The 234,072-nt window shown below is 36.2% G+C and overlaps 3 protein-coding genes and 1 long non-coding RNA gene across 8 annotated transcripts; 2 read left to right on the top strand and 2 right to left on the bottom strand.

Moving 5' to 3' along the window:
• The first annotated feature begins 6,547 nt into the window (after positions 1-6,547).
• Positions 6,548-9,352, top strand: LOC121296485 (oligosaccharyltransferase complex subunit ostc). The gene is made up of 4 exons (XM_041222108.1): positions 6,548-6,801; positions 7,232-7,325; positions 7,808-8,005; positions 8,763-9,352. The coding sequence occupies exons 1-4, from the start codon at positions 6,663-6,665 to the stop codon at positions 8,779-8,781; spliced, it is 450 nt and encodes a 149-aa protein (XP_041078042.1). The 5' UTR covers positions 6,548-6,662; the 3' UTR covers positions 8,782-9,352.
• A 10,922-nt stretch (positions 9,353-20,274) lies between these two features.
• On the bottom strand, positions 20,275-39,068 carry LOC121296472 (ethanolamine-phosphate phospho-lyase-like). Of its 2 annotated transcripts, none has more exons than XM_041222095.1 (13): positions 38,897-39,068; positions 36,203-36,321; positions 35,427-35,586; positions 34,582-34,656; positions 34,341-34,434; positions 33,598-33,714; positions 31,818-31,900; positions 30,266-30,491; positions 29,509-29,663; positions 28,671-28,760; positions 27,914-28,044; positions 27,474-27,550; positions 20,275-20,838 (listed from the first exon to the last, which is right to left on the bottom strand). In XM_041222095.1, the coding sequence occupies exons 1-13, from the start codon at positions 39,004-39,006 to the stop codon at positions 20,815-20,817; spliced, it is 1,461 nt and encodes a 486-aa protein (XP_041078029.1). In that variant the 5' UTR covers positions 39,007-39,068; the 3' UTR covers positions 20,275-20,814. The 2 variants fall into 2 exon arrangements, with proteins under 2 accessions (XP_041078029.1, XP_041078020.1); XM_041222086.1 differs by lacking the exon at positions 20,275-20,838 and adding an exon at positions 26,467-26,983 and having other exon boundaries at positions 38,897-39,067.
• Positions 39,069-40,846: 1,778 nt separating this feature from the next.
• On the top strand, positions 40,847-57,790 carry LOC121296466. Its single transcript, XR_005947067.1, has 3 exons — positions 40,847-40,942; positions 55,772-55,879; positions 57,714-57,790. It is a non-coding gene; the product is annotated as an uncharacterized LOC121296466 (long non-coding RNA).
• On the bottom strand, positions 47,991-230,017 carry LOC121296449 (collagen alpha-1(XXV) chain-like). Of its 4 annotated transcripts, XM_041222048.1 has the most exons (38): positions 229,274-230,017; positions 228,916-228,985; positions 134,644-134,688; positions 129,583-129,590; positions 115,938-115,964; positions 115,594-115,620; positions 103,618-103,689; positions 102,609-102,725; positions 102,216-102,251; positions 99,050-99,076; positions 94,767-94,811; positions 90,422-90,466; positions 89,651-89,677; positions 88,480-88,524; positions 83,684-83,716; positions 83,503-83,538; positions 81,156-81,200; positions 76,677-76,739; positions 75,834-75,902; positions 74,511-74,555; positions 72,431-72,475; positions 71,333-71,410; positions 70,233-70,256; positions 69,446-69,481; positions 68,839-68,883; positions 68,664-68,744; positions 68,216-68,278; positions 63,654-63,704; positions 63,118-63,144; positions 62,483-62,563; positions 60,491-60,526; positions 59,294-59,347; positions 58,372-58,425; positions 57,865-57,897; positions 57,694-57,747; positions 55,716-55,802; positions 51,306-51,344; positions 47,991-50,420 (listed from the first exon to the last, which is right to left on the bottom strand). In XM_041222048.1, the coding sequence occupies exons 1-38, from the start codon at positions 229,571-229,573 to the stop codon at positions 50,418-50,420; spliced, it is 2,073 nt and encodes a 690-aa protein (XP_041077982.1). In that variant the 5' UTR covers positions 229,574-230,017; the 3' UTR covers positions 47,991-50,417. The 4 variants fall into 4 exon arrangements, with proteins under 4 accessions (XP_041077982.1, XP_041077991.1, XP_041077974.1 ...); XM_041222057.1 differs by lacking the exons at positions 60,491-60,526; positions 62,483-62,563 and having other exon boundaries at positions 55,201-55,802; positions 57,871-57,897; XM_041222040.1 differs by lacking the exons at positions 47,991-50,420; positions 51,306-51,344 and having other exon boundaries at positions 54,239-55,802.
• Positions 230,018-234,072: the final 4,055 nt, after the last annotated feature.

Raw genomic sequence — 234,072 nt, 5'->3', positions numbered from 1 at the left:
TTAATATAACTGCCATAGGGTATATACATTTAATGCAAGTGCCATATTTGCACAACTTGAGTCTTCACTGTTTAGTTTGAGATGTGGTACATATTAGAAAATGATATTCTTTAAAGATGTTGCTCACTTAATTTAGTTTAATCTATAGATAGTTGAAACTTGATATGAACATCCATTGGTATCTAGACTTTTGATAAAGTTAAATAGCAGTGTGCCTTTAAAACTACATATACAGTCAGACAAAAATAATGGACAGTTAAAAAAAACAGTGATTTCTGTAGTTTCTAATTGTTCTATTGAAAGATACAAGTGATTCAGCCATTTAATAAAACAAATAACTACGTAACATGCATAAAATGAAAAATAACGTGTAAAAATTAATTTCATACTTTGACAAAAGTATTTGGGCAATCGACATGTTTTGTATGAAACCCATGTTGCCGAAGGGCATCTGGCATACTTTAATAAAGGAATGTATGCAGCATGTTCATTGGCATGTTATTTGTTCCATCAAATTTATTTTATTAGTACAGAGTCAAAACAAAATGTGCCCATATGTGTCTAAAATTCTAAATGCGAAAAAGTAAGGAGCAGATTGAAGCAAGGTGGCTGTGTTAGATCATTTTTAGTACTGATTTAACTTGCAGACAGGAATACTTTTTGTCTGGGCTGACTTTCCAGTTTGGTTTCTGAAAGCTGTTTATTTAATGTTCCGGTCAGCAGTCTCTGTAGTAGCCTTTTGTTTAATGTGTGATTCTGAAGCTAAATAGCGGTCGATTTGTATTTTCTCCAAAGACACATTAAGATATGCAAAACAATTGCCTCAATCTACATGTACAGTTTATTTGGGAGCTATCTTGAAACGATCATCCGCCAAAATATACTTTTTGTCGTCCTTTTCTACTATTTTACCTCCAATGCTGAAAACTAATTTTAGCAACCTAAATCAAAACAATGCAGCTCTAACTTTTTTGTCCCACCCCCCTACTGCACAGTACAGATCACAGAAAAGCGGTACAGACGCACTGGTAGGACCATTAAAACTCTGTTGTCATTTGAATAGTAAACAACAGTGTTAACCGCTTTGGATATATATTTTTTTTTGTAAATGTTTTTTGTGGACGTTTTTTGTTTGTTTTGTGCTTAAGTGCAGTATACACAGGACAGTGAAGGAAGTAGTTAATTTAAACAAGGTTTATTTTTTTCTCTCTCTACTTGTCCGGTATGCATTAGCCCATAAAAGAGGTGCATTTCGGGGCGACCCCACAGTTTCACGATTTCTGCAAATACATGTAATGTGTGTGTAGTTATATTGTACATCTACATAAATGTATGTAGAGAATTGCTTATCCTGTTGGATTTTAATTTGGTAAGGATTTCTTTTCTTTGAAGATATTTAATCTTCATTTGGGTGAAGGTGCCTGGCTGCCCTACCTATGTTTTACTTGTTTTAAAAGAAGTGTTTTTTCAGGTAGTGTTCTTGAGCCTTGCAGAATATTTGGAATGGCACTGTTCTTTAAAAAAAAAAAAAAAAAAAAAAAAAAACTAATAATGAATTGATAAATCATGTTGATATCCGTTAACTACGATAAACTTTTTACACCAGCTGTAAATTCTAATAGAATTTAGTGGGTGTAACATCTACCATTTTGTTTTCCAGTTGTATAGTTATACGCACACATCTCAATTATAATTACAAGAAAATGTATGCTTTTATCACCAATGGTTGCATTAGACAACATTTGTCTTTTGACCTCACTTGAAGGTGTGAACTAAGACCACTGTAGAACGTGACTGGAAAACTTGTGTAATTTCCTGGCACTTAATTTTGCTAAAGAAAACAACTTAAGGGATACTTCATAATTGCTATAATGTGTGAATTTATTTTTTGTACAACTGGGATATTTACACTGCTTTCTTTTCAGGTGCGTGCTGTCAGGCCCAAGGTTCTGATGAGGCTCTCAAAGACTAAGAAGCATGTCAGCAGAGCTTATGGTGGTTCCATGTGCGCTAAATGTTTGCGTGACCGGTAAGCAGACTAGCGTGTACTTACTTTGTGGGTGGGACGGATGCACATATTTGGTTTGCTTTATCTGGCGTGAAGTGATCTCTGGCCCAGCAAGATATTTAGTAAAGCTTTCAAATGGATAATGTTTTCCTTTGTTTAGGATAAGTAAGGGTAGAACCTGTTTTTTTTTGGATGATGCTTTAGGTAGCATGACATTTTAATTGAAGCATTCTCTGAAATGCAAGGTATTCTACTATTTATATTTAAGTGTTAGTATTGAGACTTAAGGTTTGTGCCTAATCTGGTCTAAAATCTAAGTAAATATTGATTCATAAAGTGAGCAGTGTTTGCATGAAATTATGAATATTCTGCTATTCAAAATGTTAAGTATTTGTATTGGCATAGTGTGAACATTCTAAAAACACGTCCTTTTTAAATAAACCTGAAACAATGGAATTCTGCATGTATATTGCTGGGAATGGAGGTACTGGGGAAATAATAAACTTGTTTTGAAGGTACACTCACCCTTATAATGCTGTAGTCTGGACTATAGTTAAGAGACTGTGCTATTTGTGTTCTGCTTTATAACGAGACTACTAGTATTAGTGTAATGGCATTATGGGGAAAATGGGAGCCATGACTGTACCGCCTTATAACCTGCTCCACAGTATAAAGGGTAATCTTATAAAGGGGGAGCACTGTATCTCTTGCTGCTTGAAAACAAGTTTCGGGATGTGTATGAATGTGTTTTTAACCACTGTTTTTTTTTTTTAGAATCAAGCGTGCTTTCCTTATTGAAGAGCAGAAGATCGTTGTCAAAGTACTGAAGGCACAGGCACAAAGCCAAAAAACAAAATAAATGTTTGATTTGTACCATCAATAAAAGAATTTAAAAGGAGATTGAGTCCTGCATCTTTGAATAAGCCTGATTGTTTGTGAAACTAGGCCTTGGCACTGTGTGATTTGTTTCTTTTTGCATAGAAATTATTTAATTTTAAGCTTGGTAATTATTTGTAGCCATGTGCTTACCATCCACTTTGAGACTGGTTTGAAAAAGATTTAATATTCAAGAGTGATTTATTTTTATTTTTATTTATTTTTAACTTTTTTTTTTTAGGAAAGTTAAGTAAGTAAAGCTTGGTCTCAATACAATATACAACTATTGAAGTAGAGCATATGCAACTTGCTACTGCTTGTGCTTCATAATTGGTCAGGTGGGTGGCCCCATTGAAAAGTCAGCAACAGACAGGGCAGGGAGGCTGAGGCCTTGTTGCATGCATTCAGTAACTAGACCTTGTTTGATTACAATCCCCAGAGGTGGTTTTTGCTATAGGGAAACAAGATGCCTCTACTCCAGTGCAAAAGGCATGGTCCTGCTGCTCCTAGTGTTCTTAAAATTTACACACACACACACAAAATTAATACTTGGAGTACCAGGTAACTTTAGGTTGTCAAACATTAATGTTAGTCCTGCATGTGCAACCAGCCACTTCTATAGCAAGCTTTTTTTTTTTTTTTTAAATCACTTCCTATACTGTTGCTAAACAAAGACTAAGGACATATACAACAAGATGGGAATGTTTACCATGGAAGTTGTTTCACCTTTTAATATAACTGCCATAGGGTATATACATTTAATGCAAGTGCCATATTTGCACAGCTTGAGTCTTCACTGTTTAGTTTGAGATGTGGTACATATTAGAAAATGATATTCTTTAAAGATGTTGCTCACTTAATTTAGTTTAATCTATAGATAGTTGAAATTTGATATGAACATCCATTGGTATCTAGACTTTTGATAAAGTTAAATAGCAGTGTGCCTTTAAAACTACATATACAGTCAGACAAAAATAATGGACAGTTAAAAAAAAACAGTGATTTCTGTAGTTTCTAATTGTTCTATTGAAAGATACAAGTGATTCAGCCTTATAATAAAACAAATAACTACGTAACATGCATAAAATGAAAAATAACGTGTAAAAATTAATTTCATACTTTGACAATAGTATTTGGGCAATCAACATGTTTTGTATGAAACCCATTAGTTGCCAGCAGCTGGCTTCAAAATACAAAAAAAAAAAGAACTGGAAGCTGTAAAGGAAGCACAGGGTGGACACACAAAATACTAATGTAAGGTTTCCCAAATACATTTGTGAAAGTATGAAATTAGTTTTTGCATGTTACTTTTCATTTTATGCATGTTATGTAGTGTGTTTTATTATAAAGCTGGATCTCATATCTTTCAATAGAACAATTGGATGTTACAGAAATCGCTTTGTGGTTTTTTCTTTTTTTTTTTAAACCGCCATAATACTTTTGTACGACATTAGGATCTGCATATTCATGATATTAATAGCTCCAGTTGTATTACAGTCTCGCTGACCTAGATTATCACTGTAACAGGTGAAGTAGTATAAGTTTAATGCTAATTAGGGGCTGTAGAACCAGTTGAATATCCCTTACACTATTTGGATAAAATTAATCCCTTCATCTGGTGAAGCTAATTATGAAGCCTAGAGAGGGAAAATGGCTGAAACTTGCTTTTAGAGAATATAAACAAACTACAGCCAACAAGGTCTGTTTTCTATTTTAAATAGTGCATGGAAATCAATAGCAAACATGCAGTAATTATTTTTTTACTATTGACTGACGGTAATGGGGGAGCTGGCGGCAATGAGGAGAAAGAGGACAGGTGTTGAAACACCTGGTGTGGATTGCCCTAGTCCAAGACCCATACATGGAGTACTCCATATTTGTGGTGAAACAGCTCTTGCCCTGGCAGGACTCAGGGCACAAGTGCCAGCTCTGAGGAGACAGCAAGTACAGAAACACCCTTCCCCAGGTCTCCCAGCTAGTCACCAACTGCAGCTGGATACCACTCCTGTTCCATCTGGGCGGAAGAGACTCACCCGTCAGGTTGATCTCGTCGGAAACGAGGGGACCGTATCCATCGACCTGGACCAGAGGAGCTGCCTGAACAGTGCTCTCAGCCAGCCACCACCACCATCTTATCCAGGTCCCCTAAAGAGAGGCTAAGGGTCTCTCCTCGGCCACGAAGTGTGGAGGAAACTGCTCACGACACGAGTATCGCAGTCTGACAGTGTAATTGCGAGGGGCATTTTTCAGAAGCTGTGGGAGCTGTTGTTGAGATTCCGTCACAGCTTCACTGCTAATGCCGAAGAAGTGGGCTGGACACACTTGGTCCAGTACAAAATTGACACGGGGAATGGAGATTTTGCCTGGACTACCGATGGTTGAACAAGGTCACTAGGAATGACTCCTACCCTCTTCCTTGTATAGACGAATCCCTGGACCTGGTGGCTGGTTCATTGTGATTCATGTCCTTGGACCTAAGGTGTGGTTACTGGCACGTAGCCCTCGCTCCTGAAGCTCGACCAAAGACAGTCTTTTCCACCAGGCAGGGTCTATGGCAGTTCTGGGTAATGCCGTTTGGGCTCTGCAACGCTCCTGCTACTTTCAAGGGGCTGATGGAGCGGGCCCTAACTGGCATCCCCTAGCAGCGCTGCCTTGTCTACCTGGACGACCTACTGGTGCATGATGTACAACCCATGTCAAGAGACTGTTGCATGATCTTGGTTAGCGGTTTGTAAATAACTTCTTTCATTTCTTTGAGTACTGTTGGGAGGATCTCATCCAGCCCAGGGGATTTGTTTATTTTAAGAGCGCCTAGTCCCTTTAACACTTCTGCCTCAGTTATGCTAAAGTTATTAAAAACTGGATAGGAACTGGATGACATGTGGGGCATGTTGTCTGTATCCTCCTTTGTAAAAACTTTTAAAAAGTAATCATTTAATATATTTGTTTTTTTTTTCCTTCATCTGTGATTTTGCCATTTGTATCTCTTAGACATTTAACCTCCTCTTTGAATGTTCTCTTGCAGTTGTAATATTGGAAAAACATTATTTAAATAGATTATTGAAGCTAAAACAAAAGCAAACAGATTATTGAAGCTAAAAAAAAAAAAAAACTTTAGCCTTGAACTCCTTGCCTTGTGTCCTTCTTGACATCACCACATTATTATTATTATTATTATTATTATTATTATTATTATTATTATTATTATTTCAATTAATTAAAGTTCAACAGTCTGAACCATTGTTGCATTTGCAAATTCGCCAGAACTTTTAATTGAAAAAATGGACCGCGCAAGTGATTTAGCGGCTGTGCTGCAGAAACGAATCCCAATTAAGATGAAACGGACGTCATTGTGGCTCCGACAGAGAGCCAGTATTGTGAAATTGGTTTAGAAGCTTGATCCAAAATGGTAAACATAGAGGTGCAGTGTCATATAACTTCTGTAAACTGTGCGTCAATTTAGCCACGTCAGAAACAAAAGGTCCTATCTAGTGTATAAAATGTGTTAACGGTAAATCATGCTTTCTGTGTCGTGGTATTGATTATGAAAACTGAAATACACGTCTCACGTTTATATTAATGTTGATATTTTTTATAAACACATATACTTGTGATTTTAACGACAATTGTTATTTTTAGGCAAACCAACCACCAGATTACCCATACTTCCGGGACACGTCGGGTTGATTTGTTCCGTGTCTGAGTGAAGTCGGGTTTGTTCAGGATAAGAAGTCTTGCCGTATTTCTAGTTATCAGTTTAAGTATTACAATTTTTAAAATGGAGACCATGTACAGAATTCCCTTCACGGTGCTAGAATGCCCCAATATAAAACTGAAAAAGCCGTCTTGGCTCCACATGCCTTCAGCAATGACTGTTTATGCTTTAGTTATTGTCTCGTACTTTCTCATCACGGGGGGTGAGTATGCAGCTCAAATGAAAACTAAACAGAATTAAAGGATTTTTGCAGAAGTAACCATTGAAATCTTAAAAAAAAAACGCCAAAACAACTATGCATAATATAATACTCTCATGTATTAATTCTACGCTTTTATAAGGTGAAGAATTGAGGTATCTAATTAAATTGTGTACGATAACGAATGTATAAATATATAAATCCGTTTTTGAAAAATTGCCTTCTATAATGAACACCAGAAGTATGCAATGTTAATGCAAAAAGCCAATAATGTGTAGTTAGTCTTCTCTTTAAATTTGAATCTCTGCAGACTCAGTGGGTTGTGATTATTTATCGGAACACGTGAACGTAAATATTTACAGGGTTAATTTATGTATTTGTAATTTTTGTATCAATACATTTTTGTACATAACTGAAACTTAATCATTTATAGGAATCATTTACGATGTAATTGTGGAACCCCCAAGTGTTGGCTCTATGACTGACGAGCATGGTCACCAGAGACCCGTAGCCTTTTTGGCTTACAGGTATGACAATACTGTACCTACACTCAACACAAGGTTATTAGTATGTGAATGTACATATTGAGGCACAATTCACGTGTCTGATGGAATTGCTACGTGATGACAGCCAGAGGTTATAGTGTTAACTTCTTATTTATTAGCGGTGTGTGGTTTGTGTGGTTTAAGTAATCAGGTATTAAATGTACAGTGCATGATTACTGTTGCTATCTTTTTTTTTTAATTATTTCATATTTAATATTATTGCAACAGGCTTTAAACTGGACTAGGTCAATTTTTGTTTAGTTTGTTGTAACTCTCTTCTGCAGTAGATACCGTTTCATTTGGACATTTAAAGACCATTAAAGAACTAGGCGCTGAAGATGGATAGAAAGACAATTTTTGTTCATTTTTGACCCATTTGTGTCTTTAGAGGGACCAGTAAGAATTGTGTGGCCTTTTTGTTCTTATTGCTTGGAAATAATGGAGTTTTAAATGTTTTCTTTCAGAGTGAATGGACAGTACATCATGGAAGGCCTTGCTTCCAGTTTTCTATTCACAATGGGGGGGCTTGGGTTTATAATACTGGACCGTTCCAATGCTCCAAACATTCCAAAGCTAAACAGATTCCTGCTTCTGTTCATTGGATTCGTCAGTGTCTTGCTCAGTTTTTTCATGGCCAGAGTATTTATGAGGATGAAGCTGCCGTAAGTTTCTTTTTTACCATTTAATTGTCAGTGTAAAAATGGGAAAGCGTTTACAGTAGATTATACTTGTTCAGGGCATCATACTAAAATTCCTTGTTTCTACAGCTTCTGTTAGCATGCATTTTATTTGTAAGCGTGGTTCGCATTGTTGGTCAGGTCCCTTGGTTAATGCCAATTTAATGGTATACAATTGATTGCTTGCCAGTGATCATGTAACTTGTATCTTTCTGGATCATAACATGAGTGGAATACGTTCTACATCATGCACATTACTCTGTTTGAAGGAAGTCAATGTTGGCACAGTGAATGAATGCACAGTGGGTCATGATGTTGAAGTCTGCCACTTGTACACAGTATTGATATGTGTTTTCTTTTATGATGTGGTCACCAGGCTGAACCTTGATCAAGACCAACCTTAATATATGGAATGTGGGAGAAAAATTAGAAGTGGCAAGATTTTTATAGTGGTATCCTAATACACTTTATAAGTTGGTCATTAAAAAGTGTTGCCAGTAGTTGGATGTCGATGGCTTATCCAATGTAACAAATATGTTTTTATGGAATAGTTCTATTACGTGATGGGTTGCCCACAAGATATGTAAACCTGGGTTGTGATCAATGAAACGTTTAATACAGAGGGTCAATTAAACATCCAGGGTAGCTGTGATAACAATTAATACTATATGTATGCTGTTTAATATAAAATCTTGCTCTGTTTTGTACCTTAATACATACTGTTTTTCTTTCAAATTTCCAGGGGATACCTTATGGGTTAAAGACCCTCTCCTGAAAATTAACACAAACGTCATTTTTGGAAGTATGTGAATCGTGCAGAAGAGATTTTGGAGGCAGCAGAAATAACTGTGGGATACCTGTAGAAAACACATGCAGTTCCCTTTATTTCAGGGGTGTAGAAATAAACTTAAGAAATCAGTTATAGATTAGACCCGAAAGAGACCCACCCAAAATATATAAATGTTATGTTAACTTAGGTACTCAGAATTTAGTGCTAAACAAAGTGCCTAATGTACAAGCTGTAAAATTGTCTTTTGGTAATAGGTGAAATCAACAAAAATGATCAACCAAGTTATCTAGAGGCCTAGTTACTAAAAGTGAGAGCGCTGAACACTTGTGTTGTAAAAGTATATCATCTTAAAGTATTACCTTGAATATTATTGGCTGTAAAAGCTATTGAGCCACAATTTAAACAGTTGATTTGGGCAGTTTTATTTAAAATAAGTTTATGTAAATTCTACACTCTTGAAATAGTCAAGATTTTGCCTAAATATAGTGTACTGTAAAGGTTTCTCTTTTTTTGTACAGAAATAAAGTCATTTGTACTTTCAATATTTTGTCCCTGTGCTAAGATACATTAATTGTAGATTTGCCGAAAAAGGTAAATAATTAAAATGTTATTTATAATACTACTGTATGAGAAGCTTTAGGGCCCGTTCACACTGGGTACTCTTGTAAAAGTACTGAGTATAGTACACTTACCAAGTGTACTCTGCTCTTTCCAGGGGAAACATATTCTGATAATTTTCTGTTTCACACTGGATGTGCACTGCATACGCTTGGAAATGTGAAGTGTACTGAGAACATTTCCTTTTCACACTGCACATCAGCAAAAGTACTGAGAACACAAAAACACATGTTCTCCTTGAAGTGCATGCTGGGAAGTTAAACTGTTTACAGCCATGGGGAATATCCTGTTTTTTTGTTTTAATGCTGTGGTATTTGACACATTTTGTGGACAAAATAAATGTACAACACGGGCAAAGGCGACGGCATGACGGTAATGGTAGAATATTTCTGCAGTTGCAGAAGAGGCAATGGAACACTTCATGCACACCAAATGATGCTAATATCTTCAAACTCATCTCAAGTTTCAAGGTAAATAATTATTAGTATTACGTGTACAGTGTATACTAATTTATTTCATATTCAATATTTCTTTACTGTCTTTTCTATATTCAATTAAATGCTGTACATGCAGTCATAGGGGACTGCTGATTATGGCTTTGTGACTATTTACAAACATTACCAAAATGTTAAGTTCAATTCTGTATTAGTCCTAGACCTCTCTTGAACAATAAACAGGTTGTAGTCAACACAGTCCAAAACCAGTTCATCAGTTGCTGTTGCAGACTTAGTTTTTTTACTTTTTATTTTTTTGCTGAGTTGATGAACGAAGATTTAAAGCATTTGATCGCAAGTAAATTATTGTGGCTTTTGCAAAAAAAAGTTCCGGCCAGCCTAGCCCAGTTTTTGTGGACAAAGCCGTCAGCCATTGGATACTTACTGTTCAGACGAGTTCACATATTCACCAAGCTGATAGTGTTCTGTGTGTCCACAAGATGTCTCTGTTAGGTAATCTCTGATTTTACAGTAGAAACAGAAAATTTTTATTTTGTACAGAAAAATAACATACAAATACAATAGGGGCAAGAACAGAGGTGACTGTTTAATATGTTTAAACCTTTCATAGTTGACCACCATCACAAAGTACTTTACAGAGGTAGGCTGTGAACTGTGCATTATATGCAGAGTCACTTATAATAGGACACTGATTTAACATCTCATCTACATTTTCAGTTATAAAATTATTTAAATAGAATAAATTGAAATTAAGTGTGTGTGTATGTGTGTGTGTGTGTATATATATATATATATATATATAAACGTATTCGGAGTATATATATTTACAAATTTAACTGAGACTGTTCTGTCAGTTGTTTTTTTTTTTTTTTTTTTTTTTTTTTTTTTAAAAAAATGAACCAGAGAAGTATTTTGAATAAGTAGCCACATTAAAGTAGCCAAATGTTCAGCACCTGTGTTGACCGGTTAATTTTGGCTTTGCTGTACTTTTTTACACAAAAGCAAAACATTCATTCCATTGAAATTATAGATGTCACTTGCAGTTTGTTTTCTCTCTGGCTTCCTGCAATTTAGTGGCTTGCCTTTTTGATTGTGAACTGGTTCCTTCAAAGTATGCCAAAGTAAGAAATAATTGGAACAGATGGCACAAGGTCTACATTATTTCTTCATGGTCTGAAGCTCCAATTAAAGCAACACATAACCCCCATCACTTCAAACAGAAAACATCACAGGTAAAATTAAAGTCAAGTAGGCACAAGTTACAGACACCCTGATAAAAGCTGAAGTCATGTTGGTGGATCAATAGGGGTGCTGTTCTTAAATTATTTGTGTTATTGTCATCTTAAAGTGTCATACTTTTAAATTTGGTCCTCATGATATATATATATATATATATATATATATATATCTATATATATATATATATATATAGATATATATATAAATATATAAATATTAATTTAAAAATAACGTAATAATCTAAATATTTCCTGGCTAAATTCCCTCTGCCCTGTCTAACACGTACATTACAATTCACATTGTACAATTTGGATTTATTCCAAAACAGTTTAACTTTCCCAACTTATATGAAAGGGAAAACACTGTTAAATAAAATGAGATACTATATTGTACTTAAGCAAGGTTTCAGAAGGATAATTCTGATAAATGAAAAAAGAATAAATATACAATTTTAATTCATAATTCCATGACAATCTTGTGTTCAAATTTGTATGTGCTATACACCTACCCTACATATGATACTGACTACTGAGTTGATAGCTTGATTTTAATTGTGATGATTTATGACTACTTTTTTACTAGTTCCTTACATGTTAAAAACAAGTTAAATATTATTAAATGTACTCTCACTCTATTCCGGGACTTGACCTGGGTATTTATTTAAGCTCTTCTGTGTATTTAATTCAGTGCTTGGAGCCTGTATCTGGGTAAGATGGTGTTATTATTTGTAAACTACAGTAATGCCAACTCAGATACAACACTCTTTAAGGAGATTACGTTGGGACAGATACCCCATTATGCAAGGGGATTAGCAGCCTCTTTTGTAAGTAGCTAAAACTTTGGCGTGGTTTTAAAAAACAGGTCTGGCAACCACCAAAGCCCCAAAGCATAGCTCTGTGTGCACAGTGCTTTTTGACAAAATGGGTGATAGTGTGGTTTGTCTGTTTCAAAACATTTTAACTGTAGTGCATCCTGTTCCTATAAGCCCCCTTCCACCACAATTCTCTCTGGCAGAATAAATTTAGTTCCATTGTTAGAAGCTATACTAAGAGCCAGTATGTGAATTCGATTCTGCCTGGATCGGATATACATATGCTGTCCTCGATAACCTCCAGTAGAGAATGTTAAGTGTCTATTTTGATGACTATTGCAATTTTTGCAGTCAGTGATGATGTTCTTGGTAATTAAGAAAAGTGCAAACACATTTTGCTTTCATTGTGCCAACTGATTTTCCCACATACAGTACACAGAATTCCTTAAGTAGAGACACTTAAGCACTACTAAACTATACAAATATGGGTCAAACTGGTCTCAAAAGGCCCCTTCAAGCACTAAGAACTCAGTTAATTGAATTACTGTGTCACAAAGAACCAAACACTACCAATGGGCAAGCTGAATGGAGTTTTCATAACACTGCATTGTGCATCTCTTTGGTGTGAAAGTATGTCAAATCCTTAGTATGTGCACTTTTTTAAACAAAATAGTTTTTGTGAAGCAAATGTGCTATTCTTTTTCAATGTTTACGACATCGAGGGCCTAGTTTTCAGAGATTAATAAAATATTTTTTATGGCATAAAACTAACAAGAAATAACTAAAAAAAAAACAAAAAAAAAAACTGCTCCTTTATCCATATTAGTAGTTCCCTGAAAGGTTTTGCCATTACTGCTTCTGACAATTTACCTTTGTTTTTTGTTTTTTTAAATAACCAGTCTGACTTCTAGTTTTGTGACTTTGGCAGATCAATATCATGCTGTTTTGACACATTTCTTTCTGTATGACGTGGCTTCAAAGTTGTATTGTATTACCATGTAAAATTAAAATTAAACTGGTCTTAGAATGGTTATGGTGAGAGTAAACTACAGTATCGGTAAAGCCATATATTTCAGGTTAACAACACATTTATGTTATTTTCTTGATTAATAATCTCTTATTTTAGGAGAAACTCAGTGTTAGAATGTGTTTGTCCAAGCCAAGGAAGCACATGTTCTGACACCCATTCTTGGGGCCAATCACATTTCTAAAATGTGATATAACTCTTAGCTATCTGCTTACACCCCGTCATGTAATACAGTTCTGTGTTGACTTTAGGATTGTGATGGCTGCCCACTTGTCAGCTGTTCTGTGGTAAAGTAAACCATGAGAAAACAGGCAGACTTGAAGGGTGGCACTGACCTTGAATTTAAAGGGAGTAGTCCACAGCGTGCTATCTCATTTGAAAAGGGGCATTGTGTTCCCTGGTAAATGTAAATATGTTATAATTCATGAAGTGACACACACACATTTTTTGAATAGTTTAAAGACATGCCACGCAAAAGAACAGACTTGTTTCAGATGGTCTTTTTTTTTTTGGTGTTGCTCATGAAGTTTGCTGGGTATCATTACAAAACTAGGAAGAAAGTCCTTAACTTTAATCTATTGTTTCTTTACAAAAGTTTGCCATTGTAAATTTGCACACAATTGCTGTATGTTTAAACTATGTAGCAATCTTTTACTTTGCTTTACTATCCTTATCTGTGACTGTATTAACATCCTTGCCTTTTCCTTTGTTTTTTTATACTATGCTTCTTCCGTGGCACACTGCAGTTAACTTTTATAAGGGTTCTGATGTACCCTGAATGAAAGCAATAGCTGGCAATTTGAACACACATTTACCAGACCCATATGGTTTACAGCATTCTGAAACTGACATTAGAACAGTAACACTGGTTTTGTTGAGCATATGTGCCACTGCACGTACTACATTTCCCATCATCCTCCTGCTCACTGGTAAATCCATCTCAGTTACATATGTGAGCATGAGGATGATGGGAAATGTAGTTCTGAGAGGTTCATGCAGGTGCACGGGAAGCCATCCTGTGGCAGGGAATTCAATTTAAAAGTTTAAAAAAGTGGTCAAAATGTAATAAATAAATAAATAAATAAATAAATAAATAAAACAATACACACACACACACACACACCTTGCGTAAACAGTTGTAGCAACACATGGGAACATGTAACACAATAAAATAAAAAAAAGGTCCTTACGTACCCTTTAAGCAGAACATCTTTTTCACCCCATGGCTGAACTGATTTGGCCATGATGTACAGCACTACTAAACTAAACTAAACTGACCTTTGTGCTGGCATGCTGACAGCTTATTCCAAGTATCTTCATGGCTACGAAACAGTCCCTACGTGGGGCCCCAGAGATTCTGTACTTTTCTAAGCTACACATTAAACTGTTGGAGGGGAGAGAGAGACATTCTAAAAAAACTCCTTAGATAAAGCTTTGTGAACAGTTTCTAAGTAAAAAAAAGTGAATCTGCTTCACATGAAATGTTTCACATAAAAACATGCTGGCCTTACATTTAAATTTTATTATACAATGAGCAATCCTCTTTGAATTTTATAGTAGCTCCCAGTAAGGCTGCAGTTGAGCAAACTCAAAGTCTGTATGTTTCTCTGGGTTTCTTGTCCCCAAGCCAACTTACAAAAATATATCATTATTAATATATAATATATTGGCAACAAAGTATTAAGGGCACTTTGTAATACAAAGGCAATAGTACTGTGCAGGGGTGGAAATAAGACTCCTGCTGCATAACTGTTTCATCCATTCCAGGTTTTAATACAAACTTCATTAGCCGCAGTGTACTCAGCCTATGCAAGGGGAGTCCTATTTCCATTCCTGCCATGTCTAAAATACTACAGTACATTTTTGTAAATTATTGTACATAAGTACAGTTGTCAAAAAAACTGCCCCTTGTGTTATAGCAACAATTGCCAAAGTAATCAGAGAAAACCAACTCATTCCGACAACGCTATTGGCATTGATATAATTCAAATTAATGTTTCACAGGGTAAAATGAAATAGTTCAAGATTACTACTAACAATAGGTGGGCTCTGAATCCAGTTGTCAGTAAATATTTATATTACTAGTATGTTTTCCTGTGCTTGAAAATGTTTAATGTTATTTTTTAGCTCTGTGGGCTACTTTAGATAGTATGTGGTGAGCAATATTACATTTTTTTCACTTATTAGAAACTATGTTTCTGAAAGGAGACTCCACCCTCTAATCACATACAAAATCAAGCTTTTCATTTAAATACCACTCTTGTCTGCGCCTCCTTGTCGTTTCTTTGTTTCCACCTTGCAATGTCTCTTGTCTAGGGGGAAGGTGGCCCAGAGTGTCACTTGTCTTGCCTGCTGGCGTTCGCTGTCATCAATCAATATTCATTCATAGTTTATAGTTCATCATAGTTTGACCAGTGTATAGGAATGTCTTTCGAGCTCCAATGGACAAGGCCATGGGCCAAATTATATTATGTATCATCATGGGCATGGTCCTCTGTCAAATGCAATAAAAAATTGTTCAAATCTTATGTGGATGTCTCCTTTTTGCATACTTTAAGCTGAAAAATGATCCCTTCAGGATCTGAACCCTAAATGCAAGTGTCTGTCTGTCATTTCCAAAAGTTCTTTACTGGTAATGCATTAGTTTTGTTCTAAAAGAAAATGGTAGCACAAGGGAAACTAAAGTACAATGGTATAAGTCTTTGCTAGAATGGCTCCACAGATGTAACATGTTCATACTTTGGCATGCCGATGGTAGGGAGCAATATATAATATTACTCATGTAATCGTTTGCAGTTCCAACAAATCATATCTGTACTGTCAAGGTTTCCTTTTTTCACCTTAGAAATATTGCCAGACTGTGTCCCATGCTTTCTCTACCTGCAGCTGAAAAACTGGTTCATGCTTTTGTTTTCTCCAGGATCAGTTACTGTAACACCCTGCTCGCTGGGGTATCTAATAGCATCCTCACTAAAATTCAATTTGTTCAAAATTCTGCAGCCAGAATTTTGTCTCGGTCCCGCTCAAGAGATCACATCACTCCTGTCTTGGAGGCCTTTCATTGGCTGCCTATCAGGTTTAGAATTGATTTAAAAATGTTAAGTCTCTTCATGGGCTAGCTCGGACTTATCTGTCAGATCTTTCATCTTTTTACACTCCCACTCGCGACCTCCGCTCTGCTGATTTCACACTGCTATATGTCCCACCTGCGTTCTATTGGTGACAGGCTTTCTGTTGCTATGCCCCCAAATTATGGAACTCTGTTCCACTAGAGATCAGGGACTCAGCTTCTTTGAGTGTTTTTAAAGTTAATTTAAAGACTTACTTTTTAGAAAGGCGTTTTTATGATTTTTATTATTGTTTTATTTCCTTGTGCTTTTTTATGCATAATCTGTTTATTTATTGCTATACTATCAATTGTGAAGCGCTCTGAGATGACTGCTTTTAAGGGCGCTGTACAAAATAAAGTTGTTTATTATTATTATTATTATTATTATTATTATTATTTTTTTATTATTATTATTATTATTACTTGTGTGTCACAACCATAAGCAGTGTGCTGTATTTGTTCCAAATTCATTGTGGTATCCTTGCTTAGAATGCTGAGTTTCTGCTAGTTTCTGCAGTGTATAGATATGGCCAAAGGTTCTGCATCACCCCATAGATACAACTAATTTTGCTTCATAAAATTGAATAAAACCTGCAGAATAATGGTATGATAACATATTGAATTACATGCTGGTTTGTCTAAATTATGTTAATATAGTTTTTTTTTGTTGTTGTTTTTTTTTTTGAAATAATGTCTCAATCCTAAAATTCTAGTTGATGCAAAACTTTTGGCCATAGCTGTAATTCACTGGTATTCGAATTGTATCCCAATGGTATTTTCCATATTTTCCTATCCTGCTGTAGTGTAGGTCTGTGGTTTGTCCTGACAGAACTGAACTGTATCCTTCCCAAACTGCCTGATGCAAACAGCTTATGTTACAGGTTCTGGAAAGAATCATTACAAGACTATGTGTGGGCTTTGGGGTAGTCTCCATAAACAGTCCAGCAACAGTAACCAACAACAAGTCAATGCAGTCGATTCAAGACTTTTAAGAAATTAAGTGGCCATGGATGAAAAAAAAAAGCGTTTATTTAGTAAATTACACCTTTTCTCCTTATTGGTGGTCGGCTGGATGGCATGAAAAGGTTTCCACTTCTTATTTGTTTTTTTACTGATGTTATCTAATGACATCCAATATCTAACACCACTTGCTTATGGGATATATCAAATAACAGGAAACTAACTTCCAATTACAAGCTCCCAAACCATATATGCCCATCATTGCTTAGAGGCACAATGACGTGCTTTTGTGTGCGTTCTCCCTTTTGATGATTAAGGCACATTAACCCTCCTATTATGTTCAGAATTTAGGTACATCTGTTATTTTTTGGGTCATATTGACCTGATGCAATTTCAAACTAATTTAAACAGCCTTAAATTGATTAAATGTTTTTATTTGCAAAGGTTTAACTCTTTTATGCTCTTTTAGTCCAGGAGCTGTGATGAAACTTATCTGACTGCCAACCAGGGAGTGTCTCATTTTGGAATGTCTTTACCAGTGAGATGCTGCTGCAATACCGACAGAGAAAATTAGTTTGACTTTTAAAAAAATAAATGCAATTGTTTGGTTTATAACATTGTAATTTAACATGAAATATATATATATATATATATATATATAATATAATATATATATATATATTATATATATATATAAAATATATCAAAGTTGTCAAGTGAGGAATAATAATTATCTGGCATAAACAGCTTTTGGGACTAAAACTAGTTCAGCTGCCATTATTACATTTGTTAAACTAGAGCTGTAGGTTTCATGTTATCCATCCCCTGAATATCTTATATATTCTACTTTCAAAAGCCCACTAGCATATCAAATATAAAATTTGACACACAGTTTTAAAAGACTATTTATATGTCAGCAAAATAGAGAGGAAATATTATAACATTTTCTGGCCACTCTTTGACGCACATTTTGTTTTATTTGTGTTTGGAGACAGGACTGACTGTACTATTCTTCCGTAAATAGTGTCTGGGCTGTTTTTGGCTGGAATTGAGGAAGTGACATGTTTTTGAAAAAGATTGTGTTTAACCTACCCCAAGCATTACTGTTGGTAATTATTATCTTCCACAAGGTGTTCTACCGAAGGTTAATGCGTGAGCTTGTCAATCACAATGCTCCCCATCTAGCACAGACAGTACATAGTTACAGTGTTGATTTAATAAAAGACTGTTGTTCCTTATTGCTATTGCTGGTTAGAAATTACTAGGACTAAGAATAAGAAGATGGCATATAAGTAATCAGCAACAACGCTGTCTATTAGGAATTAGTCTGCAGAATTACCTCCAAAAGACCAATAGCCCAATCACTTCTACCCTATGAAAAGAGAAAAAAAATAACATTCCTCTAGACCCCCTTACTAATCTCTTATTGAAAAGTTTTAAAAGCATCACATGGATACCGTTACAAAACAAGTGTATTATCCTAAAAAGAATAAAGCAGAATGACCACATATACACATGCCCTGATATGATACATATCATGTGATATCACATGCATATGTAAAAATGTAAAGATATTAAAAATGCAGCCAGTGTGGTACCATTCTACAGCTTTGTAGTTTTTCCATATACTTAACGAAAACCATATATTTAATTGAAAATGTGACATTTCGAAATCTAACATGAAATACTGTACTAGTATTATGTACTACTAAAATGATATTGACTTTTGCAATATCATTTTGTAGTTTATTTTATTACATAATGTTAAATAACATATCTAAATTATGTTCATGTAGTTTTCTTAATTTTAATTATGTCTCAATCCTAAAATTCTAGGTGATGCAACGCTTTTGACCATAGCTGTATGAATGACTTATACCATTGTACAAATACACAAAGGTAAGCATTGGTCCAACAGAAAGTTGAGGTACAAAAATGTTACCTTATGCTATGATGTTTTCATTTTTTTTTTAATTCAGAAAATCACTCAGAAGACTAAGTCTGTATTAAAGTAATAACCATTACAATTGGTGGGGATATTATTAAGCAAAATGAAAGGCTTTATAGCAACATTTTCAAGACGCTAGATGAATGCAGTTCAGTAAATATAACTAATTAAAATGTGATAACATTCTTTTTACTGTAATTGTTTGACACAGATGATTTCAAAGGTATTTCATTTGCAGTTTCTATAATGTCAACATGATAAAACATTTCTAAAACTGATGCAAACAACCTTAAACTTGTTTTTTCAAATGTCTATTATTTAATTTCTGGATTTGGATTCCAATAAAATAAATCCCTGTCTGCCGAATACAAATAGAAAGAAGAAATATTCATGGATTTTTACATTTTTACCATCAAAAACAATTTTCTGGGAAAAACAAAAGAAAAACACAAATATTTTTGCCTTCAGACAGTTGTATTTGGTTGCTAGTGGGAAGCATGGATGGATTACCTAAAGAAAAATAAAGAAATAAATAAAGCATATGTATGGCAGTGAGAGTAGCATGCTGGAGAAGAAGGATACTGACAAGATAAGCAAGGGTGGTGGGATATCTGTTCCAAGCAACTACTGTACTGGGCTTGTTTCTTAGTACAATTCTTTAAAAAAAAAAAAAAGATTGATATCACAGAAAGAGACACTATATAATTGGAAAACCTTTGCTCTGTGCCCTTTTAAAATATTTATTTACGAGGACAAGGCCCAGTGCCACCTGGCATGAAATATTGAATAATGGAGAAGTTTATATGTTGTTTCTTTTCCACATGTTACTCTGATTATAAACACTGGACTTGTGGGACTAACATTATATATGCTGTTAAACAACCCTTTTCAAAAATGAAATATTGTAATTGCATTTTTATTAATACACATTTTTATACTTCTAGTCAGCTAAAATTAACATCATTTGGACTTTATTAATTAATAAATACTGTCGTGCGTTGCCTAAAAACAGCTTTTGTCAATATAGGGTAAAAAGTATGTAGCAAACCCTAACAGATGTTTACAGCCCCTTTCGACCAAGCAGTTGTCAGACAGAATTCCCCTTTAAATGTAGTGCATAAACTTGTGTAGTTTAAGCACTACATTCTCAATAATATTGCATAAAGGCTAGAATTAAAAAAAAATGAATCTTTTTCTTTTTGCTCCTTAAATAATGAATATTATTTATATATATATATATATATATATATATATATATATATATATATATATATATATATATATATATATAGGTGCATGGATGTGAGTCAGTATTTGTTTGAGATCAGTACAAACATGAAAACTGATTGAAGTTAACTGAATTGCCTTGTTGTTTACCAGAAACTTGAGCTTTCTACATAACAAAAATAGTGTGAGTGAAGAACTTTCAGAGCACATGTTTGTGCTCCAACTGTGATGTAATGTTAGCGCTGACAATAACATGTTCCTTTGTATTATATAGGCAGCCTGCCATGGACAGCTTCCAAGTTTTCTTCCATAAGCTATCTGTTGTTTTGTATCCTATATCCAAGCAAGTGTTTTCAAGTTGACACTGAATGTGAAATCGATTTAGGAAACAAGAAGAATGGAGTCACGTGGCCTTGCCTTGCTGTGCATTTAACAGCTGTGAGCCTGTGGTGTTGCTCCACAGAAGACCGGAGATAATTACAAACTTTGTGACATTCTGAGATCTTGGCATGTTAGTATCAAGTGCAGTAATTTAGCATCCATTGACAGGGCATTGATGGGGATCCAGAGCACAGAAAACAGCCGCTAGGGCTCTCCTATGCATCAGAGTTTACAATTTGTAAAATATCCTTTTCTGAAAAAAAAAAAAAAAGATATTGCAATTATTCAAACTATCCCTGATATATTCCACTTTAATATATTCCTAAGACAAAACATGGCTATAGACTCATTATAGAGTCTGTGCAGATTATAAATTCTACTTTTAAGGGAAAACAAAGTGTTGGCTTATTCTGGACACATTGCAAAAGTTTATCGGTACTTTGCCCGTGAGAACATTGTGTTATTGACTTTTCTAATTAATGTCAGTATGGCAGTAAAGCATTTGGACTTGCCCACTCAAGACATGCTTGCTGTTCCTCTGTGTACAATTGAGTCATGCCAAACCAAGTGATCCAGAAGAGACTATTACAATGGCCTTTGAACTGGAATATTGGCAGAATCATGGAGGCTGTGGGGTTTTTCAGGTAAGAGGTACAACTGCTTACGGTTTTGATCTGCCCAGATTTTGAATGGGAACGGACTGTATAACTGTCCCTATGAGAGTCAAAGCATACAACCCTCTGATGGTATGTATTTGGTCAACTGGTATTTCTATCCATGATGGAAGCTTTACAAAACTATTTGTTTAAAATGAATTTGATGAATACAGACGTGTCCAACCTTGGATTTAGGAGATAAACTGGAACATCATGTTTATCAAACGGTGGGAACATGTGGGGGTATTGGTATGGCGATCTGTTGTAGAAACTGCAATTTTCCTCTCCCGCTGCCTCCATCTATGTTGCACATGTATACACTACATTTCTGCAATTAAAACCACATGTTTATAAGGTGTTTGTAATTTTAGACAACCCTCTGTGCTTCCAAACTTTGTTTTTTGTATTTAAAGAGACCGGAGAAGGGGTGACCCTTAACCTTAAATATATTTACTTAAACAACATAATGAGTACAGAACCTTACATTTTAGTTGAAATACAAATGCATAGCTGATTTATACTTTTGAAAATGGTCCACATTTCGATATGATTTTATCTCTTCAATCTAATTCACCCAGTTCCAGTGTAATCAGATTGTTTCAATGAGTAAGCAGTCTCACAAGTAGAGTAGTACACGGAGAGATTTCATTGGGACACGTGACCTTATTGATTTGTCTGCAATGTGTGTTAATTATTGGACAGAGAACATGACCCATGTCACGGAATTTGATTTGCAGATCACTAACATAAGAGAAAGTTTACATACACTTTTAAAAAAAGAGGGGAAATGTTTTCATGAGTAAATTTGTCTTAAACTAAATTAAAAAATCTCCATCACTCAATCTCTCAGTATAGCAGTTACACACTACGCAACCTTTGTCAATCATTCTGGTAGTGCACAGTGCAGAGACGATCATTATGCACACAAAATATTTTATTCCAAAAACAGTCTTCAATGAGTGTTGTTAATCTGTTGACATTTTTGTCAAACTGCCTGGAAAAGCTGTACTTGCTTGGTAATTACTGGACTCCTTGTTTGGTTAAAAAAAAAAAAAAAGGTCATTGCAACTTACACTGTCCTTGGCCTACTTGGTGGGGATACTGTTGATACGGGAACTAACTGTTTATTCAGCTATACCAATCTCCTATAAATCCAGCGATAGCCCTGTTTTTTTTGTTTTTTTATGAACAGGCTTTGTTTAATTTTTGTATCTTGTACTTATTACTGCTAACAATAGAAAACTGTTGAGCTTAAAAGTGTATCTGCGTGGCAGTGAAAGTTCTTAGTATCTAGAGTTAGATCAAGAGAAGCAGTAGTAACCATACATAGCCTTTATGGCCATCTGATCTAACTAAGTAAACATGTGCTGATGTCTCAAGTTTTGACTTTTTTATGTTCTGCCCACTCCACCAGTCTCTAACTCTCTCTCTGGCCATGATGTGCTGCTTTACTGGGCACGTCAGATCACAAGGTCTGCACTTCACAAGGGAAGGGGCTGAGAACACATTGGTCCCTTATAGGCAGAGATATAAATATAACATGGGGTTCATTACAGCAGTTAAAAGAATAAAGGTGGCAGTGGGCTACTGTCAAGTCCTGGGCTCAAATCCTGTTTAGGACATAAGTGAAATTATCTTGCTAGCTGATCTCAATTAATCCCTAGGAGGAGATATTTACCTCACATAGTTACCACCAAATTGGCACTGTGCATATTCAGTCTTCTGAATTCTAGTTCCTGTACTTAGTTTTAGGTGATCCTTACCTTTGAAGATTTACATCTCTTTGGAATGTTAGAGACTTGTGAGATACAGGAGGACTAATTGGGAAATGTGGTAGTGTTTCACAAACAGATTTGCAAGAAAGCTAATGGTCATTGCTCTGCTAATGTGTGTTTACAACCACGGCTGCTACTTTTGAGATGCTGAATTTCTGAGAAGCTGAAGTGTGTGAAACTAGCTTTTACCACCTCTGCAATTCTGGCAACTCTGATATAAAGTTTCTTATTTACCGTTTGCTAACCTAAAGACTACAAGATACACATTCTCATTTTTTTCAAGTGCGCAATTTTTTTTTTCCTTCCTTGTAAAGTACTCCCACCTGGAAACCCTTTTCCTTTCTTGTAAATGTGAAGGCTCTAGCCTGCTGCTATCAGCATTAACAGTAAATTATCTGTAAATGGCATGACTATTAAACACTGCCCACCCAAATAGGTAAACACTGGCTACCAAAATTGGCTGTCCTGCGTTATAGTTCTGTAATGGAAAACTGTTTGCTCTACAGTGACCTCACTGCAACCTCTTTACAAAGCCTTAATTAGTAGCACTGCAGAGCCCTAGCAGAAAACACACGCACCAGAGCTCAGAATAGCTAGTCATTTGTCCATGCTGTGCTTTCAAAAGTCACAGCAACAGACCAAGAAACTCCTAATGTTGTTATAGTTCTGATTTCTGTAAAGTTTGATACATTTGACTTGACAGTTTTTTTCCGAAGCCCACAAAGCAGGGTGCACAATACTAAAATGATCCTTTCCTTTCCGTCTCACACTCCATAACTCACAAACTAATAGGTTATGGCGGTCATTGTCACACAGACAACGACAATGCATAGACAAGGATTGTGGGAAACCTTTGACAACTGATCTCCAGATTAAGGTCAGAGAATACCAAACCAATTCTGTTTGTGACGTTCTCACAACTGGAGAAGAACCAATGATGTGATTTAGATAACATTTTGCAGAATTAAAGTTAGGTATGAATTGGACTCCAATTGCTTTTGAAGTAAATCTATGAATCGCAGGTAGGTCAAAATAGTCTCCGTCTTCACCTCTCCAAGTACCATTGACCAAGAACCAAAACTGTTGACCCAATAATGATATGCTAAGGATTCACATATATTGTTCAAGAGTTCATTGTGAGCACTTAGTATTTTTATTTGGTAGACGTTGGGGTCCATTTGCCATATTTACTAGCATATTACTTTCTGTATATGATTAATTACTGTAGACTTGTGAGATAAAAGACTGTAACAGTGAAGGCCCTCAATTATTATAGTAGCTCACTTTACAAAAATGAAAACAGACTAGAAATTTTCCAAGAAAGCTAATAGACATTGCTCTGCTAAAGTGTGTTTTCAACTACAGCTGCTACTTCTGAGAAGCTCAGTTTCTTAAGTGAGGTGGTTGTACAAAAGACCACCAAGTGTGTGAAACCACAACTTTTGCCACCTCTGCAATTCTGCTATAAAGCTTCTTATTTACCATTGCTAAGCTAAAGACTACGAGATCCACATTCTCTCTTTTTTTTTTTTTTGTAGTGCACAATTTTATTTTTCTTCCTTATAATAATGTAATCCCAGCTGGAAACCAATTTCCTTAAATGTGAAGGCTCTAGCCTGCTGCTTTCAGCATTAACAGTAAATGGCACGCTATCAGAGGGGGAGGTAAACACTTTGCTCTGCCAAATTGGCTGTCCTACGTTACAGTTCTGTAATGGAAAACTGTTTGCTGCAGTGACTTCACTGCAACCTTTTCAAAGCCTTAATTAGTAGCATTGCAGAGCCCTAGCAGAAAACACACGCACCAGAGCTCAGAATAGCTAGTCATTTGTCCATGCTGTGCTTTCAAAAGTCACAGCAGCAGACCAAGAAACTCCTAATGTTGTTATAGTTCTGATTTCTGTAAAGTTTGATACATTTGACTTGACAGTTTTTTTCCGAAGCCCACAAAGCAGGGTGCACAATACTAAAATGATCCTTTCCTTTCCGTCTCACACTCCATAACTCACAAACTAATAGGTTATGGCGGTCATTGTCACACAGACAACGACAATGCATAGACAAGGATTCTGGGAAACCTTTGACAACTGATCTCCAGATCAAGGTCAGAGAATATCAAACCAATTCTGTTTGTGACGTTCTCACAACTGGAGAAGAACCAATGATGTGATTTGGGTAACATTTTGCAGAATTAAAGTTAGGTATGAATTGGGCTCCTATTGCATTTGAAACAAATCAATGAATTGCAGGTAGGTCAAAATAGTCTCCGTCTTCACCTCTCCAAGTACCACTGACCAAGAACCAAAACTATTGACCCAATAATGATATGCTAAGGATTCATATATATTGTTCAAGAGTTCATTGTGAGCACTTAGTATTTTTATTTGGTAAATGTTGGGGTCCATTTGCCATATTTACTAGCATATTTCTTTCTGTATATGATTAATTACTGTAGACTTGTAAGATAAGACCATAACAGTGAAGGCGCTCATAATATAGGAGCCCATTTTACAAAAAAAGTAAACCAAGACTAGGAATTTGTAAGAAAAAGCAATGGCCATCTTGAAGAGTTTTTGTGGTACGTTAATGAATGATCTTTAGATCTAACTTTTCTGTAAAGCATTTTCAATATGTAGGCTGTTTTGCAGGCTTATATACAAACACCAGTATTTTAATATGGATTTCTCATTGACAGCTTTTATATTTCTCTACATAATTCTAGGAGGGTTGTAACAGAGACTCAAAGTCTTTATTATTAATAATGTAGGGCTTATTCTCATTCATTGTGTAGTAAAAATATATAATGCAGTTTATGTACAGTAAATGAAAAAAATATATAAATATATATATATAAATATATATATATATATATATATATATTTAAAAAAAAACACAATTTTGCATCTAAATCTGAACCAACATGGATATAATCAACGTTATATAAAGTAGAGTGTAGTATGATTTATGGATTACTATAATTTACATTTAACAATCTGTGTCACACACTCTGGATTGCATTTTACTATAATCTTTCACTTACTGTGAGCTTATTACACAATTATGATGACCTTCTGTATGTGCCTTCACTAGTTTTCATACAAGTACTAGTACTAAATACTAGTTTCATTATATATTTTTTAGAGTTCTTATACACTTTATGCAACATTTATTACTGTAGATGAATGTACACATCTCGTTTTATTACCTCCATAGAAGACTGTAGTGGTTTTAGAGGGCCAGAAATCAAATGTAGAGATTAAGTTATCCATTGCAATTCTGTCAAATGCAAGTGTGTCCAAAAAAAAAAAAAAAAAAAAAAAAAAGTCATCCTTGGAAACACTGAAAATGTAAGCTCCAGTGGATCAATATTTATTTAAAATGAACAGCTACATAGAAGTTAAGCTTTATTCTTCAAACTGAACTTGAAAGAATGCTCTCGAAGGACTGAAAATTAGCACAGAAAAATGAACACATCTTTATTCACAACCATTAAATGACTTTGTGGCATATGTTTGTTATGACCTTACTGGACATAGAGTTGATACGGAAGGTACAAATTAAAAAAAGTTATGTAAAATACATAATTAATAATACATTTCCAGTTAGATGCAACAAAATTAAAATACAATAATTTTGTTCTGTGTTAAAAACAAATGTATTAACTGAATGTTAAATTGCATATTGTAACACCATTAAAACATGGAAATAATTACACTGATGTTGCTCCAAAATTAAATGCATCTTACATCTTGTAAAAAGTTAGGCATTCTTTACTTCAGACCTGCCTTTATACTTTCACAGACAATATTTAAAAAGTTCTAGGTAATGAATTATGTTCTAATTCTTTTGCAAGACACTTTATGGCTGTCATGGGAATACATTATCTCCTGTCCGCATGCGGCTCCATTTTCATGTGTGTGTTCATGGTGTCCACTTTCTCCACTGCTGTGTTCATTAGCATAAGCCATCTGCAAACCAGCAAAGGTACTGGTAAGTGCATTTGTGATAGATAAAGTCTAAACATGTATCTTTGGTACAGTTTGACAATGTTAAGTTGCAGTTTAAATAATTTATTGGAGCTTAACATGGGAATTCAATTATTGGTGTTGTTTAAATCTAGTCAAGTGGTGTACAACTCTGGCCCTCAAGGTTTATTCCAGTTAAGGGTCAATTATAAAAAGATACTGCAGCATGGGCAGCAGAAATTTTACTAAATGAAGCGCTGGGTTCTGAATGGCACCTTTTGGATTTGCATTTGTTTTAAATTGGAGATTTCGATAATCAGACAAAGCATTGAGTCTTTTTTTTTTTTTTTGGACAAAGTACTGCTACAAATCTAGCTGTGCAAAGATTTTCAGACAAAGATTTTCACACACTGTCTTATAAAGCTTAAAAAAAAAAAGCTGCATTCAAACTTCAGTCCACATAAAACAATTTAGAAATGGCAATTGCCCTTACCTTCCGTTTACAAGTTCCATTTTCAGCAGCATTTGATTCCACATTCTCTGTTTTCACCATGGCTGCCTTTTCAATAGCTGTAAATATAGAATGTAAATACTAAACTGTAGAATTCACTTTAAGAATGATAATTAATATAAAACTGCTACAGAATTTCAGGCAAAGCCATTACTCCAAAAACAGTCCAAACAGAAGAAAAAGAAATAAAGATTATGAACTAACTGTACTCCATGTGCCAATAAATGGCAACAAGTACATACAATAAACTCTGAACCTGTAAACTCCCTTATAAAGGTTTACTGCCATGCAACAGCAGTAGAGCATAGTAGAAGTAGAATGAAAGCATAGTGTGTAGTGTAAACATGGCAGACTGAAATTCCCCTGGTTAACTTTCACAAGGCAGCTTGGTGGCATGGATTTGTAAGAACTGTCCAGCATACCTGTTAGAATCGCATCTATTTTATCCACCGCAAACTTGGCGTCCTCTTCAGAGAAGCACATAGGCGGTTTGAACTTCAAGATGTTCCTGTGAGGACCATCTGCACTCAGGAGGACATTCTGTTCTTTAAGTCTGCAAAACAGATGTAGTGTTGCATCAGAATCATTTTCCTTAGGATTGCCTTAATTTTCAAATGTATAAAAACATAATAAAATAAGTGTGGGAAACCAGAGGCTGCTCTCAGTTGGCAACATTTTAGGCAATTGTCTTAATGGTAAAAGTGTGAATTTTATCTCCTTGAGCCCACTTGGAATTCAGCACTGACTAAAGTTATTTAGATTTAAAAAAAAAAAAAAAGTTGACTATAGTAAAACCTTTCTAATCCAACCCCTCTACATGCCAGCATTCCGTATAATCCACATATATATATATATATATTAGTCACATGTCCCACTGGTAGAGTATTCAATTTTTTACAGTAACCCAGAACACTATTGTGGCACAATTTTCTGGTTACAAACATCAATAAAACAAATTTAAAAAAATAGGGCCTTCCCTAGCATTTTACATGAATACACAACCGAGACCATTCATGGGCTGTTAAGAGTGTATGTTTTTCATAACGTTGGTAAGCAAAGATTGTTTTAAACAAATTCAACCTTGGATAGACCTCATTGTCTTGGTGGAAGTGTCTATGGTAAGGATACATAAATAAGGCCCACCTGAGCACAGAAGCTAGTTTTCAATGGAATACATACTTGTAAATGACATGTTGTGCTTCAGCGGTGGCAGGAGTCCTTTTCACTCTGTCTGTCACCATATCCACACCAACAAACAAGCCAACGCCCCTGAAAAGCAGGACAGTTTCACAGAAGCCTGGATTGCCAGTCTACTCATTTATGAAAAAGTATTGTTAGCTACAGAGTTTGATTGTCCCACTGACAAATTTCCTCTGGTGCCAACCCCCTGTATAATAGCAATAAGACCTTCCATGATGGTGTATCTGGTTGTGTTGCTTCAGTCAGTTAGGAGAAACAGGCTTAGATACAACTCGTAGCAAACAAACCCCTTCATTAGGTTTTATTGTCTTAAAAAACAATTATATATATGCACGGGTCCCTTTGGAAATTATTACCAATTTGGAATTGGTTAAACGTTAACATAAGGGTTGGTTCACCAGACCCTGCTTTAAGGGTGGGACTGTCTTGAACATAGTCCAAGTGGCAAACTGGACACAAAAACAGCATGTGTGGTCCAGTGGCTAAAGAAAGGGGTTTGTAACCAGGAGGTCCCGGGTTCAAATCCCTGCTCACTCACTGTGACCCTGAGCAAGTCACTTAACCTCCCTGTGCCCTGTCTTCAACTGCAGAGTCATGTACTCGCCCAAATGTATAGTTCACACACCCTAGTCTCTATAAGTTGCCTTGGATAAAGACACCTGCTAAATAAATAAATACTCAGTGCTGCCTCTTAGGACTGTTAGTGGATGATCATCTAAGCTATCCCTATAAAAAACATGCAATGCAGCTGCCAGCATTACCAAGCTGCATAACAAAGAAATTCAAGTGATTAGTTGGCTCTGCTCTGCTTGCTTACCTTATGTCTCCAATAAGAGGGTGCTTTTCTTTCTGCTCGTTTAGCAGCTGGATTAAGTAATTCCCCACTTTATCTGCATTTCCCTGGAGGTCCTGTTTTTCAATGACATCCAGAACGGCATTCCCAATTGCACAGGACACTGGGTTCCCTCCAAACTGAAAAGTCAAATTGATATCAAGGTAGGAAAAAAAATACCTTGGTGTCCAGTAGCGATTTGTCCCCCCAGTCCCCCCGATCACATATTGTTTCATCTAACAGGAGTCTTCCATAGGCGAATACTACAGGGGGTGTACACCTCTTTGACCTCTTCTGCTATATCTGGTCATTAACGCGATATTCAAAAGCTGTGGTAATGGCTTTTTTTTTTTTTTTTTTTTTTTTAAATGTAAAATTACTTAACCCAATATGACCAGCTTTGGGAAATAAATCTTAGGCTTTTATCTTTCACAATTTGTGTTGGTACAAATACATTATGTTTGCACTTTCTAATGTCAGTTTCTCTCATTTATGCCCCAACAGTACCTGTTATAATGACAGTAAAAAAGGTTTAAAATAAAAATAGTTTTCTATCAGAAGGCACTCATGCTAACCAGTAGACAAATCTGGCTGCTGATGTTACTGACAGCAAACTACAAAATAAACTTAAGCTATTTTTGATGCTAAATGTCTGGCTAGTTCAATCAGATGTTACCAATCAAATTAATCAAAAGTGTATGCAAAGCCAACAAGCACATTACCATGGCTGACAGGCACTCACTGTATTGAAGTACTCCATCCCGGACGACATGAAGGATTCAGCAATTTCCTTGGTGGTGATCACACAGGACAATGGATGACCGTTACCGATGGGTTTCCCCATAGTGACAATATCTGGTGTAAAGTCTTCCCCTTGAAGCTGAAAGGCCCAGAAGTGCTTCCCGACCCGGCCAAAGCCGACTTGTACTTCATCTGCTATAAACACTCCTCCTGCTTTACGCACATGCCTGGAAACAAGAAGAGAGTCCAAAACAGACCCGTCTATTAGAACCAACTGCAAACCTAGTCACATAACCGGGAGAATCTCACAGAATCCAGATGGACAGAAATTAATTCTCCACGTCCGACATCCGTATATCATATTCGGGTGTTAAGATTTATTATAATATGAACTAAACCATGGAACTTCTTAGGGTTAACAATATTGATTTGCAGTGTTGGGGGCACTAACAATTGGTAGTACCCACTTTAGACGTTATTACTTCTACCAAAAATTGGAAATTTTTAAAAGAGAAACAGCAAGCCATCTAAACCTCTTTTATATAATTATAATACACATTCATACTTGCTTTGTCTAATTTAGTGAATATAACTGCATGAATCATGAACAAACGTAAGAGGTAGAGTGTATTGGAGCACTTGAGTGACTGAATCCCTTTCTAGCTTCAGCACAGGTTGATCTCAATGTTGGGCTTCCCCACATACTGGTTCAACAATGTACCTCAGCTCTGGCATGTCAAAGGTCGACAAAAACTCAACAGTTTCGATCAAAAATATTTAATATCATATATATTATATAATGTTGTTATCATGTAGTCTATTTGGAGATCGTAGACAATATATCTCCATTATAATGTTTATGTCAACGTGTATATATATATATATACTTATAATATATAGCCATATATATATATATATATATATATATATATATAAATATATATATTTATGGTGTAATACGATATATATATATATATAATATATATATATATATATATATATATATACACACATACATATATATATATATATATATATATATATATATATATACATACATACATGTATATTATATATATAATATATATATAGTCTATAGAAGTATATATATATATATATATATATTATATATTGTACGTATATTATATATATATATACCTATAAGAAGTATATATATATATATTTGATATATATATATATATATATATATCAAAATAAGATAGGACATTATGTAGCAAAAGTATGTCTAAGAAGTAAAGCTAAGAATTATGTATATGGCCCAACATGGTGTACGTAATTCAGATACATACTTCATTGGAAGTATCCTATTGATATATCTCGCCGAACTGTAGTATATATAATTAGCATATAAATCTATATATAATATTATATAGAGACACAGAAGATCTACATATGTATATACACTAACTCGTATGAATGGCCTGTGAATTGTTATGAACACACACACACACATAATTATAAAAAAAGACTGGAAGTAAAAGCTAAGAATTAAGCTGTATATCTAAAAGAGTGCACAAGCATTTTGTACGTACTGTGCCACTTTCTGGAAGTAGCCTGCTGGTGGAATTATTTGACCTCCGCAACTCTGCAAGGACTCAGCAATAAAGGCAGCAATCTACACAAAAGAAGGGGACATCAAATACATCGCCAACTCAAACGACAAAAGTGTGCGCAAATGTACGACGGGGTGTGGGGTTGGTGGTGGGGGGAGAAAAGCTTCAGCAACTGTTAGCGAGCGATGCAAATGGCCACCTGAAAAACGGACGCTCTCTCAAGTCTTCTTCCGGGGTCCAAGGAATTATACAACTTCCACCCTGGATGTAAAATCACTTAAGACAACTCTATTGGTAGTTAAAGCAGCTGAGAAGGGAAATATGGTTATACAGTCACTGCACACAATGCATGCCAGGTGGGCTATTGAAACAAAACAAACAAAAAAAATGAATCTTACATTTGTTTCGGAAAACACCACTGTCATGCAACACAGCCTTTACTGGCAATGTCCTCACAGCGTGTCTGTTTTAAACTGGTTAGCTATCACACTGGCTTCCCACAAAGCTTGAATATCCCTGCCCAGAGAGCATCTGCGTCATGAAGACGAATTCAATAAGGTCTTCCTGGAAAGAAGGTTAGCCCACTGCCTTCTTCCTGGAAATAAGGTTAGCTGGAGCGTCTGGCCTTTGTAAAGAAGTTACACAACACCTGGGGGTTGTACACTGCAGCAAATCCGCACGTGGTACCCCCACAGGGTGTCTGTTAATGACACTTGCTAGCCCTTAGCAAAAGCCTTTCACATTGGGTCCACCTGCAAAAACAGACAGTGGGAGAAAGAAGAAAAAAAAAACTGTACATTAGTAAAAAAGTTAAAAAGGTAACTTGGAAATAAAAACAACAAACAGAAAAACAGGTTATTGATCCACTTAAAGTTGCACGATCACACTTCATTGGCTTTATGCGGTTTTGAATCCATGATTTGCAATGATAGTGCTGCTTCATATAAAAATGCCATTAAACTGTCTTTATAGATTCAATTTATTTTTCACTCGGGTGTCACTAAGGCGCCTCTGGGGCTACAGCATTGATGTACATTATTTACTTACAATCCAAAATGAATTGAACTACAGAAGACTTGTTATATTTCTTGTTAATGGCTCCTTAAAAGCAATAGACATTGTGATTGTGCACCTTTAGGTTCTTGTAATGTTACAGCTCATCTTTTGTACATTTGGAAAATGCTTGGCTTCCAGGAAAGGTCTAAAGCCTTTTAGAAAGTGTTTGTTGTATACTATATATTAAGGTAGTATACAGTTTGTGGCTGAGAATCCAACCCTAATTAAATGGAAGCGTGACTAGAGCTTGAGGTATTTTAAATATTTGTACACATTTAAAATGGGGGATGGATGCTATCAGGAGGTGTGCTTAGTGGAGTTGACACCAATTCCTGTAAAACTGGTTAGGAATGTTTAAAGAAAAACAAAAAGTATAAGAACATAACTTGACATGCAAGTGAAAAAGTGATACAAAGAATTGAGGGGTGGAATATGTCTGAAGTTAGATGTGTACTGCAAAGGAACAAACAATGGCAGTTGAACAACATCTGTTTTAGCAAAGAAACAAAAACAATGACACAAAAAAAGAACATTTGAAATGGTGTCAAGCCCAGGCTCAGCAATATACATTACATTTACATAAATGCTTTGTAAAATTTCAAGAACTCCCATTTAGGATGGCCTTTGAACTGGCCTGTTTTCCCACAGAGAATGCAGCAATCTCTGGCTTTTACAAAAAAATGCTGTAGGAGTAAAAACAAACCTTTCGACCTTTTTTGCGAGTTTCCTGTAGAATATCCTTTACTTCACTTGCATAAGCAGTAGCAGGGTCTGGATGGTCCTCTCTGAATTGCCCTCTATAAGTATCAGGAGAAGAGGCCTTAAACAGAACAAATAATTCACTTGTTTCTGTATTGCCGATCTGAACACCTTGTTTATTCTCAACTTATTGCGAGAAAGACCATATTTATATATAACACCACAAAAACAAAAAAAATAACACAAAAGAAAATACAAACCCCCATGTACTCCAAGATTATACATGCTCAAATCACTTGTGCTAAAGAGGTTCCTTAACAAGTTTCATCACAATTGGGTCCCTACGCGTACGCAAACAAAGTGTGATACGAGTACAGGCAGTGGGACATGCACTCACATCCTGTCTCCTGGGTTATGCATGACCAGCAGGGGATAATAGAAGTTGACAATGCTTTTTAAAAGAATATATAGTAAATATTACAACCAGGCTTTACAATCAGTTTAAAACTTTGATTTACATGGAGTCTGGTATAACATTGATAAAAGAATCAGCTGACACAATGGTCTACCTTTTGATGATTGACTGTTTAAAAGTTTAGATACGTTTAACTTCTGATTTAGTGATTTCCACTCAGGGAAGGGTGTGTGAGCTAAGTGTATATATAGTGCACAAACTGTTGTAAACCTCATCGCATACCACCCATTATGCATTTAAGGTATTTGATGTTGATGTCATTAAACACTCACCACGTGTACAAAATCCTTCTTTGCGCTTTTGCCAAGCTGAAGGAATTTATAAGGGCTGATATCAATCAGGGACGACACATGACCATGATACGCACTTGAAAAATAGAAAGTTAGAAGAGGTTAAAATGAGCTTTTAATGATAAAATGCAATAGTATTCCTGGTGAATAAATAGAAGAGGAGAAGGTTCAGAAGAGGTTTTTTTTTTTTTTTTTTTTTTTTTTTTTTTTTTTAAGCACTTACTGGTTGAGTGTTATGATGTCCTCATTACCAGTGTGCTGTCGAGCCAGTCGAAGGGCAAGATCATTAGCTTCAGAGCTGCAAAGACATTGTTTTATTAGCCAGGACCCAAAAGCCAGAAAACCCTACTGGGCTTTTTTAAATTGCCAATTTATGAACCAGCGTTTCTTTAAATCAACACAAACAATTAATGTATTGAGCAAGTATGAATGACTAGTCTATTGGGCAGAAGATGTGAACAATCTGTAAAAGCAAACTTTAGTTCATGCATAAAATTCCAAACATAGGACAAGCAGGAACAAAAGCTAAAATAAAATTCCTAGCTATGCAAGAAAAAAAAAAAAAAAAAAAAAAAAAAACGCACGAGAAGATTCACAAAATTGAATAAACAGTTAATGAATGCCTATGCATTGATTTTGATTTTAAAATTAACTTGACTGATTTTAACTAGTTCTACAGTCACGGATTACTTTGTTATATTAGAAGAACCTTTGTCTCTTTAAAAGTCTAAATGCACCACAATTTATTACCAAATGGAGATTTGATATTTTGGGCCGCATTTTCAAAGCTTTCCCTTCAACTCCTACTTTATTTTTGAAACTATAAAAAAATAAATATAAAATCATGGCAATATGTTCCCATATGAGAAACAAACAACTTGAAGGTCCTTAAGCCTTGTATCATAGTCATAGTACCTATGTGTTTGGGTCTAGCTTTTTCATATTAACACATATTTCTCTCCATCCAACAATAGGAGTAAATACTTTGAAAATATGGCCCTTACTGTCACTGTCAACTGCCTTTTTAAAGCATAAGGCAGCAAGCACATGAAGCATGCAAGGACATACCCCGAATTCACAAAGTAGCAAATGGAAAGCTGCTCTGGCAGAGTGGCTGTGAGGCGCTGGGCGTACTGGACCAGGTTGTCGTGCAGGAAGCGAGAGTTGGTGTTCAACAGCTCCATTTGTTTGACTGCAGCATTCACTACATATGGATGGCTGTGTCCCACTGAATAACAAACACTGAAGATAAGCACCCTGTCCTGCTTAGGCTCCCGTTTTCTTAGTTATAAATAGTATGAACAATTAGAAATGTGTGTGAAAATCACATGTTCAATAACTAAGTGTAATTGTACAGTATACACTCCTACTTCTGAGATAGCACCAGATTTACAGAAATATTGACATATGAACACTAGTGTTCAAATAATTTGATATTACACCGTATATACAACATGGAGCATATGCTTTTGAAGACATTAGAATATCATTAGAATTAAATTAAAACCCAAGCAAAACTATTAACAGATCAAAGTAAAAACAGCAAAGACAACATTATGGATATGGAACAAATATAGTAGGGTTTTCCTGATCCAATAAAAAGAAAAATGCAGATATGGTACTACAATGGATAACCAGGGTGTAGGTTTTCATACAATTGAAATACATTAAGCCAGTGGCTGCGCTTATGCAATCATTGCCACTGCATTATGACAATCAATTAGTAATAAGATATATCCACACCCTGTTCTAAGCCGTTTGAGGTTGTGTGTCATTTAATACATAGCACCATTTAAAATATATATTTCAAGATTAAATCACTATAAAACTATGTAGGTTCTTACCATGCGCAACATTGTTGATACAGTCCAGGTACCTTTCACCCTTCTCATTATACATGTATTGTCCTTTGGCACGGATTATCTTAATGGGATCCTTGGCAAAGAACACCTTGCAGGAAGGCCTGGTGACCAAACCATTAGAAAAATTATAGTAGGGTCATTTTAAAAAAAAAAAAAAAAAGGTTGACAGATAAAATAGTAATTTATTCTTCTATTTTAGATAGAATATCACTTTCTGTTTCAGTCATCATACCCTGGTGATTTTATAGAAGCTCACATTTAAAAAAAGTCAGCCCTGTGGCCTCAAAAAGGTTCTCAAACATGTCTTCTCTCAAAGTACAGCTGGTACACCAGAGTATAACCACTTACGTGCCCCCCTGCAATGCTCTTCCCCAGTGAATTTGGGGAAATACCTCATTAAGAAACTTCACATTAGAATAAAATTATTATCTTACTTCAACTTGGTCAGGTTGTACCAGCTATACTTGGAAATAAGATATGTTTGAGAAGCTACATTGATGCTTTTAACTGCCAAGTTCTAAAGTGATAGATGAAACAGAAAAAGTAAGAATACATTAGTTAAGTAACCATGACATTTAGTTTCTCTTGAAGTGAAGTTTTAAATGGAAATCATAAAACCAATTATAAGTAACATCCCCATTGTAACCTATCAGCAGTAACTTAATGCCAAACTATGCAACCCAGTGCTAAATCAGTGAAAGTCTTGGGCTTTCAATGAAAAAGTGCATTCAAACAAGAAGGTAAATGGAAAGTTAAAATAACCAAGCACAGTTTTCCTTTTATGTGAAACCCTAGAAGTCCTTGCAGTCCACAACAATGTTAATGCAATGGATTGGGAGCAACTATAGAGTATGTTACACTGATCCTAGTACTGTAGCACTGCAATTTATTGGTTCATGAACGAAGTTTAAAAGTGTTACCACTGTGGCGTCTTTCTAAAAGTGGATCATTGTAGCTGCCCTTGTGCTACCACTGCCTTTTAGTACAGAACAACTTACAGCCATTAAAGATCATTTGGTAATGGATACTTCTATTGCAATTAATTACAATTTGTTTTTACAGAGAGTACCGATGCAAACAATTAAACACACAATTAAACACACACAAGCCAATGTACTTTGAATACCACTTGTACATACTGTATCATGTACAGTAGCAGACCAATTAATATCGGTATACCTGTCGTTAGCGTCATCTGTTCAAACAGAAATTGAGACAGTAAAGTGAAATAGTGTAAATAAAACCTACGCAAATCACCTTAACCCTGCATCTGTGAAGTTTTTATTAAAGGATTCCCAAAGTAAATTGTCATATATATATAGTGATTCAGTCAGCATATACTATTTTTTTTTTTTATTATTATTATAACAATGTTAAATGGACATCTGTTGCAGGAGGCCTTGAAAGGGCTGGGGCTTGCCACAGTTCGGTGTGTGTGTGTGTGTGTGTGTGTGTGTGTGTACTGGTAGCACCTGACACTGCGATTCTTGCTGACCACCACACACACACACACAATGCTTCAGCCACTCCCCCCACCCCCCTATGTATGGCAATAAAACAAATTATAGTAAATACTGTATAACACTACATGCCGTGGCAGACTAAGAGAACGATGTGCCCCCATTACCTTATTGTGGGCCCCGACCGTACTACTTTTGTAAACACAACACGTCAAGTCAGGTGTTCAATATTTTATTCTCATAATGTTAGCATGTATAAAACTGTATACGACTACATGTAATAAGAAACTTCTTTACCGACCTACTTGAATTGGATTTTGCGTGCATCTTTACTTTCAATTATACTACACACTTAAATCACAAGCTAATAAGTTTAATAACCAGTCCGCCGTCCCCCTCCAATCAGAAATAGGCATGTTCATTTTCTTTGTGTATTTTGGTACCCAGCAGCACCCGTTAACAGATTCCGCCTAAACTACAGGGTGAATCGTGAACACAGTATAGCACTGAAAAAGAATGCTGAACAGCAATCCAAAAATTTTCATGAAGACAGTAACGAAACTGGTTTTGCAATATTGAGAGATCTCTAGGCTAAACTACAAATGGTCGCGGAGTTCGAAAAACACGAAACAGTGCATCATACCGGCCTCCATGCAAAGACAGTTACTAAGGAGGAAAACAATTACTAAGTTAATTTTATTATTAAAATTGAACAGCAGTACCTGATGAAACGAGGGAAATAATAAAAACTTAATTACTGGCACTACAATGATATGAAGGGTAGCATCAGCAAATATAAATGTGAAGGATATTGTCTTTCTTTTTCTTTTTCTGCAAGCTTTCGGACTTCTGTAAAACCGTGAGTGCTTGGGCCCCTGTGTAGTATAGTTACCCCGGCAACACTGACAATTCCTCCGTCACTGACTATCTATACACGATACAACAGAAACTCCGACACGATACAAATCTACTATTCTGACCACTATATACAGTAAATGAACACCGATACTAAATATTAATAGAAACTAAAATGTCCACAATTCTTGTCACTTTAAATTACCCAGTAATTTAAGTTAGCCATCCCAAAAGCCAAGTGCTTCCATCTATTTGAAATATCAACCAAAAACTTAAAGGTCGGGTAGAATTAAATACAGCATCACCCTATGTAAAAAAACAAAAACAAAATAAAAACAAAAAATCCTATATCTAGTCTTACCCAATGTGCTTCTTCCTAAGCTCAAGGGTTGTGTCTTTGTTAAAAATTTCAGTAGCCATGGTAAACTCAGGTTTCGACTCAGCAGCGCTTGCTTGGCAGTCAGTTTGCATCAGAATCAATTGCCGCTTGGCATATAGCGGTATTGGACATATACATAAACTATATCTGGCCTGCCGGTTTATATAGCAGACGTGCCAACGTAACTAACACGTGCTTGAAACACACCTCTCCTCCTACCCTGATACCGCCTCCTGATTACTTAATAGAATGTCCTTGCACAGCAACTGAAATGCTGACAAAGGTACTTGTGATGTGGCTGTGAAAGAATAAGAAAGCAAACACGGTTGGCATTTAGCCGATTGTTACTTAATAGATCATTTAGGGACACCGCGTCAATATTAATGTGCCTAGCAGTGGACTAAATTTGCATTCCTGAAAGGTACAAGACAGCTAGGAATACTGAGAAAGCACTGTGCTTCACAGGAAATAAGAATCACTTGCCTTCTCAGAAAATGTTTAAATGGAGTAGTTGATAGGCTTACTAGGTTACTTCTGCAGTATTATTATCTCATTGTATTGCTGTTTATACAGTCACTGTGTCAAACATATCAAATATATACTGTACTACAAAACAGTGAATTGCAAATCTTAATATCTCTTTGAGTATACTCTACAGAAAGACCAGGTGATGCATTTTGGGAGGAAGGCTCTCTTTTTGGTTGAGATTCTGTGCAATCATTCTCAGTGGGAGGGCAGAGGAAAAGCCCTGCACATAATGAGTGGGGCAGGGCAAAGCCCTGTAAATAAATATATTGCGTTTATTGTATTGTGATTTAAAATGTTTGTTTATTTTAGAACGGGTGAATCTGTGGGTGTATTTAAAGAATGGTTTGTGGCGATGTATGATTATGATTTGAAGGTAATTTATGTTTATTTCAAACAACAGTGTTTATTATTATTGGTTTGAATGTGGTCGGGCAGGGGTGAAGTTAGCAGCTCGTCTCTGCAAGACAGCTCGTGCAAATGCATGGTCGGCAGTCTTATCGACTGCAATATATTATCTACTTTTACCCATTTCTGATTGGGTAAAAGTAAAACTAAAGCAATTGCTACTCGTGCAGAAAGCACAGTGTTTGTTTTGAGCGTCAGGAGATTTAGGTGTTCATGACCTGTTTTTGTTAAAATATTTATTTTGTTTTTGTTTCAATAAAAACGGCGCACAAGTATTTTTTCACCCATGGTGCCTGTGTCCTGTCCATTTTCGTGTGTGTGTCTATCAGCTGCCTGGTCTAGGAACGTCATCACTGCTCAGCTACCCTGTCACACTCCCCCTTCACAATTTTCATGATGAAACATTACATCGTGCAGTTGGAGATTGCATAAGCAATCTTGCCAACATGTGTTGCAATTGTAACATAGACAGTCATTCATAATAACTCAATCCATATAATTACAAATTGTTTGTTTGTTGCTTATTGTGATGGTGCAATGCAAACTGCATTAATTATGTTTCAACACCCGGCTACAGAACATCCACACTATTATTGGTCATTTCTTTGGTAGTTGACATTCATATACATTGAATAATTTTTTCTCATTTAATTTCTTGACAAATAAATTCAGAAAGTCATCAGAATGAATCACTTGGGGATCAGATTGAAAAGTCGCTTGGAGACACCTGGTGGTCAAAGGTTTTAACACAGTATTTGGTTGAAAGAGAATTTTAACATTTGTCTGAAAGTAATTGCTTCTCTGAAACAAAATGCTTCTTTTATTGTGCAGCTCAAAAGTGACCTGTCAGTTTATTTATTTGGACCAAATATTTGATCATAAAATTGTTAGCTTATACAATGCTTTTAATATACATGGATCCATTTTTTTGAGAGGATAGACACAAAACAATAATTATTAAATGTATGTTTATTGATTTTTTTTTCATTTCAGACACGAACAAATATTACTTGACTGTGCCTGCATTCCCTCGTCCCTCCTGATTTTAGATGACTTCTTGGAATTACCAATAGTTCAGCATTCACTGATCTCAAGGTGCGACTAGGACAATAAGGCACTAACAGTTCATGTAAATGTAAAGGCCCCAATCCATGAAGGGCCTTATGTAGTAAGAAAATAATTTAAATCAATTCATCATAGGAGTGTTGCAAAGTTATGTAAAGGAACCACATGACTTGCCACATGATTGTGCTGCAAACATGTAGCTACTTTAGTTAGTTGAATACTTATTATACCCTGGCCTGCATGTCCCTGGTTTCTGAATATGGTGGAAGTGGGGATATGTCTGTACGTCCATACAGAAGCATGGATTTATTTAGATAACTACTTGTCCAATTGTTTGTTTTGAAACTTCCTAATTAAATTATTTAGCACAAGATATTGAGAAATTGGGGGCGTATGGAGGTTGTCTGATGGAAGTGACACTAAACAGATTAAGGACAGTGACATCAGAATGATGTTGATCAATACGCACCGATACACAAAGGTAGCTGTAAATATACAATATAGACTTGTAGACAGTTCTAGGAAAGATAATTCCATTCAAAACAGCAGACCAGTAAACTCATTCAATATTTATATGCAGAACTAGCATGGAGTTGCTTGGCATGGGGTACAGTATATCCATATAGGTTAGTGTGGCAAAGTGGTAATTAGTGCACAGGTGTAGAGCAGATGAAGTGCAGGTGCAGTAATCCAGTGAAACAAGCAGACAACAAAGTACAGATGAAATGGTTTGTTTTATTTATAATCCAATGGTCTGCTGACCAGACAGCAAATAATAAAGATTTTGCAATACATGGCAATGTATGCTGTCTGGTCAATTTACATGGGAAAGTGTTACAACACAAAACATTCTGTTCCAGTTCAATACAAATGCTTCTCAAAGATAGAGAAATAAAGTAATTATTGGAATTAATCACATTACTCACAAGGACAGCTTGCCTGTTCAGTCTTTATTGTTGAAACTAATAGAGAACTATAGTTCCATTCTGCTATAGCAATACACCTAGTCAACATTTTGCAGTTATTTGGATGTACCTATTTTTTTTACTTTGAAGTGAATACAAGTTTATTCCTCCATGCAACCTAGAGTAGTAGAGATGAACCAAAAAAAAAGGTTTATTTAGTGGTACTAGTTTAAAATGTATGAGTAGAAGAACAGTAGCTGTAGGCTGTCTTAAAAATGAATTTCTAATCAGATTGCTTACTTTTGGGATTACGATACATTGAGCGGTATTCATAAAGCATTAACATACCAATAAATGTGTAGGACCCAAATTCGTTAATGAAGAAATTAAAGGGGTGATGTAAGGATACACGCAAAGTGATTTGTGGGTGCAAAACCCCCATAATACTGCATAAATTGTGTTTAGCAGACTTAGTCAGATTTTACCAGTGTAGTGCAATTTCCAGGTATGTGCTAAGAAGCGCCCATTTTATCTGGTATATTATGCTTTTTCAGTCTTTTACATCTTTTGAAATTGAATTTATAATATTTTCCAGTCTGTTACATCGTTTTGAATGTAATTTATCATATTTGTCCACCATTAAGAAAATAGTATGAGAATATTTATCATGTGCCATACACTGGGTCTTGTACATTTTTTTATTTGTGCAACTTTGCGGTGGACTTCTCATTTTGTCTTGTTCTTCATGAATTGTTTTTTCTTTTCAGAGAAATTGATTGTTTGTTTCCAGTTTAAGTTTGCAAAAAAGAAGAATGCATAATTCCCGTTTGGCAATAGGAAAATAGCATCAGATCACAGTGGATTGCATATGTGCCAAAATCTGACAGTGTACCACTGTCTGACATTACACGAGTCAAGTTTTGGTACAGATACCACATTCTGACAATATACCACTTTCTAACACTATCCGGTCGCTATAAATGCGGCATATGTAAAGAATGGTGTTCATCTGGTGTTCTGCACCCGCTATTAAATTTGCATTTTGCCATTATAAACCCATTCAAATTATATTGAAATGCATTCAAATGAAGAAAAGAGCATGGAATTGGATGGGATCTGGATACTAAGCTGACACAGACATTATAATGTGATGTAAGGATTTTGTCTTGCACTGGGGCAATTGCTGACCCTCCAAAAACTTTACACCTCTTCTTACAAGGTGCAAACCATTGTAAAAATGAATAACTAAGAGCTGTATAAAAGCACACACCTGCAGAGACATGTCATTGGCTTCAGGATGGCTGCTGTGGTACACTTCTTGATGCGGCAACACTTGGCTCTGTTTGAGGAAAGGCAGGAACATGTTAGGAGAAGGGCAAGATGAAGAAGACCCTGCATATTCAATCCCAGGGTCACTTTGTTTGGGATGCCGGAGGACGTGGTGCTAAAGCATCTCACTCCGCAGGTCATCCTAGACCTAATAGCTGAATTGAGGGATGAGCTAGACTCCAGCATCAATCTAGGGACCGCTATCTCTGCACATGTAAAAGTGCTGTGCTCGCTGCACTACTTCGCCCCTGGTTCCTTTCAGACCGCAGTTGGAATGTCTGGAACGATAGCCCAATGCACTCTTTCCAGAGTGCTAGGCACATTTCTGGATGTCATGCTGAAAAGGGCAGGCCAACACATATCATTTCCTAAGGATACTAGATCATACCTGATGTTGGCTGATGTTGGCTTTTCCAAACAACTCTGTTTGAGTGACCTCAGCCGTAAGGACTCTCAGCTCCTTCTCAGAAAACTTTTTTTCATGCACCAAGAGAACTTTGCGGCCCTTCATCTGACATATTTATATATATTATATATCATATATATATATATATTCTCATATATCTCTATATAATTATATCTATATAGAATATATATAATCTATCTATAATATATATACGAAAATTAAAATGCACCAGGTGTCATACAGTTGCCTACGGATGACTAGGACTCCAGTGAAGACCCGACGTGCAAGCCGGCCTTATCTGATACCGTGATGCAGTCACTGATACCCTCATTATCGTAACTGCACATTATTTGTGCATGTTAAGTAATTTGCATTGCTCTTAACCTTACATAGTGCGCAGTGCAAAATAATTGCCTGGCCACAATGCAATTTGAATTTTGCATCCGCAATTATTTGCACTGCGTCTATACTTACATCTACCCCTAAATGTGCAACCCTTGAAGAAATTAAACATCAACAGGATTACCAGTTTCTAAATTGCTCTATGTAATCAATAGCTGATTAGGGTATTGCTTGTTCAGACTTTTGGGAATGGCACTGACTCACTTAAAAATAAGTATATATTGCCAGCATTTATATTATAAAAATATTTGTACCCAGGTTCTACAAATCCCAGATTTTACTGCATGTGAGTGTATTTATTTATATCTGTGAAGCTGTTTATGCCAGCAAGGAGGTCTCTATTGCAATTTCAATGAATGTATGTCTACATTGAGATAAGCATACCAAAGCATGGTATCTTTTTTTAAAAAGCTGTTTATAGTTATTTCACGGTTTGCTAAGATTGGAGAATTCTCCTATTGTTGTTTTCAAACTTGACGTGAGATTCTCCCTAACATGTAATGACAATAATTTCAGAAATCTTACCTGACATGCAGGCCTCAAATGCAGTTTTGAAAGAAACACATGTTACAGCAAACATGAATTTTCATACAGAATTAAAGTGGTACTGTGGTGAGTGGCCAGCATGGTTCTTACTTATCATTGTGCGATACTACTGGCATGCACAATGTATCATTGTAGCATCTAGTGTGTTAGCATTGGCTTTTAACACAGAACCATTGCATTTTACTTTTATATTACCCATAAAATGTATTTTTCAGCAACACATTCTTGATTGAAGTTTAGCTATCAATTAAAAGGCTGTTTGAAATGAAAACCATGGCAACCAATATCACCATATAAGGAATTTTATCAGATTCTGCACATCCTGTACCCTACCTACACAAGTGTAATTAAAGTGACCATCATGCTATCAGTAAGACTATTTATTTCTCTAGATGATACACTGATCCATTACTATCTTTCATTCTAACACTTTATTTTAAATATGTATCAAGTGTGATGTGTTACTGTCCTTATTTAAACCTTGGTGTTCATAACAAACTTTGGATTGTGGCGTTTATACTTGGCACTTTGTTATAAATCAGAAAACCAGAATACCAGGAAGTGATGGAACTCAAACACATACCGCATGAGTCAGCGGATAAGGTAAATAAGCTACATTCTTAAAAGAACAAAAACACTGAAAATAATAAAAGGAATACTGATTTGATCAGATAGCTTGCTTTATTAAGTGTTGGATAATTTCAGTTGCTTTATTGTATGAATATATTTATTTGCGTCATAAGGAAGGAAAGAGATTTTAATTTAGACACAGCAAATTATATAAAGGACTATTTTATATTCTCCTAATATGACTTTTACCTTCAATTACAATGTAACCTACCATCATGGCTACCATCAGATTTATTTTGTTTTTGTTTTGTTTGTTTTGTTTTACCCTTGTGGCAATTTGAATTTATCAAAATACATTAAAGTCCCACTATTTTACAATACATACACAGCATCACCAAGTGGTGGTAATGTTACACTATGGACTTGATGGTGAGGGTGGGAAGGTTAGGCAGAAATCTTACATGAAATGTGTACTTCATCCCTAAATGCTCTGCTATTGCTAATAAGTGTTTGTTTATTGTGAGAACAGTATCTTCATTATGTGTGCTTTTTTCTGTACATTGTCACTGGTTGTAAGTGTATGTGCGTGCTATTGCTTCCTTCCAGAAACCCAACTGAAATGAAACATTCATCTCAAAGGGTTCTTTTCAGATAACATGCTGTGGCAGGCCAGAAGAAAATACATGTGAGAATACATGTGAGAATGTGACTGGAGCCTTAATTGAATGATTCGTGGTTAATTATGCCCCAGCCACATGGTATTAAGGAGGGAAAACCCTTTGTTTGGGTGAAGGGAATGGGTGACTTTACACTGTGAGTGGTTGTTGGTATTATATTTACTACTTTGTAGTGAAGGCTAATGCTCAGCCTACAATGGTTTGGTCTTTTGTTTGAACCTTTATTTGGGCCCTTGAGCCGGTTATTTTGTTCCTGTGAATTTTGTTCTTGGTGACTTGTTTTGTTAAACCTTTTAATTTTGCTCTGTGAGCAGTGTTTTTTTTTTTTTTTTTTTTGTTTCCTTACCACCTTAGACATTTGGCTATTTTGTCACACATGCATAAGTAAAAATCGATTGCTGTGGGCCTTGGATTTATAAAATTTAAAGGGTGTCATTGTTTTGTCTTTTATGAGCTTTGAATTTAACAGCCCCAGCAAAAAAAAAAAAAGGTTTGGAGTAATATTTATTGGACATCAGAAAACAATATGTGATACAACAGGACTAGCAAAACTCCATTGACTGCTGCTGCAAGGCCACAATACATAGTGAACACCTAAAACACCATTCTGCTAACTGCCCTGTGCTTTGCACATTCCCATTCTTCCGCTCCTGTTTTAGTGAATAAATAACATTGTGCAATGCTTGACATTTCTTTTCATTATGAATACATCTGCGAGTACAATTTATGGACATACAGTGCATTTATTTCAGACCAGCAGCCAATGGATTTATGGGATACAAAACAATTGCTTTCTGTGTTTAGAATAATAACCACCATCAATACAGAACATTTTAGCAACATAATTATAAGTACCAAGTCACAGTCAAAAGCAGGAGTAATACTACACACATTGTGATAAAAACAGCTGTACATGGTGTAAAACATGTTTTGAAGATATACTTCAGTCAAACTAAATGGATAAAAAAAAACTACAAAACTTGACTGAAGACAATAAAAATAAGAAAATCAAAGAAAAAACATGTAGAACAAAATACTTCTCTATAAACCCATCTAAGAAATAACCATTTTATAATTCATTAAAATAATTCAAATAATTGATAAACCCTATGAGATTATGTATAGAAACTGTGTAACACTGTTAAAATTGACTTTTTACACAAAATGGTGCTAGATATGTTTGGGGGTTAGGTCGGCCAGGGTGTCCTCAGCTCACCGTGCACCAGCAACCCGTGTAGTCTGGCCGGGTGCCGGAGGGCTTGCAAATTTCAAATTGGGAGAAAAGAACAAAAAATAATTGGCAATGACGAAAATAAAAAAAAAAAAGTTAAATATTTTCATCCTGTATATGAAACCGCCATAATTGTGAAAATAAGCTATACGGTAACAACAACAAAAAAAAAAAAAAACAAACAAACAAAAAAAACACCATATATCAAACAAGCTTTAAAAATATAAACTGAAAACATTTTCATCATTTTTGCTCCACAAAAATAAACTTCTGAGTCTTAACTCAGTAAGTCCTCTAAAATGAATACAAATAAAACCAAATGGCTGTAACAAACTGCAGAGGTTAGAACCTGACTTTCAGTGGATCACAGTTGATTAATGTCTCTGTTTTCTAGACAGCCCTGGTTATTCCTAATTACATTGACTTTCTAATAACCACGTTCTGCTACTCAAAACCAAAACGGCTGCCATTCATTTGGAGTACGACAACCTTTTTTGATTGGCTAATAATAAACTGTTTTACACTTATAGTGTCATCTGCCACTCAGTAATGGAGTACTGTTAAATATCCCAAGCACAGCGTGCATTTTGAAATACAAATTATAATTACCAAATACGAAAATGCCCACTTCAATTAGAATATTTAATTCAAAACTACACTATGTAGGAACTAATCATTTTTTAAGGGGTAAGCATATGAAGTACCATACAAAACTTTCCTTTAGTGATACAAACTATTAAATAAGCACTTGTGACCTAAAACTAGCTGTGCTCAATAAATGATTCCTAATTGGGAAAACAGATGTTATAAATAAAGCCTATGCTAAAAATTACTACAAAGCCAAGATACAAAAGTAAAACCCTTTTTGTTTGTAATTTAAAACATTTTAACCACTTTTTTTTCCTTAAAAATCAGTAAAATAAGAAAGTTACAAGGAATGCTTATTTGAAATAATACATTAACAATGTCAATTGTCAAAAAAATAATCAACATGGTAAGCTTTTTTTTTAAAGACCCAACATTTAAAAAAATAAAAATTATACAAAAGAACAACATTACCATTAATTGAAAAAAAAAAAACCCTGATCTGTATCTGTTTGCCTGGGCCTGTCTGACTGCAGAGAGCTTTCCAAATGGCTCCTAGAGATATGCATTGCTTAATCTGAAAAGTGAATGGTTTTCAGTTACTTTAGTCTATTTATACCCTGGCCTGTTCTTTTATTTTTGCCTGGGTTAGTCAGTATTCAGAATTGTCATGGGTTGACTAACAGTTTCTGTCTGTTTCTTGTTGTGTTTGTGGAAGTAGGACTACTGTCATTGTTGGTGATCACAGCAAAAGTCCAGAAATATGTGAATACAGGAAGGCACAACTTAAATGCACTGGTGTGTTGAAATGGGTTAGTGACTGTTAGTACTTACACCCCCCCCTTGACAATTGCTTTCCCCTTTCTTCAGGATTTAATGAACACTCAGTTTTTTCATTCCCACATTTCATAATACACTATTGTTAGCACCGGCTGCAATGGCAAAACTGACTTTCCCAATCTATGATAACACAGTTCTCAACTAACTCAGTAAGCCTAGCCATACTCAATCACTGAAGATAACAATGAACAACATAACCACTGTTCTCTAAATATTAACAGGTAGCATGTATAACACATGTGGATTTACATTTTAATTTACTAAATATTATTGATTAGGTTGGGAGAAAAGCAATAAAAGTATGGATTAAATGTTGCAGTAATCACAGTCACCCTATTCTTAAGACCATCTGTCTATAGTGAATTCATATGTTGAATCACCTGGATATAAAGCTAGCCTACCTGTGTATTAAGACCACTTTTCTGTGGTCTATTGAGTGGTCATTCGAAGAAGGTTTGATACAGGCTAATAAATGTGTAAACTGAAAAAAATATCAGTTGTTAAGCCTACGATACTGTAACATTTCTGCTCATTCATCCTAAGTCTTAGAGCAGCAGCCTGTTAAATCAATTCTAGCAGCATCTGTTTTTTTGTCCTTTTTTGTCCATTCAGTCCAATCTTCTTGTAAAGAGAGCCAAAGCTGCAGCAAACACCATGTTTTGGTAGCCACTAACATCAATTTCCTTTTAGTTCCTCGCAGAAAGCTTGAAATAATATGAGTAATTTTTATTTTTTATTCTTTTAAGGACAAAATACAGTAATGTTAGATGGTGAAATACTGCAACATGTTATACAATAAAAAAGTACCATTCCTCAAACATAAATAATGTTTTTGAAGTTTGCTGTATGCTTATAAGAAAATAAGAGTTAAGAGTCCTTGAGGCACAATAGGCTATTATGCATCATGAATAAAAAAAAATGCATCAATGCAATCCTATGATAACCCTTTCTATAAGGCCCTGTCATTTTAACAGTTCACCCCTCACTCCTAAAAGGCAGTAGGACCACCCCTTTTGTTCCTCATAGAAGCTTGTCAAACACTACTTGTTTCCATTTCTCTCGTCAAAACCCAACAGTTGCCTCACAAGTGACAGCAAAATCCTTCTTTTGGTCTGTGATTCGTGAAATCCATGGTCAAACTTAAGCATTGTGAATCCATTGAGGACCTTCCACCTCAGTACTGCCGATGCTCTTCCAAATCCTCGAATCTAAATCAATCCTTGCTGAGCCATACTGTAGGGTCAGCACCCATATTGTAGCCTTGCCGAAATAACAAATGCTGCTTGTTGCGTCATCTTGACTGCTAGGCATGCACAAAGGAAGAAATGCAGATGTGGGCACATGGCCCACACAACTGGAGTTGAAGAACTGCAGGCTTAAATTGCTGAAAATCTGGGATCATATCTTTTCAAGCCACCAACCATGGCGTGACTCCCTTTGGAAGATGACAAAAGAAAATCAATTCAGGGATCTGTGTTTTAAAAAAGTTGCAACGACCCAACAGCCAGTTAGTGTTTGAAGCCATAAATCACCACAAGCAATAACATTTTTTTGGCACATTATTCATGCTGATTTTTTCTTTCTTTGTTTTTAGTCTTTAGAGTTTGTATGATGGCATGAATGGATGACAGACTTGAGATGAACACAGAAGCAAAAGTAATATCCAGTGACAGCAAGTACAGTACATTCCAAAGATTTCAATGGGTTTTAGTCCATTTTGGTCACAATTTCTTACTGTTGCTTGGCTTCTGTCCATGCAAAAAGCAAGCACAAGGTTGATCCCTGTGTTTGACACAGGCCTGCAATTTCTTCCTCTTAGTTACAAAGTCATAATGCTGATGTGATGGTACACATTTTGTTACTGTAGATGAGTTGAATCAGCTACATGTAAACATTTATTCAGTGTTCTTTTATTTATATTTATATTTTTATATTTTACATTTACAAAACTATAAATACAAAAAAAAAAAAAAATGAAGCATTATGTACAAACTCCATGCTTGGGTTAGACTCATCACTGCAAGAAAACACAAAGAAGACAAGTCATCAGACAACTACAGTCTTGTCAATGGAACTGCACAGTTACTTATAAACAGATGTCATCTACCATTTCTTAATGTTTATCTTCTATGTCCTACTATGTGTGATCTATAAAATCACTTGATATTTCTGCATAGATCATCATTGGATTACTCCAGCAAAAAAATGTTTCTGAAAAGACTTCTCAAGGCTGACGTTATGAAGTGAGACTGGGAAGCATATCAATGTTGCACAGGCCTTAGTGCACAAGGCTTCACCAATGGATCTAAGTGCATATCACAACACTTGTCTCAATTACAATCAACCTTGAGGAGTCTTTTAGAAGCATTTTGCTGGAATAGTTAGTAAGACAATAATGATCTAAGCAGAAAACGCAATAGAAAAAAATACAGATCTCTTTAACAGACAATGTTATTTGGTCTTCGCTCCTTGCTGTGAAGAATACGTAGTAAACTACATATTATGATCTGTTTGTATGACTGAATTGGAACATATATACAATTAATGTAAATGTAGTAACTTAAATTAACCCTGTGTTGTCACTTTGTTAACCGCTTTCAGAGCTGATGATGCTGGTTGTAACATTTGGTTAACTCTCATTTGCTAACAACATTCTCACAAGCCTAAATAACATTATTTTAAAGTTTTGAAACTACAATTCAACTGTTTTATATTGTCAAAATTGCTTTTGTTCCTCTCTGAAAAGGCTTCCTGTGCAACAAGTTATACCCTAACCTTAACCCTAACATGATCCCTACACATGTTCCCTGTCTATCTGAGCTATTAGTATCATATGGGCACCAGGGAAAATAATCAATGATGTCAGTTAACTATAATGAGCACATTTTGATCTTCCACTTACCTTCTGCCAGCATCCAGGCATTGGTAGTCCATCTGGACCCTGGGATGAGAAAAGAGAAAAATCTTTTGCTTAGTCTTTTTGAAAGCCTTACATTAGAAATGGAATTCTGAATGTCATTAATTTGTGTATTCATTTTGGGTGTAACTGACTATAAATCCTTCAGTGTGATTGTAAAAATGTAACAGTGCTAAGGCACTATCCGTTCTGTACCTTTCCAAAGAACAAAACAGCAACTATAAGAACATAGAGGTAGGTTTAATAAAGTATTGCGCCTGTCGCAATAGTCGCAGACCAGTTGCAAACAAGTCTTGGATGAAATTTACTAGACAAGCGCAATGCTATGTGCAACTTTTTAGGGAATGCTTTGCGGCAGCAGTTTATCTTTGTGGTTCAACCTCAGATGAATATGCAATTATGGGCATTCCTGTATAAATTCGCAAAAACGGGGTGTTGATAGTGCAAATGAGGGTTCTCAAATATTATAACGAGATGTACGAAAGCTGCAGGCAATTGCGACACTTAAAATTGCATCAGTTTGTTAAGAACTGAAAAAACTGAAAGCATGTTTTAAACAGACACAATAGTTCCTGGCATTTTCTAGTGTACTTTTTCTTGTGTGTTGACAGTTGTACTCAATGCATTTATGAGGCAAAAAGCCAAATACTTATTTTTCCCTAAAAGCAGGGTGTACTTTTGACAGTATACATTTGGCTGATAGGCTACCCATAATATGAATTTGTGGTATAATGCAAACTGTATCCTGATGTGTACAATACAGCAGCATGATTTATTTTATGTACCATACCTGTAGCCTGTATGCCAAAGTAAAAAGAAAGTGTGCCAGGTGTTCATTTGATTTTACTACTGTACATTGTACACTGTATAATTGTACCGTACAAATTTATATTTTTGTTCATAATGTAATGTGTAACCTACCCAAAACACATTAGTGTTATTTCAGCACAATGTTTTATACATTTAAAATACATTGAGCCTATAAATGTGTGTGTGTGTGTGTGTGTGTGTGTGTGTGTGTGTGTGTAATTTTATTGTATTTTTTTAAAATCTGACACCCCTAATGTTGGACAAACATACTCGGTTTCTAGTTTCTTTTATGAAGTGCTCAACACGCTCTTAAAAAGTTTGATGAAATCTGGAAAACAATGGCCCAAATTCCAGAAATTCCAATATCTAACACTGGATTGCTTTACTGCAAAGTATTTTTATCCAAATTGAAGGGAGCAATTCTTCTTAAACAATATCAGTTGTTATATTAGCCCTTTAAACTATGGCTTCTTTCAGATAAAGTGATCGACTACAAGGAAGCTGCAGTTTGACTTTGAAAAGCAGCAATGCTGTACTTGAAAGATATGCATTAAAGTAATAAGGAAAACGGTAGTGGAGTGTGCAAAAACCCTTTTCATGCAGATAAAATACAATATAAAATTGCATTTTCATGCAGTTGTATTCTATTCTGTTATCACCATAAAGAGTTTCTGTTTCAATAGTAGTTAAATATAATAATCTTGTGATCTTGTCATATTTATAAACCTGCATGTGTTCCATGCAAAAACATGATGCTGAGGTAAACAAGATGAATGAAAAAAGTAAGCCAAAATATCAGACTAATACCCACCTTGAACCATAATAATTGTATATTCACACTTACACACACACACACACACACACACACACACACACTCTCTCTCTCTCACACACACATATTTATAGTCAAAAGTTTACATACCCTAACGGAAATTTATAATTTCTATAAATTTCTCAAAATCTTTTGTAGCAAAAGTTTTGCTTTTGTGGATGAGGAAAAAAGTTAGCAGAAATAGATATCTACAATTATTTATTTCAGCTATTTTTTTGTTTGCAAAACTCCAAAAATGCTAATACAAAAGTATTCATACCCTTTGATGCTATGGTAGTAATGGTAGTATGGTAGTAGAGGTGGTAATATCCTTCTGTAGGGCTGTTCTTCCTCTAATGACACAGGAAATTTAGTTCCAATACATGGTAAAATTGATTTCATAACATACCAAAAGATATTGGCCAATCATCTGAAACCCTCCGCTACAAAACTTCAAGTATAACTGGACGTTCCAACACAACAACGATGCAAAGCACACATCAAAATCTACTTCAGAAAGGTTAAAGAAGAATAAAATCAACGTTCTGGAATGGACTAGTCAAAGTCCTGATCTAAATCAGATTGAGAATATTTGGTATGAGTTGAAGAAGGCTGTGCACAAGAGAAGTCTTTGGAATTTGAATGAATTAGAACAATTTTGCTTTGAAGAATGGTGAAAAATCACTAAAGAATCATGGCAAAAGCTCCTTGACAAATATCCTAATCGTTTAAAATAGGTTATTATTCCTAAAGGTGACTCGGCTAGCTATAATTTCATTTTTCTTGTCAGGGTATGAATACTTTTGAATTAGCATTTTTGGAGTTTTGCAAAAAAAAAAAAAAAAAGCTGAAATAAATAATTTTAGTCATCTGTTTTTATATCTATCTTTTTTCTTTCATCCACAAAAGTAAAAATTTTGCTACAAAAGATTTTTCCTATAATTATTTTTTTTTGAGATATTTTTTGAAATTTTAAATTTCCATTGGGGTATGTAAACTTTTGACTACAACTGTGTATATATATATATATATATATATATATATATATATATATATATATATATATATATATATATATATATATATATATCCCTCGAAGTTTAAGAATGTTGATTTTAATATCAAAATTATAGAGAATGTTCTATGTGTAAATATATAGAATATTATATGTATAAATATATATAATATTGTGAGATATCTATATAGATTTATTAATATATATAATATATATCATAATATAGTATGTGAACACTCTGGAATGTGTCATCCCCTTTGTGTATAGCCGTTTAAACTAATACTGCCGAATTGGTACAAGGGAGAAGGTTGGGAGCAGGGGTCTAGTACAAATTAAAGAAGGAGGTTCATGCTTGTATTTAGGGTGCACATTGAGAAGAAATATTAGCCACTACTTAGGGGGAAAGATTAAATTACTTTAAAATAGTAGTAGTCTCAAACACCATGTTTATGTTTACATTTAACTTTTTATGATGTTCAAATCATTCTGAGTCATTTTGTTGAGTTTTTTTTACTGTAATAATTGAGTCTCTTCCAGCTAAACTCACTGAGTACTGTGTAAGTCTAGCTGCTTGATAATAGTGTTTGATTCCTTCATTCCAGAAAGTCATGCAACGCAGTGACCTTTCAACTTAATTGGCTCCTCCTGATCTATAGAATGGTACAGAGCTAGTGGAGCCAACATAATTTTATGGCCACATGACTTTTAGGACTGAGGAAACCTAACACAAATTCTGGGGAACTTGATATTCAACAGCAGAAGGAATTTAGTAGAAACAGAGCCATTGGGAAAATGAATAAAAGTCAATATTGGAGCAGCAGAAGTGCACCTACACAGACAGACTGCAAATAAAATAAATAATCAATACAATGGCATTTGAATCTATAGGTAGGAAGTGTTAGCATTGGCTGTAGGGTATTGTATTAAGAAGGGTCCAGAAGATTTAGGTAAGGTTTGTTTTAAAAGGAAAGGCTTGCCAACCTTATGGAAGGCTTTTTTTTCTAACCTGATTAAAGGACTCATATCACATTAGTGCAGCACTATATTTCTCTTTAAGAATCCTCTGGCATTTGTTAAAAAATATTATGACTCGTGTTAAGGTGGGCAATGTATGATTAGAAATGTTATGTTCATCCATGCACAGGTCATAATGGACATGCAAGGCTGAGTGCCTGATAAAGCCCTCTTTGCATTGTCAGGTAGGAAGAATGCATGCGGGGTTGGAAGGAAAGATAATACTGTACCAATTGGCACGGGGCATCCAGCCCATCCAGGCCAGGCTGACCTGGCTCCCCCTTTTCACCCTTAAATCCCCGGAATCCCTGTTTGTAAAAAGTAACTGGCATTGTTACGGAGAGAGGCATAATCTGGCCCTTCAACTGGGCAGCAACACAGCATGTGGATGAGCAATCCCTGGCATCACTGATTTAGACATCAGCCCTTCTAGTGAGCAAGAGCAAAATTAAATCCCAACATCTGGTCAAACTTCAATTTTTGTGGGAGTAATTTAAAGTGTTAATGATTTTTTATAGTATTGAAATGCATCTAAGAAGACATATAGTACTGGAATTTAACGGAACAGAGGAAATTGCAGGTTATATTACTAAGGATTGTGTTTTGCTTTTGACTGCAGACAAATACCCCCAAAAAGGCTGGATTAAAGAGGGGCGTATTCTAAATCAGTTCAGGCAGTGACTTGCTCCCCTCTTTGGCTCCATTGGTTTTGGTGAGATGAGTTTTTAGAGCATAGCTGACATACCAATGGGCAAGGTGCATCTAATCCAGGGGCACCCTGTTCTCCTTTCTCCCCTTTAGGCCCTTTTTTGGCCTTCTTTCCCCTTTCCCCCTGTGGACACAATGGCGTGGTCAGAACAACATTCCTCTCTTTTCTTATAAAGGACACTTTCAGAAAATATCCATCAGGTACAGTGAAGAAGAAAACAATTGGGGGACAGGGTGTTTGAAAATTATAAGTAGGTGGGCAACAAATCTGGATTCCACATTTCCTTGAAAGAAAATAAAAAAAAATAATTTTTCCTCTACACTTAAATTGGTCCAACGAACGAATTCTGATCTCTTTATACTTATATATATATATTCCTTGATATATATATATATATATATATATATATATATATATATATATATATATATATATATATATATATATATAATTTTTTTATTTGGGCAGTGGTTCCTTTGTTGGTTTTACATGGTAATTATCTTACTAATAAGGTAAGTACTTTGGTACCAAGAATGCATTTCTTATGCCACCTGTACAGCAAAGCAGTTTATCAGTACAGATGGGCAATCAAAAATGTTCTTTCAGTGTTTGAGATATCATCATTGCTATCAGAGTGCCCTTTAAACAGAGGAGGCAGCCTGAATTTTGATCATGTATCGCATAACTCATAAAACATAGTGGTAAGTAGGTTTTAAAGGTAATCCTCATTGCACTGTAAGTGGATATTAGGTTAAACTGTGATGCACATAATGGAAGGGGTTGGGGTGGGTTTGGATTAAAGGAGACTTTGTCTTCAGTGTTTTAAGGAGACAAGGAATTTGTGATAAGAAACAAAGATAGTTAAGCGGGGAAAGTGACTGAAAGGAGAATGACACAGGTTGTACTTTGAAGGAATTTTCTAAAGTAAGACGAAGGGAAAGATGGGATTAGAAGGAAGCCAGTGTGTAAAGTTCATCAGAGGGCGGTAGGGAAGAGAAGGAGTAGCAGGGAACACACCTCTCACGAAACAAAGTCAAATGTTTGTATCCCTTTTTTTCAGCTCTGAAATTTCCCTATATTAAAATGTGCAACATAAATTAGTTTTGTGATTTTTGTTGCGGCTGCTTTATTTTAAATTAAACTGTCTTGGGTATTTAGAAATCCCCACTCTTTTCAAAACACTCTCCAACCACCAGGATTTCAGAACTGCTGCACAGCTCTTAATATTTTTGGGGTGTGCGCTTCAGCTGGAGAGCATATTTGGTCATCAGCAAAAAAGGGATGCAAATGAAATGATGATATAATTTATAGAACTGTGGGCTAGTGTTCATTAATGCTTTTGTAATCAAGTTAGAGAAAATAAACAACAAGCAACCTAATCTAAAATATCCATGCTATGAAGAAATTATATATATATATATATATATATATATACACACACACACACACACACAAGGTTAGTAACATTAGGGTAGTAACATTAATATCCACTGTCAGGCACCAGTGAACTGAACACTTTAATTCACTGCTTGTGAATTAAAGTGTACTATAAGGTTCGAACTCATTTTATCTCTTTATGATCAGTTATTAAAAATCGATATTTTTGGTAATAACGTAAGTCATCAGGGCATGTACAAAAACAGCCAAAATAAAATAATCAACTATACAAGAAACACAAAAAGGGGATAAATTAAACAAGAAACAATTGGTGCTAAACACCCATAGTCTTTCAGTCATAAAAAAAAAAAGAAGTCAGCACTAAAATTGGAAGGCCCTGTTAGCCTTCAATAGCCTCTTGTTAAACTGAACTGGTTTTCTATGAGATATTCCTACATTTAAAACCATTTGTTTTAATAATTGGTTTAATAGGTAAGTATCCATGTGAATTTTTTTATACAATCATAATGTAATTAATAAATAATTGTGGGTGTGTTGAGTCCTGTGGCACCTGACAGTGAAAAGTTCATTATCAGGCAGACAGAAGAGCCTGTTCAATTAATATAACATGCTGCACCTTTTCTCCCCTTTCACCAGGATCTCCTTTCTCTGCCTTCAGGCCTGGTAATCCCTGAAAAAAACAACAGCCAAGACAATAAAAACAGAGAGAGAGAACTACTTGTCTAATTGTGCTGAAACTTGCTAAGGACATTCTTTAGGACAAATTATAAAAATTGACCCCCTGTACCCTTACATCCAATCCAGGAGACCCATCTGTGCCCTTAAAAAGAAAGAAAGAAACATTACCTTATCAGATGTGCTAGAGGTTATAACTGCTGTTACTCTAAAGCCACTTCTGTAGGACTTCATAGCACAGACACAGCAAAATACACTGTATTAAGACTTGGCAACACATTGTTCAATGAGTCATTTACAGTTCATTATTTAATTATGACTGTTATAAAATATATACACCCACTTTTTCATCTTGTTGGTTTATATTATACTACATCTGTGAACTACGTACTGTACAGTGGCTCTCAAAAGTATGCACCCCCTTGGACTTTTCCACATTTTATTGTGTTACAACATGGAATCAAAATGGATTTAATTAGGAGTTTTTGCCACTGATCAACACAAAAAGCCCATAATGTCAAAGTGAAAAAAAAAATCTACAAATTGTTCTAAATTAATTACAAATACAAAACAGAAAATAATTGACGATTCAAGCAAATCTACATCAACTAATACGTACAGGTAATCCATATGGTCCTCTTGGCCCAGGTTCACCAGCTGGTCCCCTTTCACCCTTACAAAACACAATGGAAATACACTCAGTTAGAACTCTTCCCTACAGAACACTCAGAAGTGCACTTAAAAGCCATCAGTCATTTGATAAGATGTTGCTTACGTTCCCTGATATTTCTGACTTTTGACATTTCCAAGAAACAAGCCAAGAATTGACTTTTTACAACAGTTACAGTATGATTTTAAAATATTGAACAATAAATATCATATATGTTTTCTGTTAAGTAGCTGCAACAAGGTGGTTAATACTTTTAAACAGCACACCAAAATTGTAACTCATGAGATTAAAGACAGTTTTTTTATGAACAGTATCTCTGGGGGCATAATATAGGGGTAATGGCTTAGTTAAATAAAATTGATATGTGGGAAAAGTAGTTGTGGTTATAAAGTAGAAAATGTATATGAAGTATGTGTTTTTAACAGTTTCTGAAACATGGTGGATAAAAATGTTGCCATTTTTTTTTTTTTTTTAATTATTAGACTACAACAAGAATTAGAAACAGTTAAAGTTTTGTGACTTGGGATCTGTATCACACAATATGTCAATTAAATACATTAGGCCAGCGCTGTCATAAAGTGTCCCACTATCATGTTCAGTAATATAATTTGGTAACTGTAATGCTATTTTCTAACAACTTTACAGTGTTCCCTATAGTAGTTCTTATAGTCTCTTTACCACCTCAGCTTTTACTTTTACAGTTCTTCTGTCAAGATGCATGGATAGCCCTTCAGTTCTGTTGTACAACATGATATTCCTATTATATCTCTGGATAAAAAAGCAATGATAACAACTCTTCCCTTCTCAGAAACAATGTCAGTGTTGCTGGGACACCTTGAGAAGGGACGAAGGATGAATTTCCTGTACTTACTCTGTCACCTTTTGGGCCAGCTGGGCCTGAAGGACCTACTGGACCGTCCATACCCTGTGGATTGAACATAGTCCAGTTAATGTTGTTGCATGCCATCTCAAACAGTTCAAATGACTTGTAATAGAGCATTATGTAACAGAATGTTTACTACATTTTTACAATAACAACCCATATATAATTTCATCAGAAATAGACAAGCTGTTCTCAGGATATACACTCCAATAACTTCAAAGTTCAGCCACTGTATCACAGGACAATGCCTTTGTGGCAGTGCGAAAGCCACACGTGTGGGTGTTGGCAATATAGAGTTGGCAGGGAGGGGGTTAAAATTCTCCTTGCCATAAAACATGTGAGACTGTGGCTGAAGCCTTATTTGAATGATCAGTGGTTAATTAGGCTCCAGCCACATGGTACTTAAGGAGGAGAAATCCTTTGTTTCGAGGTTGGTGTTTGACAGGAGAGCTGGTAAGTGTTGTATATACTGTGTTGTTGAGAAAAGGGTCAGTGAAGGCAAATGCCCAGTCTGACAGCTGAATTTTTTGTTTAACCATGTATTTTGGCCCTTGTGCCTGTTTATTTGTTAGTGTGCTTTTTTGTTTGTTAATAAAACATGCGCACCAGCAGTTTTCTGGTCTCTGAGTCTCATTCCTGATGTTATCCTGTTACAGCATTGAAAAAATATTATAGGTCACAATGATTGATATATACACTGTGTGGAACAACTTCAGGTACAGATCCATCAATTTGGGGCAAGCTTTTGTGGTCCTGATGGTCTTTTACCATTCCTAAAACCTGTACTCTAATAACATTTTCCTAATGGTGGCTAATTTTAATAATTCCACCAATTATGACTCCTTGGGGTGTATCAAATGGATGTAAACAACGGTGAATCTAAACACCACAGCCATGTAAAATCAATAAAAAGCTACTCTTGAAGTTGTATGTGTTGGGACAAAACTGTTAGAGCTGTTAGTTCTCATAAAATTTCAGTGACGGTGGTATTAAGATACATCACTGTTCAGATTAATTTAATCCATCCATTATGTCCTGAAATGTCCCTGTTCATTTGGCAATAACATAATCATAATCTCCTAAGCTTTTTATATAATACAGGTATCACTTTCCAATGTCAATGCTTCAAAGAAAGGAGAGGATGGTATGAAGCGGAGTGCGGAAGGTGAAACGTGAGGAACTCACCCTGGGTCCTGGCTTGCCATCTAAGCCAGACGCTCCCTGTGCGGTTATGAGGGTAACATGAGTGAGATGAATATGGGATTAGTACACATTGAAACAATGAAACGGACACAATTGGAGACACGGTTATTCAAAAATGTTTATTGGGATGTGACACACTGTCTTAAAACACACTTAAGGTTTACTGTTAAAATTCCAGGTACAGATACTTTAAATGCACTGTCATTGTGGATGACATTAGGTTTTGCATCACTCCTCAATTATCACTTACTAACAGTGCACAAATAATTTTTATGTGTCATGTATTGAGTGGAATATTTTATCTATTTATATCGTTTTACAAAGTTTGTGGGTGACGTTGGGAATTTAACATGCAGTTTTAAGAAACTGCATTTGGGGCATTTACATGTATTAAATGTAAATATAATGTACCATTTCACAACCACCTTATTTATAAAAATAAAAATAACAAAGCTATATATTTTATATCTATATTTTATTGGGTTTCAAAATTCTTTCAGCTCATACAGCAAACATGCAGATGCAAGTACATGTTAATGCTGTATAGGACGGTCTTAAATAAAACATGACGGGGGACATGTATCAAGATCGACTGACACAGAGCTAAATGTATTCCTAAATGTATTAACTGGCCCAAAATTAATGAGGCACAGCGTAAGCTGGCACATTTAAATGCAAAAATTCTGCTGCGTCGGTGTCTGATGATGTGTCTTGACTTTATAGTATATTATTATTATACGATGGATAAAACCATACATAATGAAAAGGATATAATGAACCAAGTTTATTATACGACCAATGCAAACAATTGTACATAATGAAATAGCCTCAGGGAGATCAAAAAGCATAATGCAGACTAAATACTCTCCCTTCTTCTCAGTACTCCCCCTCTGTCCCAGGGTTGTTCAGGAAGGTTAGGAACCTGAACTCTCTGTTGTAAGAAAGGCCCCTGAACATTCACAATATCAATAATTTCACGGAAATCATCTATTTGACTGTCTACTGTTAAAAATATGCATTTTCCTTACAGTACTTTACATGTAAAAATGTTTCAGCCTTGGTTTTTGGGTGATGTTCTTGATTAACTATCAATGATAACATATGTTAGGCAACTTACATCAGTAGAATATAATATAAATAATAAAATGTCGGTTTTGTGGCATTCGTGGGTTTTTTTTATTGTCATTCATGAATTTCTTTAAAAAATGCAGTGAATTTTCCAGGCCCCTATGACTGATGTCATAAAGCTCTTTCCTATAAGCTGCTTTCTGACTTTTTCTTTGAGCCCAAATAAGACCAATTTGAAATCAGTCTTATTTGTGGACCCTTCAAGGGCCGGAGCTGCTATTCTGCCACTTCATAAATCTCATTTTAATATCAGACTTAATTTGCAAATGAGCCCCACCTACAATTTGCTTATGCATATAATTAAGGTTTGGCATGCCTTAAAATACATGGCTGATGAGAGGTGGAGCGCATTGCACGGCGGAGCGCATTTTGGCTGTGCTAACACGGCCTTAACTTGCCAAAAGTGTCATGATACATACAGGGCAATTTTAAGGCCGGTGTAAACTCTGCGCTATGGCATTAATGCCGTCGGCAACACTTGATGCATGTCCCCTGATGTGTCTACTTCAAGAAAGATGCAAAACGTGTACTATGTCTACCCGTAAGAAATTTAACATCAGATAAAATATTATAAGGCTGATATTTCAATTGTAAGAAGTGCTGGTAAGGCAGGGGATGTCATGACAGTAATAATGTAGACAAATAATAATAGACAACAAACAATGGATGGATGTTACTACATTATACAAATGAAAATGATGTTGTGTTACTGAATGAGGTTTTAGCAATGGTACGGGACGGGACGGTGGGGTGTAGTTTGGCGAGTAAACCAGAGTTGTGTGGCAGCTGATGAAAATAATAAAATGTATGCAATGATTGGCATTGAAAATCTTTTACTGTACTTACTGGGAGACCAAGGGGTCCTCTGTCACCCTTATGCCCTGGCTCACCCTTCACTCCTTTAACACCATGCAACCCTGGTTCACCCTAAAGGTAAAAGCAAAGTTCGACCTTGTGTGCTACAGAGACTGTTAAAGTTCTGACAAAGTTAGGTCATCTTATGAACCCACTGCATTTTCCAGTACGTGCAATAAAAAAAGGCTATGCCAAGCCACAATAAAATTGTAGAGGAGGTTCTTTATATGTAGGTTAAAAAATTATAGTTTGTGAGTTTCATTTTTAGTCCAGTCAGTGTTGAATGTTTTGTGTTCATCATCAAAAATGTATTTGCTTCGAACGTACTGGAACTGTGCAGTGAATTATTTAATTATGTAATTACAGTAATTTTAAACCATGAAGCTCAGCACTAAAGCAATGGGTTTATGCCTATTATGGTTATCCTAATTTGTAAAGACAAAAGTGTTTCAGATTTTTTTTTTTTTTTTTTTTTTTTTTAGCATCTGAGCTTATATGTTTAAAAGTGACACATTCACATTAACTTTATGAGTCACAGACAAATGGACTGGTGCATGCAGAATTAATGACAGCAGTAAACACAGATGATGTAACATAAGCCACTGTATTTGTTACTAAAGAATTACCTTGGGTCCAGGGAAGCCATTAGGTCCCTGCAAGAACACAATGCAAAAGGCAAATGAGTAAGCAAATCACATAACAGTCGATTGTGATAACTAGCTGAACCAGTTTTAGAATACACATGCCATGCAAAATAGGACAGAAAACCTGCACAACATTTTAAACTGCACACCTGTCACCAAACCATAATTCAGTTACATGTATGTCCATATGCCCAACACACAATGGAATTCCAGATTGCAGTTTACTTCCATGATAACAAGCACCTGAATCCTGCAGTTAACCATTTCACCAACAAACTCCACCTTATTGAAGAGGCTGAGGGAACAGTTCAGTCTCCAATTCAAAAAAAAAAAGCTACTGCATGGTGGACTACTAACCAATGATACTCTGGGTGAGGTCACCAAATATTTAACCTAGGCTTCTCGAAGTTGAAGGCTAGTACATCGCCTCTTCACTAAAGCTGGTTACATGGTGACAGTAACAAGCTTGCGTTTACAACTGAACAAACAGTATATCCCCTGCATGCCTGAACACTTACCATTGGGCCTGGTAAGCCATGGGGGCCAGGAGCTCCAGGAGGACCAATAAGCTGTGTGAAACACATAGAATTATTAAGTGCTTGCTGTTTACCATTCTCTTTAACTTCATAATCATTACCACCCACCTAAAATGGTTACCTTTCATGTATGCTAAAAATATGTAAAACAGGTCACTTTACTTTCAGCTACTGAACTGTATACTACTAGTCTATTTCAATTCTTTCTACTATGACTATGGCTATGTAGCAGATTTTGCAAACTGAATGCTGTACACTACTTAACACACAGATTACACTATGTAACACAATTATTGTTCCTGGGTAGTAAGTGTTATTTCCTAATTGCTTATGCCTCAGAAGTATAGAAAATGGTTATTATTCCCCACAAACTTTGGTTTTGTGACCAGGACAGTGATATTTTGAAATTTACCTGTTTCCAATGAGAAAACGGGCGAATTTGTGTCTTTTTGTTCACATAAAGTCAGAAAAAAACAACATATGAATCCAAATTAACATGTATTTATACTAAAGTAATACAAAAATAACTACAAAAGATTTAGAAGTGAGTAGTTTTTCGAGATTTACGATTATACTGTAAATCACTTTTACCAAATTTCAGCCCCCAAATGTAGTCTCCCATCATGTTCTCGTTATACTGTCCTTGGTAGCGGCGTTCAAAGTCCAGTATATCCTGGTGGAAGCGCTCGCCTTGCTCCTCCGAGTACACTCCCATGTTCTCCTTGAATTTATCAAGATGAGCATCAAGGATATGGACTTTGAGGGATATCCTACAGCCCATTGTGCCGTAGTTCTTCACCAGAGTCTCAACCAGCTCCACATAGTTCTCGGCCTTGTGATTGCCCAGGAAGCCCCGAACCACTGCGACAAAGCTGTTCCAAGCCACTTTCTCCTTACTAATGAGCTTCTTGGGGAATTCATTGCACTCCAGTATCTTCTTTATCTGTGGTCCGACGAAGACACCGGCTTTGACCTTTGCCTCAGACAGCTTAGGGAAGAAGTCTTGAAGGTACCTGAAGGCTGCCGACTCCTTATCTAGAGCTCTGACAAATTGTTTCATAAGGCCGAATTTGATGTGCAGTGGTGGCATCAGCACCTTCCGGGGGTCCACCAGTGGCTCCCACTTGACGTTGTTCCTCCCCACAGAGAACTCGATCCGCTGTGGCCAGTCCCGCCTGTGGTAGTGCGCCTTTGTGTCCTTGCTGTCCCAAAGGCAAAGATAGCAAGGAAACTTGGTAAAACCGCCTTGGAGACCCATCAGGAATGCCACCATTTTGAAGTCTCCTATGACCTCCCAGCCGTACTCATCATACTTCAAGGCATCCAGCAAGGTCTTGATGCTGTTGTAATCCTCTTTGAGGTGCACCGAGTGAGCCAGGGGAAGAGACGGGTACTTGTTACCATTATGGAGCAGCACGGCTTTGAGGCTCCTGGATGAGCTGTCAGTGAAGAGGCACCACTCATTCTGGTTACAGGCGATTCCGATTGCCTCGAACAGACTGGTCACATTGTGGCAGAAGCAGAGTCCATCTTGACAGGTGATGAAGCTGGAAAAAGGTTGGTGACGCTTCCTCTGATCTGCGACTTGCACACTTTCATCCAACAAGTTCCACTGCTTGAGCCTAGACGTCAAAAGCTCGGCATTGGACTTGGTGAGACCAAGATCTCTAATCAAGTCGTTGAGGTCTTTTTGGTTGGGGTAGTATGGGTTTCTCTCCTCAGCTCCACCTCTGAAATTGTCATCTGGATCTACAACATCTTCCTCGCTCTCTGACTTGCTGCTCTCTTCTAAAGACGGCTGCTCTCTCTCCGGAGGAGTGGGTACGGGGAGCTCATGGCAGTGTGGCACCGGGGCGATGGATGAAGGAAGGTCCGGATACGTGATAGCAGGTGCATTCTTGCCAGTCCGACGTTTGGAAGGGTCCACCATGCAGAAGAAGCAGTTGCTTGAGTGGTCAGTGGGTTCCCGCCAAATTCTTGGGATAGCGAACTTCATGGCTCTCTTTTCCCCTCTGTACCATCCTACAAAAATACATTTATTTCACCCATGACTAATGTGTAAGAGATTCTCGCAACATTTTTCATATATGATATATTTTTTCAATAACATTGAAAATTGTAAAACATTTTAAAATTAAAAACTTTTACAATTTTAAAAATTTTAACAAATTTTATAACATAAAATTCTGAGCAACAATTGTCTATCTTACCTTCCAGAGATTTTTTTGCAGTGCTCGCAGGTGAAATGAGGTGCCCAGGGTTTGTCTTGATCCCCGACAGGCATGCCGAAATATGCCTTGTAGGCCTCACACATCTTAGCAGATGCTTCCACCGAGTACTTTTTCGCTCTTGTCTTGATAAATTGACCGCAGACATAGCAAAATGCGTCTGCCGGATGCTTGCAGCCTCTTGATGCCATCTCAGAAGACACTTAGGCAGCTGGAACTAAACTGAACTGGTGGGCTTAAGGCCCCTGTATTTATACTACTATTTATATTACTGGAAAGTTCTAGAAAGTTCTAGAAGTTACTCCAAGTTTACTCAGCAATGAATCTATCTGGAATGTTCTGGAAAATAGGCAAATTTCAAAATATCACTGTCCTGGTCACAAAACCAAAGTTTGTGGGGAATAATAGCCATTTTCTATACTTTTGAGGCATAAGCAATTAGGAAATAACACTTACTACCCGGGAACCAAAAAAAAAAAAAAAATTGTTACACGGTGTTATTAAAAGGACAGATAGATACTGAAAGGGCATTATTGTCAATGCTGAGCAATAGAAGTAACTAAAAAACAACCTGAAAAAACCTGAAAAACAAAATACATTTCTTTGGAAAAAATGTTCTAATGTCCCAGCATGACCTTTAAGTGAACAATAATGCTTTCAAGTCAAGCACAAGGCTTGAAGTTAACGTATATTTGTAGCATTTTGCTTCCCAAAACCCTTAATTTGCCACTAGTTTTTTTTATGCGGTGCCATTTTTCTGATACCTTACGCTGCAGTTTATACGACCGACCCTGTGTGAACATGTACATAATTATTGGTATTAGTTTTTTAAACACATACATTATTAGTATGTTTCATAAAGCTGGAAACCATTGCTAATACATCTTCCCAATTCGTAGATGACCCGGCAGTCTGGCGAGTCTAGTTTTGCCCCGGCCAATCTAGTTTCGCCAAGGCCTTCTGGGCGAATCCTGAAGTTACCACTTTTTTTCGGCACTTGTCCACGTCCAATCGGGGCGAATCTAGATTGGCCCAGAACTTGAAAAAGATGACTGGGCTAAACCCATTTTTTCAATAGTTTTCACTGAATTTCGGGACTAGCCCAGGCGAGTCTAGTTTCACCCAACACTTCTAAATCGATGCTGGGTGAATCTGGTTCACCCCTGCCATTAATTTGGGTGAGTCTAGTTTCGTCCAAAGCTTCAACATTAATGCTGGGCTAATGTAGTTTTGCCTATGCCAATTACTTGGGCGAGTCTAGTTTTGAATTTCTACACTCTCTTCTGCCAGCTTCTAAGTGTGTGCCGGGGTACCTGCCTCGCCTCCACTTCTGACAGCAATGTAGTGAGGGTGTGCTGGGATTCCAGTGGTGGTGCTGAAAAGGCAGGACACCGGGGCTCTTTTTATTAGCTCTTTCTCCCGTAAATACCTTGTCAGGAAAGTCCATACAGGCTTGTTTTACTTCCCTGTTACTCTCCATTCCAAACAAATCTTGGTTGATATCCCTTATTCTTAGTTAATTTCAAAATTGTACTGCATTAAACATGCAGTAAAAAGGCAGGGTGTGAGCATACATATTTATGAACATAACATGTTGCACAAGTTGTTTAAATGTAGCAGTACTCTGCTGGAATTAGCTTTCATTTTCAAAATACCTCGGTTGTGGTTGTAACCTTATAATTTATAAGGTCATACAATGGAGGATTCAATGATATTGTGGCACACATTCCTTTTTTTTTTAATTCCTGTCTTTATAGGTGTGTATGATTTAATAGTCAACAACTGAAGACAGATAAGAGGATAATTTCGTATCAATTAATTTGCACCAATGAAACATAACCTGGTTAACCGTACTGATGGCATATCAAATGCTTAGATGACAGATATGGTTGCATTCTTATAGAACTTAAGGATAAAATAAAATACATTTTGACATGGAATTGCATTAGTTCCATTACTTAGTTGAGCACAAGGTGCATTCAATAAATACTTTCTGATTTAAATAGAGGCCTACTATGTGATAGTTTGATCTATTCAGTCTATTTAAAACAGTAGGTAGGTGGTTATTTTTGTAATTATTAGTTGAAAAACTGCTACCGAATAAGGCCATTTTGCTACCTACTTTCCAGCCAGGTAACATACCTCACACTGCTGCCATAAAAAGTTAACTTCTAGCCCTGCAAACAGTACAATATTACTCTATTGTTCCCGCCCATACACCAAGTAACATTTAAGGGTGTGTAAAGAGTTTTTAGATATGTTTTTTATCTATAGCCCCCAAAAGCAACCAAATGAAAGACCACATCCAACACTTACAGATTGACCTTGAGGACCAGGTAAACCAGAATCTCCCTTTTCTGCTTTCATGCCATTGGCGCCCTGCAACACAAGTAAACCAGCTTACTTTAAATCAGGTCCCACTTAGTTTGTAGCTAAACGCTCTGCCAAGAGCCCAGACGTGAACCCAAGAAAACATACAGTATATTTAGAATCATTCTGAATGGCATCTCCAATGCAGGAGACCACACCGGTAGGCTGTGGTGACTATTGGATGCACTTAGACACAATAAAACAAGTTACATTTTTCAGTGGTTTGATAGACGAAATACAATGCCCTGGATAAGGGCGTCTGCTAAGAAATAAAACAAATAAATTAAAAATAGCAAGTTTTGCGATTGACCTTTACTAGTCCGTTTTTTTTAGACCTGTCTCGTGATACAGATATATAGACCACAAGAAAAATGAACTTCTCAAATGCACTTACTGGCAATCCAGGTAGACCTATTTCTCCTTTCTCTCCTGACATGCCCGGGATACCCATGTCACCTTTTGAACCTTTGGGACCCTAAAATATTAATCACAGAATCATATTAGATTTTCAAACATCATCAATTAACACTGCATTTGCTTACATTTGATGTTGATTAAGCGTATCATACCTGCTCGCCATCCAGCCCAGGATTCCCTTGGGCTCCTGTCTCTCCCTGTAATCAAGACAATCATGTCACCATACATATTATTTTATTGTTCATATCCTATCAGCACTTCATTTAGTAAAGAAAATGTCTTTTAACTACAAACCACATGATGGCCTAATAATATCAATAATAAATGCATTATCTAAAAATGTACCATAGTAAAAGTATAGCAAAGTGAAAGCATGGTAAAGTATAGCAAAGTATGGTAAAGCATATTAATAAATATGGCAAACTAAGATAAATGCACAGTATAACCACGGGAAAAGCCTGGTAAAACTGCAAAAATTACTGTTGTAAACCTTTATGTCTTTCACTCTAAAGTCGCCTTTCTGGATACAAATACAAAGTGCTTTCAAGTCAGCTTCCATGAAATATTAATAATATATAAAATAGGATTATTCTAATAAAAACTTGGTTAGCTGGTATAATGTTTGCAGTGCCCTCACCTTCAATGTTGTCAGATACTACACTGTAATGCCCACTAACCAGAATTATGTTGTTTATTGGGTTTCTAACAGTCATAAACTATAAAGGCTTCATTCCCCAATGTACAATGACGCTTGGTCACCTTTATTCCTTGCTGTCCTGGTGGTCCTGGGGGACCCTAGTTATGAAACAAAAAGTATTTATTGATATAAGTATTCAGATTTCTGTAGTGAATTAGGATGTAGACACTGATTTACAAATAACAGCACACACAAAAGACATGTATACTACATGATTAAGGAAAAGCACAACTATTATTTATTGATGAATATGTAATGCATGGAAACACTGACAATGTAAGAAAAACCAAACATACAACAAGCAACACCTATGTTTACCATTGAAGGCATGCGTATGCCTGCTTGTACAAAGTAAGTAAAACACACCCCAAACTAGATGAGTGAATACGAATGTATTTTACTTGGCTGAGGGGGCTAATTCACAGCTTTTGGATGAGGCAATTCTGCCTTTTTGGAAAAGACAAGGGCAGACAAGACAGTGGGTTGGGAATGCACATGCAACAAAATGGTATGCTACTCAGTTATGTTTATGGGTTACTAGTTAATTAGTGACGTGTTCAATGTTATATGCTGTCTATCCTGCCAAGTTTAATTTGTAAGTTTTATAAAATGTACTAAGCAGTACTGTTTATATCGACACACTGTTCCATGTTACACAATACCAATTCTACACAAAATGGCACAGATCTTAATTTGGTTGCTGACATGCCAAATGTTGCTACGGTACGTTTTTGTAAGTACAGTAAACTTTGTATTCTGCACACATAATGGAAACATAGAAAATACCATGCAGTACAAAGGTAAAACAACAAAAAGACATCACTCATGCAACTTGAATATGTGAATTACCGTGACTGTTAGAGTGGTAATCCTCTGTTGGCAAAATGTAGTAGTGAAAGATAAGATTACAATTTATGAATCAATATAGCTATCTGTTTTAACATGTCCTATAAAAGCATCCACATAACTGATTTTTTATTTTTTAAATGTTGTATGTGAGTTGCATGGAATAATAATATATACCTTCTCAATGTGCATAACTTTATTTTGTATCTGTTTATTATTCCATGTTTTAAATCATCCAGGGCACCCCTTGTCGTAATTATTATTATTATTTTTTTTAAGAAATAGCTTCATTATAGGTCAAATATGTTGGTGGCTTTATTAAACATGCCAAATATATGTTATTGCAGAAATAGTAAAAAGGGATAATTAAAGACACACTGTATGGGATATTTAACAGATAATAAAGGAAATATTAGAGAGATAAAGATGTTAAAATGTATTTGTTTAGCCTAATTTCCACAGGTGGACATATGGATTAGTTTGGTCCCAGTAAATCTACAGTATTGGCCTATGAGCTCTGCAACAAATAATGCTATACACTATACTATGCCTCCCCCAGTCGTGTACATTCACTGCGGTCCACTACCCATGCAGACTTTTTATAGTACTGTGACATTAGCCTTCAAACTGCACTTATTGTTCCCCTGTAAGACAGGGTGAGTGAAGCAGATATCCAACCTGTAGAAATCTACCATGCACTGGCAATTAACTTGAAACCTAAGGCTAGCTTTACTACATACCTGATATGCACAGTGCAATTATTTATCTAGATGTTGCCTTTCAGATTTAATTATTAAACATTGACAGTCAGAGTCTGTTTGTTCTAATTGTCATGAAAACAAATTTTGCCCCTTTTTTATATAAAATAGGACGCATATCTATTTCTGAATGGGGAGAGGAAACCAGTTTTTAGAGTCTGCCAAGTACCATCATTTAGGCCTTTGATGCAAAATGTGTAGGTTTGATGGGTCATTAGCATTAGCTATTTTACATAACACATTGCATCCTTTGAGATAGACACACAGCAAGGATTTCAATACCTCTGCTCAGTGGTTGCAGGAGAAGGACAGGTCAAGGTGAAGGCTATCCTTTTTTATACATACCTGCAGTGCTTCGTGGATGTTTCCATTATAGTCAATTATCTCAGTGGTTCCTTGGTCACCCTTTTGCCCTGGTGGACCCTGTTTTGTAACATTAAAAGAGCGTTATTGAAAAAAAAAAAAAGATTACGTGCCAATTCAGGTAAAATAAACACAAACATTTTGTTAAGTCTCTAATACAGTTTTACTATCTTGTATCACAAAATCCAAGCAATGTTACACCTCTAAAGTATAGTACACAGTACAGCTTTGGCCAAAAGTTTTGCATTGCCCTATAGAATTAACTCATTTTGCTTCATAATGTCGAATTAATGAAACCTATTGTATAATGTTATATTAACATATTAAATTGCACACCGCTTTGTAGTTTTCTATTTTCTTAATGAAAAACTGACAAAAAATGAAATCTAACATGAAATTCTGTACTACTATTATGATTTCCGGTAGATTTTTGAGATATCATTATGTAGTTTCTTTGATTTACCTGATGTTAAATAAAATATCTAAATTACGTTCATATATTTTTTGTTTTAATTATGTTTCAATCCTCAAATTCTACGTTAGGCAACACTTTTGGCTATAGCTGTAGTAGTAGACGCTTTAGGGAGTTAGTTTATGACTCAGCGTCATATATAACTTAGACCACCTCCTAAATAGAAGGATCACTTGTCAAAATGACACTTTTGATGAATCTAACATGCTGTGGACTTGCCATCTGTAATGACCTTAAAGTAAAGGCCTATAAATGGTCGTCTGAGCGGCTGGTTGATGTACGGTGAGGATACAGAAGCTTTGTGTGATTAAAGCTGCTCAAGTCATACTCTGATCCTACTAGGGGAAACACCCCCCTCAAAAGGCTACAGGCAGTCATTGACTTTTCTTTCAAAGCAAACATTCCTCAATCTAAGACAGAAAACATACATCAGAGTTCTGAAAGCTTAGGTTGCAGTAACTGACCTTTAGTCTTGTCAGTGCTGCAGCAAACTATTTCAGTAACTATCAAAATGCTGATTTAACCTTTGTACTGTAGTTCTGACGTTAGGAAGGGACATTGGGCATTGGATGTGATAAGCAAACAGCCTGATATGATTATCAGCTTACCCTGGGCCCCATGGCTCCTAATTCACCTGTCTCTCCAGAATCACCCTGTAACACAAAAAAACAAGGGGCTGCAGTCACATATGGATATTTATTAATATATTAATTAAAAAAACAGTAAAGTGGATGGGAAACTTCTCTTGAGCAAAGATGATAAGCCACATGCTGAAAACAAATAATTTACACACTATTTAACCTTTATTAATATGTTTGTTGTTTTGTTTTATTGATTGTTTATTGATCTGTCAGTTTAAATGTGAATTCACAGAACAGGAGCAAGGGCTGCAAGGAATAAGCCCTGGGACCTCAAAAGGACTGGGACTTCAGAAGGAACTATGTGCTTGAGACTTTATGTTTCCCCTTGACTGGCGGAGAACCGCCCTCACGGAGGCGAGAACGAACCAATCGGCCTCCAAGACTGGGGAGCTTGTATGCTGGAATGATAGAGAGATTCTTAAGATTTGGTCGGGGGTCGCCTCTGGCTCTCGGAGAACCTTCCTCTCGGAGGTCAAGGCCAACTTGGCTGATCCTAAGGTTGGGAAGTGATGTCACTTGCCCCAAAAAGAGGACACCCCCCCTCTGAACATACTAGCAATATTGTGTTGGGCCACCCCTGACCAATTCTCTCATATTACTGAATTACAAATGGTACATTGAAATTTTGCTCTGTTCAATATTTTTTTTTAAAACACTTAAACTCAAAATCAATTATTGTAAGGCGACATTGGTTTTATGTTGGGAAATATTTTTAAGAAAAATAAAAAACTGAAATATCTTGCTTGCATAAGTATTCACAGGTAGAGGCCAATGGTAAGGTAATTGTGTCCTCGTTAGGGCAATTTCTTTCATCGGTGCAAACTGGGAGCTTCCACAGTACAGGGGCTGAATACTTATGCAAGCAAGATATTTCAGTTTTTTATTTTTCTTAAAAATATTTCCCAACATAAAACCAATATCACCTTGCAATAATTGATTCTGAGTTTCAGTGTTTTAAAAAAAAAAAAATCAAACAGAATGAAATTTCAATGTACCATTTGTAATTCGGTAATATGAGAGAATAGGTCAGGGGTCTGAATACTTTTGCAAGGCACTGTGTATATATATATATATATATATATATATATATATATATATATATATATATATATATATATATATATATATATATATGTGTGTCCATGGGGTACTCCCCTGTATAGTCTATAATGACTTCTTGTGTCAGATACCACACCTAATAGAAATACAAATAAATATATTAAAATAACTGACCACCAAAATCTGATATGACTGGAGAACTAGAGACTTTCACTTGGTACAACAGAGACCCCTAGTGGCAGAAACTGACCTTCCCTAACCCTGAAAGACATCCCACTACCACAGTTGCACAGTGAATTGAACGGAATCATTGTAAGCCAGAACGAGAAACACAGAGTACTGCTGACAGAACACAGAGCAGGGCGGAGCGTTGAAGCTGACAGAGGTAAGGCAGAGGCCACCAAATTAAAAAAAAAAAAAAAAAAAAAAAAAAAAATCACAGTCAAAGCACAGAAAAAGAAATCTAAGCAAATAACACATATACCAGACAAAAACATGTCCACAGAGAAATGCAAAACAGCTTTACACCTTAGAGACAGGGTCACGTGCATTTATTAACATATAAGAGCAACAGGACACAAATAGCTCAGGTAAAAGCTCAATAAGCAGAGAGCTTTCTCGTGGCGCCCTGTAACATATGTTAGCAGTTACTGAACGGTCTTTTAGGAGCGAGCAGTTTCACAATAGCAGGCAAGAAACCACTGTGTATTAAAACAGTTTAATTGAGTTTTGCAATTTGTGTATTGACAACAAAAATATTAATTATCACACATGTGCTGGTCATATAAATCCATATTTTAAAAAATCAATTTGCAGCTACCACATTGATAACGCAGGTTGGCCACTTTGAACCTCAAGCGAGGCAGCTCTGAGCTTGACTCGCACTTATTCAGAAGCGCTTTCGGTGTGCGCAATGTTCAATAGGAAAAGGCATGCAAAGTCCTGGGGTGATCTGCCTACTGAATGCACTCCAGTTGTGAAAACTGACCTTTGACCCTTTGGGGCCTGTGGCTCCAGCCTCCCCAGGAACCCCCTGTGAGGAGAAGTAGAAGCACCATGGGAAGACAGAAGAGAGAAAGGAGGTTACAAATTAGAGAGGTGAATCAGGAATAGCCTTATGAATAATAATTACCTGTATACCTGAAACATACTACAACACATGCTCTATTACGTTTCAGATAAAGCTCAAGAATTAGTTATTTTTCATCTGAAAAAAGAAGTACAGCATATACACAAAACGGAATAGCATGCAAACACCATTTTTAGGTTCGGCCTAAACGCTTTCCTACAGAATACAGAGAGTTTATTTAATTTAGTTTCATGTAAGTGGTCTGCGCCCTTTGGTAGGCCGGAACAAAGTTTCAAAGGTCTTATCTATATGTAAGTTAACAGACAATAGAGGAAAAAGAAGGTAAAGAGCAAACACTGCTAATTATTAAAAACCTCAAGGATCATGGTCAAATACCAGTGGCCTTGTAATGATGGGGAGGCTGGTTTGGTGAAAACCAAAGCATTGGTCATATAACAGGTATAACTGGAAGTTACATTTGATGTATTTGGAGACAATGTTATCCCTTGTTAGTACAAAATCCTCAGATTTTTTTTCCACTTGGAAGCCAGTTATCTCCTTGTGCTCTCAATATGCCCTGTGGTTATTGATTAAAGTAACTGTAGTTAACAAAATAATTCCATAAATCCTGCCTATTTTGAATTTTCTTTAGCTACATAGATGTTAAATGTACAATTCTGAAATAAACACCTGTTATAGCAAACACATTTTTTCCCTTTCTAAACATGGTATCTGTGACTGCTTAAGATTAAAGTTTCAAGTGTCTCTTTTTGGCTTTTTTTCACAGGAAACATGTTATACTTGCACTTCCTGGATCATGCTACCTCAGCAGTGTCTTCTGGGTTATAGTATGTTACTGGCTGAAATCACATCTGTCAACAAGGGAAGCAGCTGAATGGTTATTGATAGGAAAAAAGCCACTGCATGGGTGGGGACAATTTTACCCTCGGTGAAATGGTCAAGCAAGTGCATTTATATAGAACAGAGACTTATTTAACCATGATTTGCACCAGACATGCAGCTAATTATTTTGTTAGCTACAAGCACTTTAAGTATATGACAAGTGGCTTTCCTTCAGTGTTTTTTAAATAAAGGACCTTAAAACCCCAAAGCACTTGCCACATAATAGCTATAACTACAGGATGCATCACCTGTACTTGGAGACTACTATCTCCCTCACTAGAACAACCACTGCCCAAGTGCTGTTGAGGTTGACCATCAGAACCCTAAACAAATACTGACCTTTGAGCCCTGAGGACCACCTTCTCCACGCTCCCCTTTCCCAGGTGGGCCAGAATTCCCCCTTTCTCCCTGGGAATTACATAAGATGTTAGTACACTTCAAGCAAAGAGATGGCATGTGATAACTCACATTGGAGGTGTTGTAAGGAATGAGTTGGGATAAAGACCAAGTTAAAAGAGGGTTCACCTCAGGGAAAAAAAAAAAAAACTTCAATGAGGATGCTGAGGTTGTAGTATAGTATGAATAATTTCACAATAGGGCTATGGTTAGGGTTATGCTTTATAATTCTAAATAACTGTTGTTTTTTTACCACTCAATTCCAAAATGACTAATTCGGTTTAGGAGGTTACCCTCTATTGTTATAACTTGGGGTGTGCTACTAGCCTACTCGTACTTTAAAAAGTATTTATCGGCAGGTATTGAATAAATCTATCAATTAATGTGCTGATTTCAAAACAAGAAAAGCTGTCCTTCCCTTGCCTTTACAATTGAGTATCAATGAATTCCACATTTAATGCTTTAAAAGTTGATTGGAAGTTAATCTTCCTCTCATCTGAGTTACTGGCATTTTTACAATTGTGTTGCTGTGCCAAGGCCTTAGACTGACAATGAAACCCTGTCTATGGCCTCGGTACAGCACTAAAAATCTCAGCTCACTCAAAGCAGACGGACTTGCCATTGATTGGTACTCAATTGTAAAGGTGAAAGAAGAACTATTTTTCTTGTTTTTAAATTAACACATTCATTAATTGATTTATTTAATACCTGCCGATAAATACTTCTTCAAGGAAATTACGAGTATGAGCTATAACTGTGTTATTATTTTTATATACATTTGTTTACCTTTGTTCCTGGTAAACCTGGTAACCCAGGCTCTCCCTGAGGACCCATAACACCTGTCTCGCCCTAAAAGATTTAAAGCACAGAAAAATATACATTAAGTTAATCATCTTAAAAATAACAAATAACAAAACAGATCCTGACTGTCATCTTTAATTTCTTTATTTACTGCAGCAATCCTTTAAATCTGTACAACCATAATGGTCTTTTTGTTCAGCACTCAAGCATCCAAGCATAGGGCTGAACTAAGAAAATATAATAATATAGATTTGCTGTGGTCCAGATAAGATGTTAATATGCTGGCAGGTAAGATGCAGAGTTAAGGGTAACCGTGTGGCCTAGTGGTTGAAGACGACTTTGGTCATTTGCTTTTATCTGCATGTCCCTCGGTATGTGCGGCACCTGATTAGAAGGGGGATTTGGCATCTCCGTTTGGCCAGATTTAAATGTAGGACATACAGTTGTATGAGGATAGTATGAGAAATAACTGGCCAAAATGAGCTTTTATATTGGACAGCGTCTTTGTTATTGATATATTCCAGACACTTGTTGTTGCTTTAGAAAACAGTTCTATGAAAGCAAGAGAATGCAAGCCCTATCCAGGAATGGTCACACTAAAAGCAGATTGAGCAAAGCAGTATAGCAAACATGCTAGAAAATAAATCACACTCACAGCAATCCATAGAAAACTCACTCCGGTTTGCATTATATACTCTTCACATGATCTTGGGAAACATTATAATTCACTAGCATTGGATTGCTTTTCTGTACCGTTTTTTTAAATGAATACATATTTTTTTGTTGTGTGTTTTTGAAATTTAATGACCCCGCCCCGGACACCTTTGAATACAAGCTGATTCAACAATTTATACCACTGCCAAGCACAATTTACCACTGCCACCAGATTTGAATTAGTACATGTGTACAGCACCCTCTGCTGGTAACTCTGAATCACTGACCAACAGGCATACGGCAATGCAAATAAAAAAAAAAAAAAAAAAAGATGCATATCAAGTGCTCATTAAAAAGCGTACTACAAAAGGAACCATCACTATTTAATTGTGCTAGTACTGCATTTTAATATTACACATTATACTAAAAGGGCTGGTAAACTAAAAAGTTCTATTACTGACATCTGACAAGTAACTCTCCAAATGAATCCAAGTTCCAATGGCAATAACTAGGGCCCTGCGTTTTTCACGACTTGTTTTTTAATCAGTAATTTAGTCCTCGAGCCACACAATGTCGATACAGCCTCCACAGTAAGCCGCGTAATGAGCAATCATAAAACAATCATCCAATTACTTTACTTTAACCATTTATATTGCTCATCCCATTACTGCAGAGTGCGTATCATCAGATTAATAAACAGAACGCTGTAGGCGGCTACTGACATTTATTTAACCCTTACATATTATTTCAGAGAACTCTTAAGCTTAAATAAAATATTTCAATTTACCAGTACGCTTTTACACAAATAATTTGTTAAAAAAAATGAATTACATTTCCTTGATATCTGGATCTCACCAAACACAAATATGTAATTCGTCAACAGAAAGACGAGATTTTTTTTTTTTTTTTTTTTTTTTAATGGATTTCCTGTTTCTGGCAACAATCCTTGATCCGTATAGTTAATATAACAATTTATTGGAATCTGGGCATTTTACAGATTCTGTAACATATGTTAGCTGTGGGTTTTTTTATTTCATTTTTGTATTATCTGTTTTGTTTTTATTGATTTTGTTTTGTTCTTTGAATACAGTGTAAAAAATGTTTGTTCATAAATGTTACTTATGTTTGCATGAAAGACAAACAAAATCCATTCTCAGTTCTTGTGCATTATATTTTGCTGTTAAACTTAAGCATTGTCACTTGGCTAAGCCAGTCTTCTTTCATGGATTGACGTTGCTCTGTGAAAATGTGTCCATACGAAGAAACATTTCTTTCAGCATCCACAGAATTGGTAACAACTGACAAATATATTTTGCTAAATTGGGAAATTCTACTACTCTTTCCTTCTGCATATAGCTGATATCCCTCCTTTTCTGATTTACAGCAAGCATCAAACCCTGGAACAGACTCTAATGAGAGGGTTTTTTTATCCAAACTACAAACTTGTTGTGGATCAAAAGTCCTTAGTGCCTTCAGAAACTTGTGATCTGGTTGAATGAAATCTGGTTTTATTCTGCATTGATCAGGGCTGTTGTAGCTCGTCAATTTTTTTATAAACTTTGTTTCAAGTTTTTACACACTATTTGTTTATACTGTCATCTGTGCTGTGCAACTCTTGTGCCACTGCTCAGTATGTATTTATTAATTCTGCAACTTTATCATACAATTGATGAATTCTAACGTTATGGCTTTCAAACCACTGTATTAGATCCACTAGTCCCTTACCATGCGTTGCAATCAGTTAAGACACCAGGTGGATATTGCTGTGTGAAATTTCTCAAAGAAATGCTTTCTGATTTTGTTGGTGCATCCGTTTTTTCTAAAACAGCAAGTCTCGAGGTTCTAGAATGGCTATAATTGCTCTCTTAATTAGGGGGTTATTTTTTAAATATCCAGAATGTAATGTGTTGAGTCCTAATTTATTCTTTAGATCAGTTTATCTGGAGTAGCTTGCAGGACTTTAGGACTGAATTGCAGGCTAGTTCTGTCGTTTTAATTCTCTTGTGAATTTCACAGGGCCCTAGCAATTACATGTTTAACAGTGTTAAGAGTTAAATACTTAAACAGAGAGAACCACAAAGATGTGTTTTATTTTGAGCTATGTGTCACTAGAAATAAGTTCAAATAAGAAAGAGACTAGTTTTGATGTCTGTTCAAGGAAATAAATCACAAAGACATAAATCGGTCTTCCACAAAAGAGTTCTGTCGTTCTAAATTCTAAATCTGATAACTGGGTAACCTTAGAACGAGCATGTTAGTTTTCAGAGTAGGTTGTATAGGTTGTTCCTGCACTTGTTATACACATATAGACATGTTATAAAATCAATCTTCCACAGTCTGTACATATTATAAACATCATGATCTTTTTATTTTATTTTAGAGAGAAGATAGCTGTAATGAAAGGATACTTAACGATTGTCCATTAGTTTCTGTTCCCTTATCTATTTGCACACATGATGTGAAAGGTTCAACGTTTAAACATTTTAGACAGTACACCAATATTGCCACTAACAAATACGACAGGGACCGTAGTGCAATGTAGGAATACGTTATTTTTAAACGTACTTCTGTCAGCAATATAAGTAACTAGAGTCCACCCGAACCACAGACCTTAGAACATCTATTCTTAAAGGTACTTGCCGACTGTCCCAGGTAATTGAATTTCATTTAAAACAAACGAAAGTCGTCCATATTGATATTCATAAAATGATCTGTGCAGAACGGCGACTGTCGTTAAGCAATTTATGAATTGCTCAGTTCTGTCGTTAGCTGTTGGGAACTTAAATAAATGGAATCTACCGACAGCAGCACCCAGCGTGTTATTAACAGCGTGCCTGTATGATATGTGATTTATATACTGGAGGATGCGATCATGTTCAGGTTATTTAAACTACCTTAATTGTTGTTCCTTTGCTTTGCAGGACATATGCAATTAAATGAAAAACACTTGTAAATCAGTTATTTAAATTGTTATTTCAGCTTAACACAGATACAGCATTACTCATTAAAAAAAAAAAAAAAAAAAAAAAAAAATATGCAGTGTTACTCACAGGGGCATTAACTCTTATACAAACACAGTCTTATAGACAAAATCTGTAACATTTTGTGTCTGTTTTTTTATGCAATTTGCCTTATATATAGTAAAGCATAATTTTACGAAATTTACCATAATAATTAATCATAATAGTCAGCCAACATTTAGTTTCTATATCATACACTATGTTAAGTTATTAAGTGTTCTCACATAAGAGTGCAGAAAATCCGAAAATGCCAAACTTTCGACTATGTTGAAGATTAAACATAACAGTAAGCGATACTTGACTCTTATAGTAAGGTAAAGTATTTTGGATTCATTTGCAGAAAATTGGTCTATTCAACAATTTTGCAATCCATATTTGTGAGGTATAGACTTATACCAGGTATAGGTATAGACATAATCTGAGTTTGAAAACATGTCTACTTGACGTACATTAGTCAAATGTATTAAAGGCTGTTTGTACAGAAACACATTTTTATAGCAACCAAAAACATTTTAAAAATCCCTATAGAAATATTGTTTTAGAATAACTAAAAAAATGCATACATAAACATACATAAACCCAAATACTATCTGCACATTATATATTTTTTAGGAAATCTATCTTATTTAGAACAATGTTGTTCTGCTTACCATTTTTTTTCTGCAGACTGGTGAAACCATGTAAACATACAGTATATTTTTCCAAAGTTTAATCATCTGCATTTACTAACCCTTCCAGTGGGTCTCTCATAGACAGGATTGCAATATACAGAGATGGCAGTGTTACTTACCTTGATCCCTGGAAGTCCAGGAAGCCCAGGAAGACCTGGTTCACCCTACAAAGCAAAAGTATAAAGTGTTACACAATTGTACTCGAGCATCGTCAGTCTGCCTGAATGCATAGGCTTTTTCCAGAAAGTTCTAGTAGAAGATGTAAAAGGTGTGACATTCGGTTATTAAATAGCAAAGAACATACATCAAATATAATTTTCTCATATACTCCAAAACAAATAAAAATAAAAGTATATTAGGCATGTGCAATAAACTGTTTTGATTAACCGTTACTTCTAAATCATTATAATTTTGCACATAGATAAATATTTAATTTAAAGTAGTCACTTTAAACAGCTTTTGCAAAAGGTGGAGATTACCAGTAAATATCTTGTAACATTAAAACACACACGAGAACATGGATTTTTTGTAGGGACCAAGCACAGCTATCTCTCCCCTTACTTTGAACCATTAGTAGCAGTATTTTTCATTGTGAATGCAGGAAGGATATGAGTGAGTGGCAGGATATCAGAACAGATATAGAACAGATTGTGTCAGGGTACTTCTTTCAGTCTGGGTTCTATTAGTCGAAGAAAAGAGCTTTGCATTGTGTTGCTTCTGACAAATTCATAGCAACACGTTAGCTAGAAACGTGCATTCTAAGTTTACAGCCGTTTTTAGTAACAGTTCAGTGCAACTGCCCTTGGTCAAAGTGCTTTGATTGTTTCATCAAAAGATTCATTTTGATGTTGCAAAGGAATGACAACTTGAACCTGTGTATATATAAACTTTACCAAGGTATTGCAAATCTATTGGATTATAGAACAATACTAGAACATGTTATATATATATATATATATATATATATATATATATATATATATATATATATATATATATATATATATATATATATATTCCCTTCATAATATTACATTTTAATTTTGAGGCATTACGTTGGCTGTCTGTTAACTAACAAAACATCAGATACGATAGGCAGTGCTAAATCCACTTAACCTTCTTGCAGCAATTTTATTCAGACCATGGGCTCTTGTTAAAATGAGATGGATGAAAACATAATCAAATCTTAAGTTCTGAATATATTATCCCTTTGCTAATTAAACCCATTGGCAGCTTTCAGAGATAATATTGAGTCTGACAGAATGTTTATGACTCAGCTACATCAAACTGACATTTCTTCATAAAAAAAGACCTTTTGTTGCATCTCCTGATTTCTTAAAAGTTTCAATCATTTGATAAAACATAAAACTGTTCTATTAACTTCAATGAGTTCCTCTTTTAATAAAAGTCACACTCCATGTCTCCATGACGAATCGGCACACAAGCCTCTTTTCTGCCTGAACTAATTTAAAATATAAAATTCATGCTGTGTGGCACAGTCATTTAAATTGCGTAATTAAATGAAATGTGACTGGCAGCCTGACAGTCGTTTCTGATTGCTTCCCAAATGTTTTCATCAACACAAAACATTTAAGATAGAGATGGTTGGTTTCCGCCACTGACTTTTCAGCAACCTCTGTAGTAATAAATGCCCCAGTAGCTTCCAACTTACACAATAAACCCAGACTTCAAAAATAAATTCAATAATAATGGTGTAAAAGTAACAAGCAGCAGAAAAAGCGAGAACATTTGAAAAGGCCAAACATGTTATTTGAAGATTTCCAAAGAGCATATTAAGTCTCTCCCATAAGGAAAATAAATAGATCTAGGATATATCAAAATGAAATCTCTGAAACACATATACGTACACACATAATAGGCACTTCATATATTTGAAACATGAACTATCACCAGTATATATCACGGGTATGTGTACAATGAATATAGCTTATTATAAGAAATTAACCATATCTAAGATTTTAAGGGGTGATTTAAAGCCTAATATTACCACATTGTATTTTTTTTTTTTTAAAGGAAAAAAACACCTGTTAAAGGCTGATTAAACATAGTTAAGTTAATGTATTTGTAATCCAGTGACTTTATAAAACAGAGTAATTTGCATTGCAGAGTAAAACACTTTGAAATTTGCAATATAATTTGATATATTTATTTTCATATGGGCTGCTTTTTACTCCCTATTCATTAACTGTTGCATTTATAGGCATAAACGTTTTCATGCATGTGTTCATTGTTTGATTGTTTTTTACATTATTAGAAAGTATAATATTTAATTCTTAATTTTGTGTATATGTACTTGTGATTCTCTTCTCTGTACAAGATCCTTTCTCTGAAGACCAAGCAGAATTCCTTTTTGTATCAAAGAGTTCAAACAACTCCAATGCACCAACATACAATCAAACCCCAACAGATGACCTGAAACATTAAAAAAAAGCTTGGCTGTTTTACCTTTTGCGCTGAACGTCCGGTTTCTCCTGGTTCACCCTATGAGAAAGGACGTGAAGTTTTCGGAACAAAGAAAACAGGTTGAAAAGGTAACCAGATTACCTGAAATTCTTCTCAAATATACATGCCAGAAACAAAAATTAATTAATTAAATGGGAACAAATGAAGCGACAATGAAACCAACCTTTATCCCAGCTGCAGATGAGCCAGATTCACCCTAATAACAAAGATAAAAACACTTTATCTCATTTTTCTCAACATTTTACTCATATAAAAAAAAAGGGGGGGGGGGGGTAAGGTAGTTGTTTAATAGCTAATATTTTCTCTGGATTTTCCTACTAACAACATTGGCAAAAGGACAAAATCATTTTTATAGATATAGTGTCAGCTAAGCAGAACTGTTTTGAAAATCAGTCAACAGCAATATCAACATGATTTTAAACGTTGTAATTGCACCAGTAAAATAAATTACATTTTAATGGAGTGTATCAACAACTATGCTAAAAAAAACAGAAATACAACTTTAAGGTAATAATAATTGGCTTGATCAGTGTTTTATTTGGAACGTGTTGGTGGGAAAATAGCAAGAACTAGGCAATGCAGACGTCAAGACTGAGATGCAGTCTGTTGTTGATCCTGTAGTTTCAGATCTCAGGTACAGGGTTTCTGATATATGGAGATGTAATAAGATGTCAATACCCTTATTGAGCTACCAAACCAGCAAAAGTAATAACTAGCTTGTATCACGCAATCTCATTACATTTGATACAGCAGGCATTACATAAAGGGTATTTAATCCCAGCAACAGTTGAAAGTGTGGACACTTACATGATCTAGCAGGCAATGCCAACTATGAAAAATGGAGTTTTATTAGCTGGGGTTTGGTAAATTTTTTTGTTTGTTTATTTATTCTATGTTATTTGTATTAAATAATAAGTTTGCAATGAAAAGATTTCTCATTTGTACATATTTTAAAAATAACCTGTCTATCAAGTCATTTTTGAAATAGAGTTGAACTAGAATCTCTTGTGCATTTCCAGAACCTCATATATCACCTGTGCAAATCTTCATGAACAGGTTTCACACCCTCTTATCCAATTGAAAGTGGTATATACAGTGCTTTGTAGAGTAAACACCACACAGATACCACTAGCAAGGATTTTCTACCCAATATTGACTTCCATATTTAAATATGAAATATACACAGTAGGATTTCAGCTTCTAGATACTGCTAATATCAGACTGGTTAATATTTACAAACCACACAAAGTGATTGTTTAAAGGGGATGTGGCTTAAAAATACACAATGATTAGAATTTAAATTAAATGCATTAGACCAAAACAGAGCTATTCTTTGACTCTTATCTTCTATCCATTTGGTTTGATCTTTTATAAAATACTTCTCTATTGGAGAACAAGGTTAGTAACTGAAATCATCTCTTGTGATTTATATCAGTCAAGTTGAATGTTTCTGGCTTTTTCTATATTTTCTACTAGGAACTCGAACTATGCTCAGATCTCCATACTAGCCTAAAAAGACAGTGGGTTGAATATACAATACATATACAGCATTCACCAAAAGATGTACATTAATTGAATGTACACATGTAGCTCAAAAATTAAATATTTAAAGCTCAACACTAGAAACATGATTTTTTTGTGAACAAAAACAAATAACCATAAAATATAAGACTGAAAACATAAAGCTGAAATGGTTGATGACATATTAACAGTTACAGTAGCAGGGGTAGTGAATTGACAAATTCACACAAGCTTGCTAAAGTACTGCTCCATACCCATGCCCGGGTGTCATCAGACCCAGACTGCTGCACATATTTTAAATCCATTTACTACAGAAATATAAGATACTTATAAAATAAAAATTCAGTCTTTACAAAGTTCTTATGTTACACTAATGCAATAAATATGTTGGAATAGTCAGCTGTAATAAGAGAGTAAAGCTCCTGAAGGGTTACTTAATATGAATTCTCTTCAATGACAAGAACCTAACACCAAGCTTTTGGTGACATAATCTAATTTTCTAATTATAGCACATCAGCCAGAAACATCTGGAAACATCCACAGCCGTGTGTCACACATTGCCACTGATTTATGTGGACAGTGGATGCAGTTCAGATCATGACAGAAGAAGATGTATAAATTATATTTCACTGATATAACACAGAGACTGACACCCTGTCCTCTACCTGACTCACTGTCTCATTGGATTTCATGGACTTCAGAGTCCAGAAAGTAAAAAAAAAAAAAAAAAAAAAAAAACCCTACAAAACAAGACATCATCAACTGACAGTTTTAACCACCAGTGAATATGTTTACTTGTATTCAGCTCTTAAACAGTTGCAGATTTCAAGTTAGTTATAAAATTTTATAAGTAAGTTGAACTCTGCAACTTTTTAGGAGCCAAGAACAATTAAAAAGGTCAAATTAAGCAAATTATCAGTTCAATTAAGGGTCTAGTTAAGTAATTGAGAGCTCAGTTTTAATGAAAACCAGAAAAGACATGGGGTGCCCAGGACCAGGGTTGAGAAGCCCTATTTTAGTATATTTCGTAAGTTGTTTACAATTTGTAATTCTTGTAAGAGGTATTATCATATAACGTCTAGAATTAGATATGTGAATTTTAATATTGTAATTGGGGAAAAGTTTATAGTTTATAATGCATTATGGACTGGACTTATCTTTTGGATAAAAAAGTGACTCTTCAATTGTGGTTACATGTTATTGTAATGTATAATTCACTTTTAATTGTGCCACTGATATACTGTAGAAATCAACAGTGTAAGCTTTATTGTAAATTAGCTTTGTTTCCCAAGTTGGCAAATTGAATCCGTTACTTATTTTTCTTTTTGTTCAAAACTGGATCAGAGATGTTCAGTGTGGGAAAACTAAAATAACGACACTGCTTATTTTTTGCGAATGCACAATTTTTTTTTGTGTGTGTTAAGGTGATGTTGCTTATTTAAGCTCAAGGGTTACTTGCTTCTGTTTGTTTGGAAGTTTTTTTTTTTTTTTGTCAGTGGAAAACTCATTTTATCTCTCCAATCCTTGCTTGCTTGCTTTCAGATAAGTGACTACGATTAAAAAACTCCAGAGGCTGACTCTCTGCCGTGTTATTGACCCCACTTGTATTATGACTATTTTTCCATGGGAGGTAACTGTCAACAATGTAGCAATTTCCTCTAATTCCTGCCTTGCTGATCGTTATGCCAGGGAACATTAGTTTGCGCTGTGGGAAAAAAAAACATGCGTCAACTATTAACACATTAATGCTATTAAAAACATTTTTTTTGGGTCAATAAGGCCAATAAAACAAAAACCTAGGTCTAAGTAAATCAAATTAGTCTATACTTCCAGTCAAAACATTTTTGACTAAATGATTCACTAAATTATCAATTTATTATTTTTTTTATAAATTGTTAGCACATTTTTTTCTGATATATACAAATCTCATATAAGAATAACATAAGACTACTTACAGGCAGTAAATAAAATGTCTTGGGTTGTTTATTTCTGCTATGGTAACTATATTACATCTATGTGCAGTGTTTCTGACTTTTTTAACAATCTAGTCCAGTGTATTAAGTGTTGTATAGGTAGCTAATGAATTGCCCATGGGGAAAATGTAACTGTTGTTGTCATGTCTATAGCTACAGATTTGTATTAAATGAATGATCCCGGCACTTCCTTCAATGATCACTGTTTAAACAGAAAACTGGCCTTAAGAATTTAAAGTACCAGATTCATTTCATCTTAATTTCCCGTACAAGGATATGAGTAAAGATCAAATTGTTCAAGAATCCCTCAAAGGGGCAGCCTTGAGTAATTCAATACAGCAAGATGCAGTATAAGAGCTTTAACGCCAAGCCAAAGCAATGTACTGTATTCTCATCATAAATGGCTCTATCAATTTAATTAATGTTGCCCATGTGAAAGAGCTATTTGATTTATTCCCCCCAGAATGTTTCTTAAATAAAATACAATAAACTCTGCACTCTGTTATAACATGCAGTGTCATTCTGTTTTTTTTTTTTTTTTTTTTTTTTGCATGTTCTGGGATTCAGCTGTAAGAATAATTTTGTTGAAATATAAACTATACTAGAATAGTAATATTACATCCCTGAAGATTCCCTAACTACAAAACATAAGCACTATCGAATTATTGGAAGTACTGGTGTAACATTTTATAACCAAAATTATTTTGATAATATGCACAATAAAAACATGCTTGTGTGGTGGAGGTTGAATGATAAATATCATAGATGTTATTATGTATTCTGTTTTTCAGTTGATTTTTAATGATGAGTCTAAGTGAGGCTTTACAGAGAAAATGAGTAATGACAATTTTAGGGAAGCAGTAAAGCGTAACACAGTTTTTTTTTTTTTTTTTTGAGAAATATTTACTGGTAATCAAAACCACTTGTACAGGAAAATGATGCCTGAAATCATCCAAATCCCTGATTATAATGGCAGTTGTAACAGTTCAACCATGTTCCCAGATTATGAATCTGGAATAACCGAAAGATGAATTAACTACACAGTTACTGTAGATCAAAGACAACCATATGCATATGCATTCTCCAGTGGAATGAGTCTTTCAATGATGTAATCCAGTGTCAATGGCAAAATACAGGCCCTTTCTTTTTAGAACCAAAGAAGGCTAAATGATAAATGGGTTCCACTAAATTTGAAAAATAAACGGCTATCAGGAAGAAGCAGGTCAGATCAGTAGAGTGCAGGAATTAGAAACATATATTGAAATTCATCAAACCTGTTCCAGATAGATTTTATATTTTATAAGCACCACTTTTCATCAGATAGTTGGATTTTTGTATCTTGTAGCCAGGTCACGTGTTTTAGATTAAATCAAACAGACTGCCAGATTTTTAAGATGGCTTTACAGAACAAAAAAGACTGCATTGCAAGAAGGCCCTTAATATATGATTGCATTGAACATCTTACCTTTGCGCCCATGTCCCCTTTCTGGCCAGGCTCCCCAGAGTTGCCCTGAGGGAGTACACATGATTGCTCCTGTGAATCTGGTTAAGTTTTATTACTGCAGATTTAAGGCTCCTCGTGCAGCTGGGCACCTTTTCTCGGTCAGCGATGCCAAAACAAGTATTAAACAAAGTGTATAAAAAGTGGTTTCAGATTTTCCAAATAAGATATGACTCACTGTTACAGCTTCTGCTTTCTAATACAATATATGATCAGAAATCTATGTAAGTCAAGGGTAGAGACATAACTCCATTGGCTTGAGGCCACAGTGGGTAATTCAAATAACCCTAACTATCCCTTACTTTCATCTGGCCTGTAGTCATTTTAATTATCCACATCCAACAAACCAAGCTCACAAGATCAAATGTCTTCTTTTTGTTTTACATGTATACCGTAAACGTTCTTTATTTCTAAGTAATTTTACATTACGTTAAAATTATTTACAAAAACCAGTGATCTTGATTTATATCATCTTTACTTATGTTGGACTGGGAATTGAACAATAGAGAGTGACCCTATTACATGTGACTATGTCATGACTTTGTGTGGAGTTCTGTGCAAAATGCCACTACTCGGCAGTGATTTGAATGAATGTGAACAGTAATTTTAACTGCTCATTTGTTTCTAAATGGAATTTTTAAAGAAGACATGTAAGTGGGAAAACTCCACAACAGCTATACATCGAAAGTTAAACGTAACCTTTAACATGGCATAGCTCACAGATACATTGTGTTGCAGTGTAAGAGATGTGGTCTGGAAACTCTCTAATTTGGGAACAGAAACCAGTGCACACCCAGTGATGATAGATGTATTTTCAGGGATACAGACACAAGTTCAGAATATTGTATTCTATTGACCAGTATGAGAGCCAGTGGTTTAGAGAATTAGCGTTAGTCAAGTGTTAAATGTTTAATGTTTTGCCACACTGTTTAATCATTGTCGAAAATATCAATATTTCTGATAAATGTTAGCCATAATGCCCTATTATAAAGCAAATTCAGAAGCAAAAGACAGGGATAATATAATTTACAAAACAAGCACTCTTCTGCAATCTAAATAATTCTGAATTTGAATGTAGACAATGTAGTCAGTTTTAATATTATAGCTGCTTTAAAAGTCATTAAGCAGATCTTACCTTTTCACCCCATTCTCCTATTTCACCCTGTCAAACAAAGAACACAATGAGCATAAAAAAAAGGCAGTGTGAAAAGTGAAAAACTGCTGCTGATCCTGCAGAGATTCTATCTGCTGGAGAGAGTGTGCGTTGAGTTAAAGTCGAGGTCTGTTATATCAGTTGCTCGTGTTTTGAAATATCCCCTGAGAGTTTTTTATTTGGTAATTTAAAATAAATACTTTCATATTCAGACACAGTCTGACATACACTATCCAGCAAGCCATATCCAGCTCACTGGATTAACTCCTGATAACCCCGGACATACAGGGTGTTGCTACTATTATTCAATATAATGAAGGAAAAATAAAATAGATCACCATGCCTAGTTTCAACTTTTATCCATGTACAAATGAAACCTTAACAAAAAATCTTGACTCTTTTCTTTTATTTTTAGTATAAACTTCAATTATTCCCACAGATCTGTCATTCCTTGTATGAGCCTTCTACTCTAAACATTGTACAAATTGTGTCTTCAGCTCACATGAAAGCATTTAAATACCTAAGAGCAGAACAAAGCCTCACAAGGCAAACACTAATAACACACTTCACAGAAGTCATCATGGTTTAGCTGTAACCTACTGTTTATTATGCTAGAAACATTCACTGCTGCATTGGAGCGCTCAATAATAATTACTTCACTTTGGGTTAGATTTCAGTAACAGCAATACTAACAGCATTCTTCCGTAATATTAAAAGCATTAAGAACATGAGACAAGTAGAAGTACGACTAACCTTGATTCCAGGTGTTCCGTCTATCCCTGGCAAACCTGGTTCTCCCTAATAGGTAAAAAAGATTCCGAATATGTCAGCAATATGTATTACGACTCTTAGCCACTGATGCTGAGCTACTGGCAGTAGACAAAGAGAAAACAGAGTTCAGTTTGATTCCTTTTTGCATTGAACAATCAACCACATTGGGTGTCTTTTTAACGAATAATGAGTAGCGACTGCATTTATATGAAAACACTAGATAGATATTGGAAGATGTGAAATAATTTAAGCTGTATATCATTTCCATTTAAAGTGGTACTGAATTGAGGGAAGCAATCTAGGCATTGTACAGAACTCGTTTACAACTGGTCACCACCAGTAACTGTTGAATATGTCTTAATATAATACATGAAATAGGAAGCGTCAAAAATGTCCATACAATACAAACAAATGCACTTCAAGCCCTATTTGCTGAGCAAAAAACAGATTGGTCATGTCCTTCTTTTATTACAGATGATTTATATTAGGTTGTAAAGTACAGACAAAGCTGTATAACAGTCGATCCTTTGTACTTGAGTGACAGAACCAGTCAGTTGAGTTGTGCGTCATGATTCCCCCTGACCCAAAGCACTGACAAGCATATATAATAACACATAGAAAAAGATGAACATTTGTTTAAAATGTGTTAGGAGTTTAGTTAAAGTGGTTTCTGGTTTTCATTAAATAGAGTTCACTGTACTATTTGCAGTCTAATAGTTTAAATTGAATGCAGGTTTAAAAAAAAAAAAAAAAACGTGTTGGCACTCAATTGAAGTAAATGTTGAATTAAAAGCGCTCTATCTAAATGACAGCTACATTGAAAATATATTAAATGCCCTTCTGGTTTGTCCTGTTTAAATTTTGCAATACACAGACTTTATAGAGTTTCTACAGCTTCTAATTCTTTTAAATGTTTATTTTTACTTGATTTTGACTAATTGTTTTCTCTAAAAGGTGGTCTTTTAACCTATCAGCCAAGATGTATCATGTGCACATCAATGCTGTTGCACAGTCAATTTGTTCCACAATTTGAATTTGTGGCATAGGTATTATTTAAATAACATAGCAATGTATATAAGTCGTTTGTGGAAAAAAAAAAGTCCAAGTGTTTGCAGAACTTCTATTGGGAATGCCCAACACCAGCTGCATCACAGCCCACTGAAGAACCAAGCACAGGAGCTCGCAGCCCACTGTAGGGGGATTCTTAGTTTCCATTACCCTCTGCAGGTACCTTTGTTTGGCAACACTGTCTGAGGATTACATATGGGTTTGAAGGTAAGCAGCACAGACATAGATTGAATTTACTAAAACAATCTGTTGCAGAAAGTAGCTTTAAAAGACCAGGATGTTAGGCATCTAGCTGGGAAAAACTGAAGCTTTAACTGTGGTAGCATAAAAGACAGTGATGCATATTGTTTTCAACTTAAATGAGAATCGAATCAACTTTTTTTTTTCTTTGGCTTTGACGTTACTTTAATAAAGTTTATTAGTGTATTAAAACAAATTAAATAATGAACAACTGTATCTAGGGATGTATTGAGAAAATCACTAACACCCTGCAAAATTCATGATGACTTTTAATAATATTAGTTAACTTAGATGACAAAATAAAGTTTTCTAAAAATATTTACTTAATACTAATAATATTGAACTGTGACGGGTTCCGTGGTGATATGTAACCATAATTCAGAAACATTTCTAATTTGCTGACCAAATACAATAAGTACAGTATTTGAATTGAGGTACGGAAATTACATATTTCCTTTATTACAAATAGTTTCCTGTTGGAAAAAAAGGCAAACTAGAGGCTAATCAGGCAGATGGATCATTGTACTGGAGCCATGTCTACCAGGTGTTGTTAAATGCTTGAGAAATAACTGTTTCCAAGAACAAAAACTGAAAACAGAGCCTGAAAGAAAAAGAGACAGAGAGAGAGAGAGAGAGAGAGAGAGAGAGAGAGAGAGAGAGAGAGAGAGAGAGAGAGAGAGAGAGAGAGAGAGAGAGAAACACAAACAAGAATACCTCACCCAAATGGAGACACACACATAAACACAAAGTAAATTGGACTGCTATTGGGCCCTAAAAAGACACTACACCCTGGCTTGAATACTTGACCAGGGTGAAACACAGTAAACAGAGACAGACCTTAACAAAGTACAGGTGCAGTGAGCACAGCATGGCCATCGAGAAAGGCCGACACAGGAAGACATGGCTGCCCAAAGAGGACAGGCTCTGTGATCACTGTCAGCTCAGTCAGGTCGAGACAGGGACACACTTTTTACTGCAGTGCTCAGAATTATATAAAATAAACGAAGCCTTATTCCCGAAAATAAAACATCTCTGCACAGAATTCCCAGACCCAGAAAAACTTCCCTTCCTCTCAGGAGAGAAGACAAGTTGTGTGGCAGCCCAGTATACACACCCTTATCACAGCCTGAGGGACAGAGTGTGAACACTGAGGCTCCTCACACAGGGAGGGAGGAGAAAATAGTATAAAATACTATTATTATCAATATTATTATTATTGTGGCTTGTTTCTATATACTGTGCTTTTATTTTTGTTTTATTTGCTTTTTATTATAATATTTACTTCTAAACATGTTTTAAATGTTAATTGTTTTACATTGAACAAAAATATAAACACAACATGTAAAGTGTTGGTTCCATGTTTCATGAGCTGAAATAAAAGATCCCAGAAATTTTCCATATGCACAAAAAGCTTATTTCTCTCAAATTTTGTGCACAAATTTGTTTACATCCTTGTTAGTGAGCCTTTCTCCTTTGCCAAGATAATCCATCCACCTGACAAGTGTGGCATATCAAGAAGCTGATTTAACAGCATGATCATTACACACGTGCACCTTGTGCTGGGGACAATAAAAGGCCACTCTACAATGTGCATTTTTGTCACACAACACAATTCCACAGATGTCTCAAGTTTTGAGGGAGCGTGCAATTGGCATGCTGACTGCAGGAATGTCCACAAGAGCTGTTGCCAGAGAATTGAATGTTCATTTCTTTCCCATAAGCTGCCTCCAATGTCGTTGTAGAGAATTTGGCAGTACGTCCAACCGGCCCCCCAACTGCAGACCACGTGTAACCACGCCAGCCCAAGACCTCCACATCCGGCTTCTTCACCAGCGTGATCGTCTGAGACCAGCCACTTGGACAGCTGATGAAACTGTGTGTTTGCACAACCGAAGAATTTCTGCACAAACTGTCAGAAACCGTTTCAGGGAAGCTCATCTGTGTGCTTGTCGTCCTCACCAGGATCTTGACCTGACTGCATTTCGGCGTTGTAACTGACTTCAGTGGGCAAATGCTCACCTTCCATGGCCACTGGCATGCTGGAGAAGTGTGCTTTTCATGGATGAATCCCGGTTTAAACTGTACCGGGCAGATGGCAGACAGCGTGTATGGCGTCGTGTGGGAGAGCGGTTTGCTGATGTCAACATTGTGAACAGAGTGCCCCATGGTGAAGGTGTAGTTATGGTATGGGCAGGCATAAGATACGGACAAAGAACACAACTGCTTTTTATCAATGGCAATTTTAATGCACAGAGATACCGTGACAAGATCCTGAGGCTCATTTTCGTGCCATTCATCCGCTGCCATCACCTCATGTTTCAGCATGATAATGCACAGCCCCATGTCGCAAGGATCTGTACACAATTCCTGGAAGCTGAAAATGTCTGTTCTTCCATGGCCTGCATACTCACCAGACATGTCACCCATTGAGCATGTTTGGGATGCTCTGGATCGACGTGTACGACAGCATATTCCAGTTCCTGCCAATATCCAGCAACTTCACACAGCCATTGAAGAGGAGTGGGACAACATTCCACAGGCCACAATCAACAGCCTGATCAACTCTATGTGAAGGAGATGTCGCGCTGCATGAGGCAAATGGTGGTCACATCAGATACTGACTGGTTTTCTGATCCATGCCCCTACCTTTTTTTTTTTTTAAGGTTATCTGTGACTAACAGATGCATATCTATATTCCCAATCGTCAAATCCATAGATTAGGGCCTAATGAATTTATTTCAATTGACTGATTTCCTTATATGAACTGTAACTCAGGAAAATCTTTGAAATTGTTGCATGTTGTGTTTATATTTTTGTTCAGTGTATGTATTGGTCATGCCAGTAAAGCACTTTAAATTTGAATTTGAATTAGGGAAGGAGAGAGAGTCAGAGAGAGAGAGAGAGAATGCAGTGTACGGTTTTTAAAACGCCCAAGCAGTCTCTGCCCAACTACACCCGTTACTTCACCTGGGAGTGCTCAAATCTATTATAGACCTCTACAGTAATATTCTTCCTGTACCTTGTTGCCGTCCACACCTGCATTCCCAGGAGATCCAACAGAGCCCTTTATAACATAGGAGTAGAACGAAATAGAGAAATTATTATCCACAATTTCATACTGAATCTTGAACCTGCATAAATAGCGCTTCTGAAATGTTTGTTTTTGCTGCATCAGATTATTTATTACATATCACAAGGCATTTAGATTGGATGGATTTACTGATAAACAGCCTCCCAGTGATGGCTTGTCCCTTTCCAGGGGCTGGTGAAATGTGTGACTAAATATAAGGCCACATGGTCTTAAATGCCGAAAACCAAGATACAACCCTGGGTAAAATGTCTCATCATACAGATGGCACCTCCCAAATTGTCCATTCAACTTAGACTAACACAACTTCCTGCAGCACAGCTACAAAGCAGACCAACCTTGAGATTCCTTCATCTCATTGATTGCTAATTTACAAATATGTCTATTTTAGATGTATCCTAAATCTTAGCTTATGTTGACTGTATATTTAAGGCTGACACATTTCTTCACAGGCTTTGATTGAAGAGTTTCTCAGCAGAGTCACAGACAGCGCTTATGATTATACGTTACCGTTTATTTTTCAGTATAAACAAGTTTAAATTGCAGCATGTTCTTTCTGCTATTTTTGATATTAAGTATAGCACAGCCAGCACATTGCCATATATTTTATATATTTTTTATATATTTACATATTTTCTCATATTTTCATTCGCACAATATGAGAGCTAAATTTTTTACAAGTCACACGGAAGCTACAGTCATTTCATTTCTAACTCTCTAGGTATACTATATATGATATATATATCTATATATATCTATATATAGTATATATATATATATATCTAGATAGATATATATCAGATAGATAGATAGATAGATAGATAGATAGATAGATAGATAGATAGATAGATAGATATACACACTATTATATATTTATTTTTATCAGCAGTACACTTCCTAATTACAGTCCCAAGCTTCCCGACAGTAAACAATGTAACCAAATTATATCTAGGATAGTTGCGGCTGCCCAAGATTCGGTTAGTGGGGCTCAAAACTTTATTGGGGCACTCTACGATTTGACTGGCGAAAGATAACATAGGTTTATTGGCGTTCACAAAAAAATCAGCTTGGTACGGTAACCTTTTCACTTCATTTTTTGTTTAATTATTCAGTTTTGTTCTGTGTTACAGCCCTTCATTAGAATTATTTCCTTATGTTAAGTTTTCAGGGCATTTTGTTAATGCACGTGTGCAACATACAAACCTTAAGTGTATATGTATTTTTCGCTGTTCTTGTTCTAAATTTCTTGAATGCAGCTTTTCATTTTGAAGCAATTTTTTATACACCAGTACTCACACACGTTTGGTCACCATCACAACTGGTGCATGAAACCGGGGTGAGCATATTCTGCAGGTGTTATAAACATCACCTCTCTGCACTGAAGCATTTGTATATCAGCTGACAATTTCAGCTGACATCTTAAAGGCGTACAACCTCTATACATGAATCCCCAATATCTCTGACAATTAAGCACCTGGACAGTGGCGTAACATAAGCCCCTGCAGCCCCTCCAGGAGGCAAGTAATCTGTCAATCATAATTGTTTAAATTTTGTGGTCAATAATTGTGGCCATTTACCTTCTGACTTTCCTGAACTGATACTGTCATTCAGAACACCATTGAAGGACGAAATCGAAGAGATTGCTGGTGGTATAATTAAAGATCTAAGCAATCTTTTATTTTTGAAACATAACACTATTTTGCCAAAGTGTTTTGGATGTTGCAATGATGATGATTGACTATACCAGTTACTGTGGCAAGTGCGGAAAGGTCCTTTTCAAAGCTGAAATTGTCAAAAACTACTTTAGGTTTCATGACCCAGGACAGAATGACAGGAATGTCAACATTAAGCATAGAGAGTGAATGACTTAGGCGACTAGCTGTGAAAGCCTTAACAGAAGAGTTTGCACAAAATAAGGCGTGAGGGCAATCTCATTTTCAGTAAAATAAGTTGCATTCTTCATGATGCAAGAGGGTGCACCATTCTCCAATCCCAGAACAGCAAGCAGGCACCAATTCTCCAGTCCTTAAGTGGTCAAACAGACGAGGACTACTTCACTGAGAACAATTCCAAGCAAAAGGGAGAATGAAACTTGATCTGTGATGAGTGCTTAAATTGTAAAAAAAAAAAAAAAAAAAATAGAATAATAAAACCAGATGCCTAATAAGTTTACTGGTGCATGGGAGGTGCCTCATGTTGAAAAAAGTGTCATTATACACTTAACACCTCCCCACCATATTTTGCAGGGGGTCCCGGCATTTTGTGTTGCGCCACTGCACCTGGGTACATATTTTTACAATATCACAACAAAAGGAATATGTTTTTTTTTAGTATACAATGTGACAATCCCTGGGAGGATGGGGGTCCCACATGGGTTAACTTGTGTGAGGCGGTGAGTGGTTGAGGGGTAGGGGAAACGCGGTTGTGGGTGACTGACTGTGACTGCATGCGGAGTGGAGTGGGAGGCGGGGTGTAGGAAGGAAAGGATGCGAGTGATTGGAGGGGAACAGCGGTTGAGCGAGGACATAAATAGGGAGCGGCACTGTCCTCAATCCCAGTTCTTGGCACAAATGGTAGTAGTGACAGGATAGAGTGAGTGAGAAAAGTGAGAGATAAGAGTAAAGAGGAAAAAAAAGAAATATCGACTCACCACTTTATTTTGTGTTTGCTCCCAGTACCCTTTCCTTGATTATATTTATTTTGTTGTTTAAATAAATACGGGCTCAACCCTTTAAAATACCTACCTTGTCTGACTCTATTCATCCTGGAATCCAGCAACGCTACAACACTATATACTGTAAACGTGTGTTCTACAAGGTTCTTTATCAGCGTGGCGCATTTTTTTCGAGGTATCACACTGAGCAAATGAATTATGTTACTTATATTTTAACGTTACATTCTTAATCTCAGTGAACATGTTAAAACTTCAATATAAAGCCACACAGATAAATACAATAAAAACATGCATTAATAAGTTATAAAACAGTTTGTTTAACTTTATAGGCACCTTTCTGGCATTAAAGGCAGACGCACTACGGTTTCGCTAAAAGGGAATCCTGCGTAGTGGGGTTTGTAGTCATGTCTTTTATGCATACATACAATGTGCTGATTTGGCCAGTAGGGGTCATTTATTACAATGTGTTAATTATGATGCCAAGGGTCAATTAACAGCACAACAGAGATTTATGAATCAGAGGAATAATACGCTAATGAGAAAATTGGTCTCAAAGGGCATGATATTCTAACATTGTGATGAGTGATTTATTTTTTTGACGGTAAATGGCATTTATGTGTCACGCAATGAAATAATGTCAAGTTAAACACTATTATTGTCACGATAAAGGAGACGGTAAGTTTTATGAATATGGGCCACTGTGTCATACCCATAAAGGTGTAACTTTAGACGTTGCTTAAAGTGACACACATGCAAATAGAAACTGAAGAGGTAATAAAGGTTTTAAAAACATTGTTCTATGTTTCATTAGCAACTTTCTCTTACCATTTTGCTGTTGATCGTTTTATGTTTTTAAAGCCTTTGTTATTAATATGCTTGAACCATGTCAGCTGGTATTCATAAGACTCCTTTAAGAGATAAACATGCAGTAAAATACCTTTTTTTAGAATAGATTCCCTAACGTAATGTTGAAAGACCGAGAGCCGACCTCACAGACTTTCCAAAACATGCTATATATCTTATTGTAGGCCTCGCTGATATATGTCAGATGGTTTAGAAGTCTATAAGTAGTGTTGACAGGCATGAAAGGAAGTTGGTACTGAGGCAACCATGGAAACAGGAAGACACTGTTGGCTACCTGATTACTGCCAGCCAAACATCATTCACCAGCATCCCCTATGCATATGGGACTGCTGGATATGACCACATATGTCCAGTGAATATGAAATTCCATCCTGGTCTTGAGTGATATTTTTTTATGTACAGTTTTTCATGCATTTGCCAACCTATGACTAGGAAAACTGTAATGCCTTTGTACTGACCGACAAGCTTCTAGACAGAGAGATGGAAAACAGACCGCTAGTATTTCCTACGATGGGAAATCAGACGTATTGAATTCTACAGGTTTTCAGACCATGTAAATTTCAGACTACAGTGAAGCAGTTGAAGGTGATTAAGGGTAGCTGAGTATCTTAACTTGTCCAAGTAGGGAATTCAGAACATGCAGCATCATTTATTTACTATTATTGTTTGACTGTACCTTTTGTCCTGGAGGCCCCTCAGGTCCCTGGAATTAAAAATAACGCAATTAGCACAATTCTGGGGTCAATTTAGTTATAAGTGACCAATTAAAACTATCCTGTTTGCATGTGTTCTCACACTGTGCTCAAACCCTTTAGAAGATTTTTGGATTAAACAAATAGCATAAAAGAACAATACACTTTTGTTTGGTGAAAGAAATAACAATACAAATGGGATATATGTATTATTTTTAGTGCAGTTGGAAAGTTCCATGATACAATTACATCTCTTAAGGCTTAAGTATTAGACTGTTTATAGAGAACAGGAGAAATCCTTCATAGTCAGAAACAAATACCTTTTTTCTTTTTCCACTGCATACAGTGTGAACACATGAGAAAGACATAAATTGCTGCCTTATGCAAGTCCCCATGAACACAAATGTATAACTGCACAAAATAGGAACTACTGCAAAACAATTAAATATGTCTGTATTAGGACATACTGTATACTGTAACTGTGCTGAAGGAAATAAAAGGGCAGAGGTGTGCCAGCACTTTATGAATGCAGTCGCCTATCTTTAATTTCTGTTTGGAGCAATGTTTATTTATGACAATAATTTGGAATGAGGTAAGAATCATAAAGTCATATAGGCCCACTGAGACACTGAATGCATTTCAGTCCAGTAATGGAAATTCTGCATGGCGCCAAAATGACAAGGAAAAAACTAACAGAACTCTCACCATGTTATAACCAACCACGCCTATTTTCCACTGGCAAACTGAATCAGTTCAGTTCAGTTTGGGTAGCAGCTTCGCAACAGGGTGACAGCAGCAGTAGCTCAGCGGTTAGTAGACTGGACTGTAGAAGGTTGTAAGACCAGTAACTCAAAATGAAACATTATTTTAGTAGCATTTCCTGAATGACTTGTGAAGGGAAATTGACTGATTCCTTGTATGCATTGTACAGTAGTTCAGGGACTTCTGGGTTTTTTAAACTGAAGAAATATGGGATTGTGGCAGTGTGCCCTGCCCATGTGTGGATTTTGTGTTATGTGTTGCGTGTGGTGTTTTAATATTGGTGTATAGGTATTGGTGCACGGGATATAAATGGGTCTGTGTAGCACGGGTGATTTAAAATATATAACTGTATTTAGGCACTGGATTGCCTCATGCACATTTAAAGTATTTAATAGTATGTGAGCACGGGTTGCACAAATTAGTTCACATGCTGGGATTCAAGTGAATAATTAATTAGTAACTGAATCCCGGCAAAACAGTATATATATATAGATGCACATTTTACTCACTCAGGGTTGTGTGTTCAGTGAGTGGAGAACGGGTGTGGAGAAGGAGAAAATAAGCAAAAGTACATTCAACAACTGCTATGAGTGCTGGAAGCACTAGCAGCGTACTTGTTTTGTGTTTAGCGTTCGTCCACCCTGTTTGTTGGTGTCTGTTTGTTTTGTTTGTCTATTTATTTTGGCCCAAAGTGCCATGTTCTGTTTTGTTCAGCATTTTATTTTCTGTGTGTTTATTAAACGCACTGAGCACTGCAGCGTCTCAGTTTTCACCTGCCAGTACTGCCTGTGTGTGTACTCCTCCCTGGCCTGATGTCACCCTACAGCCAGCCTGTTCACACTTGGTGTGAGAACTGGGACAACTGAGAGTAATGCACAAAATGTAAGTGTCAAGAAAACAGCTGCCAAGCTTAACAGAACTGGGAATGGTATAAAAGGATGGAGGTTGTTAATTCAATGTGTATGAAATGACAAAAAGAAAAAAAAAACGTGGACCTATTGGGCGCAATTCAATTACATTTTTAGCAAGGAAAAAGTGTTTAATTCACACATCATTGATAATGTTTTAAGAAACTTTTATTGTGTTAGCTTCAGCTTTACCAAGCACTTTTAGCCACTAAAAACATAATTAGGCTGCTTGTGATTTAATGGATATAACAGAATAGTTTAAATGCTTTTTTTGGTATACAATCTGTCCTCTTACTGCCCTCTGTCCCCTAACTCTCCTTTTAAAATCCCTGTTTGCGACAGCAATACAAATGATTTGGGTCAGGTGGATTTCAAAATGCAGTAACAACCATGTGATCAATGCTTTTTGAATATACTGTACTAATGACATAGAGAACAGTATGTGCATCATTCTGCCTTTGCAGCAGTAGTAGCAGAAGAAGACTGAACAGAATTAAACATTGTCTGTTTAGGCTGGGCAATAATGATGTTAAGCAACCAGATCTGCCACATCTGGCAAACTAGTGCAGAAAAAGGAATGAACCAGAAATCCCATTCCTCCTATAAAATAGAAGCGCTACATGTTGCCAGTCCTCCAGTTGCACCACAGTGGTCACTGTTCACTGCTGTCATGCCTCATCACAGAAAATAACAACCAAGCTGGAACCCAGAAGGTCCTTAACTTGTCCCAGCTCACGCTCATGGCGCTGGTAATATCTGTCAGGGTTCTCCAACTTTTCCTTCTTGAAAAATGAGAACATTATCTTAAACATTAACACATGCCTGGATAACCTGAATTTGTTTTTTTGTTTTTTCAATAGTGTTTATAACAAAAAGTTGGCAGATCAACAACTCTAAGTGTCAGTTTCTGGGCATGGTGGAGAAATGCAAACCCACAATATGTCTCTGTCTCCATTCAGCAATATAATGAACACAGCCGCTACTTTAAAGACATCTTGATGAATGTCTATAAATTGAACCTTCTCACTGGTTCTCTTTTCATAATCACTGCGGACTGTTATCTTTGCAGGCAGCTGGAGAAATGAGTAGAACTGTAAGATGAAACAGAAGTCAAACGTCTGAGATTAAAAGAGAGTAGTAACTTGAGTGCATATATTGTATCAAACATCTGTACATACACAGGTTTGCTCAAAAGAGCTGACTTCCCAAATATACATAACTTGGAGCTAATATCCCAAAAGATGTTTATCACAATTACAGATGCTGTTTTCTAGAAAAAATAAAAATTTACAAAAGTGTGACGGAATAAGCATCTGGCAAGCTAGCTGCTGGTGATAGCCTGTGTGTAGATACATGAAAGCACAAGGCCAGTAGGAGAGGACATGTGTTTCTATTGAGAAATTCTCAGCAAAGATTCAATAGCTCTTCTTACCTTTTCCAAAACACAGTGAAGAGTTATGTTAAATAGTTAACAACTTACCATTGGTCCCACTTCTCCTGAGTTTCCTGGTTCTCCCTAGAATGGTAAAGAAAAAAGTCAGCAGCTCATTCACCACATCCATTCAGGTACTGTACTGTATCCCTACCAGCAAAACTCCATAATATAGTACTTGCTTTATCTGAAGCCCGTGCGTTGGTCAGGAAGCGTGCTGGATTCAAGAGTGGTGGGGAGTGATGTAGCCACCACATTTCCACGTTTATCCTACTTGAAAAACTCTATTAAAATGGAGCCCAATTGCACAAATGGCAACAGTTGGCTGCAATACTCATTCAGTGTAACCACCTCGAGGGCAGTCCAATCTGGAAAACGAACGATAGCTCATTATAACCAGTTCATTTCATTACGGATACCCATCTCTATGTCAGTGCTTACTGGCAGGCCTGGCACACCCCTGGGTCCATCCTTCCCTGTGTCTCCTGGGGGGCCACGGGGGCCCGGTGGTCCTGGGGGCCCTGGAGGGCCAGGAGGGCCAGCCTGACCTTGATCTCCCTGCACAACAAAGTGAAAAAAATAGGTGCTGTAAACAGGGATGGGTTTTCCGCCTACAGTTGTCCCCTAATCCCTCTATAGCACTGAAGGATATTGGGAAAAAGCTGCAATTCACTATGTGACCTTATTGCCATTCTCAGATGACAAAGAGATTGTAATTATGTATTCTTGTCACCCGGCAGTAAACCAAATCAATAGAAAACTGCTCTGGCTGCTCACTCACTAAGTTTTTTTTTTTTTTTCATAGGCAAATTAAATCATGGACATCTGCACTATTTTTATTGCTGTTAATTATTGCCAGTCAGTTTTTAAATCCTTCATTAAAAATTTTGCTTTAAAAAAAGACAAATATACAGTATTGACCCTGCATACTGTAAACTGATATTGTGAAGGGTTGCTACATGTGAGAAATCTGTGTCAGAAGGGTTTTTATTACTCTCTGAGGTGTTGGGAGAAAACGTGGAAGATCAGTTCAGGACTTGCTCCAAAATGAGAAAAGTTACTGTTAGATAAAAAAAAAAAAAAAGTATTTTGACAGCTTATGAATGCTAAACAGATGCACAAATTCAACTTACACTTGAATATCTCTAACACAGCAGCCACTTAACCAGATATTTAATTTGATTAACTAGAAAGGTAACTTAGTCTAAATTATAACAATTGGCATTATAGAAATCTCTTAATATTTAACTGCTAGGGTTAAATGTAGGCCTTTGTTAGAGGTATTCAAATCATAATAATAATAAAAAATTCATAAAATTACTTCATAATTTAAGATAGAATGCTTTCACGACAGCTTTATTGAGGAGAAATGAGATAAACAAGGAAGAGAATAACCCAAAGTGTAGTTTAGCAAGAGGCACAAGAAGAATCCCGTGAGGGTTAGCACTACCTTAATGAGACGCCGTTTTATGAGCTGCTGATCAGCAGAAAGAAACCCATGATTGATTTTAGGGAAGACCATCTGATCAGGCAGGTGAAGTCAGAGGTTGGAGTTCAAAGGTGAGAGAGGTGGAGAAGAGATACCAGAGCGCCCGCAAGGAAGAAATAAAGGTAAAACAGATTAGAACTAACACAGTATAATGGACAGTGCTTTGGTTGCCTTGTGGAGTCTGTGCTTTCTTGGTTTATGTAAGTTTTTTTTCTTTTTCTTTTTTAAAAATAATAAAATAATACTTATAACATTGGTTGAAATAATTGTACAAATCGCCAGTAGGTGGCACTGTGCAGCACACTACACTGTGATCATAACGATTCCTATGGTTACAGCCAGCCCAGATTCCTCTGCAACAAAAACACTGTTTTTAAGAGCACATTGTATTGCTTTATCAGACCCATGGACCAGCATAGTTTGGATTAAACATTTAGAAAAGAATGCATGTTTTAGAATCAAATCAACCTGTCTGTTTACAAGTGATTATGTCTTTGATATGGCCCAGCTAATATTATTGTACAGATCTCTCTTTCTGCAATAAAATATATTTTAATTTGTAGTTGCTAATTATTCATTATTTTCACAAAAAATAAATAAATAAATAAAAAATGAAAACACTGTCCCTAGAGAAGAATGCATGCCATGACATTTGGTCCATATAAATAGTTTTGGAAAACCCTAAAACGTATTATATGCAACACAGCTGCTATATCTATTTTAAACATCAAATATTGTTCAACCACATAGGGTTATAAGTTCATATTTGCCCAAGCATTCGTTCTTATTAGGTTTATAAGCATGGGTTAAGCTGTATAGAGACGGTACTGTAAATCTCTACTCGTTTTCATATATCATTTTTACACTGGGAATCCAGGGGTGTTGGTTTTGACAAACTCCTTCTTATGCTGATTTAAATGATGATGGGATGTAGATCCACCACCCTATTGAATAGACCCCAGAATCCTAAAAGTGCTGCCAGCTACTGATAGTGAATGGACAAGGCTAGTTTAGCAGGGCAATCAAATCATAGCTGAGGCCACCAGTGTTTCAGACTATGCTGGTTGAGGTCTGACCAAGCATCTTCACATGACCCACAAACCTTGACAGTCAGGATCTGATTACTGTGCAAAGCCGCCAAAGTAGAGAAGCCTGGCAGACCCTGAGAACACAACACAACACAATACAGCATAACAACAAGGCAAACACAATACACAGCAAGACACATGCATTCTGGGAGTACAACATAGCTCCAAACTGCATTTGAATTGCCAAACATATTCCAGACATCTACAATTTAATGATGGACAACTTGGGCCAGTTACAATATCATATATTGTTAAACAACAGGGCAGATTATTCTTTCTTGTTTTTTTTTTACTACTGAAGAAAAACTAAACATTGAGACTCATCAATCAATATATGTCTGAAGTCCTAAGAATCCAGTAGCACACAAATGCAAATAAATACATCTCTTTGTTTTACAGCTTGATAAATGCATCTCTTTGTTTTAGAGATATTTAGGATTACTTACATAGTCAATAGCAAATCAGACACTGCTGAACATTAAACTATAAGTGTGAGTTATTATGGATGACAACACAGTCATTTTATTTCTTGAATCAAAAATCTGGAAATGTTTGCTTTAGGCTAACAACATTTTAAAAGGATTTTCACTGGGCAAGTTGTTTTGTTCATTTCACAACAGATTAGCCTGCATCTCATTCAGACAGGTCATGTATTTCTGAGTCAACAAAATGAATATATGCTGAAGTGTGGGTGTCTGTTCTTAGGAATTTGTGCCTTGCTTTATCATACAGTATCTGAGACTGAGGTTGGAATTAGGTGCAGGTAGTAGTGACTGTGAAATGCGTAACTGCCCTGACAGCTGTCTCATGTGAGGAGCATTCCAGTGATCGCAACCCAGAGCTTCCTGTCACAAAGCTAACTCTGGCATTAATTGCCACATCATTTGACTCTGCATGAGGAAACATTAAATAGAGAAAGCGTGGAAACCGAGAATCCTGTCTGCAATTTAATATATTTTTTTTAAAGGATAAAAACATTTTAATGTTAACATTACCAAGAACCTTTTGAGTAAATGAAAGATTATACATGTCTTAAGATTAGGCCAAGTGTTTTTGATAATATGACTGTCATCCTCACAACCAATTTATTGTGGAGTTGCGGCTTTTTCAGCTGTCTAGTAACAAACTGTGGTCAGTAATCATCTTCACAGTGAAGTTAAAAATGGCAACCTAAGCGAAAACTTTCCATTCAAAATTTACTCCAGGTGACAGATTACTGTAAAAGGAAAAAACAAACTGGTTGAAAACAAACAGTTGTAATTACTTTAGGAAACCTACTAAATTTGCATTAACCCTGGAAGGCCCATCACCTGTTTCAGTTGCACCTTTGGTGATTACTGGTATATTTTGGTCTCACTCAACTAAAATGGGTTTACAGTGAAAACTCTTCTTTTTGGTGGTAGTAGAGCTTTAGTTTTCAACAATTTACCATGGAAAGGGGTTGTATGAAAGAATTCTGATGACTGGCCAAAGAAGCCCTGATCTTAAAATTATTAATCAAATTGGGAATTAATTTAAATGTAACCTTAAAACCTTTAAAAGCTATTCGTACTACCAATTTCATACAGTACCTTCAGAGTAGTTTTCTTTACCTAGTCCTTACCCATGCACTTGGCCATATTAACCTTAAATGCAGGAATTATTGGCAAGTCTATATAATTTATGGTGCCGTAATTCTCTAAAGCATAACACTAAACGGATGAAAGAAAAAATCTTCTTGGACTGTTTTAGTAGTTTCCAAAGGTCACTGGTTGATTGTGCTTCTAATATTTGCATCTGTGTATCATTAGAATACAGTATAATCCAAATGTCAGGCCAAGGAGACAAAATGATTTTCAACCACAGTGTCTTCATCAAACAAATAAATCAGGACAGTCAAAGGGATTGGAAAACTTTGCTCGTTCCAGACGAGCCACACAAAGACCTTTTCCCAAAAAAGAATAATATAGGAATCTAGTACTTATATTCACAGGTACAGTATGTGCATTCTTAAAACTGAGAACAACAATAAACACATCTTTTATTTAAAATCAATGACTGACTTAACTCAAACTTTTAGATCTCACAGGTTTTGTTCTACCCAGTGCAGTTAGAAGAAAGAATGGAAGGAATGCTGCCCCTTTATCAGGGCTAGGCAACCTAGGCTTTCGCAAAAGAGCTAAGGTTGCATGGCCTGGATCAGCTGCAGCTGCACTTAATACAATATTGGAGATCAACTTGCTGTTAAGCAAAATGAAACATTCTCTACTTGTGGTTAGAAAAGTCTTTATATTACAAAACTCAGTCTGCTAACCTACTGTGTAATGGTTGAAACCTTGCCAGTACTTGAAGAGAAATCTTTTTAATGAAGTCCACGTCAAGTTGTATTCCAAAGGGAAACTAGGTTCTCATTTGCTGACATTGTGGCACAGACTTATACAGCCACATATAATGTATTCTTTAGTCTACTGATAACAGACATAGACCAACGAAATTTTTTGGAGAACTTCCCTTGATACATTTAAAAGTGTATCTGAACCCTGCTATTCCTTGAACTAGTCGCATACATGTGTCATGTACTGTATATAGGTGGAGCTATATCACTATAGTAATTAAAGTAATAGCACACCCAATAATAACTGGAGAGAGTTCAGTACAAAATGATTGTTTCTTTGAAATGGGATGATTACCATTAGGAATGTATTTGTTAGTCCTTGTATTAACAAAAGCGAAATATCAGCAGTACCGGTACTATGTCTCTGATGTTTGTAAATAAAAACTAAACACTCAATGTCTTCCTTAGCCAGACCACACACCTCTACAAGGCAGTTGTGTCAAATAATCCTGGTTTAATAAATTAGGAGAGAGGCAGTGCTGTGGCTGTTTCTGTTTATTGTACTATATTTCTTAAAATGCACTTTGCACCCTGACCCGATGATAGACCTAAACTCCACAGGGCAACACAGGCCAGCGACCCTTCGGACATGGTAACTGGGAAAGGAACTGCCGCCTGCTGCTCACTGCCACTTCCTTAGGTTACTGCCAGCTGTTGCTACTTCACACTGTATTGAATGTGCTCGAGGGCTGGAGTGCTTCTGACACTCACTGTGCCCCCAGCCTTGCCTTCTAATTAGGACCTGCATGGCCCTCACAAACACAAGGGCTTCTTTATCTGTGTGTGTAGGATTCCCTCTCCTTCGTCCCTCCACACTGCTCTCTCCAGAAGCTACCTATTACATCTTTATTTCTTTCATTTATAAACTTTTCGGGACTCACGTTGAAAGTTGTTTGTCAAGTAAGTAAAAATCAGTCAACATTAAAAAAAAAAAAAAAAAAACCTCAGTGGTCAATAATTAGGAGTACTTTTAAGTTACAAAGTACAATTTCAGTTTTGTTCCTTCCCCTTGACCTAGCCCTAACCTAATGAGAACCCTAATTAAAAAGTACTTGAAATAATACAAAATGACAGGTTAATACTAGGGTAATTACTCAGTAATTTATTTATGTTATTGCTTGTTTAAAGCATTAACAAAGGCAAGTTTCATTTCAACTACCATTGCACTGTTTTCAGTCAGTGTAGTATAATGATCAACAAGTGGTCTTAAACTCCTTCAATGTTTACTGAAACTTTGAATCTGGCCTAGTAGTTAGAAGACATTATCGGACTACGAACTAGGAGCTAACGGATTTGAATTCTGCTTCTTAGTAGTGTCATTTTTATTGGTAACAAGATACAGTATGGTATGCTGCTGGAAAAGAGACATTGGGTGTTTTTTTTTTATGTACCTTAAGTGCAAACGCACATTTTCTGAGAGGAATAAAACACTATTTTACCACTGAAAATTTGCCCTTTCCTTCAAAATATGACCTATAGCAACTGTGCATATTGGAAGAAAGGAACTGAATTATACAGCTCATTGTTTCACATTGAAACTAGGGTTCAATGTTTAGGCTTCCTAATTTAAAATATGTTTTGTATAAATGTGTCATAATGTTTCTTTTTAATATTTGCTACTTATTCCCCTCTTTTTTAAACTTCAACAGAATGCCTTGTGGAATATACTATATAATTACTGACAATAACACTATTTACAAACAATAATAAGTGCAAACAACACAGCTGTTCTTTTAAAGGTTAAAATCTTGGGGGGGACTACTCATATATTGAATTAAATAAATGCTCTGAGAGGCACATCCAGTAAAGGTGCTCCGCGTGGAGTGCAGGATGCGCCCTATAGCCTGGAGATCGCTCGTTCGAGTCCATGTTATGCCATCACCGATCATGGTCAGGAGTTCCCATGGGGTGGCACACAATTGGCCCAGCAGGTGCCCCGGTGGGGAGGGCTCAGGTCGGCAGGGTAATCCGCGGTTCACTGCGCACCAGCGACACCTATGGCCTACAGGTCTGCTGTGGAAGCCAGTCAGATCTGTGTTGTCCTCCGGGACTATGGCCGGGTCTGGTGGCTTCCTTGTAGACCTGCACTAAGTGGTGTAGTCAAGCCTGAACATGCTGGAACGTCATTCCGCTACTTTATTTCTACAATCAGAACCTTGACTTAAGAATTAACTTAAGAATCTTTAATGATTTGTTATAAAAATGCGTAGATGGCGCCCGGCCCGTATAATTTCGGTGCCTGGACACCAATGAAGCAACATATTTTCAGTGGGGAAATCAAATTAGTCTTTCCATTGAATAGTAGGAATAACAAAAAAAATCAGTGTCCGGTTCCCTACATACCACCAGTTTTTATATTGATAACCGGCGCGTATTTTAAATGTTTGCAGTTAAGAGTCAACTACACATTTCCTGCACAATCGTCTGATTTCAGAGAACATTCAGGACTTCTATTACAAGTTAAAGTACTACTTTAAGAAGGCTGGCCATTTTTCTTTTTGTAAAAATGCTTACCACGAAGACAGTACAAGTGCATTATTTTATGACTGTGGCCATAAACACAGGTTTAAAGCTGCTTTACATATTGGTCTGTGCAGAGACCTACGGTTTGGAATGAACGACAGCCCTTGCTTTTTTGAGATTCCGGTTTAAAATATATTATAAAAGCATAACCAGTGAAGCATAAAAAAAAGATAAACACAGGTAATAAATTATTTATGTATGTACCTGCTTGCTTGTTTTTTTTTTTCTCACAACTTACAGTATCAGAACTGCTGGGTTTTTGTTTTTGTTTTTGTTTAGTTTTTTCTGACGAGATCAAATGCAGGAGGTCCAAAAAAAAAAAAAAAGATATTCAGAATGTAGTGTAAAATTAAATTGTCCAGAACTGTCAGCAGACAGTCTTTAAATTTGAAAAACAATTCATCGTAGCCTACTGATACAGTTCTTAAATTGGCGATGAATACAAAATAACAGCGTTTGTGTAATTTGTAATTTTATTGCAGAGCTCCGGAAAACAGACGGGGAGGAGGACGTGATATACTAATACTACAGGGCTTCATGGAGATTGACGTTCTGCACATAATCGAAAGGAATAGAAAACAACATACATGATAAAAATAGCCCAAAAATAATAAAAACACCAAAGACAAGATTTACCCGTTAGCTGGTTTCAAAACAAGCCAAATTTGTTATAATACTGATACTTCTGATACTTTAAGATTTAGGGCGACGCCGCGAAAAAAGACGGCTTGGCGGGACATGTTTTGGCAGACAAGTGTGTCTGCCACCTTTTCCAGAGTCGCTGCGGGAGTTGCAGATAAAAATAATACTTGAACATTCCAAATTGGGGAGAAAACCGTGGTAAAAAATCATTGGCGATGACTAAAAAAAAAAGCTCTTTATTGATGAACAATGAATAAAACAGCTGAAGGTACCAGGGCTCTTGAAATCTCTGCAGCAAACATTACGAAATACGTCCTTTATTATTCAACCAAAAGAAACGCTGACATGCTATTTTGAAATGCTTAATTTACCTACATATTAAATTTGCAAAGCCAATAACCACTTTAACAGGCAATTTCATTTGTTGGACTGCACATCCTGCCATGATTCAGCCTCAGGTCAGGTACATTGTGTGTTTAATTGTGCTTTGTTTCAAACTGATTACATTTGTCATGTTTCATACAAAGTAAACTCTGTAAAACACAAGATTATCCTCAGAAAACTATGTAAAGTATGACTGAAAGATGTCTGTTTTGGGGGTCTGGTTTATGTTTCCCTGTAAAACACAATCCAACTAGACTATAAAAGTGGTAGCGTCACGGTGGATAACTTTCATTTCCTTAAGAATATGGCAAGTCAAAAGCAAAATAACAAAGAAACGTAATACTGCCTGGTAATCAATTTAACCAATTAAAGATTTAATGTGCTAAACTTTGTTGCTTTTTTTTATTTGACTGTACCAATTTGATCAAATCTGCTGAAGGTATTCCAAGATGGAATCCAATTCACATACCACTAGCTGCAAAGGAAATTTAGTTAGGCAGGCTGTGAGAAAAGGGAGAAATAGAAAACAGTGTTTCTCAGGTCACAAAGCTAATTTAGTTCCAGCTGTGGGCTAAGGATTTTTAGACATGATAAATAATAAATCTCTCTGCAAACCAGACTAAATTACCCAGGTTTAGATAAATAGGAGATGTTTATGAAGTCATTTTCAGGGGGATGTTAGCATCAAACTTGATTAGGCTGATACACTGCAGCTTAATAGGCTCTGAAATTAAACTATAAAGTCTTATGTCCATTAATTAAGGCTTAACTTCTCCATAAGCATGCAGTCCCACAATGTCAATTAGATTCACTTTCGGATTTCTGAACATGAGCCTGTCATAAATGATGGATAGCACGGATGGAGAGGACTGTCTGAATTTTACTACTTTGTTTTTCCAGACCCCCTGGCTTTTTCTGGGGCTGTAAGGAAATACACTCTTATTTTTGTTAGCAATAGGAATGTAAGTTTGCAGCTCTTTGGTGCTGAATGATTGATTGTGTGGCATGATTAAGACACGTCCGTTTTTCAAGTGAGCGTTCTATCGTCCCTTGTCAGCTGTCTTTGTAACTGTCTACTTTTTTGTGATTAATTCAGTGCTCTTCTAACTATTGAGACCGAGGCTGCTGCGTAAAACATGACTTTTTTTTTTTTAAACTCAGCAACTTTAAGATATTTGCTGTAGATCAAATTAACCCTAAAACACTGTAAACCATACTTCTTGTTTTCCTAATTTCTTGACATCACCACCTGCTGGAAGATTTTCTAGACTTGCCAAACCGAGTATAGTAACACTTGTTATAATGGATGGATAGGACAACTGGATGTATTGTAATGCCCTTCTCCAGTATTGTTGATTGGCCCTGACAAGAACAACTGGATTTCTCATTTCGCATTCTCATTTTATTTTTATGGTATCCTGCATTACAACAGGTTAATCAATAAATTAGTTACTGAATATAAGCTATACTTCATGATATATAAAATACAAAAGAACATGGAAAAGCAATTAACGGTAGCACATGTTTTAAGAGAAACTATGTGAAATTATGTAATGTACTTGTGGCAATTTTGCCCCTCCCCTGCGTATTTCTGTGTTGTATGTTGCGTGTTGTGTGTTAATGTTGGTGTATAGTCATTGGTACATGGGATGTAATATGGGGTATGCGCACAAGTGTTTAAAATGTATATTTGTATTTAGGCACGAGGATTGCACAGCACTAAAATGTAATAATATGCGAGCATGGGGAATTGCACTTTATTAATTCACGTGCAGTTGTACTGAGACTCCAACTGAATGATTGATTAGCAATTGAGTCTCAGTACAGCTGCATAAAAGCAGCATATTTTCACTCACTCGGGGTTGTGTGTTCGGTGAGTGGAGAACGGGATTTGAGACGGAGGTAATATTAATAGATATTATAATTTCAGCTCCTCGTGTTTGTCTGTGTGGTTCGTTTTTGTTTGTCTCTTTGTTTTGGCTGCCAGTGCCATGTCCTGTGTTTTCTTTGTCTTTTACAATCTTTTCTTTACTGTCTGTTTCATTATTAAATGCTGAGTGCAAAAAATCGCTCAGCTTCACCAAACTCCACCTCTCTGTTGTTGATTTTTTAGTTCCTGGTTCTGGTCTGATGTCACCCACTACAGCCATCTTTGTGACAGTACCTGGTTGAAAAAAAGCTTTTTTATGCTCTTGCAAGTACAGCTTGTGACAGCTCTTCAAAGCAGATTGGAACTGTAAAGTACTTTTTATAAGGAGGGCAAACTCAATTAAAAAAGATACTTGTTAATCAATTATAGCACTGCAGGGGCCTGTAACAATTCCCACAGTAAAGCAGCTGCTACTTCCAGTAGTTACCAGTGTTCCTACATTTAGGAACACCAAAAGGTATTCCGCTACCATTGGTGCTTTTGGAGGGACATTATTATTATTATTATTATTATTATTATTATTATTATTATTACTACTACTAATTGACAGCTTCACTTGGGATTCCGTGTGTGAGACATGCTGTTTTAAACTACATGATATGTCTGTAAATGACTGTGTTTTTTATTGCATTCATTTATTTAAGATTTCCATTACATGAGAGTAGATGTTAAAAATTTCTTGATGATTTGAACTCGGCTCTTGCCAAGATAAGCACCAACTAAGACGTAGCTTTACAGTAAACTAATGTGATCCATCTGCATCTCCATCCATTTGCGTTTCTTTCCATCTGGTGAAGTAAATATCCTTCTGCCTAGTGTTGATGGCTGAAGTGTAATGCTGGTTCCAGGGATCAGCTTATTTTGCCTCCCCAGCGCACACACAACGGCTGCGATGCTGGCTCGGGGGATCAACCACAGTGCAGTCTCCCCAGATCATCAGCATGACAACCGTCTGGATTGAACTAATATTTAATAACCTTAATAAGTTTACCATAATAAAATCATAGCAAAGTGTAATAAACCACAGAGAAAGCATGGTAAAGCATAGGTAAGCATTGTAAAGAACAATCGGGTATGGTAAAGCATATCAATAAACACGGCAAACCAGGGTAAACTACAGTAAACACAGTATATCACCATGGGAAAAGCATGGGAAAACTGCAGACATATAAAGTAAAACAAGAAGTGCTGACTGTACAGTGGCATTAATGTATTTTTGCTAAACTTTTTGTTTTTAAATCAGCTGGGTCTTTTTCATTGACTTGATGTCTCTGAGGTACTTTATGCAATCTCTTCAGGTGAAATGCAGGATCGCTCTGGAAGTGGAAGAATTTACTACCTTCAAGGAGCGATCACTAAATTGTGTTACTCTAATTAATAATAGTGATTTTTTTTCATACAGTGAAATGTAACACATTACAAACCACTTACAAAATGACACTAATTCATACTTAAGATTTACTGGAATTATTCTGATAGCCCGGGGCGAGATCTTGACGTTATTTTTTTCTGTTTCTAGCATCAGAAGGATGTGTTTTTTTTGTTTTTTTGTTTGTTTGTTTGTTTGTTTGAAAACAATCTGTCATCTTAACCTTTAAACTTCAGGTAAACTCATAGAGAAAAAAATGGGGCCATGCTTTTTTGGACTATAAATAGATTTTCCCTATATAAAAAAAGACAAATTTAATGGTAGAGTGCTGAAAAAAACAAAGCTTTGATTGAAGGTTGCCTCCCTCCCTCCCACCCACTCACATCCACCCCTTTTTAATAAAGGCTTTTCCTCACCCAGTCAGACGTGTCTTTAAAGTGTTTCCATATAAATGTAGATGGTTTCATCACCACTGAAGAAGACACTACAAATCCTAGATACATGCGTTCTTTTTTAATTAAATTGTCTACTGTCAACCTTTATAAAGCAGCATGGGGGAATTTAGAGGTTTGTAATTTCATTGAGCATGAGCCTTCTTTCCTATCTATTAGTGTTTCTGTAATGAGACACCAGTGAAAAAGGACAACAGGTTTCATAAAACAATAGTCTTGGTGCAGGAGAGACAGGCACTATGAGATCCACAGCATTTTATAAACCAAAACAATTATCAAATATCAAGTTTCTCGACCAGGATGGATACACACTGATTATCTATGGGTTGGCATATATAGCTCCTGAATGGAGTTTGTAAACTTGTAATAGTGCACAGACAATCCTGTAATTGGAGCAAAATATAGTTTTATGGGATAGGAAATCTGTGGTGGTACTGTTCAAATGCAGCCAAGAATACAATGCAAGTTAAAAGCTGTTCTAAACACCCAACCATCTTCAGTACCAATGTCAATGCATGCTTTATAGTTTAGACATGTTTATTCACTTTAAAATATATCTAAAGAAAGAAAATGGCCACACTTTCATCCTGCTCATTAAATTTAAAAAAATTTCAATCTTTTTTCAAATGATTTTTCTATTATTTAATACTTCTGAAGTCAGAAGGTAGTAACCAAATTTAAAAGAAGTCTGATAATCTAAATCAATATGCTCAAATCTTCCAAATCATAGTAGTCATAGTTCGTCTAAGATATATATATAGCTATAGCTATATATATATCTATATTAGTATATATATATATATAGATCTATATATAGATATATATATATATATATATATATATATATATATATATATATATATATATATAGTGTGACACATATATATATATATATATATATATATATATATATATATATATATATATATATATATATATATATATATATACAACTGTTTGTAAGGAAAGGGAGGAGTATTAACCATACATGCAACTATAACAATATGGCAACTATGCTGTGGCTTATTGAAAAACATTAAAGGAGAGTTATACAATTATTTAAAAAAGTAAAGTGTATTTACACATGCAATAGTGTATAGCCTCAAATGTCAAAGTAATAATAACAGTAAATATAGTAATAACAACAGTAAATATAGTAATAATAAATTACATACCCGTGGACCTTGGTCACCTTGATCCCCCTGTAAAAAAACAGAAAATACATTTTAAATAGTTTTCACAAAAAACAAACAAACAAAACTCTGAGAAAACTCTTAACTTCAAATATTCAGTGTGGTTATGAGTACAAGTACTTATTATAAGAGTAACACCAAAACCCAGAAAGTGCACCCTGGAAGAGATACTGATGAGTAGCCGTCGGCAGACCAGGGCTCACAAATCGAATACTGAGATAATACATTACAACTAAGCAAATACATGTTAGAAAATAGTGTACAATGGAATAGTACAGTTCCATTGTATGTAAAAAAAAAAAAAAGAATATGCTTCGACTACTGACCTTGTCACCTTTTGGACCGGGAGGGCCCTTTTAAAAAAAGGTAAGAGAAAGAGAGACAGGTTATCGTGTGTAAAAGTACATTACATTACTGCCTGACAGTTGACAGGTAACACATCAGAAAAGCACCCATACAACAGTCCGCAGTTAGCAAGCAGCTCTGACATGTCCCACTTTTCAGAACTGGCAGCTCCAGGTGCTGCACTGATGGACGCCTGCTTCATCGGTGGCAAGTGGGTTCCTAATTGGAAAGTTATCTGTAACAGTCATCTGCACTATTAATAAGCTTTGCTGTGATGGAAAGAGCTACTAATTGTATTAATCTGATACAACCAGAATCTTTTTTTTTTTTTTATGCTTGGTGAGCTGTTGTTATGTTGTGAATAGGAAAACTGACTTGGATTTTCACTTCCCCTAATTAAGCTGTGTTTAAAATGTCAATTCATTACAGTGAAATATCCCAGTATAAAGGCCACACAGTATGAAAATAAATATAATTTCAGATTAAAAGGAAATGACAAAACAAGGGCAATTACATTATTATAGCATCATTTATTAACCTTATTAAATTAAACAAATAAATAAAATGAAATACCTAATCATAACAGCACAGTGGAAAATTGGGTCCTATGTTCCTTGTTTGAGAGTGTATGGTATTTATTTGCAATTAACTTTTAGACCAAACAGAGTGGCCAGTAAATAACTTTTAAGTGTGCTTACTTTATGGCTTCAATGCTGACATTCTATTAGCCAAGCAAGATTCTAGTTCACACATCTGCTGTAACCAATACTTAATTCGTGGACACTCATGCATGTTTGATAACCTCCACTTATCCTATTTGATTTAATTATTTATAATAATATATGTCCAGGCATTTATTTATAATGTTTTTGGCACAGCTACTGTAAAAGTGTCTTGGGGGTTGGGAGGGTGGGGAGGGTGACTATCCCCCACCCCACCAAAAACAATAAAAGTGATTGTAGCCTCCCAGCTCTATTTCTTATGTGTTGAACATAGTAATACTTTGGTAATTACTATGAACCAAAACTACTTTTTTAAAAGAGTGCCATAGGAAAGTTAAGGAAGCATAACTGCTCTTAAATAGAAACACACGTAGCATTTGCATTCATAAGCAGTTGGTAATGGCTGCTCTTTTTAAAGCAAAGCATCATGATGCAGACACACAGGCGAATTTACACTTCATTTTAATAGTTCAACGACTTTCCCAGATTCCTTCCAACAGCTCAGTCCTTTGAGTTTTTTTGCTGTCTTTTTTTATTTTTTTTTAATTTAAGATTTAATGTTGTGACTTTCAAAAGCAGTAAACATTGCGCTAAGGTCTTTAAAACTGAATTTGCTTCATAAATTATACCCACATGTCAGCCTATAGAAAGCCTAGGCTCCATTTCCGATTAACTCTGCTTGTCACTTGTAATGCGGCTATACATATTTGTGTGCATTGACTTGTGAATGTGTGGGTATGTGATTTAAAGAGGCTCTTATATGTTGAAACATTAAACCCGACACTTTTTAAAACACCAATAGGGAGATCTAGTTTTCTAAAAAAGCAGTAAACCTTGCTCTAAGGCCTTTAAAATTGTTCTGGCTTAATACATTATACCCAAATGTTGATATATCCAAAAGTAAATCTTGAAAATGTGATGACTTTGTGAAAGAAACTGCTTTTAAAGTGATGAGTTTATTAATCTGATGTGTCACACATTGTGTTATTATACACCCAATTTATTTTTGACTGACTTTTTTTCCTATGGAAGCCATCCATCTCTGTCAATCATGTCAATTACACCGATAAACAGTATGTGGTTTATGGCCTTGAGGTTTTGTCTTAAACCACTTCATGTCTGCACCAATTTAACAAATTTAAATGTTAACAGGAGTTCATCCCTAGTAGCTACTGTACATGTTGCAGAATTCCATTTTGTTATTATTAATCTATAATGCATGGGGGGGGGGGGGGGGGGGGGGGGGGCATTTTGATCAATCTATATCCCCCTGGGATAAGCCACAGTAAGATTTTGTCAGAGTAGTTCACAGCACTAGGGAACGTTAGGTTCCTTGAAATAGAAATGTAACCATTACCGAATGGGTATTTACCTTGAAGAGACCCAAAACATGAATAAGATATAACAAAGCTGCCCTGAGGGCACAAAAGTACTGTGATCACAGATCTCATAGTCATTTTTCCTTCAATCCTGCTGCAATCATGGAGGCAGTGATTTCAGGGAACCAGTCCTATGATAATAACGTAATGTTCCTTTTCAAGTATGAAATGTAACCATTACCGTATGGGTGAGTGTACCAAACAAGACGCAAGGGCAACATCGTAGAATGACTGGAATGCTACAAGGCTAAACTGAGGCTGCCTTGTGCGTTACCATACAGAATCCCAGCAACAGTAGCTGGGGTGAAAAAATTGAGGGAAAACCTCTCTGCCTGGTTTGTAAAGGTCGACTGAGAAGCCGCCCTTTAATACTCTAGTTCAAAAACCAGGTTTTTGATGATCCAGACCCAGAGCAAAAGCTGTCGGGCCACAAAATGGAGACTGGGCGACCTGAGGCCTCCCTGGTGGTTGATGTAAGCCAGCACTGTTGCGCTGTGTGTACAGACAAGCACATCTCTCCTTTGAACCTCCTGCAAAAAATTCTACAAGGCCAGGTAAACTTCCTGCAGCTCTAAAACACTGATGTGGAGACCCTGCCAAGGGGGGTTCCACACACCTTATGCACCCCTGCCATTCCACACAGCACCCTAGCCCAAGGTGGACGCGTCCATGGTGACAACCTCCCTTGTGGTGACACTGCCCAGCGCTACGCCTAGGTGTACATGGGCTGGCTGTTTCCACCAAGAGAGTGACTTTAGACAGTGGTGGGACACTGTCAATAGCGGGTCGCGATTCAACGCTGGCTGAAAAAACCCTGCTGTTGAACAAGGCCCACAGAGGGCGCATGTGCATGAGACCCAATTGAATGGTCTGGGAAGCTATTGCCATCAAGATTAGAAGATTCTTGAATGTCACTACCGTGAGCACTCTGTTGAGCTGAAAGAGCTCCAAACAGGCAGCTATTCTTAGCACTCTGCCATCCAACAGAGTGGACAGCATGGCCCTGGAGTCCAAGCACACTCCTAGATAAGAGAATGTCTGAGAAGGTGTGAGCTGGCTCTTCGCATGATTCACCGTAAGACCCAAACACAGAAGTGTAGCGTCAGAGGGGGGTCATCATATTATTCTGTGCATGAAAGTAACAGAATTGGAATATACAGAGGGGATCTTAAACCATTCTCTGTGTCTTCTTGGTCTGGTTACAAACTGCCCCACTGACAAAGAATGTTTTTAGAAAGACTAACTGCTGGTCAAGTGTTTTATCTCTATCTATCACTGAAAGAGTCATTTTGGTGCCAGTAGTATTTTGCTGAGGGCAACTTCCAGACAATTCTGAGTACCTTGACACTAAGATGGGGAACAGCCCTTGTCGTAAATCCCGCTGACAGGGGGCGAAATAGCGGACCAATGGAGAACAAGGGCCCACGTCGGTATGAGAAATACCAATGAAAGATACTTCACGTGGACTCAGGCACTGCCCAAAATAACCAGACTAACCAAACACTGGGTTGAAGAGAGAATCACAAAACCCGCTGACTTCCGAAGTATGTGCGAGCTTCTCCTACGAGCTGCTGCTTCCAGGCATGCGTGCTGACCAAGTGTGCTGTCTGCAAAGGAGGTGTGCACAAGGAGTGTCCATCCGCTAGAGATGGCTCGGAGTTCGGAAGAACAAAATGGATGCTACAATACTCTGAAGAAAGTTGAAGTCATGGGAGCACACATGCTCGAATTCACAGAAGCAAGGAAGAACCAATGTTCTGAATAATGGCTAAAATCATCTTCTGAGGAAGGGCCCTGCCACCTGTCCTACGAGAGACTGGATCAGTGATGGGATACTGCATTAATCAGAAACCAGGTCTTTGTTTCCAAATACAGTTGTACAGAAGAATTGCCACAAGAACACTTTTATAAACTATATAACTTCTCAATTGCAACGCATTAGCTAAACTGAGTTACGTCTGATCAACGGAACTATTCCCAGTGGGAAAACTGCCAACAACAACTAATTATGCAAGACTTCAAAACTGATCTCCATTTGAAAAGGAATTATTTCTTTATTGCAAGGCTAGCAATACAATGCGTTCTGCAAAGTACCGTCTACATTGGAACTGTGGATCCGGAGAGCTGCAGTATTCATTGACACAGATTGACTTCTGTAAATGGGAATCGATAAGTATTCAACATGTGTAATATTAAATTCTTTATGACTCGAGAAAGTAATTGAAGCAAATGCTATCAAGTTAAGTGGAAACTGTTCTCGGAATAGAATATAACTTCCTGTTTTAGAGTGTGTAAGAAATGTAGTATGTTTGTTTGAAATGTGCAACTCAAAAGGAGTTGGCTCGTTAATGCAGAGAATTTCATCACTGCCCCATTTCTGAGTTAATTTGAATACATAATCAACTGAGGTTGATAACATATTATTAGTTTGGTACATCACGTCTAAACTATATTAACACGGTAAAACCAATTTGCTAAATTAGGTATGGGAATGTTGGATTCCTTGCTGAATGGGAAGTTGAATTAATTCTCATGCATGTTGACATGATTTATTACAATGAGAAACGGGTATTGAAAATACTAATGCAAAGTAGACACTTTGTGTGATAAGACATATTCAATATTAGTATATTAACCAAGTATGCTAATGATTATGGTCATTGTAATCGTTTGACTATGGAATCAATGAACTGCATATTACTATTCAAGCATATCTCTAACAAATAGCTTCCTTTCTGTAATATTAGATTCGATGTGCATCCTTTTTTCCTTAAATAAACAATTGTTTTATATTTCTGACACGTTGTGTGGATGTCAATTGTTGTCAAGGGAATCCGAGTTCTGTGTGATATCACCAAACTATTATGGTATGTCTCAGTTATTAACATTTGGACGTTCTTAAACAGTGCGTCTAGAGACTAATTTATATATAAATAAATTGTATACCTGAAAAGCGAACCACAGGTACTTCCTGTGCGCTGGTTTTATTGGGATGTGGAAATAGGGGTCTTTGAGGTCCACCATTTTGAGCCAGTCGCCTGGCCTGATTGACTGTAATAGCTGTTGCATTGTCAACATTTTTAACCTCCTTCGGCTCAGATACAGATTTTCCTGTCTGAGGTCGAGAATCGGTCTGAGGCCGCTTGGACACTAGGAAGTACCTGGAGTAGAGCCCTTCCTCCAACTGCAGGAGGTCTATCATGTGAATAGCCCATTTTTGCAGCAGAGCTGCTACCTCCTGAGACACCACATCGGTGTCTTGTGAATCTGTGACTGGTGTTGTAGTCATGCACCAGAAGGAAAGGGGACCGAGATTGAATTGTAGAGAACAGCCGATCTGAACGGTAGTACGCCCCCAGATGTCCGTGGGGCATTGATGCCAATAGCCCAGGTGGCTCTCTGGATCTGTGGCAGCAAACTCCTAGGGCTGCTGCTCGGCTTATGGCTTGGCCTGCGACTCTGTCTCTGAGTAGTGCGGTGGAACCTATTAAGGCCTCTGCGGTGAGCAGCCATGGGCCGTTTCCAAACATCACCTCAAACATCGCTGGCAGTGCTGGTCTTGATGCTATTGGGGCCTAGGGCTGCTACTGGGTTATGCACTGGGGGTGGTCACCTGGAAAGCAAGAGCACCAGCTCCTTCGTGGATTCCCGTGCGTGGCAAGAGCACTGCAGCACCTCGTCCACCACGGGACCAAAGGTATTCCCCAGTGTAATAGGGGCATGCAATAGCGGTGCTTTGTCCCCGTCAGGCAAGTGTGCCCGGGAAAGTCAAAGCTGTCTACGTGCAGCTATCAGTGCAGCCAGGTGCCTGCCAACAAAAAAATAAATACATACAGAGTCCAGCAGTTGTTCACATTGATGTTTAGCAAGCGAACCAGACTTGGTTTGTTTGCCAAACAGACCAAGACCACCTCTTTAAGTGGACTCGGTACGGTTCGTTTCCCAGGCGGACCTTGTTGTTCACACTGCACACCAAACGTACCGAACCGTAACGGGTGAGGACCAAACCCTCTAAATGCAACTAGTGTGAACACACCCTTAGATTGTTTAGTCTTTGGGGTTATCTGTTTCATTCTACAACACTATGGATTGTGGAGGTGGCATTAAAACCCCAAAACACAGAAAGTTAATGTATATTATGGCTGCAGGATAAACGGACTCTACCAATGTCTTGAAAAAAGATGTTATGTTATAAAGGTCTGAAAATGAAGACCCATTAAGGCACCATGTAAATGTATGCAGCACAGGAAGAGAGTGCTCAGTTGGGGACTTTACATTATAACTAATGCACAGGAAGTCAATGTATATTGTGATTATAGGATAAATTGACTCCTTCAGTGTCAAAGTGAAAATAAAGTATTGAAAGAAAGATGTTATGCAATCAAGGTCTGATAATGTTTAATACACTGGTTCTGACCTTTTTAACTCCCAATGTAAATCAAAATATCAAGGTGGCTTTTAAAAAAAAAATCCCTATTTCTTTGTATCTCTATTAGAACTGGTCCATGGGATTATTTGCAGATGGGAAAAACAGCAAGACTTGATACCTAATACAGCACAACTCTAAAGGACACTTCATTTAATTTCAGGTGTTACTATATGCACAATCGCACAATAAAAGTATGAACAGACTTTAAATACAAATCCATCCAAACCTAAATTGATTGGCGAAGTGAGGGAGCATAGGAACGTGGCAAAATGACATTATATAGTAGCTCAGAAATGGTAATCTGCAGAAGGCCTAGGCTCAATTTAAGATTCATTCTGCTTGTCACTTGTAATGCAGCTATTTATAATCTATACATATTGTGTAACTTGTGAGTGTGTGGGTATGTGATTTATACAAATTTTACTGGAAGTGCAAAGAGACTAAACAGCCCATTTTTTAATGACTCTAAAAACACCAACAGGAAGTTCTATTCTGATATTTAAAACATTGTGTGGAAGACATTTAATATATATATATATATTTATATACTCATATATAGATATATAATATATAATATATATAATATATTTTTTAGTGTTACTTTTTATTTTTTTTACTTTCAACAAAGCATGTTGTGAGTTAGTAGCTGGAGTTATTAGTTCATGTTTGATGGAATCAGAATGTGAGGTTTACCCAAACCTGAAGGTAGGCAGGCATGAACAAATGGGCTGTTAAAAACCTGAAGTGTATTTCATTCTCCCTGTAGGACAAAAATCTTTGTTGTTTTTTACGCATTTTATGATGACATTTTTATGGCCCCTACATTATAATACAAAAAAGTGTAACATTCTTTGTCAGCAAAACAAGCAGGACGAGCAGGCCAGGTAACAAGAGGTTCGATGCAGGTTGCTGACTTTTCCATATGGACTACATTAGCTAACAGGCCACTGAGGAAACCCCTGGCAAACCTGAATAAAAACATGAGAAACCATGTTTCAAACTGCTGGCAAAACTACACGCTGTAAAACTACACAGAGCAGGGAAGTGCTTTTATGATTTTTATTTTTAGAAGAAAAATATTACACAACATAAAATTGCCTCTACTAACAACCCATAAAGACCTGTAGTGCACAGTTGAATATAAAGTTGGTTTTATAACATTTCCAGTACATTATGTTTATGTACTGTTATTATTATGTTCTATTTGTGTATTGAAAAAAAATACTTCACCTTCTAAAGAATTTGAATCCTTTGTCTAACTGGCCAACATATTTTTTATATTAGTTTAATGTATTTTTTAATAGTCTGCGTTACATATTGAATGACACATTTGAAATCTTTCAAAGATGAATTAAAGGAAGGTTATAATGTACAGATTTTATCTTAAATACCAGTTAGATGGCATAAACAAAAGCAGTGTGGATGCGATGAGCAATAAGTACTGCAATAGGTACTGTCTATGTCTGGTCACTAAAATTAAAACCATTTATTGATTTACAAGGAAATATATAGTTCACATGTGAAGAAAAAAGAGTGTTCTAACCTAACTTGGCTACCACATGTATGGAGGTTGTTTCTGTTTTGAAAACCTGTTTCTATATTCTCAAAATGTTTCATACCTGCCTAGTCAAAACTGTGATATCCCATTGCAGTCTTTATTACAAAGCTGTCTAACAGGTAAAATAATGTGTTTGTTAAAACACTTCAATTTTGTTGGCTTTCCCTCTTTAAGAAGGCATATAGCTCTACACTATAGTTAGAAACCTATGTTTCTCTGGGTACCTTATAAAAATCCCCATCTGGACCAACAACTGATAATCTCAAGCAGCCACATGGAGCCAATCTCTCTCTCCAGGGATATTAGTTGGTCTACTGTGTTGTATAATGATTACCAGTTTACAGCTTGTTTTATGTTGATCCCGTTTCTACCTTTTTCCTTAATGATTCTATGGAAAATGTGAGCCAAAGCCATTACAAAGTTGTCTGATCAGGGGAAATGAAGGAAAGTGAATGCACACTTACCTAAGTCTCCTTTGGCCCAGGGTGACCCTGGGGGTATAAGACCATATTAAAGAGCTCAGGATCAATAGAAAAACAGGCATGTGTTCTCTGAGCAACATGCCTGGCACGCTTCAATGAGAAAGGTTACCTGCTTCAAAGAGGGCCTTTGAATTTGCAACACTAGAGGGTGTCGATGGCAGGTCATCATTGTTAAATATGTTAGATGTAGGTGGCAAAACATCATATATAATGACGGGTGGCAATTGTTGTACAATGTGTAAGTAATGTTTATTTTTTATTAAACATATATTAGCCTATTTTCTTTACAGGAATACCAACCAAGTGTTAACCAATTAAAAAATATATTTTCTTACATATCACTAACATTATCAGCATTTTCTTATGTGGAAGATTTTGGTTCTTTGCTTGTTTTTTTATAATTCTGAACAAGAAATTTGGTCTCTAAGAGCACGTTATTCTAACAGCTCAATGAATGCTGGTTTTTGATGTGAATGGCATTTATGGATTGCCCGATGAAATATTGTCATGCTAAACACTATTACTGGCACGATAAAGGAGATGGTAAGTTTTATGCATAGGGGCCAATATCTGCTCTCTTAATATTCCTGTGTATGTGCAACTGTTGTACACTTGGGGTTGAGGTAAAAGCTATCAAGTAATTGAAGACAAAAATAAACTCTGAAACACTTTTCCAAGTTTGATTTTCCATTTCCTCCTGTTAGTGTATTTAGAGGTGCACTGACTGTGCATCACCTGCTGTTTTCACTCAAGAAACAATAAATCAGACACCTGGCTAGGAAGCTCTCTCCTGCGGAAAAGAAAAGTGCACAGCCAGATCTGATAAAGGCATCACACAGCAATACCTTGTAATGATCAGCCTTCCTCTGGTATCCATTTTATTTCATCTTAAGCTCAAAGACCTCATCCTATTCAAAGCTTTTTAGATGTGATTGAATTGTGCCCCTTTCATAGTTATTCTAATTATTACTTCTTTCTATGATGTATTTAAAATAGTTATGTAGACATTTATTTTAATACTTTTTAACAATCTGGATTACTTTAATGAATCTATTCCATTTCAAAATGATTCCTTGATTCCTTCTTTAGCCTGGACCACTGCTGTCAATATGTATGGAGGTGAGTGTTCTTTACGCTTGGACAGAAAATTGGAAATACTCACAATTTTACCCAATTTATTTTTGTGTAAATCAGCTGTCCCTCACATGACTGCTTCATTTATCATGCAAATGGTTTCTCTGACATGTATTTTGACTTATATAAAAAAGCTGTATCTTGGTGTTAGGCTGTTTTGCTGCCAGTCAGTTTCAGTCACAGTGGTTGGCAAGTGCTGATCCAAGACTAACTCATAAGTTATACAGTAGTACATATATTTCAAATAAAACACGTCACCAATAAATAAACTGCAGCCCACAGAAAGCTTCTACTTGTTGATGTTTCATGAACAACAGTATGATTCCATGGGGAATTCTGACTGCAGATTGGAGGAATTAGAGAATAACTAGATGTGGTAACCATTAAGGAAAGGGCATGTACAGTAACCATCTAGAGTCCATGGAACTCTCACTTCATTTCAGATTATTACATTGCATGTAGCAAGCTGGCACATATGTGTTGCAATTTGTAAAGTACCAATCTGTATTTCAAAATAAATAGTCTGTAATGATAAATTAAATAGTCTGTAATGAAAACTGGAAAATTCACTAGGAAAAATAAATATGTGATCAATACTAGGGATGTGCTGTTGTGCTGTTTATTACTTGCATATATGTTTGACATTAAAGTGTTCGACTGCTTAGATTTTATTTTTGTATCCCATGATGTATTCTAAGGCTAAGCAAAGCAACAATACCTGCAATGCTAGTGTTTTGCACCATTTGGGAAAAGTAAACGCATTAGGAAAGCAGCATCCATAAAACTCAGCTCTTAAATAAAATTAAAAAAAAAAAACAACTTTCAAAGCTAGTAACTTATCTTGATGGGATTTTAACTCACAAAAATGTCTGCTATTCTTTTGTAAATGTACAAGTGCATTTAATTTGCCTAGGCAGTGGAGTCCATGTGATGCAGACTCAGTTAATGTGAACACTATAAAAGTATTTGTGCTGCACCTATGTGGTAATCTGCCTCTGCAAGCTACTCAGCAGCAGGCATCCTATCAGTGCACTGCACGGCCAAAGATGCCTTTGCCTTTGTCAATGATAATAGTCTGTCATTAGGAATGCAATGGAAAAGAATGGTAATGTCCCCCCCCCCCCTCTCTCTGCCAGAAATCAGTGTAAAATGTGAAACGCAATTCCCTGAAAATGTATATGAAAATAACTAATAAGTCTAATTTAAAAAAAACCCTCTGAACATCAAACCACACCCTGATTGGTTCCATCCCAAGGACATTTCCAGCTGTAGTTACGTATATACTGCGGCTCTGATTAGCTAATGCAGTATACATGCTGATCTGTATGGCATCCTGGACACAGCATTCAGAGCCATTGCTTCACAAAGTTAATAATGCGTATTTGATTAGAGCCATTTATGACAATGACGCAGAAATCTCTTCATGTGAATTGAAAAGTCATTTTTCCCATACTGTAAATCATTCATGCCCTGTATTATTTATTTTAATGAAATTCTTCACTCCTCATCACCAGTTTCTTAAGCTGTCATTTGGTTTAATGGCTGCTTTTTATCGCCTATGATTAAAAATCCTGCAATTACAATGTCTGACAGCCCCACGTGAGATTTTTCTTAAGACTCATTGTTCACTGACTCATAGCAACTGATGTTTGAAAAGGAGTGGGTTTCCAAAATTCTTGATTTGGTTCCTCCAGATTTGAGTTTATTGGGGTTTTAATCTGATTCAAGTGCAAAGGTTCTGAAAGGGTCTGAACTCGAGTTAATCATGTAAATGCTGCACATTTGTTTTCTGACTCAAAAGAATTAATTACAAAAGGATTGTAAACAGAGTAACTGTTTAGATCACAAAAATAGACCACTGGATTACTGTACAATTACATTACTTTTCAAACAATTTTTTTTTCACTAACACTTTATACTTTTCAGTGCTGGAAAGCTTGATTTACAAAATAAACTTTTTTTTTAAACAGACTGCTGTTGACCATAAAATACATAATGGCTATTTCCATTGTTTTCCTAACTTCAAGTTTTCCCTTATAAAAGTTTACTATAGTGAAACCATAGCAAAATGATAAACTATGGTAAATGTACAGTATAACAATGGTAAAACCATGGTAAAACTGCAAAGATTATGTGCAATAATACCATGGTGAACTTTTATAAGGGTTGGTATGACTACAGTTGACTACAAATCTCATCAAAAATATCAACTAGGTGAAAATCATCAAGCATGCCCAGTTTATAAATGTTAAACATAAAAAACAACATATTCTTTTAAGTTACCTGAGTGTCAAAAAATGTCCAATTCCAATGGCATACCAGCATATGCCAGATTTCTAATTAAAAACACACTTGCCTGAGTAACCAGCAAAACAGCATGTTGGCTGGCAATCTAAACTGGTACTAAAAATAACAGAAACCTGTCCCCCGTGTGTCTGATTTGTTTTTGTTTTTTTTTTCTAGCAGATATTCTTAAGAAGACATCCATCAAGTAGATTCTGATAAAAACACTTCATTTTCATATCTATTTGCACATTGCAGAAAAATCACCTTTGACAATTGCTTTGCTGCCAAATGGGCAATTTCAGCTTTTGTGACAGGACTTTAACAAAGTCCTGGTCTAGTGCTGGAGCAATGACCACCTGTAAACACTTAGACCTGACCCATGGAGCTGGGTGCTGGAAACCAAAAGTGGCCGAATGGATTAACTTACCGCTTTTACAGCTTTGGAGGCACATGCCGTTATACCTATTTAATCATACTCTTTTGAAACTATAATAAATTGTTTTAACAGTGCATAGAAGGCTTGTTTGACCTTTTACTTCTGCACCCCCCAGCGTCTAGTGTTTGACTTATACATAAAACTTTTTGTTCATGTGAAGGAATCCAGAAATGTTCCATATATTTTTAAAGAATGGTTTTAGAATAAATGATCTTCCAGTTTTAATGAAGCAAGACATTTATATAGAATAACCGGCAACAAATTTGTCTTGGTAATGAAGCCTTGGAAAATCAGATTTCCTTTGATGAAAGGAAATTGCCCTTAAAGATGTCAAGGTTTCTTTAACCGTATGAGATTAATAACAATGTATTGTCATATAAAAGCAGTTATTCCTGAAGTGTGTTTCTAGAGGGGAACTACAATATTTTGCCTTGCCCGAAAAATGATAAACACTGCATGAGACTGAGAAGTGTGGGTGTTTGGGCTTTACTAAGTTGCATTATGTCTGTTGGGATTATCACCTAATGTTGCATGCTGCAAGACATGAAATACTTCAAGAAGCGAAAAAACTTTGCTTTATGTTTATATATGTTCATGAAAGATAACGTGAGGTGGAAGTCTAGTGCTGTGAAGTTTTGTTACAACAGTAAGCATTCACAATCTGGCTATACAACGAAGAATTTGAAAAAAAAAAAAAAAACTAGACTGATAGGGAAAGTTGATGCCTTTAACTTTTTACAAAATGTCATTCCCAGTTTCGTTTTTTAAGTCACTATGTCCTGTTCCTGTCCTGTTTTAAAGCAGCGTGGCTCAATTTCCCCTTAAATGATGTTTGTAACCTGTTTTCTACTATCAGCAACATATGATTTTAACATACACACACACATAAACACACACACATGCAACTGAACTGTTGTAGCAGTACTTACCAGAATTGATAACCAATGCACTGGTGTTGATTTCCACCACTTTTAGCAATTAGCATATTTGTGACCCTGTTCAGCAACACAGCATAAACAGAGGTATATATATATATATATATATATATTATATATATATATATATATATATATATATATATATATATATATATATATATATATATATATATATATATATATATATATATATATATATATATATATATATATATATATATATATATATATCAGGGATGATTTACTTGAAATGTGTACTTACAGGTGGTCCTGCAAAAAAAAAGAAACAAAAGATAAATATTAATAATTAAAACACTATTAATAAAATATATTGCATATGAAAAAAATGACATGCTTGCTGTTGCTTTTTTATGAACAGTTTCCCACGTAATCCAATGTTTAACCAAAAAATTAACTTCCCACAGACACAAACACATATCTCCAGGTTTCAACTGCCAATGTAATTAAGTCTTAAATTTAAACTGTACTGCAAAATTACACATTTATTTATGCCCTTGGCATTTAACCTTGGCAAAAGGACAACATGTTTTTTATCTGTATCTTGTTACATTTTTTTTTTTTTTGGACAAAAAGGAAACAGCACAATGGTCACCTGACTATACATCAAGCTCAAGTTTATCACTGCGGTCCAACTCCACAGTTACAAGCACACCTCTTGTTAAAAATGTCACACTTTTGTCAGGCGATACTGGCACATTTTTCCAATTATTTAGATTCAAAGGGTTCTGCATGGTATTCCTTCAAAACACTACTAAAGAGTTTGCAAATCAAATCTAACATTTCAGTCATATTAGCCAGAGCAGCTGCTGCACCTAAAACCATTGGCTCGGGATTAATTTTTATGGTTGCCCTTGACTTCTGGGTAAGGTGAAGAGCAAATGGGTAAAAAATATTAGCAGCTGTACTTTAGAGTTGGTTTTTGAAACTGTCAAGGTTTCCTTTTTACTGCACTGTTTTATGATTCACAGAGTAAGGCGACTTTTATATTGGGACAAATTTCTTTCAGGTGGTTGTAAAATCTGAAATACACCTTCTACGCCACCCAATAAATAACTATTAAGAAATAATTCAATAGCAACTACTAAAGAAAAATTGCCAGACTACCGCTCCACATCTAGATATTCTTTACATACAGTATCAATGTAGTTGTCTAGCCCTGGAGGTGTGATTGATTCCATTCTAATAGAGTTTCCATGGTTTTTGTTTTCTAAAAAAAGATTAATGATCTATTGTGAGTATTCAGCTAGTAAAATGAAGTTTGGGGTGAACATTGAGCAATATTTATTTGTTACTTCAACTCAATTTATAATTGATCAAAATAATTTTTCTTAACTAAAATGGCAATTTATTTGGGTTCTAAATTATTTTTTGTAATATCATTAAGCATGAATCCAACTGATAAGCTTTAGCAAATGCAGCATTGGCCAGCCCCAATCAAGCAGATTAGTAAGAAAGTTCTGTTAAGAGGTAGATTATCTCCTTGGGTTACTGTGCTTTCTGAAATCCAGCATAGAATGAGGGATGTCCTGTTCAAGATCCATATGCAACTTGATATTTGGATGCCAAAAATATGACTGTGATACTTCTCTCTGGATGATCTCTGCCAAGACCAGTTTTTCTCATGCCAGTCTGTTTCATTTGTACAACGATTTGGAACTGTTTAGAGCCAGCAATTGTTTAGTTTATGCAATTGTCAAATTATAAAAAATCTAAATCAATATGCTGGTTTCCGACTGCAATAGTTTATTGCTTGAGTACAAGTCACAGATTTATTTTTGTGCATCTAGCAACAGGCTCCAGGAGATATATTGTTGTATTTCTATTCATCTGTCACTTATGGAATGTGCACTCCCATCCCCTTTATCAACTGAACATCAACTGAAGTGGTGCCAAGCAAGGTGCAAAGCCTGGATTTAAAATCAGCTCATATGTCAATTTTCCATCTGCTCCAGAAGTTAGTTTTCCTGTTTCCATTTCATTGGCAATTATTCAATGTGTGTAAAGCACAGGTTTATGTAAAGATTTGGATGAACATTTGATTTAATGTATTCCATTCTCGGCATCAAGCAATACACCAACAAACACTCCACACAAAAACTGTAAAGAACAAATCTACGAGTGCTACTTACAGTGTGCACAACATACAGCAACCTGCAATGAACAAAACGCAAAGCCATGCCTTCCACTATGTTCTCTAGTCGAGAAAAGAGATTAGTTCCAGGTCACCAGACGCTAGAGTCAAAATTAGTGCACAATATTTAAATGGTGAAGGAAACAATAACCCACATGTATTATTTTAACTAGGTGTCACACTGTGGCAGATACTATGCTTACTATTTAAAAAAAAAAAAAAAAAACACATATTTATTGGTTTCTTGCTGGTTTACAACAAACCTCACACAGGCTTACAGCAAGTAGATTCATTACCAATAAACTGCCCTGCAGACAACAGTCTACAGGCATGAGGTTTTCATTCAAACAGGATTTTACATTTATTGGCTTTTATTAAACCTACATAGCCAACAGAAAACAAGCACATCCATTGCTGGATTTTCTAAAAGGGCATGATGAAGAATACCTAGAAAGGACCAGAGTGTGGAGTTTTAATGAGCAGTTAGAAAGAAGATAAGACAGTAGAAACCTTTATGTGACAGTGGTTGGCTAGTTAATGATCACTCAAGTCCTTTGTTATGCCATTGCTGGTAAATGGTGTGGTTCCACTAGAGTTTCTTCTGGCTAATATACTGGTATTACAGTTATATTTTCTGCATGAATAGTTTTACTCATACTGTGACAATTAATGTAATACTGTTCTTAGACGATAATCAGCTGTTCTTATCTCTTTTTAGCATAAGCAATATTAGTATTGGTCTACCTTTACTTTTATTATGCCAAAGATATTTTCATTCATTCTGTTTGTTTTGAATTCATGTAAGATTTGATTTGTTTTCACACAACATGCACAACTTTTTCTACAGCACAAGAAGTGATTAGCTACCAGGAAGCAGCCATGAGACAATGTTATAATTTAAAAAGGTATTGCATATCAAAAACGAGGAAAAAAACAAGAGGTAAATGATTTCAAAGCCTTGGTTATTGCACCTTTAAAGGTCTGTGTATCAAAGGATACTGGCTCACAGTGGGTTGAAAAGCACCTGGTAATTTTAGAATCTTAATTGGTGGCAAACGGTAAGCGCTGTGTGGGGCGTGAAGCCTGTGGAAGGAGTGCAGTGTGGTGGTGGGCTCTCCAGGTGCAGCCTCTTTCAGGCTTGCTTTGTTGTTGATAGAGATTGAAGGTTTCAGAAGGCAATTCTGTCTCTTGCTTACTGCTTGGCAGCCTGCGACAGCTCAACATGTTCTGCACATTTTTCTAGTTTTAATGAGCCTTTTTACATGCAGCCTGTGCACTGAGGATACATTTTGCATACAAAGGGAACCTTTCTTTTTTAATGCCATATAATACTATATATATATATATATATATATATATATTATCTATATTTTATATATATTATAATATATATATAGTCAAACATTTTGCATCACCCTGCACAATGAACTAATTTTACTTTATATTAAAATGAAAATATTTGAGTTAACATTGCAATACATAGTGCTTTGTAGTTATCCATATACTTAACAAAAAAACTAACAAAATGGAAACATTTGAAATTCTAAATCTAACATGAAACACTGTACTATATTATGGATTGCAGTAGACTTTTTTTATTTGTATTACACAGTGTTAAATAAAAGATCTAAATTTACTGTTCAGACAGTTTTTTTTTTTTTTTTTTTTTTTTTTTTTTTTATTATTATCTCAATCATAAAATTCTAGGTGATGCAAAACGTTTGGCCATAGCTGTATATATATGTATATATATATATATATATATATATATATATATATATATATAAATGCTTACGTGCAGTACTGTTGTCTAACAAATGACCTGTTTGAAGAATGAAAGTGCACAATGATCTTTGTAGTTTATTTGCATTTTAAATTGTTTTAGATTAAATACCATATTAATTACAAAATCAAAGTCCCTTATGCAGCTAGCCTCATCTCAACATCTTTACATTTTGTAAGGCCATGCCTTTAATAAACAAATATATCTAATTGTATTGCCTGTGTTTGCAATGCCTATGTGTGTGGAAAGCTATTTCAAATTACAGATATTTACTCAAACACCCTTCTGTTATTATCACTAACAGGCTATGCAACACAACATTCATTTCTTGTGTTTCTGACTCTAAGTTGTAGTTTTTTTGTACAAAAGATTAGTTAAATGGCACAATTGTTTGTCTGTATATTTTCAAATGACATCCACTGTAAGGACTGAATATCATGCTTTCAGTATTGAAATGGGACCTTCGGTACCTCAGCCAATAAGGGCTGAGCAACAATGTAAGCGGAAGTTGGTGAAAAAAAAACTTTTATGTACCAGTATTTAGTTTAGCATTGTGGTGACAGCTGACTACAGTAAGTACAGTTTAGATTAGCGTTTAAGGATAGACTTCACAAACTATGGGCTACAGATAGGTAAACTGCATCACATACTGTAAAACCCTTTATATCAATAAACTCAAATGTTGATGAAGTTAAACGACATAGCAAAAATGAATTGTGCATGAATAAAAGGGGATTTACAACTACAGTTTTGTTTTGTGTGTGTGTGTGTGTGGGTGTGTGTGTGGGTGTGTGTGTGTGTGGGGGGGGGGGTGATTCTGCTTCCATTTAAATCATAATTTGAGATTGTGATAGCGGCAAAACAAGATAAACTTTTCAGTTCAGCAGCATGGCCTATTCTTTTAAAGAGGGACCTATCATTGGAATTAACACTTCATACCCGAGTAAGAGTTCTGGTTTCTAAATCAGTAACATTCATTTCCTTTGCTATAGTAGAAGCATTACCTTATGGAGTTATCTTACAAACTGGAATCATATTTTAATTTGTTTTTATTACAGGAATACCTTAGGTCCAAGTGGGTTACCAATTCAATAGACATAACATCTTGCACAGCAATATCCAAGGCACCACAGCCTAGTCAAGCCTTGTGTAGTATATTAATATAAGAATACCAGTTCTACATATAAATATACAACCAAACGTTCAATGCCAAGAAGTACAATTCCTCTGTAAGATACACTTTGAAAATGTCATACTACTGCTGCACAAAGACACACACACACAATTGAATTAATGATATCAGCCACAAAAACCACATAAGGAAACTATCATCACATATCATAAAGCTCACGGCAAATTGTACAAGAATCCCAAGATTTAAAACGTACCTGATTCGCCATTTCTGCCTCTTCTTCCTCGCTTTCCTGGAGGGCCTGAAATGAAAGAAAAATCAACATTACCTTTACAGTAAAAATAAAAACCCCAAAATACAACAACTGCACTCAAAGTGCAGCAAACAAGGATCAGCATTCTTTAGTTGACTCAGTACTTGGGGAAAGCTCCCTGTTCACCTGGTCTATCTATCTGCTCACCACCTGCATTAAGTGTTTGGGTTATTGTAGTGATTGATTGATTGATGAATGACATCCTCCAAAATAGTTTTCCTCCGGCACTCATGCTTTAAAAGTGTGTGATAGAGGGCCCCTTGATTTCTCGGTTGCATTCACAATGTGTAATGCTGATTCTTTCACTAGTTAGGCTCCCACTCTCTTTTTTCACTGTCTTTGCTTCTCCTCTTCTACACAGTGAATTATGTGACAAGTCATTTCAAGCAATGTTTTTTGGAATGGTTTAATATTTGTCCCAGTGCTATACAAAACACCTTTTACCAATAAGCATAAAATCGATTAAGCCGAGTTGCCAAGATCTTGACATTCTATAAGAAAACAAAAATAGTAATAATTGCTGGGATGCCAATTCAATGACATTTGGTGGCTCCAAAAACACAGCAGAAAGGAAAAATAATAATGTCTTGCAGCAATTTCATAATTTGTTAATGAAAGACTTTGCTGACGACACCTTGTTTTCTTACAGGATATGATAAATGACCAGTGCAAAGTTTGTAACGATAATTACATGTATTTATACAGTGTCGCTTCAAAAGATCCCTTAGGAAGCCTGCATGAAAGTGATTTCAATTTCACAGTCTAAATCCCTGATTAATTAAAAGCTATTGTTTTGTCACAGTCAGTTAATTAATGTTAACATTTGATGGGAGGATTTTATGCAAACATTAAAAAAAAGATTGTGAAAAGGGTGTTCAAATGAAGTTAACCAATTCGCTCTCTTCTACATTTGTTTAAGAAACTGAGTCAATTCAATTGATATAGAGAAAATGGCAGTGGATCTCAATACCAACCCTGGCATTTTACTAATATTTAAAGACAAATGAGTCACATGGATGTCCATTCAAATACAACCTTTGAGTGTTAGTGCTTACTTAATAACAAGTTAATGGTTGTTCATGTTGAGAAAGCATAGTTACCATAAGCTTCTGAATATGGCAGTTACCATAGATTGTTAGAGATGTTGCTTTTCACAAAGAGTCCTTCTATTAATGATTTAAACAATGACAGCATTTATATTATTGAATAAAACCCACTATCTTTTTTTAAAAATGTTATTTCCAGAATTGATCCATTTTGCTACCATTTCATCTGTCCACCACTAGAGGGATCACATTGGCAGAGAAATTGCATTAAACAGTTTTTAGGAAATGCTCCAAAATGTACATAAACTCAACAATTAGCACAAGCCTTTGTGGAAATGTATAAATGATGAATAACAGTAATAAGCATTCCCTGTAATTGGTAAGATTTTTCTTGCTAATCTTCTTCCTCGTTAACTTTTCCACTAAGCAAAAACAAAGTGGCTGCCCCAGGCCATGCTTGTTCATTAAAGCCTAATATTTAGGGCCTTTTTGTTAAAGCAGCATGGCCCCATACGGATCTCATCACCACTGTTTGAACAACATATTATGAAAATATAAGCTGTGTCTTGTAGTATGTTTCCAGTAGAACAAAAACCACATGCAAAAGAAAAACAGAAAAACAAAGTACTTAGCTACTGTAGAGTACAATCGAGATGATGACAGTGACATTCACTGCTACCTGTATTTTGTATAATTCACAAAGTAACAGAGTGAGACTTGTGTATGAAAAACTGAAACTACCTTTAAGAAATTCAAACAAACAGGAAAGACAACAAGGGGTAGAATAACATTCAACACATTTATTTGGAATGACACTGCTCTAAACATGTGTTTACACAAATGGTTTGTTTTGGTAAAGTTTCTAGAAATTCAATGGCAGACGTTTTAACTAAAATGTGTTTTTTTTTTTTTTTAATTCGTCATTTCATTTTTTAGGATTCCTTTAGTATTTATAAATTTTGCACTGTTGAGTATTTAATCATTATGGATGGAAGTTTCAAGAAATGGGTGGTAGGTCACATGCTCTTCTAAAAAAAAGTATGTAATTACATCATAATGGCAGCCTTATGCTAAAGGCTACCTGCTTTCAATGTTCCAAGTCAGGTTTAAAATGTACAAATGTAATGAACAACAGGTGCTCAACTTACAGGTAACAAGTGTTAAGCACTTAAGATACCATTATAGGTTTTAAAGACTGGTTGGGATCAAAGAGCTCCCAATGGAAATATGCCATGGCTCCAGTGTACAGGATGTGGCCAATTTATTAGGACTTTTAGGAACTAAAACAGGCACTTCATAAGGCAAATGAGTTTAACTGTGTTGCGTGTCACTGTGCAAGATAGCTGTAGTTAGCTGCCTGTAAAATGAAGCCAAACTGAAAGTCATAATAGTGAGTGCTACTGAAGTATTTCTGTTTCATGCTGCACCAAAAACCACTGTGAAATGCATCTATAAGGAATTGCATACATTCTAGAAGAAAACAACTGATCCATTTGCATGTGTTCCGAGGCTGATAGGGAAAGAAGTTAAGGATTTCTGAAATATATCAACCAACAAGCACAATAACACAAACACTGAATCTGTTTCTGAATAAAAGTATAGCTTGTTCCATACAGTGTTATTTCTAACTAAGGCTGTCTCTTAATGTACACCCACTACTAGGAGTGCACTCACAGAGGTGTACCCGAAGCCCTACGCTATGCCATCTCTGATATTCCTTTTACTCAAAAACTAAAAGCTCACTATGTACACTTTTTGGGAATGGGATAAGACGCCATCGTTAGCCGTGAAGGTATACAGATAACGTTTTGAAAATATGCGCTTAATACTTTTTTATTACTGAATGTTGTGCTGAAACTGTGTAAAAAGCACCTTGATGTGAACAATATTTAGCTCCCTAGCCTTCTCTGGCCAAAGGGATGTAAAGAAGTATGTAGGGTTTTGGGGTGTAGGGGGTACAGTTTGACACTGTCTAGAACAATGGTTTATGTATGTGTCTTTGCATTAGCCGTCCTTTAATTAGGCTATGTGGCCCAGCATGTGGACCAGCAAGAGAACTGCACCTATGCAAGCTAAACCAGATAGTACTAAAAAACAACTGCTCCAAATAAAAAAAAGGCTAACAACTTGAACAATTGTATTGCCTTTTAGTTACTGTAACAACAGCTAGAATGAGAAACAGCACTTTCATATACTGTCAAGATATTAATATACCAAGGTGTCAAATAGTGCTTAGTAAATCACCCCGAAATTCATGCGATAAATCTAGTTCTCTGTCTCGACTGTTATAATTTCAACAGCTGTAAAAACAGTACTACCATATTCAATTTGAATCTTAAACCACTAAAACCTTTGTTTATATTAATGTTAGCTCCTTTGTCCAAAGAGTTTACCACAATCACAGACCTTTGTAGTTTTTCACTTGAAACAATTGATAAGTACTTGCAGGCCTCACCATTTGAAGTATAATTCAATCTCAAAAGATTTATTATAGCAAGTTTATAAAGGGAGTTTTATCTAAGGCCAAAAAAAAAGCATGCATACTATTATAGTGTATAATCTTAAACTTTTTCCTGCTATCAGCATTTGGAGTTTAACCAACTAAGTTTCAACAGACTTGGATGATTTCCAGTGCAGTCATTTTCACAGCCAACTCCTGGCCTGGTGCAGAGATTGTAGTTCCTAATCCTGTCCGTAATTGCCTGGTCACAGGTGGAGCAGAATCCTTCTCTTTTTACCAAGGTCCTCTTGACACAGTTTAATGAGCACATACAGTGCCTATAGAAAGTCTACACCCCCTTGAACTTTTTTCACATTTTGTTGTGTCAGTGCCTCAGAGTTTCATGCATTTAAATGATGATTTTTTTTTCCACTTATCTACACACCATACTCCGCACTGTTAAGGGGGAAAAAGTTTTTATTGAGAAAAAAATGATATATTAAAAATACAAAACTGAAAGATCATAATTTGATAAGTCTCCACCCTCCTCAGTTAATACTTGGTGGAAGCACCTTTGGCAGCAATTACAGCTGTGAGTCTGTTGGGATAGTCTCTACCAGCTTTGCACACCTAGATTTGGCAATATTTGGCCATTTTTATAAAACTGTTCAAGCTCTGTCAAGTTCCTTGGAGAGCATTGATGGACAGCAATCTTCAAGTCGTGCCACAAATTTTTGATTGGATTTCAGTCGGGGCTCTGACTGGGCCACTCAAGGACATTTACCTTTTTGTTCCTTAGCCATGCCAGTGTACCTTTGGCTGTGTGCTTTGGGTCGTTGTCATGCTGAAAGGTGAACTTTCGTCACAATTTCAGATTTCTTGCAGAGGGCAGCAGGGTTTCCTCAAGGACTTCTCTGTACTTTGCTTCATTCATTTTCCATTCTATCCTGACAAGTGCTCTAGTCCCAGCGGTTGAGAAACACCAACATAACATGATTCTGCCACCACCATGCTTCACAGTAGGGATGGTGTTCTTTGGGTGATGCGCTGTGTTGGGTTTGTGCCAAACATAACGCTTTGCATTTAGGCCAAAGAGTTCCATTTTAGTTTCGTCAGACCACAAAACTTTTTGCCACATGGCTACAGAATCTCCTGAGGGTTTTTTTTTTGCATACTTCAAATGGGATTCAAGGTGGGCTTTCTTGAGTAATGACTTCCTTCTTGCCACTCTACCATACAGGCCAGATTTGTGGAGTGCTTGGAATGTTGTTGTCACATGCACACTTTGACCAGTCTTGGCCATAAAAGCCTATAGCTCTTGCAAAGTTGCCATTGGCCTCTTGGTAGCCTCTCTGATCAGTCTCCTTCTTGCTCGGTCATCCAGTTTGGAGGGATGGCCTGATCTAAGCAGGGTCTTGGTGGTGCCATACACATTCCACTTCTTAATAATCATCTTGACCATGCTCCAAGGGATATTCAAGGCCTTTTATATATTTTTTTATACCCATCCCGATCTGTGCCTTTCAACAACTTTGTCCCGGATTTCTTTTGAAAGTGCTTTGGTGCTCATGGTTGAGTCTTTGCTTTGAAATGCACTACCCAGCAGAGAGAACCTACAGGGACTGCAGAATTTATCCTGAAATCATGTGAATCACTACAATTTAACACAGGAGGAGCCCACTTAACTTGGTGTTTGATTTTGAAGGCAATTGTTTACACTTGAGCTCATTTACGATTGCTATTACAACAAGGGGGGTGGACACTTATCCAACCAAGCTATTTCAGTTTTTATTTTTAAATAATTTTCTACAAATTTCTAGAATATTTTTTTCACTTGGAAGTTGTGGGGAAGGATGTGTAGATAAATGAAAACTATTTTAATGCATTTTAATTCTAGGCTATAAGGCAACAAAAGGTGAACATTTGGAAATGGGGTTTAGAGTTTCTATAGGCACTGTATAGCGATATATGTAGTTTTAATGGAACAATAGCTAAAAGGTATTTTGGCAGGTTTATAAAAAATGTTATATTAAAGTTCATACTTATACTACAGTATACAGACACTATACCACCAAATATAAAGATAAACACATCACTTTCTATAAGAATCAGGGAAGTGTCATGGGTATTTACAATCATGGACCCATTAAGGCGAACAACCATGGCTTACAAAAACATTTTCTTTCTAGGCATTGTCATTGTGTAGATATTTGAGTTATCCAGAGTATTAACTCAAAGGAATATTTTCCTGCTAAAACACTGTGGGTAGATGTACTAAAGTGTTGCGTCTGTCGCAATCTTTGCAAACCACATGCAAACCAATCAGAAGTGTAGCGTGAAATGTACTAAACAAACACAAGGCTGTTAGCATCACTTTAATGAATGCTTTTCAGCCACAGTTCTTATTTGTGCTTTAGCCTTAAATGAATATGTAATTCTGGTCATTCCAGCAGAAATTCACAAAAACAGAGTGGAGACAAATGAGGGATCAGAAATATTGCAATGCAATTTGTTAAGAACTTTTGAAAGCATGTTTTAAACAGTCGCAATTGTTGCTGGCATTTCCCAGTCCGCTTTTTCTTGTATGTTGCCAGTTGTGCTCAATGTATTTTTGAGACGAACACCTAAGTACCTAATTTTCATTGAAGTCAAGCAAATTTCTATGACATTTCTGGTTATCTCAGTGTGTTAGGAGCAATAGACTGCACACATGTGCCACTAACCCCTCCAGCTCATTCTGAGCATCTGCATAGGACCATGATCTATTGTGTGTTAATTGTCTAGGCTACTAATTAGACCAAATTAAAAATTATAATAATTAAAATAAAATAAAAACCCCTAAAATAATTTAGTTTCAATTTCAAATAACCTTTTATTCGCATGGTACACCAATGTGTACAATGCAACATCATGATTTAATTTGGTTTACCAGCAGGCTAAAGTACAAAAAAAGTGCGCTAGGTATTCATTTGATTTTACTACTATACTGTATAGGCCTACTGTACAGATTTATATTTTTACATAATGAAATGTGTAGCGTACCCAAAACACATTAGTGTTATTTCAGCGCAATGATTTCTATTTAAAATACATTGAGAACTGTAAATGTATGTGTGATGTATGTGTGTGCGATTTTATTGTGTTGCAGGGGTGCCCAATCTACAAGATAATCCTGTGCACAGAAACACGCATTTGCAATCTAATAACAAGCCAAACGCATACAAATAAATACAGATGACTTTAAGTTGGCACCTATATTTATGGTTCTTTTAAAATCTTATGAAAATATCTTATTTGTTGGCTCACGCAAGGTTGCCCTTAGGTCTATCTGGCCCACCCATGCAAAAAGGTTATGCACCCCTGCTGTACTGTATAGAGTTGCTTTGTTTTTAATGTATAATGTTGTCCTCAGCAAAGTCAATATCTCCAGATATTGTTTGTGGATGAAAATCTAGGTGTAAAGTAGTTTACTTTAGGTAAAATAATTATAAAAATAAAATGTCAATGTACCAAAGTGATCAGTGCTGGCGTTTGATTGTTTCGACTTCATAGCCCCTGAACTCTCTTAGACACCATGTGAGAAAAAACGACACCATATTCCCTGGAACTTCAGGTTGCATAATACCATCTGACATCGAGGTCAGTGTCAGAGCCAAACATAAGCGCGAATATTTGCCCCTCAAAATGACTGAAATGTCTACAGCCTGGCTCCATGCCCAGTTCAGTCAAATCAAGCTAGCCTGTCATGTCCTGTTATCTAGATGTCATTGATGGGTTTAAATTTGGTGGGCTAAGCTTACTCGTTTGCTGTGGATGCTTTTTTGTTTGAGCACGTATGAAAGGCATGGGAAAATGTGCCAAGTTCATGGCATAGTCCTGTCGCTGGCAGCCATAATTAGCAGCAACCTTGAGGACAAATTCATATTACGTTCCTTCCGGAGCTTTGTAGGCTACTTAACATGTGCTGAATGGTGTGCACGAAAGCAAGTGCTGAACGGTGTGCACGAAAGCAAGTGCTGAACGGTGTGCACGAAAGCAAGTGCTGAACGGTGTGCACGAAAGCAAGTGCTGAACGGTGTGCACGAAAGCAAGTGCTGAACGGTGTGCACGAAAGCAAGTGCTGAACGGTGTGCACGAAAGCAAGTGCTGAACGGTGTGCACGAAAGCAAGTGCTGAACGGTGTGCACGAAAGCAAGTGCTGAACGGTGTGCACGAAAGCAAGTGCTGAACGGTGTGCACGAAAGCAAGTGCTGAACGGTGTGCACGAAAGCAAGTGCTGAACGGTGTGCACGAAAGCAAGTGCTGAACGGTGTGCACGAAAGCAAGTGCTGAACGGTGTGCACGAAAGCAAGTGCTGAACGGTGTGCACGAAAGCAAGTGCTGAACGGTGTGCACGAAAGCAGTGTATCTTCAGTGTGTATCAGAAGCATTCTTTGCCCACTGCTTTTTGTACAGAACTGTCTACAATGTACACAAACAGTATCAACAAGAAATGTACAACGTTTAATAGAGTTTTTAGTAAGGGATTAGTGCAGCTCTTATTTTACAATTGCTTTTATTTGTTCAGTTTCACAGCTTTATAGCCATGCATGTAGAGAGGAACAGAAAATAACCATTTGAACCATATTTGTTAAAAAATATGCCCTTTGTCAAAGCCCTCAAACTTGTGATAACCCAATTATGACCCCAAATAATTACAAATACATTTATTGCAGTGCATGATATTAACAATAATTTGTGTCATGCCAACATCCAATTTATGGCCCCTAGGGCATTGCCAAGAGCAGTTACAGTAAATATCTTTATTAAAATAATGTGTTTACATACACAGTAGTTCAATCTGTTATGCAACAGGCAACATGAGTTGTTTTAAATAAAGCTCTGATCTGAGTTCAGAAACTCTTTGATGTATCTGCCTCTCACAATACAGTAAGGTCTCCTCTTGAATCCCTTGTGACTCAAAGTAAATCAGTGCATTGTTACAAATCAGCATAAGACTTTGTCAATCAGAGTTGAAATAAGAACCGATGATAAGTTACAGTTACAATTCCCTTTCCCAAGCAGATCTTAAAATAGCCTGTTCTGAGCTTTCAGGCAAAAAAAAAAATATATATATGATGGTCAATAAAATCATTTTAACAGAACTGTTCACAAAATATTTTGAAATTTAGGTTTAAATTGCAATTCTCAAATCTGTCAAGAAGAAAGATAGTCTTCTTGACGTACATCTAGAGTAACATGCGATGTAACACTAAATGCTAGTTTCGATCAAAACAGGTCAAGTAGTTCCCAAGCATTTTGTATCTGGAAAGACCATGTGACTACAGCATGAGGACCAAAGAGTATGCACTTTTGCCTTGTGTTGTATCCCAATTAGTGAACTATGCAATTCAGCTAAAATGCTTAAAAAAATGCTATTTAAGATCCTTTCTGCTGTTTCCATGTGAAGACTGAATTTCAAGAAATTCAGTTTGTGTATATAATAAGTCAAGAATTCAGATATATATATATTATATATAGATATATAATATATACACACACACACACACACACACACACACACACACACACACACACAGACGTGCTCAAATTTGTTGGTACCCCTCCATAAAAAACAAAGAATGCACAATTTTCTCTGAAATAACTTAAAACTGACAAAAGTAATTGGCATCCACCATTGTTTATTCCATATTTAATAGAAATCCGACTTTGCTTTTGATTTTTTATTCAACATAATATTGTAAATAATAAAACAAATGAAAATGGCATGGACAAAAATGATGGGACTGCTAACCTAATATTATGTTGCACAACCTTTAGAGGCAATCACTGCAATCATTATTTCAATGAGCTGTAAGGGTACCGACAAATTATGGAGGGGGTTAAAATTCCTCCCTGCTAGAACCATGTGAAAATGCACTGTGGGTGAATTGGGCTAATGGGTGTTAATTGTTTTAATTGTTTTATTGTTTAGTTAATCCCCCGCACCTGGTGGTAATTGCAAATTAGAGCCAGGTGCAGGGTATTTAAGAGAGGCAGCCAGTTTGCTCAAGGCTGCTGAGGAAAGAGCCTGACTGTGTGTGAGTGAGAGCAGTCGTACCAGGAAGGTATTGTTTGGAACGTGTGTAAGTTTTGTGTGCAACAGGTAAACGGCTTAGCCGTCCTGTGGTCAGTGAGGGACCAGTATTTGTTTAGTTAGTGCTCCAAAGGGAGTTAGGTGTTTGTTTTCTTTTCATTTGTGTTTATTAAAAGTGCGCAATCACGCTGAAAAATCAATTTCTGTATATTGGGTCAGTTCTTAAAGGGGCAATGAACTGAGTGAGTTGCGAGGATCTTTCACTATATATATATATATATATATATATATATATATATATATATATAGGGGTATATAATGTATGTGTGTATATGTATATTATATATATATATATATATATATATATATATATATATATATATATATATATATATTTTTACTGCTGATGCTGTTCAAGAAATAATTGAAACATTCTGCCATGTCAAAAACATAACACATTTTGGTCCCAGTGTTTTAGGTAAAAAAAATATCACTACTGTTGTGTTTGTCAGGTGGATTGCATTCCACCTGACAAGTACAACAATAGTGATATTTATTTATAATGCAACAAGACACCCCTGTTTTAATTCAGAAAAGATAAGACACTGATTTCTATTTTGAAATATTTTATGTTCTGTGACAATTATGTTAGCAAAGTGCATCTGTCAAGTGCAAACTAATAATTATTTCTAAGAAAAAAAATGAGTCATTAAAAAGTTAGTTTTAATATTCATAATAAAGCTATTTCACGCAAATAACAATTCATGTTATAATTATGCTTAGGAGTCCTTATAAACTGCTCCCTCTCAGTATAAAGATGAAAGCAATTTTTTTTTTTACAATGTATATTTCAAGACCCTTTTCATTACTTTTACCCTGTCAAAATAAAATTCTCAGTCTCCATCTCCACCTTGCTCATTTTTTAATGTGAATATGAAATGATTCAATGTGGCTTGCAGAAAAGGTTTGGTGTTGTAGACACATATTTTTTATGTGGGAAAGAGTGTGGCTGCCCCAGTTGAAAGAGTTACAGTTGTATACTTAAGGAATATACAGTTGCTCTATAACAACTACAAAATATGTGCATATTTTTCTCATAAACATGGTTTTCAAGTTACTGTCCATGTCATATTTATTTTCCTTTGATTTATTTGTTTTTTTTCACTTTGAAATGATTAATATACAGTATCAAAGTACATACATTCAGTAAGTAAATGTAATATAAACCATGGACAATCTGGTTTCCATAAATTTCATATAGTTTTATTGGCTATTATATCAGTTACTGACATTAATAAATTGTGTTATCTTGTGTGCATTTGATATAAGAAAAGTATTTGGCTGGGACTATCATGGTGTGCTTATGGCTATGCCCCTACACTGCAGTATAAATGCTTGCTGGATTTCAGATGACCTTTCTCAGTACAATTGTTAAGCCACTAAACCTGGGGACCTTCTGTTGCTGAACTTCGGAGTTCTCTGTGAATGTGTTTAAGAGCCTATAATATTTCCCTGAGTTGCAATTTACAAAATACCTACTATTTGCTGGTGAGGCCCAAATTCTGATTTGGGATGAACTTACTATAATGGATAAATACATCTTTTTCTTTCAATTTGTGCATTTTTATGGTCCATTTACCTGAATTGAAGTATCAAATAAACTGAAAGCAATATAGTCTATTATAAAGACAACAGGTGGTGGATCAAAAGACTGCAACCCATTGATCCCATTGTTATTAATTTTCCAGCATTAATGGAAACTATATGTGTTTCTAAAAGGAGGATCCACCCCTAATCACATACACAATCAGAATGTTCTTATAAACAGCCCTATGCCCACGTCCCCTTGTCGTTTTTTTGTTTGGTCCTCCTCCTCCCTAACCTCCATCTTGCTGTGTGCCTTGTCCACGGTGCCTCTTGCTGCCCACTAACTATAAGCTGCCATAAATCATCTTGTCACAGTTCAGCCAGCTCACGAGGGGTATAATGTCGCCCAGTGTCTCTTGCCCTGCTACTGGCTACAGCTGTCATACTCCTACATCACAGTTCAGCCAGCACACAAGGGGGAGTAATGTTGCCCAAAGTGCCACTTGCCCTGCCGCTGTCATGATTGTCATTAATCATTAATCATTAAACCAGTACCATCAGCCAGTACACGGGGCAGTGGAAGGTGGCCTAGAGTGTCACTCGTCCTGCTTGCTAGCAATAGTTGTCATCAAGAAATAATTATTCATCTCAGTCAGCCAGCAAATGTGCAACTCTAGAGCTCAAAGGACAAGGCCATGAGCCAAAAAGTATGCTACATTCTCTTGGTCCATCAATCTTTGGTGGATGTCTCCTTTCTGAATACCAGATTATTATTATTTTATTTTTAACACTTTGGCATATTCTACTGCACGATTACTAGGGTGCAGTAAACATTATAGAGTTAACATTCTTATACAACACAATAGCCCTCTTTGACCTCTTTTCAACTCGTCCTGCCTTTTTTTATGTCATTTCTGCCTTGATTTACAGAGAGTTCAGTAAACTCTTAAAATCGTTTTTTTCTTAGCAGTAAAATCAAATGACAATTACATTTATCACTCTTCCATTTTTATGACTTAATTTATGCTCTATGCAGATGATGTAACCACACATACACCTGGCTCTTGTCTGTAGATCCTCTTGTTCATCATGTCTAGAAAACTGTACCATCAGCCAGTACACGGGGCCGTGGAAGGTGGCCTCGAGTGTCACTCGTCCTGCTTGCTGGCAATAGTTGTCATCAAGAAATAATTATTCATCTCAGTCAGCCAGCAAATGTGCAACTCTAGAGCTCAAAGGACAAGGCCACGAGCCAAAAAGTATGCTACATTCTCTTGGTCCATCAATCTTTGGTGGATGTCTCCTTTCTGAATACCAGATTATTATTATTTTTTTTTTTAACACTTTGGCATATTCTACTGCACGATTACTAGGGTGCAGTAAACATTATAGAGTTAACATTCTTATACAACACAATAGCCCTCTTTGACCTCTTTTCAACTCGTCCTGCATTTTTTTATGTCATTTCCGCCTTGATTTACAGAGAGTTCAGTAAACTCTTAAAATCGTTTTTTTCTTAGCAGTAAAATCAAATGACAATTACTTTTATCACTCTTCCATTTTTATGACTTAATTTATGCTCTATGCAGATGATGTAACCACACATACACCTGGCTCTTGTCTGTAGATCCTCTTGTTCATCATGTCTAGAAAACTGCTTTAGTCTTGAACTGGTATACAAGAGACATCAATTTGTTTTGTTTTTTTGGTTTACTTCTGCAGAACAATATGTAGTCTTTACAATGCCAATGATTTCCTAATTACCATCACTACTTCAAGCAGTAAACCTGTGCTACAGCACTGTATATGGTCTAAATTTACAATGTCCTAACTGCTTAACATCTCTTTACATATCCCAAAAGGGATTCCAATTGATTCCAATTGAAACCAAAAAGGCTTTAAAGTCTAAATCTTAGGACATAAAAAATATGATTGCTTCTGTAAGACAATACCTAATGACGTTAGGTTTAATAAGTTCAGATAGCATAATCAACCAGATAAAAGGCACTTTTCAACTCTAGCACATGGTACCAACAGGGTGGCCTTGGCAATGATTTAAACTGACAAATATGCCTAGAGACCCTAGTTTTAATTACATGACAGAAGCTAGTGAGATATAAGATATGCTTTTTAAAGGTTTTGTACCTTTAAGGCAACTTGCTTTGCTGCATTATAAAACAATGTATAAGCAGGATACATTTGTAAAATAGAAACAATGGTGGATCTAAAAAAAAAATGTAACAGAGACCATCTTATGTTAACATTTCAATACTAAGACATACTTTTTGAAACATTATGGAAAATTAGGTATTAAAAGAAGGTGCATTTAACTAAACAGCATGACATGTACTGTTATAGTGATAAACTACCTTCTTCGCAGGAGATGCAGAGGTAAATCAATTGAAGACGCAGTCTTGTTTGTATATTGTGTCAGTAACCACCTAAATTAACTTCCTTTTTTTAAAGCTTAATACTGTACATAAGGACTGAAACTAATGAATCAACATTTACAGATCTTTGGGGAATATATTATTCCCCTTTTATCTTTCTTTTCAAGTGTCCACAAATGCTACTTAAACTGATTAATAGCAAGCTGAATATCTATATCTATATCTATATCTATATATATATATATATATATATATATATATATATATATATATATATATATATATGTGTGTGTGTGTGTGTGTGTGTGTGTGTGTGTGTGTTTTTATATATACACACACACACACACACACACACACACACACACACACAATGGGCAAATCTTTCCTAGACCTGGATCAGGTCTCCTGTGTTGAAAGAAAACCCCAAGTGAAAACTGTATAATTCAAAAATAAAAACTACAAGTAACAGAATGCCTTTATATGTTAACTGCAATATTTAAGTATATTCTGGCACTTTATTCTTTTTAGTGGAATATGTTGAAAAATGCACAATCTTTACTGATGATTTATTCGAATTATTATTTATATATATATATTATATACTGATATGGGCAAATTTCCTTATCTGGACATATATATAAAAGATAAAATGATATACCTGGCATATATATTTAGTATCTAGCCTATTATACATGCGATATTCTTTATTCTAGTTACTTAATGTCTATTTGTGGATATTGTGTGAAAAAACATATAATGTTTACTATTATTTTTTTAAATATATTGATTTTTGATATAATCGTACACACACTACACACACACACACACGCACACACACAGTATAGACTCTTAGGTTCTTGTGTATCTTGAGCTGAATCCAATGTGTGCCATGAATCTAATGCATTTTAAGCACGCTTTTTTTGACAGCAAATAAAAAAAATCGTAAGTGGTGTACTTTGGCATCTCAAAAAAAATCAGGAAAATGTTACGATCTGGAGACTGAGTGTACTAGATTTGGAAAAGCACACCCTTTTTCCCTTCAGTAAAATTCCATCTGCCCAGTAGTAATGTGCAGTTGTGAGATGGATTCTAGGATGTGACTTTGTTTGCTGTGAACCTTGCCCAGTTGAGTATCCCCCTCCATGAATATAGCTTATAGATTAGTGACCCAGGGGAGCAAGTGGCTAGGTAAGACAAAAGGTGACTAGAATTCAAGTAACTTGAGGTCAAGAATATGTCACCATTAGGAGCGATGTTTGAATCTGAAAGGTGTTGAGGAGAGCTGTCTTTAACATCACTTCCCATGTTTGTTATTCTATTTGCTAAATAAAACAACCACCCTGTGAATAAAAATCTAAACATTTAATTCAGCACCTCAAACTAGCTAAAATAGTGAGTGATATGTCTATTACACATTTCTTTTTTTTAGTTTTAAAGCAATTGTAAGTGGCTGCCTAGAAACTATGATGACAGATCGATTGATTTCCATTATTCTAACACTGAGGTGTATTTTTCTGACTTCATACAAGCAGTTTTAATAGAATTTTTAATGCGTGTCAGACCAATTTTATTTTGGTTGATGGCAGCTTTTTACCAGTGGCGTAGCTAAGGGGGTGGTTTTAGGGGATTGAACAACCCCCCCCCCCCCGAAATAAATTAGTGAACTACGTGGGACAATAAAAAATATTAACCATGTGGAAAAATCTCAATCAATAACCAGTGGCATGACCTTATGGGCATCTTTCAATATAAATTAACCCATCTGTAGCAGTGATTTTACAAATCTGTCGTCACTGCACTGTTAAAGAGAGTGGTGTAGACCTTTCAGCCATAGAGTCTGTGTTTTTAAAATATTTTAAAAAATCTGAATTGATGAGTTATACAATGGATTGGTATAAGTTAAAACGTGGTGTGTAGGGTGTCTGTTATTGTTCCCTGTTAAGTCCATACGCCCGTCCTGTCTGTCTGTACATATGTCATAGCCTGTGAATACACATTGCACTGTTGATTCTTATTCTATACTGTGGCAGGAAGATTGAGTGGTGATGTCCCAGACCAGGAAGCTGACACTCACACAAGTACTGTGGGTTGAACCACTGCTGTGCGTATTTATTAAAAAACAAATCAAAAGGACAAAACAAAAACACAGCTCACACAGCCAAAAACATACTGTCTGACCAAAACAAGTTTCGCACGCAAACACTGACACTGACAAGTACCACTGACACCAACTGGTCCTCCCTTTTTTTTTTTAAATCTTTACCTCCTTTGCTCGCTCTCTAGTTTTCCACCCCGTTCAGCCAAAGCTATGGGTTTTTATGCATGTGACTGTCCCCAAATCAACAATAAAGTAATCAATCTGGAGAGGGCCACATTCTGCACAAGACTTTTAGTAGGCATGGTCAACTATTTGTCATTAATTCATTAGCTGCCGACCACGCATTCCCACAAGACGCAATCTGGCAGAGATGAACTGCTAACATTGCCCCTGCCAAACAATATTAAAACTATTACAATGAAATTACCTAAATACATATCTAGCATGGTTCTGCCCTGTTCCATATTTACACGCAGGGTTGTGGCAGGGTATGTGTGTTACTGACCTACTGTAATGCATAAGGGATGTCCTCTAGTACATTTTGTGAGACAACTGAGGAGCAAAACAGTTGTTCTGGCAACCCAAACTGCGCTAAATGATGTCTTATAGTAAGATACCCCTGTGGCAGGGCAGGGCCCGGTTTGTAAATATTGTTGTGTGGTGTTTTGGTGGTGGTTGGCAGGGATGGGGTTAATTTCCTATCCCTGCCAAAATACATGTGAGAATGTGGCTGGAGCTAATTGAATAATTGATAATTAGGCTCCAGCCACATGCTTTAAAAGAGGAGAAAAGCCTTTGTTTGGTGGAATTGTTTCCGTGTTCAGTGGTTCAGTGTAGGCTCTGCACAGCCTGAACAGTTTTTGGTTTTATCCTTTTACTTTTGGTTCTGTGAGCCATGTTTGTTTGACTTTTTGATTTACTTTTTGTTGATTAAAACAGTGCAGCAGTGCTTTCACTGCGGTTTATTGTCTCTGAGTCTCTGTCATCCTGGCTATCCTGTCACAACCCCCTACACACAACATGTTCACTTTGTATGTAGCCACTTCATCTCAACAAGAATCTCACAGCTCCTTTCCCTGGTCTGAGGATCTGCCAGCCAACACCTGCTCTTCCCTTTACTGGAATGATTCCACCATGTAGGCAGACTTCAAGCATATATTTTTAAAAGGTGCAATTATCACATCCATGATCAATTGCATACTTGTATCACTGGTTTTTGACCTTGTAAACAATATGCATCCCTGGTACTAGTTTGCTTTGATCCCCATCTTAGCAATAAGCACAGCCATTTCCTATTCCTAAATACCCCAAGAGCTCAGAATCTGCCGTTGCACACATCGTAATGCATCAGTTATGATTTATTAGTGGGCACTTACAGCTTCATATACTTCATTAGTATCATCCAAATATGAGGCACATTCTGCTGCTATATGTAGCAAGTTTAAAAATTATAAGGCCAATATAGGCCCTACAGGTTTCAACAAAATGACCCTTTGCTCAGTTTTGTTTTTTTAATCTACCCTCATACCTAATTAGTCAATTCTATAATAAAATGTTGTTTTTTTAATTATTATTTTTTTTTAATCAAATTTAGGATTAATGCTTAATGCAGCCTAGGTAAAATTACTTTCCGGTTTGTGTAAAGTTGGACTGATGGATGAAGATTAAGTGGCAAATAGTTTATTTTATAGTAATTCAAAATAAATGATATCCATCTAAGAGAATTAACCTTTTTATTTTACCTGTACCTACACTGAATACTGTTACCTTTTTATTCCAATTGTGATATATCATTAACTGAAACAAGGCCAAAACACATAGTAAAAATAGGCACGAGCCTGCTTGTGTCGGTTATTTTTAGAGGAACTGTCTTGGAAAAAAAAACAAAAAGAAAGTTTTGATAAAAATTAAGATTAACAACATTTTGTATTTAATCTATAATATATATACACTTGAGACAAATAAATATATACTTGAGACAAATTTGGGCAGAAGTAGTTTATTTTAAAATGTTCTTTTTAAAAAACAATTTTACTAGTAACTGTGTATCCTCAAAAGAACAACACACTTAAATTCCTAGAGTTTTTAAAGAAAGGAATAATTTTGCTATTAAAACATTGCCTTTATATTGCCCTGGATGTTTTAAGAGTAGGTTAGCAATATGAGTAGACATGTTTGCACTGTTAGGTCTCATTCAATTTATCATCTCCAAGTCTATTCCTTATAAACAGCATGGGGGAAGCGGTTCCTGTTACAGAGAAAACTACTTAATCTGTCAAGGGTTAGATTTTAGGAACGCAACCTTGGCAACATATTGAAAATGCTTTTAAAATTTCAAGTAAAGCTTCTTTTCACTTAAGATCTTACAGTAAAGGCTGCCTTTCGTACAGTCAATTTACCTGTCAACTGCCAACTAATTAGGTACTCTTAAGCTTCAGACAGTTTTCATAAAAACAAACTGGAACTTGTATCATGATTCATTCACTCTGCCTCTGTTTCTGTTAAGATGTATGATCAACCTATGCACAGTCTCGATGGATGAACACCCTAGAAACTGGCACACATTGAGCTACGTCATTATAAATAGGCTACCAGCCATGATGATAAACTGAACCAAGTTATGTCCTGCTGACCCTTGTCAGAAAAAAAAAAGTATTATTAAAGCTTTCCTTACTGTTCCTTACCACAATTTACTAAATGTAACACACACCCTTTAATACAGTGTATGAGATAATTTCACGGCAGATTATTATGTTATATTGTGGTATACTCAAGTTATAATTTTTAATCCAGATGGTATAAATTCACAAAAACAACGAACTATCTTACAGTGAGTTTGTTAAAGAATTGCAATAAAACATTTCGGACAAACTGTTTCAGAAGTAAGAATTTAATGGTGCACTTCTAGTGGTCATTTTTATAATGACATCATTAATGAACTCCAGCTTGCTCCGTCTCACAGGTAAAATATCCATATACGGCGATACATGATTAGTAAGAAAACATATAGTGGGATAATAAACAAATACAAAAATTAATATTATGCAAAGTTAGGGAGTGTGAAGTATTTAAGTTCAAACAAAGCATACTTTGGTTTTGTTAAAACAGTTGGCCAATTGTTAAGCTGAATTAATATCAATACCAGCTATTCTTTCTAAATAGGGACAAGTAAAAGAAAGCATGAACAATCTTTAGTATTATTGAAAACAGCTTATTGGTAGAGAGCGATATTTAGTCTTTATAGCATTCTGTAGCAATAGTCAGAATAAATACTGCATTTTTTGATGATTTCTCAGGCAGTCAATTGAGACAGAATGAAGAACACTTTTTATTCATCACGATGTTCAACGTGCAGCAGGGAACAGAAAAGTCCACATCTGTCTGGGCTTTTAAAACCATAACAAATAAAAATACACCAAACCCAGTTTTAAAACATTATATGGATTTCACAACGCCTTTATCCATTTACAGATCTTTGTTCACTACATTACTCAGTCACCTTTACCTAATATTGCAGAGTATAAAATGTTTGATCAACAAACTATAATGCAGCATGAGAGGCCGGGATAAGCTAGTAAAGCTGTTCAAGAGGGTGAATGAAATGTGTGTCAGAAAGGACACACTGGTGTGTGGAAATAAAAATAAAGATGTCATCACTGTATCAGCAGCCAGACTTGCTGAGAGTCTTCAAGCTTGATGTTAATTTCCCCAGTTAGCAAAGTCATTTTAACAGTTCCGGAATTGGGGGGGGGGGGTTGTTGTTTTAACTCCCTGGATTCCTGAACAAAGTTAAATACTGTTTAAAAAACGTCTCCACCAGTATGTGGTGCCAGTAATGGACTTAACAGAACTTGAGAACTTCAAGTGTTATAACATGACTTGTTTTTACTGCTGCATTTCTGTGTGGTTTCTATTTTACATACTTAATGCCCGTCTGTGTGTTTTACAGTCTGAGGCTAAAGGACTCAAAAAAAGAAAATGAATATGTGACACCAATGCAGTCTGGTCCAAATATATACCTGACCGTTTTTAGAAAATTGCTAGGAAAGTTCCACATTTATTTGGAGATGTACCGAGTGAAGAAAAAACACTTATTTATCCCTTTTTAGATCCTGAGTGTTTTTTGAGCATCAATTATGCAATAATGATTAATTAATGACCAGCTTCCAAAGGTGGCATCAACTCTCCCTGCTGTTCATATAGCTATTTCTATCATTCAAACTTTGGAACAAAAAGCATAACAGGTAGAACTTGTCAATCATTAGTCTAAAGCATGATTCGCACAGGACTAAAAACCAGGTGTCCTCAGAGTTGGTCAAAAGCAGAGGATGTCTAGTAACCTCCCAGATGTGGAGTAGTTTTCATCAACAGAAGTTGGTAAATTCAAAATTAAATGTGATGTTGTGGCCAGAGAAGGTGCTTTGTGCATGATTTGTAAACAATGAACAGGGTTTAAATAACTAATTCCACTGTAGCTTCTTTTCCAAAGGCTAGAATAACCATTTTGCCCTTTGAGCGAGATGTATCTCCATACATATCTTCAAATGCACCATTAAAAGCATATATTTTTTAAGAGTCGGCAATTATGTTTTGTATTTTTCGCCCGTCCTCAATTTGGTTATGCTCAATTGTGAAGGTTGGTATTGCTTTCCTAAATCAGTTTTAACATAACACTGACATGGCCGACTCGGACGGGAATAAAAGACACAGGACACCTTACAGAAGGTCCCGATGTCCTAGATAAAAAGAAATAGATGGTGCACATGGGACTCGATTTCACAGATGCTGGTAAAAATTCTGAAGCCACCCATTTATGTGGTCATTTTTAGTCCTGTGCAAATCAGACTTTGGTGTAATATTTTACTAAACAGTATTTTTAACAAAAAATACAATTTTATACAGTGTTTTAGCAGAAATGGCAACACACTGGGTTTGAAGGGACTATTGCACATTGCTCAGGATACAGACCTGTATTGGATTGCTACTAGTTCATACCACTGTAGGCAAGTCAGGTTATGCAGCAATAAAAATACACTAGTGTGGCATCATTTTACGATTTTAGCTGTAACTATGCTATCATACAGCAGTCCTTTATAACTGTATTGATATTGTTGTGTCATTGCATTGCTGTTGAAGATTATTTACTAAAGTATCTCACCTGTAGGTCTTCTGTGGTATCTTAGAGGCCTTATGTTTCTCAAACAATAGAAAAAAAGGCTACCCTGAAAATAGTCACTTTTAAGAACAACAAAGACTGGATAGCTTATGTAAAACTATTAATAACAATCAAACAACTTCTGCAAAGTACCTGCGCTTGGCTAAAAGGAAGTGCAATCTGTGATATACATTATTTTCAAGGCTTTACCATAAACAAAACATAACAGAATAAAGCACAGTAACTGTTTGTCCACAATGTATACTGCTGTGTTCCTTCAAAGCACTTCAAGCTTTTAGCACACTTTTTATGTCTACAACAGTACTGTTGCGGACAGACAAATGCCATGGCAAGGCCCAAATCTTTGAACCTTATAATAACAAAAGGGGTGAAAATTTTAAAAAGCAATTGGAATGGTTCATTGGTCTTAATTGTTCTACTTAAAAAAAGAAAACAATCTCTATCCGGAGGAGGCTGTGTGGTCCAGTGGTTAAAAAGGGCTTGTAACCAGGAGGTCTCCGGTTCAAATCCCGGCTCACTCACTGACTCACTGTGTGACCTTGAGCAAGTCACTTGACCTCCTTGTGCTACGTCTTTCAGGTGAGATGTTGTTGCAAGTGACTCCCTGGTCTCTGTAAGTCGCCTTGGATAAAGGCACCTGCTAAATAAACAAATCAGCCTCAAGAGGTGGCAACAAATGAGCCCCCCACCGCCACTCCATCTCTCCTCTGTCAATCAAAATTACCAGGTCATACAACACACACTGTTGTGGTGCTAACAGGCGTAGGTTCCTCAGCTGAGGTGAATCAGTGTGGTAGAGACACAGCATCAGAGGCTGGAGACACTAGTGGTCTCTGTCTGCCACAGAGGCACATTGTTCTCATTACAACTCTTATCCCCAGAATTAAATGTAATTAGAGCATACAGCTGCAGGACCATTGGATGTATAGGCATGTGTGCTGGCAAGTGATGTATGGGTTTACATAAACATGATAAGGTTCACAGCAATCTAACTGCTGCAACAATGAAAACTCTGCCTTTTACTGCTCCCCTTTCTCAAGGTCTGCCTGGAAAGGAGATCCAGGCCTGAGCCAAGAGGTCTACAACTAAGTTGGACAAGAACGTTTTTACACTGTGGTGTAATTCCAGATCTGTAGACTATGTAGTATATCCTAAGCAGATGGTTTTTGTGTTACTGTGAAACTCAATACATTGAATGATATAGGAGAGCAAGAGTGTCATTTCTGGAATGTAATTCCCATGGAGAGTGAATGTTGTTGTGTCTTCTTGTTCTACCATGTTGTATATTGTTTCTTTTTAAAAAGACACAACACAAATACATTTCGAGTTCCACTATTATTTTAGGCAACAGACTGAGCTGACATACAGCCACTGTTGTAGTTATGTACTATGCATGGATGTCTAGTAAAACATTTACTCAGTTTACCCATCATTGACTTTTTTGTAAGTTTTAACTTTTGTTCAGGAAACTGTTCTAGACGCTTGTTGTCTGTTTTAAAACCGTCTTCAAAAACATATCAAACTATATTTCTTTAAAACAGTCAAGAGTTTTTGAACATTGCACCATATTACCATCATGGTAAAAAGTAGTGCAAACTACTCAGCATTAAAAGAAAAAAAAAACTAGTACTAAAAATACCTTTCATTAACAGAAAGCAGGTTTCTGCTGGGAAAAAAAAAATGAATGTGTTCTGCTTAAATGACTTTGTGCACATTATAATCTGTTGGTTTTGGCAAACATGAAATAATCCCTTTATGATATTCAGCAACAACTCAGTTAGTGTAATTTGAAATTGCATTGTCAAAAAGGACAAGATGCTGAATTAGACCTTGATCACATATAAATAATGATACGCTGTTGAACAGAAACATAATAATTCCATTTAACAAATATTTCTGGTAAGTTCATTTTTTAAAATTCCATTTCAGCTTTTGCTACAACAATACTTCTCTTAGCTCTGCTTTTGGTCTCACTCTTTGTTCCTGTTACCCAAGACTCAACCCAGCCTAGGCCGTTGCCTAAATTAGTACAGAGAGGGAGGAGATCCAAACCACAACCTTTTAAAACAGTAACGTCTTGGTGCATTCCGCTATATCCACCTGCAACTGTTACTGAACCAGTTCTCAAGTTCGCAAGACTCATCCTTTATAAAAAGAAAACTAAAAACTGTCAAGCACAAACAGCGACTCTGGGCATTTCTAATGGCCAACCTGGATGTGCAGTCCTTGCTTCATCCAGTGCCAACTGTTCTGGCAACATCCACACCTCCAAGGGCATTTCCACATCAACAATTTTAACCTTAACTCACAATTGTACCGCAGACCTTTCATGTAATCTTAACCTTAAAGTCTGTATCTGAATACAAGCTTCTCATTCAGCCTCCCATGCGGAAAAAAATATTTCTGTAAGACTTGCTCTGCAATTGTAAGTGTTCCAGAGCATTTAGGATTGAATAAGTTGTCAAAGATGAGGTAACAAAGGACAATCCACTCAGCAGGAGACATGGCAGGTAGGAAAGGTTAAAGTAAAACTACCTTTTTATTATAACTTTGTCATTGAGAAAGTTATATTGATTTGTATAAACAGTCTAAACACTTTTTAAATTATTTTGGTTCAAAATTAAAAGACCGCATCACTAGGCCACTATCATTTTAACATTAGACCTTCTATCCGAGTGATATCCGAACATGCATCTATAATATAAGTCACCTTCATTTGTAAAACTGTGTATATGTTTGTATACTTACATAATAACAGGCCATCAAAAATGAAACCTGGGAGTACTCAGGAAAAAGAATATAGGAACGTTTCACAAGTTTGGCTTACAAAAACTTAAGGCCAAGTTCCATTCCTGTTTGATTTGAAATGGATCTTACAATGAAACCTGGTTGTTATTTCAGGTCATCTAGTCACCTGCTTGCGTGCGAAGAGGAGGGGAAAAGACTGACGCATTGCAGGGCTATTGGATTACTAATGACAGCAGTGATAAAAACAATCTATTTTTGAAAAAGGAATACCTCATTCACCACTAACATTTGAGTTCACTTGACATATACAATCTCAGGATGCTATTCTCTTACAAAAAATATTTGATGGTTACATAAATGTGAGCATGCTCACTGACTTTTGCATGTGGGTATGCGCTCTATTTATATCTTTCATTATAACGTAAAAAATAACAATATTTGTATTATTTATTTTTTTATTATTATAAATGAGATTTAAGTACTATTCCCTTTTTCAGCAGAGGAGTAAAAATAGATGTGAGAAAAGAAAAATAACAACTCTAAAATGTTTTAATTATTGTAGCGATTTATGACTTGTGTTATTAACCTGTTCTACAAAGTTATTTAATCAAATTTCCAGACATGCCACACATGTCCATCTGCATTAGCACAGATGCAAAACTCTCATATTAACATTCTTTCAATGCATAATGCAGCAACTCTGAAATATTACATTTAATGTTGTCATAGAGCAGGAAAATAGTGCAGCCTCTGTAATTTTTTAATTTACTATACCCCTATCATAGTATTTGGTCTTACTGTTGAGAGACACTAACTGGTATTTGCAGACTACTGCTGTGTTCTGGACACCTGCAAATAATGCTGCCATACAGTCCTAGTCAAGATAAACTTATACCGCAATTACACTGCAGCCAAACCAACTCTGCAATCACTTGCTTTAATGGGACACCATGCCAGTACACTTTTTTTTTTTTAACAATCATATGTTAAAAAAAAAAAAACAGTTGATGTAAGGCTCCTTTAAATCACCCACTTCACGAACACACACACCATGTACCACTAGTAATGCGCTCTGAAGTGCAGCAGAGACAAAGGAGACTCCAGTGTAACCTGATTTCTGTGACCGCTGTCGCTGTTTCTAATAAGCTTTTAGTTATAAGACTTCTAGTTTATACTGGAAACTATCTAGGCTAATAAGGAGTAAATACAATTGCTTAATGTGCCTGCAGCTCTACTACATATGTCCATTATAATGCAAGCTGGCGCCAAATGGTACTAAAGTAACTTTTTTCTTCCGAATTCTTTAATTGCCATGCCACAACCATTCTAAACAGTGGTTTACACGTAACCTTTGATTACATGTAGCTTTATGACTGCCTAACCTTGCTAATAAGTTGATTGGCTTTAAATACGACCTGGAATTTGCCTACAAACACTGCTGCCAAGGTTACCTCAAAAGAAAATATTTATAGTTAAATACTGCAATGTCTGGCTTCTCATTATTTTGCTATTATCTGGTTACAGACTATTAAAAGTTGAGTGATTACGGGCTATTTAGCACTTACAGTTTGCGAAATAATAAATACAGGATACCAGAAATATATTAATTGTTTCTGTAAATGAGACTGAATGTGATACCCTAGTTAACCTTGTGAAAATCCCCCATTTTTATTGAATTATTTGTTTTTGGCACTCGCCCAAATACCTACAACAAAACTATAACAAATCATTTTACATTAGGACATAAACTATAAAAAACTTTCTGAAGCAAAACTACTTTGACAGTGAGTTTGCTATTCCACTGCAGTACCTTGTCTCTGCTCAAATTGAAACTTGTATTCTGTTTCCTCTAAAACTGTTATCAAAATACAGAAATCAGTTAACAACAGATTCAAATAAACTGACTATATTACATTTAGTTGAGCTGTGAAAAAGATGGTAAGATGTTGTATTACTGTAGCTTATATTATGCAGCATTACTATACAATCATAATAAAGTTGACAATTTAATATGAATAAAAATGACGGCGATGAAGATAAGAGACTACAAGCTTTGCTGTTAAACCTGAGTATCTTTACTCTGCTCTTTGCAGTGCTTTTCCTATTTTTTTTCTTGATGTGTTTGACGAGTTGTATTATGTTTATGTTTTAGATGAAAGAATCCACCTCCGTACAAAGCTATTTTTTTTAATACATTTATGTGGGACAAATGAGGAATATCGCTCCCCCGGAATACCATACAGTCTCATATCAGCATTTCCATAAAAAAAACAAACAAACTTAAGAGTAGATACATAGATACTGTACAGAAGCATGTACACGAAGCCAAAGCCTGACTGATCTTGAGTTTGTGAGTTCACCCTGATATTTACTAGTACATACTGAAACAAAACGTTCTGACTAGGCAACACTAACAGGCAGAAGCAGTCACAAGCAAGTACATATGTGCATTACATCAAAAATACAGTACAAGTGTAACACACTAGAGTCGAATATATAAACCCGGGTTATATGTTTATTTATTTATATAAATAAATAAATTTTAAAAAAAGCTTGCTTTACAGTAGATAACTCTGAGACTATGAATAAGAATACATTTTGAGTGTTTCTCTTCTTGTCATGGAGGTTTGTTAATGATTTAACATGTGCTAAGGTGAGAGTAATTATTTCTCAGTCTGCTGGCTGTCAAAGTGAGCTTTTCAAAACATCGACCGTGCCACCAGAGTATGCTAATTATGTCTGAAAGAATGATACCTCCCTATCTGCTTCAAAAGAAACACATGGACCCAAACAACATTGCATATTATGCACAGGTTCAGCTTTATTATGACTTTCAAGCCTTCCTTAAATGGATTAATTTGGAAGAGTGTTGACAGCCGTACCCTTGCAGCACATAATCAGCTTTCTCATACACAGCAAGCTGACGTTATGCTTTCCAGACATGTTTATAGCCAAAATAAATGAAGACTTCATCTACACACGCTCAGGGACTTTTCATTGAGGCATACGTTATGGATTCAGATGCTTAGCTTCTCCCAGACCCACTTTCGTATGCAGTTTTTAACTTGAATCTTAATGATCAATTTGGTCTTGCTCTCCTGTGGACCACCTTACACTATTAGGGACCAAGTGTTGCAGTAAGGCTTTTTATACTTGGCACCTGCACCATTGAAACAAAATGTTAAACCCTTTTGATATCCATAAGACTTTACTGTACGTGGTAACATAACGCTGTGGCCTAAGACAGTATCGTCAGAAAAGAGAGTCAGAGACAATAAGCTGCAGTTAATGCACTGTTGTGCACGTTTGTCAAATCAACAAACAAAACAGTAGAACAGATAAACAAGGCACAGGGGCCAAAACAAAAGGTCCAAACAAAACAATAAAATGTAGGCTGGTGGTCATTCACCTTTACTGCCTCCAACACAACACAACACAACACAACACAACACAACACAACACAACACAACACAACACAACACAACACAACACAACACAGTTCCTTACTCAAACAAACAAACATTTTGCTTCCTTTTTATACAGGTGGCCACTCCCCAATTATCACTCAATTATCTAACTGGGGAATGGCCACACCTGTGACTGCTGGCAGGGACAGTTTTAACCCCATTCTTGCCAACCTTACACCCCCCACACACTATTTACACCAGCAAGGCTTCTTCACTGTCACACTGGAATACCTTTGGAAATAAATTATTTCTAAATGTATTTAAAACACAGCAAGCATTTTGGAAGCATGTTAAAATCAGGGGTTGATGCATGGGTTGAGAATGTGAGACATAACAAATGTTTGAGAAATCTGACACAATATGCAGTAAGCAAAGTTTGATAGCTCTGAGTAATAAAACAAAAACAAATTCAGCTGCACAAACACCTATGTTGCCAAGCCAATCTCATCACATGTTATGCCACTCTGTGTACCAGGCAGACATTAAAGGACCAAGCTATAGTAACAGCCTCTTGACGTCCGATAATTTGTACAAAACTTTGTGTGTGTGTGTGTGTGTGTGTGTGTGTGTGTGTGTGTGTGTGTGTGTGTGTGTGTGTGTATGTGTGTTATATAAAAACGTTTACAAATTGTACCAAAATTTCATTCAAAGTTATGAGCATTGAGAGACTTTAATCCTGTAGGATATGTATGTGGTGGGTTCTACTAAATCCATTTTTAAATGTGAGGTGTATCTACTTTTAGATTTGGCATCTGTACTTAAAAGACTTTGGCTTGCAGGCAATGACATCCGAAGTATGTCAGTATCTTGATAGAACATTCCACTATGCATCTTTAACGCATCAACCTACTATAGTAGTTAGAGGACACATGGAGGTTAACAAACTTTATTTAAAGAAGAAAGAGACTATGAAAACTTGCTAAATCATAAACATTTTTTAAGATAAAAAGTTTAGTTTACTGCGAATCGGGGGTCTAAATTACACACAATAAGCCTGTATTAACCATTGGTGTTTTATTAACCCTTATGTGTTATACCTTTAACAGTTTATAAATAGGTTAACATATAGTAACTAACTATTAACAGAACATAGACAACACCCATTGGCTTGGTAGTAAGCTTTCTTAACTGTAAATAAACCCCAAAACACCCCTTTTTCCTTATTGTAGCGTTATAGTTTTAAACATATTGATGACACACATCATGGATCATAAAACAGCTGAGGAATACATTTCTCAACATTCACTCTGAAGCATTAGCCATCCCCACATTTCAATCAGAGCTCCAGTATTGTTTGTTACGAAAGAGAATGAACCGGAAACACTGCAGTGTTTAGAAGAAAATACGTATTTCTCTTAGCAAACGTTTCCAAGTAAAAGTAACTCCATAGCTGATTTACCTATGACATATGTTGGAAAAAAAGTGCTGCTATTTGGGCACAGGCTACAGCAAAGCTGAAGTAATGTGTTTCTTGTAAATATTGCAGGGCGTTTTGTAACATTTTACAGGGGAGGGCATTATTTAGGGTTTAAAACTAGCATTTAGTAAGCTTTAAGAAATACTTAACACTAACTCCTTGAGTTGGATGTTCATGATTAATCACTGTCACTAAACAAATTAAATGAGAACAGCAAATCAAATACTAAAACCTCACGTAGAACAAGAAAATCATTTTAATGCTGTCTGAGAAATAGTGATGTTGTTAAGGTGGTGTACAAATCATGAGAAAGTCTGGAGGGGAACCATTTAAACCGCACAGTTACAGCTACGGCCAAATGTTTTGCATCAGCTAGAATTTTAGGACTGAGACATAATTTACAAAAAGAAACTATATGAACATATAAACTACATACAGCATAAACTAGTCAAAGAAACTACAAAATTATATCGCAGAATTATACCGGATGTCATAATTGTTGTACAGAATTTCATGTCAGGTTTAGAAATGCCACATTTTAGAATTTTTCATCAGTTTTTCGTTAAGTATATAGAAAACTACAAAGCGCTATGCAAGTCAAAACATTAATGTAATATTATTCAGCAGGTTACGTTCGACTTTATGAAGCAAAGCTGTTGGTCATAGCTGTACATTGTTTATTTAATATAAAGAGATGGGTATAAATGCTGCAGCATGCCGCTCAGATATATCTCATTAAATAGGAATTGCACAAAAGCACTCCTGGTTATGCTCAAGTGTAGGTCCCACAAAGCCTTCCATTATTGTAATTTCCAATTTAGAAGCCAAACTAAATAACTGGGACTCATTTGCCAATTACGGCTTCCTGTGCTTTTCACTTTATTCCTTAAAAATCATTCAGAGGTTTCCCTAGTCAAACTCTTAGCTTTAAACTGGCAATTTGAAGGCACCTGATTCATTTCTCTCTGTGGCATTCCTGTCATGGAATGGCAGTGATGTGTTCCATGTACAGAACAAGCAATTTCACAGAAGCACAATAATTAGCCTGAGTCCACTCTCAGTGATAAGATCCTTTTCCTCACTTCCTATCCACTTAATTTCAAGACCTAAAAAAGGTTAAAGTACTACAGTACATTATATGCCCAAATGCTTATTGAATAGCGTTGCTATGGTTTTTGTAATATAATACAACATTCAAGTGTCTATTACACTCCAGAAGGTAAAGACATGTTTTATATAAGAGACTTATTCAGAAATTCAAATTTCTTTTTCCGTGCTCCCAAAGTAGCATCAAATATTGTACAATCCTTTCATTTGGAAGGAATTTGGGTTTTTCATTAACACCCCCCCCCCCCCCCCCCCCCCAGTGAAAACAATGTAAGTTGTCTGCAGGTTTTTCTTGAAAGGAGATATTTTTAACCTGAGCTATTTTTTTAATGAAATGTTACTTTACTTTTACTCCCAGTCACCACACCACACCCTCCTAGTTTCCAGATGTTACCAGGTGACAACCTGTTAAGAGAACACTGGTTGCTGAAAGGTAATCCAGTTTTTTTTTTTTCCAAAACGTGAAAGGAAATCATTTTAAGGTCCATTGGAAATGTAATCACGTACACGGTTCCACACAGTTAATTAATTTTCCAAGAAGGAATTAACATCATTCCTTTACATGTAAAACATAGGAAACTTCGGTTTCAGAAAGTGTTAAACGCTCCACGCCATGTCATCTTAAACCAGAGCTGAAAGTGAGGAGAAATAAAAACAAAAACATTGAAAAGTGCCAGGAATCTGGGATCCACGGCAGTGCTGGATTATTTTTTGCTCAGGAACCCAAATTGAATGAAGTTAAGATTCAGATTACACCTGAAATTAGAATGTATACCAAAAAATAAGTGAACTTTAACTGCTGGTTTCACAAACCCAGAGATGGCAATACTTGACAGTGAACAAAACAGCACAAGTCAGAGCGGTAAAATAGGGTCTGTGAAACTTGATGCAAGTATCCAGTCAAATAAAGTTGAGGTAAAATATATATTTAGTTTCCAGCGAAATCAATTTTTTCTTACCTGTGCACAAGGGCTGAAATAAATGCTATACAGCATGTCTTTTCTTTTAATATTCTTGTTCCTTTGGATCTCAAATGCAACTTGTTTACATCAGAAAGTCACTCCCTTTTCATTGTTAAAAGGTCAAAAAAGAACCATGTACACTTTCAATTGTTCTTGTTAATTTCTATTTTTGTGTCACCTTTCCCTCCTGTTATTTCAGCTTTAATAATAACAGTAACTAATAATAATAATAAATAATAATAATAATAATAATAATAATAATAATAATAATAATAATACTAATAATAATCCTAAACATTTAACCTACAAAATAAGCGACACAAAATACTTTCAGTGCCGGCACACACAAGGCAAGAGCTCTTGAACTTGAGCTAAAACAAAGTTGACATTTTCGGCTTCATTTTATGTTACCATGGGAAAAATATGTAAGAAAATATAATGTTAATAAAAAAATGCTTATGTCATGTAAGTTTAATAAAAACATAAACTTAAAAAAGGTCTGCGTACAACTTAAAAGATATCTTAATGTTTTGTTAATAATAAAAAAAAAGTTTAAAATGACCTCTTGATTTTTCACTCTGTCTTCTATGAGAATCAAATTTCTGGCAACTTCTTGTTTTTCAAAAGATGCTTGTTTAATCATGGGGTGTATTTTATAATTCGCTGGATCACCACGTTCATCTCCATCAACACCAGGTCACAAAAAAAATGCAGACGAAAAGCTGTAGCTACTGCGACGAGTATTTATTATGTCTACATGTTTTCTGCAGACAATATGGCTTTCCACCACTTTGTACCCTCTTGATCCACAATCAGGGGTTCACATAACTGGTAGTTATTGTTGTATAAAACACAAGCGTACCATCAGTATACTTTTAACAGGAAAGCATTTCTAATAAAGGCAGAGACGCTTATGGTTTGAAGGTGAGCTATACATGCCTAATGTCAACAATGTCTACGATCAACTCCCGCCCTCCCCTCGCTCATATGTTCAGTTGTAATCAAAAGTTGACATACCCCAATGGAAATTTCTTGAAAACAAATTATTATAGGACATTTTTTTTGTAGCAAATGTTTTGCTTTAGTGGATTTGGAAAAAAGTTATAGAAATTGATGTCTACAATATTTCAGCAATTTTTTTGCAAAATTACAAAAATACTAATTCAGGCGTATTCATACCCTGACAAGGGAAATTAAATTAATAGCTAGTTGAGGCACCTTTAGCAATAATAATCTCTTTTAAATGATGAAGGTATTTGTCAATGAGCTTTCGGCATGATTCTTTAGTGATTTTTAACCATTCAATGCAAAATTGTTCCAGTTCATTCAAATTTCAAGGACTTCTCTTGTGCACAGCCTTCACCAACTGCGACCAAAGATTATCAATCAGATTTAAATTTAAACTTTAACTAGGCCATTCCAGAACCTTGATTTTATTATTCTTTAACGATTCTGAAGTAGATTTTGATGTGTGCTTTGCATCGTTGTTGTGTTGGAACGTCCAGTTGTGCTTCAAGTTTTGTAGCGGAGGGTTTCAGATGATTGGTCAATATCTCTTAGTATGCTATGAAATCCATTTTACCATGTATTGGAACTAAATTTCCTATGCCATCAGAGGAAAAAAAGCTCCATAACAATCACTTTATAAACTTTCAATCACTGTTGGCAAAGCAGTTAACATTTAATACTAAGATTTAATAGGACTACTTTTATGTAATGTAGTTAAGGAGATGCCATCTACATTGAAGGTCCCTGTGGCAGAGCAGGGCTCTGCCCATGCAAACACTGGCAGGGATGGAGTTAAATTCTCTCCCAGAGCCAGAGAGGGAGGAGGAGCTGCCGCCTCTCCCAGAGCCAGAGAGGGAGGAGGAGCTGCCGTCGCTCGCAGAGAGGGAGGAGGAGCTGCCGTCGCTCGCCAGAGAGGGAGGAGGAGCTGCCATCGTCCCCAGAGCCCGAGAGGGAGGATGAGCTGCCGCCGTCCCCAGAGCCCGAGAGAGAGGAGCCGCCGCTCCCGGAGCCCAGAGGGGAGGAGCCGCCGATCTCGGAGCCCAGAGGGGAGGAGCTATGGCCCAAGGATGCCTTCCTTGCACCGCTTGGGGATGCCATGCCTGCTCCTCTCAGGGGTGACATATTTGGATCACCTGGGGTTGCCTGCTGCTTCGCATCGCCTGGGGTTGCCTGGTGTTCCGCATCGCCTGGGGCTGCTGGTGTCTCCTTTTTGTTTTTTAGGCCTCCCGAGGGTCCGCTGCCGCCTTCTGCCACTAGAGGGAGCCGGGCCGCCGTCGCCGCCTCTCCACTCCAGAGGGAGCCGGGCTGCCGTCGTCGCCTCCACCACCAGAGGGAGCCAGGCCGCCATCGCCATACTACCTTGGAGATTCGGGGCCCCCTCAACCAAAGAAGGCTTGGGGGCTCAGACATCAACCCCGCCCACCACCACCCACCAAAACAGCCCACCCAAGGGACATAATTGGACTCTTGGAAGGGGAGAGTTTGGCCGATTGCGGCCTCCGTACTTTGTACGTGGGGGGAGGTGTGTGGCAGAGCAGGGCTCTGCCCTTGGAAACACTGGCAGGGATGGAGTTAAATTCTCCTCCCTGCCCAGGTTGATTGCCCCAGGTGGGAGCAATCAACTAATGTAATTAATCAATTATCATTTAGCCACCTGGCATAAAAGGAGGCCTCAGCCTCCCAGTAGAGAGGAGGGAGCTGAGGAAGCAGGTTGGTGTTTGTTGGTTTTGGTTTGGTAAATTTGAATCCAGTGAAGGCATTGCCCAGCCTGGAAACCTTGTTTTTGTAAGTTTGTTTTTGTATTGGGTTTTTGTTTGTGTTTAAATCCCTTTATTTTGACATTGTGCACTTTTATTTTGTGTTATAATAAAATTAGTATTTTTTTTTTTTAACTGCAGACTGTCTCTGGGCCTCTATCCACTCGCCAGCCTACCACAGTCCCCCTCAATCACGCAACACTCTAATAGTTTTGAATAACATATTAAGCAGGGATTTCATACTGTATTGATTTTATATATGAATGATGCTTATTTAGTAGACTGAAGGCAAAATTACTCACAGAATCGCTAAAATAAAAATAAACAGCACAAATACATTGGTAGTTAAACAGATGTATATCTAGGGCCAAAAGTTTAGAATCACCTAGAATTTTAGGATTTATTCATACTTACTTACTTAACATCATGAAAAAAAACAAAACAAAAAAAATGACTCAATGATATCGCAAAAGTAGAAGCCATAATATTAGTACAGTGTTCCATGTTAGATTCTTTAAATGTGACATTTTTCAATTTTTGTCAGTTTTTCATTAAGTATATGGAAAACTACAAAGTAATATGTAATTTAGTACGTTAATGTAACATTTTTCAACCGGTTTCATTCGTCTTTATGAAGCAAAATTTGTTGATTCTATAAGGTGATGCAAAACCTTTGGCCAGAGCTGTACGCTTCCCATTCTGGCAAAAGTAGTCTATGAGCCAACCAAAAATGAATACATTTATAAACAATAATATGCAGTGCACGATATCCCCATTAAATCAACTGAAAAAATGTACTTCAGTACAATGTTGACAAGCTAAAGTTGAAGGTACAGTTTAAAGAAATGTTAAAAACACCTTTGTGTCTTCAAGCTGTCATGGTGTATGTCTCTATATTGAGGTACTGTATAAAAAATGGACTTTTTTTAGAAGATGTTTTATTGATGAGAATTATGTAAATGTCTGGTCAGGGTGTAAAAGGCAGAGACTGGATGTTGGCCAAAGTACAAAAACATTGATATTCTTGGGTGGGTGGTTATCTGAAGCTCAAACCACATTACCTTATCTGATCTAAAGGGTCAGAAGCATCCTTAATTAACAGCAGTGCATCACACAACACTGCCAGTTACATTCTTACCCTAGCACCTAATCTGAAGGAATCCAAGTCACAACCCCAATTGGGCTTGTATCAAAATTCTATTCTGGGTTGTTCCTACTGTTACATACTCTTTACATATTCTGAAATCCAAACACAAGTCAAAGAAACATCCTAAACTTACCAACTGAGAAGTCATGGAGAAAAAAAATAAATTCTATTGATCTCTGTCTGTCGTTGGCCAGCTAAATACACCTATGTTTCAGTAGTTAGAACTAATTTGACAAGGAAGATTAGAAGTTAACAGATTTGCTTTCCTGTGTCTTTACTTACTTGTTCATGCTTCACAGGGTCTTGGGTATATCAGTTGTGTATTTTTGTCTTTAGTAAATTCCAGTGTCATGAATTCTGTTATGCCAAGCATATTCCAAATCAATGAGACATGGGGTTTAACCAGTAAACACAGACTTACAAAGTAGAAAACCTCTGAAATCAACTTGGATCTGTCTGAGGCACTTATTCATCCACCAAAGTCTCACACATTCCAAAAGAAATCTCCAACTGTGGCCTGGCCAAAGACAACAATGACTGACTGACATCTTGCGTGCAGCCGCATAGAGATAAGCTGGCAGAAAAATGAGGTTCAGTGACTTAACTTCCAGCATGATTTTCAATTTTTTTGCACAGCACTGCAAGCACTTGTAATGAAGGAAGAACTTTTTTTTTTCTGAAGATATGCACCACTCTTTGTTATTACAGATTTTTTAGCGGTTATTCCCAAGGAGTCATTCCTGCAGCATATTCTATGTTCATGCAGTTTTGCATAAATTTCCTGCTCTTAAATCTAAAACTGCTGGCAATAAGCATATTTCACGATAATATTAAGTATCTTTTTTTTTTTTTAAATCCGTGCACCACGGTACAGTAGCTTTTGCCAACAATTGCTAAAATGACATTCTCTGTATTTCAGGGTACACAGCCAAAAACTCTTTTCATTTGTCTCCCAGTCCATTTAAATATTGCAGCTTGATTGACAATGCACCTGTCAGAGTCTGATCCAACACACCAATCACTGTCCTTGTAAGGCCACCATTCCTTCTGTTCACTCTGATGAATGTAACATTATATCGGTGTAAAGAACCTAAGACATTTTGTTTCCTCAGTCACAGAGCAAATTAATCATTATTCCAGAAAATCCTTAACACGCACTAAGTGTATTTTGTCTGGCCTGTAATAGTACTACCAACATGGTTCTGTTTTGCCCTTCTTCCAAGTTCAAGTTCCACATTTCAAACACAGAAACATGTTGTAGATTGGCAATACACCACTAAATGATATCTCTTAACTGCTATGTAACCTGTTCCTAGTTTCTGAATAACGTTCATCCAATACACACACATATATACATATATATACACACGCACACACGCACACACGCACACACGCACACACGCACACACGCACACACACACACACACACACACACACACACACACACACACACACACACACACACACACACACACACACACACACACCAAGGCAAGCAAAAAAAAAGGTTATTAATTTCTAGACATTAATCTTTAGTCTAAAAAGTATTTTTTGACTATTATTACTTTTTTTTTGCCCTTCTGAATACTGTGGCAGTATACACCCCGCCCCTGTGCGTTTTTTCTTTATTTTGTCTTATGTGTTGTTATTGTTTAAAGTGAATGTTTGTTAGGCACAAGTGTTTTAGGTCGGCAGGGAGGGATTGATTAACTTCCCTGCCAAATCACTTCACGTGCTGAATGTTCCTGGGCTCGATTGACTGATTAACAAGCAACCGAGCCCCAGCACAGCTGTATAAACGAGCGGATCAGTTGCTCATCAGGGTTGGGTGTTCAGAGGCAGAACATGAGGTAAAGACGATTAGAAGCAATTGTTACTCGTGCTGGCTTTAAAACCAGCATGACACTTGTTTGCTTTAGTGTTTGTGTATAGTCTGTTTTGTTTTGGCCAACGTCTCATTTGTTTTTGTGAAGTGTTTTTGTTTTGTGTTTAAATCTTTAATGTTATTTAATACAAACGTGCACCAGTGCTTCACCCGCAGGATTGTTGTCAATCTCTTCCTGGTTTGACGTCACCACAAAGCTTTCCGTGATAAATACGCACTGCTTGATTAATTTATTTTAGATTCATAGTGAACTGAACTCCCATTGAATCTTTTAAAAATAAATTACAAATATAATAAAATAGCTGCTCCTTGAGTGGTAAGACATGCATATTTCACACTCTTTAGCTCACCCAATACATAAAGACCTTCATATATTATAAAATCCAACAAGAAATGTTCCCACTTAGCTTAGGTGAGCACTCTTATTGTTGCACAAAAAACTGCTTGCCTTTGGCAAGAATGCCACCTGTACATTCCTCAATAGTTGACCTTAACCAACTCAATACAAACAGGTCACACTTCCTATAATTACCAAATGAGTGGTCTATTGTTAACCTGACTGACACTTGCAGAATGAGGCATAGAAAGATATTTGACCTGTTAGATGCTTGCTTGTGACCTTAGTGACTTGTTGATGACCTTAATGGTCTAATTTAACACGGTCATATCAAATAATGTCTTTGTCTTAACAAAGCATATTGAACATCACTGGTAACCGGCCCAAATCAATTAACTAATACAGCCAATAAGTAATAAGGCCTGGGAGGAAACAATTCTGTTGCTCCATGTAAAGCAAAACCTTACAGAAACCTGTTTATTGTAGGATGTAAAAAAAAGGCCTCTACTGTACTTTAGAATCTTAAAAGCTCACTGTATTAGGCGTCCATAATATATGGCAACTAAAGTCAAAGTCAGACACCATCCAACATTTCCGAAATGATGTGAACGTTGACAGAAACTTTATCCCATAGACACTGTCCAAAAGAATACCATGCCTTAGCCGATGATGACAATTTCATTTAAAATTACAGTTCATCACTGAAGGTTGATTGAAATGTAAGGTCAGCACATACCAGTCTATCCAAATTGCTTTTGTGTGCAAATACCTGGAGGCGGGCGTGTTAATATCAGCATGTATTCATGTGACTGGGAACACAAACATATTTTCTCTTATATAATTAGAGAAAATTAAACATTCAGGCAAAATAACGAGAAAATAGCAACCAAGGGCTACCTTGCACCATTATATGTTATGTATGAGAAATACACTAATCACTATTAAGGATTTGTATAAAAAAATTATCAGTTTTGTCTTGTGTACAGATGTCTTCTTGTGAATGTTACAATAACAAAACTAAAGATGTTAAATAGTATCTGCTGAGTATCATCATAATTTTTATTAAGTTAATACTAGCGTACAGGGTCTAAGCTTTGTTTTGCAAACCTCTCCTCAAAATAGAAGATGTTTGTAATATCTGACATCTGTAATACAATATAGTAACATTATTATAAGGATTGTTCAACATTTTGTCACAGTTGACTATAGATTACCAAGCAGTCTGTACTGGGAGATGCGTGTGGTGTTAATTTTGTGGGACATAGCAAGTGGTTAGAATTAAGACATAAGTAATTGTGGCACATATCCTTCCACTGTTACAGTATTTTGTACTTTTCCACAGTGACCATTTTTTACATTGCTTTGTTATGCAATGTTAAAGTCCCATTGTTTTAGCTAAATCCTATTAAAACAAAGTTTGCTTCTAATTTACATTAAACATAATGGCCTTGACTAAGGCTAGTATGAAAATGAGAACGTGTGTGGAAGACATTACTGTTCTGTTGTTCACCAATGTTACAATGTTCTTGTGTATCACCATTTCTACAGTACTTGCCTCCAGAAGACCATTCCATATTTTATACAAACTCACCATCAGCATACAGATTTAATATAGCATAACCACTTCCATTCCCACCTAATGTCACCAAAGTGTTTTATTTGGCACTGTAGTTGGATCCTGTTTATGGATGTCAGAAGTCAGATTTGTCATTAAACAAATCCGCTATGATTTTGCTTCTTGTTTAAATTACACATTTCAAAAAGTACATTGTATTTGCCATTTAACAACATTGAAGTCTTCAACAATTAAACAGCCATTGATATTTTTTTCTCTGTTACCAATGATCTTAATTTTCACAGATATAATTGCATGACACAGATTCGTTCCATGTTGTGTCTGGCTCCTGCAGATAAATAAGTGAAATGCTTGACACTGACAGTGTTTCCTTTATATCTGTTTTAATAATATTTGCCAGGGTTTAAGCAGCTGCCAGTATCTACAGTACCTCTGGCCTAAACAGATGAATATTTGGATACCTGACCACACTAAATCTAGAGTTTAGAAAAGGACTAAGGGTTCAGTGCTCAAACAATTTCTAATGATATACATACAAAGGTATATTTTAGGAATGTAAATTGCTTTATGTTAATAAAAAATAACAGTGAATGGTGTTCATCATAACTGTCTTCCAATGTGTTCTGTTAATTCATAAACACATTTGTTACTGATTTCGGACATTAGGGTTTTAAGAAGACAAGGTACATTTAAACTGAGTAATTAAGAACAATTGCAATAGCATTATTTGATTATTAACTACTGTGTTTTTCATCATGGTAAATAACTGATGTTTCAGTGACCTATACAATTTAGTAAAACAGGAAATAGTACACATGAAATACAGTATTTTGAATGTATTATTTTGCAGATATAGTTTGAATAAGTCTGATAATTGCTTGCAAAACACTCTGAGACACACATCATAATTAAGTTTGATAACTGAACCCTACATCTTTAAAATAAAACAATATTTCTAATAATACAAACTGCAGTTTAGCCTAAATACTAGTATTTTAAACCGTCTTCATTCGTGCCTTTCAAACTGTGAAAATACATGTATTCTATAAAGTGAATGAATCTGCTTTTGGAAGAACAGATTATGAAAATGAAATTAGGAGATTCACATTTGAAAGATTTAACGCAATGACAAAGGTATTAGCAGCACAAACTGTCTTGAACGTGTCTTGAAGCTACTATTGTCTAAGTGGGCAAGACGGTTTTCTACTGGCATGTTCAATATTCTCTGTAAAACAAGAAGTAATTGGATTCTGTAATAATATATTAAACTAAGGACACCTGGACACAGTATCTTATCAATAGTACAGCAAAATGTGGATTTAAGGAATGCAAAAGACTATATTTAAGACTGTCACTTCCCCTGAACTATTCTGCACATCAAGAGAACAATTTCAACATCAGTTCCAAAATAGGTCAAAGAGAGCAGGTGTAGGTGATTGTAATAGCAACATTAGTTTACATGGGTATATGACAACTAGGAATGAGGATGTGAATCAACAGCACATGGTGTACACAGAGTAGAAACACAAGATCAAATGTGGAAAGCCTAATCGGGTTGGAGGTCTGTTAGGTGTGTGACCTGACCTGATAACAAGATTATTGTTTATGCACGGACTAAAATCAACACCATAAAACACATAGAAAGCAACAAGAAGAAAGGATTAAATGGAAATCCTGTTCTATTTAATATATATTTGCGTGGTTGTGAGCCAGGATTAATTTTGGTTTGGACTTAAAACGTATACATGGCTTTAGGATGATACCACATTAACCCAATCTGAAAATCTTCTATTCAAATGAACTTTAGTTTAATTTGTGTCATCCATAGTGACTGGGAACTTATACCCACACCATACCATAGTAGTAGCTCTCTGCTGACTATTCTACTGGGCATGCCTTCAAAAATCTAATATTCAATAACTATTCCTATAAATCCAACCCAGGTTAAATCTTCCTGCAGGTCCACATATGTTTAGTGAGTACAACATGGAAGACAATGGCCTTCAAACAAACAAGATAATTTGAACTATGTGAAATAAGATCAGAGTGAAAAGTGAAGTGACATTAAATCTTATTTGTCTTCCACCACTGCGGTAAATATGTTCAATATGTTAATTGATTTAGACTTTCAATATATCTTTCATGGCATTGGTCACAAAAGAAAATATGTTAACTTATTTACCATCCTTCAGGGTTATTACATAATCTAAGTCATCTGCTTTAAGATACAATTTCCAATTAGTCCACCTTGAAGCCAGCAAAAAGATGTTGACACCTAAGTATTGCAGGGAAAACAATTACCCTCTTTGTGTTTGTTTAAAATGTATGTCACATGTCTCAGAAGTTTATGTTTTGCTGATGCTGAAAAATTAATTCCCAAACATTTTGCCTGGTAAGAATTACTGGTAAATGGTACTGTACAGTATATAAACTTATACGAATATGAATCTCGTTCATTTTTAAAAAGGTTTCTACGGGAAACAAGATTCTCCCTCTATTTGTGTGAAAATACATATGAAGGTTTCTTAAGAATATCAAAAGAAATATAAACTCAAACTAGTTTTTTTCGATGTCTGTTGAAATGCTTCACGTACTAATACTGTATCTCTGGATTATGTGATTTTTTTAAAGACATTAACTACTATTACATTCAGAGTGTAGACTGTTTATTCTGTGAGTATAAGAAACAACAACATTGTACACTGTAAGCAAATTAAATGTCAACCTTCAGGCAAAAATTCAGGGGGTGTCGGAGAGGGCCCCTCCCTCACTACGATCTCCATTTCCTACCTCAATCCTGTCTCAATCCAATCCTTCCACATAGACCAGATGAAACCAGACGTGCGTAATTCTGGTAGCAAGGTTCTGCCTCTGCTCCTGAGCTCCATCTTCAAACTTGACTCCCAAGCTACGCTTCGCAGATTCATCAGTCCTAGGTGGGCAGAGTGGGAGCTTCTCTTTGGCTATCTTATTTGTCAACCTATATTCACCTATATAAGCACGATTCTAATTCCGGTCTGTCTTGTGTTTGTTTTCTTCCTCCTCCTCCCTCCTCCTCTTTCTTCTATACCGCAAGCAATGCACAAGGCTCCCTCTGGGAGGGCAGTGAAGATCACTCCCCCTGCCTCCCGGTCGGCTGCACCTCCCATTCGCCTATATGGCAGAGGTTCTCTCGGGAGCCAGAGGGGACACCCGGCCACAACTGTACTTTCGCAGCTTATGCGCTTTTTGCCCCTACGTGGGCCCTCTATCCTAATCGTTCTTCTCCAGCCAGCTACAATACATGTCTTAGCTCTGGCCTCTAAACTGTCTCCTATTCACAGGATCCTTCGGGGCAAGTGAACCTGTCTAAATCTTTCTTATTCCAGGTCTGCGACCTTTCCATCCCTTTGGGTAGCGGCGTCTCCCCAGATCACTAAAACGTGGTCCTCTGAACAGTAAAGGGACTCTCCATGTGTTATATGTTCATCGGCTCCCTTGCTCTCATGGGTATCTTGCTCCCAAACTGCAGAGGAAGCTCCTCGCGGTTCTCCGAGTAGTGAGAGTCATGTCTGTCTTGCCTGTCTACTAATTCTCAGCCCTTAAAGGCGCCCTGTGAACTAGTAATTAGACAAACATTTGAATTACCAGAATGTTTTGCTTCATAAAACGCAGCCTTCCAACTGCTCTGAACTGGTAAAGCCATGCAATGTGTGTGGTTATAATGAACTACAGGTGTCCTGATAACTGGGGTCTTGCATTCTCAAGATCCTCTTAGCACATCTCCCTCTGTCCATATATTTCAGCATTGGGCTTCATTTCAGGTCAAGTTTACGTTCTGAGTTAACGTGAGCAGCAGCCCAGCAGTTTTTGCATTTTTCTCTGCATGACTGATTAAACTCGGGTGACCAGATCCATGCTAACGAGAACATTCTGGCTCATAACAAAAACATTTTTTGAATAATTTAGTCTTAAAGCCTAATGTACAGTATCATATAATAGCTTCTTTAATTGCTGTCCTTGCAGTCTGAATTTGAAGCATGTGCTCCATAAATATTTTTGATTTTTACACCAAAATGTAAATTATATTGCAGGTATTCATCAGCTAAACAGCCACTGTCAGTGAACTTGAATAAAGTTAATTTAAAGAATAATTCATAAATCAATATAAGCATACTTTGGAGGATATTATCACATTGGTAAACACATTGGACCTCATTAGTTTAATCAGTTTGGGACTTTCTACTGTTTTGCATGTAAATAAGCTATTTGTGTGCTTATCTCCACAGCATCATAATTTGTTTTATTCCCCATGTAATTTCATTGGTTTTGGTAATTTTATGTGAAGATCATCTTCATACTGTTTCACCTTTACATTCTTTCTCTCAGTAGAGCTACATTGGGAGAAAAATCAAGCAGAACAGTTTAGTTTTGCGGTGGGAAGCAATTTATAGCAACCATGCTACAGGAGTTTTTGTTTCAAATAGAGGTTAAGTGGCCCAGGCACTATGAATAAACACATTTTTCTTACATGCAGTTAACCTGCATTGGGAAAAGCATGCACAGAATGTAGTCAGACTGCATTTGAGTGTTAACTATTAGAGCGTAGAACTAGACTAAAATTAACTGAAAGGGCATTAATGTGCAACTACTGTATAGTACATGTTAAATGTAGTCCAACAGACAGGAACTGGAATTGCATGATATATGTAGCACACTATGATTTCCATTACCTATACAACTGTTGGCACACTTTGTTTAGGTAATTAAACTCAGGCTTGAAATAGTTTTGCATAATTGTATAAACAGAAAGGTTAATTGTTGCTCCTGTGGGGCCAAGGTTACTAATTAATAAGAGTGGAAAAGTTTGCATAGACCCTGTCTATGTGTTAATCAGTAATTTTCCTACAAATTGCCCAGTATCATAATTGTTTAAGCAAATACTGTATTTCCAGAACAGCTGCAAAAACACCAATAGAGCATTCTAGAGCTATTAATATTGATACTCAAAAGCCATCTGTTTCTAATGTGTCTAATTTACACCATTGTTGATTTTCTTTCATAATTTAAAATAAATATAAAACACACTCAAGTTCAGCCTGAAATATTCAGCCAATCTACATGTCTTCTTCATGCCAAATTAAAGTCTTACTGTGGAAACTGTAGATGTGTACTACATCAAGCCAACATGCTTTCACATCAGTTACAATGCCTAGAATAATAAAAAAGAAGCGACTCATTTGATTTAAGTGTCATTTTTTCTGAAGCTGTCCCAATATAAGTAAGAACTACAAGCCCATTTTTTCACTAAATGCCAAACCACCAAACATAAGTTCTATTTTCTGGTACGCCACCCATGTTGTGAAATATTTAGACTGCCACATTCTTGTTAGTTCTGTTTGTTATATCCCCTCTGTGTTGGTTTTTAGGGGCCACCAAAGGTGACAGACCACGACCCCCTATCACATCCCAGATCTGGAGTTCAAAGCATATGATCCTGGAATTCTATGTTTTTGGCACAAGCAGTTGGGAGTCTGGTCTTGTCATCAGATGGCCTTCCAAACAACCTGTTCCAGAATTGGCCCACAGCAGCACCTGACACAACAACTGTCTCAAGCAGCTCATACCAGTACTTCTGGTTTCAAAGCCCTCTACAGTTAAACCATGCGTGATGAGTTCATTTGAAATCATTTAATTGTGGTCACTCATGTTTTTCTTTTTCATTTTTTATTTATCCTGCTTTGACTTTGACCTCCCAATATCGTTCCCTTTCATAGATATTGAATTAACAAGTTCAGTCAGTAATATATAGTATATGAATTTTCCAGGCTTTCCCATGCTCACAACATACATTTACATGACTTTAAAACATCACTCTATGCTCAGTCATGCTGGCCTATGCTTTGCAGTTCTTTACTATGCTTTAAACATGGTATACCTTATAAGCAAATAATACCAAGCATTTATCTTTATTCATCTAGCATATGGTCTGTGGTGCACTTACTCTTTTTGTTAAAACTGTATGGTTTACATATTGAATTAAAAACTTAAAACAGAGAATGTACCTTTCTAAGAAAGAATATTTTACTTAATTCCTATTAATGGTAGCTGATATTTGAATATTTCAGAAATACTATTTCTTATTGAGATGCATTTCTGAGGAAGAATATGTTAGCAATATCAGCATTACAAATGTAGTCTGTGGTACATAAACTTGGCCTTGCTAGTTCTGTCTCGTCCTCGGTATTCTGCTTGCACAGGCCAACTGGGGTCAGTTATGAGTGCCAGGCGCCAAGGAATGCACAACCCTTGCCAATTAAGTTTGTTTATGATTGCCATACTGTGTTTTAGGACCGACCACCAATTGTGTATCCAAGTCTAACAGGTGGCATTCATTAGCATTGCTGAAAGAGAGATGTGGTTAGAATGCCAAAAGGACTCCATCCCAATGTCATAAGCAATCCATCAGCACATTTACCTTGTTGTGGAATTAACATCTTAATAGTTCTTCAAAAAAAAAAAAAAAAAAAAAAAAAAAAAAAAAGTTTTCTTTATTTGTAACATAGCAGATTATTTTTTTGATGAGGAAAAACATAATTTTAAAAGGGGCAAAGGACCCCTCCTAGTGTCCCCGAATTTGAGGACACAACCAAACCTCCCCGACTTATTTAGCTGTAAGCAGAGTAGGGGTTCCACTGACTCACCACTATACAGTATTTAATATACTAAATATGCTTTTTATATGTTTATATGGAGTCAATTAAGAGGGCAGTCCGAGTACAGCAGAATGTTGTTTTATGTTATGGCTTCCAAACTGCATCTTTTTTCTCATACAGTATGTTCACCAGCATTGTTGCTAAATTGATGTAAGTGTACATCCAAGTCACAGGTATCAGACAGAATACATGTAGTATTGATAACAAGCATACCATACATTTCAATGTGATTAACTGCTACCTAATATTTAATCCCTGAAGTAGTATCCAAATGTTTCCCTGCAATCCGCAGTAAGACATGAATTTAAAAATACATAAATGCCCATCATTCTAAAGCAGCAGCAAAGGTCATTCAAAATGATCTAGACAAGATTCAGAACTGGGCAGACACATGGCAAATGACATTTAACAGAGAAAAGTGTAAGGTAGTGCACGCAGGAAATACAAATGTACATTATAAATATCATATGGGAGATACTGAAATTGGAGAAGGAATCTATGAAAAAGACCTAGGAGTTTTTGTTGACTCAGAAATGTCTTCATCTAGACAATGTGGGAAAGCTATAAAAAAGGCTAACAAGATGTCGGACACATTGTGAAAAGTGTTGAATTTAAATCAAGGGAAGTAATGTTAAAACTGTACAATGCACTAGTAAGATCTCATCTTGAATATTGTGTGCAGTTCTGGTCACCTCGCTATAAAAAAGATATTGCTGCTCTAGAAAGAGTGCAAAGAAGAGCGACCAGAATTATTCCAGGTTTAAAAGGCATGTCATATGCAGACAGGCTAAAAGAATTCAGTCTTTAAAAAAGAAGACTACGTGGCGACCTAATTCAAGCATTCAAAATTCTAAAAGGTATCGACAGTGTCGACCCAAGGGACTTTTTCAGCCTGAAAAAAGAAACAAGGACCAGGGGTCACAAATGTAGATTAGACAAAGGGGCATTCAGAACAGAAGATAGGAGGCACTTTTTTACAGAGAGAATTGTGAGGGTCTGGAATCAACTCCCCAGTAATGTTGTTGAAGCTGACACCCTGGGATCCTTCAAGAAGCTGCTTGATGAGATTTTGGGATCAATAAGCTACTAACAACCAAACGAGCAAGATGGGCCGAATGGCCTCCTCTCGTTTGTAAACTTTCTTATGTTCTTATGTTCTTATGCTGTTTAATTTAAATGCTGTTGCTAATAACACCATTTCCACAGTGACTGTATATTTTGAGCAGCATTGTCAAAAACCAGGGTTTTTACCATACATCACTTCCTGTCTCAACAACTTGATAAGGGGAACTCGTTAATCAAAATGCATGTTAACAAGATCAAGAAAAATGAATGGAAGCATAATTCGCTGTTATGGAAACCCGTAGCATACAGGGAGATGGCTTTCTCACCAGCAGCAGCCAAATGGAAATGAAATTTTAAAAAATGGGAATATCTATTTTGTGCATAATTTGTAAACTTCATTTAAAATTGTGCTTTTTTTGTCATGCAGAATGTACATTTATTTAGATAACGTCACATATAGAATGCTGATTTACAACTACCTGGCTTGTGGGTAAAAATCAGACGGCACAGATTTAAAAAATTAAAATAAACTTTTTTTTATTTATTTTTTGGATGGGACGGAGGTAAGCCATCTAACTATATTAGTTGGAATGTATTTTCTTACATCTACTTTTGTATGTATTTTAGTATGTACGCTTGCAGGCTATAAATAAATATGTTTGAAGTGTCATTTGTGCTTGTAGTTGTTAGTTATTATACATGTATGTAACATTTCATTATACATTTATTAAGCTTTTAAAATTACAATAGAACTCCCCAACCCAATACACAATTTGTTTATAGTTAGTTGTTCGGTGAATTTCTCTAATCATGCATTTTCTCTGGTATTGTTTGCTCGCCCCCATGATAAATAAACTAAACATATAATATATAATATGTGCATTGTACAGTGTACATACAGTGTGGGGGGAGTCTGACAACATTACAAATACGTCTAGGCGAAGTCCATGTCAATGCTCTCGATCACATTAAGTATTCCATTCATGTTCGTGGCGATATCTTTTCAAAGCAAGCCCCACATTGCGCTTTTTAACTATTAGACATATTTACAGAATACTTAACAACTGCTATTAGGACCATGCTGCATGATTAGTTTATTATTAATAGTGGTATAATTAAACTATCAAATCACATTTTTATTTACAATGAGGAGAAAACATGTTTTTGCTGAATTTATAGGCACTTGGGCAACACAAATATATATATATATATCTATATATATATATATATATATATATATATATATATATATATATATATATATATATCCAATGGAAGTGACATTTATTTTTGACACTAAACCATATTAAATTACCATTGCAATAATTATTATTTAATTAGTACGTCGTCAAAAATTCATAAGACATTTATCAAACAGTTTGTCAAATTTTTCATGTTATACTCCGACAGTCGAGAAATTTTTTTTTTAGTAGTACCTATAATATATGTTCGTTACCTTATGCAATGCAAATGGAATACGTTGTGTGTGTGTGTGTGTGTGTGTGTGTGTGTGTGTGTGTGTTTGTTTAACTGAGAGAATACATGCATGTCTCCAGTCATGTGGTTTTCACGATCACGTCACACTAAGTTCTAGCCAAAATTGTAGATATTTATTACTGCCATAGCTTTATCTTTTCGCCTGTTGTTTCACCAAATTACCACTGTACTTTATGCACCCCTTCCTGCATTGTCACCAGGATGTGTGTTCTTGGCTTAAGGTTACAAATTTTTAAAACAAGTGAACAAATCTTATTCATAACCACAATTATATAAAAGTCTACAATATTTTCATAACTACAAATATTGAATTATGTTGGTAGTCTCTGTATTGTCGGTGTCACAGCAGCGGTCTGTTAAATTTCTGTTTCAATGTGAGGTAAAGTCTTACGTTAATTAAAACCCTTGTTTTCCAAGTACAAGTTAACTCCTGATAAATTATGACAATTAAAATGGATTTGCTTTTAAATTCCCACGCAAACTAAAGAAAAATTTGCAAGAAGCACTGCTCGTTAAGATATTAACATTATTTCGTAAATCAAAAACATTTCTGAACTCACATTAGCATGATTATTTAATAATGAGAGAGGCATAACGACCTCTTGAAGATGCCAAAATCAATGCTACATACGGATTTGTTGATTAACACTGGAGTTATCATTTGCGAACTTTTGAAAATCCTGCCCTTTGTGGTTGTAAGAAATGTTTGTGGTTTTTAGGGTTTGCACTGTTACTGTAACTGGCAAAATAAACATTTGTAATAAAAATCACAGGAATGTAATTTGGCATGCAATACAGTATTAACTTCCACACGTGATACTCACTCACCGTTTAATTGACTTGATCACTGTGATTTGCAAACTGTAAAAATGTGTCAGCATATGCCAAATCTTATTTAAGCTGTTTCATTAAAACACTCTTGCAGCAATTCAACCCGAAACAATCATTTTCCTTTTCAATACTCGATTTAAGAAAATTGCAGTCAGTAAGAACTAGTCCAGATCAATCTGACAGATGCAAGCAGTGAAGGTGACAATTATTATTATTATTATTATTATTATTATTATTATTATTATTATTATTGAAAATGTAACTGTTGTGAACCAGAGAAGATGTTTTGCAATCATGTTTTATCCCAACCCATTAAATGAATTAAAACCTTTAAGGCATACATAAACTATAGTTCCAATGTAAAAAACACTGAAAGATTTAAATGTAAAACAAAGTCAAGTAGACAAACACTTTAGCTGGTTGCTTTATTCGCGTACTAGCTGAAATTTGTATCTACTTGACTTAGCTAAGACAGTGGCAAATGTCTTCATCCATTAGACAGTAGATCAGTTTTACTAAGCTGCCAAAGTAGCTTTTTTAAATTTAATTAAAGTTATTTGCTGTGCATATATATATATATATATATTTCAAAATCCCTTGTTGTTCCGCAAATAGAGTTCAGGAACACAGTGTAAATAACAAAATTTGATGCATGCAAACATTTATCTGACAGTAGAACAGAGCTTTTTATAGCACCTGCTACTCCGTTTTATATATATATATATATATATATATATATATATATATATATATATATATATATATATATATATATATATATATATATAGGGTGTTTTACAAATAGTGTTTCATTTCCTCTACTGAAATCAGTCTACTCTTGTCAGATTCCTACTGTAAAGTGTACAAGGAAAGGAAAAAGGTGTCACATACCTGACCCACAGTTATCGGAAGCACAGCAATTGATTTTCCAGACAGCAACAGCACAGTACAGGAAAGGGAAGAAAAATACATTAAAAAAATATTGTCAATATTTTTAAAACACTGAAAACGTTTCATGGGTAACAGGCTAGGGCAGATGTTGAATTAGCATATAATTTCTTCAGGGTGCTGGGAGATGTCAGTACATTCATATCGAGGGACTAGCTTGGATCAGGTGAAATATAGACCACACTGGCTGTAAATGCCAGTGTGAAACTGACAGTCAGGTCTGATCCAAACTCCAAAGATATACAAAAGACTCCAACCAACTGACAACTGCTATATCTAAAATCCAATTTGATTATTAACAAAAAATGTTTTACTTTGGTCGACTCAACTAAAGTGCGTTCTGTCAAATCAACCCTGCAAGCATTTTCTATTGTTTCAGATGAACCAGCACTAAGATTTACCCTCATCTTTGTCATTTAACAGTTGAGCAGCTATGGCAAAAAACCCTTCTACCCTTCTATACATTTGCATGTAGATCAGACACAGGTTGTTGACTCGGCTGGTACTAAATGCTCCGGGAGCATCTGCACTTCAAATATCATCTGTTGTTTTATAATAATATTTCAACCATCCTGACGGAGGACTGAACTGCAATTTTGTAATATGATAGCGATTTAGGGTTGGGATTAGGTTTATGTATAAATGGTTATGGTTGCATGAATGTCACTGGAGCATTTGGCACTGAATGAATTGACAAGTGCAGATCAGATCTTAATCCTAATTAAAACAATAAAAATGTTCATCTGTAGAAAATATTGGTGCTGCAATTGTGAGGCATGACAGTAACCTGTGGGACATTGAACGATCAGAAAAAGTGAATCCCTTAAACAACAGCTTTAACAGCAAGCACTAAAATACACTTTGCCTTTAGTATGCTCAATTGGTAATTCATAGCACATGTGCCTAAATAGGCACATTTAAAGTAATTTGTAACATTATAATATATTATACACTGGTACAGTACAGAATTAAAAGTTCAGTTTACTCCTGCACAGGGCAGCCAAATCATTGTTTCATATAATCAATAAGATCCTGTCATCAGTTACCGACAAGGGTGTGCAAAAATGTCTTCCCCTTTAACACTGTTTTAAAATGTTTCCACAGTATCTTGGACCATTGTGTTATATTCTGTCTGCAGTAGGATGCTGATATACAGTTACACCATTAAAAAAATAACTGAAATAGACTGAATTTAACTCTGAAAGTAACTATCATGGATCTATTGGTTTCTATCACTTCAAACACAGTCAATGGGCAAAACATTCATTCTATTAGATGCCCCATTGTAAGCTGAAATCTGGAGAGGAACACGGCTTCACATTGGTACTGTAGACCTTCCTCAAATAAACATAGTAAATAGTACACAAGGCTGAGGCATTCTGCTCCTTTGGGATCAACTGATCAGTAAGCTAGCATGCTTTTACAGCCAATGGGAGCCAGTAATTGGGACCACTAAGCTTATTTCAACATCACTGGTGTTAATGAGGTAATTAATATATCCTCTATAATTTATGTTGGCGCTGTTTTCCTGGTAGAACACAATTTGGCAGAGCATGTTATTAGAGGCTTGTGAAAGTTATACCTCTGATCCCAGAGGTGCATCTCCAAGGGAAACCCCATAGGCCTGGGAGAGCTCTTCCATGACAGAATCTCAGATATCTGACCAGGATGACAAGTTATAACAGCTGAGGGTGGGGTGCCTCTTACATGGTGACTTTGTATACACATTGCTCACAAAAGAGTAAGATATATGGGTGGAAGACACACTGATAGTTTAAAACTGCAGTAGAGATCTCAACAGAAAAACAATCTCTCTACTGTTTACAGCTGTTTGATCTTCATCATCTTTTTCTGTAATCTTGGACACAGGTTTGATCCAATGGGTAAATCAAAACCGCAGAAGAAGTGTGACCGAAGAGTGGCTATGGACACTACCATTTATCAACTGAAACATATACAGTGGCAGACAAATGTACACCCTACACTTATAATTCAAGTTAAACAATTATTGTAGTTAAAACATGTTAAATACAATAATTTAGTTAACATAATTCACTAATTAATATGACAACAACCAAAATACACAATTTCTGATAATTTCACAAATAATCTTTATAAAAAAAAGAAAAGAAAAAAGAAAAACAAAAGCACTTTGTAATTTCAAATATTTGTTCATGACAAAAATGTTAAAGAACTAATTACAAAATGTATTACTTGATTGAAAACCATTACACAGTAACTAAGCTGCATTATAAAGTAAATAGCCAGAAAAATAGATAATTATTTCCAACATCTGTTGAAGAAGAACATTTTGGCAACACAGCAGATGATGGCCAAGACAAGAGTTGGACTCACGTTTGAGAAAAGAACTTGCAGCAAACTAACATACATGAAATGGATACAGAACAGTGTCAAAGAAATATGGAATACCAAAATCCACAATGAGAGCAACAGCCAAGTAGTACCACAGAAGAAATTCAACTGAAACATTTGAAAGAACATAAGAACATAAGAACATAAGAAAGTTTACAAACGAGAGGAGGCCATTCGGCCCATCTTGCTCGTTTGGTTGTTAGTAGCTTATTGATCCCAAAATCTCATCAAGCAGCTTCTTGAAAGATCCCAGGGTGTCAGCTTCAACAACATTACTGGGGAGTTGATTCCAGACCCTCACAATTCTCTGTGTAAAAAAGTGTCTCCTATTTTCTGTTCTGAATGCCCCTTTTTCTAAACTCCATTTGTGACCCCTGGTCCTTGTTTCTTTTTTTTTTTTTTTTTTTTTTTTTTTTTGGATGTCCAAAGAAAATTACAGATACAACAGGTAGGAGAATCATCCAAGCAGCAAAAAAATCCAAGAATAACAACCAAGGACTTCAAGAAAAAGTTAGAAGCATCAGGCACATTAGAAAATGATTCAGTATCATCAGCCAATCAGCTTCCAGCTATAGCGGGCATTAATACACAGTACATGCTCATTGGAACGTCACCGCATCACCTGCGAATCAAATTTCAAATCAATCTGTGCAATTACTGGCTTTTTCATTTTGACTTGCTGCATTTTTACGCACAGTTCACATCTATTAGTCAGTATTAGCCACCAAAAACAGTCAATCAATACTTTGCATTGATGAAAGCAACCAGTCCTAAACTGCAACTGGGAATCAGCCAATCAGCCTGTCAGCTAGACTGGAGCTCAGACACAGTATCTTTCAACAACAACAAACCACGACACGGACAGTTCAGTAATATTGCTCCATTCAGATATGTGGCACTGTTTATATAAACTATAAGCAGCTCTGACAAGTAAAAAAAAAAATTGGTTTAAAGAAGTATTTATTTTTTCACTAATACGTGTGTAATCCTTTAAGAAAAAATGTTGGGACTAAAACTAAAACTTTTCTTAGCCGGAAGGGTACCTGACAAATCATTACAAGTTCAAGATAAATATAGATTTCAAAGGTTTTTTTTTAAAGAAAATAATGAAAAAATGTGTTTTCTAATAGCGATAGTGCCCTCTCGATGAAGGCTCTACTGTGTGTTAGTTGACTTTCGTTAGCGCCCTCGCCTTCAGCTCGGGACACATAACTCCAGTCGCTGCCAACTAACACAAGGTAGAGCTTTCATTGACGGCCACTGTCACTTAAATAGTACATGAAAGAATTTGTATGTACATACTGTAGACCTTGCTGCACACTACCTTTAAAGAAAATTCATAAAACAAATTGTCTAAAATTTCCCAAGAAATATGAACAGGAATCTGAAGCACTGTTCAACAAAATGCTCTGGTCCAGACTAAAATATAACTTTTCCCCAAAATAGACCACAGTATGTTTGGAGAAAAAAAGGGAAAGCATTCATTGAAGAAAACCTTATACCTACAGTTAAACATGGAGGTGGATCGATCATAATATGGGGGTGTTTTAGTGGTTCTGGGATTGGGGACATTCATGAGATTTAAAATCAACTGAATGCAGCCATGTATCAAGGCATTCTACAAATGATAAAGATACCATCTGCTCATAGGCTGATTGGTAGGCAATTTAACTTCCAGCACGACAACGACCCAAAGCATACGGCTAAATCAACTTTGGAATTCTTGAAGAAAACAAAGAAAACAGTTCTGGAATGGCCTTTGCAATCACCAGATCTCAATCAATAGAAATGCTTTGGACTGATCTGAAAAAAGCTGTAGCCAAGTATTGTGTATCCAATCTGTCTGAGCTGAAGACAATGGGCCTAGACTTCACCAGGATGTAACATACTGGTTGAGAATCATCCTAAACAGCTGAAAACCGTAATAAAAGCAAAAGGAGGACACATAAAATACTAAGGGTGCCAAGTGACATGACCATATACTTTAAATTAAATAAGTTTGTTTGTTTTTTGAAAAAGATTATTTGTTAAATGACTAGAAATTGTGTATTTTGCTTTTTTGTTTTCATTAAAAAGTGGTTAAAGTTTACTAAATGCTTGTCCTAAATCTGTTACCTTGAATTATGATATAATAAGCTTAGATTGCCAATACTTTTGTCTTTTTGCTCCAAATGATTGTATAATGTTAAATGCTGATGCTGGCTATTTCACGGGTGGCCTGTGAAACACTTCAAGTACCACATATGGGTCACACTCATTACCTGAGTGGGTGTACTTTCAAACAAAAGGTTTATGTGCCTAATGAAAAGGTTTGATGTAAATCTTTTTGAACTGATGCACAGGAATGATCTGGAATGTTTGGCCAAATCTAAAAGTTTATTTTTATTTTACAAGTAAGATAATGTGCCACTTCTAAGAAGCTGTTAAAAGACAGCATAAAAATTTATGTTCAAGTAACAAGTACGGTAAATTGCTCTTTGTGGGATAAATAGCTTGACATGTTTTACTTGCTGTCTGTTTTGGCACATCAATTGCTCTTGAGAAAAGTTTGATCATGTTACCTCTGGTTAGATATAATTAGGGCTTCTGTTTCTTTTTTTTAATTAATTACATTTTTCTGTGCTTATTTTTAAGCTATTTTCAAGTTTTATGTAAATGTTTTTTTGTTTTTTTGGGGGGGCTTTCGCTTTTTATATACTGTATGAAATGATTGTTTGCGGTTTTTGTGTGTTTACGTTTTTTTTTCACATTTCGCCACAATTGGCAATTCTATTTTAAATTCCACAAGCGTGTAAATCAATCATATCGAACTATAATATAGATTTGAAGTCTTGCAAGCAAGAACAATGCTCTGTATTAAAATGTAATCTTGTTTTTTTTTTTTTTACAATCCTCCAACAGAAATGTAGGAATTTACTACCACTCAATAGCTTGGGTGGGTTTAAAGTATTCAGAAGTCAGGAAGGCGGGACATTGCCCAACTACACTTGGATTTTTTTTTTTTTTTGTTGGTTATTTTATTGATTTGTTTCATGGAGAAAAGAGGTCAGGTCAACATGAATTGAGTAACCATTTCCAGTGTTTTTCCGGTGTTGGTATTGGATATATATACCGATTTTATTTTTTTTGTTGTATCAGGGGTATTTTAGCATTTAACAATATATGGACTAAAATGCATTTCCATTAGTAAGAAACAGTGATGTGCCTGCGGTAGAAGTGGGGATGCCTATCTACTGCAATATCAATTCATAACAAACTACTGCTTTCAATTATTTATCTACATTGTCCATTCTGGCAGCTAACAGGCTTACAACAATTGTCCAGTGTGTGATTGTGTTAGCTGGAGACTGTGGATGGAGCTGTGTCTGTTAAAAATAGACTGGCCCTTCAAAAATAACAACATACTGTCTAAAAACTACTTAAAAAAACAAACAAGAAAACTCATCCCAAATGAAAAGTACCTTGAAAAAAAGTAATAAGTAATTTATTGAGACCTCTGTATATTTTCAGTTTGTGTATGGAAGTGTCTGGTTTCCCATTTTATGTTGAATCTGATGTTATTTGCTAATGAATGGAGAGGCATTTCTGGTAGAACTTAGGAGTACATATTAAATCCATATTTCTATTCCACAGGCTTTTTGAAGGTATTTATGCCAAAGTCTATTATTAGCTATTGAAATTCTAGAAAAAAAAAGCCACAGTGCAAATAATGAAAAGTATTCTGAATTGCAGGAGAGGGAGTTACCATTAGTAATGGACTTCTATCTGGAAGGCCATTTCATCTGGGTGGATGATGATGTACTCTGCCACATGGCAAAGGTTAGATGAATTTGTTGGCTCAGAAAAAATGTTTTAATGGATGAATGGGTCTCCCCTAAATTGAGAATGTGTTGGCCACTGCCTAGAACAGTACTTTCAAACTGGAAACTACTCAAAATGATTGACAGCAGGTTGATGAATGCGGACAAGAACAAAAATACGGTATTTAAAGATGTCCCCCTGATACAGTAGGTCTGAAGTAAAATGTGACACTTTAAATACATACATCTTGTTTCCAGATTTAAATGTGTAATTCTGCTTTGCTACCAACATCTCTTCCTTTCTTGTATTGGATGTCTACTAATTCTAAGATGGTCCCACAAAATACTAATTATGGATGGTTCAGTAATGATCCAACACTGTTTCAGTTTTTCTGCACCAGCCCTCTACTCGTACGTGTTTTCATATGCTTGTTTTGGTTTTGCATTATTCCCTTCTGAAATATTATTTTCCACTGATTTTAATATGTTATCATACATACAGCTGTTTGCTTATTTATATATTTTAATGTTATACGACTTATTTTACACCTGCTTTGAGGTACATACATTATATTCAAGCATTTGGTCCAGACTTGAGCAATTATCTTTCTGTATTGCTGCTTTTAAAATAGTGATACATTCTACCTTTTCTTAAAACTCACATTTCAGAGTCAACAAATATTTCTGTGAATAAACCAGGATTAAAATCAGGTAGTTAGATTAAATACAGAACCATATTGTTTTAATATTGTATTTATTGCAAACTTCCTGCACTGTCAAAAGAAACAGTTCATTTTAAACCATAGTGACCTGATTTAAATGGAACTAAATAAGCACTCAAAGGAAAAGCACAGAAATGACTCCCATTTTGGGTTCATCATCTCAAAGCTCTGATGTACTAATAAGAGTCAGTGAGCAGTGGGAATATAATACCTCACTGTTCTGTTCTAGCTGAATTTGAGCCATACATAGATAAATGGCCTTTATCTTTACATCAGACAGCTGATCGTCAACAGGATTTAAAAAAGAATTACACTGGAGTTTCATTTTATTCCCAATAAACCATAGTCTGGTCTTGTCACGCACTTCAAAAACCTGTAAAATATAAGATGAATTGTAAGAGAATCAGCCTTTATATGTATAGCTTTTCTACGAAAAGTAATCTCTAATCTATTTGTCATCAAGGAAGTCTCAACCATATTTCAAACAGCCAATTGTGAATCAGGAATTAGGAAAAGGCTGTTACAACTTAACACATGGCCTTGAGGTACTGTATAGTCAGGTTTTAAAAATCAAATCAGCTTCATATTTTACAGCACTGGCACTAAGGACTACTAAAAATTATTGCACACATTTATAAAGAGGATAACTATTTCTCAAAGGCAAAAGTGAAGGAAACAAAATAACAATTTGTGAATTATGTGCTCTTTAACCATCATTACCATAGTCAACGTGATACTTTGATTTCAAGGCTGGTCAAATTCCCACTCTTTATAAAAAGATGTTTGCTATCAAATTTAAGATCTAAAATCACTTTTTTTTTTAAGGTGCTGTTTTAAGGCTATTCAGTAAGAACGGCAGCTGACTGAATTTCTTCATGCTGTTCTTGAAATATGAATATTAAAAGTCCTATTGATCACATTTGATTTGTCTTCCAAATGTCTGTAAGAGAAACAGTATTCAGAATTGAGATGGAGCTTTTAAATGGCTTACGCGGGTGAGCTACTCGCTGCGGTCAAAATCTTTTAAAATGAGTTTGTGTCATTCCATGCTTTGGACAGTGGCAGCTGTTCACCAGTGCTGAGCTCTTCTAAAGTGCACCCCAATCATACCTTCCCCTCAAAGCAGTCTCTTGTAGCTACTGTGTGTAATATGTCTTGGTTAAGCACACAACGATTCGCAGAGCCCAATGATGACATTTTCCTTGTATGTCAGCTGTTGCCATGTGAGAAGAAGAGAGGGGAACAGTGTCAAGTAGCTGCTGAAAGAGAAGTGATCATTCCAGAACAGCTTTTACTCTTTCAAGTAAACACGTTTCCTCCAACAGGTGGGTCTGCCGCAGCCTTCACCTTCATCCCCATGCTTCCGAGAGATGCCTATACCCAAACGTCAGCTCACATGTGAAGGACAGATGGGCTGCTGCAACCTGGAATTTCTCTCTTTGTCCTTTGGATCAGAGGAGCAACCAGCTCTGCAGGGTTATTTTTAAGCGTTATATAATGATTGATCAGAACAGAATTCAATACCCCATGAGAAAACAGGTGCTTTCTGTAACTGGGGAACGTGGTGCAAGGGGGCCTCATCATTTTCACAAGCTTTAGTTTAATATAATATTCCAAATGCTGGTATGTGAACAGTAGTTAAAACAAAAAGTAGTGTCTGTCTTAAAAGAAGTTATACATTCTTATATGGTATAAAAGCCAGCTTATACATTGCATTTCATGTGTAGTACCTGAATACAGAAGGATAAAAAGTTATGTTAAAGTCTTGATTCAACTCTCTGCTGCGATGACCTCTAATGAAAAGGATTCCAAAAGTATAAAACTGTCTGATTAACTCCTTAATACAGCTGCCAATGTCCTGCTTGCCCTTGGCTGTACACTAATAGCTTACAAAGTGGTGTGCATAGAAAGAAAGAAAAAAAAGTTTGGGAATTAATACAATATGTTTTATAGGTGCCTTGAAACAAATTTAATAACTGTAATTAATGGTAACAGAATTTATACCAACTATACAATCTTTCAGAAGTACCGAACCAACTAATTTCAAAGAACAAGTCACAATTGTTCAAAATGTTATCCATACACCATTAGGCATATGTGTAAACAGTCAGCCCAGGCATGGCAAGCAAATTGATGCATGGTGTGTCGCAGGCTTTGTAGATACTATCCTCCAGAGATTAACTTACAATCGACTGTATGGTTCCAGCTTCTCAAACACTCTGTACAGTATCCTATAGCTTTACTTTTTCCATATTATTCAGTTATCACAGAAATACCAATTACTTTTGTGACACATTTTAATGCAATAGAAAAAGATAGCTACCAGTATATCTTGTCTCTAAAATTGCCATCACTGGCTATGTTTACAATTACTTTTGGAACCCAGAATGGAACGTTTTTTTTCCTACATTCGTGATGTCATCATAGCGTCATTGTACTAGTTTTCTAGATTTTGGAAATTAGCGTTCCACACATGCCAATTTGGTATAATTAACATTGTTCAATGGGTCAAAATGCATGAAATTCAAAGGACAAATTCAAGAATCATCATCTCACTGAAACAGAAATACACTTCTTTACCTGCTGCAATCCTGTTTCGAATCTTGTGTTAAGAAATGTTTATCGTACAACAGAGCAAACAACGGTAAGGGGCAGTGAAACTTGATATTAAAAAAGCCAGCCAGCGAAAGGCTGCAGTGCTTCCCCCCACCACAGTTTATTGTACATTGCTAGTAATTTCACTAGACGTATCTAAATAATCGCAAAACAGGCCCTTTATACTGCAAATTTCCATACACATAAATTACGATCTTCCGGAATTTATTGGTCCTATTTAGGCTTACTAAAAAACCTTGGCAGAACATAATCATATTTTTGAACCTTGTTGACAAAGCTGGCTTGTATCAGTTCTTTCAGCTGGCTGGCACTGAAGCACAAACATCTGAAGTGACTTGACCTCTGTACCTAAGAGTAATAGGATTAGATTGACAACGATAAACTCTTGGGTCCTAGTGTCCAGCAACAGCCACCACGCCACATTGCATCCTAAAACTCTGTCAACAAATGTATCTTTCCTTATTTATTTAAAAAAGGAGCATTATGAATTTGACACTTCACACTAAAATTAACCACACTAGCATCCTGTTTACCATTGCTTTGGGCGAACGGCAAAATTCCTGTCTTTAGGTAATGTGCCAAACATTTCAAAGTGCCCAAATCCAAGCTGCCAGCTGCCTCAGTACTTGTACATACGATACTCTGGAGTCTCAGGTCTTTGTATCAAGTTGTAGACCAGCTACTGAAATTAAAGGGGGGGGGGGGGGAGTTCTGTGCCATGGCACTGGCTTTGCAGCTAACAGTTTCTCCAGTCAACTTACTGAATGTTCTCCCAAAAGATGTAACTGCTTTTCAAGTCTGAAATGCACTGAGATGTGATTTTTGCTGGAGGGAAACTGAACTACGAACGGCAATTTATTGAAGAGGGAATTGGTTTGTTGTGGGTTTATACATTCTTCTTTTATGAACTAAGAAAAATATGTTAAAAAAACATTAAGAGTTTTTTTTTTTCAGTTACATGATTTTCTTGTATCTATATAGTATACATGGGAGCCGATCATAAAACATTTGGATAACTGTGGCAAAGTGGTAAGTGGTGCGCAGGTGTAGAGCAGGTGCAGTGCAGGTGCAGTAATCCCACAATGAAAAGACAGACAACAAAGTATGGATGAAATTAGTTCTGTTTATTTGTAATCCAGTAAATGAAGAGTTTATATACACAGCACTATACCGTCGCAGTCCTTCTTTCGCAGCCAATGTCATGTGTATAGCACAGTAATAATAAAGGATTGCAGTCCTGTAAATAATAAGCACAGTACTTAACACAATTAGACATAAACCACGGTCACAAGTACAGAGTGAGCGCTGTAGTGTTTATTTTAAACAATACTAATTACCAGTGCTTAATTTGTAAAGAAAGAGGTGCCGGGGCACAAGCAATGAGAATAATACTTTTCTTAAGAAGCGCACATTCAAGTTTTTTTTTTAAAGAGTATTGTAAGTACTAGTGTTAGCTTTTATAATCATTTATTCTACATCATATATGCAAAGCAGCAGTATGTGCAGAAAAAAAACTAAATTTCATTAGTGCATAAAAAATGACTATACCGTCGCAGTCCTTCTTTCGCAGCCAGGGTCATCTTTATGGCACGTAAATGGTAAAGTAATTAAATGTCCCTGGCAGTGGACTGACTGTAGTATTGATAAAACTGTTGAGAGCAAAACATTTAATGACACTTTTAAACTTTCATAGCTGAAGAGGTGTGGGGGCTATGCCTCGTCAAGCCCAAATGATGTGATGCGTTTTCATTTTGCAAAAAGTTGCGATAGTTATATACCTTGAAAGAGACTTGCGGTTGATTTCCTGTGTTAATTCATGTTAATTTATTCATTCCCGCAGCGTTGTGATAATTGCAGTTTCTCTGTAACTCTTTTAGATTTCACTTACTTGCGATTTTACTCCAAACATTCACAACGCAAGCAGAGTTGCCAGAAAGATGAGAAAATTTGCAAGACTTTTGAATACGTGCCCCTATGTCCGTAAAGGATTGGCACAGCAGTAAATTAATAGGACTGCAATTCACCTACCAGTTTGCGTTATCAATATGACCCGCACGAGTGCAATCTGATAATGACTATAGTGTAGAAAAATGCAGATGAAGCCAAGAGCTGTGTAGCTCTAGAAACTGAAATATTGTCCTTGCATAAAATGGGGGCATCCAGCTCTACATCTCACCAGCATTGCTCAGTGTGAAGTTGCTATGATACCAAATAAACAAAAACAAAAATGTTCAACAAAGACGACTATAGTCTATTGTTTAAGCTTCACAAGGTTAAAGCTTTATGATGCATTGCAATTAACAAATGGAAAAGCAAGCAACACATTTGAACAATATTAGATTAGACTCTTATGTATATTATTAAATAAGAAATGTACTTTGCAATTCAGGATTTCCAACAATGTAACAAGTGGTTTTTTTGTTTAACCCTCTGCCCCTTGGGGTAAAAAAACAAAACAAAACAAAAAAAACAGATAAGAAATCTCTCTCCAGCCATTGAGAAAAAATAATGAAGTAAACTAAACCTTTTGGAATCACATTCACATTCTACAGGAGTTTTCAAATTAAAATGAAAAAAAAAAAAACAGATTCATAAACAATTCAGAAGGAAAGTCAAATCAAAGCCAATCAGGTTCTGAGAAAATATGTAATTGGTACTTTAGTTAATACTACAGATAAAGGACTCATGGATCATGAAACTCACTTTACATGCAGCTTAAAGTGATTGAGTAAAAAACGAAACCTAAAAACACATATTTTAAACCTGCCTTCAAACACAAAAAAACAATTTTGCATTTTTTTTTTTCTCTGCAGTGGTCAACACATTGCCCTTGGCTCAGTTTTGTATCGGTCCAACAGGGATCGCTACAGTATGTTGGACATTCATGCTTTAACAGCGCCTTTGGACTTACTGATTCCTAAGCAAGTGACCAACTTTAGTCAAGGTGAAGCGGAAAAGGATAGAAAATATATAGTCAGAAACACTTTGAGACATAGGACTCATAGGGCTTAATAAATCTATCCTGTCAAGACTGCATTTTATCAGACCCAGTCCTGCACACAGTAACTGCTTTCTAAGTGATGCACTGCATGTTCCATCTCCCTTTCCAAACACAAGACATCCTCATGCAAGTTTGAGTGGTCCTTTGCCACACCTTCCTATAGATGTTTATGGGTAAGGCTGGCTAATGCTATTTGTCAACTCATGCCATGCTGACTTTCCCATCTCAGCATCATGAACTTTAACTTTAGAGAAACAGTGTTTACTTGCCTCATGCCCTGTTATAATGAAATGAATGTGAAACGTATATTTTAATAACCTGCAAGAGAAACTTACAGCTCCACGCCAACCAATTAACCAAGCCCTCCACAATCTTGACTCCCAGAAAGAAAATTAAACACAAAAAAAACTAAATGTGTGGAAAGTCAAAAAGTAGGAATGGGCAAAAAAGCATTTCAAAACACTACTTGTTTGAATTTAAAATGTTACTGAATGAAACTTGCTATTGGCAACATGGTATAAAACTCTTCATGCCAGGTTGGTGGTGTAAAAGGTTACTGTTGGTGATCTATCTGAAAAGAGTTCTGGCGGTCTTTTTAGTCTTTGTGAGCATACATGTGCAAAAGACTGACCAATAGCATCACAATCATGTTGTTCCGTAAACTGAAAAGGGTATTGGAACACGCTGTACTAGCCTTTTCTAAGCCAGTTTACGGTATGTCCACAGAATTTGCAATGTTTGAACCATTTAATATACAGCATAAGCTGAAATAAAAGCTTATCTTGCAGGATTTGCACGTGGGTAACTGTTTTCTTGAATGCATTTCTACTTTTTAAATGCACTTTACATTTTGGTACATCACGTATAGGTCCTTATGCATAAAATTACTGGGTTGTATTTCACACACGATTTATAAAACTATGGCCTGGTTATTTTACCAACTAGATGTGATTTACCATCACAGTTTCTTACAGAGAGATTTTATTTAACCAGCTGTCAGAGGTATGCACCCTACTTAAGACGTCAGCGGCACACACCGTCTGTTTACACCGTCACGTTATGTCCAGTAAAAAGGGCTTAGGTCGGCCAGGGTGTCCTCGGCTCACCGCGCACCAGCGACCCCTGTAGACTGGCTGGGCGCCTACGGGCTTGCCTGCAAGCTACCCAGAGCTGCGTTGTCATCTGACGCTATAGCTCTGGGTTGGCTGCATATTGGCCCTGCAGATTGAAAAGAAGCGGTTGGCTGATGGCATATCCTTCAGAGGACAGTGTGTGTTCGTCTTCGCTGCTCCCGATTCAGCGCAGGCGTGGTAGCTCTGACCTGAGCCTAAAATACAATTGGACTTTTCAAATTGGGAGATAAACAGGGTAAAATCAATGGCTGATTACTCAATTTTTTAAAAAGAAAAAAAAGGTGCTGGATGCGAGCGAGAGGTTAGGTTAGCAGCAGCGTAGTTTTTTGAAAAACGTTATGACATTTTTCTATAGTTTATATGCACATTTCCTCCTAAAAAGGAACCAAAACCAACGGAAATATATTTTTTGTCACATTTCATGATGTTTTACTTTTGGTTGAGAAAAATAATCCTCTTATGTTACTATGTTTCTTTTCAAGTGCACAAGAAAGTACAGAAGGCACTGTAGCATCAACAAACGCTGGTAATTTTTCTCATAAATGTTAGAAATTTTCATTTATATGATAAATGGCACAGTAAGACTGCATCGCACAGTTACATTAAAATACAATTAATTGATAAATGGTGGGAAAAAATATGTTTTTATTTGTTACTATATTTCCTCAGTTTGCAAATACCTCCATAATTCACTTAAATACAATACATACAATCATAGTACATTGAAAATTTGTTTTGCATACAGTACACCTCACCATACAAAAAACTAAGAGATAAATACAGCTAGATTGAAAAATTCTGCCTGTCACACAGTAGACTCAGTTTCATAGTGAAATTGGATTAGAAAATGTAGTTACTGAACTTATACAACTTATTGAACAACTAGACCTACAAAAATACAATCCTGTTGCACACAAATATGTATTTTTCAATATAAATAGTAAACACACATAGGTGTTAGGGGACTTAAAATTGATTTTCCTTTAAAATGACTTGCGCTGCCCCCATCAGTAGTTGGAATGCTATGAAAAATATGTAAAGCTAAATACTATCTGCTTACAATCAATATAGGAGCAAAAAATAGGGTTTTTTTTTTAGTTACCTTCAAAATCTCACTAATATGGGTACAGCCTTATTTCTAGCAGCTCAGCTCTTCAGTTCATGCAAGTTCTCTACAAGGGTGAATAATTGTGCTCCTGTTAAGTGGATACCTGTTACGAATCAAATCAGAGTAATCCAGAGGGTCAAGTCGCAGCTCACATCTGCAGGGTCTTCTTACTCTTCAGGGAGGATCACCTTCTAAGATATCTACCTCCCTTCATGTACAAGCCCACACAAGCACACTGAACCCTGCCACTTTATCTACTTAGACAATGAATAGGCTACAAACCTGATTTATATGTTTTCCAACCAGTAAGTAGCCTATCCTGTTCAGATTTGCATTACAAAAAACAAAATACTTAACTGACCTAATCATTGGAAAATGAAAACATATACTTTTTTATTATTATTACTATTGGCTTAAAACATGTTCTAAACACTGAAAATATGCTAGTTAATTAGACCGATAAAACACATCTTATTCTCAGCCTGGTCTAAGGCACGTGGTAATTATGATGCCAGTAAGGGTCAATTAACGGCACCATACAACTTAATGAATCAGACAAGTAATATGTTAATTAGAACATTGGTCTCCAAGGGCATGTTATTCTAACGCCACAATGAGCGAAGTTTTTTGATGATAAATGGGTTTTATTAAATGTTTTAGCAACACTATCACTGGCACGATAAAAGAGACTGTAAGCTTTATGCATATGGACCATTGTGTTATATAATTTCTATTTCATCTGAATTGAATTGAACATTTGTACTGTATATACTTGTGGTTTGTGACCACAAGTAAAATTGTATCATACTGGACTACAGAATTTTGTGGGGCTAAGTTGGGAAGTAACAAGATTCACCCTGCAGTTCTGTATGCTGTCAGAATTACAGTGAGCCCTAGTTACAGCAGCTGTCATACAGTGTGTGGACAGTTAAGGAAGGAACAGGTGCAAAGCTGTCTTTTATGGCTTCTTCCTTTATATGGAATACTCTACCGGCTGGGAAGAAGCCTACTTGCATAGATGATCCACCAAGACATTGTTGTCCAATTTGAATTCAAAGGCTAAATCAGAAAACCTGCACCCCACCCCCCCACCCCCCCTTTCCACTCAGTGTAAAAAATGAAAAATGCACCTGTCCACATTCCTTTGTCTTCACATTCTTGAAGCAGGTGCACAGTAGCTATCCAGTTTATATGTGAATGCAAACACAAAGCTGCTACTTTAAAATGAGCCTCTTTAAATTTAAAAATTACTCTATTATAAAATGCAGTGTTGTACTTTTAAATTGAATCTAACACTTTGAAAATGTACACACTGTTAAGAACAGATACATTCTTAGTTTAACTGGGCAGCAGACTACTGTAAATGGTTTTAAAAATATCCACTGCTCTGCAAAGTGGAAGAATATGTGAAAAACTGATCAAGATTGGTAAAATGTTTCCTCACAAATGCACGGATTGTAAAAAAAGATCAGATCTATAAAACCTTATCCACATATCTACATAAAACATTGCATGTAAAAAAACAATCCTTGTTTTTCATCCTACAGATGTTGATAGTAGCAGAAGCATACACTAACTGTATGATCTCCCAGAATGTGGTAGTAGGTGGTAGGGAGCTTGTGCCTTTGCAGTAAAATGGTCTTTTGAGGAATATAAACAGCCTGTGGAATGGATGTCTGATTTGTGATGAAGTAAACTGCACAGAAGGTGAAACTATGGAAGTATAACACACAAATAATAACATGTTAGGATAACCCTGGACATGGCATGGCATTGTTGATGGTATTATCAAAATAAATACATTAAATAAATACATTTTGTTTATTGCTGTCTAGGCAGTACTGTACGGTTAATGAATTTTTCACTTTTGGTTTCTTTTCAATTCTGTGAATTGGTCACTTTGTCATAAGGCAGACCTTGCTGGCATTAAACTTGGTGTGCTTGAGTGGGTTTAGCTGGTGAATACATCCCTCTGTTTTCTACTCTAGTGGAAAATGACCTTAGCACTGTCAGGAGTATGTACTTGTACGAATCAATAGGATATTGTTAAAATAATGAAAGTGAACCACAGAATCTCTCCTTTTCAAAATGCTCTTTCTCTACTGTGTAGTCAGTGGCAGCCCATTATCAGGAGAATTAGATAAGGAGCTTAGGGCCACCTGTCTGTAGATAACCGTGGCGCCCTTGAGAAACAACACAGAGATTACTTGTGTCACAACCTCCGTTATGAATAGGCTTCAAAGTAATCTCCGAACACAGTGTGGTTTCTCAAAACATACAGCTTTAGTGGTGCAGCCTTTGCCACTAAATTAAGATAGTTAGTGGTTGCTCTGAACAAGTTCTATGACTAAGAAAACTTTCACTCTGCCACTTAAATCTAAATGTTAATTGATTTGAGCCTTTTAAATTTGTTTAAACTGAGAAGTCATGGCCCAATCTACTTTAAAATGAGTGGTGAACAATAATTTAGAGACTGTCACCTCATGTATCACCAATTCCAGTAAGAAGCTGTCTATGATGAAAACCAAGTACAAAATCCACCCCAACACAATATTCCTTACTACAATTCTTTCAATGTAGAAGCTGAGCCTGGCAGTTACTTCATGTGAAAACTTTGCAAGGTCAAAGTAAGTCAAACAAAATTTAGGCTCCAGCAGTGAACAAAAAGTAAACCGGCCCCTGGTTTCTGCTGACCTTTTGTTTTTTAGATTCAGTTTACAATAATCTCTGGCATCTTTCATGGCACCTTGCCTCATGGCAGTCATGCTTGATGGATAGTTTGAGCGTGCCTTTACAAAGCATAACCGAGGTCTCTAATGTCTGTGCCTGATGATAATGAGACTGAATTGTCTGCCACCCCCCTCCTTAGTTTTTAAATACAACCAACCTGCTGCATTGTTATGTGTACAAGTTCAAAGTGTGTTCAATGGAACTACAACAACGGTGATCCAATCTACCATAAACACAGTATGTGTCTGGGATCATGTTGGTACACAATACTAAACACACGCTGTGAGGATGAATGTCTTAGACCTGGTATGGGCTGTTCTCCAAATTATTATATTCAATGTGGATATCTCTGCAATATTTTGGCCTATATCAGATGTAACTCAATTGACTGAGATAAAGAAGCTTGTCCTCCCTTTTACTGGGGTTTGTTGCAGCAGGCTTTTACCACAGTAAAATCATAAATGGACACTCAAATAGCAAGATCTTTACAACATACATGGTGTTGCATAACCCCCCAAAAAACAAAACTTCCTCATTTTAATAATAATTCTCCTGTGCTTTTTTAAAAATAAATAAATATAGATTGAGTTTTTGAATGGTGCACAGACCACTGATAAGCAAAAAAGTCAAAAAAATGAGACACAGACACACTGCACGCATGGAATTAATATATTTGATTCAAGGTAGTTGTTACTCAAAGTACCAGTAAATGCAGCATTTTGCCATACTATGCATGGACAGTGAACTGTAATTCTACTACTTTCCTGAAAAAAACTGACATACCTTAGGGGGGCTGTCACGTAACTATGTGATTGATCGGCATTCTTCAGCTTTATTAGGAACAGTTACACAAAAGAAGCAAAGTGAAGTGTCCATGTGTCAAAATTACCTTTTAGTTCCTAAATTACCTTTTTTTCATACTATTGTTAAGGCAGCAAAAAATAAAAAGAGGCACAGTGAGGATTTTCAAAAGTTTGTTAATGTTAATCAAGAAATCCTTGTGTAGCATTGATTTTGGCATTTTCAAGTGGTTCAATGCCTATTTTGTTATAAAATTATCTTCCTAATGTGATTTCCGAAATAATGTTGATTTACGAAAAAATGTTAAGGAGCATGGCTTCTTGCAAATATTTATTTTGTTTGCGTGGGAATTAATTGCCATAATTTATTAGGAGTTAATTTGCACTTGGAAAAGGAGGGTTTTAATTAACGTAAGACTATTATTTTAATTTTACAGACCTCGGCTATGACACCAGCGATACAGATACTATGTAGATAATTCAATATTTGTAGTTATAAAAATACTGTAGACTTTTATATACTTGTGGTTATGAATGAGATTTGTTTACTTATAATCTTAAGCCCGGAACACGATGCCCGATGACATCGCAGGAAGGGATGCATGGATGCATAAAGTACAGTGGCAATGGGGCGAATCAACAGGTGAAAAGATAAGACTATGATAGTAACAAATATCTACAATTTTGTAATCTCTATTAAACACATACACACATATATACATACACACGCTGTTCCGTTGGTTTGTAGATAATATCCGTGACGATATTTTCTGAAAACAAGACCTGACAGCCCCACATTGTACTTTTTAACTGTTAGATGAAATATTTACAGAATACTTAAAAACTGCTGCTATAATCATGATTCATTTATTTTTAATAGCGTTATCATTAAATTATACCAAATCACGTTTTTTATTTACAATGAAGGTAACCTATACTGTGTCGCCCAAATGCCTACAAAGTCAGCAAAAACGTGTTTTCCCGATTGCAAATAAAAACGTGATTTGGTATAGTTTAATTATATCAGACGTATTTGTAATGTTGTCAGACTCCCCCCACACTGTATGTACAACGTACACTTTCACACATTTGCATATAAAATGTTCTTATAATACTGAAAGTGTTCGGTGGCTAATCGTGTTCATCATATTTATGGCAGAGGCCAAACAGTAACAGAGGAAATGCATGAATAGAGGAATTCACTGAACAATTAATTATAAACAAACTGTGTTTTGGGTTAGGTAGTTCTATTGTAATTTTAAACACTTAATACATATATAATGAAATGTCACTTATATGGTATTGTCACAAAGACGGCCGGAGTGGGTGGTGTCAGACCAGAAGCAGGAAAATAAACAAAGACAGAGGTGGAGTTTGGTGGAGCTGAGCGAATGGTCTTGCTCAGCATTTAATGAATTAACAGACAGACAGAAAATAAACGGTTGGAACAATACAAAAACAAACACAGGACACGCCACACGGCTTGAGTCTTAATCTACTCACGGTTGCAGTCTCATTTATGTCCTGAAAAGAGAAAACGCTACAATACATACACTAGTACATAAGAACATAAGAACATAAGAAAGTTTACAAACGAGAGGAGGCCATTCGGCCCATCTTGCTCGTTTGGTTGTTAGTAGCTTATTGATCCCAAAATCTCATCAAGCAGCTTCTTGAAGGATCCCAGGGTGTCAGCTTCAACAACATTACTGGGGAGTTGATTCCAGACCCTCACAATTCTCTGTGTAAAAAAGTGTCTCCTATTTTCTGTTCTGAATGCCCCTTTTTCTAAACTCCATTTGTGACCCCTGGTCCTTGTTTCTTTTTTCAGGCTGAAAAAGTCCCTTGTGTCAACACTGTCAATACCTTTTAGAATTTTGAATGCTTGAATTAGGTCGCCACGTAGTCTTCTTTGTTCAAGACTGAACAGATCCAATTCTTTTAGCCTGTCTGCATATGACATGCCTTTTAAGCCCGGAATAATTCTGGTCGCTCTTCTTTGCACTCTTTCTAGAGCAGCAATATCTTTTTTATAGCGAGGTGACCAGAACTGCACACAATATTCAAGATGAGGTCTTACAAGTGCATTGTACAGTTTTAACATTACTTCCCTTGATTTAAATTCAACACTTTTCACAATGTATCCGAGTATCTTGTTAGCCTTTTTTATAGCTTCCCCACATTGCCTAGATGAAGACATTTCTGAGTCAACAAAAACTCCTAGGTCTTTTTCATAGATTCCTTCTCCAATTTCAATATCTCCCATATGATATTTATAATGTACATTTTTATTTCCTGTGTGCAGTACCTTACACTTTTCTCTATTAAATGTCATTTGCCATGTATCTGCCCAGTTCTGAATCTTGTCTAGATCATTTTGAATGACCTTTGCTGCTGCAACAGTGTTTGCCACTCCTCCTACTTTTGTGTCGTCTGCAAATTTAACAAGTTTGCTTACTATACCAGAATCTAAATCATTAATGTAGATTAGGAATAGCAGAGGACCTAATACTGATCCCTGTGGTACACCGCTGGTTACCACACTCCATTCTGAGGTTTTTCCTCTAATCAGTACTTTCTGTTTTCTACATGTTAACCACTCCCTAATCCATGTACATGTGTTTCCTTGAATCCCAACTGCGTTCAGTTTGAGAATTAAGCTCAAAGATATCATCATATGATAAAGATATCATCATAAGAAAATAAATTCCAATATACATTGCTGTCTTACGGTATTTTTTTTTCTTTTTAACCAAAAAAAGATTGCAAAATGCACATTAAAAGAGTTGTATATAGTAACTGTGGCAAAATATCCGTCCTCAAAGAGGGTACATTTTGGGTAAATTTATTTATTTTTTTATCTGTGCCGACCGATTTTTACCTACACGCCAGATAATCCTAAATCACTTTATATGTGCATACTGCATGACAAAATGCACAATTTTAAATGAAGTTTAAAAATTATACACAAAATATTCCCATTATTTTTTATTTTCCTTTGGCTTGCGCGATAGCCGCCTCCCTATACACTAGTACTTCCCATAACAGCAAATTATGTTCCCATTCATTTTCTTGATCTCGTTAACAAGTCGTTGAGACAGGAAGTGACGTATGTGACCTGCGACATTTAAGCTTTTTAACGAGAAATGCGTTCATTAATGACCTAATTGACTCAATTTCAAAGCATTAATGGACTGATTTAATTAACACATTTTGTTTGAAAATCGCTTGCTACTAAAGCTCTTGTTACTTTACCATGAGTTTGATATAATAACACTGTTTTTTGAAAATCATGCCCATAGTCTTTTAACCTGGTGCTACATCTCTTCTGTTACTAATTAACAAGAAAGGGTACCGCACAAAAACCACCATTCAACAGCAAGTCGCCAGTTTGCTTTGATTTACTGTCATCTGTTTTCAGTTTGAAGGGACAAGGCAAATATGTCTCTATGTTGGCAGCACAAGCAGCTGTTCAAGCATTTCAGAAGGACCCTGCCACACTGAATTTTCAGGCTACACCGTCATTATGTTATTACTAACTGCCCCAATGCAGAGTGCAGCAACAGTTGTCTCTGAAATAAAAATAAAGCATGCTCTCTGTGTATCTTACCAAACCACCTCTCCTCTTCACAAAACCACATCTTGGTAGATGCCTGTTTCCACAGCTTTGCACCATGTGTGCACCCCAGGCCACTTCGTAACATAATCAAACTGCTGAGAGGATGGTCTATCCTGAGGCCTTATTTATTAACAGTGTTGTGAAGCATCACAGAATCTGCAGAGAGAGACCTTTACCTCTTCACTATCATCAATTAACGTCGCATTAAGGTAACAATCTACAATGTCTGCTTTTGACGGCTGCATAACCAATACACCTTAAGAACTGCTTACTTGCTTGATATATACCCTTCCATTAGCTTTGCCACAGAAATAATGACGCAGAAAAAGGGTACCATATCTGAAGAAGTTTCAATGGAATATATATAATTTTATTATATCATCCATACAATATTTATTGTATTTATAGCATTCAAAACAGTATCTAATAGAAGCCACATATAATACAAACATAATAAATGGCTTTACCCTGTTTGTTTCAGCACATGCCATGAAAACAGAGACTGTTAAAACACATAAACAGCTAATGGAAACAGTACTGAAGAAGGAACGAATGCCTTTTAAAACAATGCACGTTAAGGACTACAAAAACAAAAAAACTAGCGGTACCATAACCTAATAAACCTAATACCTAATAAATACACAGAAATATGCTTATAATATAGTTTATAGTATCAAGGCGCAAATGCTTACCTATCTACTTTTTGGTGATTATAGCTATGACACTGGCTGATTTAGTCTACATTGCATATGTCTCAGACAGGCAAAGAAAAATGTAAAACAGTTCCTTACCTCATACTCAATACACCTCAACACAGACTTAAAGTTAAATTAAAAACAAAAACACAATATTTGAATATTCAATAAGAACCTCTTAGAATGATTGCAAACTTCATAAAAATATAAGGGATCAGTAAATAAAAAATTGTAAGAAAATGTAATGCCTGCTACAGAGCAATTTAAAACAATTTAGTTCCTTTCATTTCGAACGTGCTCTTAATCTGTGTGCTGCTCCCTCTTGTTTTGCATATGAACTAGGTCAAACACAAGCAGCCAGGTCTCCCACACAGCTTGCAGGTCTGAAGGATGTATTATGCCTTTGTGTACAAGCTGATGTCTGTAGGAACCTTTTGATGACCACGCTCACTTCTACTTTGCCCAATATTGTCCATTCACTTCACTGAGCAGCAGCCTGTTTGATTTCCTGGCAGGTCCAGGAAGCTCGCTGGTAAAACCTGCTTTTTAAATAAAAACCCTAATAAGGAGGGTCATTCTAAAAGCTTTTTGGAGATTGTTCAGTAAAAAGCCATGCTCCAAAGAATCAAAACACCAAGGCATGAAGACACAAAACCGTTTCTGTACATTGTTTCTAACCTTTGTGGCATCTCGGAAAATGCAAAAGGACCCCCATTCACTTATAGTATTTAGCCTAGTTTACTCCATTGCTGCAACACTGCTTATGTGTGGTTGTATTCTGCTGTATTCAGGCTTAAGTAAATGTTCTTGTGTGGCAGCACATCTACTGTATTATTCAGTGGAATGCCTGTAATGTACCACATTCTAAAAACACTAATTGGCCATATTTATATTCAACACATAAGTCTCTTAAAACTGTTCAATCCACGTTTTGTATTCAGATATGCAAGACATTGTTTCATTTAACTTATTTATGTATTAAAAATAAATGTTGTTACTAGGATTACATATTGTTTCTGTTAAAGAAACAGTAGCTTGTTAAAAATGCAGGTACAGTAGGTATTAGTGATAAAAGAAGAAAATAGAATTAAAACAAGTATATTTGGAGACCGATATTCTCGTGTATCTTGCCCAGTGTTTCTGAAAACTGCATTACCATGTAAAATCGACTAAAAAGGCATTACTATTAAAAGTAAAGCTTAAATGTCAATATGTACAGTACCTTCATGAGGCAGGAGCCAGGAACTACTAGAATAAAGACAAAGTGCTTGTGACTTAGTAATAGAACAGGTTTCCTCTTGACTACTCAGAGAACCGCCCTCAACCTCCAAGGCCGGAAAGCGGGGGACTTGCCCCAAGGGGAAACTAAGGAAGGATAGGAGAACAAACCAAGGCTGACGCTCCAAGGCCGTAAGGAGATCCTCGCGAGCTGTAAGAGCCACCTTCGATAAGTTGAGTCAAATGACTAGCTCGAAAGTTCGGAGCAAGCTTTACTCTCCAAAAGGCGAGACTGGCACGGGTGCAAATGAAATGGACTGAGCAGAAGAAAACAAAATACAGTTAAAGTTAATTGGCCGGGGGTCCCCTCTGGCCAGCGGGAACCTTCCTCTAAGGTCGGGAAGTAAGCTTCATTTGCCCCCAGAAGAGGACTCCGGGCTCCCCGCTACTATGCCACCAATGCAAAGAAGAGAGAAAATTGTTAGTTGGAAATGAAAGTTAGTGATTAATTATATATTATATTAGCCTTAAATATATATATATATATATATATATATATATATATATATATATATATATATATATATATATATATATATATATATATATATATATTAATATAATAATCTAACTGCTCAGCAGAGTGGAACCTGGCGGAGTAATGGCCTCCAATCCGGGCATGCTATCTATACTTTGTTGAGCAGAAATAATATCAGGGAGAGCAGAGCTCTTTCCACTAAAAAGGAAGACCAATGCGCCATTTTTTAAATTAAAGACTGGTTGATTTTAGCTTTACCTGCTGATGTTGCTGCGGAATGCTGATGTTTCTATACGGAATGAATAGGGGGAATACAGTTGGGGAGGAAGACCAGCTTTAGAAATGAGTGAGGAAAGATGAGCAGAAAACCAGCTTATTGTTATAATAGAATTGTTAATAAAGAGAGGATTGGATGGGTTAGAGGGGTTGCAACAGGAAAGATGGGAAAATGAGATAAAGACGAATAAGGGAAAAGAGTTTCCACAGCTGAATGAATTGCCCCTGTCCTAGTTGATCTGTTTCAGAGATGCGAAGGAAAATAAGATAGTGAGTTGGGAATGTGAGAGAAGTTGAAGGAACGGAGGCCCATAGATGGAAAACTTGAGGGGTAGGGGACACCTAGCTCAGAACAGTGAAGAAAACCAAAGAGTGCAGAGGGATTCCATGACTAGATTGTCAAAAGGAGAAAAACAACCTTGGCAGAAAATTGAGATGAGGCGATAGACAATATCTGAATTCATTGGGAGTCGGGAGGGAGAGGTTGGATGAAAACTTTTTGCCATTCCCTTAAATAGAAGGTGAACTGCAGGGGCAGAAGAAAGAGGAGGACAGGAAATGCATGCTAGGCGATAATGGTTGAATAATTTTGATAGTTCCCAGGGAGAGATGCAGCTTGGCGTTTGCATAAATAAGAAAAGAAAGAATGAAATCCTGGTTGAAGAGAGAAGGGGAGATGTGATGTCACTTGCAGAAGGCTGTGAAAGTGGACTTGCTGTTTGAATAAGAAGAGCGAGGGCATCACCATATAATCTTCAGCTGAAAACAGAAGATTGCAAATAGATGTATTTAGTTGGAAATCTGATCGCTGAGTGGAGGAATGGGTAGAGGGAAAGGTTGAGCTGAAGGAACCAGTTGTCTGAAATGAGCAATCTGTAAACTAGAAAAAAAGCAACACAGTGTTATTGTTATTACCTGGAAGGTGTTATGCTTTCAAAATAAAATTATTCACAACTGAAATCCAGACTAGCTGGCAAAGAAGTTACTACTTTTTTAGTAGATTGATTAATCAATCAATGGGTCTGTTATGAATGATGAATGCATTTATATAAGAGGGCATGATAAACATGAAAACATCGCCATATAAACTGCATATATGTAAAAAGCGGCATCCTCTGGAACTGCAGAATAAAGAATTGAAATTATTGCACAACTGTCTGCCGCCAGAATATCTGATGGGTCTTCCATGGGAAACTTTGCTTGTTGAAAAAGCAGGCGGAGCTGAAGAATGACTAGGTGAAACTGCAGGCGCATGATTCTTGAAGAAAGGAGTGTTGTTGGGAGCAGAGGAAGAATAATTTGAGGCTGATGAGGAGGCTGAAGAGGAGGCTGCTTTTGGACACAGAGAGGTAGAATGGCCAGTGGAAGCACAAACCACAAGCCTTAGCACGGATACCACTGAAGAATCTATTAAACAGATCATGATCAGGTTGAGACCAGCCAATCAGAGTACTGTCCAATGCTAACATAGAAGCTGCTTTGGCTGAAAAGGCTTCATGGTACTGATAAAAAAAAAACAGTACTGTCATATCTGACAGAGAGATCAGCAATGTTAATAAATAAGAGTCCAATTCCTGTCGTCGGTGAGTGTAAACTTCACAAAGGACATTGAGAAATCACAGAAAAAGAAAGTAGGAATTCTCCAAGAGTAAGATTTTTACTCAGCCGTGGATCCCGTAATTTAAAAGTATTGGACAAATCTCCACAGTGGACTACCGTGTGAGCCAGAAATTCTGCAGTTGTGGTAAGTATTGAAACTAAATTAACGTCTTTACCGTCGATGATATGCAACTCAGTTGAGGAGAGAGGGAGTGGCAGTGAACTGCTGAAGCAGAAGAGGCACTAGAGGCATTTGCTAGAGTGAAGTCTGGCAGCTCGAGAGAAGGTGTGGGCGTGGCTGAAGCAGCGGGAGAGGCAAGTGCTGCTGCTGGTGTCCCCAATGAGGCTGAAATGGCTGCTGGTTCCAAGCGAGTGATTCTGTTATCAAGCGCATCAAGGCGAGCAGGTACTGTAGAAATGGAGGTGGAAAGAGGATGAATGAGTTGCTTGATGTCGTTAAAAATCTGAAAATGTAAATCGGAGGAAGGATCAGATGAAATTGAGAGCTGAGGGGTTGTGGCTGAATCAGAAGTGAATGGAGCCTGTACTGCAGGGCCAGATCGTGAACTGACAAGTTTGGATCTCTGCTGTGAATTTTGAAGGGGAAAAACAGGGTTGGCTGATATGGAATTGCAGTATGAAATAAATAAAGCAGCCCGATTGCTTCCTACTTCAATGGGCAATCCTTTTTTAAACAGAGCTTTAAGGAATTTCCAATCATTGTAAAAAAGTTGCGCTGGAGAATCATCCTGGGGTCTAATGTGTTTAGAACGACGAAGATGAATGGCAGCTGGCAAAGCTGGATGAACAGAGGTTGAAGCAGCAGCACTGTCAGATGGAGGAGACAGTTTTTTTGGTGGATTACTTGTAGAAGGAAAACCGCCTGAATCAGATGAAAACAAAATCTGCCACAGATCAGTAGTCATTTTATCCTGATTGAAATAAAGGTTTGTTTTAACGTTGGTTCTGTAAGACTGTGTGGTAACCGCAAACTGAAAAGCAAGACGAGATTTAGGAAGCTGACTACGGTTTAAATAGGGTGACTGACAGGTAATTAAAGGTTGACTGACAGATAATTTAGCAGGATGACACAGGGGAGGAGTCCCATCTCCAGCCCTACGAAATACACAAGGTTCTACTAATAAAGTGTGCAAAACAGTGCTGAATTAATAATTAATAATTAATATATATTAAACAAAATAGTTGTTACTTACAGTATTTACTTTAATGTCATGATGTTCTAATGACTCAGAAACAACACTTTTCACATGACCAATAATGAATAAAAATATAAAGAAAACTAGACAACCCACCAAATCAAGTCAACAAAAGCTTTGGATTACAATGACTGAACTCTTAGGAATTCCTGATTTCCATTCTGTTTATTTGCATTTACACTGTAATTAGAAACACCTCAATGAATGACCTAATCTACACTTCAAAGAAAGAAAAGAATGGTCATTCAGCAAAGTAAACAAAACAACCCTCAATTAAAATGCAAGTAATACTACTATGCGTCATATTCTGTCTGTGGCCCTACCTTACATTTTCAATTACTAATAAATATAACCCATTGTCACATAGACAATTGCTATTGACACAATATTTTCTTTTCTGTGCATGTAACCTATTTCCCAAGTGTTTCAAATCAACAAACACTATATATCTCTTGTCATTTTTTTATAACAGCATAGAAACTGCTCTTCATACTGGAATATAGTATTAAGTTACTGTCCAGTTTATTTGAAAAAATATACCTTGTTGTACTTCACACTTAATATTAATGTGCTATATTTTTCTATTATACCTCCTGTGGAAGGCTGGCTATATCAGTGTCATGAAATATTATTTTCTAAAAGGCTGTGTGAAAAATGTGAAAATATGGCCCTGTCCACAATATGCCTTGAAACCATATTAGCTGCCTTTAACCTGGCTTTAAAGTGCTAAATACGGTTTGCTTCCACACTACGCAGCGTTTAATACCGTACTCGAGACCACCTCAGGGGGTAGTCTCGAGTCTGGATCTAAATAGATCTCATCAGGTAGTGCGGTTTATCAGAAGTGTGGATGCTGTAATACCATTCTACATTTTTTTTTGTATCCTGCAATATCCCCAAATTCTTTGTGGTGTGTTTGGTGAAATACTCAGAACAGGCACCTGAAGGACTTGCTATCAGTGTACACACACTAGGTATTCATTTTTATGCTTAAAAAAAAAATCTAGCAGGACATCTCTGTTAAACTAGTGGGGAAAATTTAAATTAGGCGACTGCAAAAATGAAATGCGAGTTAAAAGTAGGATCGGGGATGAACAATTCACGTAATTTGTCAGCTCTGTTTGGCAAGATATGAAAGTTAAAACAAAGATTGTTTTGTAATGAACAGCTTTTTTCTGAGTTTAATTATGAAACAGAATCAGCTCAATTTGTTTAAAGAGACTTCACCTGATTAAAAATAAAACCTGTGTGTGTGTGTGTGTGTGTGTGTGTGTGTGTGTGTGCATACGTTTTATTTATTGGGGCATAACACATTATTTTAAAATAAAATACGATGCATGGTGGGCCACTACTGTATTAATTTTCACTGTTCATTGTGCTGCTAGGAACTGCAGCCTTTTTGTAACTATTTTAATAGTGTGTGGACATATTAAGCCCATGTAAACATGAAACAGTACATCAGTGTGGAAGCTTTGAGCTGTAAGGCAGTGCGTGATATCAAAACATATAAGAAACACTAGATTACCATAATCAAAATTTTAACTAAGCTACTGAGCTGCACATAGACATCCCTGCTTACTGGTCTGGACTGTTGCCAGATGCTGTAAATTAAGAACCTCCTAAATTAGGTTTTGTAATAATCTGCTGAAAGTGTGACAAAATTGAATTCCGTTTATGGGACATTAATAACTAGGCCACTTGACCCAAGCTTCATCCTAGCAGCCTGTCTTTGGTTTCATTGACTTCCTCCCAGTGGGCCAGTCTCTATGAAGATAAAGTGTGCGCTTGGTCTCCAAAGGCAGAGCTACTTGCACAGCTCCTTTAGTCACAGGTCTGCCTAGTGTCTCCAGCTACTGTAGCAAATTCCTTCAGCAGCTCCAGCCAACTTGGCAGAGGAGCTCAAACCTGTGTTCAGCGCCGAGGAAATTTCCTTCATCTGCAAGTAAATCTTTTTCTAAATGGAAATCTTCCTGCCTCTATTTAAGCATGCTCTTCTTGTCTCCTGTGTGTTTGTGCAACTGAACTTCAAGCTGATTTTTATAATGGATTTTGTCTTCCTCTATTTATTTTTTAAAAAATAACCACCCTCTGTGTATACCTGAATGATCTTTAATAAATGCACTCCCCATGTCAGGGAAAGGAAACAGATTTTCCAAAGGGAATTCAGCAGGGCTACTTGGGATCAGTGGCCCTTGTCCTCTTCTTCTTTGATAAGTACTGTCCACAGAAGAGACAGGACCCCTATTTTACACGAGAACAATGGAAACCTCCAAAGTATGTCCTGTTTTTTTTTTTTTTTTTTTTTCCTGGGTTAAAATGTGAATCTTTGAAATTAAGTTTATATTCATCATTACATAATGACATACTGGTTTAAGTTAATGTATTGGTATACAGTAGCTGTGTGTAGCACAATGTAGTCTTCTTTGAGTGGACGCATGTTTCAAAAGAGAAATTGTTAGGATTTCAAAACACATCAAAAGTGAAAAGAACATCAATGACAGGGGAAATATGGAAAAAACAGAACTAAAATTGCAACAACATTTTTTTTTAAAAACATCAGGGTCACCATTTTCCTTTTTTTGTTGTAATTCATAACAATGTTAATGTGTATTTTCTATCTTTTTTTTTTCCTTGTAGTATTGCTAGAAATACCCCCAGGTACTCTGATGATATTTTGAATACTGTATAGTTACACTCTGAAAAGATTCATTAAAATACTATAACCAGGAAAGACTGCATGTATTCTATGTACATGTTTGATAACTTGTTGAACTTTGAAAACTTTGAAAACAAAACTTCACAAAGTTCAAGTGTATGTATTTTTAACCAGTTGAAGCCTTCTGCTTTTGATCAAAGAAAACCCTCAGTTAAGACTGTCAGTCAGAAAGGGTAACACTATTTCACGTGCCTCCATCAGACGGAATTCTCAGTATGCGACTGGATAATGTTATTGGCTGATCGATACCAGAGAAATCCTTCCTTACACAAACTGTCTGCAGCAGGTCAGGATTATGAAATTGTCCTAATCTCTGACAGACAATGTCCTTAGTACAGTTTACGCAGTAAAATGGTTTTATTATTATTGCTAGTCACTTAAAAAACATGACTTATCTGCTCTCTGTCACATAACACCTTCAGGGTAGACTGTGTGCAGTAACATAATATTGTTTGCCTGGTCTCCATACGAGGAAATCGAATCTAGAGCGGGTCTCGATGTCTTCCCACCAGCAGGCAGAGGGTACCTGATACTAAAACAGACTTTAATATGATTCATTTTTTTTAATTATACTGTACTGTTCCATTGTTTCCTTTGGTAGCCAGACACCATTTGCCTGGAACACCTACACACTTTCGAAAAGGTCCTCTTCAGATTTAATGAGAAGCCGCTTTTAATCTTGGATGTAGGATCCTTTCGCTACTGTTGGCTACTTCCTCCACAAAGACTGCCTCAGCCTTTCAGTAATGCTGGGTCATCGGTTCAAGACTTTTCTGTTTGATACTATAGTTTACTTTATTATAATTATCAGCTGGTATAATATGCAGCATTTTAGTTTTATGCTATGTTTTTGTGATTTCTAATATTAAATCAATGTCAATGTTATTTACATTTTTGCCAGTTACCTTTATCACAGTTTTTTTTTTTTTTTTAAATATTATTATTTGGTACTTCTTTAAATGGATAACTCTCATTATAAATGTAGTCTCAGCCACATACTCTTAAGAATGATCTTTCTTAATGGTGTTTGAACTCGATCAGTAGTTTGATAGTAGGTGAACCTCAAATAAAAATATAAATTATAGAACCTTTGCAATTAAGCTGAGTCATCTACCATATTTAAAAGGTACAATTAAAAAGGGTATAATTGTTTTAACTAATTTGCATAGCAGTTTTCAAAGTGTCCTTTTTTGGTCATGACCTCCTAGTGTCTGATTGGTCAGTGGAATGTCCCCCTCACTGAAATCCCTTCATTGATTGGAACACCCCCACAGATCCTCAGGATAATAACTGCTATGGGGATAGTCTCCTTTTTAACCAGTGTACAATTACTACCAAAATTAAACAACCAAAAAAAAAAAAAACACTTGATTAAATTGAAGTGCTGCGTGACATTTAGTGAATAGGCCTACTGATTGCATGTGCGTGGTTCCTTCAATTCTGCATCCCACAACAAAAGGAGCATAAAATGTGACATTACCGAGAATCAGAGTTGGCTTGCTTCTTAACAAGCAGTGAACTTTACAGAATAATACAAATGCTTTCAAGAAAGAGCAAACAGCAGGATAGCTAGTTTTCTCCAATCGTTTTGGCCTGATTACCTACTGCCTGAGCTGCAGTTTGCATAATTAAACTTCCCAGATCATTTATTATGATTTTTTTTTTATCCTTTTCTAATTAACTTTCCTTCTGCTCCAGTAAAATGTTCTGTACAATCTATTCCTGCTCTGTGGGGTATTTTCTTTTGGTAATTTTAACAACATAGCAATTATAGATTATTTCCTTCTATTGCAATTTATCCATCTTACTTAGAAATCTACCTGTGGCTAATAATGGAGCGAAAATAATTTTGACTCCAATAAAAGTATCATTAAAAAAAGCCAACTGATGCAAGACTGAAAAGTTGGCTCTTGTGGAAGTATGTAGATGCAGTGATTTACAGATAATCTTTAACACTAAACTTCTTGTTTTTGTCAAACTCAATAAAAAGACTAGATAATGCTGGATTGCTTTAGGTGTGTGTGGAATGACACCATATTTGCTAACTATAGTAGCTACAGTAAAAATAAAAAAGCTGAATATTTTGCCAAACAGGAGACAAGCAGACATTAGGTCTGTCACTTAAACTGCCCTGCCTGAAAGAACACACCCACAATAAATTTACCAAGCACACAAAGTTGCAGTTTAAACAGAACTGCAGTGTGAAAACTTAGAATGGTCATTGGTAAATGCAACTAAAACCACACGACAGTCTGCAAATCCATGTGGCCACTCTGTGTCAAAAACCTTCCATGTCTGGAGGGCAGCACAGAAAACAGCCCCTACTAAAGAGCGCTGTTGTCAGAGGAGGTTGCTAATTTGGCTCATTGAACCAGCAAGCTCGGGATCATTACCCAGGACATGCCATTGAACAATTGTTTACATACAGTTTCTTACTTAGTCTAATATAATAATGGGCCAGCATATGCATTAAACCCTTCATAAGTTTTATTTGAAATGGTTAATATGATACTGTTTGTATTTGCTGATTTAGTCTGGCTCATGACTTTTAGTCCGTACTCCTAGATATAAAAATGTATGTCTCTGCTTTTGTTGAACATGGTTATAGAAGATCCATAATTTTGGTACAATGTAATAATCCAGTCCGGGATCTTAATGAGCAATCACTGGAACTTTGCAGGAGTTAAGATCAACAGGACCCAGTTCACACACCAAAGATAACCAAGCTCACAATTGTACGTTTGTCCCAGGGGTGAAAGGCTAATGTTCTCACCACTTCTTAATTACATTCACTAAATAACGGTAAAACCCCTAACTCATACAGGAGCTTTCTGCTTGAACAGACACTGTTTAATTACACAAATTTAATATCTTCATACCGTTTGTATTGCAAACGTGTTTGTCTCGTAATGCATGAGACTGAGTTCAATCTTGTGTCCAGAAACAGAAATAATGTGCCTGCCTTCAACTCCAGCATCACTTTACATGGAATGTGAAAAAGCCTTGGCTGTCCTCGGTGAAGTTTGGAAACGTACAGCTTAAAACTTTTTATAGGACAATTTTCAAAATCTGTGAATACGTTTGTATATCATTGGGACTGTCTTAAGACCACCTTGGTGATTTTTGGTCTGTAATGCTGATGTCTGAGTGACATATTCATTGCCAGTGCCCTCGGTAAGTACAATAAAGTTATTTTTATAGAGATTAGCTGTATTTTCGTTTCCACGTCTACGAAAGAAAAACTGTATTTGAACCATACTTTAAGAGCAAGTTAGTAGATGTTTTTTCACTCAGTTCTAGACGTATACAGTCTCTGCAGGTCTGTTCTTGGAATCAGTTTTTTATGATTCACATCATTTAAGCCACGACAAGCTGCATGTTTAGTATGTAGATTTAGGTGTTTGTTTGCCTGACAGAATTCCGAATCTTTAGCTGTATCAATATTTTTATTCCAGGGGTGTTGCTGAAGGTAACGGTTAATCCAGTGCTCGAGTCATTGCCCCCCCCCCCCCCCCCCCCCCCCAAAAAAAAAAAACAAACAAGTGGTGGAACACACTATTAATTCAACAACAGTTAAAATGTAATGTATTAATGAGCGTTCAATGTTTACAAAAACAGCAATACACATACGTATACATTGCACTCTAAAGGTTTATTTAAAATTGTGTATTTTTCTGATAGCCCCAAACCTGAGTGTTACACTGTATATAACGTCACTCTGCAAAGCATATCTGACATGGGTCATTTAGAGTAAGATACTGATTTAACATCTAATCCACAGGATGGAGCACAAGGAGGCTAAATGACTTGTTCAGGGTCACACAGTGAGTCAGCCAGAGGTGGGATTTGAACTGGGGACCTTATTGTTACAAGCCCACTAATTCATCTGGCATCTTATGCATGACTTATAGCATAAGACTAGTGGTGTTGTGGTCAATGAAAAAAAGTCAGTAATGCCCCTGTGGTGGAGTTGAACAACTAGATTGAATAGATACATTGTTACTGGACCTCTGTCAACCAGAGCCCCTCCACATAGTTATTTCCCTTCTCAGGTGCTGGTCATGTCTGAACACTCACAGACCCGACAAAGCACTTCATGTGAACAGTTCTGTGAGCCTCCTTTCAGGGGCTAGGAGGAATGTTACTAGCACCACCCTGCAGGTCCAGTGTGCCTTTCAACAGAACATTAACAAAACATAAACAACCAATCACAGAACACTCACACACAAACAGAACACGCAGCTATTAGTCTCCTGCACAGTAACACAACACAGATGCTCACCATTAAAATATCCTGTATTTAACCCGAGATTTGCATATCACAGGAGAGTAGAAATGAGTAAACTCTGTATCCTATATGAGAAGTAGGCAAACGCTATATTGCCCAAATTAAAAATGAGTAAACGCCGCATATAAACCTGCATATATCCCCGAATACACCACTGCATAAGACGATAAAGAAGCTTATCATAAAACATAATTCTATTAACACACTTAAATTAATATACAAGAAAAGCATGTAATTTTTTTAAATACTGAATTTTTACCATCAGTTTCTTAAGGTGGAATTTCGTGAGGCAGACAGACTCGGACACATTCAGCTTGTTCGAAGTGGAAATGGTACAGGTTTACAAATTTATTTCCATTTCTTTTCTCGCATCATGGCTGACAGAGATTTGGGGATCCTGTTTGTGCATTGTGATGATTTTTTTTTTTTTTTTTTTTTTTTTTTTTCCAGTCAGAATAATAATCTATAACATTAATATTGTGGATCAAATATATAAACACATCTTGCTATACAGTACAGACTATCGTAAATCGAGGCTACGTTTATTGCATTTTGGCAGTACTGCATATTCAGTTGTAACTTATCTATTATAATACAGGGAATTAGTAGTACAGCTATGGCCAAAAGTTTTGCATCTCCCTATATAATAAATCATTTTGATTCAGAGTCGAATGAAGCCTGCTGAATAATGCTACGTTAACATATGGAATTACATACCGCTTTGTATTTTTCCATACTTAATGAAAAACTGACAATGACATTTCGAAATCCAACATGAAATGCTGTACTGTACTATAATTATGGCTTCTGGTATACTTTTGCGATATCGTTATGTAGTTTATTTAATTACATGATGTTAAATAAAATATCGAAATTAAAATCTATTATTTGTTTTGTTTAATTATGGCTCAATCAACAAAAATAAATATGCAGGTGAAACAACTGTACCTGTGGCGCTCTGCCATGTTTCACCCTGTGGAACTACTTCTCAAGCAGACCGGGCTGTTGGACGAACGGTTTCGCCAAATTGGTCTGGTCGGTCTCATGAAATTACACTTTTAGGATCACATAATCTGAACATTGACCTATTGCCAGAGTGCTCGCTCTGCGCCCCGCCTCCAGACAGACTATCTATCAGCTGTCATATACGAATTTGTATTTTCATAGATAGTCCACCAATACTGCGTTGCTCCGATTTCTTTTTGTAATCCCTGTATATTTTTATGTCTAGTTATTAAAGTGGGTCCAGGAGAAAAAAAGAAATGGACGGTACTGGGCCCCCCAAACAGTTGCATTCCGTTTATTGCCTGACTGCGGCCCAGTGTATTACTTCCATTTCAATTAAGAATATATCGTAAATATTTTTGAAAACTTGACTTGCTTTTTGACATTTTTCGCATAAAAAGGTGCACGCCATTTTAATTTGTGCTGGGTGGGGGTGGGGGGGTCACTGGTCTCAAATGCACCAGCAGTACACAAACCCGTTGCAGTGAAAGGGCCCGTTCTTGTTGCTAGGGAGTGACATCCCTGTGCCTGTTGCTACACTGCTACCTGCTACAACTGAACACCTCGTCAGCTAAATAAAAAAAAAAATTAAATTAAAAAAAAAAAAACGTTTCAGTAATCAGCGAGTCAACATTGCCCTGAACATGGATAACTTTGTTGTAAGCAAAAGAAAATACAAACGTGAAAATGAAACGACACATCAGCCATCTGTAAAAAAGAAAACTGCAGTTTTTTAAATCGTAACTCTTTCAGTCTAACTTTTCGAAAGATTTTCTAATGTCACCCTCTACAAATAATAGTATATAATATATATATATATATATATATATATATATATATATATATATATATATATATATATATATATATATATATATATATATATAAGGAAATAACAGCTGGAAAGGTCACATTTAGTTTTATGGGTGCAATCAATAACCACTCTGTCAAACCCACAGGCCAGTTGACCTTTAATCACTTACAGCTCTAACCTTGTCCATTTCTGTTTGATAAGGGAAGCGCAAATGCTTTTGTAGATATAAGACAAAAAATCAGCAGTGAATGCTTCTGAATTCAAAGATGTGGCTGTAAATTTTGAATAATCTCCTTTGTTATTGGCTTGATAAAATCATAACCATTAAATTACTCCTCTGGAAATTTATGAAGCACATCTGTCTCGGAGCCGCTGAAATAGAGGACTAGTATTAACTAAGAATAAACAAATAAATCCAAGCATGGCTACTACTGCTACCCATACTGAGCCAAACAATTTATAATGTTTTGGCACATACTGTAGATATAAAACAGGCTTCATTTTATTCGGCTGCTGCTATACTGAAAGCTTCACTTCTTTTTACACTTTGTTAAAAAGGGAAGCCTTGCCTGGCCAACAAAACGGCTAAAAGTAACATTAGGGACGAGTAAATATTTCCCCCCTGTGCCTCTCAAAAGTCTACACTCCCATCAAGAAACAGTCGCTGAAGTTTCATTGCAGGGATGCAGTAGCTGGTCCTATTGTATATTCTATATGATCTCAGGCACAGAAAACGCCCTCCCGCCACGGATGCCATAGAAAGGAACCCCAGTGAGTCCACCGCAAACCCCCCCCCCCACCTCCCTTTCTTCCCCATCGACCACTACAGCCTCTCGTTGCCCCGAATGGGCTTTGAACTGATGGCCATCTGGCACAAAAAGTTCCTCTCAAACCAATTTTGCTCAGATGCGACGCAGAGTTTAGGGAGAAGTGACCAAACAGAGCCTAACAAAAAGGTTAGTGTGTCTGGGCACAATCAGCACATGAGTAACTCTCTTTGTAATGTCCTTTAAACCACTTCACAGAGGGCCTGAAGACGTCCAGAAAAGAAGGCAGGCTTAGATGGCCGAAAGAAAGAGGACTCCAAGGGGCTGGTAGGCTCTTGTCTAAATTGGAAACAAATGTTCTTTAATACAGCCATGAACATTTACAAAGAGCCTCGATAGCCATGCAGTCGGTAGCGACGGCAGACTATTCTTAGTATCTGACCACACACGGCTGTTAAAATTGAATTAAAAAAAAATTGACTGCTGCATGATGTTTCCTACATATTTTCCGTTCAAAGTAATATAATCACAAATGTTTCTACCATTTGATAATGAGAAATTTTTTGAGTACCTTCAGAGTTGTGCCGTAACGAGTAGGGACCAGGCCCTCTTACTTCTTTTAAGGGTTTCCTCACTTCTGTCTTATTCTCACCAGGGATGCTAGAAATCTAATCTATTTGCTGTTGGAGGATTTTCTATCTTACCAGATATTTCTGTATTATGATCTCAGTACTGACTGACGGTTGTTCTACGGTAGCTAGATAAAACATAGACAATCCATTCAACAGCATGTGATAATAACAGCGTTCCTGTAACTGTTACGTTTGTATGATTTCATACCAGTTTCTCAGTGATATTAATTTGTATGAAAAATATTCACTCAGTCATGCTGAAAACAAAAAAGTTATTCAACTTTCAACACTATATAAATTATTCTTCCTTATCATATATTCATCATTTGCAGATATTAAGTTGATAAATTACAATAAAATGACTTTTCTAATGTAAGAAGCTTTTAATCTATTTAAACTCTTGGTCGCAGCATCTTTGTTAATCAGATCACCACAGGGAAAAAGATTAAGGAAAAGTATTGTTATTTTACATCTCATTGAGCAAGCCAATTTTATAAGCATTTTTTATTTTATTGCATTATAGTGTGAATCAATGCAGAAACATAGCTAATAGGAACTGCCAGTCTTCTACAGTACAATGCAGTCTCTTTATGCACTTGACAATCCACATTTATTTTAAATTATTTAAAGAGCAAAACTCATTTTCAATTGTGTTAATATAGGAGACTTTTATTTTTTGCCAGTTCATTTTTTGATTCTACAAAAACTGGTGCAAACATGGCACTGTAGTTAACTGTTAATGAATCTAATTGTGAAAGTGCTAAACCATTTTGTGATCACATGTCTAAAAATACTATGATCCACAAGTCAAGATCAAAAGCTTTATAGGAAGCCCAGAAACCTGAGGCCATCAAGTTACCCATGTCAAACTTCAAGGACAAATAATTCAGATAGTTTACTTGTGCACAGCAAAGAGAAATGGTCTGACATTCAGACTAATGTGGAACAGTTAGTTCAATTGTGCATAGTCAGTAGTTGAGAACTGGCCTTCCATGAAGTAATTGCTTTATGCTTTTATTTCAACATAAGTACATTGAAATAGTGTGTCTGTCATATCCAAAATGTCTGTAGAAAATGGTAGAATTCAGTTATTAATACCAGTTACTTTTCTACAGTCTATTAAAACTGTGTTGATTTTTTTTTTCTAACACTAGAATAAATGACATGTATTGTTATTACAATATTGCTTCATGTTTGATGCTTAATGTATGCAGTGGCCACTAATTTGTTTGGTTCATCTCACGTTACCCTACAATAAGCAATAAATTGTAAATAAGCATGTGGAGCCAGGAAAAAAGAAAGGGTAATAACATATTAAAAAGTTAATGAATTGAAAAACAAATGCAGTTGCTGCTGAAGGATGATATTTAATTACATCATTTAATTTTTTTAATGATCCCCTGTGAAATTTTAAGGATCTGGATGCTATTGAATTGTTGTTAGAGTTGTGCTGGGTTTACAAGGTACTATTTCCTACACAGTCTGTGGTAGCGTAGATAGAAATACTTGAATAGTATATTTCTGATAACTATGACATGTTTTTTTTTTCTACTTTTAATGCACATTTCTGCTTATATCACTTTTTTGTTTCTGGTGGTGACATTTCTCATAAATCAAAATGCCTTGTCTTCGTTCTTTCAACCTTGGGGGGGGGGGGTGACACTGTAATGCCCTTGATCATTTCAAAAGATCGCTTGTTTGTCATTCTTGCAGTTTTATGCACATGATGCAAATGTCTGAATATGTACTCCTACTGAAAAGTAACAGTAATAACTAAGTGGGCTTCATATCAACTGTAATAGACTGATCTCTCTGTCTTTTTAATCCTATGATTACATTTTAATTAAGGGACAGTCATCCTTATACCAAAAAAAAGTTTGCATTAAATAACTGCCCGCAGTTTTTTTGCATACCGGCAGTATTTTTATCTCTTTAAAGAAACAGTTCTTTAAAAAAGAGAATAAAACCAATAAACCCCCCTTTAAAACAAGAGGCCAAAGATTGGCTGGGCCTGGAGAATGAACTGCCTCCTAATCTCTCCTGGAAGTTCACATTGATACTTCTTGTGCTACCCCTGCTTTGTGGAGAGCTATACAGTATCCAGTATCCAGTATGTCAATTACTAAGCTTTCATGAACAGTAAAATTCATTAGAAAAAAAAAAAAAAACATCAAACAAAAAACAATCAATAACACCAAATCAAATCTATCATACAAAGTCCCCTATTTCCAGTGATGCAGGTAGGCATACTGGGTAGTTTGCCTCTTATACCTGTAAGTGAGTGTCTGGAATAAGGTGGCCTCAATTTAGCCCCCAGCGTGCACAACTGGCAGCCTCTTTTTTTGGAGGGATAACGTACAGAATAACAGAGAGTTTTCAGGTTATAGCTCATAAAGTTAGGAATTATGGGAAGTTATGTTGTCTACTGGCACTGTGGAAGCCTGTAGTGATTGTCCCAATTTTTTTTTGTTTTTTAGAACTGAATTCACCAGCACCAAAACACCAAAAAAAATAACATGATGGTACTGTGCAAACTTTCAGCACTAAATTTACAACTAGATGAAGTCATGTTACATTCAAGCGTTGAATTTGCAGAAGATAATAGAGGACAAACAATAATTAAGTTCTACATCATCTTAAGGGTAACACACATAATCTGGCATATCAAATTCTGGCACAGTGTGAACATCGAAGTTTTTTTTTTTGTTGTTGTTCATACTCTCAGGGGTGTGCAGTTTTTTTTTTTTTTTTTTTTTTTTGTCCAAGGGACAAAATGCTAGAAATATCTACTTGTCCTTCTTAAAAATCTACCTGCCCCCAATTCAGTTTTCAGAAACTTGCATGACTCTCTAGAAATATACCCAGAGTGTTTTTCTAGCAACAGAAAGAGCATAGGAATAATTAATAATTTAAAAATATTTGTCCAACAGACAAAGTATAACGGCAAAACGTGTTGCCCATCATGTAAATCTTGTTGTGCCGGTCGTCAAGCAATCTGAATTGCACCTTTTTAAGTCTGATTCATTCAGCTCATATAAAATGCTCACATGAAAACTGGGTTTTCCTGTTAAAAGTGTCTTTCTTGCTTCTAATCAGAAGCAGCTGTGGTGTGGAACCTGGTTAATTTCTCTTTACACGTACTAATAGCATAAATGGTTCTCCAGTAACTGAACCACACAAATAGCTTAATCGAAGCTGTCATTTATTAAGTAGGTGCAAAATTGTGTTGACTTGTGGTATATTCTTTTGGTAATTTCCAGACTTCAGTTATTTTATTGGGGGATTCAGCATGTCAAGGGACCCCAAAATCAAAGCTAAAAAATGAAATTAGAAAGCTCAGCTAAGCTCAACTAAAAAAGTAAAAACCTACTTTTGAGTTTGCTCAATCCTGAGTACGTATTCAGTGTTGAATTGACTGTGTCCAGAACATTTTATAATGTGTTTAGTGCATTTGGAGCATTTAAAAAAGTGATACTGCAGTAACTTTTTTTTTTTTTTTTCACTGATTTTAAAAACAATGTTCAAGAAGTGCTTTATAAATAAAACTCCATCCCATGCTATATCATCCATTAAAGCACATCTGGTTAATTTAATCTTGTTAAATTAATCAACAAATATTTCATTTAGTGCATGTACTGCCACTCCCTATACATGCCTTTCTGGGGTTTAAAAGCACACACATCATGGAAAATATTACTTGACTCTTGTTTTTTTTTTTTTTTTTTTTTTTTTTTTTTGTAAAGGAAAGAAATACCTGTTGTTTAAAAAAAAAAAAAAAAAAAACAACAACAACAACTCTGATATAGTTTGTTTCTCATTTTGTAACATTAACATGAAATTTTATAAGATGGGAGAAAACCTTATCATTTAAGGACTGGACTAAACATGTGTAATATGGCAAAATATTTGCTTATCAACATGAGAACAGCTATTTTCAGACTGGCTGTAAACCCTGGGTAATTCCACTGCATTATCAATGTGCTCTTGATTAAAACATGTAGGTCCTCCAGAAAAAAAGTTAGATTCCCACCCTGCCCTTCATATTCTACTTCCATCTTCAGGTGCGATTTTGTGAGACCTACTGATAATCATCTTTGTGAAAAGGCCATTTACGTGGGACCCTTTAGGAACGTTTCGAGTTCCAGCTACAAATAAGCAGATATAAGGAGGTATATATTTGCCACCTGAAGTAAATAGAATCTGAAATAAAAGTGACAAATTGAAACCGAGCATAAATGGCAAATTATCATTTTGAGCACCTTGTTTCGCTTTTATTAACCAACCAACCGCTGTCCCATGTTAAGAAGTCTTTCCCAACTGGCATCTTATTTTGAACAAGAATTGATGATGCAAGTTAACTTACTGTATGTAATGTCATGACTATTCTTTAATGCCAAGTCTCCAGTGGCATATTAATATATAATATATATATATATATATATATATATATATATATATATAACACTTCCTGGATAAATAAAGGTAAAAAATTACACATTTGTAATATAAATGTAATTTAAATACTGCTAGAAACTGAATGAGATCAAAACTATTTCAGATTGATGGAGGAATCTGTTAGGCATATACAAAAAATAGACATAGCCATTAATATTGAAGCAATTTAGGCATGGTCAAAGCTTTCAAAAGCTTAATTTTATACAAAAAACAATCATTTTGGCTGTTTTATGCAAAAATAATAATTTTTCGCTACTGCTTTGGTTTTGCATGGGTTCAACAAGTGAAAGTGGGAGCTACAAAGAGATGGTGTTTATATTTGGGAAAGTGTAATTGTTACAGGTCAGGTTTGGGGCAGTCTGGCAGGGCAAAGCCTGGCATTATTCACCCATCCCATGCTGTACAATAACAACAGACAATCCTGGTCTGACTTCACAGTGTGTTAATTAACCACCACAGAGTCAATTTTTTTTTCAAGAAAACAGCCAAGTCTGAACTACTTGTTCATATGACCTATTATTTAATGTAACAGAAAACCCAGTCTACTGAGATTTGGCGTTTTTGATGTTCTCACAGTTTTGATTTGGTCCAGGTTAAAATAAATGGAGACAGACAGACAAACTTACAGAATATTTTTCAAAGTCCTGTAATGGTATTGGTGTTTTGAATAGCACTGGCATTCAGTTAATCAGTTAACACTAGTATACTAACAGACCAATAGCGATAGCGCCTCAGATTATATTACCTGACCGTCTCACATGGCACTCTTTCAGTGATTTATACTTCAAAGTAATTATAGAAATGTTAGTAACCGTGTAATTACAGAATGTATGCTTATACCATCATATTACAATATAGTGGAAAACAGTTCCCAATGCAATGAATAAAAGTCAAAATTTGAAACATTATTTGACAGACACAGTTCCAGTTCTATCTTAAATATTACTGGGGATTTGCTAAAGTACATTACTGTAATGTACTGTATCGACAGCAGGACTTTGGATTGTGGTGCTACTGCAACATTTTTCCTTATACTATTAAATTCTCTGCCACTTTTTAAATGTTTACAACTCACCCACGTCTGCACTCCTTAAAACAGCATAAGACTCTTTTAATTGGTTTGTTTGTTTATTTGTTTTACTTGTATGTGTGTTTGCAATTTCGGAATACATCCCCTTAATTGAATCCTGTGTTTGTTTTCTGCGCCCCGTGACGCTCATTAAAAAAAGATGTGCCGTTTCAGTGAGACTTTCATAGTGCATTAAGTTTAAAATCAACCAGATAAACAATGTACAGTAAACGGGTATCAATTTACAATAATCATCCATTCATATGAATAAGGGTTGGAATAAGACTTGAATAACAGTGAAATGCATTACAAATGAATGCCCACCTTATTAGAATAGGATCTAATTGCAACTCTGCACTTTGTCCAGGTTAATAAACTATTAGCTGCTTGACATATAAAGGCTCTGTAGAAGCAACAGAATATTACAGCCACAGACCTAACCGATGGAAAGAAAAAAAAAAAACAGCAGCAGAATTCATACAGGAAGCTACAGAGCAGCTCATCCCACTTTCCTTGGCCAAAAAGTTCATAGAGCTGCTATGTTTAGCTGTTAAATAGTACACTTTCTATTGAGAATGGTGGTGATTCATACAGCTGTCTGCTGTTCATGCTTCCTCCAAACTCTTAACAGCCAACATGAGACATCATGAATGCTATAATAGCAGTGTTCTGTACCCTCTCTCTCACTCCCTCGCTCTCTTGATTCTCCCTGTTATTTATTTCACCTTTCATTTATTTCAGCAACCATCAGTTTGCAGCTTCTCCTTGAGTATACCCTTAGCTAGGCTTGTTATGCATGTTAGTTTTAACACAAGATGGAAGCTGAACATTCTGGCCTCACCAGAATGGCATTCCTACCTGTCAACAACAACATATTCTACAACTCCGGGTTTCAAAGTGCCCCATGCTGCTACACAGTCATGTAATATACTGCACAAGGAAAAAAAATATTGATAAACATAAACGTTTATTTTGTGTATATAAACACACATACAAATACATGGTGGCACATATCCAGGTTTGGTACATGCATGGCCATAGACAGTGTTTGTTTACAAAGTAATTCAAAGAAAATGCATGCATTTTCCAGCTTCAATAAGTATGTAATTAACGAAGGATCGTACCTAAACACCTCAAGTTTTCTTTGCAGATCATACTGTTCTGTTTAAAAACACTTTACCAACTGTATCCTGGAAACACAGTACTTATGCAGTAATAGCGGGATTTGATTGTTTTTTAAAATGTTATTTAGTCTCATTGTTTAGTCTTATTATAAAATCAAAGCAAAAAATGGCGGTGGGGATTAAAATTAACTACTTCGCTGATTCAATTCCTATATAATGCAAACAGCCACTTTGTTAATACGATGTACTTTGCAGGTTTTTTATTTATTTATTTTTTTTAAAATTCTCCAAACTTCTTTTTTTCCCTTTGATCACACCTACAGCTAAACAAGGGTAGAGGAATATGCATGGTGCTTTGAGTCTGCGACAGTTCACTGTGCACTCCATCACTGTCAGGACAAGAAGCCCATACGATGGCACTGTTTTTGATAAATATCTGTCTCACTAGATGAACAGTATAATACGAGGCTCTAGTGGCTGTAAAGTAGTAAAGCACAAGTACAAATGCAAGTCTAACAACAGTGGCTGATACATTCTGAATGTTTTTTTTAAACAGAATTTAGAATCTGATGTATCCACCTGCGATGACGCCTTGCTATCTTGTACCGTGCATAGGTCTCGGTTGAAAACTGTTTCTTACCTGCTGGACAACTGCATTCAGGCGGCGCTTCGCGTGCAATCCTGATTTTTGCCAAATGTTCGTATGATCTCTGTAGAATAATAATATACTGTAATTGGATTTAAATCAGTCAGGTTTTTTTTTTTTTTTTTTTTTTTTTCTGCACCAGAAGTGGAAACAGAGTTTAAAAAAATAAACACATGTGTTATTCCTGCGTCTATGAAATCTAACAGTTGTTGTAAGCCTATTTTTATATAACAAACAGTTACATGTAATTATATTACCACGAACGAATAAACATTCATTAGTAAAAACAGGCAACCACAACAGTGTACATATTCCATACACATGTTTAACCTTGGAAATAATGATTTCGTACCTGCGCCAGAAGTTCATCCACTCTTTCTTGCACCATAGAATTGAGCTGATCCACTGAAAAGGCTGGCGCTCGATGGTGGTCGTACAACTCTCCTTGTCCAGTTTCTAACGCGTAAACCCTATCTTGGAACTCTGAGGTTCTTACACTGAGAAGTATACAGTATGCTACACACAGAAGAGAAAACATACATGACAGGACATTGGGGAAAGTCCTGCTGCAGCAGCGCTGTGCATTTGAACCAGCTTTACTCTCCATATCTTCACTACGTCTTGGGTCGTCTTTTTTAGCTGCTGCCGTCATGTTATATTTCAATAATATAGCACCAAATTTGAAATACTTAACATAAAACACCGTTGTTTTTTTTTTTCAACAGGCCAACTGATAAATATTAGATTTTGCCAGACACGACATTTACGCGTTGGAAATATAAATTAACAAAACTATGTTTAAGAAAAAAAAAAAGATCCAATTCCAAATGTAAAACGCCGCGTGGAATGACCCACGCGAGTTTCCAGTTATCAGAGTAAATGTTATTTAAAACCTGTCACCGGGGACCTGGTCTGCAGAACCCTGCTGATCGAACTTGTTGCACCGTTCTCTGACAAGCCTCCCCCACCTGATTCCAAAATAACAAGCACCGAACAGAATGCTGTGCAAATGAAAGACCTGGAGCTATTACTATTAGGTGAATAGAACACAAACACAGCAGTGCCAATCTTGTACAGTAACTGTACTGATGAACACTGTCCCCACAACCCACAGTAAATACTGCAGCACGCCTTCAAGTCCCCTCTGGTCACTGTCTCATTAACATAATTTATTATAGTCTGCACCTCGTGCACTTCTGGTTCTCTGTCTATTACCATAAAATAAATCCATATGCATGAGAGGCGTGTCGTCAGGGTGCCTGTGAACAGAGTTGGAGAGCGGCTTTTTTAACGTTGTACAAGCAATTAAAAAAAAAAAATAAAATAAAAAATTGGAAGGGAGCTGAAGTGAGTTAGAGCGTTGTCTCTAATACTAATAATATATTGTGGCAATGCAATATCATAGCTACATTATTATTATTATTATTATTATTATTATTATTATTGAAAGGTTTGGTCCTTGACGTGTGCTTCTGGCACCACAGTTTAGTTAGCAGTAATCTCCCTTTCTTTTAAGTTATTTCGTAACTACTGTATTTGATGAATGACTGATGAATTGGTAAATCAGGTTTGCCATTATGAACTGGTGGTTGCTTCTGAATGCATGCTGGTGCTTCATTTGCACTGCGAACCTACTTTTACAGACATAGCTTGGACAAAAAGGTGAGTAATTGGAGGTCAAGCTAATTTTAACCAAGGAGACATGACAGTGGGAAAAATGTGTTCTAATATTATATAAAATTGGCCTTTTCATACAAAATCTGAAATATTAAATAAAAAAGCTTTCTAAGAAAAAAAAAAAAAGCCTCCAGAAGTATTGTATTTATTCATAAAACATTCAATGAAAATTAAGTTGTTTTTCTCTCTTATCACCCTTTCACTTAATCTTATGCTGTTAAGCAGTTAGATGGACTGTCTTTTAATGACAGAAGAAGCCTTTCTTCTCTAGGCTCACAACCCTATTACAGGAAAGTGGAAAATGAACATGCTTACCGTGATTAACTTTTATAAGGGGAATATGAAAGACTATAGTGCTTCCATTCCAAGACAGTGTCAGGCAGTGGCCAGCAAAAAAAACATTAAAGCAAACATACAGTATTTAAAACAACTGTATGATCTATTAATTTTAAGAATTGTTTATATTTTTTTATGAATTTAGTGAATCATAAAGGAAATGCTTTGAACTGTATACAGATAAAATGGTTGCTTCTCACTGTTGTTCATCCGGTCTGTTATAAAAGCAAAATTAGTATCCATGGTCACCACAGTGTATTTGTCAGTCTGTAACAATGCCACAACATTCTTCAGGATTATTCCCATCTCACTATCTTTAAAACAGTTCAAAGAAAAAGAAGGACGCACTTTTTTTTTTACCCAGAGAATAGTCTTAAATGTAAAGTTGTAGCAGCAAAACCACACCGGTGTTAGTCAAGGAACAATTCAACTAATGGTATCTCAGCAATGGGGGAATGGCCTAGTCTTCTTCCTAACATGTTTTAAAGCTTTATAACATTTTTGTTCACTTTAGGCAAGTTTTAAAAGGAATGCATTGATAAAAATCAACCATATTTTTAGGCACACACTATACAGTGATACATGAGGGCTTATTCTGATGCAACCATAAAGGCAGATTGTAAGAGAGCAATAATATTAGTTTATAGAATAAAACCAAATATATTTTATTGTAAACAAGGTCTAACCATGTGTTAACTGAATTAGCGAATTATTGAATTGTTAAAAAAAAATAAATAAATACAGGGAGCACTGTATGGGGATTCATGATGTCTTTCTCAACTGTCAACTCCTTCTTAGTACCTTTCACTTAGGCTTTATTTCTATAGTCCATTCTCACTCCTAGGACCCCAGCCTGTACTGCATCATGCACAACTTCGATCACTCACTCACAAGAGCTACAATAGAATTGAAAACTAAATAGTGTATCTAGTTCATACTGTCTCCAGCACAGTTCTGGTCTTCTGATCATTGTTGCAGGAGAGAGCATGATGCACTCAGATGTTTGTTTGTTTTTTCTCCTGGTGAATGCTCCCAAGTAAAAGTTGAGAAAAATATCAAATAGCAGGGATACTGTACCACAGCAATATTGACCACAAAAGAACAGCAAAAGTAAAGCTTTTTGAAATTGTACACTAAGATCATTAACCTAGATAATAACTGCCCTGAAGGTAAATATGCTTGTGAGTACATATACCTTGATGGGTCAAACTGCCTCTTCTCATTCCCAATATTTCTGTTTACTTTCTTATGTCTAAAAGCAATATTCACCAAAGTGTTTATAATAGAGGTTACATTGATGATGATGTATCTGATGCCTGGCTACTGTGATGTAATTCTTCTGGGAAACTTTGAGGTAATGATATTTCAACACGTTTGATATATCTGACCCACTTCTATGGGGATTTGGAATTGTTATATCATTAAAGCAATATTTATTTTTTAAATGTAGTGTATGAGGAGGCCTCCTCATTTATTACAATTTGGAATGTTTACCTCCTTGTAAACCGCACTCCATTTCATAAACTACAGAAATAAAAAGCTGTAGTATTTCGTGACATATCTCATGGCAACGGAGCAATCTGATTGGTTGTAACGGTTGTATTGGTATATTATGAAGTATAACCAGCTCAGTATAGAAATGAACTATGCTGCAAGCAAAAGAAAATGTCAGCAATCCTTAGGCACCAGCATTTCACTTCACTGCCAATAAAAAGTATTTGCTAGTGTACAGGTTTCTATAGACACCATCAAATACACTGTGTATCAGGAATTGACACCAACCGGATTAATGTAGTTATGTCATACTGGCAGTTGACAAGAGGCAGTGCTCAAGCTCAATTCTTAGTATCGTACATAATAAAAGATGAGAACCAGTTACTGTGGACCTGTGTTTAAATACATAGAGGTTAGACCTGAGAATAATCTATTAATAATACTCTGTATTAAAGGGCCCGGTTTAATTACACTTTTAGCTGGTTGAAGTTACACATTCAGGCAATGCGTAAAGTGCCGAGAGAGAAGACCATTTTTGTTATTGCCTTGTCAATGATGTCCTAACCAAATCAAAATAAAAACAGCTCTCCACATTCTGTTTAATGCGTGAATATACATTTTCCTAATATGACTTTTCCACTGCAAAATGTTAATTGAATTAGGCCTATACATGCATTATTGTACTGGTACAGTAAGATTAGCTTTGTAACAGTGAATTTAATTAAGGATCAGAACCCTGATTTTTGGACATCACCCTCAGGTATTTAACTGTGTTAGGGAGACAAGGTCAGCTACCAAGGAAATGCCTGCTAATATATATATATATATATATACAGACGTGCTCAAATTTGTTGGTACCCCTCCATAAAAAACGAAGAATGCACAATTTTCTCTGAAATAACTTCAAACTGACAAAAGTAATTGGCATCCACCATTGTTTATTCCATATTTAATAGAAATCAGACTTTGCTTTTGATTTTTTATTCAACATAATATTGTAAATAATAAAACAAATAAAAATGGCATGGACAAAAATGATGGGGCCGCTAACCTAATATTTTGTTGCACAACCTTTAGAGGCAATCACTGCAATCAAACATTTTCTGTAGCTCTCAATGAGACTTCTGCACCTGTTAACAGGTAGTTTGGCCCACTCTTCCTGAGCAAACTGCTCCAGCTGTCTCAAGTTTGATGGGTGCCTTCTCCAGACTGCACGTTTCAGCTCTTTCCATAGATGTTCGATAGGATTCAGATCAGGACTCATAGAAGGCCAATTCAGAATAGTCCAATGTTTTGTTCTTATCCATTCTTGGGTGCTTTTAGCTGTGTGTTTTGGGTCATTATCCTGTTGGAGGACCCATGATCTGCGATTAAGACAGAGCTTTCTGACACTGGGCGGTACGTTTCGCTCCAGAATGCCTCGATAGTCTTGAAATTTCATTGTGCCCTGCATAGATCCAAAGCACCCTATGCCAGGCGCAGCAAAGCAGCCCCAAAACATAACCGAGCCTCCTCCATGTTTCACTGTAGGTATGGTGTTCTTTTCTTTGAAAGCTTCATTTTTTCGTCTGTGAACATAGAGCTGATTTGCCAAAAAGCTCCAGTTTTGACTTATCTGTCCAAAGGACATTCTCCCAGAAGGAT

The sequence above is a fragment of the Polyodon spathula genome, chromosome 2, assembly GCF_017654505.1.
Source record: "Polyodon spathula isolate WHYD16114869_AA chromosome 2, ASM1765450v1, whole genome shotgun sequence".
Lineage (NCBI taxonomy): Eukaryota > Metazoa > Chordata > Actinopteri > Acipenseriformes > Polyodontidae > Polyodon > Polyodon spathula.
Note: the sequence above shows the minus strand (reverse complement) of the source record. Positions and strands in the feature narration are given on the sequence as shown.

Excerpts from the sequence above, each read along its gene's own strand:
- LOC121296485 (XM_041222108.1), top strand. The coding sequence starts at position 6,663 with ATGGAGACCATGTACAGAATTCCCTTCACGGTGCTAGAATGCCCCAAT. Across the intron at positions 6,802-7,231 it reads GTACTTTCTCATCACGGGGG|GAATCATTTACGATGTAATT; the intron begins GTGAGTATGCAG and ends AATCATTTATAG. Across the intron at positions 7,326-7,807 it reads GTAGCCTTTTTGGCTTACAG|AGTGAATGGACAGTACATCA; the intron begins GTATGACAATAC and ends GTTTTCTTTCAG.
- LOC121296472 (XM_041222086.1), bottom strand. The coding sequence starts at position 39,006 with ATGCAAACTGACTGCCAAGCAAGCGCTGCTGAGTCGAAACCTGAGTTT. Across the intron at positions 31,901-33,597 it reads CTCGCAAAAAAGGTCGAAAG|ATTGCTGCCTTTATTGCTGA; the intron begins GTTTGTTTTTAC and ends TCTTTTGTGTAG. Across the intron at positions 30,492-31,817 it reads TACTTCCAGAAAGTGGCACA|GCATGTGCGTAAAGCAGGAG; the intron begins GTACGTACAAAA and ends TCTTGTTTCCAG.
- LOC121296449 (XM_041222040.1), bottom strand. The coding sequence starts at position 229,573 with ATGACGGCAGCAGCTAAAAAAGACGACCCAAGACGTAGTGAAGATATG. Across the intron at positions 134,689-228,915 it reads TGAATGCAGTTGTCCAGCAG|GCCCTCCAGGAAAGCGAGGA; the intron begins GTAAGAAACAGT and ends CTTTCATTTCAG. Across the intron at positions 83,717-88,479 it reads AAGGGGACATGGGCGCAAAG|GGTGAATCTGGCTCATCTGC; the intron begins GTAAGATGTTCA and ends CTTTGTTATTAG.